Source organism: Vulpes lagopus, chromosome 8 (assembly GCF_018345385.1).
Source record: "Vulpes lagopus strain Blue_001 chromosome 8, ASM1834538v1, whole genome shotgun sequence".
NCBI lineage: Eukaryota > Metazoa > Chordata > Mammalia > Carnivora > Canidae > Vulpes > Vulpes lagopus.
In genome coordinates, this window is record NC_054831.1 from 98,851,742 (window position 1) to 99,140,099 (window position 288,358).

Genomic DNA, 288,358 nt, shown 5'->3' on the forward strand with positions numbered 1-288,358 from the left:
TACTTTCCTGGTCCTTCTTCAGTGGTACCTGTAGTATTCTGTGTCAGCTGGCTCTTAACTCTGTGTGTCTGAGGTTCACAGCTTCTTGAGGAGCTGTGTCTTACTGCCCCTGTGTCCATAGCATAGCTTCTTGAAGATAGAAGATGCTTAATGAATATTTATAAAGACATACACAAATTGTGGATCATCAGTATTTATACAGAAAGTTAGTTTTTGTCACTTTCCCTGGTCTCCATCAGCTAGAATATTCTCAATGAACAATTTGGTACTCTTTAACAACACTGAACAAATGGTGAAACTCCAATTCTCAGGGAAATACTCTTGTTCTCCAAATGTAGTTACCATGGCAGTATGGACATGGCGGATGTCCATTTTCCAGAAAGATTGAGCCCATCCACTTTTTGTCAATGTGACATCAAGACAATGACATTTTTTTTAAAAATCACTACACAAATTAAGCACCAAAAAAAAAAAAAAAAAAAAAACTAAATAAAACAAAAACTTTTTTTTTTTAGCAACACAAAAACTTAAAAAAAGATGATGTTAATCTGATAATAAAGAGTCATACTTCCTGATTTTTTTTTCTTTTATTTCTGGATGTAATTTACAATTTAAAGATTCGTTAATTGAATATGGAAGGCAACTAATGCTTGATATTTTATAGAGGATTATGTAAAATATAAGCCATAGTTTCGAGAAACAGTATGACTCATGCAGGTTGAGCCTGCACATTAAACAATCTATTTTGAGAGGCTATTCCTGCATTGGTACAAAATGATAAAATGTTAACAACACATTCTAGTAGCAGTGCCTTCTGTTACTCTTCTCAGAAAAATTAAGCATGATTGTAATTTTTTGGAAGAGCTATATAACCATGGTATCAATTATCTGTATTATTTTTCAGTGCCATGTAGAAGGAAAATAAAAGCTATGGTCCTCCAGTTCTTAAGAGATTTTTAGATCAGACCCAAGGAATTAGGTTGGCGAAAAGATACTTCAATTTTGGGGATGCCTGGGTGGCTCAATGGTTGAGCATCTGCCTTTGGCTCAAGTCGTGATCCCGGGGTTCTGGGATTGAGGCCTGCTTTGGGGTCCCCGCAGGGAGCCTGTTTCTCCCTCTGCCTGGGTCTCTGCCTCTGTGTGTGTGTGTCTCTCATGAATAAATAAATAAAATCGAGCCCAGTGCAGGACTTGATTCTGGATCCCGGGATCACGACGTGAGCTGAAGGCAGGTACCCAACTGCTGAGCCACTCAGGCATCCCAATAAATACAATCTTTAAAAAAATTATTTTTGAAGGTTTATTTCCTTAAAAATCTTGTCTTGAAGTATAAGAGATTGTTCTGAGATTGTAGTTTCTGAAATTGATGATGTAGGAACTTTTACTAAGCTACTCCATAGCCCTGAGCCTTAATTTCATGTACACTGAATGTTGGAACTAATTCTTCCTCTCTTGGAAGATAGACCTTTGGGGGTTCCCCAGGTAACCTGAATGTGGGGACTTCTCTAAAATTTTCTCCTCTGATTACTGACTTGACAAAATTCTTCCATCTGCTGTGACCAACTTCAGCTTCAACATTTACTGTTCTCTTGGACTAATACTGGCAGTGGCCACTAAGTGAAATGATTTCTTAAGAAGTTGTTGAAAAAGAAGGACGTTTTCCTTGACTCTGTGAGGGTCCCTGGCTGGGTCTGAAAGCTAAACTGAGAAAGACAGATAAATAGGAGAAAAGCATACATGTTTTTTTAATATTACTTTAATATGGGAGCTTTCTGAAGACTATGAAGACTCAGAACTGGTTAAAGCTGAGTGCTTTATACTAGATTTGATGAAGAGTATAGAGTCATGGAGAAATATGATAGAGCCCTAGAGAAAATGAGGTAAGAGTAGTAAACTGGGGAGACTTCATGTTAGTCCAGATTCCTCTCACTGTCCCTTTATCTTCAGAGAGAAGTCCGCTTTCCTCTGGGTAGAGGGAGGGCACCCTTCACAGATAGATTACATGTTCCTCTTTAGGAGAGAAGGATGGGAGGAGGTCAAAGTGACTCATGCTTCTGCCATTTTCTCCAACTCTTTCAGCCTAAAATATTCAGTATGCTAGGGTGCCATATTTTGGGGTAATCATGTTCCGAAACCCATCAGAGTATATGACAAACTTCAAAATCCTATTATTTTTTCCTGGTACTAATTGTATCTGGTTTCCATAGTCTTGAGAAGTATGGGTATAAAAGAAACTTCTACTTTGAATCTCAACTTTGAGCAGCACAGAGAACAGATGGAAACTGAAGGGTTTCATCCTTTCCTCTTCCCCTCTCCATCAGTCCCTAGAAATGGAAGGAAGGCATTACAGAGACAAGGTATCCTATCCTTATATATTAGCTCCTCCTCTACCCCACCTGCATACATATCCAGGACAAGAAGGAGCTATGGCTTTGCCTTTTTATAACCATGTCTACGCTATGGAGCAAGACACCTTATATCTATGTTCCGAATCAATAAGTAAAACATAAATGAATTCTTTGAAATATTTTGCTTAATGTTATTGAGTTAGATCTTATTCATCTTATTACCTAATTTTTCTAAAGTTTTCAAATTGCACACGAGTTTTCTTTTACACTATAACAAAGTAGCTCCAAACTCAGTGGTTTTAAAACTGAAACCATTTAGTCTTGCTCACAAGTGAGGATTGGCTAGATGGCTTTGTTGACCTGGGCAGTGTCAATTGTCTTGGCTGGGGTTTCCTGTCAATCTGCATTTTGTGGGTGGGTTGCTCTTTGATGGCTTCAGTCATGTTTCTGATGGTTGGCTGTCACCCAGGCCAGACGGGCCCAGGTAATAGATGCTAACGTCTCTGGCCACCTAGGAGACTTGCCTAGCTTTTCCAAAGAGCAGCCACTTGGAGTTCTGAGAAGGGCATACAGAGATGTACAGGCCTTTTATAGTCTAGGCTCAGGACTGACAGGGAGCAATCAGCTACTAGGTAATTTTCAACTATCTCACAAGTCACATGCAGTTCAGGAGTTAGGGGTGGAAAAATTAACCTCTTCATGAAAGGATCTGCAAAATCACATCACAAGGGTGTGGATATAAGTTGGGGAATAATCGTATCCACATTTTGCAAATTATCACAAATGATGATGATTCTTCAGTAGCAGGAGGATAAGAATTTTCCCATTTCCTAAGAAAAGATGAGAAAAATTTGTCATTAATCTTGATTTCCCCCCCCCTTTTTCTCAACATATATATATTGTTTTACTTTGGCCAAATCCTCCCAAGTAAATAACCATTATAAACTTTGCCTCCTAATTTTTCACAATACTACTAAAATATTCATTTTTTAATGAATTGAAATGTTACAGTTTTGAGGAAGGCAAGCTTTCTATACTTTGGAAGAAATTTCTTCCCAGGGGTAATCTTAGTTAATGATTGCAAAATCAGTCATTTCAGGACATTACTTCCAAAGATCAAATTTATATCCATTAATAATATATCAACATCAGTGGTTCTTTAAAAAAAAAAAAGTTTTTTTTTTTCTTGAGTGAATTTTTTTTTTTTATTGTACCTGAAGTATGAAACTAACATACTAATTTGATTTTGGAAGTTACTAAGACTGTTGGATTTCTAGTGAAAATAAATGTAAAATACCAGACATTCAACCAGAGGTGTATATTCTTTCTTGAACAAAGAGACTCCCACAATCCTCTGGCCTTTGGATTATTAATATTTTGCTCTAGCTGCTGTATATTACCTGGGAAATTGCTCAGGCTCCATAACACACTTTTTAAAAAAAAATATTCCTCCTTTGGGTAGTTTAATAAAATCCCTGTAGGTCCTGAGGATGCCCTTTTATGAGCCGTTTGCCTGGTCTAAAAGAATTACAGCAACATCCAATGTTTTCTGAGTTGCAACTAAGGTGTTGTGTGTTTTAGATACATTGAATTTTTAAGGGAAATTATAAAAATATTGAAAAGTTTGTTTAGATTTTGCTCTTATTATCACTCACTATTGTTCTGGGTACAATTGTATGTTTGATTTTGATCTGCTCCTACTTGCTCCAGTGGAAACTTTTAAATTTACAAGCTAAAGAAAGGTATTTCTACAAATGCCTTACATGAAGTACCTTGAGACTTAATCCCCAGTTCCACAAAATTGTGCAGTTTTTGATGCATATTTTCCACTTCTGTAGCAATAATAAATTAAGCACATCTAAAACATAATATTACCAAAAATCCCTCAAAAGCTTTGTGTCTGGAGTGTCACATTTGTCAACACCCTCTCACTCATTAGCAATTTAATATTTTCTATTTGTGCTTCATAAGTTGATTCCATCATTTTTTTTTACCCTTCAAACAAACAATGGATTCTTAAGTAAAAATATCCTAAAAAAATCCTCAAAAGTATAAAAGAGCCTATTTTGCTTCTTTTTTAAAGCAGAGAAAAAAATTATAATTATTGACAAGATAGGACAGTTTCTTGGGCTCCTGACTGGCTCAGTTGCTTAAGTGTCTACCTTCAGGGCCAGGGTCCCCCCAGGGTCCTGGGAGGAGCCCCAAATCAGGTTCCCTGCTCAGCAGAGAGCCTGCCTCTCCCTCGGCGCCTCCTTCTCCTTGTATGCTCTCTCTCTCTCTCTCTCTCTCTCTCACACACACACACACACACACAAGTAAATAAAATCTTGAGAAAAAGAGTTTTTCTTCTAAAACATAAATACACAACATAAAATTAAGCTTAAAAATTCTTGTGCCCTGGGCACCTGGGTGGCTCAGTCTGTTGGGGGTCTGCCTTTGGCTCAGGTTATGATTTCATGGTCCTGGGATAGAGCCCTGCATTGGGCTCCCTGCAAAGTGCTTCTCCCTCTCCCACTCCACCTGCTTGTGTTCTATCTCTCTCTCACCCTCTCTGTCAAATAAATAAATAAAATTTTAAAAAGTTCTCATTTCCAAAAATAAAGTTTTCCAATCATTAAGTATTAAAAAAAACTTATCAGGGAGAATCCAAAAAATATAAAAATGGAAGAAAGCAAGATGAATTCCTAACTCCTACTGTCAGAATTAAATAGCCATTTATGTTTTATTATTCTTATATCAAAGAAGGAGATTGTTTTCCCCCTTTATTGCTCTTCTGAAGACTCAACACTTTAGTCTTGTGTGTTTCTTACAGCTCTGTAATCTCTGGGGGTTCAATGCACAATGAATTCATAAATATATTGTTACAAACCCTTAGCTTATATTATTAAAAATAGTATATTTTAAAAGGAAAATTTTAAGCAAACAGTTTAACTGTACTTGATACTAGCTTGGTACTTCGTTTTCCCCGTATTTAGATAGATGACCCCTTTGTGAGGAAAGAAATGTATTAAATACTCTATTTCAGGGAGTAGCTACCCCAATGGAGGAAGGAAAAATGCATCGAATAGGCAGAAAAAAACTTAAAAGGTCATTAAAAAATATCTTAGAGGGGCATACCTGTATTTTTATTAGGAACATTAGATTTGTGTAGAAACTTTGATCATCTCTGAAATAAGTAAAAGCACGCTCCGTTTACCATAGGTTTCTGCTACATGGTGCCTGTTTCTTTGTATTTTTATTCATGTTACCTGTGCACTGATTTATCCACTAATTCAGGAAATAATATTTTAAGTTACCATAGGGGAATAAGAGTAAATGAGACAGATTAAATATCAAGGAGTTTCCTTATATGCCAAGCGATGACATACAGATATCATAATATATGCACTGTAATTTGGAAGGTGCATCAGGGAAGGAGAGTGGGGCTATTGATGAGAAATAGTATTGGGGTCCGTAGGCATCCAGGTGGCATGTGCAATGGATTATATGTTTGTGCTCTGTCAATTCGTATGTTGAAATCTTAATCCAGTTGTAATGATATTAGGAGGTGGTGCTTTGGGAGGTGATGAGGTCATCAGGACGGAGCTCTGATGGTCTAATGAGAAAGAGACCAGAGAACTAGCTAGCTCTCTTCCTACCATATAAAGATACGGTGAGAAGACATCTGTAAACCAGAAAGAGCGCTCTTGCCAACTTAACTCTGCTGGCACCCTACTCTTGGGCTTCCTGCTTCTAGAACTGTGTGAAAGAAATGTCTTATTTAAGCCACCCGTTTTATGGTAATTTTTATAGTAATGTGAACTAAGAAAGTGATTTTAGAAGGATGGAGCATGTTGCGGCAATAGGTACCTACAAATGTGGAAGTGGTTTTGGAACTGGGTAATGGATAGAGGTTGGAGGAATTCTGAGGTACATGCTAGAAGCAGCCAGGATTGTTAGAGACCATTTTAAATTTTTCTTTCTTTTTTTTTTTTTATTTATTTATGATAGTCACAGAGAGAGAGAGAGGCAGAGACACAGGCGGAGGGAGAAGCAGGCTCCATGCACCGGGAGCCCGATATGGGATTCGATCCCGAGTCTCCAGGATCGCGCCCTGGGCCAAAGGCAGGCGCCAAACCGCTGCGCCACCCGGGGATCCCCCAGAGACCATTTTAAAGGCAGTTCTGGTGAAGAACTAGGAAAGCTGAGAGGAGAGCCTCAGAGAACATTTCCATCTTCATGGAGAATATGTAAATAATTGTATAAAAAACATTGGTGGGAGTATGGATGGTAAAGGACACTCTAATGAGGTCTCAGAAGGAAATAAGGAACATATAATTGGACTATAGAGGAAAGGTGATTCTTGTTATAAAGTGGCAAAGAACCTGGCTGAACTCTGTGTTCCTATTCGAGTGTTTTGTGAAGGACAGAACTTGTGAGACAGGAAGTTGGATATTTGGGTAAGAAATTTCTCAGTGAACTGTTAGAATGGCTTGGTTCTTTCTGACTGCTTATAGTAAAATTAGAGAGGAGAGAAATAACTTGAAAATGAAATTAATTGGGCATTTGGGTGGCTCATTTGGTTAAGCATCCGACTCTTGATTTCAGCTCAGGTCATTATCTCAGGGTCATGAGATTGAGCCTCAAGTTGGGCTCCACATTCAGCACCAAGTCTGCTTAAGATTCTCTCCCTCTTCTTTTGCCTCTCTCTCTCTCTCTCTCTCTCCAATAAATAAAATCTTAAAAAAGGAAATGTAATTAATAAGGAAAAAAGTAACTAGAACTTAAAGATTTGGAAAATTGGCAGCCTATTCATACTGCAAACAATAAAAAGCCTGTTACATGAAGAGATACAAGAGAGATGATCTTTTCCTCTATAACGTGAGAATAAAAGAGAAGATACCCTTCTGCAAACCAGAAGGAGAGCTCTTACCAGGAGCCAAATTGGCAGGCACCTTGATCTTTGGCTTCCCAGCTTCCAGAACTATGAGGAAAAATGTCTGTTGTTTAGACCACCTGGCCTATGGTCTTCTGTTAGACCAACTTAACCTAAGACACTTCTCTGTGAGATAGAAGATGGAACTGAGTATTCTCCAAGAGCCCTTAGAGCTCTAGGCTCTGGATCTATATGTTGAGACTTTCTGTTTGAGAAAAATGCTTGTCACTAATGCAAACACAAGTGATTTACATTGAATATAAAAACAATGGAAATAAGAACATACTTAGAATAATGTAGTTGCTGTTCTACAACAGGCTGGCACAGAATCTTATGTAGCCCTTAGGACAGTCCGACCAGCCTGGAACTTGTGAAGTCTCAAGTGATGTGGACTTTTTACCAGATGGAAACATAGGCTAAAGGTACTTCAGATGGACACAACAGTATTCAACATGAACAGAAACAGGAAAGCAGGGCAGAGGTAGGAAGGAACATGGCGTATTTGCACACCTGTGAATGTAACAGGCGGCATTGGTGTCCTGGCTGGGTCCCCTCAGCATCTATCCGTATTCATGCTGGTGGCTCCTTATTGCCAGCATTTAAGTCTGCCTGGGGAACTTCTCTGGCCACAGACATGTGCTCAGCCTGCAGGAGCTTTCCTCAACAGATGGAAGTTAAAGGCCAAGTACCCTAGCATCCTTGGCCTTGAGGTGAGATGACTTAGAAATGCATTCTGCGTGGTTGCTTAGGGTGTCGGGGCATCATGCACATCTGAGCCCACGACAGTGATGGCACTGTGAGTAAACTCTTCACTTCTCAATGTTACCACACCTCTCTAATGGTACTTACTGGAACCACATTCCAAATGAATGACTTTCTCTCCAAACCTACGAGTCGTGTCATGGAGATACGTAGCCCATAGTAGTGAGTAATGTGCTGAAACTAGAATTCAGATGTCATGAGACTATACCTGAAAGACTTGCCACATGTTGAAGGGCTCTGTTTGACAGACTGATGATTTTTCATTTTATCTTGTGCCTGATGATCTCATCCAAGGCTTGTGAGGAGGGAAATGACATGATCGATTGAGTGTTTTAAAAGAGAATTCTGGCGATAATGGAATGTAGGAATAATTTCTTATATCTATAACTATTATAATAATTTTATAAAGAAATAACAAACTCCTAAATAAGGTTTAAGAGGCGATATTAATAGAAGTCACAGACTTATGAGACAAACTGGAAGTATATGGTGCCCAGGCTCGATTTGGGCAGAGGTGGTTGGAAGGCAATATTTGAAGAAAAACTAGTGCTTGGATAGGTCATAGTACTGTCGGCCAAGACGAAGAACAGGGGTGAGCTGGATTTACCTTTGCTTCTGTTTAAGAGGAGTTCCCTTATGGTCACTTGGAAAGGTCAAGTATAAGAGGGAACCGGCCAGCATCAGAAGGGCTGATCTTCTGACCACTAATCCAGGAAGAAACTCTGCTTACTTTAAAGTCCGTACACAAACCTGTTTTCATTATTAGGTATTAGCAGATGTTGGGTTAGGGAAGAGGTACACAAATGTGACAATAGTGGAGACTATAGCAGGCTTCTACCTTTGTTCTTCAGGGGGGCCCTGGAATGATTGTCTTCTTGGCCATAGAATCCACTTTCTTATCTCCAGTGTTCCCCTGTGAGGATAATGGCAGGTTTGACAAGAGCAGATGCTACCATATGCATTGTGCAGGTGAACATGGAATTGACGTGTAGGCTTCCTGAAGCACCAAGGTGAGATAATGGTTAGCATTGGGATCCCACTTTTTGAGTATTAGGTCATTTTGTTATATATAATAGGTGAAATAAGTAGGTCAAGATCCCTGTAGAAAAGAATAAGGTGGATGGCTTGAGGTTGGTTGGAGCGTTTAAATAGTAAGGGGGAATGAGGGGCTTGTTCAGTTAAAACATTTCCCCACTCGTCCAACCCTGCTAAGTTTAGTAGACTGTGACAAGCTATTGGCAAATGAATTTCACTCCGTGGCTTCAAGGCTCCCTTGATAAATAGTTATCCTTTGGCAGGTTGTGTACTCTCAACCCATTTAAAACTAAGTTTGTGAACCTTGTCAGTGGAGTAGATTGAAATCAATAGTGGCCAGAGAGAGAGAGAGAGAGAGAGAGATACACTGCATGACAGATCAACATATATCTCTTCATTGCAAACAATAGGGACCACAGGGGGTTGGAGATGTTATTCTATCCCAGGGGGCTAGAGGTTTCCTACAGATACCACCACTTTGTAAAATGTTCTACACTCCTGAGCAAACATTTATTAAGGGCCTTATGGACTATGATGTATGCACTATTTGCTACGTGACCTATAGTGTAAAAGTCCTATATTTTCTATCTGTGCCAGTTAGGGCCAGGCACAAGGAAACTTGGACTAAGGTACTCTGGTAAATATGGTGACACTTAGAGTGAAAGGCTCCATTGTATGTATTGTATGTATTTCTCAAACTCTGTTTGAGAAAATGAATGCAATCAAAAATTTTTGTGTGTGAAACCATGGACAAAAGTGTTGGCTCAAACCATAAGCATGAACTGCTTGCAGGTGCAACCTAAAGCAAAGAAATTAGTGAGGGCCTATTGATTTTAAAGCCTCACATAGGCTACTTGAATAGATACCAAAAGTTCTTTGTTGGAAACCCAGTTCCTGACTTTAGGGAGTTTCTAATCTAATGGATTCTTAGAATTTTATAGCTATAATGACTTAGAATAACAAAGTGAATAAAAATGCTTTAAACTTGTTCATGTACACTTCATGTACACTTCATGTACACTTGTTTATTTGGTGTGTGTGTGTGTGTGAAATTTTGCGTGTGAAAAAAATATATATATTTTTTCAATAAAACTACTTTAATTCTTTCCCAAAGATGAAATGAAATCGCTTTTAATGTTGAGAGAGAAGTCCAAAAGAACATCTTATGCAATATAGGATTCTTTTCCACTCTTATTTCATACTGTGAAAGAGTCACAATCCTCTGCTTTAGAGTTTGATCTCACAGATAAGTTTTGAGAGGAATAAAAGACCGCACAAAAAAGGAAATTTGTTTATGTGCATTGTGTCGGGCTGGCATTCAGCCATGATTCAATATTAATGAAACAAGAAATATTTACTGGGTGCCTAGTAGGTGCTCATTATCTGAAGGCTAAGTCATAGTCTCTGACTTCAGCTTACTCCTTAATCAAGGAAACAAAAAATTAGAAAATAAGTAAATGTCGACCCTTAGAACAATATACCTCAGTGACTCTAAGTCAATGGTGATCTGAGGAGGTTAGGAACCAGAAGCCCTGACAACCTAATCGATTTTTTTCTATTTCTATGAGCAGCCCATGGGTGAACTTTCCCACACCTCCAAATCTGACTTTATACACACACACACACACACACACACACACACACATACACACACATACATACCTATAAAGGGGTAGGCAACCAGGTTTTCTTTTGCCAGAAAGTTAACATGTCATCTTTTACTTTTAATTTTTCTGTCTTTTCCATAAGAATGACACCCTTCTCGATATTCCAACTATTAAAATAATTCCTCTAATCACATAGTTCTAAATCCCATGGCTTTACACACAACTTTGTTTTTATGATACCTTATTTCCCATTTTGTTCACTCTTCTATTGGATTAATTGTCTCATTTTGTTTATCAGGGATATGGTAAATCATCAGTAGGTGAACTTAATTTGCTTACTTTTCTACTAATTTATATAGGATAAAATAAGGCTCATTAGTCTGTCAGTTTTAAATTCAGGGGTTTAGACTTCCATGGTTGTCTAATCCAAATAATTTTTTTTTCTCATCATGGAGGACCCTCTAAGGCTCTGGTCATCCCTTCTCCTTCTTTATGGCTAATGGCTTTGAAGGACCAAAATCTGATCCTTGAATTACAAAGTCAAATATTACTCATAGAGCAGATATAGTATTTAGAAATTATAATCAATAGCCATATTTCTTTAGAAAAACCTTTTCCTGACTCCATGAGAAAAAAAGGGGTTGGGGAAAAGTCAGTCTTTGACAACTGGGACCCATATGCAGGTATATTACTAGTGGCTTAAGAATTTTGTTCCGGTGCTAAATCAAATTCTTTCTCCTTCAACTCAACAGTAATACCTTTGAAGGATTTGTTTCCTATTATTGGTCACTTTTAATAACACACGACACTGTGGTCATTTTTTGAAAAAAAAAAAAGAACCATTTTAGATTTAGTAATCCTGATTTGTATTTTAAAATTTTGAAAAAATAAAAAAAATTAAAAATAAAATTTTGATTCTTAAAACTAAGTATTCCTACTTTATTCAATTAATACACATGAAATTCTTGTATGCAGGGCCAGGAATGCTCCCAAAAGAGCAACCAAATTATTGAATGCATGAACATTTATAGATAAATTAATATATGGAGAAGAATTTGAGTTCTGTTTTCCCAGAATAGAAATCTGTGATAGTGTGGAAATTAATTAATTGTATCCTATTTCTTTAACTGAAAATTGAGAATAGTTCTAATATCATCTTGATGGGGTTTCATGGGGATTAAATAAAGTAAATCAAAGGAAATGGAAGTATTAACCACAGTACCAAGCACATAATAATTGTCAGTTATTAGTACCACAATTTTTATTACTTTCATTATAATACTAGTATGCAGATAAGTTAGTAGTACCAGAGTCAGTTTTTATTTCTATTATGCTAAGAGATCTTTCTGGAGGAAGACTTCTTTCTAGTCATTAAAACCATCTGTATAGTCTGTTGTGCAGTCCATGTTTTAAAAACTTGATCAATATGATGTGTAATCCCAACAAACTGTGTATTTCCTGCCTTTTCCTGGAAGATTTGGTTGGATGTTCTTCCCACCATATTGATTGCATGTTTGTGGTAAATACTGCAGGACCTATAAGAATATGTAAGACATTGGGCCGAAACTTGGGAGACTTTAAATACTACAAGACTATTATAGGAGCAACCATTATACAAAGCAGAGCATGATCCATGAAGTAAGAATGGTGCAAAGTGCTCTGGATGTTCTGGGAGCCATCACATCAGTTTGGAGAAATCAGATGTTTTAGAAGTGAGGTGGTATGTGAATGGGTCCTTTAAGAAAAGTTGAGATTTCATTAAGAGGAGGTATCCTTGTGATGGCCATTTTAGGGAGAGAGAAGAGCATGAGGAAAGTCAAGAGAAGACAAGACTGGAATGTTAAGGAAGGTTCATGGCCTACTTTGGGCCTGGAGGGAAGACGTGGGAACATGAAAAGAAAAAGATACATGAAAGAGCAAGGTGAAAATCCTTATGCTAAGAAATCTGCCTTTTATCCAGCATGTAATAGGGAGTTACTGAAAAAAGTGAGGAAGATTCATGATCTGAATGGTGACAGAGATCAAGGAGCTTACTTAGGAGGCAATTGAAGCCATCTATGTAGGTTGCATACAGTGCTAAGGAAAAGTACTGGCAAGGAGGATATAATGTACAGGAGTCAGCAGGGTGGTTACTCATTACAGAAGACAGATAAAATGAGGTGGGCCCAAGGATCTGATCCTTCTTGTAGGATTGGTAAAAAAAAAAAAAGATATCAGAACTTAGGGACATATCACATTTGTACTTAATGGTCCCTTTTCCTGCCATGTTCTTCCTCCAGCTATTCAGATGGCTCATGGTGTTACCTACTTTGAAGCTTTTTAAAAATATGACTTCTCACCTTCTCTTCATCACTCCATTTAAAATTGTAGCTCACACTGCCCTATTGCCTGCCCAGCTTTCCTGATATGTCTTCATCATCTCTTTGTATTTTTTCCCATAGAATTTATTGCCATCTAAAATGCTAAATAACTTACTTTTTTATTATGTGTGCTCTTCAGTCCCCTCCCCTTTCTTCCCCCACTAGTTTATTAATAGATGCATCACAGACACCTAGAAGAATAGAGACAGTCCATGCTCAATAAATAGTTATTGATGAAAAAGTATTGTATAAGAGTTTTTTGGGAGCCCTGTTTTAAACCAAAAAAGAGCTATTTTTAGTTTAAAATTGTTCATACTTGAACATATGTTTGTAGGTGTTCTGAAGATTCTTGAATGCCACTCTTTCATTAAAGCATCTTAAATGTTTTTCCTTACAATATTGCTCCTGCTATTTTAAAAATGAAGGCAACATTTGCTTAGCAAATGTAAAATAGGACTTATTTCTGTTTAGATGTTTATATTCTTAATTAGCAAGGTACAAATTAATGGCATATTATAATAAGAATAACATTGTAAACAAGGAGGAGAATTCCACTTTGAGATATTCCAAATGACAGTCTTTCATTCCAGAGAGTGAAGTACATGAAAAATGGACTTTGCTGTAACTCAGCTCTTAAAGATACCTAATTTAGGTCTGAAAGATAGTACATTTAACAGTGTCTCCATGAGACTCTAGATGCCAATTCTTTCAGTGTCCATAGTATAATCCTTTAGGAAAATGCACACCAAGAGCTACTGGTATGACCCATAGGATTGATACATATTTATGGGAAATTTCAGGAAAATAACATCATTGGAAAGTGAGACATTTCTTTAATAATTCCACCAGTTATTGTTCAACTTATAACAAATTCATTTAAAATAACAAAGATATTTCCAGCTTATACTGATTCCAGTTATAGCTTTTTTTAAGGAAAGCAATGTAGTCTTCACTTAAAGACATAGTTTACCTAGGAAATTATTCTTAGAACATTCAGAAATTTAAAAAGTCTCCCCTTGAGCTTCATTGTAATCTCAAGGAGAGGGAATAAATTATGAATAAAAGTAAATTAAATTATGTGTATTTTGAATATGATAGACCGTTTTTGAAATTGAGACTTGATGGGATACCATGAAGCAGAATGGTGGTCCAGGCCTTTTCCAGAGGATTTATATTTTATTATTTTTTATTTTTTAAGATTTATTTATTTTTATTTCAGAGAGAGAGAGATTGAGAGAGAGAGAGCGAGCAAGAGAGAGAGAGAGCACAAGTGGGAGGGACAGAGGGAGAGAGAGAATCTTAAGGAGATTCTACCCTGAGCGTGAAGCCTAATTTGGGGCTTGATCTCACCAGGCTGAGATTGTGGCCTGAGTCAAAACCAGGAGTCATCTGACTATACCACCCAGGTGCCCCGTAGAGGACTTTAATTTAAAAGCAAGTGAAAAGAAAAAAAAAGAAAAAAGAAAAAAGAAAAAAAAAAAGAAAAGAAAAAAAAATAAAAGCAAGTGAAAATCAAACAGATTGATATCTAAACTATATTTCCCCTCCTGTTTCTCTTTTCTTTTTCCTTGGTATTTCCTTTGGTTCTCTGACTTGATACTAAAATCAAACTGGCAATCAATAAATTAAATATATTGAGAAATCTCTGAATGGATTGTTAGATAATGCAAATGTGGTATGCCTATACAATGAAACATTTAGCCAGTTATACCTCTACAATGGAACATTATTATCATATGTAAAAGTATTGTAAAAAGAAAGGGAGTATTGCTCCCTTTCTGCATAATAATGCTGCATGAGGATGAGATTTTAAAGAGAAGTCATAAAGAAACAACAACAAAAACAACAAACAGAGAACAAAATAGAAAACAGACAGCAAGAGAATAAAAATAAATCCAATTATATCATAAATGTTTAACTTTATAAAATGTAAGTGGTCTAAACTCACCAATTAAAAGGCAGAGATTGACAGAGTGGTTTAAAAAAACAAGACCTAGCTATTTACAAGAGGTGCATTTTAGATATGAGAAGTCAGACACACAAGGCAACATATTAGATGATTTTACTTTTATATATAGTGCCCCAGATAGGCAAATCTGTAGAGCCAAAGAACAGATTAACTTGCCAAGAGCAAAGTAGAGGGAGGTGTGAGGAGTGACTGCTCATGGTTACAGTGGTTTTCTCTTTTGCAGGGGAGTGGTGGGGGAGGAGGCTGGAAGTGTTCTGAGTCAGGTAGTGGTGATACTTGTACAACTTGATGAATATCCCAGAAGCCACTGAACTGTATATCTAAAAGACCCACATATTCTTCAGATGCTGGATGAATTGTTACATCAGCTCTGTAAATTTGTTTGATGGTGTTATTATATCTTCTTTATCACTATTAGTTTCTTGTCTTTTATATACCTCTTTGATTCTTTTGATTTGTATATTTACTACATTCTTTAAAAACATCTCATGGACGTAACTGTTGGTTATACTTTGCATATTTCGATACTCTGCTTTTAGGTGTGTACACACACATTTAGGATTGCTATGTCGTCTTGACAGATTAACCCTCTTTATCTCAGAAATGAAACCAGAGCATGGCACATCTTAAATTGTCAAAATCTGGTGACAAAGAAAATAGGAAAATATTAAATGTAGCTGGTACTGATAAATAATTTTAAGAATGTTCATAGACTTTTTGTCAAAAATAATGCAGTACCTTTTTATCTCTGGCACTACTCCCTGTCTTTGTCTACTTTGTCAGATACTTATGCAGCTCCTGCTTTTCTGAGTTATTTGTGTTTTAGATCATTTTCCACCTGCGCTTTTATATTTAAAATGCACCTCTTATAAATAGGTAGGTCTTGTTTGTTAAACCACTCTGTCAATCTCTGCCTTTTAATTGGTGAGTTTAGACCATTTACATTTTATAAAGTTAAACGTTTATGATATAATTGGATTTATTTTTATTCTCTTGCCATTTGTTTTCTATTTTGTTCCCTGTTTGTTGTTTTTGTTTCTTTATGGCTTTTTTTTAATGAATAGAATTTTCTTTTTAAAAAAAAATTTTATTGGAGTTCAATTTGCCAACATATAGCATAACACCCAGTGCTCATCTCACCAAGTGCCCCCCTCAGTGCCCATCACCCAGTCACCCCAACCCCCCTTCCACTATCCCTTTATACAGAATTTTCTTTAAGGTTTCTGTCTTATCTCTGAAGTCAGGTTTATTAGTGTTTTTGACTTTTACTTTATTATTATAAGTTGCTGTATAGTGAAGTATACTTTTTTTTTTAAGTTTGAAATGAGAAAAAAACCCTTTGATATTTACCATTGTACTTGCCATTTCTGATGCTCCTTATTCCTTTGCATAGATTAGGGATTGGCACTCTATGGCCTACCATATGTTTTGTTTGTTTTTTATTTTATTTTATTTTGTTAAATGTTATTTTTTTAATTTTATTTTTAATATTACTTTTAATTTAATTTAATTTTTATTTTATTTGCATAGATTAGGGATTGGCACTCTATGGCCTACCATATGTTTTGTTTTTTATTTTATTTTATTTTGTTAAATGTTATTTTTTTATTTTATTTTTAATATTATTTTTAATTTAATTTAATTTTTATTTTATTTTATTTCTGAGGGACACACAGAGAGAAGCAGGGACATAAAGCAGAGGGAGAAGCAGACTTCTCATGGGGAGCCTGATACAGGACCTGATCCCAGGATCCTGGGATCATGACCTGAGCCAAAGGCAGACACTCAACCACTGAGCCACCTAGATGCCCCTTACCATATGTTTTTGTAAATAAAGTTTCATTGCAATGTAACCACACTCATTCATTTATTTATTATGTGTGGCTCCTGTCATGTTACAATGGCAGAATTGAATACTTGGAACAAATGGCCTGCAAAGCCTAAAATAATGTTTACTGATTCTTTAAGGAAAATGCTTGCTCACCCCCAGTGTGGGTTCAAGCTTCCAGCATATGGAATTTTCTTTTTGCCTGAAGAACTTCCCTTAATGTTATGAAGAGTATAGTCCTGCTGACAGTAATTTCTCAGCCTTGAGGTCTAAGGCTGCAGGCCCAGGACACCTTGCTGCCCATCCCCCAGGGGCAGAGAATATTTACTGCTTTCTCTCTGCCTAGCTTCAGTGGATTGTCACCTGTGCCCTGGACGTGGCAGCCTTTGCTGTCCTTCCCTTACAGTCTGATAGCTCTGTTCCGTGGGAGACCAGGATCTGGACAGGACTGCTTGAGTTACCTGCTTTCACTGGGACCTTGTCCTAATCTTTCTCATGATCACCATGTGACAGACTGCAAAACAAGCAGCCCTGGGAGGGGGTGAGGGGGGTGCCAACTCTCTCATGGCTGTGGAACCCCAGAGTTCACATTCAGGCTCACTCACACTTGGCCTTTCATACCCAGATAAACATCCCAGCTTATCCTGTATAGTGTTGCACATTACCCTTGTGTTCTGCTCCAGATGCCTAAGCGCTCTTGTCTCACTTCTTCAAGCTGCTTGTCTTTCCTTAGATTTTTGGCTACTTGGTTGCTGTGTGACTACAGCTCTCCGATCAGTTGAAGAAACAGTATGTTTTAATAAATTATTTGCTTTATCTTGTTAAGGCTGAAGCAGTGCTCTTGCCAGATGTCTACAGCCTAAGCAAATGCTAGTAGTCCCTTTATTTCTTCAAATGTATGTTTCTGTTCTCCTTCCTTGCCTCTTTCCTTCTAGGACTCTAAAGACATAAATTAAAGAAGTCAGTATTATTTCTTAGGAAATTAAAAAAAATTTTTTTCTCTCTGTGCTTCATTTTGGATGGTATCTATGGCTTTGTCTTTTGTTTTCATCATCATAATTCTATTCTATCAGTCTGGTTCCTTGCACTTTTTGTTTTTGATATTTTCTTGATTTCCTTTAGGTTGATTTGTATTTTCCATTTATGTTTTCACATAGCTATAATGCCTTCTTTTAAAATATATAATAATATATAATTTATATATAATTAATTTTGTCTTTTCCCAATAAGTTTTACAAATATACAGTCATGTAACTACCAGAACAACCAAGAAACATTCTCCTAAGTTAAGAATACTCAAATAGCAGCCACAGTGAAAACCATTTGCATCACAGAAATGTTAACCTGCCCCTTCTCAGCATATCCACTATTTGCATCTCTAGCCCTTGGCAACCTCTGATCTGTTTTCTCTTTGTACAGTTTTGCATTTTCTAATACTTCATATACATAAGATAATGCAGTACACAGTCTTATGTTTGTCTGGAATCTTTCACTTAGCTTAGGACTTAGAGATTCTTTTGTGTTAAATGAAACACATTAAATGTGTTAGTGGTTCATTTCTTACCATAGCCATTTTAACATACTTCTCTGCTCATTTAATCATCTCTATGATTCCTAGGTCTCCTTTAATTGTGTGATTTTTTTTTCTCCTGGGAAATACAGCACATATTTTACTCTGTTCACCTGTCTGGTAACTTTTGATTAATCCAAGACATTGTGAAGTATGTGATTGATTACTGGAATGCATTATAATCACCTAGAGACTGTTGGCCTTTTTACTAGAGGGCAATTAAAACTCTGGCACAGCAATTTCATTCTTTCAAGTCCTGTTTTGAAGCCTTTTTAAGATCATCTATATTGCAGGTCTTAGCACTAGGTCTGATGTACTCCTCAAATGAATGTGTTGATGTGTGGGGTCATTTCTTAAAACTCCATGTATTTGAATACTTTGTTGACAAAGTCTCTTCATTATGGCCTCTGTGGTCTTGGATGATTCTCATCATTTTGTGAGCTCCTGAAATTATTTGATTTAAAGTTCTCCAGAATTTTTTCTTTCCTTCAAAACTGTTCTTCACCTGTTCTTTCATTCTCTAAATGCGTAGCTGAGTATCTGGCCAAAGACTCAAGAATTCCACAATTGATAGACATTTTTTCTTCTGTAACTTCTTCCTTTTGATACTCTGCTCCTTAAGTTCCCACTACCGTGACATCTCTCTCTCATCTTCTCACTGACAGATTACCAGGCTCTGTATTCCAGTCCATGAGCCATGATCTAAACATTGTTTATAGACAGAGAAATATGGGGTGATATGGGCCTGACTTCATTCTTTCCCTTTCTTTCAGAGATTTCACTTATCTACTATATGTTCAATGTCTGAAAAGAATTAATATATATTTCTCAGTTTTTTTTAATAGTTGATAGAGGGAGACCTTCCTCTTGACTTAAAACAGAGACCCTTTATGATACATTTTGATAAAACAGAATTCCTTGTTTTCAATATGATTGACCTTACTCTTTTTCTTTATGGTTTATACTTCTATGTCATATATAAATATTGCCTTATATTATCTTTTAAAGACCTGAAAGTTTTATCTTGAACATTTTAGTGCTTACTAGTTTAGTACCAATTTCTGTTTGATACGTCAATGTTCTGTTTTTCCCCTGTGTATTACTAGTTATCCTGGCTCCACTTCTTGAATAGCTAATCCTTTGCTTGCTATTCTGCAATGCCTGTTGGATCATATATCAGGTTTTCACCTCTGGTTGGTTCTCTTCCTCAGCTTTTTTTTCTTATATATGTAATCATTTCAGTTTCTGTAATCTTTACATACCTGAAGCCACTGTTTGTGGCTTCCTTATCTTTTTGCTCATGATGGTATGTTTTGTCATTTCTTTCTTTGTATATTTTTACTGTCAGAAAATGATTTCAGCAGTGCTGTCCATGGCCATTCTTTGAGTTTTATGTTTAAAATATTTCTTTCTGGGTCACCTGGGTGGCTCAGCAGTTGAGCGTTTGCCTTTGGCTCAGTGTATGATCCTGGATTCCCAGGATGGAGTCCCACATCCGGCTCCTTGCATGGAGCCTGCTTGTCTTCCCTCTGCCTGTGTGTGTCTGCTTCTCTTTTTCTGTCTTTCATGAATGAATATATAAAATCTTTAAAAAAATAGTTGGTTCTGGCATCATTTAAATATATTTCTGCCCTCTTCCCAGGGGTACTGACAACCCAGGACACTGGGTTTTTCAGGACCCAAGTTTTTCAACTTGGGTTTGAATTATAACTCAAACCTGTATGAATATGTGTTTAAGAGGAGTAATTCTTGGTGAGAACTTTTTTTTTCTTCCTCTCCTCTTCATCTATAGACAAAGCTGAGCTAGGACTTGAGCACATTTTTTTCTAATGTGTCACTCCTCTTTGGTCCTATCTTCATGTAAGTGTCTCCAATCTAGAATCTCACCCTTCTCAGACCCCAGGTTTTATTTATTGTTGATTCATCTGTCGAATGTTTTAAAACCCATAGATCCAGAGATAGACCTGGGAAATAGCAGGGTCTTATCTTCTATTATTCCTTGAAATTACAGATTTTTTTAAAAGATTTTATTTATTTATTCATAGAGACAGAGAGAGAGAGGCAGAGACACAGGCAGAGGGAGAAGCAGGCATCATACAGAGAGCTTGATGTGGGACTTGATCCAGGGTCTCCAGGATCACGCCCTGGGCTGCAGGCGGTGCTAAACCACTGCGCCACCGGGGCTGCCCCAAAATTACAGATTTTGGTCATTTATACCCATAACTTTTATTCACTTACATAATTAAAACTATTTTTCATGTCTTATATATCTTTTCGTTTTCTATGGGTTATGATACTTTTTGTTATTCATCACGTTTGACCATATTACCAAAAACTTGCATTTTATTGCTATCAGGTTGGTTGCCATAAATCTCAAACAGAAACCAGTAGGCATATTCTTCAGCAGACAGTGTCAAAATGTGTTCTCTCATGGAGGGGTACCTAAAATTAGCAGTCTTTGAATCAGTCTTAGGAGTGAATCTAGCATGTTAAATACAATATAGGCAGTGTGTATTTAGGTAGAGTGTATTATCCTTACATTTGAGATGTTCCTAAAGTAAACTAGATTCAGTATGCTAATTTAGATAAATGATACAGATATTAACAAAAAATACCCAGTTCTCTCTTTAGCAGATAATAAGTATGTGTTTGGAATAAAGGGAGAGAGAAATTTGTACCAAATTCTATAAATAGGTAATGGCTATAAACACCTAGTCCATCTTGTTTTTGAATTTTATATGGAGACATCATATGAAATCCTCACCCTACTTGTTATGTGATACTTTGTGACTATATCAGTGCTTAGCATGGCATGCACATGCATAGTCAATAAGTTGTACAGAATGCAAAGTGAGGCAAGCAGCCTTCTAAAATGAAGAAAGTAGTTTGAAATTTCACCATGGTAATGACCTATACAAAATGATAAAGATAATTATACTCAGTAACTAAATCAGGCTGTCCTCAGTTTGCACCAAATTATGTTCAAAGTCATACTAATAAAATTATGAGAGAAATTGTGACCCAAGATATTATACTCACCCTAGGTTCAGTTTTGATACTAGGCCAGCAGATTATACCTTTCTAATTAGGAAAGAAATCAAGGAATAAAGCATATATGCTCTTGGAGATTAAACAAACTATTTGCTGATAAAATTAGACAAATTGAGAAATGAATCTAAATAGAAGTCAGGAATTGAGGCATCTGAGTTAAAGATCTAGTTGTAAATACAGAATTCTTTGAAATACGGAATTATACTAAACAGCTGTGTGTATTATAGAGAATAGAATGTCAGAGTTAAAAACATGAACATTGTAAAAGGTGTGTATAAAATAACAATACAGAAGGCTACCGGAGGGAAGGTAGGAAAAAATTGAGAATGTGCTCTTCATTTTTTATTGTGGGACATTACTCTTAAAGCTGTAAATAAGATATGATTTTAAAAAAGTTGGCAAATTGAATACCAATAAAAAATAAATTTATTATAAAAAAATTTTAAAAATTAGTAAGATCATTTTCTTAATATTAGATATTTTGGGAAACTACCTTACTAATTTTATTAACTTTATTAAATTTAATTTTAATTAATTCTTTGGGGTTTTTTCCTGTTAAATTTGAATAAACTAAATTGAATACTTGTTATTAATGTGGCAACCTATAAGGGATTTTAAGGGATCCAGAAAGGAAAGAACAGAAATTTGACTTAAATTTATTTTTTAATCTACAAGTGAGGAAATTAAATTTTACTGTATTATTAAGTTTGACATTTCTTTGATTAGTCTGTGTGATAAATTGAATTACTTAAATGGTTCTAATTTTCCACTCTTTCCTGTAAACATGCCCATTTTAATGTATCTTACCATTCCTCCCTGAAAAGGCAGAGACTATTTCTCCATATCAGCTTAGGGCTAGATTTATGCCTTGTTTTGGCATATAGAATAGTGGTGGAACCAAAAGCATTGCCTCCTTCATTCTCTTTCTTGAACTCCTGTGACTGCTATGTGAACAAGGGCAGGCTGCTATTATCTCTTAATTACCTTCTTCCATTTGCCCTTCTCATGCCCATTCCCCCTACTGATCTTCCTTCTACATACCTAATATAAGCTTTCTTTTTCCATTTTATCTAGTTGTCCTTTGCTTTTTCTCTCCTTCAAATTGAAAATTTGCTCTGGTGGATTTTTTTTTTCTTTTAAAGATTTACTTACTTGAGAGAGAGAGAGAGAGAGAGACAAAGAGAGAGAGCACACATATGGGCAGGGCAGGGAGGGGCAGAGGGAGAGAGCGAATCCCAAGTAGACTCTCTGAGCAAGAAGCCCTGGGTGGGGCTCTATCCATCTCACAACCCTAAAATTATGACCTGAGCTGAAATCAAGAGTCAGAAGCTTACCCAACTGAGTCACCCAGGTGCTCCCCTAGTGGATTTTTTCCTAAACCAAAAACAAATTGATGAATAGAAAGAAGAGTGTCTATATGGCATGAAAACATTCATGTACAAAGTGAATATTTACTTGCACTTTTAGATACTTTTGAGAATGAGAGGAGTGGTTTTGCATGCGTTCTTTGAAATACATGCTTGTTTAATTTCATATGGAAATGAATATTCAGGGTGTTGATAGTAATTTACATTAAATCTAAGTATGTTTGCATTGTATGGACACAGCTAGGACTTACCCTCTCTTATGAACAATTTACCCTTGGCATTATATGATATTGGAACTACTCTGTAGATGCTAATGACAGATGCCCCCATTATGTATTTTAATAATATCAAATTCCAGACTGGCTTGCTAAGTTGTCCATGCTCTTTGTATTAGTATAACATGAAACATATTTCATTAATTATAAATTATTCACAGGTCACTTGACCCTAGCTGAGGAGGCAAAGAAGCCAAAGAAGTACATATTGTTCTTACTATATTTAGAAAAATATACCATTCCCTTACAACAACTATTTATTCTTTACTCATCATATAGATTAAAATTTTAAAACTTAACTTTGTTGGTTATAGTGTTTTTTACATCTATGGATAATCCCTAGAAATCACTATATTCTTCTGAGTTACTTTATGCAAAATCAGGCGTTGTGCACAAACAGTTGACATATATTTTTCAGTTGACATATACTTGTCAATAGGTAGCTTTCATTCACCATGATACATAGCTTTTTCTTATGATAATTTTTTTTAGCTTCTTTGTCCATCCAAAAAAGCAGCGATGTATATTTCCTCAAGAGTTGATTTTAGGCCTACAGTGGTTTCTTTGTTTTCAATTGAAACTTAAAAAAAATTCTTTATGAGATTTCTGCAGAAGAGATAGGAAAATAAAAAGCAATCTTTATATATAGCCCAGATTTCTTTGACTTTCTCATAACCTTGAATAGGCTTTCACTTCAAATCTGCACCCTATACTTATTTCCATCAAGTTGTAAAGGTGAGGAGCAGGTGCTGTGAGAGGTTTGAATAAGGTCACATATTGAGTAATTCCAAACAGCCTCAACTAGTTTCTGAGTCATTTACAGAGAAAATTTCCTTTTAAGAAAGTCATATTATCTGGTAGAAAAAAGGGGAGGTTTGGACAGAAGTCTTTGATTTCTTTTTTAAAGAGAAGTTTAATACTATTTTAGGTGTGTCTCATGACACTGAGTAAAACTCAACCCTTTCAGGAGCTCTGTTTTATATGTGACTATAGTTAACCTCTGAGTATAATAAATTAGTTGGTAAAGCTTTTGAAATATTTTGTAGAATGTCAGGTAGCAGTATTTGCCACCTTATTAGCATCAGAGAATGTGTGTGGGTGTTGACATTTATATATACTGTTTTAGGATTGTTTTACTTCTCCTTGTTTGACTTCTTAGGACTTTGTTTTCTGGGCCAACATCTTTCAGGAACCTACTTAAATTTCCCTTTCATACTGAAGATGATAAGACCTTTTCTGTGTGAAAATATAGAACTTGAAAACAAATTTAAAGTGATGTTTTTAAACCTATTATTAAATAAATAACTTGAGTGCATGTCAGTAACACGTAATTTAAGCTAGAAAAGACAATTTTCCTGAAAGTATAAGAGGAAGAGAGATGTTTGTAATAAATATATCGCGGTGAGCTTTTATTCCTACTAACAAACAAAGTATACATTGCCTGTGACCGCCCCTCACCTTACTGGTTGGTTGACTTTGTCATCTACTGCTCAACAACTGTCACCATTCTATGACAACTTAAGTATTTTAAATGAAATCTGAAGATCACTGACTCTGAGGTTATTATGAGGTAGAATAAAGACACAAATATATGGAAATATTCTATTTTTAGTGATTCATCTGAAAAAATGCACATTCCAGAATGTTGATTTAAAATACTGTCTCAAAATACCCACCATTTGCTTCAACGTGGATGGAACTGGAGGGTATTATGCTGAGTGAAATAAGGCAATCGGAGAAGGACAAACAGTGTATGTTCTCATTCATTTGGGGAATATGAATAATAGTGAAAGGGAATATAAAGGAAGGGAAAAGAAAAGTTGGGAAATATCAGGAAGGGAGACAGAACATAAAGACTCCTAACTCGGGGAAACGAACTAGGGGTGGTGGAAGGGGAGGAGGGCGGGTGTTGGAGGGGAATGGGTGACGGGCACTGAGGTGGACACTTGACGGGATGGGCACTGGGTGTTTTTCTGTATGTTGGTAAATTGAACACCAATAAAAATTAATTAAAAAAAATAAAATAAAATACTGTCTCATTTCTTGTCCCCTGAGAAGCTTCCTGCTGCAGTGATGCTAAGCTGGCCCAGTAACTAACTCTTGAGCTGTGTAGCCATGTGTTAAAAGCATAGGGTGGACCCTGTACATTTAGTCTGATTGATTTTAAGATTTAATTTTTAATTCATGAGATACACACAGAGAGAGGCAGAGACATAGGCAGAGGGAGAAGCAGACTCCCTGTGGGGAGCCTGATGCAGGACTCAATCCTAGGAACCCAGGATCACAACCTGAGCCAAAGGCAGCCACTTAACCACTGATCCACCCAGGTGGCCTTGATTTTTTTTTTTTAGCATGGATTATATGTGTGTGGGAGGACATGTGTATTTATAAATTCATGTGTGTGCGTGCATGAATGCATTCCTCTTTAGTTTCATGGCTATTTTTTAGTCTTTAGTCATAATATATTCAAACATGAATTAAATAGATTATAGGCTGTGTTTTCATGCTCATTTGCTTCAAAACCATGTTTATTCACTAATAAAGCACTAAGGAATGCATAAGAAAGGTACCAAATTTGGGGATGGGTATGTGTTTTTCAGCCTTCCAGAATGTTTGATTTTGTTTCTTAAATAACAAATAGTATTTTGAACATTAATTTCAAAGTATGAGTTAGTTTTACCAGTTTTCTGATAAAATTTTTTTTATGATAAAATTTTTGAAGCATGAACTAAACATTTCTTCATCATCAATAAGTAGCCCATGTGTACTTAACACCAATACAGAGACAGCCAGTGATGCCACTATCCTGTCAAGATTTGACATATTTGGACAAAAAGTGATAACTTAAAATACTTAAAATACATAATTTGTCTTAGAAGTATCCAAAATTCAAGGTAAGTCATAGAATTTAAAAGAACCTTCTTATTGGTTATAATATACTGTTACAAAGATATAACATTTTGTTACTACGGATAACTATTATGCTGGCAAAGCTTTAAGGAAGTATTAAGGCTTTGTAATCATTTGTTCATTTCTAAACATCTAAACAAGTTATATATAGAAAAATCATAGTAGTGTATTTTTATTCCTAGATATTGTTATAAAGAAGGGATTTTGAATGTATTTCATTTATAAATAAAGTCATTTCTGAAAATGAGAGAAAAAATACAAAGGAAAAATTGAACTTGCTATCTAAAAAGTTGCTAGGTGCAAAAGTAGAAACCTTCCAAATTAATTTGAAAAACAAAGACTACAATACTGAAGGACAATTTGAATTAGGTCAATTATTCCTTTAGTTTGTCCAAAAATATTTATGAGAGGGCAGTGGAAAATGCAGTTGTTGAATGCTAAATGTGGAATAATGCAAATGCTATCTGAAGGTACTAAAAGAAATAGTTGAGACCAAACTGTACTACATTATAAATTTAGAATTAATTTGAATAAAATGCACAGAGTTTAAACAGGACCATCTATATCCATGAAAAATTAAGGACCTGCACCTAGGGGTGCCTGAGTGGCCTAGTTGGTTAAACGTTTGCTCTGGCTCAGGTGATAATCTTGGGGTCCTAGGATTGAGCCTGGCATTGGATGCCCTTCTCAACAGGGAGCCTGCTTCTCCTCCTCCCTCATCCACCCCCCCTGCTTATGTTCTGTTTGTTTTTTTTCTCTCTCTCTCTTTCAAATAAATAAAATCTTAAGAAAAAAAGATATGTAGCTACTTAAGGGATAATGTGGCATAATTCTGCACATACACTTGCATGAATGTATTTTGGTTTATGGGGGGAAAGTTTGTGAAAAGGGAGAAAAACCAAAATATAATCAAAAGACTACCAATTCATTGCAGGAAACTTTTTATGCATTTGTAAAAATATTTGGCCTCTCACCTACAAATATTTGTAAATGTGTAGAAATATAACATGAAGAAAGTTATATGTATTGCTTTGTTTGGCTTGTCGTCTTGTCCCTAGTCTTTCTTGTGAGCACCCAGTAATGTCCATGGAGATGGTCCCATGATTAGATGCACATTTCCCCTGTGTTTGTGGCTTGCAGGGGGGTCTCTGTGCTAGTTCACTTTCAACCTTAGGCTGTCCTGGTAAGCAAATACTCTTGCCACATCTCTATTTGAAAGCACCTATCTTTTGTTAGTAAGTTATTTAGTTGGTTTGTTAGAGAGAAACAGCAAGCATGAGCATAAACTGGGGGAGTGGCAGGTAGAGGGAGAAGCAGGCTCCCTGCTGAGCAGTGAGCTTGATACAGAACTCAATCCCAGGACCCTGGAATCATGACCTGAGCCAAAAGCAGATGCTTAACTGACTGAGCCACCAAGGTCTTTACTTTAAAGCTTAGCTATCCTGTGTGTTTAGCTGTCCCAAGAATTCAGTAAATGTTTTGATACAGCAGATTATTTGCCTTTCGTTGTTCTGGCTCTTAAAGCAATACTTTTTCCAGCTCTCTATGCCCTATAAAGAAGTCAGAAGACTTATTCCACATAGCCCCTATTAATGTTTATTTTATTATTTTTACTATATCTGTAACACAGTTGGAGTTTCAATACCTTGTAACCTTCTGTTTTTGTCTTCCTGTTATCATTCATTTTAGTCTTGAGTCTATTTTATACTCCAAGAAAGATATGATTGCTTGAAAAAATCAATATTGACCTATATTTACTCATATATTTATCCTCTATTGTATTTGTTAGTTGTATTTCATGTGTCTTTTGGGTTCATTTTCCTTTAGCCTAATTCCCCTAGAGTCTCTTTTAAAGAATGCCTGCTGGCAATGAATTTCCTCAGTCTGAAAAAAAAAACTTTATTAGACCTTCATTTTGGAGGTTTTTTGCCTCATATAAATTTGTAGATGTTAATTTTGTTCTTACATACTTTAAATTACTGTTCCATTGTTTGCTATCTTCCATAGTTTCTTTTTAAAAGTTATGTGATAACCTTACTGTAGTTCTTTTGACAAATTTTTTTTTCTTAGATTGTCCAGCAGCATAAAACTTTACAATGATTTTCTTTTTAAACTGATCCTATGTGAATGACATTAAATATCTTTACTATGTCAACAAATACCAATTTTTAACAATTTTTTGTTAACTTTATCTTCAAATGTTTCTTCTTGGGTTCTCTCTATCCTCTCTTTTAAAAACTCTTATTGAAGTATATTACATATTTTCCCCCATGTATCATGAAGAAAAAATTTTAAATCTTTTTTTAACAATTTTCCTTTCCTATTAAAAAAAACAAAACAAAACAGTGTTTCACTTAGAATATATTTCTATTGACTTGTTTAAGCATGTTTTCTGTCACAGTTCCAGTTCTATTGACTTGTTTAAGCATGTTTTCTGTCACAGTTCCACAGAGGCAGAGACACAGGCAGGCCTTCCAAAACCTACAGTCAAGAGTCTCGTTGCTCTTTATCTTTCAATACAAAGAAACCATGATAAATTATGGTTTTGTTTTGTTTTAAAGATTTATTTATTCCAGAGAAAGCACACATGAGAGAGTGGGGTGAGGGGTAGAGGAAGAGAAACTTAAGCAGACTCTCCACTGAGCATGGATCCTCCCGACCCCGGCCCCCAGTGTGGGGGTTGATCCTATGACCCATGATATCATGACCTGAACTGAAATCATGAGTCAGACACTCAAATCAACTAAGTGAGCCACCCAAGTGCCCCATTTTCTGTTTGTTTTTCATAAGATTTTGACTTATTTCTTTAGCCCATCAAACCACATGATTAATAATGTTTTGGCAGATGTTTTGAGAGAGAAAGTATATGTGTATTCAAACCTCTAATCTTTGACTCTCCAGAGGTTAGCAATGGTGAAAAGCTCGTAGACTTCTCCAATAGTGGACCCTGCAAGCCTTAACCCTCTACCTCTAGCTCTTGTCAAATATTAGCAAAATTAGATGTGTATAATTGATGTCATTTAACTACTCCTCAATTCTGTGTTTTTAAGCCACTAGCTCTGGGTTTTTAATTTCAATAAGTTGTTCTGAGGTCCCTTTTAAGTTGTAAGTTATTTTGGGGCTAGTCCTTTTCTCTATGCACCAAAAGAATCCTCTTTTCAGATATTTGATCTGACTCTGTTTTCTTTCCCAGTGTAAATTTCATATTTGGATAGCAAAAAGGAGGAAAATATCCATGTGTTGGAAATCTTTAGTCTGCATTTTACCCCCCTTCAAACCTTCAAGTGAAAGTGCAGCACACTTCTCCATACTCTAAAGCAGCTATCGGACTGATTTGCAGCATTTACCATAAATCCCAATGTGGCTTTTATCCTAGGGACAGTTTCAAAACCTATGAAAGTTTTTCCCTTTTTCAGAATTTCAGTTTGTCTAGTTCTCCATGTTTTTTTCTGCCCTACTTTTAAATGCATTATCTTTGTAAAATTTCTGGCTCAACTGGCTCTTAATGGGAGTGTTTGCCCGCTTCAAATTATTATATTACACTGGGAAGTGGAAATTGCTTTATTCCAGCTCTAGTTTTTTTTTAGCCAAAGTTCTAGAAGTCATTAATAAAGAGATGTTCAGAGATATAATTGGAAGGTAAATGAGCATCCGCCCCCCCCTTTTTAAAAGATTTTATTTGTTTATTCATGAGACACAAACACAGACACACACACACACACACAGAGGCAAAGACACAGGCAGAGGGAGAAGCAGGCTCCCTGTAGGGAGCCCGATGTGGGACTCGATCCAGGGTCCCCAGGATCACACCCTGGGCTGAAGGTGGTGCTAATCCTCTGAGCCACCTGGGCTGCCCATTCCCCCTCTTTTTAATGAAAAGATTTATGATTGGTAACACTTTGGTGTCGTACTATCAGCAATATCCTTGAATACATGGGTATAAAAATCTAGGTCAAAATAATTTTACTTCAGTACTTGGAACTGATTTACTCTTTCTGTTCATTATCTAGAGTTGACAATGGAAAGTTTGATGCCAATAGAATTTTTGTACCTTAGTATAACCTATCATTTTTTCCTCGAAAGCAGTTTGAATTTTCTTTATATGTGTACTCAGTATCTTAAAATTTCACATTCCTGTACTACATGTGGTGAACCCTTTCAGTCTGAATACTAGAGTTTTCATTGTCTCTAAAAATATTTTTATAATATTTATTCATTTACTTTAATGCATCCTGTCGATTCTCTCCTACAACTAGACTGTATATATATATATTTTTAATTTGTTTAACCTTGATCACGTATTTGTCTGCATTTTGGAAGAAATCATTGGCTTGAGCTTCCATCTAACAAATTCGTTTTTCATTTTTACCATTTATATATTCATTCCAACTATTGAGTTTTATATTTAAAAAAGTGTCTAAGGTTTGTTATAACTTGTTAGGAATATTTTCAAAGAGGATATTATAATTATGTCAAAACCTCTGCTTCTGTTACCTCTTTTTCCTCAGGTATTAATTTTTCCATTTGCATAATACATTTCTTTCAAAATGTTACTTTTTCTTAAATGGTGAGGTTTAGTTATCCAAATCTTATTTTCTTTTGAATTTTTCTTTGCATTTGGATTTTTCTTGGTTGACACCACGTAGTGTTTGATATGGACTATACATGGAGATTTTGAAAGAGGAACTATGTGAACCAACAGGATGAAGTATACTTGTAGATTGTCTTTTTAGGGTGGAGACTTTATGTCTTCCTGGAGGTCTCTTAGATGTGCTCCCTCTTCAGTCCCCAATGGGCATCTTTGTTGGTATATACTTGTAAAATTGAGCAGCAGCTCTTGATGCTTGAACTTTATTTTGTATTTTTTCAAAATTTTTTTGTTTTTTAAGGAGGAGGCTATTATACATATTAAGTAGTTATGTAAAAAACATGTATATAAATACATATAAATTATAGGCAAAATTAGTATGTGAATATATAATTAATTGCTTTTTAACAACGACCACCCAAGCTACCATTTAGCTCAAATAATAAAATGCTATTAGTAAGTGGGAAGGATCCTATTGCCAGTCACATTCTGTGTCCTTCTACATCAAAGAAAATTTGAGTTTTATATTAAGCGCAGCTATTGTTTTCTGCACACACACATATGTGCATTTAGTGGTTTAGTAGTGCCTATTTTGTATATTACAGAAATCAAGACATTCCTTATGTATTCTTTACCAGCTTCACTTTTCTTTTCCACATTATATTTTTGACAGTTGCATGTTCAAATACATAAATATTACATAACTCAGTTATCTCTTCTACTTTCAATGAGCAGTTGTACTATTTCCAGCCATTTTTTAAATTATATGGGATGAGTCTATATATATTTGTATGTCTATCAATGCATATATAATATAGCTAATATACGAATTTCTAGACAGTAAGATGTGTGCATGTTCATTTTCAGAAAGTTATGTCATACTAGTTTTCAAAAATACTTTAAGGTACAATTTTGCTAGTAGCTTTAAATATTATTATCATATTTAATAATATGATATCATTGCTTTACATTCTTGGTAATAATTACTTTTATATTTTCAAACTATTCTTGTCAAGAATGTGGATGTGATCATTAAGAAGATGGAGTATCTTTTCATGTTTCTTTGCCATTTAAGTTTCCTTTTCAGTGAAAAATCTGCCATGTTTTTGCTTCATATTCTGATAGATTGTCTTTTCTTATTTATTCATATGAATTTTTATGTATGATATGGATTATATTCTTTTTTAAATTCTTTCAGAGGGAGAGTTCAGTGATACATCAGCCATATACAATACCCAGTGCGTATTATATCATATGCCCTCTTTAATGTTCATCACCCAGTTACACCATCCCCCACCTCACCCTCCCACCCCTCAGGAAATACTCAGTTTGAATCCTATGATTAAGAGTCTCTTATGGTTTGTCTCCCTCTCTGATTTCATCTCTTTTTAGTTTTCACTCCCTTCCCTTATAATCCTCTGTTTTGTTTCTTAAGTTCCACATATGAATGAGATAATATGATAATTGGTTTCCTCTGATTGACTTATTTCACTTAGCATAATACCCTTTAGTTCCATCTATGTCATTGTGAGTGGCATTGTTGGGAGATTTTTGATGGCTATTTCAAGTTCTTTGTGGTCATGTGTCTATTCAGGTTTTCTATTTCTTCCTGTTTCAGTTCTGGTAGTTTATACATTTCTAGGAATGCCTCTGTTTCTTCCAGATTGTCTAATTTGTTGGCATATAGTTGTCTGTAATATTTTCTTATAGTTATATTTCTTTGGTGTTGGTTGTGATCTCTCCTCTTTCATTTGTGATTTTATTTATTTCTCTCTCTCTCTCTCTCTCTCTCTCTCTTTCGATAAGTCTAGCTAGGGGTTTATTGATATTATTAATTCTTCCAAAGAACCAAAGGGTTTTATTGATCTATTCCGTTATTCTTTTGATTTCTGTTTTATTGATTTATGCTCTGATGTTTATTATGTTTTATCCCCTGCTGGGTTTAGGCTTTATTTGCTGTTCTTTATCTAGCTTCTTTAGGTGTAAGGTTGCAAGTTTGTATATTTGGGGCCTTTCTTGTTTCTTGAGAAAGCCTTGTATTGTTATATACTTTGTTCTTATGACCACCGTTGGTATATCTCAAAGGCTTTGAACAGTTGTGTTTTCATTTCCTTTTGTTTCAATGAATTTTTTAAAGTTCATTTTTAATTTCCTGGTTGACTCATTGATTTTTTAGTAGGATGCTCTTTAACCTCCATGTATTTGAGGTTTCTCCAAATTTCCTCTTATGATTGAGTTCAAGTTTTAAACCACTGTGTTCTGAAAATATACAGGGAATGATCTGAATCTTTTGGCACCAATTGAGACCTGAATTGTGACCCAGGATATGATCTATTCTGGAGAATGTTCCATGTGCACTTGAGAAGTATATATGTGTTCTGTTGTTTTAGGATAGAATGTTCTGAATATATCTGGAAATTCTATCTAGTCCAGTGTATCATTCAAAGATGTTTTTCCCATGTTGATCTTCTACTTGGATGATCTACCTTGCAGTGAGTGGGATGTTAAAGTCCCTTGCTGTTATATTATTATCAATGTGTTTCTTTGATTTTGTTATTAATTGGTTTATATAATTGGCTGCTCCCATGTTAGGGACACAAATATTTACAATTGTTAGAACTTTTTGTTGGATAGACCCTTTAATTCTGATGTAGTATCCTTCCTCATCTCTTATTACAACCTTTGGTTTAAAATCTAATTTGTCTGATATAAGGATTGCCACTTGAGCTTTCTTTTGATGTCCATTAGCATGATAAATGGTTTTCCTCTCCCTCACTTTCATTCTGGAGGTCTTTGGGTCTACAATGAGTCTCTTGCAGACAGCATGTGGATGGGTCTTACTTATTTATTTATTTATTTAAAAGATTTACTTTATTTATTCATGAGAGACAGTGAGAGTGAGAGTGAGAGAGACAGAGAGAGAGAGAGAGAAAGGCAGAGACACAGGCAGAGGGAGAAGCAGGCTCCATGCAGGTAGCCTGATGTGGGACTTAATCCCGGGTCTCCAGGATCAGGCCCTGGGCCGAAGGCAGCACTAAACTGCTGAGCCACCCGGGCTGCCCAGGTGGACAGGTGCTTTTTTATCCAATCTGATATCCTATGTCTTTTGTTTGGGACATTTAGCCCATTTACATTCAGAGCAACTATTGAAAGATATGAATTTAGTGCCATTGTATTACCTGTGAAGTCACTGTTTCTGCATATTGTCTCCATTACTTTCTGGTCTGTGTTACTTTTGTGTCCCTCTTTGCTTAAAAGATCCTCTAATATTTCTTGCAGGACTGGTTTAATGATCACAAATTCTTTTAGTTTCTGTTTGTCCTAGAAGCTTTTTGTCTCTTCTATTTTGAATGATAGCCTTGCTAGATATTTTTGGCTGCATATTTTTCTCATTTAGTACCCTGAATATATCCTGCCAATCTTTTCTGGCCTGCTAGGTCTCTCTGGATAGGTCTGCTGCCAATCTAATGTTTCTACTCTTATAGGTTAATAACCTTGTATCCTATACATCCTTTCAGGATGTTCTCTTTGTCTTTGAGATTTACATGTTTCACTATTATATGTCAAGGTCTTGACCTATTTTTGATTTTGAGGGGGGTTCTCTGTGACTCCTGGACTTGAATGCCCCAGGTTAGAGAAGTTCTCAGCTATAAGTTGCTCCAGTATGCTTTCTGCCCACCCCATCTTTCCTCTTCTGGGATCCCAATTATCCTAATATTGTTTTATTTTATGGAATCACTTAACTCTCTAATTCTCCTCTCATGATCTAGTAGTTGTTGATATATCTTTTTCCCAGCTTTTTTCTTCTCCATTATTTTGTCTTCTGTATCAATAATTCTCTCTTCTGCCTTATTTATCTTAGCAGTTAGAGCCTCCATTTTTTGTTGTATCTCGTTAATAGCCTTTTTGATTTTTCACTTGATTAGATTTTAGTTCTTTTGTTTCTCCATAAAAGTATTTTTTGGTGTCTTCTATTTTTTTTTTCAAGCCTAGCTATTATCTTTATAATCATTATTTTGAATTTTAGTTCCAATATCTTACTTATATGCATACTGATTAGGTCCCTGGTAGTCAGTACTGCCTCTTGTTCTCTTTTTTGAGGGCAGTTTTTCTGTTCTGTCATTCTTGCAAAAAATGGTTGCCTTTTTATTTGTAGAATTGCAGCAATTCTTTTCTTGGTATTCCATTTGAGTTCACAGGTGTTCAGAATGAATTGATAGTTATCCAGCTGGATTTCTGGGACCAGACAAAACTAAGATGTCCTACTCCTCTGCCATCTTGGCCATTTCCCAGATTACATACTTAATTAGTTGTATACATTGCACAGGTAGTTTCTGGTTTGTGGATTGCATTTTCACTTATTCTGAGATCTCTTTGAAGTTCCCAGGTGATAATTTGGAACTATCATATATTCATGGTTAACTGAATATTTTATCATTAGATAGTAATGCTTCTGCCTGAATGTCCTCTTGAGCAATAGCTGGCAGTGATATTTTATGAGTATCTTTAAATATTTTTTGAGGTGGTACTATTTTGTTTGACAGTCTAAGAAATCTTTTAATTTTCATTAAAGTTATAAACTGGAAGTTTAATAAGCTTCCCTTGTTTTTTAATTAAATCTATGTGAATACTCAATATGTTTTTTTCTTTAATTCAGGCTACCAATTATTCTTCATGGTAGAATTATTTTTTATTTCTACTTGGTATAAAAATGACAGCCTAGATTGATCAGTATTTTAGATCTGACAGGTTAACTGATGTCATAAATATCAGTAACATACTCAGGAAAATATATTTCTTTCCCAAATAAAGTACTTTGCAAGTGTTCTTGGCCAAGAAGTTTTCTGATCTAAGCCCATACCATGTAAGAAAAAAATACATAAATATAAGAAAAATATAGAAGGTCAGGTCTCTTCACTGAGGCCTGTGGACTCTTAAAAAACAAAAACTAAACTAAAATAAAACAAAATAACTGTCAATGGCCAACCAAGATCCAAGAGAAGGAAGCAGATCCTATTTTTTCACATGAGGAAAATAGCCACTTGTCTGTACAGGAAAAACTGCCATCATTTATAGGCAATAAATAAAGTTACAATAATGCAAGACTTAAGAGAGTAACTTAGGCTCACAGCCTCAGAGAGTATTCTCATCCCTTCATGTCTCAAGAAAGATGAAAATCTTTCTGGGCCTCAGGAAATGTGTGGGGCCTTGGGAGCCTCAACAAAACAAAGATATGTGGGAGCCTTAGATGGATATGATACTAGGGGAGCCTCAGAAATCACCCTGTACTTACTTGCATGGGACTTAGCAGAGGCACAAAGTGTAAATTAGATTAATTTGATCTATTCCCCAGCAGGATTGATGGAAACACAACTGTCAGTTCTTCACAAAGAGCGTGTCCTTGTGCATACACACTCTTTATATTTAAGATAGAGTGTTATTTGCTACTTTTACATTTCAATATTTCTTAGCTCCTCATGTCTCATGTAGAGAGGTAGATGCCTTAATTGGTGGATATAAGATGGGCAGTGCTAGTTGGCTATTTTAAACTCAATTTTGCACTTGAGGCCTTGAGATAAAAAGTGGAAGAACTAATGTGAGTTACACTTACTTGCTTTACAGATCCAAAAGATGGGGCCTCCCTCTGAAACATGTGACCTCAAGCTGGCTCAAATCTAGCTTATTAAATTCAAATGAGAGAATGTCCCTGGCATGCAGATTTGTCAGGACTAAACAGTTACAAGGTAAAACACAATGGAAAGAGCCACTGTGGCATAGCGCTACTCAACAGCCTCACGGCTCTGTCACTAGAATAAAGCCCATACTCAATTCATAGGACCCAAAGGCAAGATGGAAATTAAGTTTTAAGTTGATTGTCTGTGAAGAATGGTGCCTCAAATTAGACTCAGTATGGAGTCATTACTTTTGCAAATGTCTGTATTTAGTGAGAAGTCTGCAGTGTCTGAGATTCCACGCTCCAGAGATGCAATGTGCATGTGTTTTTTCTCCAAATATGTGAAGCTCACAGTGTTAAAATTAACTTGTTATCAGTAAATTTCTCCCCGTTGGCTTTAAGACTACATATCGTGGATTCTTAAAAAGGGACACAGATTTTTTGGCTTTGTGGTGAAAATAAAACCAAGATTTTCTCTGTTGACCTGATTCATTGATAATTCCATTGAGTCTTGGCTACAGTCTGGCAGCACTTAAAACTAGAAAACTTATGATGTAAATTAGCTTGAAATAACTACTCTTAGCAGTGGAGATTTTTGTTTGTTTTTTTAAATGTGGTGAATGGGGGTTAGGGCTCTGATAATCCCGTATTTATGTACTTGACATCATTAGGTCATGAAAGTCTGGTTTAAAAACAGTATAATGGGATGCCTGGGTGGCTCAGTGGTTAAGCAGGTTTGTCTTCAGCTCAGGGCATGATCCTGGAGTTCTGGAATCGAGTCCCACATTAGGGTCCCTGCATGGAGCCTGCTTCTCCTTCTGCCTGTGTCTCTGCCTCTCTCTTTCTGTGTCTTTCATGAATAAAAAAGTAAAAATCTTAAAAAAAAAAAACAGTATGGTTATTGAGAACTTGAATTAACTATATCCATGCCAGTAAGAGTTAGGCCAGGTGATGGTTCCTCAAAGAACACTGAGAACTCTTCTTAAATGTGACTGGGCATAAGAAGTTGGAGAGGAATAATTCTAAACTTTAATTTATCAAGTTACAAGAGAAAGTTAATTTGCTTTTGGATCATAATTCATTTAGTCATTAACATACTTAAGGTTTAACCTAAAAGAGAATTTAAATTTTGGACTTGAAGTTCTCTCTGGAGATTTGAATATAAATCTATTTTAATTTTTTTTAATACATCAATGTTGAAATTTAATCTCATCATTACATCTCTTGTGGGCAATACTGGACGACATAACTAGATGTAATTTGGGAGGGAAGTAAATAGTGAATACATCCATAGCCTCAAGGTAAGAATGATTTGGAGTTGCATGAAAAAAAGAGTAAAATTCCTAGGAATAAACTTAACCAAGGAAGTGAAGGATCTGTATATTCAAAACTACAAGAAATAGATGAAAGCCTTTGAAGAAGACAAAAATAAATGGAAAGCTGTTCTTTGCTCATGGAATAGAACAATCGGTATTATTAAAATGTCCAACAAGACATTTAATTAAAGTCTGTGCCTTCCAATAGCAAAATCTGCATTGTCTAAGAGTGGCTTCTAGAGAATATCCACATGGAGCAATGATTGGTGTGAGTGGTGTGGCATCGTAAAGATATGTCTGTGTACAGGGGGTGGTGCTGAACTATCCTATTACATGCTGATAACCTGTCCTGGTGTAGGGCATATGTATCTCTGGTTAACTAAAACCTTAAGAGTTAACCAAATGGATTATGAGAACAAAAATTGGAGGAATTTTTTTAGGATTTCTGGCTCCTCTCTTACTATTGTTTCTTCCATGTAAAGGAAAATAACATTTTAACTTCCATTCCTCCACTTACTTTCCCCTGGTTGGAAGAGAAAAGAGTCTTGCATAGACCAGGCTCTCTTCCTTTCTTTCAAAAACAAGATGGCTGCAGAGAGAACATCTTCTCTACTACTCTGATTCAGGAATGTTTGTGAATATTAGTGTTAGAAATCTTCTATCTGTTCCCTCGCATCCATTCTTTACCCATCTTTGTCTTGATTTCGACCCCAGGAAAGCTTCTACTACATCTATAGACACTTTTGATCTCTGGCTTTGAGTTGAGTTTCAGCTAAGGAGAGACTTAGCAGTAGATCAGAAAGGAAAAATGAGGTCAATGTATTTCCTTCTTTAAGTTTCTCTTTGTTAGGTTGCAGTGGGCTGCCTGCATCCCTTCAGCAAAGGTCTTCTTTGATGTAGCTCTTTCAACAGGCAACTCTCTCGGGTACGGGTACTTTGGCAGTCACCTGCTCACTTCCTGCCTATAGTTCTAAGGGCAATAACAACTCCATTGTTTTTTGCTCCTGAGTATTGTTGAATGCCTTGTTGGATTCCCTGCATTCTAACTAAGTAAATCCTTTGAGCGACCTTGCCTGAGGAAGTAAATTTTTCTAAGTTTGAAATTCAGTACAAGGAAGTCTACCTGACTATATTAGACATCTATGTCTAAATCTATATTTAAATCTATATATCTCTATCTAGTTTACATGCTTTAGTCATGTAAATTCTCTAGTCAGTAACACAGGTAAGATTTTGACTCCTTTTTGACTTTTTTGTCTTATCTTGACTTTTTTTGTTGTCTCATGTTTTAGTTAGCACAGATGGGAGGAAGAGTGCTATATTAGAACCCAAGTCAAGAAGAATAAAAATATATGGATGACATTCTTGTTTTTATATATATTTTAAACTGTGTCCTTTTGTTCCTAGTATGGTACTCTTTTTTTTTTTTTAACGGTGTGTGTATACATGTGTCTGAATTTAGTAGAAGTGTATGTGTGTTTGGCAAGGTACAAGTGTGAGTTGTGAATTAAAGGAACTGGCATGTAAGTTCTTTAATATCTGCTTTTTTATTTTTAAAATTTTTTAAAAATATTTTATTTATTTATTCATGAGAGACACAGAGATGGAGGGAGAGAGGCAGAGACTCAGGCAGAGAGAGAAGCAGGTTCCATGCAGGGAGCCTGACGTGGGACTCGATCCCAGGTCTCTAGGATTACGCTCTGGGCCCAAGGTGGCACTAAACCGCTGAGCGACCCGGGTTCCCCTAATATCTGCTTTTGATGCTGGTAGGAGTTTTTCTGCTTGTCTTTCAGTAAAGTGTTCACTAATTTTTAAAAAATAATATAATAGTAGCATACAAAATAGACCAACTTTAATTGGAATCCCTTTCATGTGCACAGTATGAAAGTCTCACAACCTTTAGCCAGAGATCCTCCTATAGGAGGCAACCATTCTCTACTTAGAATCCATCTAATGAAGAGGACTTCTACCACCACTGGAAAGGAAAAGGTTCCCATTAAATTTAGACCCCAAATATTAAAGTAGTTAATTTATTTTTCAAAATATTATCTTTATTTCCCACAAACTACTAAACAGTATTTCATTTTGATGAAACCTCTCAATTGTGATTTTATTTTTTGTTAGATAAAAATACAATTTTAGTGAATCCATTTAGACAAAAATGAGTTATTTTCTAAAAATATAAGAATTAGAATTTTACAATTATGGAAAGATTTAAATGTAGACATTTTTCCTATATAGTGAAAGAAAAACTAGTTCCTTGCACAGAATAACATACACTTCTATACCCTGTTGCGTTCTGTGGAATGAAATGGTTAGCACTGAAGTTAGATAAATGGTGGTGTTAAAAATTAACTTTGTCAAAGGGAAAATAAGAGTAAAAAGGAAAAGCCTTAATTTATCTGCATGTAGGGTTTTATACTTAATTTGAGGGCTATTAACATGATTTCCTGCAAAAATTGAGTCTTTGTTATCTGTCTGTAGGCATAAGAACAGGAAATGTAGGTTCCTGCCTAGGGGTAAGGGAATACACTACAGTCTGTAATCCTATTTTCTGTTGAAACATAACTGGCTGAAATCGGGTGTTCTCTGGATTACTCTATATGTAAAACTTCTGTAGCCTTAGGGATATAATACTGGGTTTACGGGGGACAATTTGTGCTCCCTGAATGCTTTACAGGACTCTTACTCAAATGCTATCACCTGAAATTGGGCATACCAATCCTGATGAGAATTTTCGGGTTGTGGAAGCTTGCAACTCTATTCTTTTTATGTTATTTAGATGAGTAAATTTTGAAATATCCAAGTGATGGTTCTCTCTAATCTTCCAGCATCAGTCCAATATTAATGTTTATTAATATAGCAATCATAGGCCTTTTTCCATTTCATAATATAGAAGTCCCTAAACTGATACTTAGTATACTTTTGAATTTTATTATATTTAGAATATATTATAATGTCATATATGTTTTTGTCTTTTAAATCAGAAGCAGTTCATTAAAAGCCCACACATTTTAATCTTACGATTAGAGAATTCTCTAAAATTCTTTGTCATCTTAAGTCTAAAACTCATCCATAAATTTATAACATTGGGGACTCACTAGCCTTCCCTCATGGAGAAGGTTTTCCAAAACTTTAGCCCCAGAGAAACCCTTATTCTAAGTGCATCACTCATAATTTTTTATTTGCATTTGTTTTTCTCTACATGGGTCTTTTAGCTTCGTTGCTATAAGAATTCCACTTTCTAAACCAGTTACGCCTGCAACTAAAAAAGTTAATGAGCAAAATCATGGCATGGCTACAGCAATGCTTAGACTTTGTCTAAAGACAATAGCAGTTGAGTTACTTGGAAAATAGGAGTAATCCCAGATATGATAAAATCTCTGCTTTTTAAGACTCTATCTTATGATGACCTCAGATATTCTACAGGTCAAATACATAAGCATTCACTTTTTAATAGTTTACCAGGTAAAGTTTGTGTTGATATTAATTTTATTTAATTCTACCGATCTTAATTTACGTGTGTGGCACATTAATGATGGTTGCAATTTTTTTGATGTGCTAATCAATGACAGCCATGTTTAATGTGCCACATCCATGATTTTGTTTTGTTTTGTTTTGTTTTATCTTTGTTTTAAGGCCCTGGTTATTTCACTTATTTTCCTGAGAGTTTGGTTATGCAATTAAAGAATATTTTAGATTTCCAGCTTCTGCCTAACATGTAGAAAACTTGAGAATTTCTCCCATACTTAAATATTGAATAATGAGAAAAAAAGTCAAAACTTCTCTAGAACTCATCTCTGAGCTATTACAGGGAAAGTAACTAGGAGTCTGAAGAAAGGAGAGAAAGTGCATAAGCACTTGCTTATCTGGGCAGGTTCTTGACGCTCACAATCATATTTTTTTAAGAAGTTGAATTTTTAGAACATTTTATTTGAAATCATTTTATGCATACAGAAAAATTGCAAAAATTATACAAATAGTTCCTTTATACAGCTCATCTTTCTCCCTTTAATGTTAATACCTCATGTAACCACTTGTCTATTCTCAGGATTATGACATTGGTGCAATATTATTAATGGAACTTAAGGCTTTATTCAAATATCACCCATTGTTAAAAATTAATAACACTTTTCTCAGAATCTACCTATGGTATTTGGGGATTTTCCAAGTCTTGTTCCCTCAAACTTTTCCTTACTGATTTTAGCATTCACCATGGGTCTTGGTTGCAACAATTATTATTGTGGTGTTTATTTTAGGGTGATACTATGTATTCCTCTGCATTCTACATTTATTAATTTGGCCTTTCCTTAAGGAACAGCTATCCCTTCTCTTTAATTATATATTTTAATTAATATCAGTGAGGACTCTTAGATGTTCATTTAAGTCTATAGATTACAATTCAATACTTTGATTATTTTTATGGCTCAAACACTTGCCATTTTGGTCACCAGGACATCTTTCAGACTTGTGGTTCTTTTCACAAACATTTCTCTGAGCATTTCCTAGCTTCTTGGCACAAAGAAGATATTTTTGTTCTTCTTGTGTTTTCCCAGCCCAAGCTCTGATGTCAACAACTTCTCCAAGGAGCTGTTTCTTTTTGTTTGTTTGTTTAGAAGCAAAAATCTGGACTCTAGGTGTGCTCATAGACTTTGGGGTCATTTTTTCTAGGCCTTCTAAGCAGATATGACTAGAAAATAATATGCATTTGTACTAATCCACACATTCACAACCATACTTTCTATTTATCTGTACATATATTAAAAGACAGGATCTGATATGGCCACCTCAGATTCTGTTCCAACACCACAGTGTGTTAAGCCTTCCACTTAACTGATTTATGATGTCTTTTCATAATGAGAACCTTAGCTTTCATTATGTATATTTACTTATTCAACTGGAGTAGTTTCTGAATTGCTAATGTAAATCTCTGTGGGAAACACTTGTACTAATTACACGGTAGCATTTATGCACAGTCTTTTCATCTTTCACCTTATAATGTTGTTTATTTTATTTAACTGTTTTCCCAGTTAAATTCTTTATTTCCATTCCACGTGACCATGGTTATGCTACTTATTTGCAAAATAAGTTTATTTCTTAATGTTGGTATTTCCTTTTGTATGTTCTCTCTAATTCTAGTTTACTTTTATGGTCTGGGAAGGGTATGTCAACTGTCACTATGGTTCCAAGAGTCAGAGGTAAACAAGGAGATGCTCAGAGCAGTGTCACTCCTTCTTCCTGGCTGCTCTGTTTCTATTTTCTCCTTCTTTCCAGCCATTTCCTACCTGCCATCTGCACATTACCAATCTCTTTAGTTTCTAATTTATACTTCCTGTATTTCTTTTGCACACAGACAGATGCATGCGTACTTTTATATCACCTTTCTTACAGGAAGTATGGTATATTATACACATTCACATAGACTGTGCTTTTTTTAATGATAAACATTTCCATGTCTGGAAATTACTTCATTTCAGTCTATAAATATGTTCTTCCTTCTTTATTTATATAGCCAAACAATGCTCCACTGTGTGGTTGCACACATTTAATTCAAACTTTTTTTTTGTAATTATAAACAATGTTTTGATAAATAACCTTGAGCATATATAGTTTTGGAGGTATATCTACAAAATTTTTTCTGTTAAGTGGAATGTTGACCCAAAAGGTAAATGAATGGATAATTTTATTGTTTAATAAAATGCCAAATTTCCAGTCAATAGGATCGCACCAATTTGCTTTATCACTATAGGTCTATTTTCTCATAGCCTTTCTGATATTAAGTATCATGTTTTTGAAACTTTTGCCAGCTTGGTGGATTAAAATATGGGTTGGTTTAATTTGTATTTTTTTTATTTTTTTTAATTATTATTATTATTTTTATTTATGATAGTCACAGAGAGAGAGAGAGAGGCAGAGACACAGGCAGAGGGAGAAGCAGGCTCCATGCACTGGGAGCCCGATGTGGGATTCGATCCTGGGTCTCCAGGATCGCGCCCTGGGCCAAAGGCAGGCGCCAAACCGCTGCGCCACCCAGGGATCCCTAATTTGTATTTTTGTAACTACAAGTGAATTTGAATATTTTTCATATATTTCAATATATTTTTACCTTTTTGTATGAACTATCTATCCATGGCTTTTCCTCATTTTTTTTCAAGTCATTTGTCTTTCATTTTATAAGACCTCTTCATATATAAGTGATATTGGATCTTCTTTGTTATATTTTGCAAATATTTTTTCTTCATTTTTGGTTGTTTCTGAACCTTATGGTGTTTTTGTCATGCAGATTAAAAATTACATAGTCAAATCTATAATCTTCTCTGTATTGAATTTCAGATTTTGAGTTACAGTTTGAAAGCTTTTCCTCATACCATATTGAAACAGGAATTCACCCATATGTCCTTCTAGAAACTAGACAGTTTCAAGTTTTACATTTAGGTCACTCATCCACTTGGAGCTTGTTCTTGTGTGTAGTGTGAACTAAAAACCTGATTTTATATTTTTCTAAATTTCTACCCAATTTTCCCAAAACTATTTATTAAAAATCTCATCTTTATTCTCAGTTCTTAATTGTGCTACTATTGTCTTATGTTAAATTTACTTAAGAGTTAAATTCTAATTTAAAATTTTTTATTCCCTTGGTTCATTTATCTACTCATATGTCAGTACAACATTGTTTTAATTATAGGGTCTTTATAGTATATAGTAGTGCTAAAATACCTTTACATTTTTTCTCTTCTAGTGCTTTCATGGCTCTTTTCATCTTTACACAAAAAATTCAGAATTGAGTTTTCTAACTGTATAAAATTTACTCATATTTTCATTATGTTTGTATTGACTTTATAAATTATTTAGGAATGACTGACATGTTTATTTTGTTGAGTTGTCCTATCCAAGGAGAGGGGATATCTTTCATTTTGGTCAAGTCTCTTTTAGTATTTTAGGGATGTTTTTACATTTTTCTTACATTTACATAATTCTTATCAAATTTATTGCTATATGTATCATCTTTTGTGTTACTAAAATAGGTTTACTTTATCAGAACAGTCACTATTAGTATATATAAAATTATTTGACTTACATATGTACATTTTTTATCCTTTTTTTTCCACTGAATTCTTTTATTGTTTGAAATGATTTATCACTTCTTTGGAATTTTCTATATATATATTGTCATTCTCCAATAGAGATAGTTTTACTTCTTTATATTTTTTTATTCATTCTCATTCTATTGACTGAGTAGACCTATTTATAAATAAATATAAAAACCTATAACGCCTGGTATCAGTAAAAGCATGTGGCAATAAGCATTTTCAGTCCTGTTGATGTGAATGTAAGCTGATACAGGTATTAGAAGATTAGTATCGCTATTGATCAAGAGACTTAAAAGGTCATCATGCCATTTATTCATTCATTTCTTGGTATTTATTTTCAAGAAAAAAAAAATCAGGACTGACTAATGATATGTGAAAAATACATTTATTCTTCTATAATAGCAAGTACTTTGAAACAATTAAAATGTCTAATAGTTGAGGAATACACAACCAAATTATGGTCTGTACACATAAAAAATACTATATGATCATTCTAAGTAAATCATTGTTTAATATTTCCTAGAAGATGATCCATAGAATATTTGTCCAAGAGATATATTGCAGGTGGAGGATGGCATAACCAAGCGTATTTGGGAAACAAAGCTCCCATTTAGGCAATCTCCCATTTAGGGGATCATATGTAGATTAGCTTTAAAAAGAGAGAGGTGCTATACTAAATAAACCTGGCTAACCCCATTTAACTTGATATCTGTGACATGCACAGAAGTATGGAATCTTTGGTTTTCAAATAACATTATCTGAGAATCTTTGTTTTTCAAGTAACATGCTTTATTTCACAAGATTAACTTTAAGAATAATTGTCTTATTAAAAATTGTATGAAATGGGAAAATGTTCATGCCATTTATTATATTCAAGAGACAGAACATAAAGAAACAATCTTGTCTTCCTGAAAAGATATTTATATGTAGACATATACAAGTATATAGTAAGATGTTGCTGATTATTCACTAAGAAGTAGAAGTATACTACATTTTCATTTTTAACTCTTCATTTATATATACAAACTTTTTCTCAGTAAACTATTTTTCTGATGAAATTTTAAGGAATGAATAAAAATGAGAATTTTCTTCAAAACTTATAAAGTGGAAAGTAGTATGTATTTTTCTGGGTTGAGGGAAAAAAGAGATTGGTCATTAGACAAAGTTACAAGACTGTCCAAAGATGAAAAAAAAATATTTTTCAAAAAATTGAAAATGACAAAGTAGAAACTTGATATTCAGATAAGTAAGCATAGTCTAACTGAAATTAATGAAAGCATGTGACTTAATCCTGGTAACAGATGATATACGCATAATGAAAATTGTCTTTATCTTTTTATTAACTTCTATTAAGTTATTGGCAATTCTTTAAAGGAGCCTTAACACATGGAAATCTAGATTTTCTTTGATTGCACATTGAGAATAAGACCTAGAGAGCCAGTTTGAGTAAGGGTTAAATGAAAGTTCTTTGCAAAACTCAAAATAACAACATGAAAGAAACTTACAAACAGAAAATTCAAGGAGCTTCTTTGTGAAAGAAGAAGCATTTCTATAGTTTTTCACCATAGCAGGTTTGTTTGTTTGTTTGTTTGTTTGTTTGTTTGTTTTTTCACAGAGTAATTCAGGTCACAGAGAAGGCCTGTACTTTACTGCTCAGAGATGTTTGCATAAATCTTTCACTCAGAAGGTTCACACTTTGTAGTGGTAACATATTACACATACTAAAAACTCACTCTCCATAGGAAAACATGTTGGCAATTCTTACTCATTGTTATAATTTAAATTTGATACCTGTTGAAGTCGTAACTTTGTTAAGGAACCAGTAGTTTCTGTTAAGGCTGTACAACTTCTGCAGTATTTCTTAGAGACCTAGAGAGTGAGGATGGTGATGATGGCAATAAAATGTGATAAATGATACAGTAATGGAAGTGTTTGTGCTGCAGAGTCTTTTAATGGCTTTACAAACATTAGCTTAGCGAATCTTTACCAAGTTTTTATGACAAAGGAGTTGTTATATGAACTTCATTGAGAAGACAAGTGAGGGATGTAGAGTAACTTGCCTCTAGATCGAGTAACTAGGAATTGGGAGAGTCCAAACCTGAATTCTTCAGCTGAGTCTCACATGAGCACAGGGCGGGTGCCTGACCTATCTACCCAAATATCCTGAAACTACAGAATAGCCTTTCATACAAAGGAAAATTTTTATATAGAATTTTAAAATAGAAATGAATGTATAAGTAATTTTAGTAGGATAAGTATACTCAGACTTTTGGTCTTTGTCCAGAGTATGCTTTAATCTATATACTATTTGAAATGTGTCTGAGAATTCACACACATACACACTACATATATTCTATAACCACATACTAATCCATAGTAATTAGTCACCAGTAAAATAAGAATCTATCGTGAATTAACTACGTATCCATAGCACATAATTGTGTGTTAATTAAAGATAGATTCTTATTTTACTGATGACTATGATTACTAGAACTCATTTTTGCTAATAGATTATTTATGAATAAATATGTTATGAGCTTAGGGCTCAGAATGTAGATTGACTTCTCAATTTTTTTATTATATCTGGTTTTATATCGAACAAGAAAAATATCAATGCAAGATAGGACTAAGTCCCAAATAGATGTGTTGTCTGGTAAAGAGGAGAGCTGGAAATCTTTAGAGAAGTTTTGGTAGAAGGTACAGAATTTGACAGGCATGACAGTACTGTGGTCTTAGGGGTTGGTGGGGAATTATAAAAATTAGACACATACGACTGATCTAGAGAGTTGTGGGGCCAGTTGTTGCAATACCTTAGTCAAAGAAGTTAATATATTATTTGCACAGAGGGTTGATGTGTGTCTTAGATACAGTGCAAAAATCAGTTGGTATCTTTGTATCTAGCACGATGTAATCAATCAGCTGGTGCTACCACAATATAAATCAGTCAGAAGAGGATCTAGCTCCTTCCTTCAATTTGGAATCTCTGTTCTCTATCCTGAACCAAATTCAAATTCATCCTGTTAAGAAGTTTCTGGGAACTGCCCATGATGTCTCTTAGAATCATCTTTTCATTTTTGCTGTGTTTTTTTTTTTTTTTTTTTGCTAGTGTTGTTCTCTGATACCTTAGAAATCTACAGATCACCCAAACCGCCTGTTTGGTCAACTTGTATTCTTGAGGATTCTCTGTGAGTTAGCATAAGTTAAAAAAAAAAAAAAAAAGGAAAGTTTATTGGCATAAACTTTAATCTGGTAGAAAAAAGGGTAAAACTTGCCTCAGGGACAGCTAAATCCAAGGATTTGTAGGCTGTCAAATCTTTCCCATCTGTAATTTCCTCTCTCTGTTGGCCCCATTCTCTGCTTTTGCATACAAACTTCCTCTGTGTGGCAAGTGGCTTGGTCTCCGGCTATTTGATATTCACATTCTCGAAGTGTAGAGATCTAAAAGGAAGGAGACTCTTTCTTGCCCATCATAGAAAATAACTTTGCTAAATGCTGGAATTGACTCTCCTTTGGTCAAGAAACCATCTCCAGAGAAATTGCTTTTTGCAAAGGGATAGGGTACTAGAATTGAAGGTTTCATCAGAACCAGTCAGTGGGTGAGCAATAGTAAAAAAAAAAAAAAAAAAAAAGTACTCAAAACAGAGAAGTACATTTCTGAGAAGACATAATTTTTTTTTTTTGATAGTTTAATTTTTTATTGAGCTACCATTAATTTTTTAAAGCTTCAAAATTTACATCATTCTTTTTTCTTTTTTCTTTTTTTTTTTTAATTAACTTTTATTGGTGTTTAATTTACCAACATACAGAAAAACACCCAGTGCTCATCCCGTCAAGTGTCCACCTCAGTGCCCGTCACCCATTCCCCTCCAACACCCGCCCTCCTCCCCTTCCACCACCCCTAGTTCGTTTCCCCGAGTTAGGAGTCTTTATGTTCTGTCTCCCTTCCTGATATTTCCCAACATTTCTTCTCCCTTCCTTTATATTCCCTTTCACTATTATTCATATTCCCCAAATGAATGAGAACATACACTGTTTGTCCTTCTCCGATTGACTTATTTCACTCAGCATAATACCCTCCAGTTCCATCCACGTTGAAGCAAATGGTGGGTATTTGTCGTTTCTAATTGCTGAGTAATATTCCATTGTATACATAAACCACATCTTCTTTATCCATTCATCTTTCGATGGACACCGAGGCTCCATAATTTTAATGGAAAATTTGCCCACTGCCCTGATGTCTGAGTAGTAGTTTTAAAATATATTTTCCACATGGTACTTCTGTATTGAAAATGAAATGTTTATTCCTGGCATTGCCATTTGTTTTCATTAGTTGTTCTATAGTGTCTTCTCTCATGACTCTAATTTGTCAGTCCTTTTAGTTTTGGGTTTAAAACCATGCTGTCTGATTTACCAGGTAGGTGGTCTTAGGCAATTTATTGATCATCTTCAATCTTTGATTTTCTCATCCCTAAACTGATGATACCGATTGTGCCAACCTCCTGACTTGATTAAAAGGATTAAATAAACGTAGAAAATACATGAAAAGGACTTTGCATAGGGAGTGTCACATAGTAGACATTTGGTAACTATTTGTGGAAAGAGTAAGTGGCTAATAAAATCTGAGACCGAATTTCTAATTCTCTGTTTTTTCTGTCTTCCCTCACAAGTGTTTTCACCTAGGAGTCCCCATCTTCTTGTCATTCCAGGTTCACCATTTTCAAGATAAAACTAAAATTTATTTCCCTAACTCTGACTTCAGTTTTTAGGGCTTCATTTTGCATCCTACTCTGTAAACCACCTGACGAAATGGCTTTGCATTCACATAAACCAATAGTAAACTAAAACTAGTCACATTTTGTGTTCCCATGACAAAATGAAAAAACTATGCTTTTTTTTCACTTAGGATGAGACTTGACATTTGAATCCTATATTTACCTGCATGTTTGTTTCCATCTGGTGTTACTTGGCATGGTTATTTGTGACTTGAAAAAAATTGTGTGCTGTGTTTAAAATAAACAAATCTGGAAGATTAAGTAGCGCGGTGTGTTATTGTCCTTTTCAAAGGTATGAATAAGAAAGGTTGATAAAAATATATATACAGAAACATGCACACACACGCCTATACACACATGTACACACACCTACACATGCATGCACCTGTAGGTGTATATGTGTATACGATGTGTTCCTTAATAGAATTTTTGGGAAGCCTTCATTTAGCTCTATCTCCATAATCATGGGCATATAATGTTTGCTCAGAAAGCCCTCTTTCCTTTGATAATATATGTAATGTAATGAACTTTGGGCACTTAAAAAGAATCTCAAGGCCTTTGCCCAACAATGGAAAATATCCCACTTCAGCTGTTTTCTTTGGGATTCTTCAGCAACTCCATGGTCCCTTCACTGAATAGTGTTGAAAGGCTCATGCAAACCCTTGCTGGAGGAGTCTGCTCCCTCAGAGAGAAGCTAAGGGACACTAAGCCTGATCCAGCTGGGTTGCTGTTGTATAGCCATTAGGAATTCCAGGAGCCTCCTGGTGTTTCTGAGTTTCAGTTGAAGACTGGCAGTGGTTTTTGGATCTGGTGAGCTCAGTAGGATTGTGTTTGGTACCACAGGTCAGGAATGGTGGTAGTTGCGGAAGAAAGAGGGACTGGGGTGAGGACTTGAGAAGTTCTTGGTGGTTGAAATGGGATTTAAAAATGTTAAGTGAGGGGCACCTGGGTGGCTCTGTCAGGTAAGTGTCCCACTCCTGATCTCAGCTCACACTTTGATCTCAGGGTCCTGAGGTTAAGCCCTGTGTTGGGCTCCACATTGGCATGGAGTTTACAAGAAAAAAAAGTTAAGTGACATGGTCTGAGAAAATGCTTTGAAGATACTAACATACCACACAAGTTTGCATTCCTCTCTTTCTCAGCAAAAGAGAGACTTAAGTGGGAGCTGAGCCTGAAAATTCACAGCACAGTATAGAAGGACTATTGAAGAGGGGCACCTGGGTGGCTCAGTGATTGAATGTCGACCTTTGGCTCAGGGCCTGACCCCGGGGTCCAGAGATTGAGTCCTGCATCGGGCTCCCCGCAGGGAGCCTGCTTCCCTCTCTGCCCATGTCTCTGCCTCTCTCTATGTCTCTCAGGAATAAATAAAATTTAAAAAAAGAAGAAGAAGGACTATTGAAGAAAGCAAGGGTGTGGGTGAAGGTACTGCCAACGTATCTGACTTGCTCAGACCCTTTGCCCTTTTGTGTCTTCCCTTCAGAAATCCACCTTGCACCCCCCAAACTATTCTGTCCTTTGTCAGCCTTGGCTCCTTAGGTGTTAATTCCTATATTTCAGATACTTTTTCAGTCACATGTTGTAGAATTCTAAGATGTTCCTCAAGAATTGCACCGCCTGGTGGACCCATCCTCTATGGGTGTCCCTGAATGTGGGTGTAACCTATTGATCTGATTCAGTTCTGCTAAGTGGAACTAGCAATGTGTACTCAAGTGGGTGTACTAAGGTCTGTGACTCCTTCGTAGCAGAGTAGAGTGAGATCGTCCTGCTGGCTTTGAAGAGCCCTCTGCATGTGGTGAGAGGACCGTGTAGCTAGGATGTAAGGGCAAGCTCCAAGAGAACAGACCTCCCCTGAGCCACCCCCAGCAAAAAATGGGACCTCAGCCCCTGAACCACAGGAACAGCATTCTGCAAACCTCCTGAGTGAGCTTGGAAAAAGACTCCTGAACCCTCGGTGAGAAAACAGCCCACCCAACGCCTTGATTTTAGCCTTGTGAATCCCTGAATGGAGAATTCAGCTGTGCTATTCCCCAACCCCTCACCTGCAAGAGGAGGAGATAATGCATGTTCTGTTGTTTTCAGCTAAGTTTGTGGTAACTTGTTATGCAGTATGAGATAAATATTTCAGCTTTTAAATTAGAATGAAGCCTTATCTATAATTTATTTTTCAGAGCACCTAGTTTAGTACCTTGTACAAAAGCAAGCATGCAATTAAGATTTGCTGGTGGATTAATTTGTTGATTAATACAATTCTTCTGAAAATTTCCCTTCCCATTTGGCCTCTTTTGCCTCAACTATAAAAAAGTCCCTAAACTTTTTTTCCAAGTATTTAGAAAACACCGTTGTCTTTTTCTTTTCCGGGAAAATTTCTTCTCTCATTAGCCTGTCAAGCATGTCTGTGTTGACAAAAGCCAAATCACTTATTGATGTAGGTCATAAGGTACTTTGGGAGGAAACATGATATTTGGGGACAATTGAGTTAGTTAGCTACAAAGTCTTATCTACTTGATTATTAAATTAATAATAACTGTTTGGTCCGAATGGGCCAGAAGTTTAAATTTTTTCTCTTGATGTTTCCCAATTATGTTCATGCACATGAAGAATAGTGGTAATAGTTACAGCAATAGCCACCCCTTATTAACCACTGGGTATGCCCTTGAAAATTTAGAGTTTTATACCTATTAACCTACTGCAGCCTTAAAATGTATGTGACCTAGAATACTGTTGTTATCCCCATCATGCAAATAAGGACAACAAGGCACAGGGAGGTTAAATAACTTGTCTAGGGTCAAATGAATAATAAGAAAATCCCTAGAATGTCACTCACATAGTGTTGTACGAAGATTTAATCATTTAATCTTTACTACAAACCTGTGAGGTTCATTACTATTATTTCCTTCACTGCAGAGAAAATTTAAGAGTTTTTTGACTTACATAGGATGTATTATCTCAACATTATTTTTTCAAAATTTCAAAATCAATTTCATACTGCCAGATGAATCTTTCTTGAGGCACTTTGTGAGGATGTTAGTTGTTTACCAGGAAACTTTGAATGGTTATCTCCTTGCTAATGGACCGAAATCCCACAGTGTATTCTGGCCCTTCAGAATCTTTTGTGATCTTACTAATATGTATTTCTCATAAGATGTTTTCATTGTGCCTCAACATGTACTCTGAGTTCTGTCCAATGAGCATAGGTAATATTCCCTACAGCCAAGTTTTCATGGCTCTCTGGTTTTCTGATTTAATTATGGGTACCTGCAAGCCCCACCTCCATCTCAGCTTACCAAAATAACATTTCCCCTTCACTTTCATGTGTCAATTGCTTTAGCAAGACTTCCTTTAATTCTATAGCCAGACATGTTTGCTCCCTTATTTTGCAAATGTCTTGTGGACTAGATCACATCTATGTTCCTATTATAGTCTTGCTTTTATAGCTTCCTTACAGACATGTATTTCTTAAGTGAGCAAGTTTATCTTTAGTTTTCCTTGTGTGAGGCAGGGGAGAGCTGTGATCCATATAATGACGACACACCTAAGAAGATGGAAATAAGGGAAATAGAACTTGTTTGGTGGGGTAAGGATACACTCTGTTATTGAAACATACCATGAGCCAGACAAAAATTGTTTTCCCCATGGAGTTTAGATTCCAGTGGGAAGCAACAAGCAATGAACACAATAAACTAGATTATATATTAGGCAGTGCTATACTAAGTACTAAGAAGCTATAAATCAAAATAAAAAAAACTAGTTTTGGCAGAAGATAAAGGAAGGTGGGCCTCATTGAAAAGATGATAGCTGATCAAGAAAAGCTCTCAGAGAAACTCTATTCCTTACTTGTGCATGGGTTATACCTTTTGAAGGAAGGAATACTGGTTCTCTGTTGATAAAGGAAAAAGCAAAGTTCACATGTGGCCTTGATTAAGTCATAAAGCTAAATGATTTGTAAATGTTTGACATTTCTTGTCACTCAAATATGGAATTTGAGTAAATGGATTTTGGCTGTATACTCAAAGGTTAAGTGAGAGGCATGATAGTAAGGATTAACTTGAGCACCACACAACTCACACATTGGAGGCCTGACCCCCAGTACCCCAGAATGTGACTACACTTGGCAATACTGCTTTTAGAGGTAGTTAAGGTAAAATAAGGCCATATGGGTAGGTGTCAATCCTATCTGACTAGAATTGTTATACAAGGAGGAGATTAAGACATAGACAACACACAGATCAAGGGGTGTGCATGTGAGAACACAGAAAGAAGGTGGCCATTTGCAAGCCACACCTTGCTAGTGCCTTGGTCTTGGACTTCTTTCCTCTAGGACTGTGAGAAAGTAAATTTCTGTTGTCTGTAGTATTTTATTATGGTGGCCTTAGCAAACCAACACACATGACTATATGCTAGTTGAAAAAAGAGACCATAAAAGCCTTTAAAGAGTTTTGAAATAGGCTTTTCAGATTGATTGTAAGATGTAGTCTGTGATTTAGTTTGTTCACAGCTGCTCTATGGAAAGATAAAGCTTTGGAAGTTGAAGATAGCATGCCAGGTGTAGTGGTCAGCCTGTGGGTTCCCAGTGATGCTTACCCCTTGGTATTCATGTGTTGTGTAGTTTTCAATCACAGCTTTCCTATGTGACCAATAGAAAATTCCCATGTGACCTTACTACTCTGGGTCATATCAGATATTAAGGCTTTGCCTTGCTCTGTCTTGGATCACTGGCTCTGAGGGAAGAGAACTACCATGTTACACTAAAACACTTTTATATATAGGTCTACGTGGTAAAGAAAGGAGGACTCTTCCAACAGCCTGCATGAACCGTATTGGGAATAGGTGCACCAACCCCAGTTAAGACTCTAGGGACTTCAGCCCTGGTTGATGCTTAACTGCAATCCCATACATAACCCGAGGCAGAGCATTCAGTTAATCCATTCCTACATGTGTGATCCCCAAATTCTTAGATTACATTCACCGATGTCTTAATTTACTAAGTTTTGAGGTAACTTGTTATAGCAAAAGATAATATAACACAGATGAAGTCCAACATGCTTGCTCTGCAATATGAAGCTGTAGTCAATTTGTCTTATTTATTTCAACCTACAAGAATTAGAAAAGTATATTTCTAGTTGACATATACTCAAACTATCTTTACTAACATCGCTAATGAGTTTGGTTCACCATAATTGCTTTATAGTTCGAGTGGTCTAACTTTAAAATAGATTTCATTTTTGATTTTTTATTTTTCGATTCTCCACTTACTAGTCAAACCTGTAGTCTATAAAACTTAGAGTGGCTATTTATGTAAAATATCTCACTAATTCTACTTATTTCCTGTTGGAATATGTTCCAAAGAGTATTGTGTGGTGAGAGCTAGAGGATGGAAATAAGGCGGTCTCCATTTTTGTAGTGAATGTACACCTTCTCCAAGTTATTTTCTCCCCAGTTTTATTGAGATTTATTTGATATATATATATATAATTAATACAAACAGCAAAAAAGAATTGACTTAAATATATTGTGAAATGATTATTACAGTAAGCTTAGTTAGTATCTATCACCTCATAAAATAGAAAGAGGAAATAAGAAAAAAACACACACACAGATACTTTTGTCCTGTAATGAGAACTCTCTTGACAACTTATATCTCAAGGCAATGTAAACTATATTAATCATGTATATTATATTTTTAGTACTTATTTATCTTGTATCTTGAAACTTATACTTCTTGACCACATTCATCAAATTCCCCTTTGCCTACTCCTGCCTCTGATAATCACAAATCTCATCTCTTTTTGTTATGAGTTTGGATTTTTAAGTTTTTTTTTTTACATTCCATATATAAGTGAAGTCATACAGTATTTGTCCTTCTCTCTGACTTATTTCACTTAAGATAATATCCTTGAGGTTCAAAAAAGGTAGAATTTCATCATTTTTAAAGGTTCTGTAATACTCTACTATGTAAGTATACCACAACTTATTTATTCATTTATCTATCAGTGGACACATAGGTTGTTTTCATATCTCAGTTATTATAAATAATGCTACTCTGTACTTGACAGTGGAGATAGATTTTTGAGTTAGTGTTTTTATTTCTCTTGGATATATTTTCCAGAAATAGAATTGCTGGATCATGTGGCACTTCTACTTTGAATTTTTTCAGGCTCCTCTGTACAGTTTTTCACAGTGACAGTCTCAGCAAGGGTAAACAGTTGTTCCCTTTCCTCCACATCCTCATGAACATTTATTATCTCCTTTTATTATCTCCTTTTATTAATTTATCTCCTTTTATTATCTCCTTTTATTAATTTATTATCTCCTGTCTTTTTGATACTGGTCATCCTAACAGACGTGAGGTGATACCTAATTGTGCTTTTGCTATTGCCCTAATAACTAGTAAGGCTGAGCATCTTTTCATGTACATGTTGGCCTTTTGTATATATTCTTTGGAAAAATGTCTGTTCGTGTCTTTTGCCCATTTTTTAAGATCATTTGTTGGCTAGTCTTATGAATTCGTTATATACTTTGAATATTAAGTCCTTATTAAATATATGGCTTGAAATAATTTTCCCCATTCTCTGGTCAAGTACCACTGTAAGTATGGCTGTTGGACGGGCTACTAGTTTACTGCATGCTCTAGTAAAGTTCCCTGGTCAGGTGGGTTGAAAGCTATATTTAGCAAGTAGTGGGGCTACAGATTAGTCCCCCTGCTTAGGTTTAGTATGAGAAGCAGCTCGGAGGTCAGTAATGCTTTATGTGTTCTTGACTGAAGCCAACGCATGCCCTAAGTCCTCTCACCAAACAGGTCCACTGGTTTTACTCTTGGCAGGAGGAATTCTGCCTTTCTGTCTCTCCATATGAGAAACACTGGGTTAGGGAGCTTCCATGTGTTCTTACCAGCTCTTTCTGTCAGATGGGGCTGGGATCTACATTCTTTAGTGGGTATAGGTATGACTCAGGCTCCTGCCTAGGCATGAGCATACCAGGTTCCCCACCTGGTAGCACTTCCCATTTGGGGACCCAAATCAAGACGACCTGCGTACCACTGAGTTCCCTGGTCAGAGCCTCCTGACCTGTTGCAAGATGAGCAAAGCCATGATTGGGAGGACTACTTGGGGCTCTGTATGTAGTAACCAGGTTCACCAAGACCCCATTTCTGGTTGTTCGAAGCCCCTTGTTCCATATCTGCCACAATTAGATTCCCATTGGTTGAGCTCCACAGATTTTCATGTGGCCCTTGTGGAGTGAGGCCAGAGCAGAGCTCCTACAAAGTTTACCCACAGTGCTGAGAGGCTCAGGGGATACCACTCTGCATGATGTGGTGCTTGCCTAGCGGAGGGACAAGGCAGTCAATATGTATCTGTTTCTTTTATCTTTCTACTACAGTTGTGTTTAGTCTTGGTGGTAATTCAGTCTCACTCCTCTGTTCTGTAATTCTCATACTGATATCTTGTTGATGAAGAGTTGTTTGTTGTTTTCCTCTGGAGGGGGAAAGAAGTTAGAAATGATCTGTGATACCATGTTGGTGATGCCACTCTCCCACTCTGAGTTACTAAATCAAACACTAATATAAATGGTGCTTTGAAGGGATTTTGGAGATATAACTCAAGTCCCTAGTCCATTGATACAGTAATTCAACAGGGAAATTATCTTAGATGGGTGTGACTCATTTGGAAAATCTTAAAGGTAATCTCAACTTTTCCTTGAGTGAAGAGAGACTCAAGTGTGGACAAAAAGTTTCAGCTTGTGCCATTTGGGTTCCAGAGTGTTGTGACCCTCTCTTTCTGCTGCCTGTTACATGGATTTTCAGACCTACTTAGCCAGGCAAATATAAGTAAGCAAATCACCTCTAATATATTAATTCCTTAATATAGACATAAATAAAGATATCTGTATTAATATATACAGATACAGATATGAAATCTCTTGTACTGTTTGCTTCTTTGGTTGAAACCAGAATGATCTATTTACTAAAAATAGTGAGGAGTGGGTTTTTTTTTTCTGTTAATATTATACAAATTATCATTTGATTAAGTAATCCAGTTGTATTTTAGCAATCAATTTAAATCAATTTCCAAACAGTTAATTTGTTATATATACATTCAGCCAGAAATTTCATAAAATTAACATCAATTAACTTCATTGAAGTATACATTTCTCTCATGATGAATTCTCTGAAAGGAAAAGACCGTGTAAAAACTTTATCCATTTTCTCAAAAAGAATGAGCGTCAAGTCAAAAGAGTAGCATGTGTCCTCTGGGAAAAGAAATCATTTTTGAAGTCAGTTATTTATTCTTCTCCCCTCAGTAAACGCCTATCCTTCCAAATTTAAAACAACAAAAGTATCAATCATTCTTACTTTCACCGTAGGTATATCCCTCATTCCTATTCTTACATCTCTCAGAAGAGTAGTCTGTATTCAGTTTCCTTTTTTTTTCCAGTTTTCTTTTTTTTTTTCCAGTTTTCATTCACTCCTCAGCCATTAAGATTTGGTTTCCATTTTCAAAACTATAAAACTAGAGGGCTTTTGGGTGGCTCAGCTGGTTAAGTGTCTGATTCTTCATTTCGGTTCAGGTCATGAGACTGAGCCCCCACGTGGTATTCTGCACTCGCTGGGGAGTCTGCTTAAGATTCTACCCCTCAAAAGGAGGAAAAAATGAGTGGGAAATATCAGAAAGGGAGACAGAACATGAGAGACTCCTAACTCTGGGAAACGAACTAGGGGTGGTGGAAGGGCAGGTGGGTGGGGGGTGGGGGTGACTGGGTGAAGGGCACTGAGGGGGGCACTTGATGGGATGAGCACTGGGTGTTATTCTATATGTTGGCAAATTGAACATCAATAAAATATAAATTTATAAAAAAAAAAGATTCTCCCTCTCTCCCTATACCCCTCTCTCCCTAAAATAAGTAAACAAATGCTAAAGCTACAAAATTGGCCCTGACTTCTTTGTGATTAAATTAAATAGCCATATTTAACGATCAACTTACTCAACCTTTTGGCATCATGTGACAGCATTTGATGTCTTTTTCCTTCTCAGAAAACTTTAAAAAATATTTTATTTATTTATTTGAGAGAGAGAGAGAGAGAGGCGCAAGCAGGGAGAGGGAGACGTGTGGGCAGGAGGGACAGAGAGAGAAGTAGGCTTCCTATTGAGGAGGAAGCCTGACAAAGGGCTCGATCCCATGATCCTGGGAATAGCACCCGAGCTGAAGGTGGACGCTTAACTGACAGAACCACTCAGGCACCCCTCTCAGAAATCTTTCTTTCCATTGGCGTTCATGACATCACAACCTTCTATTTTCCTTTTGTTGACAGATTGTACTTTCCCTGGCCCTTTTCCTAGCTCATCAACTTCTGGCCATGCTTCAGTTTCTCTGGGTACAGTCCTAATTTTCCTTAATTTTTTCTCTATAGTCTTTCCTAGTAATATTATCTCACATGCATGGCTTCAGTAACCACCTAGATGTCTGAAAGCATTCTTTCTATATCCTTTTGCTTTTATTCCTTCTTTTTAAGCTCCTCTAATCATATTTATCTCCATATCCCACTAATTCTACCATCACAATTTGACTTCTCTGGGTATCCTCCACTCTAATGCAATTTCAAGCTACTGTCTGCTCACAATTAGACTGTCAAAGGTCCCTAGTTAGTCTCCGCGCAACCACTCTCGCTCAACACTCTTTAATTCATTTTTACACTACATGCAAAAAATCTTTTAAACCCTAAGTCTCAAACCTTTTACTTCTTTGCTTAAAAAGCTTCAGAGTTTCCTAGCTACCTACATCTTTTTTGTCATTTCTTGCCATGCTCTCTAAATTTATTTGTCCCAACACTATTCATCTTCTTTCATTTGCTACTTTGGGAACTGCACATGCTTTCTCCATGTTTGCCAGACCATGGTCAACCAGCACCTTCACTTTGTTAACTTTTCCTCATTATTTGGATTTTCACCCAAATGACATGCATCAAGGAACAATTTTCCTTATGTTTATGATTAGATTTTCTGTCATAAACTCTCCAGCATCCTCCAATTTTCCTTATTAATATTGTGTCTCTGTGTGCCTTGGGAAACTGAGGTGTGCCTATTTCCCTTATTGTATCTTCAAGTGGTAGAAGAGGCCTAATGCATGTCAGATACTCCTAAGTACTTGAGAAACAACTAAATAAATGAAATATTGAATGAAGCACCATTACAACATCCTAAGTAGTTTCTCTTGAAGTATTAGTGTTGAAATGTGATAAGAACCTGAGAAATATGATCTTGTGGATCTGCATATTTATTTTTTCTTAATTCCATATACTTTGCGCTGGCACTGTCTCTAAATCACAGGCTATTTTTTAAAAAAATCTCTACTAGAATCGAAAATTCAGCCTTTGATGTGAAAACCCAGCTGTGTTCTCCCTACTTACCATCATCGCCAAACCACAAATTCTGCAATTAAACACAAAACTTTGTAGGTGATGCATGAGAATATCTAGCTTGTTTTTCCATAGCTTTATTGCCTCTGTTGGTCTTTTTGTAGTCAAAACATTCCTTGCACTTATAATAAAAGTAACTGACACAAAAATACACAGCAAGCAGAGAGAAAAAGTTCCATCTCTGTATGACTCATAGTTAAACCTACAGTTTACTTAAGTATCAGAATTTTTAATTATGTGTGCCATTTTTTCTTTTGAATATCTGATGAATGCCAGTCAATAGTGGCTAATTAGCTTACCTTCTAAAATAAAGTCTTCAGGGAGGCCCAGGTGGCTCAGCGGTTTAGCACTGCCTTCAGCCCAAGGCGTGATTCTGGAGACCTGGGATCGAGTCCCACGTCAGACTCCCTGCATGGAGCCTGCTTCTCCCTCTGCCTGTGTCTCTGCCTCTCTCTCTCTCTCTCTCTCTCTCTCTCTGTGTGTGTGTCTCTCATGAATAAATAAATAAAATCTTTAAAAATAAAATAAAGTCTTCATATATATGGATTCTTCAGGATCCTGGAGTTTTATGATAGTTGTATTAACAAACAAAAGAGAGAGACTGGAAGTAACTCGGTTATGCATGAGAGCAATGGTATTATGGACCAGTAGCATTCTAAGTCCAATAAAAAAAAATCTTGATCTTCTTTTCCAGTTCTTAAAATCTCAGTCATAAACTCATTAGGTCATAAGATATACATATTTTTTTTATTGGGTGAAGTCAACGAAATTATTCAAAGGGCTAGATGTGTCTTCAGAAATTCCAGGTGTTGCATCAAAACACAGTGGAACATCGTGTGGCTGAACTTTGACACCTTTCTGCTATCCCTCTGGTGGCAAGCACAAAGAGCTTAAGAGTTTTCACTTTATCTTCTTCCCCTGTGCCCTCTATCCTACCTTCAGTAAGACACAGGGGATTGAAAGAAGTAGGTCTCGAGTGATGTGATAGTATCTTTTTGTTCCACATTAGAGTCTGATTTCTCAGACTCTTAGAACTTTTATATGCTTTTGTGCAATAATAATTCTGGCAGGGAGTGTGATTATTTTGTAGAGCCAAGCCATATGCTATCGGTGGGATTTTGTGTGTGTGTGTGTGTGTGTGTGTGTACATATGTCTATGCATGCACAATCTGGACAGTGCAGTCACAGGCCTGAGGGCTAAATGTCTGGCATGGAAAGGAGACAGTTGTAGGTCATGCTCCATAAGGGCCTTACATAGTGGGAGTCAGAAAGGAAAACAGAGCACCTGGGAAAACTTTGAATCTAGCATATAGAATTCAGGCATGTCTTAGGCCTGAGGGCATAATCTAGCTTCAGGTCTGCCAATCCCTAGAGAGAGCCCTTGCATCTCTCTAGGATATTGGATTTCATCACCAAAAAGCATGTAACACTACTGTTCAGCTAAGCTATCAGCTCCACTTTGTAAAAAGAGTAGACAGGTAATTAAAGATACAAACTCTCTTCGCTGGGGTTGCTTTTGGAGGAGTCAAGTAGGAAAGGTAGCTATGGAAGCCTAAAGTTAACTCCTACAAGTATAAAAATAAAAAATGAATGAAAATTTTGATCTTAGAAGGGCTCCACTGTACTTTGTTTTAGCACAAGGTGCCCTCCTTCAGAGAACCTGCCATCACTGTCCCCATCACCTCAGGGGTAATTACTTACTAATAAGTGGATGCTGTCTCAGAAATACCCAGTTTGCAAAGGTATTGATAAGATCAATTTGGAAGGTAGCTTAAGGCTATTCACAAATAATTATATTTATAGATAATTATTTATAGTCATAATCTAGTATTGGGCTTTCATTTGTCTTTTCAAGTTCAATTGTAGAGTTGGATGTGCTCTTGTCAACTTTTTCCTTCTGAGCTAGGAATGTATAATGTTGATTCCTTCGCACGAAGAAGGATGTTTTGTAGAGGATTGGCACTGCTATACATTATCTTTCCAAAGAAAGCATGAATAAGGCAGTAGGTGGGACTTAACACATTTTTAGTGGTTTTATTGAATCAGTCTTGTCTACATCCTAAAAAGATTAAACCTCTAGTCAAAGAAAATGAAACAAAATATTGTTCAGACCTCGTCAAACAACTGCTTATGTTGATGATAATAGTAAATGATCAGTTTGATTAAGCATTTCGTTTGCCACTGGCTACATTAGTGTTGTGTTGAGACATTGCAAATCAATTGTGAAATTCAAATTGCGGCCACCAGCTGTGGGTTTAAATCTGAACCACAGTATATTTGAAGTTGACTCTTAAGTCGTTTATTATTATGCATCACATAATATCATAATCCCAAAGGTACCTGTAATATCACTCATCCATAAAGCCATAAGATAAAATTTTTGCATAAAGACTAGATGTCCTTTTACAGAAATGTTGGTAGCTTCTGGTTCATACTTGCGCACACTGGCTAGTGATTACCGGCTCACAAAGATAGGAGAGTTCTGGCCCACTGAATATGTCCGGTTAGAGCTGACTTTAGTATCTGGGTAATTTTTTGAAGGCAGACTTAATGTTCTGTTTCTCAGTTTACTCAGCTTATTGAAGTGTTCTTGTTTGTTTTATGCCTTACTCTGTCCTTGTGGAGTTGGGGTATTACTACAGTTTTTCTTAAGGAACTTGAGAATCACTAGGGAGAATTAAGAAATTACAAATTGTGGAATTAAGAAAAAGGAGAATTCAGAAGTTGTTAGTTTTAGAACTAAGGAACAGGTCAATAGATAAGCAGTGCGGTAGCACCTCTAGAAAGAGAAAAAACAATGTCTGGGATAGAGGAGTACATTGAATTTCTCAATGAGTTCCTGTCTTCCAAAGATCCCTCAAAAGCCTGGGGTGGCTTTATTTTATTTGGTGAAGTGATCTCCGAGATTATATCTAATGGAGCTGTTAGATAAATCTGGCATTAAGCAAGGTCCTGAGTGTTTAAGGATAAATATGTACATGCAAATCCCCTTGTTAGAAAATGATCTGACTCGAATGAACTAGAACCACCTTCAACGTTGGTTCAGAACACAAGACAGACAGCCAACATCTATTATTCTTGTCTCAGCCAGAGGAGATGTTGGTGTCATTGAGAGGTTAATTGGCTTTTGACCGATTAGTTTCTAGTGTAGCTATTACCTTAGTATCTTCTTTACAACCGAGTAGTGACAGGTGCAGGGGATTTATATATATATATATATATATATATATATATATATATATATATATATAATATATATACACACACACACACACACATAGATAGATCTATACAAATTAGGATTCCTTACCTCAAGAAGAGAAGTCTAGCAGATAAGCCCACACATAGCAATAAAGCAATTCAAGATATATTAAGTACTGGAAGGAAAATAGCATACAGTGCCAAACTGATTCCATGGTGAGATGTTTTAAAAAATAATCTTGACTAATACATTATAGAAAGAAGTCTCTGTTTGATCCTACATATAGATAATTAGTGCTCTCCGAAGCTATTCCTCTGCAGAGTACTTTTTAAGGACACCGTTAGGTGTGTTGTTAACACAAGTATTTTGTTTGTTACAGCACACAGAAGATGCTAAATTATGTATAGGGAGACCATTTTTTCTCCCCTCTTCAGGCTTTTACCAAAGTGTATTGGAGGGACTGTCTGAACAGAATTATCCATCCTCAGTCTCTCTCTTTGTTTTTGCTTTCTCTCTCTTATCTGCTTCTCGCTCTCTTCTCCCTCTGCTTGCTTTTTTTTCTTGTCAATCTGGCATTTATGGAGCCAGGCTAATTGGAGGAGTGGCTGACCTTGTCAAAAGGACAATAGGCAATGCTGACTTAAGGAAGCCACTTTCAGGTTGTAGCTATATTTTTAAAACCAGTGTAAAGCTGAGCAGTTATTCAGGACTTAGTGGACACCCACTCATAAAGGGACAGTTGGATCTTCATCATACTCCTGCGTTTCTGCACTGTTAGAACCCAGAGAAGAAAAGGCATAATTATCCAACACTTCAAATCTCAAATATGCAAGTCCAATTAAACAGCTTTCTTGCTTCAGGATTCTTTAGGTCTAGTGTTAAAGTAATGTAGGTTGTGAATATTTAAGTAAGGTCTATATAATACAGTATTTCCAAAATCATCTTGGGGCTACTAGTAAGTCATTTGAGAGCTAAAAGAACAGTTAGCACTTATTACACTTGTACTAAGTACCTAGAATTGTGTTAAATTTTTGCTGATATAATCTCAATTTATTCTTAAAACAGTCCTGCAGGATGTCATCATCACATAATGATTTTGCAGAAAACAAAAGTCAGGGCAGTCTGAGAGGCTAAGGAACTTGGCCAAAGTTACAAAGCAGAGAAGTTACCAGGGTGGTAATTCCAACACAAATCCATGCTTCAAAGATTCTGCTCCAAACCACTGCATTGTCACATGGAATATATTTGAGAAACACTTGTTCATAAAGGGCATCTGTCTTCTCTGGGTTATCTTTCAATTATAGGGAATTTTAATACAGATCTTACAATTGTAGAAAAGACTGAGAATAGAGCTCAAGTCTTGCTTTAGGTTTCATATGCATTAGGCATTAATACAGCTTCAACATGAAAAACATCACCTCAGTCTGGTGCGCGGGAAAAGATTTATCCATTTCTCTCATCATTACCGATAGCACTAAATATTAACTACTTTACAAACAATAACAATATGGAGGAGAATATTTTCAGATTTATTTCTATGTTCCAGTCAAGATTTAGACACATCCACTAAGAAGCTAGAACCTAAGAGTGTTTTAAGAAATTCCCTTGAGTAATGCAGCTCTCTGGGGACCCGGACTCCTGTGTCTTCACCCTGCATCTATGGGTGGGGGGATTTGCAATGTGTCCATTTGCAAGGAGGGTTAAGCCTCAAACCTGGAGTGGCTATCCACAAATGGATTTTGGATGGAGTAGTAAAAAATCAGTATGCATCTGAATTCCAAAGAGAAGGGTTATTGACCCCTTCCTACATTTGAGCTAAGATGCTAATTAAGTGATGGCTACTATATATTAAAGAAAACAAATTCTAGTCTATTTACTGTTTGTAAAAACTAGTAACACAACACACCTATATATAATATTTTTGAATTGGCTGTATGTTTAACGATGCAGAGTGGAACTGGAAAGTTTAAGAGGAATTCACAGACAAATTAAAAACTCTGAGTCTGTGAAAGGAAAAGAGTTCCTTTTTTTCAAATTCTTTTTTTTATTAAGTTTTTAAAATTATAATTCCAATAGAGTTAACATACTGTGTTAGATCAGTTTCAGGTGTATAATATAGTGATTCAGCAATTCTGTGCATTACTCAGGGCTCATCATGATTAGTGTTTCTGGGTTTGTCTCTTTCTTTATCTCCTTTTTTTCTCTCCTTTGCTCATTTGTTTTGTTTCTTAGATTCCACACGTGAATGAAATCAATAGGATGTTTGTCTTTCTCTGACTTATTCGCTTAACATAATACTAGCCCCATCCATGTTGTTGCAAATGGCAAGATTTCATTCTTATGGCTAAGTAATGTTTCATTGCATATATACACCACATTTTCTTTTTTTTTTAGTCCTATTTGTGTTTTATTTTTTTTCTTTCAAGATTTTATTTAGATTCTAGATAGGTAACATATAGTGTAGTATTAGTTTCAGGAATAGAATTTAATTTTGCAGAAAATTACATCTATATAGTTGTGGATAAGCTTGGGATGCATCTAGAATGTACTGAAAGGGGTCAGAGAATAATCAATACAGAAGATCGAATAGGTGTTATGAGAAAAAAAAAAAACAACAAATGAGATGTTCCAAAAGTGAATGGAAAGATAATTTAAATATGATAATACTATTAATAATACTAATAAAAACTTTGCTGCAATAGCCAAATGCCTGAATTTGAACGTCAAGATGACCTATGACTTAAAAAAAAAAAAAAAGGGGATCCCTGGGTGGCGCAGCGGTTTGGCGCCTGCCTTTGGCCCAGGGCGCGATCCTGGAGCCCCGGGATCGAGTCCCACGTCGGGTTCCCGGTGCATGGAGCCTGCTTCTCCCTCTGCCTGTGTCTCTGCCTCTCTCTCTCTCTCTCTCTCTCTGTGTGACTATCATAAAAAAAAAAAAAAAAAAAAGGAAAAGCAGATGATTACTTACTGCCTTTGATAACTCTTGAGATTAAAAAGTAAAGAACAGATAATATGAAAATACAGAAGAAAAAGTGTATTTTCACACTGGAAAAACAAACCAGTTTCTCTTAGCTCTCTCTATCACACTATTTAATGTCGAAAAGTAACTAAAATAACTTCAATGCACACCCATAGAAAATCACTCAAGTAAATTATTTTCTATCCACATGATAAAATACCTTGGGATTGTTAAAGCAATAGAACCCTAGGATACAATAAAGACAATTATGGAAAACATCCATGAATTAGTTTAAAATAAAACTAATTTTTCAATTTGTGTTTATTTCTGTATTTCATTCTGTATATTTTCTTGGAGTCTAATTTTTATTTTTATGTAGCTGTGCCTAAATTAGTGTTCTATCTATTGAGATTCTAATTTCAATAATCTTATTTTTTGTTTGAAGATTAATTTGCATTATTGAAATGTCAGACATTTTTGTTTGCTGATTTTGCTTGTAAAGAAACTAATTCAGACACAAAAAGGTATAGGTATAAAAAATCTATAGAAGAATAACTCTGAAAAAATATGTTTAAAATATTAATACTGTGCTTTTAGTTGTTAAAACCAGAAATAACCTTGAGTATCATTTTTTCCATGTTTTTAATTTTACGTAAGAATTTTGAGGCTCTTTCCAGATCAAATTTTTGACCAATAGCACATAGGTAATTAGTAGCAGAGATTAAATTAGCACCTTGTTCTTTTGATTCCCAGTTGAGTTTTGGTTCTTTGGCAATTTCAGAAGAGTACAGAGTCCAGTAATTACTTAGGAGGCTCAATGTACTTTGAGTATAGACAATAATGCCATGTATAAAAGCCCAGTGTTTCAGTGCTATTGGAATTTGACCTCCTTAAACCTAGCAGACATGAGAAAACAAAAATTAATCAAACATCAATTAATAGCTTTACAGCACTTTTCTTTTTTAAAAAGATTTATTTCTTAGAGAGAGAGATAATGAGTGGAGGGGCAGAGGTAGAAGGAGAGAAAGAATCTCAGCAGACTCCCTGCTGAGTGCAGAGTTCCTTGTGGAGTCTCAGTCTCAGGATCCTGAGATCATGACCTGAGTGGAAATCAAGAGTCAGATGCCCAACTGACTGAGCCACCCAGGTGCCCTGCTTTATAGCACCTCTAGAAACATCTAGAAGGTATGTATTTTTTTTTCAGAGCTGCAAGAGCTGTCTAAATTCATAATTTTGTTAGGAGTTTAAATATTTTCAGTGTTCAGTCAGAAAAGCTTCAAGTTATTCCATTCCATTGATAGACTTAAAAAGCTGTTGAAATTTTAATAATGGCTTTTTCATATGTCTAACTCTGTATCTAGGACCCAGTCTAGCAGATAGCAAGTATTCCATCAATACTGGATGAATAAATTATTTCTTGAAAAGACTTGAACAAAAACATAGGCCATTATTCATGCCCAGACATTAATTAGACAGATAACCAGGAATACTCTCTCATCTTCAGTTTTTAGATCTGGAAAATGACATATTTGTCCAAGGTCGCAGATGGTAATAAGTATTAAGTTGTTCACTAATTCTGTTTGAAAATGGTTTTATGGTGCCGCCATTGTATTAATTATAATATGATGACAGTTCAGGCTCAGTTGGGAGAAACATGTTTATTAATTAGTGATGTGTCTTGTGCAAAGGATAAGAGATCACATATGAGCTATACATTTTTATACATATTTGAAGATTTTCCTTCCCATTTGTGTCTGGGCCAGTTCTGTTTCAGAGGCTCTTTCTATCTCAGATTACCAGGAGTGTCAGGGTCCTCTTGTTCTGCTTTGTTTTGATCCATTGTAATACAACACCTTGTAAATGTCATTTTATCAAAATGCCCTAACCTCTAATAACTAGTAGCTGTTTAATCCATTATGGGGAAGATTAAAAAAAAAAAACAAGTTGAAAACTATGAAAAAGAACAGATGGACAGTCGGAGTACTTCATGTAGTTCTTTGATTCTCAAAAATTTCTACCCTAGAGCGTGATAAAAACAAAAGAAAAAGGCTTGAGGACCGAATTTCAGTGTTGGCTACAGATGCCTCAGCTCTACAGAGAAATAACATCTGATTATTACATAAAATAAAAATCTTTCATTATTCAAATGGGACTCATTCTTCTATTTTCAATATATCTCTAATAAATATGTAAATTCTACAGACATGAAAGAGGAATTTGAACATTAATGCTTCACTATATCTGAGAGCTGGTGGAGATCTAGAAAGTGTCATTCCATCCGTGCCTCCTCGGTATCTCCCAATAGGGCAGAGATAATGCTATTTCCTAACTGCTTTATTTCTCAGTGGCTAACCCAGTGCTGTGCAAGCATTAGATACCCCCAAAAGAACAAACCTATCTGTTGCCTTAGTGAGTGAGCCAGCATGCTCTCCATGATCTGTGGTCACACTTTGGAGACAAAAACACACTTTGGTTGGAAGGGAAAAGAGGAACAGGCCTTGGTTCTTCCTGTTTTTCCTCCTTCTCCTGAAAGGCTCAATTTCTGTACGGATTGAAAGTTAAGCTCTTGCTTCAAAGTTGAACTAGAATGAAGCCTCCTTCTTGACATCTCTTTTATTTAAAACATTTTTATTTTTGAACATAGCTGACACACAATGTCACAGCAGTTTCAGGTGTACAACATGGCGATGCAACTTCCCTAAGCCTTATATGCTGTTCTCACCACAAATGCATCTACTGTCTGTAGCCATACATCCCAATTATAACATCATTGACTTTATTCCCCACACTGTGCCTTTTATTCCCACGACTTACTCATTCCATAACTGGAAGCTTGTATTTCACACTCCCCTTCACCCATGTTGCCCATCCTCACATTCTCCTCCACTCTGGCAACCATCATCAGTTCTCTGTTTTAATAAGTCTGATTCTGCTGCTTGTTTATTGCTATGTTTTGTTTTTTAGATCCCACATATGAGTGAAATCATAGGCTATCTCTCTTTCTCAGCCCGACTTACTTCATCTTGCATAACACCCTCTAGGTATATCCCTGTACATCCGAGGTGCAGTCCACTGTCATTTCTCTCTCTTTCTGTATTTTCTTTCTCACATATCATGACTGCTTTGTATCAGAGGTAGTTGTTTAAAAACTCTTACTTATAAAATTTAAACTAATTGCAGGCAACAATTAGGTCTTATTAATCATGTTAAATCTCAGAAAAATAATTAGAATATATTTGTAGTTAGTTAATGAAGAGACTCGAAGGTCAGTGATGGTCCAATGAGAGTCACCTAAACTCTGGTGAAAAGGGAAGAGTTAAGAAAGTGGAGAATCAGGTAGGTGGCCATAGCTCCCGAATGACTGTCCTTACAAGATGCTCCTGAAGCACTGCCTTCATTTAAACCGAAGTAGCAGAGGGGAGGCAACACATTTCATATGTTTTCTCAAAAATATTTTCACTTCAGGAAGGACAACAGAGGTTATTCCTAGAACGACTGATCCAATCAAAAATGAATTTTACTTGAATTTGAAGTGTGTGGGAGTGATGCTTAGAACCATCAAAAAACTTGATTCTGAATGCAAGTTTAGAGATAGAATGACTATTGCAGCTAGGATGGATCCTGGAGATCATCCACATCAATTTAGTGATTTTCTAGGTGGAAAACTTAATATTCAGAACGAGTAGAAAAGTGTCTGGAAACAGAAATAAACAGCACTAGACCTACAAGGAACAGACATCCATCCATCTGAGAAGTTTTGAAAGTTTAAGGGACTTTATTAGAAATGACAAGCAACTTCAAGTTTCCTGAGATGAGAAATCCTACTTCAAAAACTTAAAATCATTTATATATGCAGGTGCAAATGCTCAGGGGATCAAGGAAAAATGTCTTTATTTTTAAAACATCTCTGGAGTCTGAAAATGAGAATAAAAGCTTACCCCAGGCAAATGGAAGAAATCTAACTTCTAGAGAGCTAATAAGAAATTCAGAAGGCAATGATAATATACATTCCGATTTCCATAGAACGTGAAGGCCCCTCTAGCATTTACTTATATTAAAAAATGTTATTCACAGTTGCCTATAATTTTTTTTGCCTGCTTCCCCCTCCTTCTCCATTAATTTTCAATAGCTATAAACATAAGCTAAAGCGTGCATTTCCAATTTCTACTATAGAAATAAAGGTTTTTATTCCACGTTTGTAATTTAAATTGTGGTGAAAACAACCACCTAAAGTTTTCTTTAAAAAAAAAATCTATCCCTCCCCTTTTTTTACTAGTTTTTAACAGAAGAATAATTGACATGTTGCACTGTATAAGTTTAAGGCATATAGCATGATGGTTTGATTTATATGTATCGTAAAATGACCCAAGTAAGTTCAGCTAGCACCCATCTTCTCATATTGATGACATAAAAAAAAAAAAAAAAACCTTTCTCTCTGTAATGGAACCTTTTATATTTACTTTCTATTATTGAGGTAAGATGGGCATATAACCTATAAGTTTAGGGTACATCATCTTATAATTGCACATCTATGTGTACGACAAAGTGATCGCCATTAAAAGTCTAGCTATTATCAGTTACCTAACATTGGACCCCTTTACTAATTTCTCCCACCCCTCAGCCTCTCCTTTTGGGTAACCACGAATGTGTTGTCTGTACCTATGAGGGTTTTTTGTTGTTGTTGTCCATTTGTTTGGTATAAATTGTTATTTAGGTTCCACATCTGAGTGACATTGTATAGTAGTTCTCTTTCTCCATCTGACTTATTTCACTTACCTAATATATTTCAAGGTCTATACATGGTGTGCATGGTGAAGTATCATTATTATTTATGGCTGAGTAGTAGTCAACTATATGCATGTGTGTGTGTCTGTACAAACATAGATACATGCTATATCCTCTATCCATTCATCGATGGATGGGCATTTAGGTTGTTTCCCTTTCTTAGTCACCGGAGAGACTGCGGCAATGAACAAAGGGGTGCACGCGTTTTTTTGGAATGAGTGTTTTGTATTCCTCAGATAAATACCCAGAAATGGAATAGCTGAATCATAAGATAGTTCTGCTTTTTAATTTTGTTTGAGGAAACTACATATTCTTTGCACACTAGCTACACCAATTTATATTACAGCAACAGTGCAGGAGAAATCCCTTCACTCCACATCTTGTCTGATAATTGTTGCTTCTTGTCTTTTTACTAATAGCCGTTCTAACAGGTGTGAGGTAACAGCTCATTCTAGTTTTCATTTGCATTTCCTTAATAATTAGTGATATTGAACACCTTTTCATATGAATTCTGGCTAAGTGTATGTCTCTTTTGAAAAAGGTCTATTTATCTTACATTATCCATTTATTACCATTCATTCATCAGGGTTTTTTTCTTGCTTTTGTGAGTTCTTTGTATATTTGGATATTAGTCCCTTTTCAGATTTCTGATTTGCAAAAATCTTTTTTAATTCATTAGGTTACTTTTTTGTTCTGATATATATATATATATATACATATGTATATATGTGTATATACATATACATATGTATATATGTGTGTGTGTATATATATATATATATATATACAAAACAAATATATATATATATATATATTTTGCAGGAACTTTCAAATTTGATAGGAATCTCATTTGCTTATTTTTTGCTTTTGTTTTCCTTGCCTTTATAGTCAGATCCACAAAAATATCAGTGAGATTAATGTCAAAAGGTTTACCAACTATTTCATTAAGGAAATTTAATGGTTTCAGAATTCTCATTCACATTTTAATCCATTTTGAGTTAACTTTGGTGTATGGTGTAGGAGAGTGGGCCAGTTTTATTCTTTGGCATGTGGCTGTTCAGTTTTTCCAACACTATTTACTGAAGATTTTTCCACTGGATGTTCTCGGCTACTTTGTTGTATTAATTGCCCATATATGTGTGTGTTTAATTGTAGGTTCTCAAATTTGTTACATTAATCTGTATCTATTTTTAAAAATGTTATTGAAGTATAGTTAACATTCAATGTTATATTAGTATATGGTGTTTAACAATAGTAAGTCTATATGTGAGTATTGGAGTTACCTTTGTCACTATAAAATGTGCTACAGTTGGCCTATATTCCAGTGCTACACTTTTCATTTTTTAGAATTTTTTTTTTAAAGACTTTATTTGGGCAGCCCTGGTGGCCCAGCGGTTTAGCACCGCCTTAAGCCCAGGGCCTGATCCTGGAGACCCGGGATCTCCCTCCCTCCCTCCCTGCAGGGAGCCTGCTTCTCCCTCTACCTGTGTCTCTGCCCCCGCCCCCCACCCCGTGCCTCTCATGAATAAATAAATAACGTCTTTTCATGAGAAACACAAGAGAGAGGCAGAGACACAGGCAGAGGGAGAAGCACGATCCCTGCGGGGAGCCTGATGCAGGACTCGATCCCAGGATCCCGGGATCATGCCCTGAATCGAAGGAAGATGCTCAACCGCTGAGCCATCCAGGCATCCCTACACTTTTCATTTTTATCTTATTTTAGAATTAGAAATTTTTGTTGCTTAATCCCCTTTAACTCTCTAGTCCATTGTCCTTCCCACCACCGTGCCTTCTGACAGCCACAAGTTCTCTCTATTGATAATGTTTCTGATTTTGTTTGTTTGTTTTTAGATTCCAATATATCATGATACTGTTTCTGATACTGTTTTTTTTTTATTCCAGTATAAGTTTAATCATATGGTAATTGTCTTTCTCTGATTTATTGCATTTAGTAGAACACCCTTTAGGTCCATCCATGTTGTTGCAGATAGCAAGATAATATTCTTTTCATGCCTGAGTAATATTCCATTGTGTATTTATATCAATATCTTTATTCATCCATATATATATATATACAGAGATTTCTTCCATATATTGGTTATGATAATGCTGCAATAAAAGCAGGGATCCATGTGTCTCTTTAATGTTTCCTTTTTAAAAAAAATTTTTGTGGGGTATAAATGCCCAGTAGTGGAATTACTAGATTACATATTATTATTTTTAATCTTTTGAGGAATCTCTATACTGTTTCCCACAGTGGTTGCATCAATTTATATTCTGACCTATAGTGGATGAGGGTTCCTTTATCTCTACATCCTCACCAGCCCTCATTACTTTCTATCTTTTTGATAATAGCAATTCTAATTGGTGGGTGGTGATTTTGACTTGCATTTACTGGATTAGTGATCTTGAGCATCTTTTCATGCATTGATTGCCCATTTGTATGTCTTCTTTTGAAAAATGTCTATTCAGTATTAAATAGTATTAAAAGTACTATAATATTAAAATACTATTTTTAATCATAGTATTATTATTTGGTTTTAAGTTACATAAAGTCTATATATTTTGGACATTAAGCCCTTATTAGATATGCAGTTGGTTATTTAATATCATGTACAAATGTTTTCTCCCATTCACAAGGTTGGTGTTCTGTTTTATTCATGGTTTCTTTTGCTGTGTAAAAGCCTTTTATTTTGGTATAGCCTCAATAGTTTATTTTTGTTTCCCTTGCTTGAGGAGACATTTCCAGAAAAAGGTCACTGTCCTAGAGATTAATACCTGTTTTCTTTTAGGAGTTTTGTGGTATCAGGTCTCACATTTAGGTGTTTAATCCATTTTGAGATGATTTTTGTGCATGGTATAAGAAAGTGCTTTGGTTTTATTATTATTATTATTAATATTATTATTTTGCATGTAGCTGGCCAGTTTTCCCATTTACTGAACAGACTATATTTTCCTTATTGTATATTCTTGCCATTTTAGTCATATATTAATTCACCATATAAATGTGGGTTTATTTCTGGACTCTTTCTATCCAGTTCCATTGATACATGTGTTTATTTTTGTGCCAGCACCATTATGTTGTTTTTGGCTATTGTAGCTTTGTATCATATCTTGAAATCTGGGACTGTGATTTGTCCAGCCTTGTTCATTTTTCTCAAGATTGCTTTGGCTATTCAGGGTTGCTTATGGTTCCATACAAATTTTAGAATTACTTGTTCTAGTTTTGTGAAAAATACTATTGGTATTTTGATAGGGATTGCACTGAATCTGTAAATTGTTTTGGGTAGTAAAGCCATCTTAACCATATTCTTCCACTCTGTGAGCATCGTATATCTTTCTGTGTATTTGTGTAGTCTTCAGTTTCTTTCATCAGTGTCTTATAACTTTCAGAATACAGATCTTTCACCTCCTTGGTTAACTGTATTCCTGTGTATTTGATTCTTTTTGGTATAGTTGTAAATAGGAGTGATTTCTGAGCTCTTCTTTCTGCTTTGTCATTAGCTTAGAGAAAAAACAAAATAGTTCTGGATATTAATTTTTGTATCCTGATATTTACTGAGTTTATTCATTTTAATAGATTTTTGGTGAAGTTTTTACAATTTTATATATAAAATATATATTTTATATAAATTACATATTTATAAAATATATATATAATTATATATATAATTTATATAAAATATATATATTTACCTTTACCATATATATATATATGGTATCATGACATCTCCAAATACTATTTTATTTCTTCCTTACCAATGTGGATGCCTTCTGTTACTTTTCTGTTTGATTACTATGACTAGAATTTGCTGTACCTGTGTTGCATAAAAGTGGCAAGAGTGGACATTCTTGCCCTGCTCCTGATCTTAGAGGAAAAGCTTTCATTTTTTTTCCCTATAGAGTATGTTGTTAGCTGTGGGTTTGTCATATATGACCTTTGTTAATGGTGAGGTATATTTCCTCTAAATCCACTTTGTCAAGAGTTTTTAACAGAAGTGACTGTTGAATTTTGTCAAATGCTTTCACTGTATCTATTTGGAAAATCATATGGTTTTTATCCTTTGTTTCATTAATGTGATTTATCATAATGATTGTTTGGTGCATATTGAACCAACCTTGCATCCCTGGAATAAATTCCACTTGATTCTGTTGAATAATCCTATCAATGAATTGTTGATACGTTAGCTAATATTTTGCTGAGGATTTTTGCACCTATGAATATTAGAGATATTATCCTGTAGTTGTCTTTCTTTGTCTACTTAAAAAATACGTTTGTCTGGTTTTGGTATCAGGGAAATGCTAACCTTGTCAATTTGAAAGTTTCTGTTCTTCTGTTTTTTGAAATAGCTTGAGAAGAGTAGGCATTCACTAATGCTTAAATGTTAGGTAGAATTAATACATGAAGCCATCTGGTTCTGGACTTTTGTGGGAGTGTTTTGATTCAATTTTGTTGCTATTAATTGTTGGGTTTAAATTGTATGTTTTTTCCTGATAAAGTGTTGAAAGACTGTATTAAGTTAGCCTAAGTTAGCCAATGTGTTGGCATGTGATTTTTCATAGTAGTCTCACAGTCCTTTGTATTTCTGTGGTATTGTTACTTATTTTTTATTCTAATCTTATTTTTTTTGAGTCCAGTTTCTTTTTTTCTTGCTGAATTGGCTAATGGTTTATCAATTTTGATCTTTCCAAAGGTATTGGTTTCATTGATCTTTTCTATTGTCTTTTAAGTCTCAGTCTTTACTTCTCTAATTTTACTATTTTCTTCCTTCTACTAATTAGGGCCCTGGAGTTTTCTTCTTTTTCTAAATTCTCCAGGTGTTAAATTGTTTGAGATTTTTCTGGTTTCTTGAAGGAGGCCTGTATGACTATGATCTTTCCTTTTAGACAACTTTTGCTGCATCTCAAATATTTTTAGGTTGTATTTCTGCATTCATTACTCTCCAGGTTTTTTTTAAAAAAAGATTTTATTTATTTATTCATGAGAGACAGAGAGAGAGAGAGAGAGGGAGAGGCAGAGGGAGAAGCAGGCTTCATGCAGGGAGCCTGATGTGGGACTTGATCCCGGGACTCCAGGATCATGCCCTGCACCAAACCAATGAGCCACCCAGGGATCCCCAATCTACAGGTTTTAAAAAATTTTATCACTCATCTCTTGGATGACCCTTTGTTGTTCAGTAACATGTTGCTAATCTCCACATTTTTGTGCTTTTTTTCCCAGTTTTTTTTCTTGTTACTCATACCTAATTTCATACCATTGTGGTTAGAGAAGATACTTCATATGATTTCAGTCTTCTTGGACTTATTGAGATTTCTTTTGTGGCCTAACATATGATCTATCCTGGAGATTGTTCCATGTGCATTTGAGAAGAATGTACATTATATTGCTATTGGATAGAATGTTTTTATATTCCTATTAAGTCCACTTGGTCTAATGTATTAAGATTATATTTGCTTATGAATTTTCTTTTTAGATTATCTAATGATGTATGTGGGGTGTTAAAGTCCCCTACTATTATATATTGCTGTCAATTCTTCCTTCATGTATGCTAATTTTGTTTTATTCACTTGGTATTCCTGTTTGTTGCTTTATTCACTTGGTATTCCTGTTTGTTGCAGAAAAATACCTGTGTATATACATATATTTACATGCACACATATTTAAAATTTATAACATATAATTTGTTATATATAACATATAATTTAATATATATAAACTATTTATAAATTTTACATCCTCTGGTTGGATTCACCCTTTATCATTATGTTATGTCCTTCTTGTCTATTGTTTGTCTTTTTTTTTTTAAGTCAAGTTTATTGACTTTATTTTGGTTCCACTTGCATTAAAATATCTTTCTCTATCCCTTCCCTTTTGGTCTCTATGTGTCCTTCCTTCTGAAGTGAATCTTGAAGGCAGCATGTAGATGGAGGTTTTCTTAAAGCATCATTCAGCCATTCTATGTCTTTTGATTGGAGAATTTTATTTATTTACATTTAAAGTAATTATCAATAGGTATGTAATTAGGCATATTGTTAGTTGCTTTTTAGCTATTATTACTCTGTTCATTTCATCTGCTCCTTCTCTAGTCCCTTGTGGTTTGATGGCTTTAATTAGTGATGGATTTAGATTCCTTTTTAATTTTCCTGTGTGTATTTACTATAATATTTTGCTTTGTGGTTTCCATGAGACTAGCACAAAACTTCCTATATGTATAATGGTCTGTTTTGAGTTGATAACACCTTGAATTTGAACACATTCCAAAATTCTCTACTTTTTCTCTTTACATCCAAGTTTTATATTTTTGATTTCACAGTTTACATCTGTTTATCTATCCCTTAGGTAATTACTGAAGTTTTAGTTAATTTTCGTATTTTTTCCTTTTAATATTCATATTTCTTTAGAAGTGACTAATCTGTCTTTATTATACACTTATATTTTCAATCGAAACTTTACTTGTATATGTTTTCTTGTTATTAATTAGGGCCATTTCTTACCAGTTCCAAGAGATCTCTTAAACACTTCCTGAAAAGTTCTTTTAGTGGTGATGAACTCCTTTAGCTTTTGTATATATTTAAACTCTTACTCTCTTCTTTAGGGGTAAAGAATTTTTGGTTGGGAACTTTTTCTTTCAGCACTTCAAGTATTTTATGCCACTTTGTTCTGGCTTGTAAGATTTCCACTGAAAAATCTGTTGATTTCCTATAGGATTTCCCTTGTATGTAATAAATAGTTTTTTTTTTTTCTTCTTGCTTTTAAGATTCTCTCTTTAGGGATCCCTGGGTGGCACAGCGGTTTGGCGCCTGCCTTTGGCCCAGGGCGCGATCTTGGAGACCCGGGATCGAATCCCACATCAGGCTCCCGGTGCATGGAGCCTGCTTCTCCCTCCGCCTGTGTCTCTGCCTCTCTCTCTCTCTCTCTCTGTGACTATCATAAATAAATAAAAATTGAAAAAAAAAAAAAGATTCTCTCTTTAACTCTTACCACTTTAAAGTCACTTCATGCAGATCTCTTTGGCTTTATCTTACTTGGATCTCTCTGGGCTTCTCAGAGTTCAATGTCTGTTTCCATCTCTAGATTACTTAAGTTTTTAACAACTATTTTTCCAACCAAGTTTTCTGGCCCTTTCTTCTTCTGGGAGTACACGAATACAAATGTTGGTTCCCCTGAAATTGTTCCAAAAGTCCCTTAAATTTTCTTGATTTTAAAAATTCTTTTTTCTTTTTGTTGCTATGTCCGTATAAAGTCTATTGCTTTGTCTTCCAGGACTGGTCTGATCAATGTCTTCATCCAGTCAGCTATTGAATCCTTCTAGCATAATGCCCAGTTCAGTTTTTGTAGTCTTCACCATTTTAACTTCTGTGTGGGACTTACATATCCTCTTTCCTCAAGATCAAACTGTGTTTATACATTCTTCTCCCAAGTTCAGAGACCATTTTTATTATCATTACTTTGAATTCTTCATCAGGTAGATTGCTGATCTTCATTTCATTAAGGTCTATTTCTGATGTTTTGTTTTTTCTTTTGTTTGGAACATAGTCCTCTGTCTTCCACTTTTCCTAACATGCTGTGTATGTTTCAGTGTATCAATTAACTCTCCTAGTCTTGGAGGAGTGGCCTGGTGTAGGAGACGTCGCATGGATCCCAGAAACACAATCCTCTCTGAACACCAGGCCATCACAGGGCACACCCTTTTTGGGCTGAGCATGCCCATCTGCTGTGGTGAGGCCACACACATCGCAGGGTTTGGCAGGGCTGGTGTCTGGCCAGCCATGACATGCAGCTTCACTGAGATATGTGGTGGGCAGGGTTGGCCCCTGGCCTGGTGTGGTATTGTGGTTGTGGGTTGGAGGGGCTGCTGCCCAGGCAAACAGTGAAGTTAAGGAGAGCTGTCACTCAGCCTGGCTGTGATTTGTGGTTTGTGGCTCTAATGGGGCACAGAGGTTGTCTGGCTGTCATCCAGCCCACTTGTGATATGCATTTGTGCTGTGGGGCATAAGTAGGGTTCTCAACTAGCTCTGCTCACTTATTCTAATAGGTTAGAAGGATAGTACCAGTGACATGCACCAGCACAGACATTAGTAAAGTCTGATGAAGTTGCAAATATGGTGCCTGCCAGTTTTTGTTCCCAGAGAAAAATCCCAGTGGTTATGCCTCTCTGGAAAGTTCTTTAAGATAAGTGGCTCTCCTTCATATAGGGTCTAGGTGCTTTACAAAATGTTTTTGCACTGCATCCCAGGATGAGTTGAGTCTGTAGTCTGTTTGTGAGCCCTTTAGGAGCATATTTTCCATTTCTTAAGGTTACAGGGTTGTCCTGGACATAATTTCCATTGATTTTCAAAGCTCATCATTTAGGAAGCTTATTTCATGCAAGATCTAAGGGTTGGGGTGCCTGATGTAGAACACAAAACCTTCATTTAGGGAAAAGTTCCCTATTTTTGTGATTCATCTCACTTGTGGATTGCTGTGACTGGGGAAGGTTTTTTGGGTGAGTGTTTCTCTGCCTCCCCTACCCATCTTAATGCTGTCCTTTTTTCTTCTTCTGGAGATTCTATTCATCCAGTTTTCTTATGTTTTTCAGAAAAAAAGTACTCCATATATATTTGATATTTTTTGTATCCGTGGGATAGAGTTCATGATGTCCCTACTCTGCCATCTTGAACCCAACATAGATTTAAACTCCTAATAACCTGGGACACCTGGGGGTGGCTCAGTGATTGAGCATCTGCTTTGGCTCAGGGCATGATCCTAGTTGGGGGATCGAGTCCCACATCAGGCTCCCTATAAGGAGCCTGCTTCTCCCTCTGCCTATGTCTCTGCCTCTCTGTGTCTCTCATGAATAAATAAAATCTTTTTTTAAAAAAACCCAATAAACTCTAATAACCTATTTATATATCATATATAGTATAAAATGTATTATTCATTTTATACTTTACACCTATTATTTATAACTGGAAGTTTGTATCTATGACCACCTTCAAGCATTGTATCCTCCCTCTACCTTCTGCCTCTGGTGGCCATAAGTTTCATCTATTTTTCTGCGAATTTTATTTTTAAGATTCTATATCTAAGTAAAACCATAAATATTTGTCTTTCTCTGACTTATTTCACTTAGTTTAATTCCTCCTAGGTCCAACCACAGTGTCACAAAGGGTAGGATTTCCTCAATCTTTTATGTGTAATATTCCATGTGTGTTTTATATATACGTATGCATGTGTGTATATATTTTATGTGTGTATATATTTATTTTATGTGTATATATACATAAATGTGTATGTATACACACCCACCACAATTTCTTTATTCATGGATGACACTGATGGAGTTTTAGGTTGTTTTCATGTTTTGACTATTGTAAATAATACTGCCCCAAATATGGCAGTGTACATATCTTTTCAAGTTGGTGTTTATGTTTCATTTGGATATATTCCCTAAAATGGAATTTTTGGATCATATGGTAATTCTATTTTTAATTTCTTGAGGACTCTACATACTATTTTCATAGTGGCTGTATCAATTTACAATCCAACCAGCACTTCATAGAGATTCCCATTTTCCTACATCCATGCCAGCCTTAGTTTTCTGTTGTTCTTTTGATGCTCAACATTCTAAGAGGCATGAGGTTATATATCATTGTGAATTTATTTCTTTAAAGACTTTTTAAATTTATTCATGAGAGAGAGAGAGAGACAGAGAGAAAGAGAGGCAGAGACACAGGCAGAGGGAGAAGCAGGCTCCATGCAGGGAACCCGATGTGGGACTCCATCCCGGTACTCCAGGATCTCACCCTGGGCTGAAGGAAGGCGCTAAACTGCTGAGCCACCCAGGCGTCCCTCATTGTGAATTTAATATGCATTTCCCTGCTGCCTATACTGACCATCTTTTCATGTAACTATATATTCTTGGGAGAAATATCTATAAAGGTCCTCTGTCCATTCTTTCCTGTGTGTGTGTGTGTGTGTGTTTTATTAATCTGTAAGAAATTTTACTATATTTTAGATGCTAATACCTTACTAGATATATGGTTTGCAAAGATTGTTTCCCCGCCTCATCGTTGGTGTCTTTTGCTGTCTGGAAGCTTTTTAGTTTGATGTCCTCCCATTTCTTTGTGCTTTGTTACCTACTCTGTTAGATTTCATATCCAAAAAATTATTACCAACACCCATGTCAAGGAGCTTTATTTCTTTTTTTTTTGTAGGGGTTTTATGGTTTCAAGCCTTACATTTAAGTCTTCAATCAATTTCAAGTTAATATTTTGACTAATGTATGATATGTGTCCAGTTTTATTTTTTTTACATAAGAATACTCACCTATTTCAGGATCATTTTTTAAAGACATTATTTTTCTCTCTATTGAGTGAGCATTCTTGACACTTTTGTCTAATATAAGTTGAATGTACATGCTTGGGTTTATTTCTGGGCTTTTGGTTCTCTTCCATTGATCTGTTTGTTTATTTTACTGCCATACTGTTGTGATGACTTTCACATGTCAATAGCATTATAGTAGAGTTTGAAGTCAGGAGGTATACTGCCTCATGCTTTCTTCTTTCAGGATTGCTTTGGCTATTCAGCATCTTTGGTGGTTCCATATAAATTTTAGGAGTGTTTTTCTCTGTCTGCAAAATGCCACTGGACTATTGATAGGGATTGCATTGAATCTATAGATGGCTTTTGGTAGCATGGACATTTTAATAATACAAATTCTTCAACTCCACGATCAGGGAATACCTTTCCATTCATACATGTTGTCTTTGAGTCCTTTCATCAGTGTCTTCTAGTTTTCAGAGTACAGGTCTTTCACCATTTGTGGTAAGCTTGTTTCTAAGTATTTTATTTTTGTTGCTCTTTTAAATACCCTGGATTCCTTTTTTTTTTTAAAGATTTTATTTATTTATTCATGAGAGATGCAGAAACACAGAGAGGCAGAGACACAGGCAGAGGGAGAAGCAGGTTCCATTCCATGCAGGGAGCCTGACATGGGACTCGATCCCCAGTCTCTAGGATCATATCCTGGGCTGAAGGCAGAACTAAACTGCTGAGCCACTGGGGCTGCCCGCATGGATTCCTTTTTAAGAGACTTGTTAGTATGTGGAAACACTACAATTTTTTCTATGTTAATTTTGTAATTTCAGCTTTAGTTAACTTACTGGTTGTATCTAATAGTTTATTTTGGTTGAGTCTTTATGATTTTCTCCCTATATAAAGTCCTATCAATGAAATAGACAATTTTACAATAGACAATGAAATAGAAAATTTTACAATTTTCCAATTCTGATACCTTGTACTTATTTTTCTTGCCTGATTGCTTTATTTAGGACTTCCAGTACTAAGTTGAATTGAAGTGCTGAGAAAAGACACTCTTGTCTTTTTCCTGATCTTGGAGGAAAACCTTTCAACTTTTCACTATCTACTGTGATGTCAACTGTAGGCTTGTCATATATTAGAAACATATCTCAACTTATGTCATGTTTCCAATATACCTAATATAGTAAGAGTTTTTGTTATGAAAGGATGCTGTTATATGCCAACAAACTGGGCAATTTGGAAGAAATAGACAAATTCCTAGAAACATACAGGCCACTAAAACTGAAACAGGAAGAAAAAAGGAAGTTTGCACAGACCTATAGCCACCAAAGAAATTGAATCAGCAATCAAAAATCTCCAACAGGGGATCCCTGTGTGGCTCAGTGGTTTAGCACCTGCCTTCGGCCCAGGGTGTGATCCTGGAGTCCTGGGATCGAGTCCCATGTCGGGCTCCCTGCGTGGAGCCTGCTTCTCCCCCTGCCGGTGTCTCTGCCTCTCTCTCTCTGTGTCTCATGAATAAATAAATAAAAATCTTAAAAAAAAAAAAGTCTCCAACAAATTTGCAGTGCAGGGCGAGGGCTTCTTTGGGCCAATGCTACCAGACATTTAAAGTCGAGTTAATACCTATTCTTCTCAAACTGTCCCAAAAAATCTAAAGGGAAGGAACACTTCCCAATTCATTCTACAAGGCGAGCATCACTTTGATTGCAAAACCAGTTAAGGACCCCACTACAAAGGAAACTTATAGGCCAATATTCCTGATGAACACAGATGCAAAAATTCTCAACAAGATACTAGCAAACTGAATCCAATGGTATATTAAAAGAATTATTCACCACAATCAACTGGAATTTAATCCTGGGCTGCAGGGATAGATAGTTCAATATTTAAAAGCCAATCAACACCACACACTTTAATAAAAGAAATAATAAGAACCATATGATCCTCTCAAAAGATACAGAAAAAGCATTTGACAAAATCATGCATTCTTGATAAAGACCCTCAATGAAGTAGCTATAGATGGAATACACATCATTGAGGCCATATAGGAAAGACCCAAGCTAGTCTCCTCCTCAATGGGGAAAAACAGAGCTTTTCCTCTATGGTGAGAGACCAGTAGGAGTGGGTACTCTCTTTAGCAGCTGATGGGGCTAGGAATAGCTTTCAGGCCCTGACAGGGTTGCAAGTCCAGACCCAGGGCCTGTAGAGCTCATTTCAAGGGCCTGAATTAGGCTCGTGTGTGCACTGAATTTCCTAGTCAGGTGAAGCCACTGGTTTTTCTCTGTAGAAAGGGGAAGCCATACCTATGCTCTCTGCTGTAGTGCCATTGTATATAGGGCTATTGAATGTGCTTCACAGCTTCCCAAGTGATCTTTATAGGGTCACTGGTCAGCCTGGCTGTGGGCTAAATTCAATGATAAGCAGTGCTATAGTAAGATTCTCTGCGTGGTGCTATGGGAGAAGGAGCTCTCAAGATCTTACAGCTCTGTGTGGTCTTAATGAGAGCCCCAGCCAGTTGCATGGTGACTCAGACCCTTGCCTGGGTGGCATGGGGAGGGGCTACCTCAGGCTATTATCAATTTCCCAAACCGGAGCTCCAGGTCAGAGGGGCTGCCTATGAATTTACTCTCCTCTCTGTTCATAGCACACAGGAAGCCTCTGTTCCTGCTACTGGCTTTGCTCTGGAGGCAATCAGCTCCCCCCTCTCAGCTCAAGTGGTGCTGGCCTGCACTGCATCCAGGAGTTGTTACCAGTCCTTCTGGTTACATAAGTCTGGCAGTCATTCTCCACAGCTGGAGGGGCTGTGACTCAGCACCTTACCTGTGCATGGGCAATACGCAGACCAGACTGGAGGGCTGGCAAATCTCCCCAGTTAGGGATCTCAGCCAGGCAAATCTATACCCTACCATGTTCCCTGGGCAGCATGCATCCCTCACTTGGTTCTATAGATGAGCAAAACTATTATTTGGGCTTACTACCTGGTCACTCCAGGTATGAACTTGGTTTGCCAAGATTTGTGTGCTGCTTATTGCAGGTTCTGCCCCTCTTCTCTGTCCCAGTGAGATTCTCAGTGGTTGAGCCCCACCATTCCCCTGCTTTTCCATGGTGTGAGATCAGATCATATGGGGGTCTGGTTGTGGCTCCTGGGTTTTCTTTTTTCATTGGAGGCAGTGGAGGCTTAGGGGAGCTCTCTCTCTGTACTGGCCTGGGGGAAGTGCAATGCAGTCAACATGCAGCCATTCCTCTGACCCTGTAAGATAGTCTGGCTTGGTCTCTGAGGTGCAGGGGAGTGTTTCGACCTTACCTTAGTATTCAAGGGTTCTCTCAGGCATGTCTGGTTTTCAAATAGTCATTTGTTCCTCTTGTGAGGTGAAACAGACTCAGGAACAACTTGTATTTCCATCTTGGTCACATTTAGTTTCTTTCGACTTGAATATGCCACCTGGCTATTTTTTTCTTTCTTTCTGCGCTTTGAATATTTGTAGAAAAAATGTCTCCACCCTTTGCTAAAACTGAATTTAAAAGAAAACAGGTTTGAGCTTAATCTCAAATTGGTTGTGATTTCTATAAACTGTGTTTTTGTTTTGTTTTGTTTTCTTCATTAAGGACCTTGTGAAACGGTCAGGTTGCAGGAGTCTAGGAAGTAAGATAAGCATCTGCAGAAACAAACCAGTATTGAATTTAAGTAATGGAGATGGCTTTCCCCAGCCTTGTATAAGAACTCTGCTCAGAAATCACTTGCTATGCTATGGTTTTAACCTGTTGGATTCCATCTGAAGGGCCTTATTGCTGGAGAAATCCGAATGATATCAGTACAAGCCAATATCACTTTATCTGACCATTTTTGTACAACTTTTTCAGGGACTACTTTCTCCACCTTCCAGGTGTTTGTCATCACTTCCATCCCCTTTCTTTAATTTTAGTATATATCATGGTGATATTGCACCAGAGTGGATCTGCTTTCCCACATCTTAGGTTGAAAGATAGTTCGGAGAATTTTCCCTAGTTGACACTTAACTGTCAGTTAAATATTTTTCTAGCCTAAATTATGGAAAGCTCAGATTATCTTCAGCCCTAAATGTGGTTTTTTATGAGTTTGTATTCCCAATTGGTGCTCATTGCTCATGCCATAATTGCTGTCCCTGCTAGAGTTACAGATTTGAATCATGGTGATAATACCTAGTTATTTACAGAAATGAAGATAAAGTACAAGAGTCTGATTATCTAAAAAGAAGATCCAGCAATTAGGCAATAGAGAAGCTGAGATTGTTTACAGCAGAACCTTTGGCCAAATAAGAACTCAAAAGTTTTTTATTTTTTATTTTTTTTAAGATTTTATTTATTTATTTATTTATTTATTTATTTATTTATTTATGAGAGAGAGAGAGAGAGAGAGGCAGAGGGAGAAGCAGGCCCCATGCAGGGATCCTGATGTGGGACTCGATCCCAGGTCCCCAGAATCACATCCTAGGTCAAAGGCAGGTGCTAAACCACTGAGCCACTCAGGGATCCCCAAAAGTTTTTTATCTTTAAGGTTTTACTTACTCTTTTTTTTTTTTTTTTTTATTAAAAGGCAACAACAAAGCTCGGAGCACTAACTCTTCCTAGCTATTTGCTGTTTTAATAACTTACTTCATGTAGCCCTAGTCTCCAGTGAGAATTCAGGATTATGCAGTTATCATTGAATTAGCTTGTTTATAATTTGCAATAAAGCAAAAACCCCTGTTCAAATTAAATACAAAATGGAGACTGGGCTTGAGAAAATCCTGGAGGAGACTAAACCATTTAAGCCACATAAGCAAAACTAAACATAGCTTATTTTATAAACATAAGTGCCTCTGACGATTATAAAAGAAATTTATCTCATATTTTTAGGGAAATGACTTGCTGCTTTAAACATATCCCCTGTGTTCTGGAAATTCCCATTGTAATAATCAATCATTGTAAAGGTTAACAGCTTCCTCACTTTGATTTTATAAGTCACCCTGTAACCTCATGACCCTGAGCTTCATATCCTTGTTTTTAAAAGCTCCCAGTTTGTGAAATGTGTCATACGCACAAAAATCTCTTATTACTCTTTGTTAATGTGGTGGTTTTGATTGTGATAGTTCTAGATTTTTGACACTTTACATGGAGGCTTCTTCATAAGTGAAAAGGAGAGAAGTGTTCCATCTAAATTCATCCTGCTGAGATTTATCTTGATTCCTTCTTCTCTCTTAACCATTTCCTTCATGATATACCTACTATATACAGTCCACACAGTCACTGCATTAAAGTTAATAATTTTATAACAGTTTAAATAAAATTCAGGGTAAAAGTTATATACAGTTTTGATAGCAGAAAATAGGTAAATGAGGCAGTGTCATTCCTATTAGAAACAGGAAGCATTTAGGAGCAAAGAGGTCAAATACCTTGTCAAAAGTCCTGGAGCCTCTTAGAGCATCTCACACTTAGCTTAGTCCAATTTAACAACCTGATTCTACTTAAACATGTTCTCTTTGATGCACTCTCCATTCCTTATAATCTGGAGCCACTCTCTTTCTTCCCTTATTAGGTCTTCATAGCAAAATAAGAGTCAGACATTCTTTCCAGAAATAAATAGCTTTTATTCTATCAACAAATTTTATTCTTTTATTCTTCCAGCCATGTGCTAAGTACTCTAACAAGTGCTGAGCACTTACAAGTGAGAAAAACAGACCTGATCTGATGTGACCAAAACCTGTAGTCTGGTGTGAACAACCAAATAAACTCATGAATAAGTGATAATTCATTGTGATACAGATTTTGAAAAAAACAATAAAGATGCTTTTAGGCTAGCAAGGAGGACGGGTATGATGCATGAGCTGATAGGGGAGAGGTTTAAGAATGAAAAGGTTGGGGGAGCAGGAGGACAATCAGGCAGATGGAACATAATGGTCTCTTTCCTAAAGTAGGAGAGTATGGGTTATTTAAGGAGTGGAAAGAAGGCAGAGATGTTACAAGTGGAAAGGAGATGAAAAAGCAGAACTTAATGAGGCTGAAGAGGCAGGGAACAGCACATTCGGGTCTTCATCTTTAGCCTAAGAGGATTTATGGTAAGAGTAAAGGGAAGGTTTTGAGGAGCTACAAACAGGAAAATGACAAATTAGAACTTCATTTGTTTCTAAAAGATGATTGCAGAGGAACTAGTCACAAATCTACTGCAAAGGTCAGGAGAGATGAGGGAAGCATGGGCCAGGATGGGGATGGGAGAGAAGACAAAACAGTGACAGAAATCAATGGCATTTGGGTATTGAAAGTGAACAGATTATAGGACAGTTGAGTGCCTCTCATAGGTTATATATTTATGACGAAACAGGCACTGTTAGAAGTGTAAATGAGTATCTCCACTTTAGGTAGTTGAAGGTAATTGGTACAAAAAAAAAAAAAAAAAACCCTGAAGCGCCCAAGGCTTCTATGGACAAAGATATTTACTAATGCATTCATTCCTTAGTAGTCATTACCTACATACTCAAATACAGAGGAAAGATTACTTTAATTATGATAGAGTTACCTCCATTATGCCTTTCTGATTTTTAAATAGCTTTTTACAGTGAACATGTCTTAAACAGAAAAATTCGTTTTTAAGGGCCCAGTATCTCATCAGCCATCCCTGACATTATGTCTTATTCAAAACATCACACTTTGGCTTTAAGACTTTACCTTTAGTCTGCAGTTTTGAAGGGTTGGGCAGAAGCTAATGGAAAGTTAAGACTTAAGGAAGATACCTTGCTGAGGATAGTTTATAAACCATAAAACAGTAAGTGCTAATAAATGAGCATCTTCCTTTAATGGCCCAACTGGCAGTAAGTGTATGTAAAATATTCACAAGGGTGTATGAGTTCCTAATAGGTTTTACAGAAAAGCCAAATAAATGACGATTTGGGCCTGATAAAACTGACCTCTAGTTCTGTAAGGATGCCCCTCCTAACCCTTACGCTACCTGAGGTAGGTACCAGGTACGCACTATTCCTTCAAGGCAAGGTAATGTTGAAGTCCACAGACGGGTTGAGGGTCCACAGGGGTAAGTGGAGCAACAGAAAGTAGTTGAGGTGCACACTAATGCCCAGAGCATAATGCATCCATGCATATGGCATTGTATCTACTGGGCATTTGTAAACGGCTCTGGGGAGAAGATACCATAGATAAAGAGGGTTAAGTACATAGACATTCTACTCTCTACGTAAGACAAGAACATGCACAGGAGTGTGACTTTAAACAATAAACAATACCAGATTCTCTTACTTGAGGACTGGTTATTTATCTCGAGGATGTATATGTGATGGAGGACAACTGCTGGGCTAGATAAAAGCGTGAAAATTCTGTCTTCGCAATCTGTTAGTGATCGCCTAGGACGCGCATGCCATTTGAGTATGACGCTTATTCTATTTTGTCAGGAATTGTGACCGTGAGGAAATCCAGTTTAAGGATAAAACCAACCTATGGAGGAGAGAAGAGCTTAGACAATTAACAGAATGGAGCTGAGGATGTGGCTAAAATAGTGCTGAATATTTCTATTTCCCTGAAACCTAATTATGTGAGCCATGGAAGTCCCTCAAGAGTTCAAGCCAGATTGAAAGAGGCGTATTGTTGCTTGTAATTGAAAGCATTTTGAACATTCCCCACATATATTTAATGACTGGGATGAGAATCTGAAATGCCTATGCATGTCTTGCACAGGCAATGTCCTATAGAACATGTTTCCAGAAACATTTTTAATCACAGTCTTTACTTTGAAGTTATACTATCATTTAACCAATTTAGATTTTACCCAGTATATGACTTATATTTTTCTACTATTATAATCAACCTACACTTAACACACTTAACAGCCTTTTGTTGTTTTCGCTATTGTTTTGCATTTCCATATGCACATCAATGACTTTGTCCTCAGGATAAATTTCTAAAAGTGGACTTAACTTTATTAAAGTGAAATTGATATACAACACTCTAGTAGTTTCAAGGGTACAACATAATGATTTGATATTTGATATAAAGTTCTCATCACAAGAAAAAAAATGTAGAAGTATAGAAGTTGACAGATGTTAACTGTATTATTATGGTGATCACTTCAGTTGACAAAGTAATGACCACAATAAATCTGCGTACTGTCACCGTCCACAGTTACTGAATTTTTATTTTCTGTGATAAGAACTTTCAAGTGCCCACATGGGCAGTACAGTTTTTTTTTTTTTAATGGTAGTCATCAGATTTTATGTCACAATGCCCTGACTTAATTATTTTAGAACTGAAAGTTTCTACCTTTGGACTCCTTCATCCATTTCACCCACCCCTCTCTCTGGCAACCAGCAACTTCTTCCTTGTATTTTTTTAAACATTACACATAGAAGTGAGATGATACAGTATGTGTCTTTCCCTGACTTTATTCACTTAGCATATTGTCCTTATGGTGCATCCATAGGGTCACCGATGGAAAGATTTTATTCTTTCTTAGGGCTGAATAAAATTCCAAGTATATACCATGCTTTCTTTATCCATGAATCCATCAGCAAGCACTGAGTGTGTTTCCATGCCCTTGGCTATTGGAAATAATGCTGCATTGAACATGGGGGAGCATTTATTATTTCACTTGAATATTTTTGTGGTCTTCAGATGAATACCCAGAAGTGGAGTTGATGGATCATAGGGTAGTTTTTCATTTATGAAGCAGTGGTGATCCTGTTACCTGTCGTGGCTGCAGCAAGTTACACTCCTACCAGCAATGCACAAAGTTTCTTTTTCTCCACATCCTTTCTTGTCATTTTTTGTCTTTTGGATAATAGATGACTCTAATAGATGTGCCATCTCATTGTGGTTTTAATTTACATTTTTCTGATGATTCATGACGCTGAACATCTTTTTGTTGTTGTTAGAAGTTGTATGAGTTCTTTATATATTTTTGGATAACTTCTTATCAGATATCTAATTCACAAGTATTTTTAGTCATTTAGTGATTGCCTTTTCATTTTGTTCACTTCCTTTGCTGTGCAGAAAGAAGCTTTTTCGACTGATGTAGTCCCACTTGTTTTTTGCTTTTATTGCCTCTGCTTCTGGTGTCAAAAAAAAAAAATCATCACTAAGACCAACACATTAGGGAGGTTACTATCTTATGTTTTCTTCGATGAGTTTTCTGGTTCCAGGTCTTATATTCATTGTTTATCCATTTCTAATTATTTTTTTGTGTATGGTGTAAGATGGTGTTCCAGTTTCATTCTCTTGCATGTAACTGTCTGGTTTTCCCAGGATCATTTATTGAAGAGACTGTTCTTTCCTCACTGTATATACTTGGCACCTGTCATAAAATAAACATCAGTTTATTTATGGGCTGTTTTACTGATCCCTGTGTCTTTTTTAAGGCCAATGCCATACTGTTTTGATGCCTATCCCTTTGTAATAGAGTTTGAAATCAGGGAGCAGGATGCCCCCAGCTTTTTCTTTCTCAGAATTGCTTTGGCTGTTTGAGATATTCTGTGGTTCCATACAAATTTCAGGGTTGTTTTTGTAGTGAAAAATGAAAACATTATTTATTTTTTAGAGATTTTATTTATTTATTCATGAGAGACACAGAGAAGAGAGCGAGAGAGGCAGAGATACAGGCAGAGGGAGAAGCAGGCTCCATGCAGGGAGCCTGATGTGGGACTCGATCCTGGGAATCCAGGATCATACCCCAGGCCGAAGGCAGGCACTATACCACTGAGCCACCCAGGGATCCCTGCTTTTGGAATTTTTATAGTGAGCACACTGAACCCGAAAATGGCTTTGCCTCATGTGAACATTTTAACAACATTAATTCTTTCAATCCATAGCATAGAACATCTTTCCATTTATTGATGTCTTCAATTTTTTTTTAATCTATGTGTCCTATAGTTTTTAGTTTTTGTATTCCTAGGTAATTTTTAAAAAATCATAGGTATTTTATTCTTTCTGATGCTATTAGAAATAGGATTGCTCTTCCTAATTTTCTTTTCTGATGCTTTGTTAATAGTATGTAGAAATACAAGAGTTCTGTATAGTGACTTGTTATCCTGGAACCTCACTATATTTATTTATTCGATCTAAGAGCTTTTTGTGGTAACTTCAGGGTTTTTTATATAATGGATTATGTCATCTGCTAAGAGTGAGAGTTTACTTCTTCTTTTCTAATTTCAATGATTTTTAAAGTATTTTTATTGCCTAATTGCAGTGGCTGGGACTTCCAGTGCTTTGTTGACTACAGATAGTGAGCCTGGGCATGCCAGTCTTATGACAGATGGTAGAGAGAAAGGTCACTGCTGAGTATAATATTAGGTTTATACTTGTGATCATGGCCTTGATTATGTTGACCTCTTGATACCTGCCTTTTCAAGATTTTTTTTTATCAAAAACAATTATTTTTTGTCAAATGCTTTTTCTGTGTCAGATGACCATATCGTTTATATACTTCATTTTGTTATTTGGGTGTATCTTATTGATTTTCAGATGCTGAATCATCCTTACATCCTGGAAATGCATCATACCTGATAACTAGGTATGTTCTTTTCAGTGTATTGTTGAATTCATGTCACAAATAATTTGTGGAGAATTTTTGCATCTCTGATAGTCAGAGATATTTGCCTGTCACTTTCTTTTCTCATGATATCTTCTAGTTTTGGAATCATACTAGGGCTGGCCTTCTAAAATGGATGAAGTGTTAATTCCAATCCTTCTAAAACTATATCAAGAATAGAAGAAGAAGTAGCTCTTCCTGAAAAGTTTGGTAGCATTCACCAGTGAGGCCATCTGGTTGTGGACATTTGTTTGTTGGGACAAGCAGTTAGGCTTCTTTCATAGAAAGGCTGGTGATAGATTTCAATTCTGTCGGTGTAGCACCATAGGGGTGGTAGCCTATAAAAGTTATCACTCTGATTACACTCTGGTGGGACCAGTAACACATATGTCTGTAACAATCAGATCTAGGTGAGTAGGGGTTGTTCCTTGGGTGGCAGCTGCAAAAACCAGGGCACCAGACACATGAAAAAAACTTCCCTCCAAGTGATACTGGTGCTAAGGCAGATGGCAGTGGGAGAATGTGAGGACTGTACCCACTTTGTGAGGTGTCTGTAGTTTGCCCTTAGATAGGTGTTTAATTAGAAGCCTGTCCCTCAGCTCATAGCTCTGAGGATAAGGTCATAGGCTTTTTTCCACAGGAAGACTGAACTTCTGTATTTGTTGCTTCTTTCTGTACACTGAAGGTAGTAGCTCTTGCAGAACTCTTTCACCATGGGCTTTAGCAAGTCTGAAGAAGAGTAGGAAGATGATGACAACCAGCCTTCATCCTGTACAGTATGACAGACTTGTGCTTTAAACTAACAAATCAGTCTTTTGCATATAAAATCTAGGTGCTGGGATCCCTGGGTGGCTCAGCGGTTTGGTGCCTGCCTTCAGCTCAGGGCATGATCCTGGGGTCCTGGGATCGAGTCCCACATGGGGCTCCCTCACAGGGAGACTGCTTCTCCCTCTGCCTTATCTCTGCCTATTTCTCTGAGTCTCTCATGAATAAATAAATAAAATCTTTTAAAAAATTAAAAAAAAATCTAGGTGCTTTTCAAAGGACTGCTTCTGTGCTGGGCATGGAAGTATGTGAGTCTGCCTACAAGCACTTTAAGGGCCATGATTTAGTTCACCACAGGTGAACATGATTTAGTTTACCACAGGTGTCCTAGACATGTGTCCTATTGGTGCTGGGCATGGGAGTGTGTGAGTCTGCCTACAAGCATTTTAAGGGCCATGATTTAGACCACAGGTGTCCTAGACATGTGACCTATTGGTTTGCAAAGCCAGACGTTTTAGAGGACTCTCATGTGCCAGTCTTAAAGGTTGGGGTGCCTGATATGGGTTCCCATGCTGGCAGTGGGGTTTATAGCAAACCTGTGTCTCAGCCTTTCCTTATTGCTTCTGTGTATTTCCCCCCCTAGAGGACATTATTCAATAGATATCTGTAGATTTGGAGTGTTCTTTAGAGGAGGTGACATACGCACATGAGAAAATGCTCTGCATCACTTGCCATCAGGGAAATACAAATCAAAACCACAATGAGATACCACCTCACACCAGTGAGAATGGGGAAAAATAACAAGGCAGGAAACCACAAATGTTGGAGAGGATGTGGAGAAAAGGGAACCCTCCTGCACTGTTGGTGGGAATGTGAACTGGTGCAGCCACTCTGGAAAACTGTGTGGAGGGTCCTCAAAGAGTTAAAAATAGATCTGCCCTATGACCCAGCAATTGCACTGCTGGGGATTTACCCCAAAGATACAGATGTAATGAAACGCCGGGACACCTGCACCCCAATGTTTATAGCAGCAACGTCCACAATAGTCAAACTGTGGAAGGAACCTCGGTGTCCATCGAAAGATGATGGATAAAGAAGATGTGGTTTATGTATACAATGGAATATTACTCAGCCATTAGAAACGGCAAATACCCACCATTTGCTTCAACGTGGATGGAACTGGAGGGTATTATGCTGAGTGAAGTAAGTCAATCAGAGAAGGACAAACATTATATGGTCTCATTCATTTGGGGAATATAAATAATAGTGAAAGGGAATAGAAGGGAAGGGAGAAGAAATGGGTAGGAAATATCAGAAAGGGAGACAGAACATGAAGACTCCTAACTCTAGGTAATGAACTAGGGGTGGTAGAAGGGGAGGAGGGCAGGGGGTGGGGGTGAATGGGTGATGGGCACTGATGGGGGCACTTGATGGGATGAGCACTGGGTGTTATTCTGTATGTTGGCAAATTGAACACCAATAAAAAATATTATTAAAAAAATTTTTTAAAAAAGGAAAAAAAATAGAGGAGGTGACATACAGATCTTATATCACCATTTTGAACCAGAACCTAGAGGTAGATTTATTAAAGGATATACAGACTTTCATAGTTTGTTGAGTATAAATTTTTAAGTATCAGGAAAAAGTTGGAACTCTAGTACTAATTCTCATGATTGCAAGGGTAATTCTTAAGCACTATAACTCAATAGCTTAATAAGACCATTAGGAATAAATTTGGAGTATACTAACATGGTAATATACATTTTGGTATAATAAAACCATAAGAGAGTGCACAATGGAAAAATAAAGTAGCAAATAATCCCCTTAGCTCTTCTGCATTTAGAAAGCCTTGGTTCATACTTTTACTGGTGATTCTTTCAGTGTATAGTACCCGCTAAATTGAGTAATGGCATAATCTGTGTTTATCCACACCTCAGAAATTCTATTTTTGTCCAATCTTCTCAAAAGAAGCTATAATGAACTGGATCAGTATAATGATTTTTTTCTTTTCTATTTCTAGATAAAAAATAATAAAAATCAATAATTCTACCTCTATCTTCTCAAAATGATGTTTCAGGAATTTCAAGTTTTGCTTTAACTTACAAGCAATTAAAAACAAAATGTGTGTTCACAGTGAGACAATGAAACATAAGTCACTTGAGTATAAACATAATCCTGTTCCTTAAACGTGGTTTTGGCAATGGATTTTGAACAGAGCTGTAAGTTAATTATAATCTTTGCTACACTTAACCAGTCATGATGTATACCCAAAGTGGGCAGAAAATACAACAAAACATTTCATCCTGCCCAAATGGGTAATCTTGATAAAGTGACAATCCAGCAGGTGAAGTGAACAAATATAGTCACAAGCCCAGTTATTAGTAGTAGTTTATAGAAATAAATTTATCTGGGTCATTAGAATATTAGTTTTCAGTTCTTGGGCCAACCTCTATGCATCCTGTTTTCACAGCAATATATAATGAGAGTGTGGAACCATAGTTTTTTAGGGCTTTTGTTTGTCTTCATATTTCCACATGGTTCAGGAATAAAGATGAAGGAAATAAATTCTATCAAGGGCATACTAGGAAATACAGAGGAGATAAAAGCTGTACTCAGTATTGAAGAATGTATAGGATTTTAAGGGGTGCAGGTAGAGATGCATAATCCTTCAATGAGGAATAGAGAGCGCTAACATGAACAGGTGGAAATGCTAAAGTAGGAAGTAGTGAAAAGACCCAATTATGTTTGTTTCAGATTTATGGTAGTGTTCCAGATTATTTTAATTTTTAGTGGCTTTTTTAAGTTTTCAAAAGTTTTAAAGTTATGAAATGATCATATATTATATCATATATTTCTTATCTATAATCAGAAAACAAAAACAACACAAAAAAACATTATTTATAATTTGTGTGTTGTATTTCAAATTTCATCCTGGAGGGCCATGGTGGTGTTTCCAGCAGCATCAGCTTTACCCAAAAACTTGTCGGAAATGCAAATTTTTGAATTCCACTGAATCAGACTCTCTAGGAACAGAACCCAGCAGTTGGTGATTTTACAGGGTCTTCAGGTGATTCTGATACAACTCAAATTTGAAAACTATTGGTTTAAAAGGGTATCATTGCTTTTGTTTTTTTTTTAAAGATGAGGTGAATGAAACTCAAAACCAGTAAATAAGTCAGATGGCAAAAGATAGAGCAAGGATTATCAGTTAACTTTATTGAGATCCTAAGCATGTGCATTTTCTTCTCAAGCCATTATCATCAATATGAATGTAGTATTTTTAAAAAAGAAGCAAGTGTGTATAACTGTTACCGACCTAATTTATGTCAACATTCTATCTGCAAATGTACAATTTCTGGAAGGGTTATTTCAAATGAGAAATTAAAATTTCCTTAAAACTATGATATTGTATAAGGGTCAAAAACTGGATGACCTGCAGAAAATTTAGTATATTTTGGAGAGGTATAATTAAATGAATGAAAAACTAGCATCTTGTCCATTTGGGCTACTCTAACACAGTACCCTAGATTGGGTGAGTTTTACAAGCAACAGAAATTTCCTCCTACAGTGGTGGTGGCTAGAAGTCCAAGATCAGGTGCCAGTAGGGTTAGGTTCTAGTGAAGACCCTCTTCTAGGTTGTATATTGCCCTGATGACTTCTGTTATCCTGTTAGTTCTCCTGCCTCTTCTATAACATCCATGAGTCTCTACTCTCATGATTAAACCACTTCTCAAAAGTCCCACCTCTAAATACCATCACACTGGGGATTAGATTTCAATGTATGAATTCTAAAGGAACACAAGTCTTCAATCTATACTAACTACTTACTACATATTTTATATTTCCTACAGGCTGTCTATGGGGGAACCATGAGAATAAGAATTGGTCTAATATTCTCAGAAAGTCCTTTGATACAAACTGGGTGACATAATCCAGAAATGTGGGGGAAAGTGAAAGGGGCAAATTTTGACCAACAGGAAAATACACATGAGAAGGAACTAGCAGTTAATAGTTTGCCTTTTTCCTCCACCCTCTACAAGGAGCTCTATGCAAACATGCTACAGATGTCTGTCCTTTGCATTGAGAAATTTAAATGCTGTGCCCAGTCACATAGAGTATCACCAGTAAAGCTTTAAGAGGTTAGTGTTTGTTCATAGTCCATTTCTTTGCATTCTAAAAAAGTGTATACATGCAAGTAAAATCCTGACTTTGGACGGGAGGAGTAATTTAATCAAATTTAAAAAGTGACCCCTGACATAATTCTAAGCAGACTGCAGAAGCTCAAATTTACTGTATAAATGAGAAATTTAATTCAGCTTTGAGACTTACCCAATATGTTAATCATCAATAGCCTTATTAGTATAGTTCACTATTTATGGATGCAGAATAAAATATATCTCATTTTTAAAGCACAGCTACCCCTAATGGAAAAGAGTACATATTTCTTGGTAGCAAGCCTATACTGGTTATGAATTTTTAGACTAATTGTCTACAGGAGTGGCAGGAATACTTACACCGTGACTTGTGAGGAAAGCTATTTAGAATTTTTGAAAATTATATTTTAATTTTTCTTTTGTTCTGCCTTTCTGAAACCTCATCTAACGTGATATTACTGTCGTCTGTAAATATTTTTTGTGGAATTTGTATTTATTTTCATGTATAAATGTAGCCTATTGAAAATAGCAAATACATAGCAATCACTATTATATCATTTGGGGAGATAGAGTGTTTGGCAAGGTATTGGCTTATCTGTGTTCTGAATTTTTTTTTTTTTTGTATGGGCCATTCCAGAAGCTGGTAAATGACTATCTTCAAAGTTATGTATTTCATGTAAAAACTCCAGAATAAACTAAATTTAAGGCTAGCTATCAAATGGAGTTATAAGGCTTTAGTCTCTTTAGTGCTTTATTTTTTTCCTATTGATCTATCTTTCCCTGAGCCAACCACATACATTTTAATCACCTCAGCTTTATAGGAAGTCTTGATATTTGATTAAAGCAAGTCACCCCTTAGCTCTACAATGTAAATGTTAGAAATCACTTGAGAAATTAGAAGAAATTTTGATTATAATTGCACTGAATCTTGTGACTAATTTAGAAATAATTTTCCTCTTTAATCATACTTGCCATACCTAAAAGCTATACATATATCTTAGCATTTATTTAGGCATTTTATAAGTCCCATATATCTGTCTTTACCTCAAGTTTATTGAGGTATAACTAATACAGAGTAAAATAAATCCTTTGGTCAATTTTGACAAATATGTAAAGTCCTGTCACTACTACTTCCTAAGACAGAACATTTTCATCATCTCCAAAAGTTTCCCTGCAGTGCTCCCCACTCACTACCCCTTGGCAACGACTGATCTGATATTTGTCCATAGCATTTTGCCTTTCCCAGAATATCATATAAAAGGAATCATACTCAGTGTATGACTTTTTCCACTTAGCATCATGCTTTTAAGATACATCTGTGTTGTTCTATACCAGATAAATTCACTCCATTTAATCACTAAGTATTATTTCATTGAGTGGATGTACCATGATTATCCATTCACCTGCTGATGTACATATGACTTGTTTCCAGTTTATGGTGATTATGAATAAAACAGTCATAAATGTTGACTTACAAGCTTGGTGTGGACATATTTTTGCATTCTTCTTGGATAAATATCTAGGTACTGGACTGCTTTGTCCAATACAGTAAGAGTACTTTTTTAAAAAGTCATTAGTATTCATGACTCATACCCCTACCCCTGCCACTGAAAATTGCAGTGGGGAGGGATGAGTAGATTGATCTACTCTGGGGCACAGAAAAAAGGCTATGAGTTGAAAGGGCAATTAGGATATGAAGGAACAGACTAGACATTTGCCAAATAGCAGAGAAACAGCTAGAACTCTCTCTGGGGTTGGAGGGGCTAGCAAGTGCCAGATTTACTTCTCCCTTGACCTTGATAGCACAGAAAAAAACAATGTCTGGGATTCCTAGGTAGCCCACTGCATTAGTGAGCTTTAAGCACCTATACCAACTCCAGGCATGTCACCAAAAGGGAACTTCCCTGAACGGTGCCCAGCTATGTCACCAACATGACACAGGCACAAAGCACACCAAAATACTCCAGGCCTCTACCATTTCAGTTCCAGAAAATTCACATGCTTCAGTTCTGCCATTAGCCCTCACACCACTTAGAGCATCCAAAGACAAAGACTCTAAGAAGAGATGAAGGCATTATATAATGGTAATAGGGTCTAGCCAAGAAGAGAATCTAACACTTATAAATATCTATATATCTAACAATGGAGCACCTAAATATATAATGCAAGAATTAACAGATATAAAAAGAGGGTTGTCTGAGTGGCTCAGTGGTTGAGCATCTGCCTTTGGCTTGGGGGGTGATCCTGGGACCCTGGGATGGAGTCCTACATCGGGCTCCATGAAGGGAACCTGCTTCTTCCTCTGCCTCTCTCTTTCTGTGCCTCTCATGAATAAATAATAAAATAAAATAAAATAAAATAACATAACATAAAGGTAGAAATCAACAGTAATATAATAATAGTAGGGGACTTTAACACCCACTTACATCAAGGGATAAATCATTCAGACAGAAACTCATTAAGGAAACAATGGCTTTCAATGAAACATTAGCCCACATGGATGTGACAAATATATATACAGAAAATTCCATCAAAAGACAGCAGAGTACACATTCTTTTCAAGTACACATGGATCATTCCCCAGGAGAAATCACATATTAGGCTACAGAACAAGTTTAAATAAATTTCAGAAGACTGAAATCCTATCAAGCATCATTTCTTACCACAATAGTATTAAACTAGAAATCAATTACAAGGAAAAAAAAAAACAACAAAAACACAGGCTGAATGACATGGTACTAAATAACCAAAGGGTCAATGAAAAAAATACATGGAGACAAATGAGAATGGAAACAAAATGGTTCCAATTTTGAGGGATATAAGAAAAGCAGTTCTATAACATTAATGGCAATACAGGCCTATTTTAAGAAACAAGAAAAAGCTCAAACAACCTAATCATACATTTCAAGGAACTAGATACAGAAAAACAAAGTCCAAAGCAGGTAGAAGGAATGAAATAATAAATATCACAGGAGAAATAAATAGACACAAAGAAGAATAAAACAATCAATGAATCCCATAGATGGGTCCTTCAAAAGGTAAACAATTTTAACCAGACTCACCAGGAAAAAGGAGAGAGAACTCTAATAAATAAAATTATGTATGAAAAAAAGTAACACCCAAGACCATAAAATACAAATGACTATAAAAAGCTACTACGAAAAATTATATGCTAACACATTGGACAACCTAAAAGAAATGGATAAACACTTAAGAACATACATTCATCCAATAGTGAATTAGGAAGAGATAGAATCTGAACAGACTAATTACTAGTAATAAAATTAAATCAGTAATCAACATACCCCCTCACCCCAATCCCACCAAACAAAAGTCCAGGACTAGATGGGTTCATAGGTGAATTCTTTCAAACATTTAAAGAAGAATTAATATCCATTCTTCTCAAATTATAAAAAAGGGAAGAATGCTTCAGTACTCATATTATGAGGCCAGCAATAATACCCTGATATCAAAACCAGATAAATACAAAAAGAAAAAAAAAAAGACTGACAAGCCAATACTCTGATGAAAAGAGATACAAAAATTCTCAACAAAATATTAGCAAAATACATTCCACAATACATTAAAAGAATCATTCACCAAAATCACGTGGGATTCATTCCAGGGGAGAAGGGTGGTTCTCCATAGCCACAAATACATCTATATGACATATCAAACTAAAAAATTAAAGGATAAAAAACACCATCAAAATTCAACATCTGTTCATGATCTCAACAAAATGGGTTTAGAAGGAACATACTTCAACATAACAAAGGCTATATTTAACAAACCCACAGCTAACATCATCACAGTCAAAGGTGAAAATCTGAAAGATTAGCCTGTGAAATCAAAGGACAAGATAAGGATGTTCACTCTCACCGGTTGTATTCAATGTGGTATTGGAAGTCCTAGCTACAGCCATCAGACAAAATAAATAAATAAAAGGCATCAAATTGATAAGGAAGTAGTTAAACTTTCACTCTGCAGAGAACATGATACCATATATAGAAAACCCTAAAGACTCCACCAAAAACCATGAATAGCAAATTCTTTAAATAATGAATTTTGATATAATAATGAATTCCATAAATTTGTGGGGTATAAAGTTAATGCACAGAAATCTGTTGCTTTCTTTTCAAGTTTTTAATCACCTGGTGCTCATCACAACAAGTTCACTCCTTAATCCCTATCATCTTTCATCCATCCCCCCATCCGCTCTCCTCTGGTAACCACCAGTTCTCTATACTTAAGAATCTGTTTCTTGGTTTGTCTCTCTCTTTTTCACCCTTAAGAAATCTGTTGCATTTTTATTAGCACATTAATAAATAATAAAACTACAAGAAGACTATCCCTTCATATCAGTCAGAATGGCTAAGACACTAACAAAATGTACCAATAGTAACATTGCAGAAAGAGAAATTAAGGATACAATTCCTTTTATAATTGCACCCAAAACATTAAAATACCTAGGGATAAACTTACCCAGGGAGGTGAAAGACCTTTCTTCTGAAAAGTATAAAAGAATTATTTATGCAAGAAATTTAATATGATTCAAACATGAAAAGATATTCCATCCTCTTGGATTTAAAGAATATAGTTAAAATGTCCATACCACCCAAAGTCATCTGCAGATGCAATGCAATCCCTGTCAGTAAACCAATACTATTTTTCACAGAAGTAGAACGAATAATCCTAAATTATGTTTGGAACCACCAAAGACTCAAAGAGCAAAAACAATTTTGAAAAAGAAGAGCAAAGCTGCAGGTATCACAGTCCCAGATTTCAAGATATACTACAAAGCTATACTACTTGAAACAATATGGTATTGGCATAATAGACACCTAAGTCAATGGAACAGGATACAGAGCTCTAGAGTAAACCCACATGTATATGCTCAGCTAACCAGCAAGAAAAGAGGCAGCAATATACACTAGGGAAAAGATGGCCTTTTCAATAGTTGGTAATGGGAAAACTGGACACTTCTAAAACCATACACAAAAATAAATTTTGAATGTATTGTTGCATTTGGTTTCCTAGTATTTTACCAAGGATTTGTACATCTATATTGATCAGGGGTATTGGCAAGTAGGCCACATTGAAACTTGAAACCATAAACTTCCTAAGAAAAAAAACATAGGCTGTGAGACCTTGGACATCAGCTTTAGCAACATTTTTTAAGATATGTCTCCTCAGCCAAGAGAAACAAAAGTAAAAGTAAATTATTGGGACTACACCAAAATATAAAGCTTTGGCACAGTAAAGGAAACCAGTTACAAAGTTAAAAGGAGAGAAGGTATTTGTAAAGGATATATCTGGTAAGGGCTTACTATTCAAAGTATATAAAAACTTAAACTCAACACAAAAAAACTAATCCAACTAAAAATGGGCATAGGGGGGATCCTTGGGTGGCTTGGCAGTTTGGTGCCTGCCTTTGGCCGGGGGCCTGGTCCTGGAGTCCCAGGATTGAGTTCTGCGTCAGGCTCCCGGCATGGAGCCTGCTTCTCCCTCTGCCTGTGTCTCTGCCTCTCTCTCTCTCTCTCTCTCTCTCTCTCTCTCTGTGTGTGTCTATCATGAATAAATAAATAAAATTTTTTTAAAAAAATGGGCAGAGGACATTAATAGGTATTTTTCTAAGGAAGACCCACAGATGGCCAGCAGACATATGAAAAGATGTTCACCATCACTCATCCAACAGGGAAATGCAAATGAAAACCACAATGAGATACCATCCCACACCAGTCAGAATGGCTAGTATCAGAAAGAAATAACAAGACTGGTGAGGATATGGAAAAAAGAGAATCTTCAAGGACTGTTGGTATGAAGGTCAGATGGTACAGCCACTGTGGAAAACAGTATGTAGGTTCTTCAACAAATTAAAAACAGTAATACCACACAGTCCAGAAATTCCACTACTGAATGTCTACCCAAAGTAAGTGAAAACACTAATTAAAAAAGATGGGAGTGCAATCTAAGTTTCCACTGAGAGGTGAATGGATAAGGAAAATGTAGTATAAATATACAGTGGGATATTACTCAGACATAAAAGGGAATTAGATCTTGCCAATTATGACAAAGTGGATAGACTTAGCAAGCATTATGCTAAGTGAAATACAACAAATATAATATTTCACTTAGCAGACATTATGCTAAGTGAAATACAACAAATATTTCACTTAAATATAATATAAAACAAAACAAATCAAGAAAAAGAAACAGACCCTGAAATACAGAGATTACACTGATGGTTTTCAGAAGGGAGGGTGTAGGGGAATGAGCAAAATGAGTCAAGGGGATTGGGAGACACAGACTTCCAGTATGGAATGTATGTTATGGAGACGAAATGTACAGTATAACAAATATAGTTAATGGTATAATTATTGTATGATATATGTTGTGGTGAGAACAGCTTAACATATAGAATTGTTGAATCACTATGTTGTATACCTGAAACTGGGATAACACTGTAACACTTCAATAAAAAAAGATAAGAAGACAAGGGTGCCTACTCTCACCACTCCTATTCAACATACTACTGGAGATCCTTGCAGAGCAGTCAGGAAAAAGAAGTAAAAAGGATTAGAATTGTACATGAAGAAGTGAAACTGTCATAATGCAGATAGGGTTTTATAAATAAAAAATACTAAAGTCTACAACTAAAAAATGCTGTATCTCAAAAAATTAAGTGAAGTTTCAGGAAACAAAATTATCAAGAAACAAATAGTGTTTTTATACATTAACAATGAAGTATGTGAAAATGAAATAAGCCAAAAAGTCCTTACTAAAAAACTTAACTAAGGAAATGAAAGATCACTACTCTGGGAACTTTAAGATATTGACGAAAGAAGCCAAAGAAGACATGAATAAATGAATGGTATTCTCTGTTCATGGATTGGAAGAATTACTATTGTTAAAATATCTATACTATTAAAAGTACTTTATAGATTCAATGCAATATCTATCAAGATTTTAATGGCAATTTTTACAGGAGTAAAAAACATACTCCTAAAATAAAATGGAACCAGAGCAACCCAGAATAGTCAAAGTCATCCTCACAAGGAAGCAAAAAGCAGGAGACATCACACCTCTTGATTCTAAACTAGATTATCAAGCCACAGTCGTTATAGTATAGCTTATAGTTTTATAGCAGCACCATACTGTTTTAATAAAAACAGGCAAATAAATCAGAATTTATTCTGATTTTAATCAGAATTAAAAGCCCAGAAATAAACCCAAGCATATACTATCAATATTTAATAATGGAGCCAATAGGGATCCCTGGGTGGCGCAGCGGTTTGGCGCCTGCCTTTGGCCCAGGGCGCGATCCTGGAGACCCGGGATCGAATCCCACGTCGGGCTCCCGGTGCATGGAGCCTGCTTCTCCCTCTGCCTGTGTCTCTGCCTCTCTGTCTCTCTCTGTGTGACTATCATAAATTAAAAAAAAAAAAATGGAGCCAATATAGTTCAATGGAGAAAAGACCATCTCTAATAAATGATGCTAATTAGATATTCACATGTAAAAGAAGAAAACTAGACCCCCATTACACCACTAACAAAAATTAACTTGAAATGACTTAAATATAAGACCTGAGACCATGAAACTCTTAGAAGAAAATAGGAAAAATGTTCTTTGCCATGGGTATTGCCAGTGATTTTTTTTTTTTTTTTTGGATGTGGCACTTAAAGCACAAGCAAAAAAATACAAAATGAACATTGAGACTACATCAAACTAAAAAGCTTCTGTACAGCAAAAGAAATTATGAACAAAGTGAAAAGAGAACCTTCAACCCCGGGCCACTATATATCTGATCGGGGATTAATATTCATAATATATAAAAAATTCAAGCAAATACAAATTAAAAAGCAAACAACAAATAATCTAATTTGGTGATCTAAATGAGCCAGAGACCTGAATATACATTTTTCCAAAGAAGTCCTGTACATGAGAAGATGCTCAGTATCATTAATCAGCAGGGAAATGCAAATTAAAAATACTATCAGATATCACCTCATGCCCATTACATAGCCATAATAATAAAACAAACAAACCTATAGGTCTGACCACCACTGCACCTACAGTAGTGGAGAACGGTCACTACAGACAACCAGGCTGGGGGTCAGCCTCACCCACCAGTGCACTCAACAGTAGTCATAGACCTTCATATCAGGAGAGTGCATGCAGCCCACACAGGGGACACTCGGAGCACCTAGTGCTCATGACCAGGGGGCATTGTTCTCTTCGGCCACACAGGAGGCCTTCTACAGAAAACTACTATCAAGACCAAGAGATGTAGCTGACATACTTAATGCAAACAAACAAACACAGAAGATGAAACAGAGAAACATGTTCCAAGCAGAAGTATAAGACAAAACCTGTGAAAAAGATCTAAATGAAATGAATCAATCTACTGAAAAAATTAAAAGTAAAGGCCCTAAGGACATTTATTGAAATTGAAAGGATGGATTAACTCAGGGAGAAGTTTAAAAAAATCATAACTGAAAAATATAATAAATGAAATAAAAAATACACTAGATGTAAACAAGAGATTAGAGAAAGCAAAATGTATCAGCAAGCTGGAAGACAGGAGATAGGGGAGTGGAAATCACCAATGCCGAATATATATATATATAATAGGTTAATGGACCTCTGGGGACAGCATCAAGCATACTAACATTTGTTTCAAGGATCTAAGAAGGAGAGGACAGAGAAAGGCACAGAAACCTTATTTAAAGAAATAGCAGCTCTAGTAAACCTCCCTAACTTGGGGAAGGAAACAGAAGTTCATGTCGAGGAAAGAGAGAGCCCCAAATAAGATGAACCCAAGAAGGTCCATACAAAGAGACATAATAATTAAAATGTCAAAAATCAAAGATAAAGAGAAAATCTTAATAGCATCAATAGGAAAGCAAATATTTATGTACAAGCAAAACTCGACTGTCAGCTGATTCTTTTTTTTTTTTTATATAAATTTTTATTTATTTATGATAGTCACAGAGAGAGAGAGAGGCAGAGACACAGGCAGAGGAAGAAGCAGGCTCCATGCACCCGGAGCCTGATGTGGGATTCAATCCCGGGTCTCCAGGATCGCGCCCTGGGCCAAAGGCAGGCACCAAACCGCTGCGCCACCCAGGGATCCCCTGTCAGCTGATTCTTCAGCTTAAACCTTGCAGGCCATAAGAGAGTGACATGATATATTCACAGTGCTGAAAAGAAAAATCATACAACCGAGAATGATTTACCTCCCTGTAAGACTGTCATTCAGAATTAAAGGTGAGAATAACGAGTTCATTGCTACTAAAAAAAGAAGAGTTAATACCTATTCTTCTCAGACTATTCCAAAAACCAGAAGAGGAAGGAAAGCTTCCAAGATCATTCTATGAGGTCAGCATTACACTGATAACAAAACTGGAAAAGATAGTACAAAACAGAAACAAAAACAAACTAAAAAAACTACAGGCCAGTACCTTCGTGAAGATGTAAAAATCCTTAAAATAATAGCAAACTAAATGCAATATAGTAAAATAATTTATTCATTGTAATCAAGTGGAATTTACTTCATTGAACAAGGATGGTTCAATATTCACAAATCTATCAACATGACTCATCTCATTTACAAAATGAAAGATAAAAACAATATGGTCATCTCAACAGATGAAGAGAAAGCATTTGACAAAATTCAACATCCATCCATGATAAAAACATCCAGGAAAGTGGATTTAGAAGGAACATATATCAACATAACAGAAGCCATATATGATAGGCCCATGTTTGACATCATACTCAGTGGTAAAAATCTAATAGCTTTTCTTCTAAGATCTGGAGCAACACAAGAATGTTTATTTTTGCTAGTTTTAATCACCCTAGTATTGTATATCTATTTAATAACTTCCCCAACAATCAGAAAAGAAGAAGACGTCAAATCAGTAAGAAAAAAGTTAAACTGTATTAGCAGTTTAGCTTTTATTAGCTTTTTTATTAGCATGACATGACATTATGCATAGAAAACCCCTAAAGAGTTCACCAAATAACTATTAGAAATAGTAAATGAACTCAGTAAAGTTTCAGACTATAAAATTAATATACAAAAATGTATTGCATTTCTAAACACTAGTAATACACTATGAGAAATAAATCAAGAAAAATTCTTAATTACAATGGCATCATAAGGAATAAAACACCTGGAAATAAATTTAATCAAGGAAATGAAAGACTTTAAAACAATGATAAAAGAATTTTGGCTCAGGTCATGATCCCGCGGTCGTGGGATGGAGCCCGCCTCAAGCTCTGTGCTCAGTGTGGAGTCTGCTTCAAATTCTCTTCCTCTATCCCTCTTTCTCTCTCTCCCTCTCAAATAAATAAATGAAGTCTTAAAAAAAAAAAAAGAAATTGGAAGACAACCAAGCTGGAGGATGTCACAATACCACATTTCAAATTGTACCCCAAGGCTGTGGTAATCATAAATATGGTATTAGCATAAAAGCAGACATACTAATTGAGGGAACAAAATAGAGTCCAGAAAGAATCCCATGCTTATAAGGTCATTTAATTTAAGATATAGGGGGCACCTAGGTGGCTCAGTGGGTGAGCATCTGCCTTTGGCTCAGGTTGTGATCCTGAGGTCCTGGGATTGAGTCCCACATCGGATTCCCTGAGGGGAGCCTGCTTCTCCCTCTGCCTATGTCTCTGCCTCTCTCTCTGTGTGTCTCTCATGAATAAGTAAAATATTTAAAAAATTATGACACAGGAGGCAAAAATATACAATGGGGAAAAGATAATTTTTTCAGTAAATGATGGGAGAATTAGATAGCTCCATGCAAAATAGTGGTACTGCACTAGTTTATTACATCATACAACAACAACAAAAAAAAGAGATACTCAGAATGGATTAAAGACCTTCATATAAGACATCCCAAAAGAAACCACAAAACTCCCAAAAGAAAACAGGCAGTAAATTCTTGGACATCAGTCTTAGCAATATTTTTCTGGATCAGTCTCAGGAAAAGGAAACTGAAACAAAAACAATTGGGGTTACATCAAACCCAAAACTTTTACACAATGAAGGAAAAAATGAACTGAAAAGGTAACCTGATGAATGGGATAAGGGATTTGTAAAAGATGTAGGAGATATGTAATTAATATCCAAAATATATAGTGAACTCCTAGAACTTCTATAATTTAAAAAAGTAGGCAGAAGACCCGAATGGCTGTTTTCCCAAGAAATACAGATGGCCAAAAGATACGGGAAAAGATCCTCAATGTCATTAATCACCAGGGAAATGTAATTCAATCTACAATGAGATATCACCTCACACCAGTCAGAATGACTAGTATCAAAAAGACAAGCAACAAGTGTTAGTGAGGATGTGGAGGAAAAGAAACCTTGTGCAATGTTGGTTGGAATATAAATTCGTACAGCCATTGTGGAAAACAGTATAAAAGTTCCTTAAAAAATTAAAAATAAGAATATTATACAATCCAGTAATTCCAATTCTGGGCATTTACTAGAAGAAATAAAAAAACAAACTCAAGAAAATAAATGCATCCCTATGTTTATTGTAAAACTACTTACAACCAGGATAGGAAAGCAACTTAACTGTCCATTGATAGATGAGTGGATAATGAAAGTGTGTATATAAAAGAGTGAACTCTTGCCATTTGTGACACCATGGATGTTCTTAGAAAGCATTATGCTAAATAAAGCTATAACATTTCACTTATGTGTAGCGTCTAAAAAACCAAACAAACAAGCAAAGATAAAACAAAACAAAAACCAGAAACAGCCTCCTAAAGGCACAGAACAAATTGATAATCACCAAAGGGGAAGATCTGGCAAAATTGGTGAAAGGGATTAATAGATACAAAATTCCAGTGATCAAATATGTAAGTCAGGGGATGTAACGTATAGTACAGGAAATACAGTAAATAATTTTTCAAGAACTTTGTATGGTAACAGATGTTAACCATACACTTATCTGGATGAACATATTTCCTAATGTATGTAATTGTCCATTCACTGAGTTGTCTACCTGAAGCTAATATATCAACTATACCTCAATTATCTATATCAACTATACCTCGATTAAATATATATCCTGTATACACACACATACATATATACATAGAAGAGATAACAGGCTGGAGAGGAGTTAGAGAAAATAAACTCCTACACACTTTTGATGGGACTGTAAATTGGTTGCAGCCACTGTGAAAAATCTGTGGAGGATTTTCAGGAAAATGAAAAGCCAAATTACTATATGATCCAGCAATTCTACTTCAAGAAATATATTCCAAAGAAATGAAAACACTCACTTGAAAAGGCTATTTGCTTCCCCATGGTCTTAGCAGCATTATTGACAATAACCAAGACATGGAAATAACTTAGTGTCCATCAAGAGATGGATGAATAAAGAAGTTGTGGTGTATATACAATGCAGTATTACTCAGCTATTAAAACAACAATGGGACGCCCAAGGGGATCTGGGGTTAAGTGCTTGCCTGCAGCCCAGGGCGTGATCCTGGAGACCTGGGATCAAGTCCCACATCAGGCTTATCAGGCTTCCTGCGTGGAGCTTGCTTCTCCCTCTGCCTGTGTCTCTGCCTCTCTCTCTCTCTCTCTCTCTCTCTGTCTCTCTGTCTCATGAATAAATAAATAAAGTCTTTAAAAAATAAATAAAACAACAACAAGGAGATCCTGCCATTTGTGATAACATGGATGGACCCTGACAGCATCATGGTAAGTGAGATGCCAGAGAAAGACAAATATTGTGTGATCTCTCTTACATGTAGAGTCAAAAAACCCCAAAAACTCAGAAAAAGAGATCATATGGGGGTTACCACAGGCATAGGGTGGGGGAAGTGAATTGGAAAAAGGTGGCCAAAGTATATAAACCTCCAGTTAAAATATAAGTAAGTACGTATGATGGCTGCACTTAACATGATCTAGATAGGAAAAAGTTAAAAGACTAAATCCAGAGAGTTTTCACCAAAAGGAATTTTTTTTTCTGTTTTTTTCTTTTTATTTATAGGATATGGTGGCGGTCAGTCAATTTGTTGCAATAATCATTTCACAGTATATGTAAGTCAAATCACTATTGCTAAATACCTTATACAGAAATAAATTGTAATTATATTTCAATAAAACTGGGGGAATAAAAAAGAAGTGTCCTGAAACCACGAGGTAGATTCACTCCTGTGTGGGAGAAGAAGAAGGAATGTGGAGCAGGAAAGGCATTAAGACTAGAAAACAGATCTAAAATAATTTTGGCAAGGTTGATAAAGCCAATTTTCCTGTTAGCATAATCCTGTATCTCTCAGGAGTGTCTTCCTAGTACCTGTCAAGCTCAGTTACTGGCTGGAAGCAGCCTGTCAGAAGCATGGCCTTGGCACTAACTCATTGGTGGATTTCAGAGAGAATCACTGGGGCCAGTTAGTTATACTTCCTGTGGTGGGAGAGCTAAGAGGCACATTTTCATCTTCACCACATTCATTTTGTTTTGTTTTGTTTTGGCAAATGAAGCAGGTGTTTTTTTTTTTAAAGAATTTATTTATTGGGGAACCCTGGGTGGCGCAGCGGTTTGGTGCTTGCCTTTGGCCCAGGGCGCGATCCTGGAGACCTGGGATTGAATCCCACGTCGGGCTCCCGGTGCATGGAGCCTGCTTCTCCCTGTGCCTGTGTCTCTGCCTCTCTCTCTCTCTCTCTCTCTGTGTGACTATCATAAATAAATAAAAATTAAAAATAATTATAAAAAAAAGAATTTATTTATTTATTTGAGAGGGAGAGATTGAGGAGAGAAAATGAGCACAAGCAGCGGGAGCAGCAGGCAGAGGGAGAGGGAGAAGAGTAGGCCCCCCATGGAACAGGGACCCTGATGTGGGGTTCGATCTCAGAACCCCAGGATCATGCCCTGAGCTGAAGGCAGATGCTTAAACTATTGAGCCACCCAGGCATCCCGAAGCAGATCTTATGAATCAAAATAAGGTACTAGCTCTGCCTATATTCTTTTTGATGTAACTGGTGCAAGACAGCACACTCTGGGAGTACTAGAAGGCTCTACTCACATTTTACCTACAAGAAAAGAGAATGTTGCACTCATCCTGAAGACAGCACAGGTGGAACTGCAACTGCCAAAGTCCAGCACTGTTCTAGCTTAGCTGTAAGAAGCATCTAGAACCATCTAGAACACCCTGAATCCCAAAGCAGGAGAACCTTGAAGGAGTAAACTCTATCCATGATGTTTATTTCTATATCTGGAGCATCTCGTCGTTCAAATAATCCATGTTTTTCTGGCATTCTAACTACTGTTAACACTTCCTTGCCCCTCAGCCATGTCCTTTTTCTACATTGTTTCCTGGATTATTCAGGGAATATCCCTCATCTTTACAACATAAACCTGTTAGCTACTACAAAACATCTGGGATTTTAGATTCTCCTATTTCAGTTGGCTTGCACTGGCTACACTACCACCAAGTAGTTACTTCCTCCAACTCTTCTGTGGAGGCTCTAAGAAATGCCAAAAATGTATGAATGCTTTAGTGAAAAACAGCCATAATGTATTTTTGTAAAAATGAAGAGAATGGCTTTGCCTGTTGAAAATTGCTTACATATTAATTTGAATGTTTTAATTACTATGTAAATATTCTTATAATACCTAGGCACATATGTAAAAAGAATATGTAAGTATTAGGGCACCGGGGTTTTATAGAGATTTCAGTGCCCAAGGTTTCGCCAGTACTTCAGTATTGTTCCTTTCCCTCTTTATTAGATGGGGCTATGAATTCATCTGGAATTAGGCCAAAAGACTCATCCTGGGAAAAACATCATATTGTAACTCATGATTTCCTTTCCCTTTGTTGCCTAACACTTTCTTACTGGGGCCAGCTTCCGTGCCCTATTCCGTCTTTGCTGAGAATGCCTTCTCCCCTGGAAACTCCCCAATCCTGCTGCACACATGTTCTTGCTAGCCCACCCTACCAGTTTGCTAGCCGTTCCCTGACATGCTGTAATCTCTGTGGCAGAGAGGCTCCAGCAGCATTCTGCTAGAACCTCCAGGTAACTATTCTAGGCAACTCATATCCTTCCATATCTGGTGCAGCATTTCATTTCTTCTCCCAAGAAGCTCATTTTTTTTTCCCCAACCAGAGTTATCAGAGCATTCACTAACTGATTATTTCTCTGAGCACAATGATAAAAATGTGTTTTTAACTCAAAGGGGGATAACCCATGTCAAATTGATTCTACTTTAATACATTTGGTGCTCTCTTTTTGTCCATGCCCTCTTGGAGAAATCCAATTGAATTCTTACGTTCATCTTAAAAGCAATGGAACACAAAAATAGAAAACTAACAGTTGGTCATTCATCAAAGAACACTGAGCAAAATGTGTAGTGCACTTTGGGCTCAGATCATTGTATTTTTATGAAATAAATGCCAGTAGTAATGATGATGAAAATGGCAGGTGCCTTTTACTGATAACTCCAGTGTGTTGGGTGCTGATGCACACTTTATGCGCACTATCCAATCCTTAGTGTTACCCTGCATGTTTTAGGCAAGATTATCCCTTATTGTTCCCATGTGGAAATTGAAGGCTACTTCTCCCAACTTTGCAACTGTTCATGTGCTAGTATTTGGTTTGTTCTCCAGTACAGTCCTTCACATTGTTTGATTTAATAAACACTAGGCACCCAAGATGTGTGAGGCAAACTGAATGAACAAACCACGGTTGAATTACCTTGAAGATCTCTTTGAAGTCTGACAGTCCAATTGCTGGAGAGTTTCAAATTATGTTTTGCAGAATCTCAGGGTTCTACTGAGGTATCTTGGGAAGCTGTCAGGGTCTAGGGAACAGTTTTTGGTGTAGTATTCAAGGTTCTGTACTCACTACTTCAAGTAGACAGCTCCATTTTTTATGTATGTTTATATGAATATTTGTTTATATTTGCTTTATACAATGAGGATCCACTTAAGTTTAATCTGAAATCTGAAAGCCACTGATAATATGCAATGTGTTATAAAAATTCCGAGAAAAATCTCAAAATGGCTTCAATTTTTCTCTTCCATTTGTATCTCATTGTGTTTGGTGGCCCATTTATACAAAAAAAGAGTCTCGCACATTCAAATTCCCTCTCCCTTGCTACCTATTAACTTCCTGGGTGAGAGAATTAGGTAGTAGTTAAGAGCACAAGCAATGTATTATAATGTATTAGAAGCCTGGTTTTCCTACTTACTACCCTGTGACTTTGAGCAGTTCACTCAGCCTTTCTTCCTCATCTGTAAAAGGGGGCTAATAATAGTAACTTTGCCACAAAGTGATTGTAAGGTTTAGATGAATAAAAAGCCAGTATCTCTCACATGGTAGGCGATCAATAGTTATTAAATGTCTGCCCAACTCCAGCTAACACCTTGAATAATGCCTAGAGTATTACCATAGGACAGTAAGGCCATCTTTAAGAAGCATCAGTGTAACCTCAGTTTCAGTGCTTGCATTGGATTACTTTCTGGTTATAGGATATATGCTTTAATTAGTACCCTAAATTCATGCTATTTGCTTTTCTATAGTTCTCATTGTAAAGTATTTTAAAAATTTTTTTTTAAATTTTTATTTATTTATGATAGTCACAGAGAGATAGAGAGAGAGGCAGAGACACAGGCAGAGGGAGAAGCAGGCTCCATGCACCGGGAGCCCGACGTGGGATTTGATCCCAGGTCTCCAGGATCGCGCCCTGGGCCAAAGGCAGGCGCCAAACCGCTGCGCCACCCAGGGATCCCATTGTAAAGTATTTTAAAGCTACTGTCCTTGACAGCAACTTTTACAATTTTTCACGGTTATTTTTTATGTTTATATTAAAATATAGGTTTCAAACAATAAAACAGCCATAAGTAAGTAACAAAATGGAACAAGTACATGCCTATCTTACTTTGACTGTACATGGGTTAATGTTCTTATTAAAAGACATAAAGTGACTGAATGGATAAGAAAGCAATAACCATCTATATGCTGACTACAGAATACTGACTCCAGATCCAAAGACACATGCAGACTGGAAATGAAGGAATGGAAAAGCATATATCATGAAGATGGAAATGAAAAAAAAATGCCATGGTTAGCAATACTTCTATCAGACAAAATAGACTATAAAACAAAGACTGTGACAAAAGACAAAGAGGACACTACATAATCATAGACGGAACAATCCAATAAGAAGATATAACAATTGTAAGTATGTATGCACCCAACATGGGGTACCCAAATAAAGCAACTATTAATGGACATAAAGAAAAAAAATGGTAGTGATACAGTTAAAAAAAAATTGGTGATTTTAGCACCCCACTTACATTGAGGCATAGATCATCCAGACAGAAAATCAACTAGGAAGCAGTGGTTTTGAATGACACGTTGGACTAGATAGATCTAACAGATATGCTTAACATTCCATCCCAAAACAGCAGCAAAAACAGTTTTTTCAAGTACATATGGAACATTCACCAGAACAGATCCCATGTTAGTCCATAAAAACAAACACAGAAAACAAATCTTAACATATTCAAAACTTCAGTGTAAAACTAGAAATCAATCACAAGAACATGTTTGGACAAAACACAAACACATAGAGGCTAAATAACATGCTACTAAACACCCAGGGGGCCAGCCAAGACATCAAAGAGGAAATAAAAAAAAAAAAACAAAAAACAAGGAGACAAATGAAAACACAATAGTCCAAGATCTTTGGGATGGACAGATTTTCTAAGAGAGAAGATGACACCAATACAGGCCTACCTCAAGAAATAATAATAAAAAAAAAAACCCTCAAACAATCTAACCTTACCCCTAGAGGAGCTAGAAAAAAAAAGCCCAAAGCCAGTAGAAGGAAAGAAATAACAAAGATTAGAGCAGAAATAAATAAAATAGAGACTAAAAAAAACCAATAGAACAGATCAATAAAACCAGGAGCCAGTTCCTCAAAAAGATCAGCAAGATCAATAAACATTAAGCCAGACTCGTCAATAAAAGAAAAAGGATGAAGGAAAGAAGAGAACTCAAATAGATAAAATCGAAAATGAAAGAGGAAAAGTAACGACCAATCACAGATTTAAAAAGGATTATAAGAGAATATTATGAAAAATGCCAACAAATTGGATGACCTAGAGGAAATGGATAAATTTCTACAAACATATAACCTTCCAAAACTGGAGCAGGAAGACAGAAAATTTGAATAGACTGATGATTAGCCATGAAATTGAATCATTAATTTGAAAACTCCTGACAAGCTAAAGTATAGGACTAGCTTGCTTCACTAGTGACTTCTACCAAATTCTTAAAGAAGAGTTTGTACCTATTCTTCTCAAATTATTCCAAAAAATACAAGAGGAAGGAAAACTTCCAAATTCATACTAGGAGGCCAGCATTACCCTGATACCAAAACCAGGTAAAGACATTTTACAAAAAGAAAAAAAATCCTTGATTATAATATTCTTCTGTATAATTTCCTTGTCACCATATTCATACGCACTTTAGAAATGAACAACATTCCTTCCTTCAATTTACACTCACTCTCTAGACTGGTAGGTATATCATGTAGGTAACTATAGATCTCAGTCTTATTTTTTCAGGCCTGTCTTATAGTCATTTACTTCTGATACTTGTTTTTTTCCCCCAAAAAATATCCTTCAGAGATATTTGTTGGAGATGGGCTGGATGTGCTTCACACTTATTTACGGTTTAATGGAAGGTCTCTCCAAGATAACAGGTTGGTGATTGCTTGGCAATAATTTAGTATTTCTTCAATTAAGGTTTCCATTCAGTGAAAACAAAAACAAAACAAAACCCTCTTTACTCTTAAAAAATCTTTATTATTTTAATATTTTAAACAATGTTTTAGTTTTTCACTTAAGTGCTTAAAGCTTCATCTTCTGGGGCCCTATGTGTGATGCTTTTTCCTAGACCTCTTGAGTTTCTGCATTGCACTCTTGAATAAAACTAATGAACTTCAATGAAAAATATTCCTATTTTGTTTTGTCCTTCTGAATACTGCATTAGTACAACAGAACAAATTACACTACTATTTTTATTAGAAAATATTATCTCATATCCCAGATCATCTACTTTTCCAAATGTAATCATCCAGAAAGAAAAGAAAAGATTTTTTTGTTAAGAAATATACCTATTGGATTTTGAATGTTCAAAATCATGGGAAAAGTAATTAAAATTAGCTCTTTTACTTACCGTCTTAATACCTATACTTTGAGATGTCCTTTGTGAGTTAATAGTTTTAATGATAATACTTATTTGGAAAATTGCTTTTATTTTCTACATTAAAGATAATATATCCCACTGCCTAACATACATTCATGTAGCAACCTTTTTCATGGTCCTGTTATACACATCAAGATTATTCTTGGTTTGCTTATGTATCAGGCACAGGAAAATTGACTTGAAACATTTTTCCTTCTGGCTAACATTTGTACACATAGGAACATTTTCTAAGTACTAATGGAAACTTCAAGTAAATAGGCCACATTCTTAAATCAGAGGTGCACATACCGTGATACTAAGGCAAGGCAAAAATGGACAAAGTAACATTACAACGAGTATGGAAGAAATCAGTGTCACAAAATGCATAGTTTCAGGTACACCAGGGATGTATATTGAGGAAAGTGCAAAAACTACAATCCAGGAAAATAACTGGGATTAGATAACAGAATACAGTCAATTATCAAGAGCCACTTGCATAATTTGATTGCCAGGGAACTTGTTACACTAGGTTTAGTGACTTCCTTTTTTTGACTAGGGGCATTCCAATTTGGTCATTCCAGTGTTTGCTTTTTAACGTGTGTTTTTATTTCTTATTTTTATTTAAATTCTATTTAGTTAACATACAGTGCAATATTGGTTCCAAGAGTAGAATTCAGTGATTCATCACTTACATACAGCACCCAGTGCTCATCATAGCAAGTGCCCTCCTTAATCCCCATCACCCATCTAGCCCATCCCCCACTGACCTGCCTCCATCACTCCTCACTTTGTTCTCTAGGTCAGTCTAGTTTTTAGTGGCGTTTACCAGTTCCCTCTTAAAAGTAACCCTTGGTTACTGAATCTGAATCAAAGTTATTTTGTCAAACTCATCGTAACGAGTTCTACTCTAACTTTTACTTCTCCCTACCCCAAGTCTTTAAGCCAACCATCCTCAGTCATAAAAGCATTCTTCTTGATTGGTGCTCTTCTTGCATCCTGACAATATCCTTGACAATGCAATAATGCCAACAACCATAGGGCTTCAGTTCAACCTTATATTCAGACTTCACATTAAAATAATGTGTCTAGAGAGCTCTGTGTCCATAGTAACTAATATAGATCTGGGACTTCAGTGCCACGGGCTTTGAAAAACAGCTAGAAGCAGTTGGAATCATTTTGTAAAGGATTCTGCTACAAGTCAAAATTCCCATTAGTGGTTCAGAAAATTAATATGGATTCTTGATCTCTGCTTCTTAATCATTTTCTGGAAAACCATAGGTGTAGATGCTTATGATAAACTGGGGTAGCTTTGCATTGGCTCATTAATCATGTACATGATAGAATTAAAAGGGTCAGCAAATTTACTTTAGAGCCTCTACTTATGTGAACACTTAGTAAATCTTCTTCTTGCAGTATGGATAACAGTGATCTCTCATCTGAAAAACTATATTTACTTATGAAAAGAAATTTTATGATCAGATAACTCATACCAACACTAATAACTAACATGAAAATCTCAATTTGTCTACTACCACCATATCAACAACCCATGATTTGCATATAAAATTAATTGTGTAGTTTAGTAAATCTACCAAACTTTTAGTGGATACAATGAAATCAGCACCTGGCCAGTTAGATGCTCTTGGACATTTGAATCACATGTTGCTTTTTCCTGACATGAAGGTTTACAGTGTTGATAAGCAACAGCAGGAATCTCTAGTTGATGGGTTTAATGTAAGGATTTTCTTTAGAAAAAAAGGGTGATCAATACAAATGAAGAGACACTGTCCTAGCATAGGTGTCCCAAGTCCCAATTCTAAGAATAACAAAAAGTGATTTTTTTTGTTACTGCTTTTCTTTCAAACAAAAGCATTCTTAAACACTAATTCATAAGATTGATTGCCTATGAATTTTCAGGTATTTTGCTTGGTGCTGGCAATACGTATAAAATGACTGCTACTTTCAAGCAGCTTATAGTAATAAGATCCAGAAATAATATCATCAAATACTTGGACAATACAATGGCTTTGGATTAAGACTACAGGTTAGGTGTAGTAGAAATTGGGATGGGGTGAAGAAGGGAAGCTTCTGGGGTGTGGGAGTGCTATATGAGCTAAGTCATGAAAAACTACTGAGGGTCATTTATAGAAAAAGAGGGTTGTATGGATGGTGCCAGGGAGAGAGAGAGGCACACCTACAAAAAAAAAGTTAAAAGAAAGTAGAGTACAAATCTAAAAGTGAATTAATGCAAAAGAAGGTAGGCATCCCAAAATCTTTCATCGGTGTATAGAAAGTATTGTTGTTATAGCTAGAAAACACTGAATATCCTGCTTACAACTAGAATACCTAAAAAAAATCAGTATCACTGAAAAAAACATCTCAAGAGCAACAGAAATTCTGAAAGGAGAAGCTTTGACTTAGAATATAAAATCTGTTTGGGTTTCTTTTTAGTAGTTTTTTTTTAATTGGAGAAGATCAATAGGTGCCCCAATAAGGACTTTGAAAAATATATAGACTTGCTATCATGAATAAAGGTGGATTTTAGTTCAAGCATTTGAAATGACTTTAGAACCTCACTTTAATATCCAATGTTAGAAGTCACTAAGTTCTTTGCCCAAGTATCACCAGTACAAATAATATTTTTAATTCTATTTTACAAAAGTATTTATTGAACACTTGTGCCGAAAGTACTCCAAGGACAGGGATACAAAAGGACACAGTAAATGGAAGTGTTTTCCTTAGGGAAGGTTAATAACAAGAAAGAGAAGAAGAATACACAATGTATAGAAATAAAATACATGAGTAATGAGTAAATGCCATTAGAAATTTGGGAAGACTTAAAGAGGTAGCATTTGAATTTAACCTTGGGAGATTTTGAAAGGCAAATGTTGGGACCAAAAGCAATTTTAGGAGCATAAACAGAGACTCCATGGTTGAGTAATTCTTATTTTCTATGGAGCAGCCAAAGTTGTATGAAATATTAATCAGATCATACTGCCCTTTTTTCTACAGAAAAAAAGAGAAAAGAGACCCATGGAAACTTTTTTGAATTATAGATGGGTAAAAGTTTTCAGATTCCTCTGCCTCTGTTAGAGATAAAATTTCATTTCTAGTTTTTAGACAGAGATAAAACCCAGAGTCCAATGGAGCAAATTAACCTATTACTTAGATCAACAATTTTCTGCAGCCAGGACTTCCTATTAGTATGAATTCCATTGACAAAGATGACCATGAGAATGTCTGTCCCTTTTTAATTGGCTTTTGTCACTCTGCATGTTCACAGCACAGCTTCCAACAACAATACCAGTGGAGCCAACACAACTTTATTTGTAAAACTCCCAAAAGTTTTGATCCTTCCGAACTAAGTTGAAAACATGGCACTAATCAGATGAAATCACATCAGAATCTCACTTTAATATCCAATGTTAGAAGTCACTAAGTTCTTTTCTCAAGTATCACCAGTACAAATAATATTTTTAATTCTATTTTACAAAAGTATTTATTGAACACTTGTGCCAAAAGTACAGGGACAAAAGGACACAGTATATGGAAGTGCTACCTCTTTAAGTCTTCCCAAATTTCTAATGGCACAGAGTCCAGCCCCACTCCCTTACTTAAGGAAATGTTTGCCTAAAACACCTTGTGAATGTGATTCTCCTTCCAATCCCTACATAGGTATGTGAAAATTTAAGACCATTAGGCTCAACATAATGGAACTAGCCTTCACGACAATCCATTTTAATGGATTGTAAAATGCATCCTTGCTTCAAGTGTCACTACCTATTGCAGTAACCTCCACATCTTAAGCAGAGAATGGCATTTCAAAATGGATCTGTGAATTTTTTATAGCATTCAATTTGTGTTGCCATGAACTTTCTACCAGAACATTTAAGGAAACATTTGCCTTAAAAAATATATTCCTTTAGTGTATGATGTATAGGGCTATATTTTTTTCTTGAGCTATTATAAATGTTAAATTTGATTACAGAAATTTTTTACATCCAACCTATTTATGAAATCCACAGTTCAAAATACTAAAGAATTTCTAGATTTCTTGTTGAAAGGTAGCACAATACTAGAAGCAGAAATGCCTTAGGTCTTTTGAATTGATTTTTCTTTATTGATAAATCACAGAACCCTGACTCTTGGTATTAGTGAGAAATGTACATTTTGTCATCTTACGATGTTTAAACATTAACGTTAGGACCACATACAACATTACTATCAGAGAACAGCTATATTCAAAGGATTCTTTTTTTTTAAGATTTTATTTATTTATTCATGAGAAAGAGAGAGAAAGAGAGAGAGAGAGAGAGAGGCAGAGACACAGGCAGAGGGAGAAGCAGGCTCCATGCAGGGAGCCCAACATGGGACTGGATCCTGGGTCTCTAGGATCACGCGCCCTGGGCTGAAGGCGACACTAACTGCTGGGCCACCAGGGCTGCCCTATTCAAAGGATTCTTACTTAGCTTGGTGCAGAAAGAACAAAGGTATCAGGCATATGAACCACAGGAAAGAGTTTTTGCGAAACATCTTTTCAATAATAAAAGAGTATCTCCTTAAGATAAAAGAATATCTTGCACGGGGATAGCACTTTAATCAATATTGTACAATACTTTGTAAAAATATTCCCTTTGATCCAATCAACAATACTACAAGAATGCAAGGCAGGAGTATACTAATAATTTTTTACATTAACAATGAAAAAAATTAAAAAATTGAATGAGATAAAGTGATTCACGTTAGGACTAATGACCAGTAAGCTGTATTTACTGATATTAGAATCTACAATGTTTTCTCCTTTATAGTATGTTTATTTTTAAATAACCTATATTTCCTCAGCTCTGTTAGCTTAGTTTTAACAGCCTGCATCTGTGACTTTGGACGCTGCCACAGGGCTCTTAGAGCTTCTTTGACTACATAGAAAGCCAAATGTTGGGATTTTATGTCACTCATGGGATGGTTTGGAGTCAGTGACTAGGGCATGGAGTCCAGCCCCACTCCCTTACTTAAGTCAGGACAAATTGAGGCATAATTTATACTCTAGAGCTCCCTGTGGGTCAGAGTGATACTAGAACTTTCTCTGTAATCACAGCCTTGGATTTTTCCACTTCTAGTCCTTCTACTAGCCCTTATTGTTGGGAACATTTCCTTAATAAATCACTTGTACAGAAATCCTCATCTCAGAGTTGTTGCTTTTTCCCCAGAACCTACAGTAAGAAATAAACTAAGGAAATTGAAGAATGTAAGGTTTAAATAGCCAGTCTAACAACACATATTTCAAACATGAGGGAAAAAAATCAAACTTAAGCACCATCATTTTTCTGTCACGTGGTTCATGACCAAAGACTGGAATATGAGTGTTGAAGTTCTTTGCAATGAACCTACTGAATTAACCTTTTGAAGCCTGTATTTTTGTCTGTAGGCTGGGAGATAATAGCAGTTGCTCAGACTGTTACACATAGGTATTGTGATGATCAAATAAATATAAAACATACTTTATAACCTGTGAAATGCTCAAATAGTTGTTCTCAATAGGTAAACATACAACATAAGTTCCCAGGCTCTACAGACGTTCCCCTCACCCCTCAACAGCAAAGATTCTCATTCACAGGTACAGCAGAATTGGGGAAACTGTATTTTTAACAAACACCCTAGTTGATTTAGCTGAAGATTGTCTAAGGTACAATACTTTTAGAAACACTAAACTGGGGGCACCTGGGTGGCTCAGGGGATGAGCTTCTGCCTTTGGCTCAGGTCATGATCCTGGGGTCCTGGGATCGAGTCCCGCATCAGGCTTTCCACAGAGAGCCTGCTTCTTCTCCCTCTCCCTATGTCTCTGCCTTTCTCTGTGTCTCTCATAAATAAAAAAAAAGAAATAAATACTGAATTGTGGAGATGACATGATATTATCATCACTACATAGGATAATCCTAATCTCTTTCTGACTTCTCTGTATAAAATCTAATGTTTTATTACAGTATTTTAACGTTATTGATTTTCCCCACTGTCTTCCCTTTACTTCTTAGCTCTCACTGGAAAAATTTTTATAATTTACAAAAGTAGGCAAAACTAAACAAATCCAATATGAAGACTAAATGAGCACATCAGAAAATACAAAAGACCAGGAGGTAATTATTAAAAATTAGTTTTTAATTATTTTTATTTTAAAGATTTTATATATTTACTTGGGGGTGGGTAGAGAGAGAGAGAGCAAGCACATGCAGTGGAGAGGGAGAAGCAGGCTGCCCATCCAACAGGGAGCCAGGTGCAGGGCTTGATCCCAGGGTCCTGAGGCAAAGGCAGCTGCTTAACCGAATGAGCCACCCAGGTGTTCCTTGAATTATTTTTCATACAGAGAGTGCTCACTAATGAGCCATTAATATTAAAAATTTTAGTGAAAAATAGCCCTGTGCCAGTTTAAAAAATGAACTCACCTATAGCACTCATCAAGTTGTGAACATAATTAGTCACACAAGAGTTAGATAAGAAACATGCAAAGCGCTTGAAGTAAGTATAATTTCAAAGTTTTGGATCTTGTGCAACTTTCATAAGTTCAAATACATTCAGAGAATGTACACTGACAAATGGAATAGCAATTAGGTATAATACTGCCTAGTTATTATTGCCAGTTGGTACTTCGTGCCCTTGTATATGCTAAAGAGAAGGAGATTGCTGTTTAGTTGACTTTAATTCTATGTATCAGAATGCCAAAATACAATATAAAATGTATTAAGCACCTACTTGTAACCATATTATTTCTTTAAATTTACATGTCATACAAATTATTCCAGTTAGTAAAATTTTGAGCTGTTCAACTCCAAAAGAGTAACTTAGATTTGGGCAGCCCAGGTGGCTCAGCGGTTTAGTGCTGCCCTCAGTCCAGGGCCTGATCCTGGAGACCTGGGATCAAGTCCCACATCAGGCTTCCCTGCATGGAGCCTGCTTCTCCCTCTGCCTGTGTCTCTGCCTCTCTCTCTCTCTCTCTCTCTCTCTCTCTCTCTCTCTCTCTGTGTGTCTCTCATGAATAAATAAAGTCTTAAAAAAAAGAGTACCTTAGATTCTTTTAAGAGGAATAAACGCAGTGTATATTTTGTTGACAAATTAGGTGATTGATTTCATGCTTACTCCATGCTGATGCCTCGCAGATTTATATCTCCAGCTCAGAACTCTCCTGTACCCTGGACTCCCATAACCAACTGCTTAAATAATCTGTGTTACAGGCATCTCAAAACCAACAGGTTCACAGCTGCTACATGTCTACATCATTCTACCAGTTGATCATGATCAATGAATAAATAAACAGCCAAAACAAATAAATTTGGACTCTAGTTACTCCACTCTTTCTCTCATATTCCATATCTAATTTATGTTAAAATGTGTAATAAATACCATGCTGTTTACCAAAACTTTTCAGTGACTCTTTATTTCACTCAAAAGACAATCATTATAATGATCTACATATCTCTTAATGATACAAAACCATGTCCTCTAGTGCTTTTAAGACTTCATTACCTATGAGTCTCCAAATGAATTGACCCCTGGCACTCCTTGTCCAAATTCTTCTATCATCATATTATTATTTAAAATTATCTGACCCTCACAACACAGTTTCTCATCCTCCACTATCTTTTTTTTCACAATAGGTCTGATTGTCTCTCACATCCTATATAGATAGTTTATCATACTTGTTTACTTTCTGCCCTCTTCTTCCAAATGTAAGCTGAATGTGGAAAGGGATTTTTTTTTTAAATCCTAACTCATGTATTTTTAAGCATCTAGAAAAAATGATTGGCCCATGGTAACTAATCAATGAATATTTATTGAATGAATGAATTCATGTAAATGAAAACTAAGGAACACCATACTTTTGAGAAAAGCAAGTAATGATAGGAGAGGTTCTAAGCAGAATAAATGGGATAATTGGTTCTGATGGAAACAGATAATCTAGGTAATATTGAAGAACATTAAAATATTCTAATTAGAGTCCTCAGTTGTGAGGTACTCCAGCTTATTAATATTGGTAAGCTATAAAAGGACCAAATGAAAACAAGAAAGAGGTTTTGAAATAAACTACAAATGATGAATTAAAAACAAGCCAACAAAAAAAAAACCCAGAAGAATTTGGGGGAAAATTGTTGAAACACTTTTCAATATGGAGCAGCACAATAGGAAAAGCAAAATCCAGAAAAAATTATGGAACATAGAGGATGAATTTAAAAGGTCCAATTTTCATGACAGGACTTCCATAGAGGGGACACAAATGAAATAAAGAGAAGAATAATGGATAGAACTTCTACAAGTGAATTTAAAACCTTCAGATTGAAAGAGGCCAGAGAATTTCATACAGTATAAAGATACACACTTCTCAAAATTTTTAGAATAAAAATCATCTAACACTCATTATCTGTCACCTATCTATGTCTATCATTTATCTATTTAACAGATGCACCAAAAAGAGTAATTAGGAATATAGTTAACCAAGGAATTGAAAGACTTGTACTTAGACAACTATAATCCATTGATGAAAGAAATCAAAGAACACAAAAACAAATGGAAAGACATAACATGCTCATGAACTGGAAGAAATATTGTTAAAATGTTCATACTACCCAGAGTAATCTACAAATTCAATGCCATCCCTATTAAAATACCAACAGCATTTTTCACAGAACTAAAACAACTCTAAAATTTGTATGGAATCACAAACAATCCTGAATAGCCAAAGCAGTCTTGAGAGAGAAGAACAAAGAAGCTGGAGGTATCACAATCCCAGATTTCAAACTATACTATAATAAAAAATGTATGTTACTGGCACAAAAACAAATATAAAACAATGCAACAGCTTTAAAAAAAAAAACAGAAATAATTCCACTATTCCATGGTCAATTAATCCACTAGAAGAAAACAAAAATATGCAATGGGAAAAAGATAATCTCTTCTTCAACAAATGGTATTGGAAAAAACAGAGAGCTACACGCAAAAGAATGAAGCTGGACCCATACACAAAATGAACTAAAAATGCATTAGAGACCTAAATTCCAGATCTCAAACCATAAGGGTCTCAGAAGAAAACAAACCTAGGCAGTAATCTGTTGGATATTGGCATTAACAATATTTTTCTAAATATGTCTCCTCACTCAAGGGAAGCAAAACCAAAAATCAACTATTGGGACTACATGAAAATAAAACACTTGTGCATAATGAAGGAAACCATCCACAGAATTAAAAGGCAACCTACTCAGTGGGAGAAGATATTTGCAAATGATATATCCAATTAGGGGCTAATATCCAAAATATATAAAGAAACTAAACAACTCACTACCAAAGTAATAAATAATCCAACTAAAACATGGGCAGAAGACCTAAATAATCAGGAAAATGTGAATAAAAACCACAACGAGATATCCCCTTAAACCTGTCAGAATGGCCACAATCAAAAAGACAGGAAATAAGCATTGGCAAGGATTCAGAAGAACAGTAACTACTGTGCACTGTTGGTGGGAAAGTGAATTGGTGCACCCATTGTAGAAAACAGTATGGAGGTTTCTTAAAACATTAAAAATAGAAATACCATATGATTCAGTGATTCCACTACTGGGTATTTACCCAAATAAAAGAAAAACACTAATTTGAAAAAAAATACATGAACCCTATGTTTATTGTAGCATTATTTACAACAGCCAAGATATGGAAGCAACCCAAGTGTCTACTGATGCAGGAATGAAGATGTGTTCTATACTTAACAATGGACTATTACTTGGCCATAAGAATGAATGAGTTCTTACCATTTGTGACAATGTGGATGGGCCTAGAAGATATTATGTTAAGTGAAGAAAGTCAGATAAAGACAATACCACATGATTTCACTCATATGTGGAGTCTAAAAAACAAAAATGAACAAAGAAAAAGCAGAAACAGATCTGTAAGTACAGAGAAACTGATGGTTTCCAGAGGGTAGAGGACCATGCAAAATGGGTGAGGGATAGTTGGATACAGGCTTCCAGGTATGGAATGAATGTCACTGAGATAAAAGGTACAGCACAAGCAGTAAAACCAATGGTATTGTAATAACATTGGATGGTGACAAATGACAGCTACTCTTGTAGTGAGCACCGCATAACGTATAGACTTGTGGAATCACTACATTGTACACCTGAAACTAATGTAATGTTGTGGGCCAACTATAGTTCAATAAATCCAATAAAAAAATCCAGAATATCTTTAAAAGCCTGAAACAACAAAGCAGAATTATATACTATACCCAGTCAAGATGTCTTCCAAAAAATTAAGGTGAAATAAAAACAATTTTAGGAAAATCTGGGAAAATTTAAGATTAATATCTAGCACTACTAAAGATATTAAAGTTCTTTCAACTGAAGAGCAATGATTCCAGATGGAAACCTCAATCTTTAGAGATAAATATTAACTGGAAATTTTACATATGAATTTTTTAAGACTAATGATTGCTTAAAACACTAATAATAATAGCGGTAGGTAGTTTATAGCCTCTAGAGAGAAAACATAGACAACACTAATACAAAGGCAGGAAGGTAGATAAATGCAATTTTATTGTTATAAGGTCCTTAAGTGTTATATGGTGGAAGATGAAGCGAAATGTACTCTAATAAGCAAAGGACGCATTTGCAATCTCCATAGCAAACATAAATATAATATTGCCCAAATTATTAGAAAACAACTAGATTATAAATGTAAACTTGATAAATCACAATTACATAGTGATCAGTTATTAGACACTGATGACATAATTTTATACATAATCTATATCTATAAACATAATAAGTACATTAATCAAGGTAAATGGATATTAGGTTTGTACAACAAAAATAAATTATGTTTTTATATACCAGCAACAAATATTTGAAAACTGAATAATAGTCATGTAGGATAGCATCAAATACCCTATCAAATATGTGAACATAAATTTAAGAAATGTAAAAAACTTTTACACTTGAAACTATACAAAAGTCCTAAACAAAATTAGAGAATATCTAAATAAATGGAAACATATTTTATGTTCATAATTGGAAGATTCAGTATTGTTAATGTTAATTTTCCCCAAATTGATTTGCAGATTTACTACAATCCTACTTTAAGCTCCAGAGGAACTTTTTTTTTTTTTTTTTGTAAATGTTAGCAAACTAAAATTTATATGGATGTGCAAGGAACCTAGATAAAATAATAATGGAAAGAGAAATCATTGAAGGTCTCACACTACATGACTTCCAACAGTCTGTAAAGCTACAAGATTGTGTGGTTGGCAAATGGTACTTTTGTAGAACAATAAACAGAATGGAGTCTAGAAATAGACCACAACTTATTTTCAACATAGATAGCAAATTATTTAAAAGGAAAAGTATTTTCAGCAAGTGTCTCTGGAACAAGTGTGTGTTTGTATATATGTTTACACATACCTATACATACATATGTATATAGATAGAAAATAAGCTCTAATCCCTAACTCTCCTAATATCATATATAAAAATTATTTTACCCATATCTGAAAACAAAAAGTATATATATTCTAGAAATAAAACGTAGGTGAATGTTTTTCTGACCTTCAAGCAGGCAGAGATTCTTAACACAGAAAAGATACCATAAAAGACAAAACATGAAAAATTCTAATTTGCCAAATTTAAAACTTTTATCATCTGAAGACATCATATAGGAAAGTGAAAATGCAAGCTACAAACTGGACATTATATGAGACATAGGATATGAAACAAAAAAAACTAATATGTAAGACATATTAGCAAACTTCTGCCAATGAGGAGAAAACATCCTAAGTTAAAAAAAAGTGGACAAGAAAATTTTCAAATGGCCAAAGAGCATATTTAAATATGGTCAACATTTTTTTCATCAGTGAAAAAGCCACAATGAGATAATAGTAGCATGTTTGATGTTAACAATTCTGATGGAAAAAAAATCCTGATGAGACAAGGTGTCGGTAGAAATGTGGAACAAAGAAAATTTTCACAAATTACTGGTAGTATTGTAAAATGCTACAGCCTTTTGATAAACTAGTAATTTCTTTCAAGTTTACACATAGAAGAGGCTCTATGGCACATCTGAAGAAGTAGAGAAATAAACCTATATGTCTACAAAAAGACATGTACAATTTACAGCAGCTCAATTCAGAATTGTCTACAACTGGAAGTAACCTACATGCCCATTAATAGGAGAAAACATACATGAACTTTGGATATTTGTAACAAAGGAAGATTCCTCAACAAAACCAAAAAAGGGCTACCGATACACACTACTACATAGATTAATTTAAAAAATATGTTGGGTGAAAGAAGACAGACAGACATGGAAGAGTACATATTATAAGAGTACATATTATAATATTTCATTTATAAGATGTTCAGTAATGGGCAAAAGTAATTCATGGCAACAGGAATTAGGAGCTACTGGACCAAGAAACAACAGTGCTTTCTGGAGTGCTAGATTCTTTCTCTTGTTGTGGGTAATGGTTATATCATGTTTCTTTTTAAATTTTTTTAATTTTAATTTTAATTTTTATTATATAATGTTTCTATTTCTCAAAGTTCTTCAAGCTGTAGACCTAAGATTTATGCATTCAACTGATTAAAACTCAAAATACTTCTAAATCTAAAATCTAAAAATGAGATCTGGAATTGATCATCACATAATTTTCACAGAGAACTCTAGAATTAAATGTTAGACCATAATACTCTTTCTAAACTCTTAGGAAGATAAGAACGGTAGCTATAGACCTTGGAAGAATTCTAAAGTTCTCTTTCTCCTAGTTTCTTCTCTGATTTTGTTCTGAGCATATTTAGGGTCAAAATAGGGCTGCACTTTCTTTGGAAGTATTGGAAGTATTTAGGGTATGGCCCTGAGAATTAAATGAATTTAATTCTTTGGTTACTGTAAGGTCATCGATAGACTCTCGCTGTAACTTTAGTATCAGAAATTTCCAGTAATTTAACTCAACAAAACACTTTCAGTTCAGTAAAAAATACCCAAGCTCAAATGGAATCAAACTCAAATTCTTCTGAGGCTTTTCTGAGCTGAGACCTGCTGGTTCATATCCCAAATTTGGATTTAAGAAGCATTTAAATATTTAGTAATTAATAGACACAGGTATCTTAGCTTGGAATTATTCCTTAGCTTCTGGGTACTAATTTATGGGAGTCAACATGTATTTTCAGTCTCTGACACTTATCTCTTGAAATTTCTTGTTATTCTTTGTGTGGACCAAAACAATTCACTTTGAGGCTATGGGGGTAAATACATTATTATTTACTTTATTTTTCTGATAGTTGCTAAGCAACTGTTTGTTAATAATACTATTTTTTTAAAGATCTTATTTATTTATCCATGAGAGACACAGAGCGAGAGAAACAGAGAGACAGAGAGGCAGAGACACAGGCAGAGGGAGAAGCAGGCTCCCTGCACGGACCCCAATGTGGGATGTGATCCCAAGATTCCTGGATCACGACCTGAGCCCATGCAGATGCTCAAACACTGAGCCATCCAAGTGCCCCAATAAATATTGTTTCTTTACTCAACTCTTCTACTTAGAGCAGAGAGAAAATGCTTTACATCTTCACAATCTGGGGTACTGGTCTCTGGATATGACTGGTAATAATTATTGCAGGCAGCTCTAACACATTTCATGTCATTGCTCCCCCAAACTGTTTCTCTGAAAGACAATTTACCTGTTTGCCATTAGTTTCTCATGGCTTTTGTCAAGTTTTGTAATCTCTCAATCAGATTTCAAGGGCTAACTAGTATTCATTTCTCCTAGATTTCTTACACGGATTATTTCAGAGCCTATAAGGTTCAATAAGCCTTACAAATGGAAATGTTTTCCTGTTTCTTGATGGCAGTTAGTGGCTAGGACAATTCTATGAAATGGAATTCAAACTTAACACAAGCTGAATTCATTGATGGATGCCAAATCCTCTTTCTCTCTCCCTCTCCCTTGATTTCTTCACAATCTGAGATATGCCTGACAATTCTTGACAAAACTTCAGGCAAAAGATCTCCAGTCTAGAAATGATACGGGGATCACAACTCTACTTTCCTCTATCAACAAAGAAGGGTATCGAGAAATACTTGGAAGAAGAGAGATAGAGAATCATACACAGACTCATTTTTTTATTCTATAGAAACTTTTAACTGTTGACATAGAGGTTTTCTGCCAAAATTTACCAGATTGAAATAACTGATTAATTGTATCCCTATAGAGACCACTGCTTGTTTAATATACAGGGAAACAATGGTGTTCCAGAATTGGTCAGTGCCTACACAGGCAGCCACAAAGTAAGTGAAATGCAAGCCTCATTTTTCCTTTCTCTTCATTCAGTAGGAACTCCAAGAATAAGACAACCACAGAAATGATACTGGCTTAGTAGCTCACATTCTATGTTGAATTGCCCTGCAAATCTGTTCATCAAAATTACAGAGTAAAATTAAATCATACAATTAGACCTAATCATCCAGGCCATAGCATCACAGTTAAAATTTTTTTAAGCATACCCTAGGTGATCTAATCATAAAACTTGGTGTTTCTTGGGGATATATTAACACGTCCATATTTGGAGGATACTGCAAATCCTTTACTCCTGTTCTTATTATATCAATATGCATGACATCAGTGTTTTGAAAAAATCCTATGTTTAAATGCATATAAATGGTTTCTCCAAAGAAAAGCATTAGAATAATTTGCTTACAGAAATTATGGTTACGGATTTTTTTATATAAATTTAACTCTATGTATTTACTCTTTATAGAAATAGGCACCACAGTGAAAACTAGGAGACAAGAAGCCAGGCAAGGGACTGATAAGTACCATGGGATGAAGGTACCATAAGACATGCAGCAAAGTGATTGAACTCAAGAGATATATATATTGTGGCTGAAACAAATTGCAATTGAATATAATGTAGAGGATGGGGAAAAGAGGATTCCTAACTTAGGAACTGGGAAAACTAAAACAAAAATACTTTGGATGTTACACATTGATAAGCTCTGAAGAAGGGATCCCTGGGTGGCGCAGCGGTTTGGCGCCTTCCGTTGGCCCAGGGCGCGATCCTGGAGACCTGGGATCGAATCCCACGTCGGGCTCCCGGTGCATGGAGCCTGCTTCTCCTCCCTCTGCCTGTGTCTCTGCCTCTCTCTCTCTGTGACTATCATAAATAAAATAAAATAAAATTCTTTAAAAAAAAAAAGATAAGCTCTGAAGAAATATTTTCTTTTTTCAGATAGTTTCATCCCATAAAGAAGACTCATAAAGTTCTTCAGCAGGCCACAGGCCATTCATTAAATAATGGGAGAGTCATAGCATAGCCTGAAGGACAGACTGGAGCCCCAGATTCAGCTGCGTGACCCTGGGGACACCATCTTATCACTCAGAGCTTCCTCTCCTCATCTGTAACACAAGTCAATGATAATGTGTCTGCAAACTTTTGTAAAGGTCAAAAGAGATACCGCTTGTAAAAAAAAAAAGTCAAAGTAGTAATAATTGTGTCTTTTACCTTTCCTGCATGTTGCCTATCATCGTGTCATTTCCAAATTTTATAGTGTTCAGTTTATTTTGATCTAAACATTTTATTGGTATTGATATATATAAATTTATTTAAATGATATATAATTATTTTACATTAATTACATAGCAATATACATAAATAAATATTTGTGTGGGCTTATATAGACTAACCAGAAACAAAAAAATGAGAAACAAATTTAACCAAGGCTTTTTTTTTTTAATAAATAATACTTCTGGAAATGGGTAAGGGATATGGTAGCAAAGATAGCTTTTTTTCAGACTTACCCTTTCCAATGCTTCGTCAAAGGATGCCTAAAGCTTTCCAGCTAATGTCTTTGGAGCAAATCAATTTTCTGATTTTTTTTCCCTCTCTGGAGCCTGTCCAAGGAGACAGGCAAAGGCCTCAGTGGAACAGCATTTTTCACACTGACCAGTTCATTCATTTGAATCAGTAGCACTATTTAAGAATCAAGAGAGTGAGAACAGCATGAGGCTCCTTGACAGATGCTTCCAGTTGGAAGGATTTTTTTTTCTACTCTGTTTTATCTCCAGTAGCACCATGTTTGTCTCTCTCCTTTAGTACTTTCCACTGTCAGTGTAATATACATGTGCATGTGTGTCATATCACACACATATGTGTATGCATATATATGTATATCCATTATATACTACATCTTTGTACTATAAATTATGTTAACATGCTTTATCTATCCAATTGCTTTGTAAGTCAATACTTTCTATAATAATCCAGCACCTCATTTATACTGAAAGTCAAATTTACTTCAGATGAATGAGAGAATTACGGATTGCCTGGATGGCTAGATAACAAATAAAATGTTGAGGCAAAACTCTAAACAGCTGGAAAAGTAGGATGAATTTGTTATTTAATGGTATTTTATTTATGTCAAAGTTGCCTCTCTTTAACCTCATGTTTGGAAGACTTTTTATAGCATTCACATATTTATTCATTCAATAAATATTTTTGTTTTTATTTATTTAAAAGATTTTATTTATTTATTCATGAGACACACACACACACACACACACACACACACACACACACAGAGGCAGAGGGAGTAGCAGGCTCTATGCAGGGAGCCCGACGTGGGACTCGATCCGGGTCTCCAGGACCACTCCCTGGGCTGAAGGTGGCACTAAACTGCTGAGCCACCAGGGATGCCCTCAATAAATATTTTTAAATAAATGCTATGTCCAAGGTACTCTGCTATGTCCAAGGTACTTTTACATAAATGCTATGTCCAAGGTACTCTGCTATTGTATTGGGAATACAATAGTAAAAATAAAAATAGTTTCTGCCATCATAGTATACCTTTCAATATAGGAGATACCTCCTTGAATTAAAGTGTAGATTAATACCTGGTTTGCAAAATAAGTTAATCAAAGGTAACCTTTGCTTGGGCTGTCCTCCCTCATCTCTTCCACACCTTCCAAATCACTAGTCCTTAAGGTTTGGGTTGGGGGCTGACATTTGTGTAGTCAACTTGTAATTGTAATATTTACTGATGCATTTGACGGTTTGGTGGAGGCTAGCCACCTTTTTTCCAAGAATACAAGTAAGAAAATAAACTTTTTAAAAAACTTCCCAGACATTAGTAATTTTTTTAAAGTGCTGAAGGTAGCAGATGAAATAATCATTTCATTATCTCTTATCCTATGTAGATTAGGTGGATTATGCTTTATTGGACACTTAGAAGAAATATACCAACAAACATATTTTCCTATTGAAGGAATGAGGTCACGATGAATTAATGTTAATAAGGATTTAAAATGTACACAGACAAGTAAGTTTTAAAGCATTTCTTCTAAGAGACTACAAAATTAAAAGTTATTTGTCTCACATGGCTAGGAGGAGTCAGTGAAGTGAGGAGGTTGTGTGGTAAGCAATTTATCTTAATCCTCTCTGACCTAAAAACAAGTTACATGGGCTGATTCAAATTTTACTTAAGATTTTTTTAACTTCTATTAATTTTCATTTTTTATGACTTTTTTAATACACAAAACATCTTGAAAAAATATGTGAACCAAAAATTTAGGTAGGAAAAGACAAAAAAAAAACTATTAGATAGATCTTCAGTCAAGGTGTTCATAAATGGTAAGGGAGTGGAGGCCAAATGATTGTATTGAAAATATCTTGGAACCAGGGGGTCAGAAAATACGGATTTAAGTCTTGACAGAGCAATTTTCCCAAATGGTTTTAGCTTAATCACAAAACCTCTAAGCCTTCGTTACTACACCTATTCACAAGAAGGTGTGACACCATTGACTGTATATTACTTCAGAGTATTGCTGCAAGGGTAAATGGGGTAAATGGAATAAATGGATATAAACATCTGTTGGTAAACTTCATAGAACTAGTAATTATACCTTCAAGAAACTTGCCACTAATGGGGAAGTGAGAGCTGGCACAGAAGCTCAAAAAAAAAAAAAGTTTCTAAGAAGGGATTATATGTTAAGTTGTGTCCCCCTCTGAATACCTATGTTGAATTCCTAACCTCCAGGACTTATAATGTGACCTTACTTGTAAACTGGGTTGGGGCACTGCTGTCCTTACCCAAAGGGGAAATCTGGTAGACCTACATTCAAGGTAGATGACAGGGAGGGACACAGGAGAAGAGAGCCATCCACAGGTCCAGAACAGACCCCTCTCTCACAGTCCTCAGAAGGGGCCAATTCTGTGCACACCCCGATTTCTAGCCTCCAGAACTGTGACATAGTGAACTTATGCTGTTTCAACCACCAGTCTGTGGCACTTTGTTGAAGCAACCTGAGCAGACTGACACAAACAGAAAAGCCTAGGCTACTCTATAGCATGAGGAAAATAACCAAAGAATTGGAGGAGAGCGTCCTTAGATTTCATTTTATTTTTGTCATTTTCATATAGTGACAAAAACTAGGGGATACTCAATAATACTGATTGACAGCAATACTTGGAACATGAGAGGGCAGCTACAGCAGTTCCACTTTCATTTCTGCTGAAGCTATCTAACTCCTGTGCTATAATAATAGAAAAGTTTAAAGAAAGCAGTAATTTAAGAATAATAATACAACAAGATTCACAAATTTGAAAAAGAAAATTTTTCAATTTTCACATCATTATATTTTACGGAAAAAGGAAACTATTAATATTGCAAGATGGGGCACCTGGGTGGCTCAGTCAGTTGAACCTTGACTCTTGATTTCCACTCAGGTCATGATCTCAGGGTCATGAGATCGAGCCCTGTGTGGGGCTCCGTCCTCAGCACAGTCTGCTTGAGAGTTATTGTCTCTCCCTCTGCCTCTCCCCATACTTGTACACACACTCCCTCTCTCTCTCTGTCTCTGTCTCTGTCTCAGATAATAGATAAAATCTTAAATACATTGCAAGAGTCATCTTAGAAAATCAGTTCTTTGCCCTATTCCTGTGGCAAACTGCTTACCATGGTGATGTAGTCGAGGCATTTGTCCTTCCTTTCCTTTTCTTTTTATCGTTGACATAGGGAGTAAGCAATATATTCATGTATCCCCGCCATCCCACCACCATTATGGGAAAGACGATTACCTATGGCAGGAGGACAGAGCCAGTTATTTTAACTAATGATTGCTGGTTCACTGAAATTACCTATGAATATTAGTAAAGCTGGAAAAATCAAGGTCATATCTTTTACCATGAGGACACTCGCATCACTGACTACAGACCCATCTCAGAATTTCCTGACTGCCATCAGTAATGAAAAGTGGCTGCACCAGTTACGTATGCTAATTCCAATCGAAGGAGTCTATTGAATGATGCATTTGCTTTCCATCAGGGCACCTAGTGCAGCATTATAGGAAGTTAGACTTTGTTATTCCCTCATACATCAAAGTCGGCTTGCAAGTGTTATATTTATTGACCTGTCCAATTCTTTTCCCATGATTGATCACTTTTGCCACCCAAGGGTTTTCCCTGTTGCCCTGTCAGAGCAAAGTTCTCAATAGTGCTTTAAACATCTAAAGTCCCCTTTACTTTTTCCCCTGGGAAAAATTTTAATTTCACAGGAGCTAGGGACATCCAGTATTGGAGCAGACCTTGATCTTGCTGCTCACATGCGTTTCCCCCTTCCTCATCACTGAGGGAAATCCCTATGTTGTTTAGGGATGCAAGGTATTCACCTTCACATTTAATTTTCCAGACTTCTTCACAGATATCAGTAGTTTTGTGAACTAATTATGGCCAAAATAATATAAGAAGTGCTCCATTGGCTGCAGCTTATACAAAAGCATTATTGTCCTCATAAACCAAGGACAAATCATTTACCTTTGAATTTCAAAGGACCTACTTCTCTTTTCGTGGTATGTGAACATGATACATTGTAGAAAAACCATTTTGTGAACATGAAAATGGAACCACTCAGTAAAGTTGCTGATTCTAAGTCCCTTTGGCGTTTCCAGGAGCCAACCTACCAGCTCTGGAACAGTTACCTCTGGTCTCATCAAGTGAGAAAAATTGCTCCCTGGTACATTTCAGTCACGGCATTTATTTGAGTTTTCTGCTATAGGCAGACGAACACAGTGCTAAAGGAGTTCACAGACTCACTGGATTTGTGCAACCATTCTAGAATAGTTAGGCTTTGCAATGATATTTTTTTTATCAAGGCAATAACTTTTTCTATCAGACTTTGGGAAAAATTGTATCTGTAGAGAACCAGGTCTGTTTTCTCCTTTCCTTGTATAATTAAACATGTCACGGGAATCTGACATCTTAATACAAAGGCATAAAGAATGTCAGGTCTACTGATCATCAACAAGATACTGACACAGTGTGTTGGTCTTCCTTCTCTCCAGGTCCCAAGGCACTTTCTAGCTATACTTTAGTCCTCAGAGAGGTTCAGCTTGATGAATTCCAGAGTATGAAAGTGAGCAGGAGGGAAGAAAGAAGCAACAAGCAATAGGTGGTCTACTTCCCAATAAATGGTCTACTTCAGGAATTCACATTAATAAATCTCAGCAACTCAGAGATATTGATCTAATATATACTATGTATAATATATACTACTTATAATGTATAATAAAGTTTTATTATATTTTTCTGCTTTTGAAAGGAGAGACAACTCTTTCCTAGTTCATATTGCTTTATTAATATTCCTAAGTAGTTCACATAGGTTTAGGGGCACAACCCCAGGGAAATAAGCCATAGGCATTTGCTGATAAAAATAAATGTATCTTGACTTCTCTACCCATAAATATCTCCAAAAGATAGTTTCTGACATCTGAAAGATGACTGTAACAGATGTTCCCCCTATTGTACATATTGGTTAGCAATGGTACCACTACCCATCCCTGAAGGCAAAACTAATTATAGTGGGGCTCAGTATATGGATAACTAATATCAATGTATAACTTAGAGACGATGATCTTCATTTGATTTTCTTTCAAGATTTATGGAAAAATGATCTTTATTCAACTTAGGAAGAAAAATCTCTGGCCGCAGAGTTTCTGGAAAATTAACTGATATATTAATGATAAGAAACTGCAATCAATGAGATACTTCAGTTTCTGAATGACCAAGCTCTGGAGCCTACACCTGTTGGAGGGAGTAATCACATATCAACTACTGCCTATTCCCTATCTTACTTCTTATCAATAACTATGGGCACCTAACAATATTAGATACACATAGAAATAATTCAAAAGGAAAAATAAACACCATGATGGAAACACAAAATGCTATAAGACTTACAATAAAGTAATTTGTTGATTCTTATTATATCCCCTTAGGAGTTTTGCTTCTCTTCAAGTGGATGTTGAATATAGGACAGAATCTATGCAAACTTAGGAGGTAAGTGAAAATTTACATTTGATTTCTCCCAGTTCTTCACCCATTAGATGCTGCTGTCCCATTATATGCTTTGATTAGAAATGTGAAGCCTGAAATCTATTCTGTCCTATACCCATTTTTTTCAAGATTTTAATTATTTATTCGAGAGAAAGAGAGAGGCAGAGACACAGGCTGAGGGAGAAGCAGGCTCCCTGTGGGGAGCCTGATGTGGGACTCGATCCCAGACCCTGGATCATGACTTGACCCAAAGGCAGATGCCCAACAGCTGAGCCACCCAGGTGCCCCTGTCCCATACCTATTTTTAACACATACTCTCAAATCCTTCATTCAAGTTAAGGTAAAATAGGTTGATAGTATTGAAAATGTTCCTCCTGGTGGTAAATGTTAATAATGACTAAGGTCCAGACTGAAATAGAGGAAAGATATTTCAGGCAAGGACACTGACGTGGCTCAAGCTCAGCACATGGTCAAATAACCACCTTTTTAAAAAAGATTTTATTTATTTATTCATGAGACACACACAGAGAGGCAGAGACAGAGGCAGAAGGAGAAGCAAGCTCCTTGCAAGGACCCTGATGCGGGACTCAATCCCAGGACCCTGGGATCACAACTTGAGCCAAAGGCAGACGCTCAACCACTGAGCTACCCAGGTGCCCCAAATAATCACTTTCACTATGGAAAGTAAAGCAAAGGAAGGGGGAATCTTTTGCTAGCATAATACTTTATCATTCAACTCAGAGAGAAACAGAGATTTCATTCAATGTCTGTAATAAATGTTTATCATCTTAGCTATTTTTGTGTAACGAACTGCCTTCAAACTTAGAAGTTTAATACAGTTTATTATTATTTTTCACGGTTCTGTGGTTGACTGGCACACCTAGGTGAGCTGTCTGAAGGACTCTCATGCAGTTGCAGTCAGAGGGACACTGGGACTGGAGTTATCCAAAAGCTTAAATGGGCTGCATATCCAAAATGGGTCACTAATATGTGTCTGATGATTGATGATCACTGTCCACTAGGCTCAGGTGGACTTGTTGACTGAACAACTTACACATGCCTTCTCTATGCCTCTTGGACTTTTTTTTCTAATACTTTATTTAAATTAAATTCAGTTAACATATACTATTTTATAAGTTTTAGGGGTAGAATTTAGTGATTCATTATTTGCATATAACACTCATTATATCATATGCCCTCCTTAATGCCCATCACCCAGTTATCCCTTCCCTCCAGCCACCTCCCCTCCAGGAATCCTCAGTTTGTTTCCTAGAGTTCAGCATCTCTTATGGTTTGCCTCCCTATTTTCATCTTATTTTACTTTTTCTCCCCTTCCCCTATGTTCTTTTGTTTTGTTTCTTAAATTCCTCATAGGAGAGAAATCCTGTTTCTTGCAGCAAGATGACTTAGTTCCACAAGGATGGTTTCAAAAAGACCCAGTAGACCCAGGTTCCTGTAGACCCAGGAAGAAGCTGTAAATGTTCTTATGACAGCCTCAGATGACACAGAAAGTCACTTCTGCTACCTTTTTTGTCAAATATCTCAGAAGTCAGAAAATCTTTTTTTTTTAAGATTTTATTTATTTATTCATGAGAGACACACACAGAGAGAGAGAGGCAGAGACACAGGCAGAGGGAGAAACAGGCTCCATGCAGGGAGCCCGACGTGGGACTCCATCCCAGGCTCCCAGGATCACACCCCGGGCTGAAGGCAGAGCTAAACTTCTGGGCCACCGGGGCTGTCCAGAAGTCAGAAAAACTTTTGCCTCTATTTTTGGATGTTGATGTGGCAAAGTGACCTTGACAAGAACATATGGGATCATATATAGACCATCTTTGATGCCCTCCACATCCTCTGGGACAAGATGGTCATTGCTCTGCAATTTCCATCTTCTCACTACCTTATAAAATGGATTTCCAGAATTATAACTGGGTTCATAGCAACTTCATTAGAAACAGTATTTTCTAGTTTTCGTTGTCATTGTTTTAAGCTCGCTATAGACATTAGATCAAGTTCCAGACAAGGAATGTGAGTGGAAGGGATATATCTCCATGGGAGAGAAGTTAAATATTCATCATAATCAAGTCATTATATTATTGGGTCTTTCACTATAGGGGCTTGGGCCAAATATAGCTATCATACCATTACACTATTTTTCAATCCCTGCAATCCCTGGAGTATACATTATTATATGGCTACTTTTCTGATTTATGCTTAAATCTTCTCAAGTAGGACATAGTGATATAGTCAATAATGCAAAATGTTGCTGATTAAGTAAATTACGTGTATGCTTAGTCTGAAGAGAAGTGTTGAACATACTCTATCACTGATAATCTTTCCCTTTTTCTTATCAATAATAAATAACTTTAAAATTTCTTTGCTGGTAACAATTTCCCTGAGGGTCTGAGTGTGGCTTCTGCAGACATGGAGAGAAAGGGTTTAGAGTGGGAATTGTTTTCCATAATAATTCTTAAGCTTGAAGACAAGTATCAATTTTAAGAACTGAAAACTATGATTTGGTTTCAACTCTATTATTGCTATTTCTGTTTACAAAATCTTTGAAATAAATTCTGCTTATGTATATTTCTCACAGTTATAATTTTATTCAATAAAGCTAGAACACTATATATATGTGTGACTTGCTAATATTTAACTTATACTTTAATTTTTCCCCATATGACTTTGTATTTTCTCTGTCAAGGGTATTAGAAGGAGAAGATCTTTCTTGACTCCACTGTTGAGAAAAAAGTTGTTTATTTATAAGTATAGGAAAATCATTTTAGAGATACCAGTCTAAATTTTAACTTTGGTCATTTGATCCACAAATATTTCAGTTCAATATTAGAATTTTTAAAAATAGATAATTTGAAAAGAACTGCTTTAGTCCTTGGACATCTGAGTATATATATCAAATTAACAAGGAAGGATAACTGCATGCATTCCGTTCTATATGCTGCCTGTATGAACTCTAATTAACCCAATCACAAACATAAGAGCTACCCATCTATCACACAATAAATTATATTTATTAATCCTTTTGGCCAAAGCACATAACTTAGGTGAGTCCAGAGTCCAGAGTTAGGACAGAAAGTCCTAGTTACAATGTGAGAGCACTGAAAAGGTGTATAGCAATGGCAGGCATTGAGGGAAGGTTGGAAAATTGGGACTAAGTTTTTGTGCTCAATCCATTCTTCATCCTCTCTCAGCTACCCCCTCCCAACACTATTAAGGTTTGAGATATTTACATTCTTTTCTATTACCATGGTTTTGTTTCTTGCCTCACTGAAGGTTTTTTTTTTTATAGTTTTATTGTGGTATAATTGATATATGAAGAATTGCACATATTAAATGTATACAATTTTGTAAATTTAGATGAATATGCAAACACTCATGATACCCTGATCACAATCATAACCCAGAGCCTCCCAAAATTTCTGTGGATTCTTTTTCTTAATAGTAAGAACACTTAACATTAGATCAGCCTCTTAACAAATTCTGAAATATACTGTCAAGTTTGTTCTCTAAAACTTTTTCTGTCAAGGAATGTGCATGGAAACTGTATTCCCCTTGGGAGTAAATGTCATGGGATACATGTTTTACCTTGAGGAATTTATAAATACAGATCTATCATTCCCCAGCATTCAGAATCACTGTTGAAAAAGACCTCCCTACCATTTTTAATCACTGAACTACTCATAAATACTTCAATCTTTGAGAACTTAAGGTCAGGACCTAAGCTGTTTTAACAAATACAGTTGGAAAAAAGCCTAGAATAAACACACTTGTTTCAGTTCATCCTATTACAAAAACCAGAATCTATAGATTATTAGCTAAGTAACAGGAACATTTGGGGATACTTCTCCCCTTATTTCCTGATACCAATATATCTTGGAAACATTCATAATCATCATTTTTATTTAATTTTTTAAAGATTTATTTATTTACCTTAGAGAGAAAGAGAGAGAGATAGAAAACTTGCATGCTGGTGGAGGGGCAGAAGGAGAGGGAGAGAGAGAAGCTCAAGCAAACTCCCTGAGCATGGAGCCTTATGTGGGGCTCAATTCCAAGACCCTGAGATCATGATCTGAGTAGAAATCAAGAGACAGATGCCCAATTGACTGAGCCACCAAGGCACCCCTAAGTTTTAATAAAAAATATTTATCATCAGGGCCCCTGGGTGGCTCAGTGGTTGAGCATCTGTCTTTGGCTCAGGTCATGATCCTGGGAACCTGGGATCAAGTCCCACAACAGGCTCTCTGCAGGGAGCCTGCTTCTCCCTCTGCCTGCACCTCTGCCCCTCTCTTTGTGTCTCTCATGAATAAATAAAATCTTTTAAAAAGTTTGTTTAAAAAAATATGTATATAATATATATTATGTATATATACATTATATATACATATATGTATATATATGCTATATATAATATATATATATATTATATATATACTGTCAAAGTTTTATTCTCAGTTTCCTAAACTAATTTTTATTCTGAGCTGAATTTTCTAGGAAGTGAGAAGGTACTAGTCACTCCTGTTTCCAATCCCGACAGTAGCTGATGGATCAGCTGCCTCCTCTCATGTTTGTTCTTTCTTTTCACAGCCTATTAACTTGCTGTTCCAGGCCCAGCAAACTGTAACTAACTGTAGAGGCCCCCACATGTGCAGGGATTCAGTGTTATCTTCTAAGGTTATCTTCTATGTTCTAAGATAAGTAGTTCAAAATCTCTTAGGAGGATTTCCTCTTTAAATTCAGTTGTATTTTATCTGATCATCTTGGAGGGGGAAAACTGACAGATTTTTTTTGTGTGTGTGTTTTTATTTATTCATTTTTATTGACCATCCATATGCTTGTCTTTCTATTGTCTCTTGACTAGTTTTCAAAAGTGAGTGTGTTTTCCGTCTGGTCTTACCTAGTTGTGGTTATTGAAAAGTATTTGCTTTACCTGGTTTCTACAAGACAATTTAGTCAAAATTAGAAAGTTTGACCTTGGCAAACTGCACACAAAGATCATTTGATAGTCTCATAATCCTCTAGAGGAACTGAAAGCCTGGTATTAATTAAAATTAAGACTGAGTTGGTTCTGCATGTGGCTGTCCAATTTTTCCAGCACCATTTATTCAAGAGACTGTCTTTTTTTCCAGTGGATAGTCTTTCCTGCTTTGTCGAACATTAGTTGACCATAGAGTTGAAGGTCCACTTCTGGGTTCTCTATTCTGTTCCATTGATCTATGTGTCTGTTACCTTGCCAGTACCACACTGACTTGATGATCACAGCTTTGTAGTACAACCTGAAATCCGGCATTGTGATGCCCCTGGGTTTGGTTTTCTTTTTTAATATTCCCCTGGCTATTCAGGGTCTTTTCTGATTCCACAAAAATCTTAAGATGATTTGTTCCAACTCTCTGAAGAAAGTCCTTGGTATTTTGATACGGATTGCATTAAATGTGTAAATTGCCCTGGGTAACATTGACATTTTCACAATATTAATTCTTCCAACCCATGAGCATGGAATATTTTTTCATCTCTTTGTGTCTTTCTCAATTTCTTTCAGAAGTGTTCTATAGTTTTTAGGGTATAGATCTTTTACCTCTTTGGTTAGGTTTATTCCTAGGTATCTTATGCTTTTGGGTGCAATTGTAAATGGGATGGACTCCTTAATTTCTCTTTCTTCAGTCTCATTGTTAGTGTATAGAAATGCCACTGATTTCTGGGCATCGATTTTGTATTCTGCCACACTGCCAAATTGCTGTATGAAACTAGACCATTCTCTTACACCATACACAAAGATAAACTCAAAATGGATTAAAGATCTAAATGTGAGACAAGATTCCATCAGAATCCTAGAGGATAACACAGGCAACACCCTTTTTGAACTTGGCCACAGCAACTTCTTGCAAGATACATCCATGAAGACAAGGGAAACAAAAGCAAAAATAAACTATTGGGACTTATTCAAGATAAAAAGCTTCTACACAGCAAAAGAAACAGTCAACAACTCTAAAAGACAACCTACAGAGTGGGAGAAGATATTTGCAAATGACATATCAGATAAAGGGCTAATATCCAAGATCTATAAAGAACTTATTAAACTCAACAGCAGAGAGATAAACAATCCAATCATGAAATGGGCAAAAGACATGAACAGAAATTTCACAGAGGAAGACACAGACGTGGCCAACAAGCACAGGAGAAAATGCTCCGCATCACTTGCCATCAGGGAAATACAAATTAAAACCACTATGAGGGCAGCCGAGGTGGCTTAGCGGTTTAGTGCTGCCTTCAGCCCAGGGCGTGATTCTGCAGACCTGGGATGAGTCCCACATCAGGCTCCCTGCATGGAGCCTGCTTCTCCCTCTGCCTGTGTCTCTGCTTCTCTCTCTCTCTCTCTCTCTCTGTGTGTGTGTGTGTGTGTGTGTGTGTTTGCCTCTCATGAATGAATAAATAAAATCTTTTAAAAATAAAATTAAATTAAAAAAACACACAATGAGATACCACCTCACACCAGTGAGAATGGGGAAAATTAAGACAGGAAACAACAAATGTTGGAGAGGATGTGGAGAAAGGTAAACCCTCTTGCACTGATGGTGGGAATGTGAACTGGTGCAGCCACTCTGGAAAACTGTGTGGAGGGTCCTCAAAGAGTTAAAAATAGAGCTGCCCTATGACCCAGCAATTGCACTGTTGGGGATTTTCCCCAAAGATACAGATGCAGTGAAACACCGGGACACCTGCACCCCGATGTTTCTAGCAGCAATGGCCACAATAGCCAAACTGTGGAAGAAGCCTCGGTGTCCATCGAAAGATGAATGGATAAAGAAGATGTGGTTTATGTATACAATGGAATATTACTCAGCCATTAGAAACGACAAACACTCAACGTTTGCTTCAATGTGGATGGAACTGGAGGGTATTATGCTGAGTGAAATAAGTCAATCAGAGAAGGACAAACATTATATGGTCTCATTCATTTGGGGAATATAAAAAATAGTGAAAGAGAATAAAGGGGAAAGGAGAGAAAATGAGTGAAAATATCAGTGAGGGTGACAAAACATGAAAGACGCCTAACTCTGGGAAACGAACAAGGGGTAGTGGAAAGGGAGGTGGGCGGGGGGCTGGGGTGACTGGGTGATGGGCACTGAGGGGGGCACTTGGCAGGATGAGCACTGGGTGTTATGCTATATGTTGGCAAATTGAACTCCAATAAAAAAATAATAATAAAAAAATGAAAAAAAAAGACTGAGTTGGTTCTTGCATTGAGACGAGATTTTAGAAATATATTTTATTGGCCTTAACAAGTGAAAATTTTCACTACATGTGATAAAACTACTTTAAGCAATCACTAATTTAGGTTCAGAGTTTGCAGATGTTTTCCCAAATCTGTGCCTAAAACTTCCTTTTCTCTTATTGGAAATAAAGTTATCTTATCCTACTGAAAGAACATTTCAGGTATCAAAGGAAGAATAATTGACTCTTTTTTAGTAAAAAGTACCTATAATTCAGAAAAACATTTATTTGATATGAACTAGGTCATTTTTATGAGTTTATAAAGCTGATGTTTTTCTTTGCCTGAGAGTTTCTTGCAATATTGTTATTGTTAAAATTATCACATCAGTTCCTATATTAAAGGAGAATTACATTATTATAACTTCTGAATCCATTTTTCAAGAGTTCAATTTTTAATGGCAAACCAAAATGGAAAAGGTTTCAGTTACAGAGAGTAAAAGGTAGAAAATGTAATGTATACTAAAGTAAAAATACTTACAAAAATTGCAGAAGTCCTTTCATGCAAGGAAAACGGACAGGTGATAGACCACTCTTTGGGACTCAAATCACAGACCCTAAAAGAATCACTTGTGGCCTATATGAGCCCAATATGATTCCTTACTTTGAACCATTACCCAGAGAAGAAACAATAAATACTTTACCCCATCAACACCTAATGGAGCAGGAAGCTTAGCTCAACACTGGGCTGTGAAGCAAGAAATGTCCTCTGTAATTGCAACAACTAAAATGGTTGCCTTTTCTCAATGCTAAAAGAGTACAAGCATAGATAAAATAATAAGGTATTGTGTTGCATTATTGGTCATTATTCCTAGCATTAGTGAAAATGCCAGGCATGAACTAGAAATCCAGTTTTTACTTCTTGTAGGTCCAAACCTCCTGCTTTATTCATCTGTATCCTGTATCAGCTACTCCCCAGACAAATGACCTTGAAGTGTCAAATGGTAGCTTCAAGCATGGAAGAGATGTGAGATCCAGGAAAAGATAATTGTGGCTTTAAGATAAATATATATTAGTAGTGTATTTATCTTAGGAAAGACCCAGTTTTTATTGATGAGTGCAACTTCAAAATGTGGCATTCATTTGTCTTTATGTTACTCATTAAAAAGGTCAATATCTACTCAAGCACAGCAGGATTACAAATGATAGAAATCCCTGGAACTGGTGACATAAGCTGTTCTCTTCTTATGATCACTGGCCCTGTCACTAATTCTCTATCACTAGTTATAAATACCTTTTCAGCATAAACACTCCACAGTCTTTTCAGGGAGAAATAACTCAATTTGGTTATACTTCCTACAATGCACAGCACAAGGCTGAAATTATAGGTATCCTTCTTTTGGGGTACATAGTTTTTTGATAATATAGAATCTTTTGGTGCAACCCTGACTTCTCTATCTTATTCATCAGATGGGAAGGAAAATTGCCTTAAAGACTCTCAATGACCCTGAGTTTTATGAACCTAATCACAAAAATTCGTGAATTGCTCATGGATACAAGAAAGAATCTCATCTCACAGATGATATAACTGCCCGATAATAGTTCTTTTAGAAAGCTTCTATTTTCTGCTTGAACTCTATGTAGCTGCAGAGGATTTCAGGTAGGTCTGTAACTTCTCTCATCCCTGTTTTCCACTTATACTTCTACAAATCTAAGTCCCACAGTTAGAACCTGGATTTATGCACAGGGTGAAAAAGGCTCTCACTGCTCTGCCGAGACTTGACAATTTCTGTGACAACATCATAACCAGGAACTGTGTGACCAGTCATGGTAAGGTCACTTGATAGTTTGGCCATTTCTGAAGAAGTGACAACTGACATAGAATAGACAACTCATTCTAAAATCATATTTGGGAAATAGTTATATGCATGTCTCATTTGAAACAGAAAGCTTTTCAACTTATCCCCCCGTAACTTTTTCTGTAAACTAGGAATTGTACAGTTTTTGTTTTTCCCCTAAAGTTAAGTGGATTTGAATGGATACTACCTCAGCTGGTTCCTCTTATTAATCTATGTTATTCAATACTTCTAGGAAGCAACGAGTGTGTATGAGTTTCAGGGCACAGTGGAAAAAAACCCTAGAAAATGGGAGAAATAATGTGGAAAACAACAAGCAATAAATAGATAACTATCAAATAATTCCAGATAGAGGTAATTTTCAGATAGAGACAGATGCAAAGTATAAAATCAAAACAATGGAATGTATACCATGTGTGTGTTCGTGTGTGCACATTATGCTTTTTTGACAAAGTATCATTCAAACGAAGACCTGAGTGATGAAAAAGAGCCAGCCATGCAAAGATCCGAGTGAGTTGTATTATAGGCAGAGGGAATAACAAATGCAAATAACAACAAACCATGCTCACTTTGCTTGAAGGTTAAATTAAATATAACCTATTTACATGATGGCTAAATCTATATAAATAACAGGAGCCCAGGAAAATTGCCTTAGATTCTGAAAGTGAAACTAGTCTCTGCCTCCTTGGCAATAAGTCTCAACACACCAAGAAGCCAAATAGGGAAAAAACATGGTATCAGGAGAACTTCACTTTGCAAACTTCACAAGGTATTGTTTTTAATGTGTTGATGGAAAAATCAGGGTGTTTCTCTTGAGTAACTGTCCTTTCACTACTACAGATTTTGCTTTAGACATTTTTCCCAATCTGTCATTCTTTGTCTTTGAAAATCAAAACTCTGGACAATTCAGCACCACCAATTTGTGGTTTCCTTTTCATTCATCTACTGACTTACTAAACAGGCATAGTGTTCTCCTTCAGGTAAAATAAAGCATTTATATTATTTGGCAAGAACACTTTGATACTGTCACTGTATAAATAATCAAGAAAGCAGTCTTCTTCTACTGACATTTGCCTCTTACCAGGTCTGGACACCAGACCAAAAGAAATGGAGTTGTACATCTATAATTACACGTTACGGAGTAGTTAATGTATTCACTATTGTTCTCCAAGGTTTTAAAGGCCTAAATGTCTGCTCTGAATTTACCAGAACTAAGATTTACACATTCCTATAGTCAAAATGATTTCGACACACAACAGGAATAAAATAGATGTTCAGAAATAATACTTACCACTTCATAATTAAACTCTCTGCTAAAAGAGTGCCCTTTGAAACATGCATGTTGGTGTTTGGCCAAGAAAAACTCCCGATGGCAATAAGTGGGTGTTTCTAAACTTAATTTTGAATACGGTTTTGAAAAAGTGGCTGTAAACCCTAGGGACTATATTTTTCAAAAACAATCTAAAAACCACTTTGGAAATAATGTAAATGTACTAGGGAGACTGGGGTTTTTTTCACACTGATGTATGTATGTATCACATGGTAACTTGAAGGAAAATTCATGGTTACACTCAGTAGGTAAAAGTAAAAAACTCTTAAACATGACAGGGTAATTTCAGAGAGATACCAAAGTGTTTAAAAGAGTAGAGGCACAGAATTTTTTCTTAATTTTTTTCCTAATAAGCTAGAAAGTTTTTAAAAGAATATTTCCCTTCACTCTATTCCTTTCTCATAAATTTCAAGGAGTCCAGTAAATTTCATGGAGGCGGTTTCTAAAAGATTTTCTCTTTAAGAACATAAGGATCTCAAGCCAGAAGGGAAAAAAAATGAAATGCAAATAAAGGGTAACTGGGGGGAAGCTAACAGGTTCTTTTTTTTCTTCCAGCAGTAAGAGTGGGGACCACATGATTAACTTGGATGGGCTCACATACATGCTAATGGGTGTATTTATTTACATACAGTTAAGGGAAGACTAGTGCTGAGAGGTAAAGAAGAGGTGAGTTTGAGCCTCAGGACTGAGAACAGGGACAAAGTCTATTTTCTTAGACTAATTGGAAGGAAATCCGATGAGGTGGGCCATGTAACAGGAGGATGTGTGCTCCATCTTAGGGTGGAGAAGGAAAGTTGACTATTGGCAGGTAAGTCAAATTTTAATTTCACTGCTACTCACAATCTTTGCACACCAAGTCCAGGAGAATATTTGCATAGTTCAAAAGAGAGAAAGCATGCTGTGCTAAATATGTGATATTTAATCTTTTTTTTCAAAATACATTTCTTAATTTATTATGATTACTCTGCAATCTTTTTTGGTCACTTTAAAGATTTCTGGTTACTGATTCTAGGGACAGGGTAACATTGACCTGAGCAGACAGGAGAATACACCCGGAAGATGAGAAAGAGATGTAGGTGCCCAGGGAATACCACAAACGTAGAGAACAGCACAGCATGGAGCAAAAGAGAGAAGCTAGAGAACATTCTGGGGCAGCCCGGGTGGCTCAGCAGTTTAGCGCCACTGTCAGGGCATGATCCTGGAGACCCAGTATGGAGTCCCACGTCAGGCTCCCTGCATGGAGCCTGCTTCTCCCTCTGCCTGTGTCTCTGCCTCTCTCTCTCTCTCTCTGTGTCTCTCATGAATAAATAAATAAAATCTTAAAAAACAAAAAAAGAACATTCTGCACGTTCAGGGACTCACATGATTCCTACAGCCAGCTACCCAAGTCACCCTTAAGATGCAAACTGCTGCCTCATGTTTGTGGATAGCAAGAGTCTGCAGTATGGAGGCTGGAGACTTTTCTTGTTTACCATTAAAAGGTAGTTTACAAATGAAGAATGTAAGTTGGCACTCTTTGGGGTTTTATTTATTTAATTTTTTCTTTGGGGTTCTAAAACATGATTGAACTGGTCTGAGAGGATGGACCTCAGCCCACCGACATCACTGAAGTAATGGAAAATCCCAGTGATGCTGCCGGACTCGGGTGATAAAGTTGAAGCTCACACAGGCCTCTGAGCCTCAACCTTTTAGTGATCACTAATGTGCCTTTTTTTTTTCTGTGAACGTACTACAGTGCTTACAAAACAAGAATTCCTCTATTGATAAATTATCTCAAGTCTCTAGGTAATCTTTAGTACCAGGACAAATAACCTTCTGGCGACAAATGGGCACTGGAGTAATGTCATCTGATGTGCTGTAACTGATAGGAGGGGTGGCTGCACCTGAACTGGAAGTATCAATCCGGGCTCCAGAGGTCCAAAGGTGCATTGTAATCACAGTTCAGGGGAACTGATCTGCTGTGTTGATCCTTCATTCTGGAAGGTAGAGTACAGGGAAGCTAAAGGAACCTATCAGAACACTTTCCAGTCAGTAAACAGTCCAAAATTAGGGATAGGTATGGATAAAGAAAAACCGAATGGGAGTCCTGGTTACATCCCCTATTCTCTTCATCTGGATCATGATAATAGGAATTAATTTAATATATGATTGTTTAAGTGAAGGGTTCCAAGATGGATTGTGCATTTTACATTTTGTCTTTTAGGTCCTAGATTAGATCTCTCTCTCTTTTCCTCTCTCCCCCCTTATCCCCTCTTTTCTCTATCACTGGGTCATAACTGGAATAAGCATTTCTGGTTCTGTGTTTCAACTCTGCAGACCCAAATTTACCCTCCAATATAGACTTATAATAAAGAGACCGCCCAAAATGTCTCTAAGATCAAATCTCTGATTTAGGCTTATCGGCAGAAATGTTGATATACTGGTTCCCATGTGTCTGTTACGTATGTCGACTTCTCCACTGACCCCATATCAAATTGTGGGGAAGGGACAAGGTGTGGTTAATTATCAACCCCAAATCCCAATATCTGTGTGTGGTGATTCTGGGATGGGAGAAGTGCTCTTGAGCATAGCAGTTTCAGATAAAATTTTCTTGCACATTAGCTTCTGTTATGAAAACCTGTTGACTAAATCCTCAGCAAACTGTTGTTCCTTTTCTCCTCTTTCTCATCTTCCACTAAGCATGTCAAAGGGCCTAATTACTGAACTGGGGAGTGGGGAGAAGTTTGAGCCATCTTATCATTGTGTAGCACAGAACTTGTGTAAGGGCAATAGGATGCGTTCCTTTAATCAACAAACTGAAGTCCTCCCAAATACTGGACCTCATTTTGGTATTGATTGTAAAGCCTGCAATATGATAGGTAAGAGAATAGCCCATTGTTTTCCTTTACTTCATCAAATGTTCTCTAAATTAAATACGGGGGACAGGTTCTATTTATAAGTCAAACACCATAAAATGAATGAGTGTGTGTATGTCTCTGTGTGTGTATGTGTGTTTTCTCAAGCTCTGAGGTCTATTTGTCAATTGCTTCATCTGCTGAAGAATATTCAGGAAGCTATGTTGTCCCACTACATTAATTAGTTAATAAATAAGGAATCCAGAAAGGGAGCACATCCACTTCCTCTAGTTTGCTAAGCTTCCTTAGGCCTCATTTCAAAGATCAGCAGTTAAAAACCAGAAAGTAGGAGATGCCTGGGTGGCTCAGTGGTTGAGTGTCTGCCTTCGGCTCCGGGTGTGATCCTGGAGTCTCGGAATTGAGTCCCACATCCAGCTCCCTGCATGGAACCTGCTTCTCCCTCTGCCTGTGTCTCTGCCTATCTCTTTCTGTGTCTCTCATGAATAAATAAATAAAACATTAAAAACAAAACAAAAACCAGAAAGTAGTACATATTTTTTTTCGGATTTTGGTGTTATGACATCTCTGAATCCTCCCATAAATTGCCCATATTTTCCTTTCTTGACTACTCTTTCAAGAATTGGAATCAGCTTTAATGCTTATACATAAGGGACAGGGGCTCCCTTTCTCATTACAGATCTGCCTAAGAATTAGGTTATTAATCAGGCCAACAGACAATACTCCATTACTTTCTACAAATGGTTTTTAGGGGCCACCTTTTTAAACTGCACAACTTCATACCTCTTCTTTCCTTAAGATACAACTTGTGGGGAGCCTGATGGCTCGGGCAGTTAAGCCTCTGACTCTTGGTTTTGGCTCAGGTCATGATCTCAGGCTCATGATCTTAGAGTCATGAGATCAGGCCCCTCATTGGTTTCTGTGCTCGGTGAGGAATCTGCCTGCTTGAGTTTCTGTCTCCCCTCTTCCTTTGCCCTGTCACATGTGCATGTTCTCTCTCTAAAATAAATAAATAAATCTAAAAAAAAAGATAACAGTTGTAAACTAGCTGACCCTATGTAAATTTAATGGACAAAAAAATTGATTCATTTTTAAAGTTAAATTCTTTAATGTGAACTAATTATGAATTGATACACAGTTGTGTGAAATAAGATGGAGAGATCCTGCATACCTTTAACTCAGTTTCCCTCAAAAGTCACATCTTGCAAAATCATAGAAAAGTATCTAAACCAGAATGTCTACATTGCTACAATCCACCAAATTGACAGACTTATTTTATATTGCATAATTTTAACTCAAATTGTGTTGTAAATCTGATTATCAAGCTAATATTTGTAAGTCTACATAGTATGGATTTAAATAATTTCTCAAACTTGGGCCTGCATTCTACCAATAACATTAGGCTGGAACTGAGTAGCATTTTTATTACCCAAGATAAATTCTTCACTTAGTATCAGTCCCCAGCCACTCCAGGTTTCTCCTTAACAGCTAGCTCAATTCAGTATTTATGTATTTATGCTCCTATGGATGTCCTTTTTATAATCCATTAGAGAAGCACCTAGTCCTTATGTTGGCATATGTATTCCCCAGTGTGCTAACCTTGTCAGTTGTCCAGCAGAGGGCATTCCATCCCTGCCTGTGTTCAACAGTAGCCCAGAAGACTGAAGTACCATCAGACATCTGCCTGAGTGAAGCAGGCCAAATATTTCTCAAGTGGAATAATGTCACCAGATAAAAACAAATGAAATTTTATAATGTCAAATGAAAAAATTTTTATTTCCACTCTTGACTTTTTCCCTGAGGTCTAAACATATTTGACAACCTACTTGACATTTCCACTTGGAAATACAACACGTCCAAACTTAACATACCAAAAAATAAAATTTGCTACCTTCCTCCTAAACCTCATGGTCCTCATTTCAGTAACAAATTTCACCATGTTTCTAACTGTTTGAGCCAAAGACCTAGGAATATTCCTTGATTCATCCCTTTATTTCAAACCAACCTAACCTTTCTTCATATCAAACTCATCAATAAGTCTTATTGGCTGTGTCTCCAAAATAGATCTTTAAACTATTTATCATCAAGGCTAACCCATCATTTTCTCTCACCTGGACTACTGCAACAACTCCCTAACTAGTCCATCAGTTTCCATTTTTGCCCCTTTAGAAACCCGTTCTATAGACATTTTCCCAAAAAAGACACATAGAAGATGGCTAATAGGCACATGAGAAAATGCTCAACATTCTTCATCATCAGAACTATAATGAGGTATCACCTCACACCAGTCAGAATGGCTAAAAATCAACAAGGCAATAAATAACAGTTGTTGGCAGGGATGCAGAGAAAGGGGAAACTTCTTAACACTGTTGGTAGGAATGCAACTAGTGCAGCCACTCTGGAAAACAATAGAAGGATCCTCAAGAAGTTAAAAAAAAGACCTACCCTCTGACCCAGCAATTGTACTACTGGGTATTTACCCCAAAGGATAAAAAATGCTGATTCGAAAGCATACATGCACCCTGTTGTTTATAGCAGCTTTATTGACATTAGCCACATTATGAAAAGAGCCCAAATGTCCATCAACTGATAAATGGTTAAAAAAGATGTGGTATGTATATACACAATGGAATATTATCCAGCTGTCAAAAAGAATGGCATTGTGCCATTTGCAACAACGTAAATGGAACTAGAGAGTATTAAGTGAAATAAGTCAGTCAGAGAAAGACAAATACATATGATTTCATTCATATGTTGAATTTAAGAAGAAAAAAAACAGATCAATGTTAGGGGAAAGAAAAGGGAGCAAAGCAGAAAACAGACTCTGAACTGTAGAGAACAAACTGAGGGTCGAAGGTTGGCGGGAGGTAGGTAGGAGATGGGGCCAAATGGGTGATAGGTATTAAGGAAGACATTTGTGGTGAGCACTGGGTGTTATATGTAAGTGACAAATCCCAAAATTCCACTCCTAAAACAAATTTTATGTTTTCTTTTAGTACATTGTATATTAACTAATTAGAATTTAAATAAAAATCTGGAGAAAGAAAAAGGAAAAAAAAGCAAGAAAAAAATAACAACCAGAAGAAAAAGATATATATGGACAGGAAATGTACAATGTAAATCAGGGTCACTCAGCAATATCTTTAAAGTACAGAAAGAAAAATAAAACTATGAAACTAGAATTCTTTACCCTCCAAAAATATGTTTCAAGAAGAATTCAGAATCATAAAGACAAGTTATCTAAAAGAAAGTAGCCAAAAGAATTAACTAAAATGTGAAAATATAAAACAAATACTAGTGTGATTAGTTTAACTATTTTCTGTAATACACAGTACATTTCATTACTATGAAATGGTAGTAACAGTAATGAATGGTATCAGGGATAAAGAAGGTTATTTCATAATAAAGTTACCAATTTATTGGGAGGAGATACTGCTCTTAATGTTTATGGGGCTAAGGACAGTGCTTTAAAATACATGAATCAAAACCTGGTAGAACTGCAATAAGAAGGAGACAAATACACAATTATACAGATTTTAATACCTTATTCTAAATAACTGACAGGACAAAGTATAGTATATTTGATGAACACTCTCAACCAAACTGGCCTGAGAACACTCAACCAAATAACAGCAAAATACACATTCTTTTCAAGTGCACATGGAATATATACCAAGACAGACCAAACACACAGTCATAAAATAATTCTGTATAAATATAAACAGAATCAAATATGCCAAATATATTTTATTACAATATAAATCAATTAAATATCAGTAACTTAAACATTGGAAGATCTAAAATATTTGAAAATTAAATAAAATATGTCTTATTATAGATCAAAAAGGAATCAGAAAGGAAATAGGCAGTATTCTGAGCTGAAAGAAAATAAAGATATGAAATATCAAAACTTATTGTGGGCAGCTATAGGAATGCTTAGAAGGGAATTTTGCTAAGTTCTTCTATTACAGAAGTAATGACCTAAGCTTCCAATTTTAGAACCAAAAATGAAAGGAAAAAAAAAAGACAAATTAAATCCAAAGCATGTAGAAAGAACATGAAAGAACACCAAATTAATCTCAAAGAACAGAAGACAAGGCCATGGGAAATAGAAAAAAAAATTAAGGAGATCAATAAAATCCAAGTTATTTCTCTGGAAGTATCTATAAAAATGGATAAATCTGTAGGCAAGACTGATCAGGAAAAAAGAGAGAAACAATACCGATATTGGAAATAAAAAGAATAACAACTACAGATTTTACAGACATTAAATTGGTAATGAGGGGATTTTATGAACAACTTCCCCAACAAAATTAAACAATTTAAAGAAAGTGGACAAATTCCTTGAAAGACACAAACTATTATATTTAATAGTTAAATATAATCAAACTATTCCATTAAAGAAATAGAATACATATTTGAAAATATTCCTACAGAGTAAACTCCCAAAAGAGACCTCAAAGGTGAATTTAGTGAAATATTTAAAGGAAAAAAATTTACTTCTACAGAAACATAAGCCTTTTCAGAAAATAGCAGAGATACTTTACATATAGTTTTATGATACCACTATTACCCTGATTAAAAAAAAAAAAAAAAAAACAGAAAAAATTTTTCAAGAAAACTATAGAACTGTACCTGTTCCTGAACTAATATACAAATATTCTTAAAATTTTAGCAAGTTGAATCTAGCAGTGCAATACTATATTCTGATCGAATGGGATTTATCTTAATAATGTTAAGTTTGATTTAACATTTAAAATTTTATACATTTCAACATATTAATGGGCTAAAAAGAAAAACCATGACTATATTAATAGATTCAGAAAAAGCATTCAATAAATCTAGCATCCATTCACGATGAAAACTCTCAAGGCACTAGGAATAGAAATGAACTTGATTAATGCAGAAAAGGACATCTATAGAAACATCCAAATAACATCGCCCTTAATTAAGGGTGAAAGAATGGATGCTTTCCCCCTAATATTACAGGGCAAACAAAAATAGCTATTTCATCACTTCTACTGTACTAGATTGTACTGGAAGTACTTACCAGTGCAATAATACAAAAACTACAAAGAAAATAAGCAAAGAAGGAGGCCGAGGGAGGGAAGCAGAGAGAGAAGAGGGAAGAAAGAACAAGGAAGAAAAAAAAAGATAAACCAAAGAAAAAGATGCACAGAATATAAAACAAAATGTAAAACATATTATAGATAACATAATAGTCTAAGTAGAAAAATCTAAACTAATATAAAAGAACTGTAAAACTAAGAAGTAAATCTAGAAGATTTGCAAGATGAAAAGTCAATAAACAAAAATCAATTGTATTTCTATAGCAATAGAAAGATGAAATAAAATATAGGTTACAGAGATTCAGAACCCAATTACCCAAAATGTTGATATGGAAAAACAAAGTTGGAGAAGGCCTTAGACAACCACGATTTTAAGACTTAATGTAAAGCTACAACAAATACAGAGTCATATCGGCATAAAGAAATACACATCTTTTAAAAAAAGATAGACACATAGATTAACCAATCAGTAGAGTTTTAAAATAGACTCTTACATATACAGTCAACTTATTTTCTATAAAATTTCTAGGAGAATTCAAAGGGAAGGGATAAATTTTCAATAGATGGTTGTGGAACAAACTGCAGAAAAACAAACAAAACAAGAGACTGTCAAACTTCACTTGACACTGTGTACAAAAATTTACTCAAAATGGATAACAAATCTAAAGGGGACAAACTATAAAACATCCAGAAGAAAACCTAAGAGAAATCCTTGGTAATGATTTGGTTTACAAAAATACTTTCTATGGGGTCAACTAACCTCTGAAAAAGCAGGAAAGAATATTCAATGGAAAAAGTGACATTCTTCTCAATAAATGATGCTGGGAAAATTGGACAGCCACATGTTAATGAATGAAACTGGACCATTCTTTTTATTTTTTTACCTCATTTTTATTTTTTATTTTTTTTAATAAATTAATTTTTTATTGGTGTTCAATTTACCAACATACAGAATAACACCCAGTGCTCATCCTGTCAAATGCCCCCCTCAGTGCCTGTCACCCATTCACCCCCACCACCCGCCCTCCTCCCCTTCCACCACCCCTAGTTCATTTCCCAGAGTTAGGAGTCTTTATGTTCTGTCTCCCTTTCTGATATTTCCCACACATTTCTTCTCCCTTCCCTTATATTCCCTTTCACTATTTTTTATATTCCCCAAATGAATGAGACCATACACTGTTTGCCCTTCTCCGATTGACTTATTTCACTCAGCATAATACCCTCCAGTTCCATCCACGTTGAAGCAAATGGTGGGTATTTGTCGTTTATAATGGCTGAGTAATATTCCATTGTATACATAGACCACAGCTTCTTCATGTTTCGATGGACACCGAGGCTCCTTCCACAGTTTGGCTATTGTGGACATTGCTGATAGAAACATCGGGGTGTACGTGTCCCGGCGTTTCACTGCATCTGAATCTTTGGGGTAAATCCCCAACAGTGCAATTGCTGGGTCGTAGGGCAGGTCTATTTTTAACTCTTTGAGGAACCTCCACACAGTTTTCCAGAGTGGCTGCACCAGTTCACATTCCCACCAACAGTGTAAGAGGGTTCCCCTTTCTCCACATCCTCTCCAACATTTGTGGTTTCCTGCCTTGTTAATCTTCCCCGTTCTCACTGGTGTGAGGTGGTATCTCATGGTGGTTTTGATTTGTATTTCCCTGATGGCAAGTGATGCAGAGCATTTTCTAATGTGCGTGTTGGCCATGTCTATGTCTTCCTCTGTGAGATTTCTCTTCATGTCTTTTGCCCATTTCATGATTGGATTGTTTGTTTCTTTGGTATTGAGTTTAAGAAGTTCTTTATAGATCTTGGAAACTAGCCCTTTATCTGATATGTCATTTGCAAATATCTTCTCCCATTCTGTAGGTTGTCTTTTAGTTTGTTGACTGTATCCTTTGCTGTGCAAAAGCTTCTTATCTTGATGAAGTCCCAATAGTTCATTTTTGCTTTTGTTTCTTTTGCCTTCGTGGATGTATCTTGCAAGAAGTTACTGTGGCCGAGTTCAAAAAGGGTGTTGCCTGTGTTCTCCTCTAGGATTTTGATGGAATCTTGTCTCACATTTAGATCTTTCATCCATTTTGAGTTTATTTTTGTGTATGGTGCAAGAGAGTGGTCCAGTTTCATTCTTCTGCATGTGGATGTCCAATTTTCCCAGCACCATTTATTGAAGAGACTGTCTTTCTTCCAATGGATAGTCTTTCCTCCTTTATCGAATATTAGTTGACCATAAAGTTCAGGGTCCACTTCTGGGTTCTCTGTTCTGTTCCATTGATCTATGTGTCTGTTTTTGTGCCAGTACCACACTGTCCTGATGATCACAGCTTTGTAGTACAACCTGAAATCTGGCATTGTGATGCCCCCAGCTATGGTTTTCTTTTTTAAAATTCCCCTGGCTATTCGGGGTCTTTTCTGATTCCACACAAATCTTAAAATAATTTCTTCTAACTCTCTGAGGAAAGTCCATGGTATTTTGATAGGGATTGCATTAAACATGTAAATTGCCCTGGGTAACATTGACATTTTCACAATATTAATTCTGCCAATCCATGAGCATGGAATATTTTTCCATCTCTTTGTGTCTTCCTCAATTTCTTTCAGAAGTGTTCTATAGTTTTTAGGGTATAGATCTTTTACCTCTTTGGTTAGGTTTATTCCTAGGTATCTTATGCTTTTGGGTGCAATTGTAAATGGGATTGACTCCTTAATTTCTCTTTCTTCAGTCTCATTGTTAGTGTATAGAAATGCCACTGATTTTTGGGCATTGATTTTGTATCCTGCCACGCTACCAAATTGCTGTATGAGTTCTAGCAATCTTGGGGTGGAGGCTTTTGGGTTTTCTATGTAGAGTATCATGTCATCGACGAAGAGGAAGAGTTTGACTTCTTCTTTGCCAATTTGAATGCCTTTAATGTCTTGTTGTCTGATTGCTGAGGCGAGGACTTCCAATACTATGTTGAATAGCAGTGGTGAGAGTGGACATCCCTGTCTTGTTCCTGATCTTAGGGGAAAGGCTCCCAGTGCTTCCCCATTGAGAATGATATTTGCTGTGGGCTTTTCGTAGATGGCTTTTAAGATGTCGAGGAAAGTTCCCTCTATCCTTACACTCTGAAGAGTTTTGATCAGGAATGGATGCTGTATTTTGTCAAATGCTTTCTCTGCATCTAATGAGAGGATCATATGGTTCTTGGTTTTTCTCTTGCTGATATGATGAATCACATTAATTGTTTTATGAGTGTTGAACCAGCCTTGTGTCCCGGGGATAAATCCTACTTGGTCATGGTGAATAATTTTCTTAATGTATTGTTGGATCCTATTGGCTAGTATCTTGTTGAGAATTTTTGCATCCATGTTCATCAGGGATATTGGTCTGTAATTCTCCTTTTTGGTGTGGTCTTTGTCTGGTTTTGGAATTAAGGTGATGCTGGCCTCATAGAACAAATTTGGAAGTACTCCATCTCTTTCTATCTTTCCAAACAGCTTTAGTAGAATAGGTATGATTTCTTCTTTAAACGTTTGATACAATTCTCCTGGGAAGCCATCTGGCCCTCGACTCTTGTGTCTTGGGAGGTTTTTGATGACTGCTTCAATTTCCTCCCTGGTTATTGGCCTGTTCAGCTTTTCTATTACTTCCTGTTCCAGTTTTGGTAGTTTGTGGCTTTCCAGGAATGGGTCCATTTCTTCTAGATTGCCTAATTTATTGGCGTAGAGCTGTTCATAATATGTTTTTAAAATCGTTTGTATTTCCTTGGTGTTGGTAGTGACCTCTCCTTTCTCATTCATGATTTTATTAATTTGAGTCTTCTCTCTCTTCTTTTTAATAAGGTTGGCTAATGGTTTATCTATTTTATTAATTCTTTCAAAGAACCAACTCCTGGTTCTGTTGATCTGTTCCACAGTTCTTCTGGTCTCGATTTCATTGAGTTCTGCTCGAATCTTAATTAACTCTCTTCTTCTGCTGGGTGTAGGATCTACTGCTGTTTTTTCTCTAGCTCCTTTATGTGTAAGGTTAGCTTTCATATTTGAGTTCTTTCCAGTTTTTGAATGGATGCTTGTATTGCGATGTATTTCCCCCTTTGGACTGCTTTTGCTGCATCCCAAAGATTTTGAACGGTTGTATCTTCACTCTCATTAGTTTCCATGAAACTTTTTAATTCTTCCTTAATTTCCTGATTGACCCTTTCATCTTTTAGCAGGATGGTCCTTAACGTCCACGTGTTTGAGGTCCTTCCAAACTTCTTGTTGTGATTGAGTTCTAATTTCAAGGCATTATGGTCTGAGAATATGCAGGGGACGATCCCAATCTTTTGGTATCGGTTCAGACCCGATTTGTGACCCAGTATGTGGTCTATTCTGGAGAAAGTTCCATGTGCACTTGAGAAGAATGTGTATTCAGTTGAGTTTGGATGTAAAGTTCTGTAGATATCTGTGAAATCCATCTGGTCCAGTGTATCATTTAAAGCTCTCGTTTCTTTGGAGATGTTGTGCTTAGAAGACCTATCGAGTGTAGAAAGAGCTAGATTGAAGTCACCAAGTATAAGTGTATTATTACCTAAGTATTTCTTCACTTTGGTTATTAATTGGTTTAAATATTTGGCAGCTCCCAGATTTGGGGCATATATATTGATGATTGTTAAGTCCTCTTGTTGGATACATCCTTTAAGTATGAGATAGTGTCCCTCTTCATCTCTCACTACAGCCTTCGGGGTAAATTTTCGTTTATCTGATATAAGGATGGCTACCCCTGCTTTCTTTTGAGGACCATTTGAATGGTAAATGGTTCTCCAACCTTTTATTTTCAGGTTGTAGGTGTCCTTCTGTCTAAAATGAGTCTCTTGTAGACAGCAAATAGATGGGTCCTGCTTTTTTGTCCAGTCTGAAACCCTGCGCCTTTTGATGCGGTCATTAAGCCCATTCACGTTCAGAGTTACTATTGACAGATATGAGTTTAGTGTCATCATGATATCTATTCAGTCCTTGTTTTTGTGGATTGTTCCACTGAACTTCTTCTTAAAGGGGAATTTTAAGAGTCCCCCTTAAAATTTCTTGCAGAGCTGGTTTGGAGGTTACATATTCTTTCAGTTCCTGCTGTCTTGGAAGCTCTTTATCTCTCCTTCCATTTTGAATGAGAGCCTTCCTGGATAAAGTATTCTTGGTTGCATGTTCTTCTTATTTAGGACCCTGAATATATCCTGCCAGCCCTTTCTGGCCTGCCAGGTCTCTGTGGAGAGGTCTGCTGTTACCCTAATATTCCTCCCCATAAAAGTCAGGGATTTCTTGTCTCTTGCTGCTTTAAGGATCTTCTCTTTATCTTTGGAATTTGCAAGCTTCACTATTAAATGCCGAGGTGTTGAATGGTTTTTATTGATTTTAGGGGGGATCTCTCTATTTCCTGGATCTGAATGCCTGTTTCCCTTCCCAGATTAGGAAAGTTTTCAGCTAGGATTTGTTCAAATACATATTCTGGCCCTCTGGCCCTTTCGGCGCCCTCGGGAACCCCAATTAAATGTAGGTTTTTCTTCCTCAGGCTGTCGTTTATTTCCCTTAATCTGTCTTCATTGTCTTTTAATTGTCTGTCTCTTTTTTCCTCAGTTTCCCTCTTTGCCATCAACTTGTCTTCTATGTCACTCACTCGTTCTTCCACCTCATTAACCCTCGTTGTTAGGACTTCTAGTTTGGATTGCATCTCATTCAATTGATTTTTAATTTCTGCCTGATTGGATCTAAATTCTGCAGTCATGAAGTCTCTTGAGTCCTGTATGCTTTTTTCTAGAGCCACCAGTAGCTGTTTAATAGTGCTTCTGAATTGGCTTTCTGACATTGAATTGTAATCCAGATTTTGTAACTCTGTGGGAGAGAGGACTGTTTCTGATTCTTTCTTTTGAGGTGAGGTTTTCCTTCTAGTCATTTTGCTCAGTGCAGAGTGGCCAAAAACAAGTTGTATTGGGAAAAGGAGAAAAAGAGAGGAGAGAAAGAAGGAAAGAAAATAGAAAAAGAAAAAAGAAAAAAGGAAGAAAAAAAAGGAGAAGAAAAAGAGAAAAAGAAAGGAAAAAAAGGGTGGGGGAAGCAAACAGAAATCAAAAAGCAAAAACAAAACAAAACAAAACAAAAACAAAAACAAGGGGGAGTATCTTCCGATTCTGTGTACTTTAAGTCCCTTGACTTCCCTTGGAACTGGTCCGTGTCGCTGGTCTTCTGGGGGAGGGGCCTGCTGTGCTGATTTTCAGGTGTTAGCACTTGGGGGAGCTGCTCTGCCCCTGCCTGGTGCAGGGCTCAGTGGGGGTTGTTCACCCCGTGAGGCCCCGGGAGGAAGCCACAGTGGCGGGGGCAGCTCTGGGACCCTGGAGTCAGCTCCCGCTGTAGCTCCGGGGCTCTCCGTCTGCAGGGCCTGGGGGCTCCGGGCGGGGCCGCTGATCTGCTCAGTTCCAGGCAGGAGCGTCCTTGCTGTCCTGGGCCCTCCCGGCCTCTGCCTGTCCCGGGGGAGGCCGGATCCTGGGCTGTGTCCCGGCGCCCTGTGCTCCGGGGCCTGCGCTGTTGGATTCGCGCTCCCGCCCCGCAGCCCCCTCCGCGGAGCCGCTGCCCGAGCCCCTCCGAGCTGCTCCGGGTCCCGCCTTGCGCGCTGCAGCCCTTAGGGAGCTCCGTGCACTCTCCTGCGCGCGCCGCAGGTGCCTGTTAGTGTCCCCGGGAGCCCGAGGGCATCCCCGCCCTCCTGGGTCCTGCTCTAACTCCCTGCGAGCCCCTTTCCACGGGGAAGGTTGGTGCAGCTCCTGCTCCTCCGGGTCGGGGCTCTCCTGTCCTGGGGACACTCGCCCCGGCCTCAGCCCGGCTCCTCGCGGGGCCCCTCCCCCTTGGAGGCCTTTTGTTTCTTTATTTCTTTTCCCCCATCTTCCTACCTTGATAGAAGCGCGAACTCTTCTCACTGTAGCGTTTCAGCTGTTCTCTCTTTAAATTTCAGGCCGAATTCATAGATTTTCAGGATTATTTGAAGGTTATTTAGGTAATTTGGTGGGGACAGGTGATTTGGGACCCTACTCTTCCGCCGTCTTGCCCCTCCTCCCCCAAACTGGACCATTCTTATACACATACACAAAGATAAGCTCAAAATGGATAAAAGACCTAAATGAGAAACAGGATTCCATCAAAATCCTAGAGGAGAACACAGGCAGCAACTTTTTAGTAGACATTTCTCCAAAGTCAAGGAAAACAAAAGCAAAAATGAACAATGGGGATTTCATCAAGATAAAAAGCTTCTGCACTGCTAGGGAAACAGTCAACAAATGAAAAGGCAACCTAAAGAATGGGAGAAGATATTTGCAAGTGACATATCAGATAAAAGGCTAGTATCCAAGATCTATAAAGAATGTAACAAACTCAACACCCCACCAAATAATCCAATAAGGAAATGGGCAGAAGACATGAACAGACAATTTTTTTCCAAAGAAGACATTCAGATGGCTAACAGACACATGAAAATTGCTCCATGTCACTTGGCATCAGGGGAATACAAACCAAAACCACAATGTGACACCACCTCATGCTGATTAGAATGGCTAAAATTAACAAGACACAAAACAACAAATGTTTTTGAATGCAGAGAAGGGGCTTACACCATTGGTGGGAATGCAAGCTGGTACAGCCACTCTGGAAAACAGTATGAAGGTTCCTTAAGAAGTTAAAATAGAGCTACCCTATGATCCAGCTATTGCCCTATAAGGGATTTACCCCAAAGATACAAATGTAGTGATCCAAAAGGGCACCTGCACCCCAATGTTTATAGAAGCAACGTCCCCAATAGCCAAACTGTGGAAAGAGCCCAAATGTCCATCAACAGATGAATGGATAAAGAAGATGTGGTGTATATATACAATGGAATATTAGTGATCAGAAAGGATGAATACTTACCACTTTCATCGATGTGGATGGAACTAAAGGATATTATGCTGCGTGAAATAAGTCAATCAGAGAAGAACATTTATCATATGGTTTCACTCATGTGGAATATAAGAAACAGCCCAGAGGATCATAGGGGAAGGCAGCAGAAACTGAATGGGAAGACATCAGAGAGGGAGACAAACCATGAAAAACTCTTAACTCTAGGAAACAAACTGTGGGTTGCTGGAGGGGAGAAGTGTGATGGGTAACTGGGTGCTGAGGATTAAGGAGAGCATGTGATGTGATGAGCACTGGGTGTTATAAACAAATGATAAATTATTGAACATTACATCTGAAACTAAGGATATACTCTATGTTGGCTAATTGAACTTAAATGAAAAAAAGGAAAAATATTTCCTAAGTAGAAAACCAAAGCCATCAGTTATATAAAAGAATACTTCTTTTTACCTTTGAAATAGTTTCTCCTAAAAAAAAAAAAAAAAAAGAAATAGTTTCTCCTCTAAATACACCATTTTTTAAAATGAAAGGACAAGGCATAAACTAAGGAATATAATTGCAAAGCGCACATCTGATAAAGTGCTTATATGATATTCTATTAATGACTTAAAATTCAGTGAAAAGAAGGGAAAACAATGAAATCTGCAAAATATCTTAACAAATTACAAAAGAGGACATACAGATGACCAATAAGCACAGAAAAGTTGTTCAAATTTATTAGTCATCAGGGAAATGAAAATTAAACCAAAGTGAGGTACTGGTGCACACCCATTATTAATGGGTAGAACTAAAAGACTTAAGCATACCAAGTGTTGACAGGGAGGTGAAGCAACTGAAAATCCTAAATACTGTTGATGGAAATGTAAAACTGTACAACCTTGGAAAAGTTGGTCCCTTCTTTCAAAGTTGAATATGCATCCACATACAACATGTTTATTCTAAAGTCGTTATTAAGCCAACAGAAATAAAAGCACTTGTCTACGCAAAGAAGTGGTTAATGGAAGAAAACAGATAGAAAATACACTTTGTGTGATTCAGTTTCATAAAATTCTAGAACATGCAAACATTCATGATGGTTAGCTCTCCAGCACTGCTGCAGAGGATGGAGGGAGGAATAGCTGTATTGAAAGGAGCTTGAGAAAACGTTTCAGAATAATGGATATGTTTATTTTCTTGGTTGTAGTGACAGGTTTACAAGTATGTACGTAAATTAAATTCATGAAATTTTACACTTTAGATATGTGCAGTGTACTGTATGTCATTTATATCACAATAAGACTGTTAAAAATAGTAAGCTACAACTGAATACCTGGTAAAGTAAGTGGCCTCCCTCTTCAGTTCCATCTTCTTGAAACAAACCATCTTTAGTTGACCAAATGAAGAATCACACGAGAAAAGCATCTTAAATGTTGTAATTACCATTTTATGAGCTTTTAGTGTATGCCAGGAACTCTTGTAAATATCTGTCATAGATTAAGTCTTCACCTTTATAATAACTGATGAGGTAAATTCTATCATTACCTTCTCAGATTTTATTATTTAATAGTATTAGTAACTTCCTAAAATGGGTAACCGACGTGTCCAAAATCACAGTCTGAATGAAAGAGACTGGAATTAAATATAAATACTTGTACACTTAATAACAACCCTTGATTGCCTTGGGCTGGGGGTGAGCAAGATTAGGCTCCAAATAATATGTTGAGGCAGAATGATTGCCACAAAACTACTGTCAGATCAGAAGCCTTTAAAAGCAGCGCAGGAAACATTGCTCCTGTTCTTTAAATAAAAGATGTCTTTACAACAATGATGATAGTCCTGGAGCCCAGGAGAGGTCAGGGCAAGACTCTGCAGCCTGCCAGTAACAAATGATGAGGAAGCAAAGCTGATCTTGTTGTAAATTGTTAATAGAGTCTTAGCTGTTGACATAAGGTCTCTCCTGCCAATCACTTATGTCAGTGCAGTTCAGGGCAGAAAATGAAAATGAAACAGACAAAAGTTTGGCATTAAAGAAATTGGTGTCAAGAGAAGAGAAGGGTAGGAATTAGTATAGGCAAATGTTAATTGGCTCTAACACTAGACTTGGCTTAGTATAATTAAGTTAAGAAGGAATGAGGTGGTAATTGGAAGTATATCTACTCTTTTAGTTCAATTCATATTCATCCAAAAGTCCTCTAGATATTTCTTATGTGTAACTAAGTTTAGGTATCAATTGTAACAGCGAATTCCTTTATTTTATACGTGAAGAAAGAGATGTTCAAAGGGTCGAGAAATCTGGTTACGTCATCTCAAACCAGGAGGAGAATCCCAATTTGTCTACAATGGAAAGTCTACAACTTTCAACCAAAGATAACTTACCAGACATTGACACATCAGTGTGAATGAGTTTCAATTCCTTCTTAATGATGATAGCCTTTTCTACAGAAAGAGCATAAAGATTATAAAGGCTGGAGCCATAAAAAAGGACTTAACAGCTAAACCTCCTATGTTCACTATTTAGCTGAGGACTTGGATGCTGGTCTGTATACATTTCCCAGCCTCTTCATGATATCATTGGCAGCAATGCAAAGTCCTACACTCTTAACCTTGAGATTTGTTTTTTGTTTTGTTTTGTTTTTGGTACTGCAGAGACCATCATTATTGATGAGTATAAGGGAGAAAGATACTTTATTAAAATATCACCTAATTTACCAACACAATTTCTGCTTTATGTGTTGACTAAAGCAAAACTTCCAAGCAAAGACAGAATGCCATAGATACTAGTATCCCAGTTAGATCTTTAAAGAGAAGTAAATGACCAGTGATGAGTTCCCTACAGAGAACTTGTGAGCCAGAGCTTTTGTTTGAGGTCATCATGTACTGTCACTAATACTCTTCCTATGTATGATGGTGGATTACTGAGGCTATGTGTTGTATTGGTGTTGAGCAAAACTGTGAATATTTTAGGTCTTTCTTACCTATTATTTTATCTCTTAAAAAAAAAGATTTTATTTATTTATTCATGAGAGACACAGAAAGAGAAGCGGAGACATAGGCAGAGGGGGAAGCAGGTTCCCCGCAGGGAGCCTGAGGCAGACCTCAATCCCATGAGCCGGGATCATGACCTGAGCCAAAGGCAGGTGCTCAACCTTTAAGCCACCCTGGTGGCCCCTACTTATTATTTAAAAACAGCAAGTAGTATTACCTTAGGTTAAGACTTCATAATTCATAAAGTATTTTACAATTACTACCTTGTTTGATTATGTAATTGCCTTGCTTTATAGTTAAAGATACCAAGATGTAGAGGCAAAGTAATGTCATTATTTACCTATATTAATCGGTAGAATCAACATATTAATTGATACAGGTCAACAGAAAACCTGAATTTCATCCAAGTCCTGTATCCTTTCAAAAATACCAAAGCACTCTTCCCATTCTTAATTGTATAGTATTATTCTTGAAATTGCTTTGTTGGTTATAATTCCCAGTGAGTTAGCCATGTAAAAGAAGAGCCTCAACATAAATTCTAAAAATTCTAATTGTGCTTTATGCAATGGTGGATAGTTTTTGTGTGATCTCTGGTGGTCATTTCCCGCTCTTGGAATATTCCTAAAGGATGTGTATACTTTATTTCCACCTATGATCCTCTTCCTCTTTGCTTAATGTCCTGCTCCAAGAGGCCCCCCAGCTACCCAACTCATATAACTCCATTGTTTGCTCCTCTGGTTTATTAATTCCTCAGCCTTATCATTTGGCATTATGTTTTGCATCTTTGTTGACCTAGATACTGTTTGTGTCCTCTACAGTCTCTGTGATCTATGACTGTCTCCTCAAGGTGTGGGTTAATGTTGCACTCCTTTAAAACTTGAATGACTGTGTAAATCTAGGAATTCTCAAAGTTACTTAACCATACAGCCAGTTCTGCTTGGGCAGTGCCCGCAGGGAGGGTCCTCTGGGCCGAGAGGCAGCACACGTGCCTTTGGAGAAGGCCTAACATTGCTAGCACACAGTAAAAGTTTTGATATTTTTGGTGTGATTTCTGAGTTGCGTGTCACTAGTCATATTGATCCCTCAGGCACACTGACTCACCAGGGCTTGGACTTGTAATATTCTGACATGTCAAATAAGGTTTTTTTTTTGTTTTTTGTTTTTTGTTTTTTTTTACTAATTTAACCCTCAAAAAGCTGTCAAAATCAGAATTTTGCTGAGCTATGTTAATCTCCCATCTGTGCAGAATGGGATTCACAATAAGTTCCTGGCTGTTAATAATGTTGGATTTGTGTTTTGGAAAATACGTTTGACACATTTGCAGCAAGCGCACTTCTCCCTGGCATAAAGTTTAATAGCATATGATATATAGCATTGAGCTCTAGATATGAAAGGAGTCTGCTGATTTTATCATTTTTTATGATTTCCCTTCACCTTTTCTTTAACCTCTCCCCTAGAATTTCACATAAAGGAGGCAAAAATGTAGAGGAACTAAAGTTCAACATCATTTCCATTCTCCTTGTCCAACTCAGCTCATGCTCTCCATGTCACCGAATGGGGTGGAGCTTTCTAGTATTGGCATTACTTCAAGTAAATATCCAGGGCCCTGCCACAGACTAAGAGGTCAACAAGAGTGAATGATGGTGATGATGATGATAGCAAAGATGGATGATGAATGTGCTTGAATATGCTAACTGGCTCAATGCTTCATTAGCAGAAGTTCAGGTATCAGAAGCAATGGATAAAAGCACAAATATATGCTCTCCAACTGGCCAGGGAGAGGGTTCAGATTGCAAAACAGGAAATTATTCTCTAGTAGCCCAGCACCTAAGAAGACCTGATATTGAAGAAGAGAGAAAGGACATAAAGCTCTCATAATCTAGGACTCTGAGGAATAACTGCAAGTTCAATCTTTCTCAGTAATGAGGTGAGATGAAGACATGGTCGGTTAAAAAGAATGCTGACGAGAAAGTCATAATTGAAAGATAAACTTAAGCTACAACATGGCTGGAATCTTCTGATCAGACAACTACAGAACTGAGGGAGCTTCAAGCATTCTATTTGTTTTTCATTGGTGGTAAAATAGATATTGAAAAGGGATGAAATGAAGATCCCTTTCCTTTGAGGTCAAAGTCACTACTTGGGTTAAGAGCACTTTGCATTGATATGATGAATACTTGGAGGTGTGTACGCATGTGACATGGGAAAACCAAATTTGGTCTGTCCCAGGGACCCCAGCAGCATCGAAGATCTAGATGACAGAATGTGAGGCCATTGGCAACAAACAAGTTGAGCTTTCAAAGGAATGAGAAACATTGATGTAGCCAGCCCCCTCCCAAAGCCTGAAAGTAGAAGATTAGTCTGGGTAGCAAAAGAACAACTGTTACTAACCAAAATTGAGACTGAACACAAGGGTATGAATCCACACAAAGGTAGGACAAGCCCTCCACAGGGGAGCATATCACAAGGAATTTTTAAGATTAGCAGTTGGAAGGTAGAAATCAAGGACTCAAAATAACAAAATCAGGAACAAAATAGAAGACATTAATTCTGACCTCAGAAGAAATGAAACTAAGCAAATACTACGGACAACTGTAATCCAAGACATACATATAAACTAGATGAAATAAACTCATAAAGACATGAACTGCAAAAATTTCTTTATGATGTTGTACAAAATCAGAATAGAACTATAATAAAAGGATTATTAAATTAGTTATAAAAATTTTCCTACAAAGGAAAATCTAAAACCAGAGGGCATCACTGTCAAACTGTCATTTAAAGATGACTTAACACCTATCATTCAAAAAAGACTTCAGAAAAAATAGAAGAGGAAAAAAATACTTTCCAAATCATTCCAAGAAAGAGTAATATCAGTATCAACGTTCTAATAAAGGAAAATTATAAGGGTGCTTGGGTGGCTCAGTCAATTAAGCCTCAGACTCTTGATTTTGGCTCAGGTCATGATCCCAGGGTCATGAGATGGAGCCCCACACCATGCTCTGTGCTGTGTGTGGAGTCTGGTTGAGATTCTTTTTCCATCTCCCCCTCCCTACTGCTTATGCTGTCTAAATAAATAAGCAAATAAATAAATAAATAAATAAATAAATAAATAGAATCTTTTAAAAACAAAACCAAAAATCCAACATCCTATATGAATAAAGACACAACAATCCTCATGAAAATATTAGCAAACCAAATACATAAGTACAAAAAAAATTACACAATGTAATAATCAATTGAGATTTACCCTAAGAGTGCAAGGTTGTTTCAACATAGGACAATCACCAATGCAATGTACCTTAGGAGTGTATGATAGCATAACAATCATAGAAAGGAAAACACTGGACAAATCCTAACTCCTTTTCATGAGAAAAACACTCATTAAGTAGGAGCCTCAATCAAGGAGACCTACAGACAACTCCAGCTAACTAGAAGACTGATAGTTCTTTACCTTAAGCCACCACTCCTCTCCACTGTGTTCTACTACACTGATTCTAAAAGGGCCAGAGGAGACAGGACAAGAAGAGGTAGAGCAAGTAGCATGAATCCCTCCCCACTGTGGTTTACAAGCTTCAGGACAGACTTTCATTGAAGGATTGCAAAAAATCTTCAAGTTGGATATAAGATTTTAAGTTCTGAATTAGATTTTTTAAAGTACACAGTAAATTATCAAAAATGAAGTTGGTCTGGTATTTAAAAGTGACCAGAACAAATTGGGATCTACCTGAGATATCTTCAAGAAGCTGGAAAGACACATATAAAAAGCAAAGATGCTTTTGTGGTTTTAACATCTAATAGAATAAGCACCCCTCAAACATGTCCATGTTTTAATTGCTAGAAATTCGTGTATGCTAGAAATTCCTGTATACATGATTTTATATGGTAGACACAACTTTGCAGTACAATTAAGTTAAAGATCTTGAGATGTGATGATTATCTGCAATTATCTGGGTAGGTACTTGTAATCAAGGAGGCCTTTCTAAGAGGCAAGGGGAAGGATCAGAGTTGGCAAAGAAATCTGGTGATGGAAGTAGAGGTCAGAGTGATGAGAGCAAAGGCCCACAAGCCAAAGAATGCAGTCACCCTCTAGAAGCTGTAGAAACCAAGAAAAATTTTTCCTTGAGCCTCTAGAAGGAACTCAGTCCTGTTGATACCCTAATTTTGGAACTGGCCTCTAGATGGTAAGAAACCTGTCTTATTTTAGGACAAATTTTGCAGAAATTGTTATAGCAGCAATAGACGGTTTATATAGACTTCAGGCTAATTGTGGAGAGCTACTGCAATAAATACCTGAAAATATGCAAGTGGCTTTGGGTGATGGGCAAAGAATGGAAGGATTTTGGGAAGAGTGAGAGAATGCCTTGAAACACAGATGTTAACAGCTCTGCCAGTAAGGACTCAGAAGGGAAAAAACTGGATTTAAAAAACTAACTAACTATATTTGAAAAGCTATATTATTATAAGAAATCATTGAATCATCATACACTGTTAGTAGAGTCGTGAATGTTAAAGGTTCTGCTGTCAAATGTTCCAAAGGAAGCAAAAACTATTTTACCGACTTAAGAAGGAGGACCCTTGTTATAAAAAGACACAGAAAGCTTAGTGGAATTGTGTCCTGTGGTTCTGCAGCAAGTAGAACTTTTAAGGAATGAGTTTGAATATTTGGCAGAAGTGATACCAGAAACCAGGAGAGGCCTGGTTTCTTCTTGTTGCTCCTAATAAAAAGCAAGAAGAAATAAACACATAGAGGGAAGAACCATTCAACAAAGAAGAACCAGAATTTGATGTTTGGGGCACTCTTCAGCCTCTCTAGATTGTAAAAGATAGTAAAATTAGAGTCACTGTCAGGAAAGTGTCCTTTAGCAAGAAAGCCAAGAGTGTGATGGGACAGCCATATGCTAGTGCCTCTAAAGCACACGATACCAGAATTCAGTTGCACAGAGGACTCTCTGATGAGATTAGGATGTGACCCACAGATTCCCTCCATGGTTACCTAAGCAGCAACCTGGAACAGAGGGATGCCTGGGTGGCTCAGTGGTTGAGCATCTGTCTTTGGCTCAGGTCATGATCCCAGGGTCCTGGGATTAAGTCCTGCATCAGGCTTCCCACAGGGAGCCTACTTCTTCTTCTGCCTATGTGTCTGCCTCTCTCTCATCTCTCATGAATAAGTAAATAAAATCTTTAAAAAGAAAAGAAAAGAAGAGAAACCTGGAACAGAGATAAGATTATTCTAGAACCATACAATGGTGGAGGGGTGAGCCTCTTCTCTAATGGGGTGAATCTCAGGATGTACAAAGGAGACCTACAAAGTTCTTGAAAATTTTCTCTGAGCAGAAATACTACCCATTTGGACTGAAAGAAATAAGAGAGAAGGCAAATTCCAAGAAAGCTACCAGACTCCCAACGTTCTGCAGACAGGAAACAGGGTGACGACACTACTCCACTTCAAACACATGCTAGTGCTCATGAGAAGGAAGAAGTCCTAGGGTGAAGCCTTCAGCCCAAAGATGGGAGTCCTGAACCCAAAGGATGGGAGTGTGAACCAAAAAGGATTACTTCTAACAATCTTAAAATCCAGTGTTTGTCCCGCTAGAGTTGAGAATTGTGTGGGGTTAGTGATTCCGTGTTTCTTTCCACTTCCACACATTTTGGATGGCAATGCCTGTAATTGCTCTCCTATGCTTATCCCATCACAGTATTTCAGAACTAGACTGTTTCTAACTTTACAGGTTCACAAATGCTGAGGAGTTTTGCCCCAGGATCTACTATACCCAGGACTAACCTGTACCTGGGTAGAGTATTGGCATTTTGAGCTGATAAAGTGTAGACAAAATTTGTACTTGAGTGGAGACTGGAGGGGTTGAGGTTTTGAAGGGCCTTGGAATGTTGTGAATGAATTTTATGTCTGATATGGACAAAAATATTTAGGGACCAGTGGGTGGATTTTGATAGAATCTTGTTACTCACATCCTAATCCCTGGAATCTGCAAATATGTTATCTTACATGGCAAAAGGAAGCTTCCTGATGCAATTATTTGAAGGTACTTGAGACAGGAGAATACCCTGGATTGTTCATGTCATTGTTAAGGGGTCCTTAGAAAAGGAACAGAGATAGAGATATAAGGATAGAGGCAGAGATGAGAGTGATTTGAGGTCATGAACCCATGAATGTGGGGGGCCTCTCCCAGTTGAAAAACCTGAGGAAACATTCTCTCCCATACTCTCCAGAAGGAATACAACCTTGCTGAATGGGCTTTTCAGGCTTCTGACTTCAAAATTTATCCCTTTTTAAGGCATTTAATCTGTGGCGATTTGTTATAGTAGTTAGAGAAAACTAGTACCTAACCTTCCAAGTTCTATCCACTCAATAAACCAGTTAAATACATAGTTCTGATGGTTTTGCACTAGATTTTTTTTCATATTTGAGGACTGCCGAAAAAATGTCAGAAGAAGCGAAATTTAGAATAAAGGTTTCTGAGAGTCCAGGATTTATCAGGACTGAGTCAACAACAACAACATAAAATATGTTATTTATAGGAAACATATGCCAAATTTCCTGAGTTTAATTTTGTTCAAGATGGAATAGTAGCAATTTTCTCCCAAGATTATTAAAACTGAAAGGTTTTTCAGATGTATGCAGTTATCAGCCTTGTAAAATTTTCAGGGAGTCAGTAACAAGAAAGCCTTAATATTTCTTTTATGTTGGAGTTTAGAACTAGACAGGATTTGTTTTAATTTTTGGTTTATCTCAGTTTCAAGGACTTTCACCTCCTGATCATAGAATGTGCACATGCTTGTAATGGCAGCAGGACAAAGTGCCAGTTCTTCTTAGAAATAATTAGTCATAAATATTTTAATATCTATCTATTAATTTCATTATTCTTAATATCCATGCAATATTCACTTAGATGGAAGGAGCATCATTTATTTTCTCAATTTGCCTTGTCTCCAAATGTTTGCTATTATAATTAATAATTCAATGTGCTTCTTTTAGTCGGATCTTTGTGATCATTAGCGATTATTAACTGTTAAGTTATAGATTTTTAGAAGTCGACTTTTAACATAAATGGTACGTCAATGTTTAAGCTTCAATTCTTTTATATTTATGACCTGTAAGTTCCAATACATCATAAAAGAAAATATTACCGATTAGACAGTTCACCATGTTAACCCAGGGAAACTATCCTAAAGTTACTTCCTTTTCAGTTATTTTAAGACTTTTGATCTATTTTGAAAATTAATCAAGTCCCACATTGCCCTTTGTTATATTGCTTCTAGCCTTTTGGTCATCATCACACCTGCCAAGGTGGGCCAAGGAAAGGGTTATGCTAATTTTAGACTACTGAGTATCAACACTTGTAAAGTTTGCCACTGATACAGACTAATCTGCATTCAGAAGGAAATTCCAGAATGTCTGCATTTTTTTCCCTCTCATTGCTAAGTCTCTGGGCCACACATAAAGCCTATCAAAGTTTCTTTAATTATTATTTGGTAGGAATAATAAATTATTTGGATGAGGTAATTAATTACACAGGAAATAATCCAGTTGTTTTTCAGTAACTGGCCATTTCTTCCATTATGTGCTACTGAATGAGAAAACTCAGTTGAGATCAGCAGTAAAGATGTGGTGGTTATTAGCCTTAGGGTTAAGGAGCTGCTCTGGAGTGCTTGGGTCATGGAGGTTTTCCAAGTTTTCATTGGCTAACAGCTGATACCTATTACAAAATAACTCAAATATTTGCAATTAAATGAGCAAGGCTACTTAGTGTGTAACAGTGTAAACGTCTTTTGAGTTTGGTTAAATAAGAATATAAAAGTCTAGCCCTACATGAAATGCATCATGTTTCCCTAAGTGTGTGTGTGTGAGAATATATATCTGTTTCTATATCCCAAACCACTTCAGTATTCTGGTGGGACTGCTCAAGCCACTGACAAGTTATTAAATTAATTAAAGATTCAATCTGATTAAAACTTTTAAAGACATTTCAGTCAATAAGTATACCCTGTAACATGTAGGTCCAATGTTTTCCCTGTAACATGTAGGACCAACATTTTCAAAGGACCATGTGGTCTACACTGTTGTCCCTTCTCTTGGTGCCAGGCACTTATATTCTTAAGAATGTTGTCCAAATTCTGTTGTGTTCCTTTTTTTTTTTTGCTTTATTTTTTTAATAATAAATTTATTTTTTATTGGTGTTCAATTTGCCAACATACAGAATAACACCCAGTGCTCATCCCGTCAGGTGCCCCCCTCAGTGCCCGTCACCCATTCACCCCCACCCCCCGCCCTCCTCCCCTTCCACCACCCTTAGTTTGTTTATCTGATGATGTGTGAGTTGCTCTTCAAACAAATGCCCCACAACATCACCACTTTGAGAGGATAATTAAACCTAGAAGTCCCCCTTTCCTAAAATCTGAAATGTAATCTATGGCTGATCTTGGTAAGAGTTTCCAACTGGACACCTTTTCACAGTTCTTGTCATCTTCTCTTCTGCGAGGGACCCCAGTATAGAAAATTTGCTAAATATATTCCCCCAGAACATGTGCCATAATGACATATCAATCTACACCACACAGTCTTGAAACCCAGTTAATTATGTCAGAAGTAGTCTATGCTTTCTCAGTTTTTCTCTTTTATGTAAACCAAATAGTTTGTCAACACTCGGTGTTCAATATTTTCAATTCTTTTTCTGTGGATTACTTTTATGAATGACCCCTTATTTTCAGTCTTGAAGTTTTCCTTTTACAGTTTGCTTTATTTCCTTTTCAAGATTCTAATGTCTGGAATTCTGGCATCTGGGGTGGAGCCTGGTTGAATTAAATCAGAATTACTGGAGATAGGAGGCAGAGATTAACCTTTTTCCAAAATCCCTAGATGGGTCCAACATAATGTAAAGTCAGGGAACCTATGGGTTGGTTATACTTTTTTACTCAATATGCTTTCTTCACAAAAGGTGAGAGAAATCTCCTTTACAAAAATTGGAGATGAAGGGAAGAGTTTCTTCCCCTAAACACTGAACAAATCACTTAATTTCTCTGGGTCTCATATGCATTTCTTGAAAATGGAAATAATAGTATCTTAGAGAGTTCTTTTAAAAATTAAACTATACTATGCAATAAAACGTCTTGCACACAGGAGATGTTCAAAAGACATTTCTCATTCTCAGAAGAAGGGAAGGTATAAATCATTATTTAAATATCAAATCAAGCACTGCCTGTGAATGCGCCCTTATTCAGCTGTCAGCAAATGTCTATTTCTACACTTTCTGAAGTCTCACTCTTCTTTATCAGAACCAGATGGTGTAATCTAAACTCTACAACTGTGTAGGTTTTAGGATTTAACAGTTTATCTGTTTCCAGCTCTACCAGCGGTCATCCCCTTTATGCAATTATAAATTCAAAAATAACCATAAAAGCAACACAGGGAATCAAATTACACTTCTGAAATGTCTTATTTCAATTATGTTTTTTTTTTTGCATTTTATCACTTAAAGTAAAATTTTTAGAGTGTATTCCAACTTACAGTTAGAAATCAATCATGTTCTTCATACAAGTTCAAGCTGTTAAACACACTGTGTTCATTTTTACTGGTTAATCCAATTTGTTAGCTGCATTTGAGAACTGCTTTAAATAAATTTTAAAAAATCCTTGATTTAGATTTCTCCTTGTCTTGTGTTCCCTAGCTTCAGATAAAATGTGGTATTCATTGAAATCTGGTGAAACTTTTCCAAGTCCTTTAGAAAAAAAAAAAATGATGCCAAAAAATTAATAAACCTGCATCTGGGCACTTTTGAATTATGATTAAAAAGAAATTATTTTAAAATAAAGATTTTCATATATGAGAAAAAGGCATAACAGAACAATGCTTAACAAATTTCTGTCAATCAAATCACTCAAATAAAATCTGTTAAATACTATAAACATGACTGAAGCAATCATACCACTCTGTACATTCTAAACCGAATTTTAATCTCGAATTTTATCAAAAAGAATGCTTAACAGAAATATACAAATAAAAAGCACCATTTTGCTACTTCCTTATCTAATGAATCTTACATATTGGCATTCTGGGACTGAAAAATTGTTACCGAGCTACTTTTAACCCCCATCGGTTTACTTTATGGAAACCTTAGGTGAGACGTAAGTAGGACTCTGCTTCCTGTTGTTCATTTTCTATAAGCTCAACTTGAAAAAGCTACAAAAACTTTATACCCAGAATGCAGGGATTCAAGTGTAACTGATATAAATTGTGTTACTCCCTGATCTTCGACCCCAGAGACCTCCCACATGTATCATAGCTTCTTTCCCACTGAGTCGGGTCAGGGTTCAGTGTTCTACAACTGAATTGCCAATTTTTAAGATCCGGCCCAAGAATGAAATGGATGTATCACCCTGGAACTACACAAAAATAAGTCTCCAAATTTATACAGCACTTTACACTTGCAAATTTACACATCAACTCTTTCAATTGCAGCAACAGGTACACGAAATACATTCATTAATTCATTGACAAATATTAATTTTGTCAAGCACTGTGCCAGGTGCTGGGATTATGATGGAACATAAGACAGTCCCTACTCTTTTAAGATTTGCAATCTACTTTTACAGGAAGAGTATATTAATTTTCTATTACTGTGTAAAAATTACCACAAAATCAGCAGCTTGAAACCAGACCCACTTGTTCACTCACAATTCTGTAGGTCAGAAATCTGGGCAAGGCCAGTTCTCGCTTAGAATTTCACAAGACCAAAATCAAGGTGTTGGCAAGATGCTCCCTTATTTGGAGGCTTGAGGAAACACTCTGTCTAGGAGATTGTTCAGGTTGCTAGAATTCTATTCGTTCAGGCTAGAGGATTGACATCCTTGTTTTCCTCCTAGTTCTTAGTCCCTGCTCTTCTGAAGGTTTTCTGTGTGGCTTGTCACTTGGCCTCCTCTATCTTAAAGCCAACAAGGGTGTGTTGAACCCTTCTCATATTTGGAAATCTCTCTGACTTCCACTTTGGCCACCAGACAGAGAAAACTCTATGCTTTTAAAGGACTTAAGTGATTAGGTTAGAGACATTCAGATAATTTACTTTTGCCATGTAATGTAACCTAGTCATGGGAGTGCTATCTTATCACACTCCCAAATTCCAACCATCCTAAAAGGGGGAAAGTATTATTCAAAGCTGAGGGTCAAGTGGGGAGGGGTAATATTAAAATTCTGCCTACCAAAGTGGAACACAACAAGTTGATCGACAATATAACTAACATTAAATAATGAAATGCTATTAAAGGGTTAAGTATAGGGTACCAGAGACACAAAGTATAAAGACCTAACCCAGGTTTTGAAGCTTTGGAAATATATTTATGACATGTTATTAAAGGAAAACATTATAAAACAGTATGGTTATACGTATGAGCGCGCGAATACAGATGCACTTAGGGTAATTAACAGAACTTGATGGAATTAATCTAAGTTTAACTTTTTAACTTATCTGTACTTTCTAGATCATCCACATTAAGCACGAGCATCTAGTACAATGAACAAGTATGTCTTGTGGAATGTCATCATAAATAATTTTTGTCTCCTACTGTTCAATTGCTAAGTGGAACATGTTATTTCTACTGGCTTTGACTTTTCTATGCACTCTGATGTTACAAAACACTGCTTCTATTTAGTAAACAGAATACCAAAATGCTGAAATTATTCAAAGTTTTATCTTCTTCCTCTCCTAAGAACTGCTATAGGCTGGGAGTCCTATCTTGGGGAAGAGAGCAAGTATATGCTTGGCAACTTCTTTCCTTCTCCTGCTGGTGTTTTCATACCCTCATTCCCAGTTGGATCACTGAAGTTTCTGCCCTTTCTGGGGATGGTATACAGGGTGGAAAGATGAGGAAAGAGAGGAAGAAAGATCAGACTTGAGTGATAACTTTCAGCTAATTAACATTAAACCTCTGGGCTTGGAAAATGCTTAAAATCTGTTTCACAGACGCTTTTTGGGTCCTCTGGAGAATCTCCTATATTGCGAATCTCTGATTTGCCATTCTCAGCAAGTACAAATTAGGCAATTTGCCAACATTTTCTGCTGAGTTCTCTTCACCCATAATGGAGGACTGGACTCCAAGAAAACAAGCATCTGTGACCAACACTACAGTTTTCAAATCCTCTTCTAATTTCCAGCAACCCAAACTTTTTAAATCCTTGATGTCAATAAGGAATTTAAAAGCCACTAACTTGCTTTTAGTTTTTTCTTTTTAATTGTGTCTTGCCCAGGCACATCACTTTAGAATGCCTTGTCTAGAGTATCTTCACATAACCACACAAAAATAAGTTACAATTTCCAATGTAAACATCGTGCAGATTGTTACAGTAGTAAGAGTCTCTTTTAGAGGACAAATGAGATAGGTCCATTAGCAATGGGGTCAAAGATTTTAAAAAAATATCACAAAAGAATGGTAAAAGGCAAAAAAATAAGTCATTGGATAGATCTTAGATTTGTGGTGCATTCTCAGTTGTACAAATGGAATAAAGGGTAAACTACAGGAGGATAATGAGGAATAGATGTAAGGAAATAAATGTAGATGGCTTCCTTCCTACAGTGGCTGGAGGAGTCCTAATTTCACATACTGTTAAACACAAAAGACCCTGCCAACAGGTCCTGAAGTAGATTCTGGACTCACTGGTTCCACTCTACCTCTTGTCTATTAGGTTCCACAGCCCATTAGACGGAGGTTTGTAAATGGACATTCTGGCTTTATGAAAACAGGCAGACTGGTGCTGTACACAGAGGGAGTCTTGTTCCTGACCCTATACCACTTCATTAAACACAGTCTGAAAGAAACCAACCACACCAAAAGTCCAACCATTCCACCCTTGAGAATTCTTTGCAAAACACTTCTGAAACTAGTGTTTCATTAGGTAAACATTACCAATTGGTATGGAGAGACATTTGGAGGAGGGAGTAAACAGAGTATGGACATGATAACTGGGGTGGAAAAACTTGATTTTTAAAAAGATTTTATTTATTAGAGTGGGGGTGGAGACAGATAGCAAGCAGGGCAAGGGACAGAGGGATAAGCCGACTCCCTGCTGAGCACCCTGAGATCACAACAGGAGCCAAGTCTAATGCTTAATCCACTGTACCACACAGGTGCCCCAGGAAAAACTTGATTTTTACAGAAGTTAGAAGTCAGTAGGAGAGGAAGGGGAATGGTACGCTTAGAAACTTAGTAGAACAGACACTGCATGCAAAATCATGCTGGTTCCTTTGCTCTCCAGAGCCTCTTTGTCTTTCAAGTCACAGACACATCTCTCAGGATGTTTTGTAACATGCAACACACATGCACACTGTAGAATTAAGTGGATCAGAACAAAGGCTAAAATCTCGGTTTCTTCTAATGTTAGCTGCATCTTCCCAATGGAGCAACATGTTATTTAAGCTAATGAATTCCTGACATAAACTGCAAAAGAATGATCTTGGGGACTTCCAGGTTACTGATGCCGTTAGATATTTTTCTTCATCTTTCTGGCATAAGTTATATTCTAAGGCCATTGGAGGTGAAATAATGTCAGAGTGAGAATATTAATGGGACTTTAGGGCCAACTACTTACATGATATTTTACAAATTAGTTTTCTATCATTTCTTCCTCCCACTCGCCTATCTCCCTGTGAGCTCACAAGGAGTTGCAGTGTGTCTAAAAGCCTCTATTTTATCTAACCAAAACTCATAAAGGAAAACTATTCTAAACCTAGGGAGGGATTATTATCTTATTTTCAAGTGACAGAAACATATACCAAAAGGGGCTCTAAGGGAGAAGAGCTAGTTTGTTTTTGAGCTCACGTTTTCATGTGCTATCAAAAGTAACAGAGTTCAGCATAGCATTTCCCAGATTACAAGATTTAAATTGTTGCTTTGGCCCACACAATCAGTGCTTTCACAGGCAGTTCTTGCCAGAAAAACACCCCCTCAGCTCATTAACTTTTATATTGTGTTTTCCACTATGCAAGGCACCCCTTCAATCAAAGCTACTCCCTGTGGTTTAAAGTTTGGGAAACAGATAATCCCATTTTGGCACCAACATTTGAAGAGGCACATTAACCTGTTTGAAAGGAAACTTCAAAACCATAGCAAGGTAGAGAAATTACTTCATTTACACAACCCTTCATCCTCTGTCCTATTTCAAGCAGATTCTTTCTTTCAACTCTGAAAACACAACTGAATTTACCCTTTTGTAAAATTTTGTATAAATTTACATTTATAAGGGAAATCTCCACTTTGAAATGTATGTCTCTCTCTGTACCTGGAAGAAAGGATGAGCCTAAGTCACAAGAAATTCCCACCCATAAAGAACATGCCAAATTAACTCCACATAACCACCTTACCATTTTTTTCCTGATAACCTTTCATAAGGTTGCCATCCCCCAACATCTTTCTTCTGTCTTTCACTGGACAATGACTTGGGCCATTTTTGGGACTTTAGTTTAGTTTCCCTGAGTATATACCATGTATATGTAAGGTATACATGTTATTCAACTTCTGTTTGATTTTCTTCCGTAATCTATCTTATATCACAGAAGGGTCTCAGCTGCAGAACCTAGAAGGGTAGAAGGAAAATTGTTTTCCTTCCCTACATGTACATATATAAACATATATACAAGCACACATACCAATATATAGAAGTCTACATGCTTATATAATGTGTGAATATATATTGATATGAATGTATGATATCTATAGATATGATACAAATGTATCTATTGGTATGTGTGTATATGTATATATAAATAAAATGTTCATATACTGTTGGTTCCAGCTGACCATTCTTTTCTACCTTAATAAAAGAACTGCCAAATTTTAGATGGGCATGTGGCTACTGGGAATAAAAGTAACATGGCTTTGCCTCCCAGGTAGGTGTGCTTGTACACTGGTAGAAAACATGAGAATTTTGTTTTTATAATTACTGGATGTAGCAGCTTTCCTAATATGACAAAACAGTGAAAATTCATAAAAGAAAATAGTGATGACATAGGGAGGAAAACAAAAAAACCCTGACAAAATGACAACAATCTGAGAAAATTACCAATCATAGTATTAAAAAAAACTCATCATTTTTCTTAATATATTAAAAACCTCTGATGAGATGAGCACTGGGTGTTATACTGCATGTTGGCAAATTGAATTTAATTAAAATTTTTAAAAACCCTCAACATGCCAAGGACAAAATGTTCAGTAACTCTGTTCTTCAGTGGACAAACAGGAAAGAAAATGCCAAGGACTCTTTTTTTTTTTTTAATTTTTAAAATTTATTTATTTATGATAGTGAGAGAGAGAGAGAGAGAGAGGCAGAGACACAGGCAGAGGAAGAAGCAGGCTCCATGCACCGGGAGCCCGACGTGGGATTCGATCCCAGTCTCCAGGATCACGCCCTGGGCCAAAGGCAGGCGCCAAACCGCTGCGCCACCCAGGGATCCCCAAGGACTCTTAAACCTATGGGGAAAAGCCCAATCCACCTTACCCATAACACAAATATGAATTTCCAAGGAAGTGCAAAGGTAAAATAACTACTGATATACTTTGGCAAGGGTATGGGGAACTTTACTCTCATAAAATGCTGGTGGAATATAAATCGGTGGGACCTCTGGGTGACTCAGCGGTTTAGCGCTGCCTTCAGCCTAGGGTGTGATCTGAGAGATCTGGGATTGGGTCCCATATTGGGCTCCCCACAGGGAGCCTGCTTCTCCCTCTGCCTGTGTCTCTGCCTCTCTGTGTGTGTGTCTCTCATGAATAAATAAATAAAATCTTTATAAAAATGGAATATAAATTGGCAAAATTTCTATTGATGCAATTCTTAATAACTATTGGAGAATATAAATCTTTATCTGTGTTTACCTAGCAATTATATTTTTCTGTTAAATGAAACAAGAAAGCCATTAAATGGAAGTGGCTCTAATGCCATTGGGGACTAAGTATCAGAACAAAATCTTGGCCTGTAAATGCCTCAAGGTTACAAAACTGAAATCTAAGGACAACCAATCATAAACAGCTAACTAGACTTTTATCTATAGCCAATCAATAATTTCCTTGCTTTGCTTCCACTTTTTCTCTATAAAAGTCTCTTCCACTCCCCTCTGGCTTTTGTCAGTGGGGTGCTTCTAACCACTTCTCATGTGGTACTGTCCAATTTGGACTGATTTTTGCTCAAATAAACTCTTAAAAATTTTAATATACCTCAGTTTATCTTAACAATGCTGTTGTAATTTTACTACCACAAAAATTTGAGTAAACAAGAAAACATATCCCTAGAATTTTCTAATCGAGAAAGTTTAAAAATGACCTCATGCCCATTCGGAGGTAAATGAGTAGCAATATTATGATATCTTCATATAATGCAGTACTTTGTAGAATTGGAAAAGCACAAGGAAGGTTTGTATAGAAATATTTTCTAAATATATTAAGTGAAAAAAAATTAAGTTATGGGGTTGTATACACAGTGCTATCAACTGTTCAAAATAAGATTATCTACATCAGAAATAAAAATTTTTGGTTTGACTGAGGCATAGTGATAAGTAGGAAAATTGTTTTTAGCTACATTCTTTGGTGCCTTTAATAATTTTGTCATGAACGTACACTAACTATTCACCGATTTTTTAATTAAATTTTTTTCTTCCTAATTACTGCTACTCTCCTCTCGACTATCAATTTGGATATCCCCCCAGAGCCTCTGTCACTTTAATGTTCATTTGGATTACTAATGCAACAGACAAAGAGAGGTAAACTGACACTTCTTCAGCACAGCATTATTTATTAAGATGAAGTTCTTTGCCAAATGTGCTTTTGCACATTTATTCTTCATAAGAGAAAAAAAAAATGCGAGGCATTGTGTCATCAGAGCTGTTTTTTTTCTCACTTTTACATGTATTCTATTACTTAATTATTGTGAGTCCTGCAGAGTAGGTCTAATTATTCACACATCACAAATGACAAGAATTAAGTCCAAGAATATGAAAAATCTTTCCTAATGTTCTCCAGATTGAAAAAAAATACAAGGACTATGATTTGTACTCTGTTTCTATACACAACAAAAACATCATCAACAACGGCAGTAATGATGAGACCAGAACAACAGTTCTGCCTTGGGTTATGTCATTTTCGTGACTCATTTTTATAAATGTCAGGTGGGTCAGCTTGTTGATAGCGTTTGGGTCTTCCTTGTGCCTAATGATTTCCTGTCTAATCTATCAACCAAAGAACACTACTAAAACTGTGGATTTTTATTAGTTGTATTAATTTTGAGTTCCTCTGTTTTGAGATTCTAAGGTGCATACACATTTAGAAACGTTTTGCCTTTCTAGTAAATTACCCTCTTTGTTATGCAATACCTCTGTCTCGGATAATCTTGTTTTGAAGTCTGTTTGGGCAGCAAACAATAATGTAGTTGTTCCAGCTTTTGTTGGATTACTGTCTTCGATTCATATCTGATCCAGTAGGCAGTTAGCTAGATGTGAGCTAGAGATCAGGGTGGTGGCAAACAGTGGTTTCAAGGTTTCCCACCTCCCGGGGTGTTCAGACCAAGAACAAAAGGTGCAGACCATGCATTCTCCTATCCAGCCTGTGTCCTACAATAGCCTCTAGCTTTATTATATTTACACTGCAGTTTCAACTCCCTTCCCTCTTACTATGGGGAAAGCTGGCCATGACAGTTCTGGCAAGCACCTTGGAGGGTCAAAGACTCCACTTCCTGACCTATAGGAAGATTCCCTTAGATAATTGGAAACAACCTCAATCAGACACTGTCCTAGCTATGACCCATAACCAAGGCAAACATAAAAAGAAAACACATCCCTAGCCCCAGTGCAGTTGTTTTCTCTGGGCCCGGCCACTCTCCCATCTTGATAGTGTACTGTCCTTAATAAACTTCTCTGTGCTTGCTACTTTCCTTTTGGCTGCCTTTAATGGAGCAAGGATCTTCTGCTAAATCTTTCATGGGGAACCCAACAACCAAGACCTCTGCTGACACAACATAAGCATCTACTGGGAACATATTCTTTTTCATTATTTTACTCTTACCCAGTGTATGTCTTTATATTTAAAAGAATGTTTTTTAGGACATAATTGTGTCTTACTTTTTTATTACATGTGAAAATTTGTCTTTTAATTGGCATACTTAGATAACTTTTCCTTAGTGTAATTGCGCTCTGTTTAAATGTACCGTCTTGCTAGCTACTTATTCCATTTCTTCGTTGACGCTTTTTAGACTTTTAAAAATTATTTTTATTCAATTTTACATCTGCTCTTGGCTTATTATTTGTATCTTTTTAAAAAAAATACAGTGGTTTCTCAGGTATACAGTATGCATCTTTTATTGTGATTTAGGATAGAAATAAAACTATTTTTTAGAAATGAATTCTAGAGATCATTTAGAAAACCACTTCTTAGAAATGAAATTTTCTTAGAAACAAATTGAATAGAAAATAGAAAATATGAAACAATTTTACAAAGTATCTGCTGAGGTCGGAAAAATTTAATGTGATAGCTAGGGGCAGTGTCCACATCTGGGCCACTCTCTTAATTTTAAATTGCATAAAGTTGATACTAATAATGTAGACCCAGCCCAAGTGGTTTCTTATTCCTCTTCTGATTTATCTACATGCCACTCTGACATTTCTGGGTAAGGCTGGACTTGAAATAAAGTCATCTGTTTGAAGTTCTGATATGATCCCTGCTCACAGAGCCTTTATCCGGGTGGGATCTAGAAACATAAGAATCTGTCTTTTGTGTGACCTGATTATGTCAACTTTCTGCCATATTCTTTCTATTAACGTGATACATTAAATCATTGGCCCAATTTCCCATTCTTTTTTTTTAAGATTTAATTTATTTATTCATGAGAGACACAGAGAAAGAGAGAGAGAGAGAGAGAGAGAGGCAGAGACACAGGCAGAGGGAGAAGCAGGGTCCATGCAGGGAGCCTGACGTGGGACTAGATCCCAGGTCTCCAGGACCACACCCTGGGCTGAAGGCAGCACTAAACTGCTGAGCCACCCAGGCTACCCTCCCATTCTTTACCCTACTCTTCAGATCCATTAACATTCCAAAGACTAGGCAGTTTCTTCCACCAAGGATGGAGTGAGATTTCCCATCCCATCACTTTTGGCTTGGCCCTGTGATTTTTGGTACCCAAAGATTGTTAGATGTAATACAAGCAAAGGTGAAACAAGCTTTTTATTCTTCTTCCATCACAAAGAGAACCTGCTTGGTTGGCTCCCTGAACCTATAAGGTCAAAGACTTGAAGAAGAAACTTAGGGCTCAAGGTATAGCTTACAGCCAGACCAGCCTAAACCAACAAAGATCAGCAACTCGCAGCTGACCCACAGATTTATGAGTAATATGAAAATAATGGTGTTTTAAGCCACTGAGTTTTGTGATGATTTCTGCGTAGCATTTTGACAAAAGCTGACTCGTAGAGCAGCTGAAAGCTATAAATAGAGTACTGCACTCACCAAAATCTGAAACATACTCAATTACAATTGAGACTACTGCTAGGGGACAATAAATTATTATATGAGGATGTACAAATGTACCTCATGTTACATGGTGGCTAAATATTTGGCATAACTCACCTGTGATGGTCTGAAAGAAATGATTTTAGCCAGTGAACTTTGAGAACTGCAAAAGGATATTTCAAGGAGAGATCTTCGAAGGGTAGCTGCATTTGACTGCATTGATTGCTAGCGGCATTTTACAAGGTGTCAAAAGAAAGAAGTCTAAGGGGGAAAGTTCATAAATTAGATTAGGTATTAACCAATAATAAAGAGAATATAGGCAGTCATGGAACTTTAGGAATGGAAAATGAAAATGTTTTCCATCAAATAAAAAATATGGCGATTAAAGCGCCTTTTGGGAAATGGATCAAATCCAGAGAGTATCAACAGAAAACAGTCTCCATGTGGAGCTCAAATGAATGGTTTGCCTTCTCAAAGGATTAAGATGGAACTCAGAAGATTATTTCAGCTGAACATGAAGGTTTTTAGAAAGGTTATGGACATAGTCTCATAGAAGCTTGAAGTGCTGAAAGTATTCAAGATTAAGTTTAGAGAGAGATGCATATCTAGTGCAAAATTCCCTTTTAGTACATATCATTGGTTGAAATCAAATACATAGAAAACTAACAATATTTCTGAGAGCACTAGACTGAGTAATGTACTACTACACTGGACTGAAAGAAACTGAACTTGTTCAAAATGTAAAAGTGACTTCTGAGTTTCCAACTTTCTACAGCAAGAAATCAGAGCAGAAAATTTTCAAATGTCATAAAATGCCTATTGTCCAACGTTCTCTTCAGCAGTGCAAAGAGTACGACAAAAAAGGGAGAACCTCTCAGTGGTCATATCCAAAAGCCTTGGAAAACAGTTCACTAGTACTGCCCTCCAAACAGGAAAGCCAGCCCCAAAAGTCATTCTTTACACCCAAAGTAAGGGGAACAGACGATTGTCTAGCAGAATTTCAGAAATGACCTTAATCAGAGATTGCTTTGTGGATCTTGTCTTTCCCTCCCCAAAAGAGAGCATTTAGTTTTTTTAGTCTTGGTTCTACTTTTTTGCCAGTTGAACATGTTCAAGCAAGTAACTTTTTAAAAATTCACGGGTCTGTAGATTAATATAACCACATCTGGACCTGCTATGTCTGCTATTAAATATAAAACATGAACTTCAAGCATAATGCCATGACTAGATGAGATTTTTAGGAGCCATAATATGGGAAAACATTTTAATTTATGTAGAAAAGAAATAAAAACTATAGTCAAGTGGTTGGACTGTTTATGATTCAATTATATTGTTCCAAATTATTTGTACCCTCTAACCAGTGCTCTTTGCCTTATGAATTGATAGCTCTTCTCATGAGAGGCCACATATACTTCCCCTAACTTGCTTGGCCAATAGGATTTTAGCAGATATGATGCTGGGAAAGACTTGGAATGATTTGGGAGGTTGGGCTTGCTTCTTGAGCTTTTTCCACCTTATGAGAAGGTATGGAACAGCTATCTTACTGGTCCAAGAAAGAAAAGAAACACATTGCCCAGATGTGGATATAACCTACAGCCGAGCTCATCTGAGCTCAATTACTTTGGCAGATTGCCTGATGTATAAAATAAATTTTTTTATGTCACTGAATTTTTGGGGTAATTTTTTCACATCATGTTATCAAGACAGTAGCTAACTGATACAAAGTAAAAGGTATATTAGAATTACCAGAGTGTTGGCTATACTTGTCTTTCCCTCAAATCAAACTTTTACTGAAATTTTCAAGCAAGGCTATATATTAGTAATGAGGTAAAGTGTTTCCTGTCAGACATAGAGACTTAAGGATAAAGTAATTAACAGTGTATAGTATTTGTATAGATATCTACAAATTGAACCATAAAACAGTCTGGAAATGGAATCATACATGTCGGGATTTACATTATATATATATATATATATATATATATACATACACATACTTTATATATATATTTACATTATATATATATATATTTATATATCATATTAAAAAGTGGGTTAAGGATATACTATCACATACTAAAAAAATTCAATATTTATATTGGGAAAATGTTATTATTTAACATAAAGTCAAATTTCATGCAGGTTGAAAAGCTAAATATAGAAATAAAATGTATAAATCACTTAGAATGAAGTACTGACAAATATTTCATGACAATGCAGTAGAAAATATTTTCTTAAACAAGATATAAAGGTATATGTCCTAGAGGATTACAAACATAATAAGATTCAAATGAAAACTGACACTGTCTATAGTTTAAAACGAAAAGAGCCAAATTTGGAGGAAGTATGTATACCCTTATAAATGACAAACGATTATTAAGCTGATTATATTGCTTCTCCCTCTGCCTATGTCTCTGCCTCTCTCTGTGTCTCTCATGAATAAATAAAATCTTTAAAAAAGCTGATTAAATAAATACTTCAAAAGAGATATAAAGATTAACAGCCCAATTTAAAAACAATTTAGAGAAAAGATATAAAGGAGTAATTAACACAGTGAAAAATGAAACATGATTAAAAATGTCAAAAAATATGCCTACCAGTAATCACAAACATTAGAATTAAAACAAGATATAGTTCATAACTACAAGTTGGCAAAAATTTTAAATGTTGTAATACCAAATGTTGCCAAACATGCTGGAAAATGGGAACTCTTAGGTAGTTATAGTCTACATTTGTACTTCCACTTAGGAAGAAAAATATTTCTCAAAAACTAGTATATTTTAAAACATTCATAATACTGGATCCAGCCATACCTCTTTCTATTATCTCTCCCATAGAAACTCCAAAGTGCATGCAATGTGTAGAAGGTGCTTCAAATGTGTTTTTCTCTCCTCTTTGATAGAGGTAAAACATTGAGAACACAGATGTCCTCTGGAAGAAACCAGAAAAACTGATTAATTCATATGATAGAACATTACATGAAAGTTAAAGTATACGAACTTGAATTATCTACCAATTCTAGAATACTAGTCCTGGTTGGATAGGAAGAAAGTTAAAAGACTAAAATGTATGGCTTTAATTCCATAACTGACTCAAGTTTAATACAAAAAAAGAATCAACACAAATATCTATGTCAATATCTATTCTCCATGGTGCATCCGTAGAAATCTCTCATTCTGTACTTTTCTGCAGGTTTGACATATTTTATAATCAAAGTTACAATTTTAAGCAAAAAAGTCATCTAAAGATCATAATCCTTTAAATTACCAGAAACCAATGTATATACATAACAACTAACTGAATATGCAAATAAGGGTGCTTCAATAACAAGAACCCAAGTGGCAGAAATGAGTTTTATTCAAATAAAGATTTGTTTGACTATTTTCCCATCTTCTGCCATCAAGGAAAAATATTGAAGTTAGAGGCAGAGACTGGATCACAACACTAGCTCTGCCATTTACTAGGTGTGGGAACTAGGGAAACTTCAGTTCACTCGTATGGACCCATGTCAGTTTTCTCAGCAGTCAAATGAAAAGGTGAATCATAATTTTGAAGACTCTTTCAAGTTTAATGAATTAAGTAATTAAACAAATGACTCCTCTGTGTTATCTGCTTCATGTAGAAATAAAAAAATGAAACTAAAGGCAAATAAAAAAAAATATACCCCATCAATACAGTAAGTTTAAAATCTTGGGATTTGTTCAGGATCCCAAACAAAGACTATAAAAGCACAGAGAAACCAGCAACAAGTAAATCTGAGCAAAAATCCCATTTGGCCACTTAATATTTGTGAGTTCCTGTGTCTAAGCTTTTTTCTTTTTCTTTTTTTAATTTTTTATTTTTTTTATTTTTTTTTATTTTTTATGATAGTCAGAGAGAGAGAGAGAGAGAGAGAGAGAGAGGCAGAGACACAGGCAGAGGGAGAAGCAGGCTCCATGCACCGGGAGCCCGATGTGGGACTCCATCCCGGGTCTCCAGGATCGCGCCCTGGGTCAAAGGCAGGCGCCAAACCGCTGCGCCACCCAGGGATCCCTAAGCTTTTTTCTTTAATCTATTCCATGGAAGTGATACTGTACTTTAAAGGGCTGTAGTAGAATTTAACACAACACAGGTAGCATGTCTATCCTTGTTCGCTTTTTATTCTGTTTTGTTCTACATTCAGTGATCAGTCTTCAAATGGGGTGGTGCTTCAGAGAAATACATTTATCATTAAGTCGCTCTGTTAGCAAAGTTGCTTGGCCTTGCTAGACAGGAGTTCCTCATCTACTAAGTTAAAATATCAAGGCAGGCTGTTTATATCTGATAGCTCCAAGATTAACAAAAATTACCATAACTGAACTCAATTATTCAAATGTCCAGCTTGGATTCCTGTGGCGATTGGACTTGCCAAAGGTTTCTCAGACACACAGGAATGCTTTAATGCTATATTCTTACTGTAGATGTACAAGCAAACCCTTTACAAAACTGTGAGAGCAGGAACTAGACTTGAACCCTTTAGATATTAAATAAATCACGTTTCTGTTAACATAGTTATTGGTGACCACAGCTTTGTAATACAACCTGAAATCTGGCATTGTGATGCCCCCAGCTAAGGTTTTCTTTTTTAAAATTCCCCTGGCTATTCGGGGTCTTTTCTGATTCCACACAAATCTTAAAATAATTTGTTCTAACTCTCTGAAGAAAGTCCATGGTATTTTGATAGGGATTGCATTAAACGTATAAATTGCCCTGGGTAACATTGACATTTTTACAATATTAATTCTGCCAATCCATGAGCATGGAATATTTTTCCATCTCTTTGTGTCTTCCTCAATTTCTTTCAGAAGTGTTCTATAGTTTTTAGGGTATAGATCTTTTACCTCTTTGGTTAGGTTTATTCCTAGGTATCTTATGCTTTTGGGTGCAATTGTAAATGGGATTGACTCCTTAATTTCTCTTTCTTCAGTCTCATTGTTAGTGTATAGAAATGCCATTGATTTCTGGGCATTGATTTTACGGGCAGCAATTGCACTGTTGGGGATTTACCCCAAAGATTCAGATGCAATGAAACGTCGGGACACCTGCACCCCGATGTTTCTATCAGCAATGGCCACAATAGCCAAACTGTGGAAGGAGCCTCGGTGTCCATCGAAAGATGAATGGATAAAGAAGATGTGGTTTATGTATACAATGGAATATTACTCAGCAATTAGAAACGACAAATACCCACCATTTGCTTCAACGTGGATGGAACTGGAGGGTATTATGCTGAGTGAAACAAGTCAATCGGAGAAGGACAAACGGTGTATGTTCTCATTCATTTGGGGAATATGAATAATAGTGAAAGGGAATATAAAGGAAGGGAAAAGAAATGTTGGGAAATATCAGGAAGGGAGACAGAACATAAAGACTCCTAACTCGGGGAAACGAACTAGGGGTGGTGGAAGGGGAGGAGGGCGGGTGTTGGAGGGGAATGGGTGACGGGCACTGAGGTGGACACTTGACGGGATGAGCACTGCGTGTTTTTCTGTATGTTGGTAAATTAAACACCAATAAAAGTTAATTAAAAAAAAAAACATAGTTATTGGTAGTAATAACATCACTAATTACACTGAGGAAAATATGCAATTAAAAATAAAGTAATTATAACAATATCTTTATACCAAAAGTCAAGGTTTTCTCCATTCACTTCAACTTTCATATGACTGCTTAACTAGATTCTGACAGAACTGGGTTCATTGAGTGTGTGGCAAAACCTCAACTATTTTAATCCCCTAGGGCACCATTTAACTCACAGTAGGATATCTTACCATAAAGAGATGATTAAAATCCTGTGGCAGCTGTTTTCACTGTAAAACATTATCTAAAAAGGTCAAATTCAGGTTTGGGATTCTAATACAATTATTATAATCTGATGATATATTGCTAATGACAGAGTCACAAAAGACAAAGTTATCCTTGAAAATAAGTGGGCTCTCAGTGTTGATGTTTTTCCCTGTAATTTGAATAAATCATAGCATAAAATTTTCATGCTTCCTAATTATTATATTTTAAACATTTTACTGGTAAACTCCCTATCTTCAGTGTGAGGCTATAAAGAAAATGTAAAGATAATAAGTTAAGGAGTGCCTGGGTGGCCCAGGTAGTGAGGCCTGGCTCACTGGCTCGGTTTTGGCTCGGGTCGTGTGTGATCTCAGGGTCATGATCTTGAGCCCCACATAGAGCTCCATGCTCAGCGTGGAGTCTGCTTGACATTCTCTTGCTCTCCCTCTGGCCCTCCCACTCATATACTCTCTCTCAAATAAATACATCTTAAAAAAAGAAAAAAGATAATAAGATTGTTCACATAATATTACAGCTTTCCCAATAGTAAAATAGTTTTCCCACTTTTTGATGACTGCCATGTTTGAATCCTTTATATATATAGGTATATATATATATATATATATATATATATATATATATATATATATATTTATATATATTTATATATTTATTTATTTTTTAAAGATTTTATTTATTTATTCATGAAAGACAGAGACACAGAGAGAGGCAGAGACACAGGTAGAGGGAGAGGCCGGCTCCCTGTGGGGAGTGATTTGGGACTCAATCCGAGGACCCCAGGATCACAACCTGAGCCAAAGACAGACACTCAAGCAGTGAACCACCCAAGCTGCTCCAAATCCTTTATATGTATTATATTTAGTCTTTGTACTGTATTAGTCATGCAAGTGAATAATGTTATTCTCTTATTACTATAAAAGAAACTAAGACTTAGATGGTACTTCTTTACTGTAATCCCTTAATAAGTAGCATAGGAACAACAAGAATTTTATTTTGTTTTACCCTTTTTATTTAAATTTCATACTCTTTCCATGGTCCCATGGAGCCTCAATGTTGATGTGGCACTTTAGGAACAAATGCTAGAATTTTCAAGAAAGTTGTATCCAAAAAAAAAAGGGGGGGAGGGGATGGAAGGTCAGTGTTCCTGGTCAGGGAATGCAAGGAAGAATGCCTCTCCCTAAGGAAATGGAGCAAAAACTCATAACAGATAAACAGCAGTGACTCATTGTCTGCTGAAGGAAGGGAATGCATCTGGACTGGATGAGTTGGGACTCTGAAGAGGTGGAAATGAAATGGGACTCACTGATAAAGTGAACAAGTGAATGAATGAACAAATAAATCAAAAGGATTGGAAATAACCTTAGTCCTCAGGAATTAAATTTTTCTGACCTCTCCCTCTAAAGTGACACCTAGCCTCCTTGGCTCCCAATGCCAGAGAGATCATAGAACCTTCGGTTTCTTCTGCTCTTTCTCTTCTCTTTTTCTTCAATATTTACCACTTGTTATTTTCCTAACATTTCTTTATAAAACATATTTTATTTGATTATATAATATCCTGTTAATTCAAGTGGATTTTTCTCACCCTGGTTGAAGACTCTATGTCAGAGACAGAGAGCTATTACCTAAGTCAAACATGGCTATGCTGTCATACTGGTATTTTTCACCATTTTCTAGATATTCTGCTTTCTCTTTAGAAAAAGAGATAGATAGATAGAGAGAGAGAGAGAGAGAGAGAGAGAGAGTCTGACCAGGTCAGGGCTTCCCAAGATTTTTTGAGTTATTTTGAATCCAGGCATCCTTTTATTAAACATCACATTTCACTATATGGTTTTAAATATTTTTATTTCAAAATAAGTAAATATAATGACTGAAAATAACATCAATGATTAAAATTGACATTTGAGAATTTTGTCCTTTTTTTTTCAGGTGACACATTTCTCATACTTTTCCTTGAAGTTGAGAATCTCCCACGAGTGTTATAAACTTGGCATCAAAAGTCCACAAGTAACTTTGGAGGCCCTAGAGTCTCATTCTCATTGTGCTCTCAACACCTCCGCATTCAATCTTTTCAGTAAAAGCAGATTTCATCTTTGCCCAGGGAATATGCTTATTCCTTTAGTAATCTAAAGTTTTCTGAAACAGATACCACTTGCAATGAAAACCCAGCCAGTAATGACTTTCGCTTCTATCAAAGCTCTCTAGAACAGTTCTCCCAAATAGGAATGGGCCATCAACAGCCATTTCTAAACTGTGTGACACTATGCTTGGGGTTGTCACTAACTGACTCATGTTTGGACACCTATTCAAGCTTGGTAAACTCGAGTGTCTTTCCTAGAAATTCCAAATTTCAGTGTGAATCAGGGAGACTGAGGGTTTTGGAAACTGAAGTATATTAAACATCATTAAACTTTACTCTTGAGAGGAAAGCCTGTATATATCTCTTATTGGGAATAACAAAGATTAATTGGTCTTATTCCTCATGTTTTATCAGTCCTTCCTTGGGTTGAGGTACTCTGAAATATTTTCAATAACTGGCAAGCTAATTATTAATTGATTTTGTTTTTGTAACTAGGTACACTAACTCAGATGTGAAAAGAAAATGCAGTCTTAAATCAATGTAAAGTGTATTTGTGTTTTCCTATGAGACCCCATCTATTCCGAGGTGAGGATAAACCAAAACTGGATTTATTCCATGTGGCTAAATAGAAATAAAACTTTACTCTCCATCGGTAACTTAAAGAATCTTATTTTAATTCATTCTCTCAGGTTTTTCAACTCCCTTTCCAGGTTTCTATCTTAGCTGAAGGCTGAATTTACACATCTTGAGTATGTGGTGTCCATATTCCAGTTTCACTGTGTACCAGATGGAATCTACCAAGTTCTTTGTTCACCTATGTATTTATTCAGCAAATGGGTTTTTAAATTTTTTTTATCATACGCCAAGAATGTTTTAGGTACAAGCAGATAGAATAATGACCAAAATTGATAGTTGCTGCTGTTATGGAGTTTGAAGGTCAGTGAAATAGCTGGTCCAGATTCATTCCTGGGCATTCATCCAGGGCCTTATATCTGAAAATTATTTTTTTATCTTTTTACTTGATTGGAATCTGTAACCCCTCTTGTTGACTGAGCTTCCCACTAACTTTCAGCTGCTACTGCAGATCCCTTTGCGTCTTTGCCATATCCTTCATCCTTTTCACACCTTAATTGAGCATTTTGAAACATCGGTTCTAGTATCAGAACATGCCCTTGGTCCCTCAGCTCAATAAACATACCTGCCCAACTATTCCAAGATCACTTCATTTTGGCATGGAGTCATACTGGCAAAAGTAGTGGTTTTTTCAAAATTCTTCAAGTTGAGAATAGGAAAAAATTCCTCCATTATCCATCTCCTTCAAGTTATTTCTCAGAACAAAGCTTATCAAAGAATACAGTTGACAGTTTATCTCCTATTAATCTATCACTTAACTTTTGTCTGCCTTCTTTTTCCACAATCTCCCAGAGCCCAAAGAGGCACACTTTCCTTTGGCTTACCATCCTTGCGTACCCATAATTTTCTTTTTACAAAATCACTTCATTAGGTTGGTAATATTAAGTAGAGCTAAAAAAATAGAAAATCACTGCTCTCGGAAAGTTGACTCATTTTCAAGCCAGTTGGCCTGCTGCAAAGTGTTATTTTGAATATCTAAATATTAACACTGCCTTCCTTTGGCATTTCCTCTACAATACCCAAATGCTTTTCAAATCCCCAAACCACAGCAAAGATACATGGATGCTTTGGGCTACGAAAGAAGAAAATTACACGTATGTGTATGCAAGATGTTAATTACATGATTATTATTTTGGAAAATAGTGTCTTTGTTACAATGAAGATAGTTATCCATGGATTCCATTGTTTTGAGAAAAAGAAATTTTAGATTCTGGTTCTAGATGGTAATGTAGGAAGATTCTGAACTCATTTCCTCTGAAGGACACACTGAAGCTACAGCCATACATTAAACACTTTCTCTTAAAAAAAACCTAAAATCTGGCAGAGTGACTGCTTCTCAGCAGACAAACAAGAGGGGAATCACATTGAAGTAGGTAGGAGAGGCTGAGACAAGGTTGCACACCAAAAACCTCAACCCTGGAGCAGCAACCCACACTTGGGAGGGAACTCAAAACCTAAAGCTTCACCCTGAGAAGCGGCTCATACCCTACATCAGGCACCCCAACTTTGAAGACTAGCATGTGAGAGACAAACCTCTAAAACATCTGGCTTTGAAGATCAATGGGGCTCATACCCACGAGGCCTGCAGGGTTGTGGCACACTGAGGAATGGCTCTCAAAGGGCTCACACGCTGAGCTCACCCATCCCAAGGCCCAATACAGAAACAACCCTTTGAGAAAAGGCCAGTCTTTATGAGAAAAAGACTTATTTGCTAGTTTTAAAGTACTGGTCTGATGGGCAGGGTCCTGCTGGGATATCTTCTTGAGATAGAGGCTAGTGGATGCCATCTCCCTGGTCTTGCTCTGCCTCGGTAAGGCTGGCAAACACCATCTATTTTTTAACTTTTCCTTTCTATTTTTTCCTATTTATTTCCTATTTTCCTCCTTTTTATTGTGGGTGCCTTCTTTGCACTCCTCCTCTGTCTTGCTCTGGCTAGTGGGCACCATTTTTGCACTTTCTCTGTGCCATGTTCCAGAGAGCCCGTATCTTCAGAGGGTGAGGGGTGACTTCTACATACATCTGCTGCCCTAGTTTTTAAATCTTATGCCAGTTTTTATGGTTGTCCCTTGAGAATGTCCCTTGACTGCCTTGCTCTGGAGAACAGAAACACTTGCATGCTAAATCCTACGGGACTACAACAATCTGAGATTCCATTCTTGGCAGATTAACACTCCCAGGGTACCACACATATAGCAGACTGAAAGATACACCTAGTATTTCTAAGAAAGAGGCCTTGTTTGCTTGTTCAGGAGCTTTGGCCTTAGGGGTAGGCTTCTGGTTTGGCACAGTTATAGAGATCTATGGAGTTGCTCTCAGGGAATGGAAGCTGGTGGGTGCAATCTTTGCACTCTACTTCTGTTTTGTTCTAGCTTGCTGGTATCTTTCTGAAGGAGCATATATACTTACCTGGAGTCTTGATTTTTCTAGCTGCTGCCAGGGGACATCTCTAGATCATATGGCTCTGGCAGCCAGTGAAGCTTATGCTCAGGGGTTACAGAGGACTATAGCCAATGAAGAAAGAGTTCTTAAACATTACCACTTTTAGGGCACAGCAGGAAAAAACAGATCCAAAGCTCAATTTTTCTTTGAAAGAGGATTATTAGCTTATCACAGCTTTAGCCTGAGTAGCAGGCCTTTAATCAAATATACACCTAAGGGCAATTGTAAACCTTTCCAAAGATCTTGAAGGGTAGGCACTATCTTTGCACTTTGCCTGCACTGTGCTGTGCTGTCGAGCTCCAGCATCTCTTGAACAGGGAGCCCTCCCCTAGGTGTGGTGCCCTGGTGTTTGCACATGTTCTCCAGGGATATTTAGTCACCATCTGGCCCCAGTGGGGAGGGTTGAGGATTTCTCAAGTCTTTCAAAAAAATATGAGAGAAGGGAACATTTCCCATCTTGTTTTTTAAGGCATTATACTGATACCAAAACCAAGTAAGGACACCACACACGTGTGTATACACACACTACAGGCCAATATCTCTGCTGAGTATACATACAGTAATCCTCAACAAAATACAAGCAATTCAAATTCAATACTGTATTAAGAGTATCATATGCTGTGATCAACTGGGACTTATTCAGGGATGCAAAAATGGTTCAGTATGTGCAAATCGATGTTATACACCATATTAACAATGTGAAGGATAAAAATCATATTATCATTTCAGTAGATGCAGAAAAAAAACCCATAAGACCAAATTCAACACCATTTTTAAAAATAAAAACTCAAGAAAGCAGGTATAGAGGGAAAATATCCCAAAATAATAAAGGTCATATGTCACAGGCCTAGAATTAACATCACCACTCATGAGTGAAAAGCCAAAATTATTCCTCTAACATCAGGAACAAGACAAAGATGCTCACTCTTATCACTTCTATTTAGCATGGTATTAGAAATTGTAGTCACAGCATTTAGGAACAAGAAAGAAATAAAAGGCATCCAAATTGCCAATAAGTAAAACTGGTACTACCTGCAGATGACATGACAGATGCAGAAAACCCTAAAGATTTTTAGGGTTAAGACTCCACCAAAAAACTGTTACAAATAATAAATGAATTCAGTAAAGTTACAGGATAAGAAATCAACATGATGAAAGAAATTGAAGACAACACAAATAAAAGGAAAGATATTCTGTGCTTATGGATTAGAATAGTTCACATTATTAAAATGTCAAGCAATCTACAGATTCAGTGCAATGCCCATCAAAACTTCAATGGCATTTTTCAAAGATATAGAACGAATAACTATATAATTTTTTGGAACCACAAAAGACCCTGAATATCCAAAGCCAACTGGAGAAACAAGAGCAAGGCTGGAGGCATCAGTTCCCTAATTTCAATATCTATTACAAAACCATAGCAATCCAGACAGTATGGTATTAGCATAAAAACAGACATAGTCATCAATGGGATAGAACAGAAAGCCCAGAAATAACCCACACATACATTGTTCATTGATCTATGCCAAAGGAACAAAAATACACAATAGGGAAAGGACATTTTCTTATGTTGGTAGAACTGGATGACCACTATCCTACACCATACCCAAATATTACAAAAATGGATTAAAGATTTGAATGTAAGACCTGAAACTATAAAACTCCTAGAAGAAAGTATGGGTAGTAAACTCTTTCACACTGGTCTTAGCAATGGTATTTTGGGACTTCGCACCAAAAGCAAATGCCACCCAAGGAAAAAGCAGCCTGAGGCACTTTTTATTTTATATCCAACTAAAAATCTTCTGCACAGCAAAGAAAACCCAGTTACAAAATACAAAGGCAACGTACTGAATTGGACAAAATATTTGCAAATCATATACCCATAAGGGGTTGATATCCAGAATATATAAAGAACAAACCTGTAGTAAAAAAATGAAAACCAAAACCAATCTCTCTGATTTAAAAATGGGCAGAGGATATACATAGACATTTTCCTAAAGAACACATACAAATGGCCAACCAGTATATAAAAAGATACACAACATCATTAGTAATCAGGGAAAAACAAATCAGAAGCACAATGAGATTCCACTTCACGCCTGTTAAGATGGCTAATATCAAGAGACAAGAGATAACCACATTGGCAAGGATGCAGAAAAAAAGATCTTATGCACTATGGTATGAATAAAGCTGGTGCAGTCATTTTGGAAAACAGTATTGAGGTTCCTCAAGAAATTAACAATAGTACTACTATATGATCTGACAATCCTTCTTCTAGGTATATATCCAAAGGAAATAAAATCCCTATTTCAGAAAGATACCTGTACTTGCATTTTCACTGCAGGATTATTCACACTACAGCCAAGACAGAGAAACAATACAGCCAAGACAGAGAAACAAATTAAGTATCCATTGAGGGATAAATAGATAAATAAAATATGGTGTATTTGTATAATGGACTATTTATTCAGCCTTAAAAGAAGGAAATCCTTCCATTTGTGACAACATAGATGAAATTGGAGGGCGTTATGCTAAGTGAAATAAACATGCTAAGTTAAAGACAAAATTGCATAGTATATCTTTTCTGTGTAACCTTAAGAAAGAGAGAGAGAAGTTAAACTGACAGAAGCAGAAAATAAAATGGTAATTATAAACACTGGGGGTGAGGGGGAATGGGCAAATGTTGGTTCAAAGGGTGCCTTCAATTATAAGACAAATAAACTCTGGGAATCTAATGTAAGCATGGTGAATATAGTTAATAACATATTGTGTTCTTGTGTATAGTGTTGTGTACTTGAAATTTGCTAAGAGAATATAGTCCTTAAGAATTTTCACCACACGTACAATGAATATTTGTGGCGAATGTATTAATTAGCTCAATTGTGGTATACATTGATACATTTCACAAAGTATAAATATGTCAAATTATCAGGCTGTACACTTTGAATATGTACAATTCAGTAATGATGAAAAATTAAAATAAATTATTTTTTAAAAATTAAGATATAACTGAAATGACATTAGTTTTAGGTGTACAACAAATGATTTGGTATTTGTATATATTGTGAAATGATTACTACTGTAAGTTTGGTTAATACCCATCATATGCATAGTTACAATTTTTTTCTTGTGATAAGAGCTTTCTTTTTTTTAATAATAAACTTATTTTTTATTGGTGTTCAATTTGCCAACATACAGAATAACACCCAGTGCTCATCCCAATGAGAGCTTTAAAGATTTAGTCTCAGCAACTTTCAAAAAAGCAATACACAGTGTTATTAACTATAGTCACTATGCTGTACATTACATCCCTGTGATTCATTTTAAAAGTGAGGTTTGTACGTTTTGGCTTTCTCTTTCCATTTTGGCCACCGCCTACCACTCACCTCTGGATGCCACCAAGCTGACACATTTTACTTAGCAGATGCCATCAAAGTCCATCCACATTGTTGCAAATGGTAAGATGTCATTCCTTTTTTAATTGCTGAGTAATATGCCATTGTGTATATTATATATGAGTAAAGAAAATTTGCATATTCCATTATGTGTATGTATACACACACCACATTTTCTTCATTTGTCATTTGATGGACAGGCTGTTTTCATATCTTCACTATTATGAATAACGCTTCAATGAACATGGGAGAGAGTACAGTTATCTTTTTGAGTCAGTGAAATTAGACAAGAAAAAGAAATATATGATATCCAGATTGGGAAGGAAGAAGTAAAATTGCCTCAGGTTGCAGATGACATGAGCTTATATAGAGAAAACTCTTAAAAGACTCCATTAAAAACAGTTAGAATAAATGAATTCAGTAAAGTTTCAAGATACAAAATTGACATGCTGGGACACCAGGGGGGGCCCAGTGGTTTGGCACCCACCTTAGGCCCAGGGCATGATCCTAGATACCTGGGATGGAGTCCCATATCGGGCTCCCTGCATGGAGCCTGCTTCCCTCTCTGCCTGTGTCTCTGCGTCCCTCATGAATAAATAAAATCTTTTTAAAAAAATCAATATGCGAAAATTAGTAGTGCTTCTATAGACTAACAATGAAATACCAAAAAGAGAAATTAAAAAAAAAAACAATTCCATTTATAATAGCATTTAAAACAATAAAAACTGGAATAAATTTAATGAAGTGAAAAACCTGAAAACTGTAAGACAATGATGAAGGAAACTAAGGAAAATAGAAGTAAATGGAAAGACAGCCTATTTTCATGAATTATGAATTTTATATCTGTATAATTTATAATATTGTTATAATGTTCATCATAATAGTAAGATTCTTATTGCATCTTTTCATGCTGCTGACACCATAACACATACCTTTTATCTTCCCTCTTTATATATAATCTTCACATATTTATTTAAGCCTCTAATCCACCATGGGGTTCATAGGAGCCATTCAACTGCACTAATCCTTCCCCAGTAGTGTTATGGCTTTATTGCCTCCATCTACACCCCGATCTCTACTGTTTCATTCTCAGATATTCACCTAATTTTTCTTCACTTATTTGTTTCTCAAAATTTATACAACTTTAAAGAAATAGGCCTTTGAAAGATAGGAAAAGCAATCACATATTGTAACTGGCCTAAAGATGGAGTACTTTATTTAAAAAGGCTGAGTTGAAAAAACCTTTCATATCTGAGCATAGATCTTTTTAATACCTCTGTCTGCCAGCTGCTAAACTCACAGCAGAGAAAGAAGCCATCTTTCACCAAAATCACCTTAAAAAGTCATAGTGCTCAAATCCATTAGACAAAAATCTTAGTTCTTGAAACTCTGACATCAAAGTATTGAGCACAGGTGTTCATGGCTCCTCATAATTATTTTCAAATTTCTATGGAAGACCATCTGGTTTGCTTGATAGATTTATACACATACATTTGTTAGATGAGAGAATGAGACAGGTGTGAGCTACAAGGTATGAGCACATTCATGGTTGACAGATTTAATTTCCCATTATCACTAATGCCACTCCTTTACAAAAAGTGAGGATGTAAAGAGCGCACTCCTTTAGAGGACCTAGTTTAAGGGGAAAATGATGTCTGTCTCCAGGATGGATTCACTGAACTACTAAAATGCTGCAAACTTTAGAGAAAATGCTAACTCTGCTTTAGCATGTAAGTTGCTCTCCTATTTTGATTAATCATAAGTTCCCATCTAGTAAGTGGTTCTCAGTTTTTTGCTCATCAGAATGTTATTTAAAATCCCAACGACGTGGATGGAACTGGAGGGTATTATGCTGAGTGAAGTAAGTCAATCGGAGAAGGACAAACATTATATGGTCTCATTCATTTGGGAAATATAAAAAAAATAGTGAAAAGGAATAAAGGGGAAGGGAGAAAAAAATGAGTGGGAAATATCGGAAAGGGAGACGGAATATGAAAGACTCCTAACTCTGGGAAACTGGGCTGGGGGTGGTGGAAGGGGAGGTGGGCAGGGAGTGAGGGTGACTGGGTGATGGGCACTGAGGTGGACACCTGCCGGGATGAGCACTGGGTGTTATTCTTTTTTTAATATCCATTTGTAGATCTGATATATATACATTTTTTAAATTTTTATTTATTTATGATAGTCACAGAGAGAGAGAGAGAGAGGCAGAGACATAGGCAGAGGGAGAAGCAGGCTCCATGCACTGGGAGCCCGACGTGGGATTCGATCCCGGGTCTCCAGGATCGCGCCCTGGGCCAAAGGCAGGCGCTAAACCGCTGCGCCACCCAGGGATCCCCACTGGGTGTTATTCTATATGTTGGCAAGTTGAACACCAATAAAAAATAAATTTAAATAAAAAAAAAATCCCAAGGACACGGTTTTCTACTCATAGATTTTAATTTTGGACCTAGGTAAAATAAACAATCAAACTTTTAACCAGCTCTGAAAGTAATTCTGATAAAGGTAATCTAAGGACAACAACCTGAAAAACACAGTTACTAACTATCTGTTGGACCAAAATGTTAAATACATAATATAAAATGATGGAGAACAAAAATGAAGCTTTAAACGGGTTCTTCATGCAAGTAAAAATAGCAGAAAATAACTGAAATTATTTACAGGAAAATAGAGACTAGGTACTAGTTCAGGTTTTGCTTTACTTATATAAATTAATACTTTCATTTTGTGAGTGTCACAAACTAAATTGTACTCCCTCCCCAATTTATGTGTTTAAACCCTATCTCCCAATGTAACTATATTTGGGCCTATAAGGAGGTTATTTAAGATGAAACGAGGTCAAGAGCCACTGAAGAACTGACTTACTCTCATGGCATTCTCATAAAGAGTAGGTCACATGAGCTCATAGCAAGATGGTGGTTGTCTGTCTACAAGCCAGGAAGGCAGGCTTCACCTGAGACAGACCATACTGGCACCCTGATCACAGACTTCCAGCCTCCAGAACAAGTTATCTGTTTTTCAAGTCGCCCAGTCTCTCGTGTTTTGCTACTGCAGTAAACTAAGACAGTGAACAAAATAGGTTTGGTTTATCACTGTATCTCAAGAAAATGCAATGGAACTTAGGTCAATAAAAATCATATACATTGTTAATATATGGCCACCAGATATTTGTTGAATAAGTGAAAAATCTGAGTGAAAGCATGTTCTGAATAAGGTCTAAAAAATTTCAATGTTGTTGCACATTTGATGTCCATAGCAGATCTTTCCTTGTAACTCATTCACTTAGAACGTTCACTGTGCACAGATCTTTAGTAACAGTGAAAGGCTTTTGAAGTCATTTTACACGCTTCACCTCCAAAATATAGAGATCTTTTTATATATGATTTTGTTTTAAAATCATAGGTCAGTAAGCGCAAATACTCTTTGGACCTATGACTTTAATACAAAATAACATGTCGATAAGCCCAAACTCTTTGAAACCCTTTTCTACCTTGGTCTCCTCTCCATAGAGTAGGGATTCCAAACATCTTTTTCCCTACCTGTCTTTGGGTTCATTTTTGTTTTCTTCTCTTATGTTTACTACAAAAATAAACACAGGTTTTCAGCATCAACTTCTATGAACAATCTAAATATATTACAGTTCAACATAGAGTGTCATTCTGATAGTGATGGTATCAGAAGGGTTTCCTGCAGCTCATATGGGGGGACCTTAAGGACAGATTTAGAGGCTCAATTATTAAATAGAAGTGTAATAATAAAATTTCATCTAACAGCTGAGTGTGTTTAAATGGAATAATTACAAACATAAATAATTGGCAGGATTTGAAAATAGATAAATCTACATAATTTGCATCAAGGAAGAGTTAAAAATGAAAACAGGGGTGGGAAGACTAAGGTGAGGACCTAAGGTTAATTCAATCTTGCAGGGAATGGAGTAGGGTTCTCCCACAGAATTTCAACCAAATTAAAGAGATAAAACCAAGATGTAGAAGGAAATCTTACAATTAGATTACCATGCCTAGTTCTCCATTGGGCCTTAAACAGGTAAACCACTGCTTTATGCCTGAGGGATTGGTTGTCTATCAAAGGATTCATTCATTTATTCATCTCTTCATATGTATGTACTGAGTATCTGCCATGTGCCTAGAACTGTTCTAGCAAAACAGCAGGTCTCTCTTTTCATTGAGATTACATCAGAGTGGTGATCTATGGGTGGTACTGACCATAAGCACTTGCATAATGTATATACGTCAGAGCAGGGTAACTGGATACAGAGAGATGAAGAGAGAAAACTCTTTGTTTAGGGGAGAGGAGGTGGCAGGGATCATAACAAAATAAGGAATCAGACAAACGCTCAGGAGAAGAGCTTTTCAGAAATAGCTATTTCCCTTAGAGGGACAGGAAATACAAAAGTCCTCAGTGGGAATTGTGCAGGACTAAAGAAGTTCAAAGAAATTGGTGTAGATGGAATGACAAAGGCAAAGGACAAAGTGTTAGGAGATAAGATCTGAAAGGAAGTGGAGTAAATTAAACTAGTTTACTTACAAATTAAGTTAATCTTTGTAGAATTTTATTCTGTTAGATTGGGAAGCCATTGAAGATCTGAGAAGAAGAGTAATATGATCTAATACTTTAAATAGAACACTTTGGTTGTTCTTGCCCTAAACATAAAATAATCTGGGATTATTATTAACTCTCTAGTTTGCTAACTCATGTCTTTCATATCCTTATCTTGACGATCAAATATATATTAACCTTCTATCTTTATTTTTGTACTGTAGTGGGTCCTCTTGATTTTCCTTGTCTCAAGGAGAAAGCATAACAATGACCTGCTGTCAACCATTCTATTGTGTATATCTCCAAGAACCTTGGACAACTACTTAAACTCTTTTGAACTAGTTTTCTTAACTTGTAAATCTGAATTTTTGCATCTTTTGTTCTAAAGTTTGATGAAGATAATGTATGTAAAGTATTTTATGTATTATCAGGCACGGAACAATGCTCAATAATTTTTTTAATGAAATGATTCATATTATATCTCATTTATCTAGTGATACCACAATTTATCACCTCTGTAACAAAAAGTACTGCCATACTATTAAAAAGTTATTCGGATTCTGGGGCACCTGCATGGCTTAGTCAGTTAAGTATCCAACTTGTGATTTTGGTTCAGGTCATGATCTCAGGGTCCTGAGATCAAACCCTGTGGTGGCTCTGTGCTCAGCAGGGAGTGTGCTTAAGATTCTCTTCTCCCTCCTGTGCCTACCCACCCACCTACTCATGCTTACTCTTGCTCTCTCTCTCCCTCTAAAATATTAAAAAAAATAAATGTTTCTCCAGATTCCATGTCTATTTTTCAGTCATATATTCACACAGCAGATATTAGTAGTAATCTTCAAACTGGAAAAATGCTTATATTATTTCCCTTGCAATACTACAGTAGCTTAGTAATGTATAGGAACAAAATCCAAATTCATTATATTGGCTTTAAAAAACACTGATTGATCTAGAACCCGACTTCTTTTTCTGTCTCACCTTGTACCACTCTCTTTACACAACACACACATCTTCAACTCACATCTTCACACAACTAGTTCCAGCTACAGTACCTTTACCTTGGAACCTGACAAACTCATTTCTACTTTAGGACTTGTCAGTCTTGCTCTAAATCTTTGCAAACTAGTCCCTGATTATTCAAGTCAATGTGGCTTCTACAGTGACTTCACCCTGATAGAATTATCTGAAACAGTTCCTACTCCGCTCTATATACACTATCTACTGCAGTATCTTTTAAAAAAACTTTGTAAAAAATAAGATTTTTATTTATTTGAGAAAGAGAGACAGAGAGTATGCACGAACAGGGAGAGAGGGACAAGCAGACTCCATGCTGTGCACAGAGTGTGACCTTGCACTCAATCTCAGCACCCTGAGATGACCTGAGCTGAAATCAAGAGTTGCACATTTAACCAACTGAGCCACCCAGGTGCCCTGCAATATCTTTTTAAGTTTCTCCCTAGAGCTTGTCTATTTAAATTTGTTTAATTATTTGTTGATATGTTTATTAGCCATCCTTGCCCATTGAAAAAGTAAATTTTATGATGATCAGAACATTTTTTGGTTTGTTCAGTGTTCTGTATCCTAAAACAAAGATGGTACTAATACATGGTAGAGCTAAGTGAATGAAACTGATAATATTTGTTGAATGGAGAAATAATTGAATTTTACTCACCTGATACATCTTTGTTCTTCAGGGAGGAAAATCAAGGTTAAACAGAGACCTCAAAAGCTCTAGTAAGATTTTTCACTACCACAGACATCTCTGAGTATCCCAGGGCATCACTGTCTTCCTACACACTCCATAATTATTCAGAGGATGTCTTCAAAAAGGATCCTCAAATGTAAAACTCAGAGTCGCAAGTTATATTTCTAAAAATAATATTACCATCTAAATGAATAAGTCAACATCACCTGTATATTTCAGTATATACAACAGTCTGTGCATTTATTCAATAAACATCTACTAATACCTCAAACCCATTGACTGCTATTTATTTATAGTGTTAAAAAGATTTCACATCAAATCATTCAGGTATACTCAATAACAAAATGCATCTTAAAGGGATGCCTGGGTGGCTCAGTGGTTAAGCATCTGCCTTTGGCTCAGGACATTGGGCTGCATTGGGCTTCTTGCAGGGAGCCTGCTTCTCTGCCTGTGTTTCTGCCTCTCTCTCTCTCTCTCTCTCTCTGTGTGTCTCTCATGAATAAATAAATAAAATATTTTAAAATGCATCTCAAAAAAGCATGACATCCAATCAGTCAGTCATCTTATAAGTACATTAGAGTTTTATTTTAATTGTTATCCACAGGAGGTAATATATTTTATATAGATATTTACTACACAAAAATATTTCTTTATGCATGTTATTGAAAAAATTTTTTGCATACCCTTATTCTATATGACACACTTTGATATTTTTTATTCTAGTATATTCTCTTTTATTTAAAAAAGAGTAACAGCCCTCTATATTGATTTGGTGACCCACTAATGGGTCATGAACTGCAGTTTGAAAAACCTCAACTATTTGAATCAAAAAATGTGGAAATGCCTATTTAGAAAATTATATATATATGAAATGGGATTTACTTGGTATTTAGGTTGTCCATTCAACTACCGCCTTAGGTTGGGTTGCTTACAAACAAAAAACTCAAGGCAAAGATCAAACCTTCCAATGTTTACTTGACTTTAATAGTAATAGATCTTGTTTTATTTTCCAGACACTTGCATATGCACACTATGTAGTTATAATGTGCTTATGAAAAAGGAGTTGATGCAAATTTTGACAAAATACACACATACATGCACATACACACAGCTAAAGAATAAAGTGGGGAAAGAAAAGGAACAGGAATGGGGAGAACCAGGAAGAGGAAAGGGTAAGAAGAACTTTTCAAATGAAAATAAATCTTGAAATGGCTTTATCCTACAGATACGTAGCTAGAAAGATTGATAAGTAGAATTATTAACTGTATATGATGTAGCGCAATTACATATTTGCGCTTAGGAAAGTTTTAGAGCCATTTTTGATGTTCATATATGAAATGTTCATGTGTTATAAAATCTCCTGAATTTTGGCAGGATGGAGTAAAATGCACTCATGAGCCCCTGTGACCATGTCTTCTGCATACATAGAGAACTCACTTGTCACATCTATGCCTGCTTCTCGAAACAAAGCTCTACTTCACTGTTACCTGGGGGTTTAAGTAGCTGACTCCCTGCAGGACTTTATGTCTTTGAGCTTGCTCCCTCCCAATATTTTCTGTAAGCCTTGGAATTTGAACTGCTCTTCCATACCCTACGATTGCCTCTTTTCCAACAGGGCATCATTATTAAGTAAAGTGATCATATGTGTTCATCTATATAGGGTAGTCCCTAGGTAGGTCTACTAGAATTGCTTAAACACTTCCTTGCATACCCAAAAGTGGCCCAGATTTGACAGTGAACTCATATGGGTATTTACTTTTTTGGAAAACATACTCTCCTCCCATCTCTACTTCTGTTTATAATAATTTAAAAGGCTATTGTATGATGAGCATGCTTTTAACATCTATCTCATTTCATTCTTCCTGCATTACTGTGAATTAGATATCATTCTTTCCACTTTACAAACTAGAAAACCAAGTTTCAGAGACAAAGATTATGTCAAAGTGACATAATCAGACAGTGGAGGAGCCAGGATAAAACTGAGATTTATGGGACAATGAAGTGCCTCTTCTGTTTCCATCTGACTACCACAGGGCATGCTGTTGCTACAGCAAGGTGATGAGACTACTCCGAGAATTCTTTATTATCGGTAGCTGCGACAGTGTATACAACTGGAAACAGAAACATATTTTTCCAGTGACTTTGCCAAATCATTCCTTTGATGAAGCTTCTTAAAGGAAAATATATTGTACATAATGATTGCTTTTTACATTTACAATACTAATATACTTCGAGTTAAGTTCACAAATTAATTTTGGAGTAGTATTTTTTATCATAACACGGTTCTATGGGAGAACACATTACAAATTACAGACTTACTAATAAATATTTAGGAAGCAGGTGAATATAAATATGGAATGGTGTCCACTCTGTGACGTGTATGATGAAGTTCCCAAAAATATGCAAAACTCTTGGGAGTTTTCTGAAACTTACAACTGATTGTTTCAAACAAGCTGACCTAAACCTTACTTTTAGGGGATGAATCATTTTTTATCATTATTTTTTTATAGACAAACCAAAGAGTGAGTATATTAAGTTAATTTAAAATTTGAAAAGTGATTCACACACTACTATCAGATCAAGAAAAGAGTACATCAAATAAGGCAGGAGTATCTTAGATCAGAGATCAATGACCAAATGTTCATTAAAAACACTAACCTCTTCTTAAATATTAGGTGTATTTTCTTAAATTCAATAAAGAGAGCCCAGAACCTTTTATTGGAACAACTAGGATTTTTATTTAAGGGAGATGTACTTATTTTAAAGCTGACTTCCAACACGGAAGTCATCCTCAGAGGTGGAAATGGATGGCTCTGTCATTAGCTCACTGCTACACATGCAGAAGAGTTTTGACTGAGGGAAGGAGTCATTAAACTGAACTTGTTTGTTTCCTATAATGATAACCAACTTCAGCAACTAATAAATGGAAATTATTTCAGTCTTTAGTCTCATGTCAAGTCATTATGGGATTTGAATGGAAATTATTAACCAAATTTTATATGGTGTTAATCCCTTTCTTGTGACCCCAATTAGTGACTAACTTAACCTTTTATGCAAAAAAGCTAAATTACCATTCCAGTGGTAGATTACTGGAAATTCAGTTCCCTGGTGGCATTTTCAGAAACACGAGTATTTCAAGTGCCTTATTTATATAGGTTCCATGTTCTTATGTTAATATTTGCAAACCATCCATCTATAGAATCTGTGTTAAATTTATCATTCAAATAATTTCAGTTTTCATCTCCATGTTTCTTATATGGGTCTGTAGGTTTATTATTTCATGTCTGTATTTACTATCAATGCATGATGATTACCAGACCAAGAACCAATAAATCAGTGATATATATCATTATTCACAATGTGATATAAATAATAACTTGGAAGCCAAACAATCCCCCCACTACAAAAAAAGAGAGGGAAAAATGAAAATGAATCACTCCCTTGGTAAAACTTCTTAAAATCCTAGGAGAAGACATTTTCTGGTGTGACATATCATAAAATAAAGTGCTTTTGTGGGGGAATAGGAGTCCTAGGTCTGTCACTAATCGACTGGTAAAGCTTAAAAGATCTTCTCTGATGCTTTATTTTGTCATTTATGATAGGGGTCGACAAGCTACCAGGCCATATCTAGACTTTTTTGTTTTTGTTTTTAAACAACCACCTCACTCATTCACTTACATATGGTCTATGGCTACTTTCTCTATTTCATGGTAGAGTTGAGTAGATACCACAGAGATTGTATGGTCCACAAAACCTGAAATATTTACTATTCAGCACTTAGGGGAAGAAAGTTTGCCAATCCCTGATCTATAAAAAATGAAGGATTCTTTAAATGTCTCCCTGATTTCAGGACTATAAATTTCAGTACTGATTTTTTAAATATATGATTTTTAAAGAGCAGATTCAGTTTTACTTATAGTTTAAAAGAAATCTTCATAATCATCGGTAGAAATAGTAATAAAACCAAAGTAATATCATTACATTCTACATTGGTGTTGATTGCTGAAAGCTTGTAAATTTAAGCCTGCATTTCCTTTTTAGAAAAAGAGAGATGTTAGAAAGATGTTGAAGTTATATTTGGACAGATAAGTTTTGTCTTAAGAAATCAAAAGTATACAGAGGCAGTTGAAAAGCAAGTAATTTTTTTATGAGGTGATTTGATGGAAACGTATGCCATGTGTAGGTGCCACCTCAACTCATTTTGTCTAAAAGTGTCTGGTGTGTGTAATCTTGAGCAAAACAAGTAAGAAATTTTAGAGGCACAAAACTATTTTTATGGAATTTGATTATGTTATTATAGAAAAAGCTTTCATGTATTCATTGTGGGAAAATAAACAGAATGTAGACTTCTTTCCATGTATTTTATGGGTAAATCTTGTTTTATTTTAAATTATATTTTGCAGTGTATCATAATATGCTCAGGGCTAGGGTCTACAAAAATGACTTACTTTATGTGTACTTAATGTGTATGCGTCCCACACTGGGAAACATATAATTTGATGATTTCTAATGTCTTTTTCCAGGGGTCTGAGATAGTAAAATACTGTCTTTGGAGAAGTCCTCTTGTTGTGTACTATGTTCTTGTCAAATTAATCAAATCAGTTTCCAGTTGGAAAAAAAAGTATGTGGGACAAAGCATATTTGCAGAAAGTGGTCCATTAAACCACAAGCCCACCAAAATTATATTTTATAAGCAGGATAAATGATGTCTCCTGTATAAATGCCCTACTATATTTTCTTTGTTCAAAGAGTGCACTTTGTTTTGTGAATAGTGGGCTCCCTTTATCTGAGACCCCTATCTATGAATAAAAGAAAGAAAACTATAACATGGAAATATTTATGAATGAGCTAGCCATTTATCAAATTAGTACCCTTATATGCCCTTTTTTGTGTAAGATCATTCCCCTAACTTGATGGCAAATATTTTATCAGCCTCTCACTAAGAAAACAATGCAAATCTCTTGAAAGCAAAAAAACATAAATTTTACAGAAAAATTGCAAGATTTCATTACGTTGATAAGAATGCTGTTGGAGAATTATTCAAATAAAGTAAGTAGTCCTTGGCAAAAGAGGCTATGCAAATTTCAACAGATTCTGATATGCTTGCAATAAATAAAGGAAAAACAAAAGGTAACTCAGTAAGAACCTTCAGTAGAATAATCTATGAATATGTCAATATAGGATGTTAGGGACTGATTTTTTTTTACTATTTTACATACTATTTTACATACTATTAGGGTAAAGAAAGTGAAGTTTATAAATGATTTTTTATTGTATAATCATGATTTTTTACAAGATTTATGCAAAAATACTAGTTAATTCTGTTTATTTCTAATATAAAATGGGTTGAATAAAATGTAAATATTGATACCTATAAAGCAAAATAAAATGTTATTATTTAAATTCTATTTTATGCCATAGTAAAATCTTTTGTGTTTTTCATAATTTAGTATATACCTGAGTACAGGTAACTATTGGCAGTTTTCCTCTTACATGTCAGACACTGACCTAAGTATTTCATGTATTATCTTCTATTATCTTTAGTATTCACTTTCACTACTATACAACACAACAAAAGTACCAGTATGTGTAGTTAGGAATGTGTAAAAGAGATTCAGTAACTTCACAAAACTGACAATTATGCTTGGCCTATAATTCAAATACAGAATCACCTTTAATCTAGTTTTGATTTCTTTCCATTTTGGCAGACTGGGGCACAATTTTTTACCAATTTGCAGAGAATTCTCTCTTTTTCTAAGATTCTATACTTCCTCTGTGTCTCCCAGGCTAGAGAAAAACACACCATAGTTTTTTAAAAAAAATCTGTTGATCAAATAATACCACATCTGAGAAATATAAGAATAATGATTTGTTATAGACTATTTATGGACAGAAATAGTTCTGTTCTTCAAAATATGTTCATAATATTTTTAAGTGGAGGAAAGATAATTTCATGTTATTAAATAACATCAGTTATATTCATAATTGTATGTCCTATGTTCCCTAAGACCATACCTGTAAATCAATTTGATAGTTATTATTTCAGTATGGCAAAATAATCATCTTGAAGGTCAGTGGAAAAAATAATAAATTATCTTATATTCCTGGCTATCTCAAAATAACTAGTAAATGCCTTTCACTCAGCAAACTGGTAGAAATTGAAAAACTAATCTATAGAATAACTATTTTCAGATATTATTCAAAAGCAAGTACAAAAGTGGAATCACTGAGACAATGCAAACCAGTAAGTTAAGTCCCATAATCTCCCTGGCTCTCTTTCTGGGTACACTTTGAAGAAGGTAGAAAAGAAAGGGGATACTTAAACAGAATTCAGCCTTCTTATTTGAGAAGATGGAAATTGGAGTTTGTAGGAAATTGCATAAGGAATATTCATAAATATAAACTATATTCTTTGCCATGAAATAAGTCTAAATAAATTTAAAGGGAATTAACTAATATAGACTCTCTGACTTAACTAAAATCAATAATAAAAAATTAAAATGGCCTAATATTTGGAAATTAAAATATTTCCAAATATTTTAAAATATATACTATGTTTTATTAGAAAATATACTGAGCTCTATCATAATGATAAAAAGACATGCCAAAATTTATGTAATGCAGCCAAAAAAAGCACATAGAGGGAAAGTGATGACCTTATATACTTATTATATTACATATCATGCCTCTATTTTAAAATTATTAAAAGAAGAGCAAATTATAGCTAGGATCAGTAAAAAGGAAGAAAATGAAAATAACAGCAATCAATAAAGTAGAAAATGAATAAACACTAAAGAAAATCAATGACATCAAATCCTAGTCCTTTGCAAAGATTTTTAAAAATAGAGTCTGACTAGATTGACCAAGAAAATAAAAAGGCCAGATACAAACTCTTAATATTAGTAACAAAAGGGAGTTGTCATTAAAGTTATTATAGTTATTAAAAGGTTAGTAATGGAAAATTAAGAACATTACATAATGCTGACTACTTAGATGAAATGAAATACTTCATTAAGACAAAAGACAAAAAAAAAAAAGGACAAAAGACATCATTTACTATAAACTATACCAAGATTTTTTTTGGTACCAAATATTAATAGCATGAAAGTTCACAAATCCAAAGTATAGAAAGTCAAAGAGAAATTTACAAAAACCACTAAATAGTAAAAAAAAATATGGAAGGATATTTTTAAAATATCCATATGTTGGCAAAATGTCTTCATGTGCTGCCACCAGCAAAGAACACTGCCGTTATATTACTTCTTTCTACAACTTCTTCTGAACTTCAAGGAGTTGCTCACGTTATTATGTCTGGATTTTTACAGAACCTAAGGCTTCTTTTATCCTGGTTAGCATTATGACACAGTGAGCCTGCTAGACACTCGCATATCAAAGAGTGGGAAGGCAAAACAGAAAACTAGACAATTTATTTAAATAGCCTGAGTGGTCCAGATGAGACTGCATAATGAATCCTGATAAAACTAAATTAAGTGAACGTTTAAACTTAATAGAGACTGTTTTATTTGGAAAATCCTGACATACCTATTTTTAAAGTGTGATATATTTTTAATTGGCAAGTTCAATTGTACTTAAGATTGCAGATTTTGCAATGGTACATAAGTATGCAGATTTTGTTACATATGAACTATATTTTTCTTTGTATGTTACGTATTTGCAAGTCGCCTATATAACATCTTAAGGGTGACAAGAGGTAATACCATTATTTGTATGTTCCATCTTCTATGGAATTTCATTTACCTAGGTAAGGCTTGCCCATTCCTAAACTACCACCTCTACCCCTGATTCTAACAGTTAAACAGAGAATTAGAAGAGCAATGCTTTTCTTTGCCCAAATATAACAGGAATAAATTGGCCTACCAGTGTGGGAGGTGTACTTTCCAAGGTCCCCAAAGAAAACATATGGCATCCTCAAATGGGTAGTTCAAAAGAGTCTAATAAAGCACTGTTTGCAAAGCTGTTGAAGGTATTCAGGGAACCCCATAAGGGATACTACAATTCCCAGAGTGTAGCAACAGCCAGTACCACAACTAGATGTGACAATGGAAGGGGAAGCCACAGTCAATGGGATCCTCAAAAGGGTTTTAGCATATGTGAAGGTCATCAGACAGGGGTTGTGTGCTTCTTTTATTTATTTTTTAATATTTTATTTATTTATTCATGAGAGACAGATTGAGAGAGAGAGAGAGAGAGAGAGAGAGAGGGGCAGAGACGCAGGCAGAGGGAGAAGCAGGCTCTATGCAGGGAGCCCAATGTGGGACTTGAACCTAGGACTCCAGGATCATGCCCTGGGTGGTAGGCAGGTGCCAAACCGCTGAGCCACTCAGGGATCCCCAGGCTGTGTGTTTCTAAAGAGAAATGTAATTACTTCCAAGTCATAGGTCCAGCAGGTAGGGAGACAGAGGAAGAAATACGCTTAACTCATCCTCCAGTTCTCCCTCATTTTCTGCTGGGCTTGTTTTGGCAAAAGCCAACCAAAACCCTGAGACAAAGGTTCTGGCACCTTTAGAAGGTGAGTGATAACTTCCATTAAAATCACCTCCTTAAGCACCCCTCGGGATAGAGATTAGCAGGGAATGGTCATGCAAATGCAAAATGGAAAATATGCAACAAAGTAGGAGATGAGAAGAAAAGTTTCTTTTAAGACTTAATCTTTTTCTCAGAAACCTTACCTTGTAAATTTCTTAAATGTGTTTTTTTAGTAGCAAACAGACCTGACTGGAATACCAACTCTTTCCCTAAGTGCTCTGTGACCTCAAAAAGTCATCTTCATGCTAAACCTAAGCTTGATCATCATTAAAACATAGGGAGTGATATTGATGTAGTGGGGCGGCAAATTATTACTCTTTCTCTCCTGTTTCAGTTGAAGCTTCAAAGACTAAACACAAAACAGTAAATGCCAGCTCTTCCCACATTTGGAAGCAAGGTGTGTAACCAAAAGAGTAGAACTTACAAAGAAGACTAATGAAGACAGGTTTTGTGACCTTCAGCTCTTCATTAACCTGGAGAACTTAACACATGACTACTAGAAGAGGGGAAGATTCTCCAGAGAGAAATGTTGGCGATCCCTGCACTCTTACCCTCCCAATGAAAAGGATGGACAGACATGATTTTATGTCATGTTGTAGCAACAGAGAGGGTTTGAAAGAACCTACTCCCAGAACTTGATGTGGGCCACTCGGAGTTTAAGAAACAAAATCTGGGCAGCCTGGGTGGCTCAGCGGTTTAGCGCTGCCTTCAGCCCAAGGTGAGATCCTGGAGTCCCAGGATCAAGTCCCACATCGGGCTCCCTGCATGGAACCTGCTTCTCCCTGCCTGTGTCTCTGTCTCTGTCTCTCTCTCTCTGTCTCTCATGAATAAATAAATAAAATCTTTTTTTAAAAAAAGAGAGAAGATGCAACTAAAGTAACAAATCTCCTGATAGGAGTAATCTTAAAAAAAAAAAAAAGAAACAGAAAATCCGGCATGATAAATTACAATTAGGTCATCAAGCTCTTCCTGTTATGTTCTAATATTTCCTGGATGAGTACATGTTCACTCTATCATTTAATACCTTAATTTGCTGACAGTGATCATATCCCTTTCAAGTTTTATTATTTTTGATGATGGCTCCTCATGTGTCTACTCTTTCTTTAAGTGGATTCTTCTCATCTCTTTTACCTTCATTACTGCTCTTTTCTGCATTGTCCCTAGCACTGCTCTAATTTTCTTGAGGAGTGAAGACTAGAAAAAAGCAATGGAATACTAATCTTCCCCTCATTCACCACCTCCCTTCCACACAAACAAACAACACACATATCCAACAAATTAGGTTGCCCCGGCTGGCATCTACAATTTGTGTGTATTCAGAATGTCTACATAGGTGCTAAAGAACATGTCTAACACTAGAAATAAATGAAAAGTGAATGAAGAAATAAGATATGATGAACAAACAACAGGGGGGGCCCTAGAAACCCAAAGCCCCTCTGCTTCTTCAATTTTCCCAAGTTCACAAGTAGACATCATCTCCAACTGCTATTCCACCTTTGTTTTACTCTGCTTTTGACATTTTCAGACATGTTAGAAACTACTAATAGGATGATATGTCATCTTTGTGACACAAACATGAAAACATAAAAGGGCAACAAATCTTCAGTGACTGATACAGAAGGAAACATGGTAGTTCAGGGGTTGTTAAATGTCATCTGAGTTTGTTACTATGAAGTCTAATGGATTGGGGATTCCTGGAGTGAAATCTTTCAGTATTAGTAAACCCATCGACGTTCTGCTTGGCTGCCAATTTTTCTAACTGATATTATACTGATCTTTTTTTTTTTTTTTAGAAATTTAAGAGATATTCACATCCAGGATCACTGAATAACCACCAGCCCTGTATTTTCAGAGACTGGCTGGTACTTAACAAAAACCACAATGAATTATTTCATTACATGCATGACCAAATCATGTAACAGGACAGTCCCCAAAAAGATAGTAATAGAAATGCTTACATTTTAATCATTTAATCGTAATTTAAATGGCTATAGTTTATGTTATCTTCTGCAGATGAAAAACTACCACTGATTATGTATGAAGGTTCTCTGTCTTGTTAACTAAACTCCCTAGAAAATTTGAGTGGTTTCACCATGCAACTGTGCCGCTGCTCCCCCTCAGGCATTCTCCATGTCCCTTAGCATGGGCTAAGTAACTAATAATGACATCTCATGAAGGACAACAACACAGTAATCAGAAGTATTTGTTAAGGAAGTATTTGCCAAAAGATAGCTCTCAACTGTTGAGGTTTGTAAAATTCCACTTAAAACACAAATGAAACATTTGATTTAGAGATCCCTGTCACTCAATTTGGGATCCTTATTAATGATTCTGGCAAATCAAAGTGTCAAATAAGAACTGATTTAGTAAGCAAGTGGATTATTCTAACCTAATGACACCCACACCTCTTTGTCATAATGTTAGAAGGTGAATGGAATGAAGAACAAAATTCAAATAGTTTCTACAAAGCTTAGAACTAGAAATATACCCTTAGCTCCTAATGTAAGAGCCCCAGTGCCTGCTACTAATTATATAGGAAAATACTATATAGCCCTAGATTAGTAGTGAATGAACTCAAAAGATAGAAATAAATGATATGCAAAATATGTCACACAAAGTTGATTGTGATTATTTGATTATGAGGGGAAAAAAAGATGTACAGAGGATGGTATTTTATGAAAATAACCAAAACAAGACCTCCAATCCCCCACACATCCTTCTGAACTGGGACCATGCCATTCACTATTCAAGACATGGACCTTCAATGGGGGTGTCTCAGTAATTTGGATTTAATACATTTAGATAGAAGTAATGTTCTAGATTTTTTTAAACATTCCTTTGCAGAGCACTCTATCAGAACTTGACCTTGATATGAAACATCTAAGTCACATGAAAACAATCTGTGTAAGGCCTTCCGTCGACAACCATAGGTGAGTTCCCAGCTGAAAGCTAGCATCAATTTCCTGCCTTATGGAGGTACCATTTTATACATCCATCCCATGTAAATCTTCAGAAACTGTGGCCTAAAAAATATCTTACTGCAACTACATGAACTATCTCAAACAAGAGCCACTCAGGTGATCCTCGTCCATACAGAGAACCATGAGAAAAAATAACATGTTATTATTGCTACTAAATTTTGGAATGGTTTTTATAACAATAAATAACAGAAACTTTTAATTAAAGAACTGGTATTTTTTCATTTCCTGTTTTTTTTTAAACAATGTTCCCTACGGTAATATTGCTTTCATCTTAAGAGTATCTAAATTATATATTTCTAATATCCTAATCAGAACTCATGTTTACATATTCTAGAAGGTAATTTTATTGATCTAATACATACTTATTTCTCAGGTATTTAAATTCCTATGAAAGAAATGTTTCCACATAGCTCAAAGGCAGGAACTGAAAACTCATTTATAGTGTTATTTTTAAAAAGCTACTTCTGTGAATTGTTTTTAGCCTATGTTAATGGTATGATTCTTTCCTACATATCACCTAAGAAAAGTGTAATAAAGGGATCTTAATATTCTTGACATTTCAAATATGGATAATAATCTAACATTTTCAAAGGTAACTATTATCATGTGATGGATATTTCAATTGTTTCTGTTCAGGTGATACCAAAAATTGATTTCTGATTTCACTTAAAAAAGGAACAATATCTCATTTTCCCTGAGTGTTGATGCATACACCTATTTCCAGAAATATTATACAGTATATACTCTTTCCAAGGGTCTGTGATAAAAGGAGCAAGTAACTATTTCCTCATTAATTCTAACAATAGATACTGCTTTCTTGAACTTCACTTTCTTTCTAACAATAGATATTGCTTTCTTGAACTTTACTTTCTTTACAGTTTTATTTGGATTTTTGTAATTCTGTAATTAATAGGAAGAATGAACATTTAAGTGTCTTTTGGCCATTTGTGTGTGTTTTGTGGTTGTGGGATTTCACATTACATTCTATTAACACTTACTGATTTCAAACTAGTTTCCAGGTTTTGAAATTTGTATTTATGTGTTTATTTCAAAAACCAGATACAAGAGAAAATCACAAAGAAAAACCATAATTTTTCTACTCAAGAATATAATCCTACTATGTGATATGTGATGACTTTTGATGTGTCAACTTAGAGAGAACTAAGTCGCAGAACCCCCTTATATTACATTCCCAGTTGGAGTGGGTCTAGAGGATATTTCCTTTCAGTAGAGTTGGGACAGATGAGACCATTGTAGTACATATACACACCTCCTCTCATTTATTCCATCAAACACTACTCTAGGGGTTCCAGTGAGGGATTTTGAAGTTTTGATTAAAGCCTCTACACAATATACTGTAACTTAAAAGGGCTGGGTGGCCCTTCATTAATCAGTTGGAGGCACTTCCACTTTAGTTTAGGCCTTTCCCAAAAGGAAACATTTCCTCTACTGGACAACAAGCCTCAGATTGTGCCCTCCCTGGGGCACAGTGAGTGAGTTATCATCTTTTTCTTTCTGGCCTACTTATAGACATTAGACCTGTTATCTAGCCTCCATTAACTGCATAAATTAACTCCTTTCAACAAATCCTTTATTGGAAGGAAAACAATTTGCTCTTCCTGGAATAGACATTTACTCCAGATATAGACATGCTGTCTGTGCCTGTAATGTTTCTGCCCAAACTACCACCCAGGAGCTTACATAATGCTTTATCCACTCCCATGTTATTTCACTTCTCTGGATCAACCATGACTTCACTGGGCAAAAAGCATAGGGAAGTGGAATTACTGTAGATTAAAAGAAGAGAGATTAAAGAAGAAGAGAGATTGAAAGCCTCTCAGAGCCTGTTTTTCCACATAAATGTAATGTTTAAAACATATCTTTAATTCTATTTCCTTCATGTACTGTTTGTTGTTTCACAGGTACTCATCTAAGGAAAAAGACTACAACAATTAAAATACAAAATTAGGCAAGAAAGTTAATACATACTGGCCTTGTAAAAGCAAATCGGGGCAAATTCTTTCAAAGTTGGAAAGCATGGCAAAAAAGCTTTCAAAGTCAGAAAATGCCACAAACATCACAAGATAACAAAATACAAATACGTTTATTACTTAGCTGCCTAATACTTTTATTCTTCTAGTTCTGGCTGTTTACTTTTTGATTAGCTCTTCATCTGACAAAAATTTTTACATGTCATGGAAAAAAATTTAAAGTAAATAAATCTTTCTCTGGGGGAGTTAAACACTTTTTTTAAGTTATTGAAATTTACAGTGTGTATTTCAGCTTTATGACTTATCACTGCTCAGGTCACGTGATGCTAAGATTGTTGTAAAATTTGGGAAAATCTCTATATACAAGATATAACGTCTTAGGACCCTTAACATTTCTTAAAAATTTCTTAAATATACTTTCAATCAACAATATGTCTACTTTTATCCCCATGCCTTCTCCAAAGAGTCATATTATGAGTGTTACACTACAAAAAACTAGTCTCTTATTAAACGGTGTTCAATAAAATCACCCTAAAAAGTCATTATGAAATATTTAGAACTAATAGAAGTCAAAGAATTCATTGGAATGAAGCTGCTGCAAACCATCTTTACACCCTCTCTTATCTATAAAAATTATGGGGTTCTTAACTATTTCTTTTATTTTCCTTCATTTTATGCATGCCCTGTTTTTGAGGAATCTGATTTTTAAAAATCTTGATTCTTTCTCTTGTTTTCTTATCTAATTTCCTTTGCAGTTTCAATTCTTTCTCTTATCCTCATGATTCCTACCATGTGACTTTTGGCTTTGCTTCTCTTTTTGGGTTTTACTTTACCAGATAAATGTTGTATGTAAATATGTAAATTCTGTGATGACAAAAATTCTGGAAAAGCATATATACAGTTTTGGGAATGCTTTTAATGTCAAGTTGGTTACAGAGCTATGTTTTTCAGAATCTCCTTCTCTGTCTTCAACATTTGACATGGCCACGAGGGAAGGTAGGCAAAATTCAGGAGTAATAAAGGATTATTGGTCATTATTATCTGAGGTCATTGCTCAGAATCAGTGAAAGACAGATAGAGGTAACAGGCAGGCTCCAGTTTGTCATTTCTCTTCTGGACTTTGAGCCCACCTCTCCCTACATGTGATCCTGTTGCCCAACCCCAAGCTCACTGCCTGATGCTTCACTGGGAACTTAGAGTAGTGAAAGTCACAAAGAACTCAAAACTTTGGGGTACCTGGGTGGCTCAGTGGTTAAGTGTCTGTCTTTGGCTCAGGTCATGGTCCTGGGATCCTGGGATGGAGTCCTGTATCAGGATCCCTGTGGGGAGCTTGCTTCTCCCTCTGCCTATGTCTCTACATTTCTCTGTCTCTCATGAATGGATGAATGAAATCTTAAAAACAAAACAAAACAAAACAAAACAAAACAAAAACCCACCTCAAAACCTTTCCATCAGCCTCTAAATCAGCATCCTTAAGAATCCCACCCCAGCAGCTCCATGTGCTTCATTTTCAGTTTTGTTCATCTGTGCCAACACTAGGAGGTAACATTTTTCTCATCTTTCAAAATCAGTTTTGGATGATTATTTCACTAGCATCTCCAAAAATTAAGCAAATTCTAATTCCTATCATAAATTCCTTATTCCACAAAATAGTTGGTTCCCCTTCCCTGACTGAATCATTACCAACATACAAAATTAACGAGAAATTATCACACAAGAGAGGTCAAATGTATTTTAAAATTGCTGCTCTATTATTCTGAGCTACTACTTTTGTAATCAGATTCCTCTTCCCCTACATACAATACATTGATGTATTGATGGACATGCACAGAAGCTTTGCCTCGGAAACCCTGGCAAGACAACTGACTGCTTAAATAGGGGTGGAAGTGACCATCACCACTCTAGATATATGCCATAAAGCCAAATGTAAAGTGTTCTCAAATCAACAATTCTTTGCCATGCTCTTAAGGCTTAATGATTTAAAATCAATATTATATATATGTACATATTATAAAGCATCTCTTACTGTTTCTAGTTAATTTTATGATTTCATGTGTTTAGTGTCCAGTACTTCCTTGCATTTAGTGATTTTTTTTGTTTTGTTTAGCTTCTTTATTTTTCATTTTGTTTTAGATCTCCTGTACTTGCATTGAGGGAGAATCAAATTTCATTATTATTCCTATAGTAGTGGAATAAAATTCTCCTAGCCCACCCTTTACCAATTGAGTCACTCTTTAAGAATACAGACTTCATGTAGGGTTTCTGTAATTGCTTCTCATATTCTACAGACACTTAACCTCCTCTCCCATCCCTGGGTGAGTATTCCTACTTGCTAAGACCCTGGTTACCAACACTATTCACCACTACACCTATCACCACCCTGTAGCAGCAGATTTAGTGTCATTTTTAATTGACTGCTATGATGTTTAGCTCCTTCTAGTTTCTGAGACCTGGTCACTTTTCTATCTCTTTTTTCTTTTTCCAGTGAGTCCAGCAATATATTGAAAAGAATTTAATTATTTTTTCTAACCAACATTTCCATGAAATTGTACTGAAGAATTTCAAGATACCCAGGCTGCTGTACTCTTAGAACCAATAGTCAGTGAACCCCAGTTTAAACATGTCCACATGCACAGTAACTGACTGGATATACATAGGACTGTGCTAGATGTTGCACCAGAATGGCATCTGGTAAGTTAATGGTTCCCGGAGTACGGTGTAAAAAACAGATCTTCAGTGAATGTGTACTGAATAATGTTTGCTGAAGATCATTAAGAGCAGTAAATTCGCCTTTAGAGGCCAAGGTGAAGTACACTTCGGTGCAATTGGGCAAGTTCAAGATATTAAGTGAATATATACCAGGAAGATACACCCTGGGAGTTATACATTGAAAAGGTGAAGAAAATGATGATCTAGAACTGATCCTCCAAATTAGCCAATTGGGTGTTCATACTAGAAGTTGTTTCTTTCAAGCAGCAAAGTACTACTAACAACTTTCAGATCAAAGAGGAATCTGTAGACTCCCTGAAGCTACAATTCTTAGTTCATTTACAAATGAGTGGCTTCTACTACATATCTATCTATCTATCTATCTATCTATCTATCTATCTATCATCTATCTATCTATCTATCCACCTACCCACCTACCTACCTACCTACCTATGATAGCGTGCACACTCCCTGGCACAGGGGAGGAACAGAGCGGGAGGAGCAGAGAAGGATCAAAGGGGATAGAATATCAAGCTGACTCCACACTGAGCATGGGGCTGGATGCTGGGCTCCATTCTAGGACTTCCAAAGCAAGAGTTGGAAGCTTAACTGACAGAGCCACCCAGGTACCACCACACATATCCATTTTAATATCTGTCAAGCTGTGTATTATTATTTGATGTTACTTACTCAAATTTTACTACTATTCCTATGTAGGCACAAAGACAAAAGAAATGATTAAGATTGAAAAGGACTGTTGGGGGTATTACCTTTGCTCTTTGTGACCCTTACTATGATCTGTTTTGTATATATATTCCCAGAATGCAGAGGAAAGGGAGGTGAACTACCAGGGAGGGAACTTGAGCTAGGCATTGAAGAAGTGATACGCACTGCCAGTTGGAAAACCATTCCCAGTAGTGGAAAGAACTGGGAATGAAATGTAAGGAAATCAAAGAAGGTGTAAGAGAAGGAAGATACTGGTCCTGCAACTATAGATTTGGTATGTTGGAAGAAAGTATGTTTTGGGGAGTGAAGCTGGAAGAACTCTAAAGGATTTTAGCTAGTGAAACAATATGATAACATTTTGATGTGTAATAAATCCCACTCTTGTGGCGTTGTGAAAAATAGATTAGGAGTGTGGCAGGCCTGAGACATGAGGTACAGAGATTTATAGTTCAAGTGACAAATGATAAGAAGCTAAGCAAAGGCAGCCTCCTGGAGGTTGAATAGGAGAGAAAAATTGCAAAGATTTTGAAGAGATTGACTATGAATAGTGAAGGATATGAAAGAATGATGCCCGCAGACAGAATGAATAGAAAGGTTCTTAAATGAAATGCAATAGCTGGTGTGCACAGATGGGGGAGAAAACAACGAAGACTGCTTTCTATCGTTTTTTAAATTTATTTTTCTTAAGATGTTTTTTTTAAATAAATTTATTTTTTATTGGTGTTCAATTTGCCAATATATAGAATAACACCCAGTGCTCATCCCATCAAGTGCCCACCTCAGTGTCCGTCACCCAGTCACCTCCACCCCCCGCCCACCTCCCCTTCCACCACCCCTAGCTCGTTTCCCAGAGTTAGGAGTTTCATGTTCTGTTAGAAGCTGACACAAGAATTTAGGACTGAGGAGGTCACCGCTATCGACATAATTTTGTTTCTGTGAAAGGTTTTCTAATTTACAAAGGATAACGATGTATTAGTAGGCAGGAGAACTGTGGTTTAATACAAAGAGATGAGCAGCCTAAGCCCAGGAAGGGCTAGGATGTTTCTTTAAGTTTATGGTAGTTACATTCTCTTTCATTTCAATATTCATAGTTAGAAAGCTAATAGGATTTCTACAAGGGTGATATCTCAGCAGATGAAAGTGCAGTTGACATTAAAACATTAACCCAATAAACTAGAAACAACAGACTGCCAAAAAAAAAAAAAAAAGAGAGAGAAATGAAAAAAAGACGTTAAGGACCTAAAGGTAACTTTTTTAAAGGGCAGATGAAAGCAATGAAGTTCAAGACTGTGAAATAGTAAGGATTAAAAAACAAAAGCAAAAACAAAAAAACACACTCAGCAAGCAAGGTCTCAAAATGAACGATAGCCAGCAGTTGTGATTCTCCCCCAAGGCACAAAGTGTATTCTTTGGCCAGACTGTGGAATAAAAGTCACTGAAATAAGAATAACTCGTCACGTATTTTAGCTATATGATGTTTATGACTTGTGTCTTAAAAACAATCCCTCCATCTCTCCCAAAAATGTTCCTTAATTAATCCTGTATCTTTCTCAGTGTATACACTTTTTTTTTATCCCTAAGCGAAAAAGCAGTGTTTCAAGAATCTTAAAATTAAATGCATTTACTGTTTAATTCTTGTACTGAGTTCAGCAATTCATTTTCATGACAAAAGCGGTCAGAAAAAAATTGGTGTGATAGGAATTTAATTTGAATGAAACGCTGAGTAATACTTCCTTTTTAAGGCTTAATGTAAACAACTTCACACTGCACTATTTGGTTTAGTTTTTTATCTTTTCCAAACCTGTTATTTCCAAAGAAACATTCAGTGAGGGAGCAACAGTTAAAACAAATGCAAAATGTACAGTCTACTATAAACATGAAGAGAAGTAATAGGCAGAAGTTATTGAAAAGTCACAGATCCTTGGCCTTGTGGTTTTATTTTTTATAATTATTCATTAAATGTTATTTGACTATTAATGTTTTCAGAATGTTATAATTTTAAAACCAATTGAATAAGCATAATTTTTTTTCAAGTAGTGTTAATGTTTATTTCTTTTTTAAGGTTTTATTTATTTATTCATGAGAGACACAGAGAGAGAGAGGCAGAGACACAGGCAGAAGGAGAAGCAGGCTCCATGCAGGAAGCCTGCCCGATGTGGGACTCGATCCCAGGACTCCAGGATCACACCCTGAGCTGAAGGCAAATGCTCAACCGCTGAGCCAAGAGGGTGTTAATGTTTAAACTTTGGTGGTAATACTTTTGTCTTAAGTAATGATTTGTCTTAAAATTAAGGTCACTTAGGTTAAAATAATTGTTTTCTTGTTGATGAGAATGCAAACTGGTGCAACCACTCTGGAAACAGTGTGGAGGTTCCTCAAAAAGTTAAAGAATAGAACAACCCTATGATCCAGCAATTGTACTACTAGGCATTTACCCAAAAGATACAGAAATACTGATTTAAAGGAACATATGCACCCCAATGTTTATAGCAGCATTAACAACAATAGCCAAACTATGGAAACAGCCCAAATGTTCATTGACTGATGAATGGATTAAGAAATGTGATGTGCTATGTACATAAATATGTGTATAAGAATGGAATATTATGGAATGGAATATATATACACACACACACACATATATATACAAACATATATACATATATATGTGTGTGTGTGTATGTATATAATAGACTATTACTCAGTCTTCAAAAAGAATGAAATCTTGCCATTTGCAACAACATGGATAGAGCTAGAGTCAGTGAAAGTGAAATAAGTGAAATAAATCAAAGAAAGACAAATGCCAGATGATGATTTCACTCATAGGTGGAATTTAAGAAACAAAGCAGATGAACATAGGGGAATGGAAAGAAAAATAAAATAATGGAAATGGAATAGAAAGATAAAAGCAGAGAGGGAGGCAAACTGTAAGAGACTCTTAAGCATAGAGAACAAACTTAAGGCACCATGCTTAGCAAGTCAGCCTAGGGCTGCGGTTGGTGGTGGGGAGAGGATGAATTATAAGGCTTGGAGTTTTGCAGCCTGGAGGAAAGCTGCTGACAAGCGTCATCACACTGCTTCCAACAATGCTGATAGAATATGTCGGAAACACCACATGTAGCTGCAGAGCCAACCAATCCTACTACATAGGGCAGTGCAATCTTCAAGATCGGCATTTATTTCAGAATTGCCTCCAAAAATAAGCTTTAGAATTGTCAAAGAAGACCAAAGGAGATATTGATAGCAAACTGTTTTTGTGAGAACTATTAATTTTGTATCATTAAAAAATAGTGGAAGAAAACCCCCACACGCTTTGAGCCTCAATGTCCTCCTCTGATGCACCAGGTGTATTTGGCGACAATGTTGTATGATTGATTCTTAGTTGTGTGAAGGAGGATTCAGTGCTGCTCACATAGTAGGAAATCATGGAACTTGAGCCCGCCTGCTGATTTCAACTCTGAAAGTAGAAGATGGATTCTAAGGACACTATGGGAAGAAATAGTCTGCAGAAACCAAAGATAAATCAGTCCTTGTCCTGGTTCATCCATTTCCTGGCTTGCTAAGTAACTAAGAATCTTTTGAGCCTCCATTTTCTCCAGTGCTACCACAGCACCATGATATTCACTCCACCAAGGTCTAGGCAATTTGCTCAAAGTGTGGATTATCATAGCCATGGGCATTCTCCCGTTCTCCATGATTTAAAAATGGTGGAAGATTGCTTTGGAGATAAAACATAATTTTTTTCAGATAAATTATGAAATTTATTTCTATTTCACCACTTAAAAGCCAGAACATAAAAAATTTCACTTTCTTGAAAGTTCCCTTATTAGATATAGACGAAGCGCACTTACCACAAGGAAATCAGTTTCTTGGTACCATCAGTGAAATGGACACACTCTCATCCATTCCCTCGAATGAAGGCTTTGTCAAATTTCCCTCCAAATTTAGCCCTCTCAATTCAGGGAGGTTTGAGTGAACAGTTTCCAGAAATTACAGTGAAGACATAGACCCTAACATCTGGGCCCTCCCAAGCTGGGTAGTTTTCAGCCTTCTGAACTTAGAGTGGCGAGTTCTGTATAGTCAGAGTAATGCTTCTGAGCTACTTTAAAAAAACAATCCCCGGGATCCCTGGGTGGCGCAGCGGTTTAGCGCCTGCCTTTGGCCCAGGGCGCTACCCTGGAGACCCGGGATCGAATCCCACGTTGGGCTCCCGGTGCATGGAGCCTGCTTCTCCCTCTGCCTATGTCTCTGCCTCTCTCTCTCTCTCTCTCTGTGACTATCATAAATAAATTAAAAACAAACAAACAAACAATCCCCAAATTCTTAGTGGCTTAGTACAATGTATGTTTACTTTTCACTCACAATACACCATAGTCCAATGTGGGTCAGCGGCTCTCCTTGGCATCCCCTCTTCAACAAGTGTAGGTCTGTCATCCTGGGGACCTTTGATTCCAACCATAATAATGAGGGGAAGGGAGAGTAGAGATGTGCATGGATGGTAGAAGCATGGTGGGTGTGTGTGTGTGGGGGGGGGGGTTGTTCACAGGACTGGAAGCTGCATATACAGTTTTTTGGCATGACATCCATTGACTGGACTTTCCAGTGCATAGTCACAGGGCCCTGATCTAAATACAAGGGAGGCCAGTCAACACAGTATTCTTGTATTTCAAGAAAAATGAAAATGGCTTGTTGAATATACAGCATTGCTTCTATTTCTTTTTTAAAAAGTAAAACTCAACCTAAATTCCTTTAAAAGTGTAATGCTTTTAACACTATCTGAGATAGCTAAAGAACTTAGGTGCTTGGATACTAATACAAATATTAAGTACATACCGAGAATCTAAATTCCCACTGCATAGCCATCACTGTTCCAGTCAACGCTAGCCAAAGCAAGACAGGAATAAATGCTGCAAAACTAGAGTATACATCATGGTGACACATGTGGTGACAAAGGTGAATTTGCAAAGAAGTGACATTAAGATAGTTTATGTGAACTCTGAAAATTTATCTTCATATTTTCTTTCTTTAGGACACCATTTATCTTTGGCTGGATTATATCGTTAGATGGAGTGAAACAGTTTCCGTGAAGCAAGAAACTGGTGAGTTGACAACTTATCATTCTGCCCATGTGGTGAACGTGGGCATTCTCGATCATTATTTCTTTTCCTTTTTTACTTTCTTTTTCTGTTGTTCTTATATTTATTTTTCCCCAATGACTATTATTTTATCTTTTTTAGCTATTTTGTATGATTCAATATGAACCCCCATAATGCTGCCATTAAATGTATTCATATATTCTGAGCTCATTTTACTTGATACTCTTTTCTTGCCCCTGGAACAGCGTACTGAATGGTTCTAAGTGAAACTGGCTCTTCAAATTCCCTTTACACTGTGCCATGGGGCATGGATAACTCACTCATGACTTAGGAGGATGACTCCCCTCTGCCTCTTAAACATGGTAAAACAAAAGGTCAGCAATCATTTGATACTACAAAGAGAAAAAACACGACAGTAACAACAACAGCAATAAAAAAACAGGGAATAGACTGTTTGAAGCTCATGAAATTTTATAGAGTCAAATAACTAGAATCAGAGATTAAATCTTTTTCATGTGAACTTGAATATTCCTGAGGGCAGATGACAAAAAAGACATGGGAATCAAGTCAGAGACATTTCCATGCGTTTTGAATAATAATCTCCCTGTGGTAATGGAATAAAGGGAATTAGAAACTTCAACAAATCAGCCAAAGTTTGTCAAACCTATCACCTGCTATTTAAGCCTGATTTAAAATTTGTAACGGTTGAGAAAGTAATAAAACATTAAAGTTACGAGAAACAGAATTCTGTTATCTGGCCAGCAGGTGAGGATCTTAGAATCTGTCACGTCGGTACTCACAACAAGAAAAACAATCTGAACAAACTGAAAATCAATAACTTGTCTTAGATCTATCAGAGAGAAGTGAACTGGGGAAGCAAGCACATGGATGGAGAGAATAAGTCACTGGAGCTGGAACTACTGTGAGAACCAACAGCAGGGTAGAGAAACCTCAACTATAATCAGCAAATGCTGGAGGTGCAGTGTGGGCCAGCTTGAGAATTAAGCCCCAGGACATGGCCCCTAGCCTTAGGGGACAGTCTCCACTAACACTGATTTCATCTCTAGGAGCTCCACCATCTTCTCACATTGATCATCAGGGGAAAAAAAAATATCTTGTGATTTTTTGCTGAGGGAGGAAAAAAGAAGCCATCTGACATACTCCCAGAGCATTCTGTTCCTTCCAACTGAGGCCTACCCTTAAGAGAAACTGTTTTTATCACAGCCTAAGTGACAGGGCTTTGATTGCAGCCTAATCCATTCAGGAGAAGGGGAATGCCCAACGTTATCCCTCTCTAGTTTTGCATGTAGAAGAAGGTTAATGTATATAATTTTAGCCACCTTTAGCCTTTCTGTCTCACCTCTGGAAGTAGGGATGTGTTGGGAAGCACTTGGGGAAGTCAAAGCTCTGGGTCACCGGCTCTCTTAAAAACTGTTACCTACAATAGCCAAATTGTGGAAGGAGCCACAATGCCCTTTGGCAGATGAATGGATAAAGAAGATGTGGTCTATGTATACAATGGAATATTCCTCAGCCATTAGAAATGATGAATACCCACCATTTGCTTCGATGTGGATGGAACTGGAGGGTATTATGCTGAGTGAAATCAGTCAATCAGTCAATGGTTTCACTCGTACTTGGAATATAAGAAATAGTGAAAGGGATTATAAGGGAAAGGAGGGGAACTGAATGGGAAAAATTAGAGAGGGAGACAAACCATGAGAGGCTCCTAACTCTGGAAAACAAACAAAGGGTTGTGGAAGGGGAGGTGGGTGGGGGGCTGGGGTGACTGGGTGACAGGCACTGAGGTGGGCACTTGATGGGAAGACCACTGAGTGTTATACTATATGTTGGCAAATCGAATTTAAATAAAAATAAATGTAAAAAAACCTAATACCTAATCATAGGATAATAGAATGTCTTAGTTCAGGCCACTATAACAAGAATATGATAGAGTGAATAGCTTATAAACAGTAAAAATTGGGACACCTGAGAGGCTCAGTGGTCAAGTGTCTGCTTTTGCATCAGGATGTGATCCTGGGATCCTGGGATTGAGTCCCATATTGGGCTCCTCGGAGGGAGCCTGCTTCTCTCTCTGCCTATGTCTCTGCCTCTCTCCCTATGTCTCTGCCTCTCTCCCTATGTCTCCCATGAATAAATAAATAAGATCTTTAAAAAAATGAAATTTATTCTCAGAGTTCTAGAGACCAGGAAGTCTAAGACTAAGGTGTTGGCAGATTTGCTGTCTAGTGAAGGCCCACTTTCTGGTTCACAGATGGTGGTTTTCTGTGTTCTCACATGGCCATCTGTGAAGTGGTAGGAACACTCTCTGGCATCCATTTTATAAGAGCACTAAGATTCTTAAGAGCTTTACCTTCATAAGCTCATCACATCCCAAAGGCCTCACCTCTTAATAACATCATGTTGGGGATTGGAATTTCAACACATAAATTTTAGGAAATATACATGTTCAGTCCATAATAATACAATAGAATGCTTTCTCTTCCCTCCCTCCAATGTTACCACCATATCAGTAGGGCTCCTGTAGGAGGTACAATTGAAAGAACAATATATCTCAGACCTTATTTAAGAAGTCTCTAGAGAAACTCAGAGATAGCAGAGAACACACAATGACACCAGAGGAAATTTTAGTCTCAGACACTTAGAATTAAAACAAATAGTAAACACAGACTTATAGCCAAATAAATGTAAACTTCACACAAATCACCTACTTATCTCAGTTTCCTTTACGTAGATGTCCAGCTTGGTTACTTACAAAGCATTCTAACAGATAAAAAAACATACTTTGAAAAAACAGAGTAATGATCAAAACTAGACCTTTTTGTGGCAGAAATATTAGATTGTTTTTCTACAAGAAACTACTGAAATAGACAAAGAGATTATATTAAATCTTGGGTGATGGAGAAAGTATCATGTTAACACTAATCAAAAAAAGCTGGAGTAGCTATATTAATTTCATACAAAGCAGACTTCAGAGCAAGGAAAATTATCAGGGATAATGGAGGATACTACCTAATAATTGAAAAGGGCAATCCTCCAATAACTCATAATTATCATTACAACAAAGTTTCAAAAATTTAGGCCAATATTGATAAAGCTGCAGGGAGAAATAGATGAATCTACTATTATAGTTGGAGACTTTAATACTCCATTATCAGTAATCAATATGACAAGTTGATGCCATATCTAAAAACTGCAATCAGCTTTTCCTGAAACTAAGGACATTTTAAATTAAAACACTAAGCTATAAAGCATAATAGCAAAGAATATTTCAATTGTGCTATAGTCAGGTATTAATGGAAACTAAAGAGATAATGATGTAGTGACACATTTAACTTTTCTCCCAATAACTATAAAAATGAAGAAAACAAGAATTAATCTAGGGATTTCTTTAAATAGTAAAAAAAAAAAATCTTCAGAGCAATTGAAAACAAGAAATTTCAACCAATAAGATTCTATTTTTTTAAGGTTTTATTTATTTATTCATGAGAGACGCAGAAAGTGAGGCAGAGACACAGGCAGAAGGAGAAGTAGGCCCCCCACAAGGAACCCGATGTGGGACTCGATCCCCAGATCCTGGAATCAAGCCCTGGGCCAAAGAGACGTTCAACCGCCGAGCCACCCAGGCATCCCAATAAGATTCTATTTTAACTTAGTAAGAGAGGTTCCATCTTGGCTTAGAAATTAGAAGACACTTTGCTTTAAGAGAAAGAAATGTACAAAGAGACTTCATATTTTATATTTTTATGATCTTTTAAAAAGTCTCTTCCCGACCACATTTTCAGGTTCTGGAGGAGAAAGAAAGTAGTATTTGAGACATACAACACTTTGCAAATACATCCTCTGGAACTGATTCCAAAAATTTACCTGAAATTACTGCATCATAGGTACCTATAATGCAAAATATTTTAATAAATTTTCATTTATTAATAAGAGACTTGTCTACTTCATTGACATTATTGCTCTTTGAGAAATGCAACCAAATAGACTAAGCTTTTGTGAGGACAATATAGAAAAGTACAAGCATGAGGAAAATAAATGACAATGTAAAGTGAATGCAACTGAAGCAAAACACTTTTCAGAGATTATAGAATACTTTTGCATTAAAAAGGAGGTTTTAATTTTCATTTCACTGAAAAATCAAACTTAGAGAAATACAGAGACAACTTAGTTCTTAATCTTCCATAATTCTTTTGGAAATACTACAAAGTGATATGAGAATGAAAAAACATACTGTATTTTCTACAAAACTAGGAGACAGAAAACTTTTAAACTCTGAATGATGTGTGAGGAGCACAAAAGCTACCCAAACAGCAAGTTCTCAAATTTTCTTGACCTCCATCAGTGCTGAAGACTTGGGAGTATTCAGCTAGTCCAAAATACAGGACAAGAGTCTGCAGGCTGTGATAAGACATGATTACTGGCTTACTGAGTAACGCAACAGCCAGACCAGTAAGAAGTGTTCAGCTAGGTGATTGGCAAATTAGAGGAAATTGAGTACACACTAGTGGGAGATAGTGAATCCTTTGGGAAAGCAAAATTAGGTCAAGTTCATATCCTGTTAGAAGCTTTTTCTCCACCAGCCCCACCTAGAATTCACAGAAAATTTGGGAGAGTACTAAACAAATCTCTCTATGGTACAGAACTCATACAGGGGAAAAGAAATCATAAAAGTATTTTTTTCTGGTCACAGGGGAATGAAAATAAAATCAATACTATTTATCGTCTATCTATCTATCTATCTATCTATCTATCTATCTATCTATCATCTATCTATCTATCTATGGAAAATTGCTGGACATTTGGAAATTAAGCAACACTTCTAAAAAAATCCATTGGTTCAAAAGAAATTAAAACATTTTGAACTATATAATAAGCATTATAAAGCTTATCAAAATGTGTGGGATATAGCAAAATACAGGGCTTAGCCGGAAATATATAGCATTAAATGCTGATGTTCCAAACATAAAACTTCTCAAATTCAAATCTAAATTTCTATCTTAATAAATCAGAAAAATAAAAACAAAGTCAATAGCAAGCTAACAGAAGACACTAATGAATAGAAATCAATAAAATGTAAAACAGTAAAGGAAATCAATAGAGTCAAATGCAACTAAAAACTTGTTCTTTGAAAAGATCAATTCAATTGATAAACTTCTATCTAGAAGGATGAAGAACAAAATACAGAAGATATATATAAATATATAGATGCTACAGTAATTAAAGTTACCTAATATTGGCCACACACACACACACACACACACACACACACACACACATACACAGGAGTGGAACTGAACAGAAAGCTCACGAACTCTTACAAATATGCCCCATTAATTTTTGGCAAAGAACCAAAAGCATACACATGCACAAAATAAACCTTAAGACACATCCTATACCTACCATGAAATGTAACTCAAAATTTAACTCAAAAACTCAATTTAACTAAAATGAAAAAGCAAAAGTATAAAATTTCTTGAAGAAAACACTATAGAAAACAGGCATGCCCTTGTGTTTGGTGATGAGATGTTACATAGAAAATCAAGGCAAAATTCATGAAAAGAGAAGTTATAAAGTTCAACAATTTGAACTTTATTAAATTTAAAAACTTGCTTTGCAAATGACACTATTCAGAGAAGGAAAACAGCAATCTCAGGACAGGAGAAAATATTTGCAAATCACCTATCTGACCAAGGACTTATACATAGAAAATGCAAAGAACTCTCAAACCCAGCAGTAAGAAAATAAATAATCCAATTACAAGGGGGTAGAAATCTGAACAGATCTCTCTCCTGAGAAGATAGCAAATGGCAAAAGAGCACATGACAACACACTCAACATTATTTCTAATTAGGGAAAATCAGATTAAAACAATAAGATATCCTTACAGTGTCTAAAATTAAAAATTAGTGAGAGCAAACATAGATGAAGATGCAGAGCAATAAAAAATGTTTTCACTGGTATTGGGAACATAAAAAGGTAGAGCAGCTTTGGCAGACAGATTGGCAGTTTATTACAAAATTAATACATGGAGGGATCCCTGGGTGGCACAGCTGTTTGGCGCCTTCCTTTGGCCCAGGGCGCAATCCTGGAGACCCGGGATCGAATCCCACATCGGGCTCCCTGCATGGAGCCTGCTTCTCCCTCTGCCTGTGTCTCTGCCTCTCTCTCTCTCTCTCTCTCTGACTATCATAAAGAAAAAAAAAAAAAAAAAAAAAGAACATGGAGGGATCCCTGGGTGGCACAGAGGTTTGGCGCCTGCCTTTGGCCCGGGCGTGATCCTGGAGTCCCAGGATCCAGTCCCACATCGGGCTCCTCTGCCTGTGTCTCTGCCTCTCTGTCTCTCTCTCTCTGTGACTATCATGAATAAATAAATAAAATCTTAAAAAAAATTAGAACATGGATTTATCACATGACACAGCAAACACAATCCCAGTTACTGACCCAAATGGCGATAATTTGTATTCACATGAAAACCTATATGCACAGGTTTACAGCAATTTTATTCATTCATAATTGCCAAAACCTGAAAGAAACCAAGATGCTCTTTGAATGGTGAATAGATAAACTGTGGTACATCCACATTGTGGTGTTCAGAATTGAAGAGGTGTCAATCCACACAAGGGTGAATGTTAAATGCTCATTTTTAAGAGAAAAGCCAACCTGAGAAGGCTTCGTGCTGTATGACACCACTGATATGAAAGTATGGAAAACTAGTTGAAAAGCATTTCCTTTCCATTTATTAGAAAATATGATACTTACATTTTTGATGGTCGTACAAGGCATTTTGTTGCACTTGTGTTTTTAGAGTCCCAAATGTAGCATCAGAGTTGAAGGAATTACTTGGTTTCACTGTGTGCTTTCATTTTGGACCTTTAGAAATTAAGATTGATTCCTCTTTTTTTTTTTAAGATTTTATTTATTTATTCATAGAGATGCAGAGAGAGAGAGAGGCAGAGACACAGGCAGAGGGAGAAGTGGGCTCCATGCAGAGAGTCTGACGTGGGACTCGATCCAGGGTCTCCAGATCACGCCCTGGGCTGCAGGCGGCGCTAAACCGCTGCGCCACCGGGGCTGCCCCAAGATCGATTCCTGAACATTCATAAAAGCACTTGGAATTATGGAAACTTTCTTGATGGTAGGCACATTAAAACGTAGAAGTTTCCATGACTATGAAAACATGCAGAGTGAAGGTGATCTATTTATGAATTTCTTAAGTATTTAAATATTGACTTTCTTCCCCTTTGGACTAGTACAAAAATTCAGAGTAGATTTGAATAAACTAATTAGTTTCATGTACTGGCTTTTCTAGGGCTTATACATCAGCATGAACATTATTTTAGTGGAATTAATACAAGGTTGGGTGGGTCTTACAAGCTACTACAAATCACACTATCATACTGTGATGCTACAATTTTTTTCTTTTTGCTTTACTTGCAGAAATAGGGAAGAACTAACTAATCCTACACATTATAAACCTGTGATTCTTTGTGAAAAAAAAACCCAGCTCTTGCACAGATCTTTCTCTTCAGAAGAATGTTTACCAAAGTACACTAATGGTCATTAACCCCCACCCGTCATGGCTTTTTGCTCATTTCTTCCCTACATATGATTTCACAAACTCCTGTGCTTAAATTTATTATATTCATGTAATCACTTAAGTTACTTATTGAACATCGACTTTTGAGCATTGGGCAAGACAGTGGAAATAAGATATTTAACTCAACAGACATGGTTCTCCCTAAATGTTATAAGTCTGTGTCCTTCAGAAAGATATATTCGTAATATGGAGATGATCAACTGATGGATAAACAGGCTACAGTATATAATACAATGGAATGTTATTTTGCTTTCAGACACATGCTCCAACGTGGATGAGCCCTGAAGATAGATATTGCACTAAGTGAAATAAGCCAGTCACAAGGGAGCAAGTTTGATTCTTCTGCTATGAGGAACTTAGATTAGCCAAATTTATAAAGAGAAAGTGGAAGGTTGTGCTAGGGCCTGGGGAATGAGAAGTTATTGTTTAATGGGTACAGAGTTCAGTTCTGCGAGATGAAAACAAGTTCTGGAGATGATGGTATTGATGGTGTACTGCAGGAATGTGAATATACCTGAACAATACACTTACAAATAGTTAAAATGATCATTTTTATGTTAGGTATATTTCACCGCAATTATTAAAGGGAAGCATAAAGAACAAAACTGACACCTATATGAAATTGTAATCAGTATTTCTAAAGTGTGAATTTTCCGTGTGAAGAATGGAGATCATATTAATAAAAGAACAATATAAATGAAATATGAAAAAAATGAATAGATGGAAGACAGATGGTCAAGAACCAGTGCAGCACCTTTGCATCTTCAGATTCCCCTGCCATCAGTGAAGTTCAGTGTTTGTCCTTTGTTACTTTCTATTTTCTTTTTTTTAATAAATTTATTTTTTATTGGTGTTCAATTTGTTGTCAACATATAGAATAGCACCCAGTGCGCATCCCATCAAGTACCCCCCTCAGTGCCCGTCACCCAGTCACCCCCTTTAAAAGCTTTATACTCAGGGAACCAGTGCTACCACAAATATCTGCTAATTTTTTTTTCTCTCTGCTTTACCTCTCTTCTGCTTCTTCTACTCTGGGCCTTTATGCCATAAATCTTAATCATATGTTAATTCTATGGTCTAATACAGACATCACACACAAATTTTTCTGGAGTATTATTTGTCCCTGCACAGAGCAACCTAGTTAGCTTTTTAAATAAAGCCTTTTTTTTTTTCTTTAGGCTTTATTTATTTGCCACTGAATGTCTACTTTGAGACTATCTCTGGCTGCCAAAGATATTTTTCCATCTCCTGAGGATCTATTTGAAGGTTTTTCCCTGTATACTCAATAATGCTCTTTATCTCTCTGAACTCTGACTAACTGACATACTGATATCAAACTTTTTATGGCCAAAAAATATTTTCAGTTGTTCACATAGTAGTCAACCTGGAATTCATGGTGCTCATTATTAAATATCATAAATGTAATGAATAAACTGTACGTGTTTCTATTACCTATAATTTAGAGATAATTTTTACCACTAGAACAAATAGAATATAAAATTGTGACCATGGGCAATTTCTACTGATAAATAAGGAATTGAATTAAGAAAAATTGGTTGGTTCCAAGTTTTTTTTTCCCCCTGTAAATATTAGTATAAAGAAAATAAAGAACCAGAAAGGCACATACCGATCAAATATATAAACATATTTTTGATAATTAAGATGGTTTAGTATTCATGCAAAAATAAATAGAGATCAGTGGGATAAATAACTTTATAACACTGTAGTATACATAAAATCTTAACATGTGATAAAGGAGGCATCATAAATCATTTAGGAAAGATTGAATTATTAAATATATTGTGTTTGGAAAATTATTCAGCTTTTATTGGGGGAAGGGTCAATTCACACTGTTCCCTATTCAACATGAACACATAAATACCAGAAGAAATTAGTGTAATGTAGGAAATGAAAGATTAAATATAATGAAGAAAAATTGACTTTTTTTGTCCTTAATTGAGATTGGTACACTTTTAAAGAGATCATAAAACTGAAAAATCCTGACAACACTTAAGTTTTGGCCTCAAATACTTGGATGCCTATGGAAATTCACTGAAAGGTAGAAAGTAATTAAATACAGGTCATCATCTGGCCAGAGCAAGGGAACAGAGCAGGAGATTACGGGGTACGGCAAATGAAGAGTGAAAGAGAAATAATGTGTGATCAACAGAGCTACTCAGCAGTTTTATCTTTAAAGTTCTTAAAAATTAAGAAATAAAAAAGAAAACATTTCCATATATGAGAGCTGAGGGTACCTCAGAGTTACATTACAGAAAATATACAAATTACTTTCACGCTGTTGCTGGCAGGCATAGGCATTCCAAAGTACATTCTTTAATATTTTGCTAGTCATTCCTGAGCAATCTACTTTGAGCTAAAAAAGTAAACTTTGAGCACATAAGGCATTTATTGAAAAATAGAGCAATAAGGCAAGTGGAATGGGTAGAGCAAAGAATTGACCCACTTTCAGCAAGCAGAAACTTTACTCCTTGCACATACGTGAATTTGTTACATGCAGCATTGGGTCAAAAGGCTATGTGCTTTTTCAAGGCTGAAGTCTGAGTGGTTTTACAGAACAGACCACAAAGCAACATTTTCAATGCAAGGTTCCCTTGAATACTCAATAATCACTTTCTAAAATAGCTTTTTCCAAACTGCAGGTCAAGACCTATTAGTGGATTATGAAATCTAAAAATGGTAGGTTGAAACCAGCATTTTTTAAAAAAATTAAAGTAGAACAAAAATTAAGAGAATACAGATATGACGAGCTATATTTTAATGTATTACTCATAGTAAGAGCACATACTATTTATGAAACTTTGTTATTTTTATGCATGATACTTAGATATAACCTACTTAATCCTATCCACATGTACCCACAGACACACCTATGTACACTTGCATGCACACCTCTGCACATCTCTGCTAGGCTTTTAGTGTAAAATGCATTCCCTATTGTGAAGAAGTCAAAATATTTTGAAATCTGCTATCAACAAACAACCACCTGGATGAATAGATCTTAATGTGATTAAGGGTATAAATAGTGTGTGCATCCATGATGTGTGCGTGTATATGTGTGCATGTGTGTGCATCCGTGTGACCATGTGAACTCCCATAGGAGCAGATATGTGAAATCAAAGTCCACATCATGCAGTTAGCTCGGTGGGAGTGTGGTTAGCATAGAGCACTATGCTATACACTATAGAACCTCTTGGTTCTGCAGAATAAATATTCTGCTTATCTAGACTATCATGTTTCTTTTTTTTTTTTTAAGACTATCATGTTTCAATTGTAACAATGCTGTGAGCAAGTTCTAACAGTTTACATATTCTATCATGGACACTCTACCGCTATAAGATACTTACTGATCATGTTCCATCGCCCAGCCCTCCTATGGACACTTCCTCTTAGTAGCAAACCATCCTACAGTGTTCTCGCCCTCTTACATCATTTCATCTAAGCCAGCCACAGTGAACCCTTACCCCAGGCTCGTAAAGTACCATGGAGCTTACTTACCTATCACTTATTGTGATATGGGCCTTACCTCTTGCTGCATCAGAAGAAGACATTGCTATCAATACCTGAGCATTTCCTTTCTGCCAGATGCTACATTAAAGGTTCCAAAGCTATAATCTCACCTAATTTTTTTAATAAAATCGACACTGTAGATAATTTATCCTTAGTTGATAGATGGATGCTTCTCAGGTAAACTTTGATTTCATTTTGTTTTTATAAGAACTCATAGAGATGACTGTAAGTACCCCAATTCTGAGATGAGATTAAGGGACAGGTCAACAAAGCCAACATTGAATCAACAGAGAGATGTGCCAAAGTGGAGTTGAGACCTCAGTCTATGATCCTACTTCCTACTTTTCTACTCTTCCATACCACAGCATCATCAAAGTTGCTTCTGCTCCATTAGGTCACAACTTTGCCCTCCATGTGACAGTTACAGTCCCTCCTCATCTTTAAAGGTTCTGGTACATGACAGAGCCTACGTCTGTGCTGAAAGCTGACCAAAAGGTCAATTCTGTTTTTCTAAGCGAGTAGGTGGGGTACTGACTGCAAGAAGTCAGGTGCTGAGGCTTTAAGAGAAACAGGAAGTGGTCAGGATCTGGGGGAGGAGAGTAGGAAAAGCATACCATACAACCCCAGGGCCTCATAGTAGGTTATGCATCTGGATGTGTACAGCTTAAAGCCTTTTCAGGCATATGTTTAATCCTGAAGTAGAGTGTCTCCCAGAACTAGTCATGGGCCTATCCTAAGTCAGCCTTCTGAATGATTGAGGCAAGGACAGGGCTCCTGAGTTTGCCTTACTGATTTGTTCATATCCAAATGGTTCATATCCAATGTCCAAAATAATTCTTTTTTTCTTTTTAAAGATTTTGTTTATTTATTTGACAGAGAGAGAGAAAGAGAGAACACAAGCAGGAGGAGTGGCAGCCAGAGGGGCAGGGAGAAGTAGGCTCCCTACAGAGCAAGGAGCCTGATGTAGGACTCCATTTTAGGACCCCAGGATCACGACCTGAGCCTAAGGTAGATGCTTAAGCAACTGGACCACCCAGGGGCCCTGGTACAGACAATAATTCTAAAAGCTAACACTTGTATTACGATGTCCTGGATGCTATTCTAAGGAGACATTATGTTTATATATCTGAATAAGCTTAACAAAACCCCTATGGGTAGACTGGCATTGTATCATCACTTTACAAGTGCGACAGTTGAGATGCAAAGAGTTTTCACAACTTGACCAAAGTCACACAGATATGGAATTTGGACCCAGGCTCTCCTGGTCCAAAATTGTGCCTCAGCGAGAGCACAATCAGCTATATGCATGTATCTACCCTGCGTAACGGTGAGAGACTGCACCTCATTTTCAGCATGGGTAGGCAGGGGTAGATGTCCTTCTTCTGTGAAGGATGTAGAAATAATATGCTTAACTTCGGTACATCCTGAAAGCTGGTGATACACAGTCCTTTCAGCTAGGGAGAAATGCAGCGAATTAGAGAAAAAACCAGTTTTCATTATACCCCAAAATATCATACTTAGCACTTAAGAATGGATTAGAGCAATAAACACTAACACTCTTACAGACTGCTGAATACTTCATATTTGGATCAAATCCAATAATTCCACATTCTTGATAGTCTTCTGAATTTTAATTTGGCTGGAACAACTATTCAAACCTCATGAACTCTAATTGGCTCATTTGCCAGTGGGCTTACTTGCATGCACAAGGAGGTCCTTGGAACATCAGGGAAGGTGATCAGCTATTACCTTGCAAGCCACTAACAAGAACAGTGGCTTCAGGAGCACAGACAATGAGGGAAGCCCTATTTAGAACGAAGCATTTGCTGGGATCACTGTAACTTCATCCAAAATTGTGGCAGAGTTATGAGTTTCCAAATATTTTGCTAAAATGCCAGACATAAGACAAAACTGCATGATTATATATTTAATGCAATGTCATTTGGAAGTGTTCAAAGGGTTTACTGTGTTTTTTTTGGTCAAATGAGTAAAAACATTAGTGCTTTGATTCATTAATAAACTTGCAAAAATGGGCAAAGCTAAGCTCTTGGAAGGCAGGATAGTGATTATTCACTGGAAGCCCAAGGAGAACTATTAGAACCTTGGTAATGTTCAGGTTTTTTTTTTTTTTTTAAGATTTATTTATTTTAGAGAGAGAGTACACATGTGCAAGCAGAAGGAGGATCAGAGGGAGAGAAGGTCCAGCAGACACCATGCGGAGCATGGAGCCTGACATGGGGCTCAATCTCAGGACCCTGAGATCATGACCTGAGCTGCAACAAGAGTCAGACACATAACTGACTAAGCCACCCAGGTGATCCAATAATGTTCAGGTTTTTGACCTGGTTGTTGGTTTCATGTGCATGTTCTGTTTGTGAAAATCTTATCAAGATATATATACACTGATGAAATATGTACTTCTCCCTATGCATAATACACTTTAAATATATTTTAAGAAAAAAATAAATTGTCACTCACTCTAAATAAATGAAAAAAAATTCAGATTAACACACCCTGAGGTTTTGCTTATAACAAAATTACATGTTCAATACATCTCTGTTAATGACAAGGGTAACCACTGCCATTCTGCAAAATGCACAAGCTGCCAGCTACCTGAGCCATGGAACTACTGACTGGAGTGTTTAGTGTTCAAGAGTTGGGGGCATCACAATGCCAGATTTCAGGTTGTACTACAAAGCTGTGGTCATCAAGACAGTGTGGTACTTACTGGCACAGAAACAGACACATAGATAATGGAACAGAATAGAAAATCCAGAAATGGCCCCTCAACTCTATGGTCAACTAATATTTGACAAAGCAGGAAAGACTATCCACTGGAAAAAAGACAGTTTCTTCAATAAATGGTGCTGGGAAAATTGGACATCCACATGCAGAAGAATGAAGCTAGACCATTCTCTTACACCAGACACAAAGATAAACAAAATGGATGAAAGATCAAAATGTGAGACAAGATTCCATCAAAATCCTAGAGGAGAACACAGGCAACACCCTTTTTGAACTTGGCCACAGCAACTTCTTGCAAGATACATCCATGAAGGCAAGGGAAACAAAAGCAAAAATGAATTATTGGGGGATCCCTGGGTGGTGCAGCGGTTTGGCGCCTGCCTTTGGCCCAGGGCACGATCCTGGAGACCCGGGATCGAAATCCGCGTCGGGCTCCCGGTGCATGGAGCCTGCTTCTCCCTCTGCCTGTGTCTCTGCCTCTCTCTCTCTCTCTCTCTCTCTCTCTGTACGACTATCATAAATAAATAATTAAAAAAAAGGGAGAAAATATTTGCAAATGACATATCAGATAAAGGGCTAGTATCCAAGCTCTATAATGGATACCTTACATAATCGTGTTTTCAGGAGCATGCTTGTATTCAAGCTTGTCTCCCTATATAAAGCTTTGTGTCTGTCTTTAGATATACATAGTTCACTAAGCATTTAATTATATTTTCCTATTTTTGCTTTTTTTCATTTATTGTGATTGACCTCTAAGAAATATATCTATTCCAGTATAAAGTCTCATTAGTAACTACGTCATCATATGCTCATAATAGTTTTCAGAATAGTTTTTGTAATAATATAATAGTTCTCCTAGTCATTCTTAGAGTAGCTTAATGGTTCTCAGAGTTACTCTGTTGATTACCAAGCTTAGTAATCATAGATAATGCTAATTTAGTTGCCTCTTTCCTTTTTCTGTGTAACTAAAATTTTGGGGATCTGATCACTAAAAGAAAGGAGCAGAATTGACAAGGAGACAATTAGCAATACCAAGTTCACATTTCCAGTGTTTCATCATTAAATATGATTTTTGCTCTTGATTTCACATAAAAAATGTCTTCTAATACCAATGAGAGAATATATTTATATTTCCAGGGTTTTTTTCTGGAAAATGCAGCATTCTTTTTCTTCCTCTTATTCATTTACTGCTTCTTTTTTTAAAAAAATATAATTGACATATAATATTGCAGTTATTAGTCTCAGGTAATACAACATTGCCATTTGACCTTTATATGCATTGCAAAATGATCACCACAATAATCTACCATCTTTCACGATCTGTCACTATGCAGAGTTATTACAATATTATTGAACATATTCCTCATGTTGTACTTTTCATCTCTATGACTTCTGTACGTTAGAAGTGAAGGTTTGTACGTATTAATCCCCTTTGCCTGCTTTGCCCAACACCCTCGGGCCCTCCACTATGACAACCACTAGTTTGTTCTCTGTATTTATGAGTCTGTTTTGTCTGTTTTTTTAGATGCCACATATAAGTGAAATCAGGCAGCACTTGTCTTTCTTTGTCTGATATTTCACTTACCATAATACCATCTAGGTGCATCCATGTTGTAGCAAATATTAAGATTTAATTTTTTATGGCTGAATAATATTCCTGTGTGTGTATTTCATATATGTACATATCTCACATCTTTTTTATCTATTCATCAATCCTTGGACTCTTAGGTTGCTTCCATATCTTGGCTATTATAGGTAATGCTGCAATGAACATGAGGGAGCATTTGAAAAGACATATGTCTTTTCAAAAGAGTGGCTTTTTCCCCCCCTTTGGATACTTATCCAGAAGTAGGATTGCTGGATTCTATGATAGTTCTGGTTTTCATTTTTGGTGAACCTCCGTACTATTTTCCACAGTGTTTACAACACTTTACATTTGCACCAACAGCGTGCAAGGGCTCCCTTTCTTCCACACCTCCACTGACACTCGTTTTTTTTTTTTTTTTTGTCTTTTTTGATAATAACCATTCTGACAGTTGTGAGGGGGTGTTGTGATTTTGAATTGTCTTTCCCTAATAATTAGTGATGCTGAACATCTTTTCATGTGCATCTTGGCCATCTGTAATGTCTCCTTTGGAAAATTTTCTATCTAGGTTCCAGAATTTTTTAAAATTCTGTAGTAAATGCTAAGTTTTATTCAGTAGTTTCTGAGCATCCAATGAGACAGTAATTTAAAAAAAATGTGTGCCAATAAAGTACTGAATATTTTTTATGGACATTGTATTGTCATGGCACTGACTGAATACGTCTGTGTTTTCTGGCTATACTGCGTTAACTTTAACGTGCAACTGCATATGAATACTTGGAATTGTTATAGGGTATATAGATTTTGAAGGAATATAATACATAGTGTCACTGGTTTTTGTTTTGTTTTGTTTTACAAAAAAAACCCCCAAATTGTTCTAATTTAAAGTCCTGCAGGTATCTGCAGTACCTAGAATTATGTAGCTTAGTGCATTTCCATCATTGTTAAATAATTTACTAATATCTTTAAAGTTTTCATTATTTTTATAAGTAGGCTTACCTCTTAGTTTTCTTTTATTTTAAATTTCTGGTGAGATAAAACATTTTCCTATGTTTCTTAGCAATTTACTTTTCCGCTTAATTCATTTCATTAAAAAAAAATTGTTTTGGAAAAAAAAAGAGTGGGGGACACCTGGGTGGCTCAGTGGTTGAGCATCTGACTTTGGTTGGCTCAGGGCATGATCCCGGAGTCCCAGGATCAAGTCTTACATCAGGCTCCCCACAGGTAGCCTGCTACTCCCTCTGCCTGTGTCTCTGCCTGTGTGTGTGTGCGTGTGTGTGTCTCATGAATAAATAAATAAAATCTTTAAAAAAATTGTTTTGCTTGAACACTTATTGAACTCAACATCAAAGAAACAAACAATCTAATCATGAAATGGGCAAAAGATATGAACAGAAATTTCACCAAAGAACACATCCACGTGGCCAACAAGCACATGAGAAAATGCTCCGCATCACTTGCCATCAGGGAAACACAGATCAAAACCACAATGAGATACCACCTCACACCAGTGAGAATGGTGAAAATTAACAAAACAGGAAACCACAAATGTTGGAGAGGATGTGGAGAAAGGACAACCCCCTTGCACTGTTGGTGGGAAGGTGAACTGCTACAGCCACTCTGGAAAACTGTGTGGAGGTTCCTCAAAGAGTTAAAAATAGATCTGCCCTATGACCCAGCAACTGCACTGCTGGGGATTTACCCCAAAGATACAGATGCAGTGAAACGCCGGGACACCTGCACCCCGATGTTTATAGCAGCAATGTCCACAATAGCCAAACTGAGAAGGAGCCTCGGTGTCCATCAAAAGATGAAGAAGCTGTGGTCTATGTATACAATGGAATATTCCTCAGCCATTAAAAATGACGAACATCCACCATTTGCTTCAAAGTGGATGGAACTGGAGGGTATTATGCTGAGTGAAGTAAGTCAATCGGAGAAAGACAAACATTATATGGTCTCATTCTTTTGGGGAATATAAAAAATAGTGAAAGGGAATAAAGGGGAAAGGAGATAAAATGAGTGAAAATATCAGTGAGGGTGACAAAACATGGGAAACTCCTAACTCTGGGAAATGAACAAGGGGTAGTGGAAGGGGAGGTGGCTGGGGGGAGTTGGCATGACTGGTGACGGGCACTGAGGGGGGCACTTGGCAGGATGAGCACTGGGTGTTATGCTATATGTTGGCAAATTGAACTCCAATAAAAAATAATAATTAAAAAAGGAAAGGATTTTGAACTATACAGTTTTTCCTAATCTTAAAAAACTTATGGTAGCAAACTTGTTTATTAAGAGTTATATTTTTTAAAGAATTTTCCTACAATATTGCTGTAATAAACTTATTTAAATGACAAAAAAGTAAGGTATCCATTATCATAAATGAAAGAGCAATTCATCACCATTCCATCAACTAAAATTTCAACAGATTTTTTTTTAAATCAAAAGTATTCCTAAATAACATGGAATGATAAATGGGAAAAATCTCCTAGAGAATTTTGCAAAGGGAGGAAATAAATAGGTATTTCTCCATCAAATACTAAATTGCAACAATATTGTGGTGCTAAAGACTAATAGATTAGAAAAAGAGGAGAATCAAAAGGAGGCCCTGAAGTAGATTTTTAAAAAAGCTTCATAAGTTATGGAATAATTTTATGAAAGATAGAAAGATATCACATATGATTGTTTCTTATCTATACCTAAAAGTACACTATATATGACGGATAACAACTCTTTGTCTTCCACTGATGTAGAAAATACCCTTCCCTAATTTGTCACTTGTGTTTTAAGTTAAATGAAGGGTTTTTGATATATAACTTTTGAAAATTGTTTTCTACTCTAATCTATTGGTCTTTTTCCTGAATGCTATTTTTGCTTTTCCTTCTAGAGTGTATAACTCATGAAGGAACTGTTTATTTTTTTCAGAAATATTGAGTCACCTTTCCTTTTGTCTTTTCCTTCCTTCTTTTTCTTCCTGTATTTCCTTCTTTCTTTCTTTGGGAATCTAGTTGCAAAAAATTAGAAGCTGTTATGGAAAATGTTGATATCTTTAGTCATTTTGTCACTTAAAGGAAACAGGAGGAAGCAGTATTAATTCTGGGAAGACTAGAATCCAGTTTTTCTTTTTTTCTCTTTTAGGAAGAAAAGGCTCTTTCATCTTAATTCTGGCAGTACAACATTGTAGGTTCTATCCTGTCTCTACCTTCTGGCCCTAAGAAGTGGTATGTATCCCTACTTCTTCATACTTCCTACTAGTTTTCTGTAGTGAAATTATTTCTGTAAATATTTTTTTAATATTAATCAACCCTTTCCTGTGGACCCTGAATCTATTCATATCTACTAGTTCTTATACCTCAGTATGTGAACCTATATCTCTTTCATTGTAAGACAAATGTCACAAGCCAACAACAAAAACATTTTTTCCATTGTCCAGTGGTTCTCCCCCTTCAACTTGAGATCTTCCTTTGTCTGATCCCCTTCAAAGTTAATCTTCTTGAGAAAACCATTTAGATCAGTAATTATAAATATTTTCAACAGGCTCACTCAGGAATGTTACATGTGCGTTTCAGTATTACCATTTCTATCCTCCATCCAAAACACTGAATTAGAATTCTTCCATGGGTATAGAAATCTATAGGCATAATGACATATGGATAGTATTAACTCTGTAGAAAGTAGAGGACTCGCTGAAATACTTGGAAAGTAATAGAATTTCTTCAAAGAAGTAAGATTTGAGCTGTGTAGGGTTTACCAGTGCAAAAGAGGGTAGAAAAATGTTCTTTTAACTGCATAATGTGTTCTACAACCAGAGCACACATCAGAATCACTGAGAGGGCTTGTGAAACAAACAGGTCACTGATTCAGTAGGTCTTAGAAATAAGCTAGATTTTATATTCTAGCAAGTTCCCAAAATATGCTGCTGCTTATCTGAGGACCATACTTTGAGAACCACTGTTCTAGAGTGAAGAGAAGCATTTAAGACAACTGGGAAGCTATCTGGGGTTTTGGCTGTTTTGAGGCATCATAACAGAGTCAAGACTGTTAGAATAGAAAAATTGAAGGGTAAATATGTCACAGAATAGAAATCTGAAGAATAAAAAAGAGGTTAAATTTTGCAAAGCAAAATGGGCAATGCTTAAAAATCTAGAATGCATACTAAAAGCAATGAGAAAATATTAAAAGTTTTAAGCAGTAAGCTGGCATTTAAAAGTATCACTTTAACTACAGTATGAGTAAAAAAAAATAAAAAATTGTTTGGGAAACTGGTGTAACCTAATAGAACCCAAGTTAGAACAATGATAGGCAAGAAATCAGAGACTGGACAGCTTACAGGGATTTATTAGAGAAAAATCTACAGGATTCAGTAATTGATTTTATTGCTAATTTGAAACACTGACTACCAACATGACTAGAGATTGTAGCTTCACCATCAAGCAGATTGTTCTCCTAGAATAATAATTTAATTAAATTTCTATGTCACTTATGCCTATATAATGAATAACAAAAAAATCAAAATGCAGCTGTTACCATATTTTTGTCTATTTCTAATATGATTTAAGGTAGCAAATAAGTTAATTATGTATAGAAGTCTATTAATAGGATGATCTCTAAAACATGAGTTAAAAAAATAAAATCAGTTGAACATAGAGTTCTTGAACATATTTAGATTCTTTATACCCTCTAAGAGCCTTATGGAAATCATGATCTCTTTTGCATGTATAATATGTATGTTCCATGTACAATTTCAAGGAATTCACAGCAACCTTGATGCACACCCTTGGGAAACTCTCTCCATGTAACAATGGCTCCATATCAATCATCACCGAACCGAATTTATAGACTAAGAATGTGTCAACATGTATCTAGAGAGTGAGTTTAAAAGACTGGAGGCCATGAAACATGGTGAAAAATTTTAAACTCTTGACCCTTTGACTTGGGATGATTCAACCTAAATTGGGTATAGATGGTGGTGAAGACTAATTTATATATTTGTCACTAAAAATGGTAATATAAGAGAAACTCTATGCCTTGGAAGGACTATGAGATGCTCAGTTGGATCGTTTAGAAAAGCTGAGGAAACAAATTATTACGGTAGTGAGAATAGACCAGATGGACTTTGGCTGAACTCACAGGGTAGCATCACTCTCACTGGCTCCTGCATTATCAGGTAGCATCACTGTCCTGGCTCCTGCATTATCACTTAACACTTAGTTGTTTGTTGGACACACACTAGAATAGGAAGCCATAAATATTCAGTATTCCCTCATGTCCGATTTGAAAAATGCTTTTTCTGCACGGTTCAATACTACAAAAGAACACATCAATATAAGGATCATTTTGCTGCCTTTTAAAAATGCCTCCATAATCTTGTTCTATTAATCACTCTTGCTTGCCTGGAGTACTTATTAAATACGCAATACATTTCACTCCATCCTGAAGGTAAAATGGAGTTGCAAAATGGTTTCTATATAGCTCTTAGGAAAATCTAATTGACCCAGTCAGAGCTATTAGTCATATTATGGGCCAACAGGTTGTTAACTGCCCTCAAAATTGCCTAGGTGCAACTTCCTTAAGGTTGACATACAGAAAAAGTTTATCATTTCCATCTGTGAGAAAAGGCAAATGACTTCACCAAGTTTCTTCCTACTTCCCCCATAATAGAATCTGAAAACAAACTTAACTTTTAACAGGACTGCAAAATTAAAATAAAGCAAAGGACACATTGGCTTAACGTTAAACAAATTTCCCATCACATCGAGTGCCTCTTAATTGTACCTTCTAGGCAATTTGTATTGCAGCCCAGAAAAGCAACTGAAATATTGTATATAAAGATAGACTCTGGTTCAGTGAGTTATCAACCAGCTATGTCAAGTATATTAAAATCATTTGTCAACAAAACAAGTGATTTTTTTTACTGTTAATCCTCCTGAGAAAACAGCTTGATGTGAAAACTATATTTAAAAAAGTACCCACTTGGTAAAGTCACTGTTAACAGAGGCATCTAGCATTGAGCGGATCTAGAAGCTTTGAAAAATCTGGATTTAAGGACAAAAGGGGACAAAATGGTGGGAAGGCTACAGTGGGAAGACTACTGTGGAAAAATCAGATCAATGGCCACTTAGTATTATTCAGGTCCCAACCAAAGGAAAAAGAACACCTCAGACAAGGGAGAAAAACGGTTCTCCCACTGTGGTGTCTACAATTTTTGAGTGAAGTATTCTTTATGCATCATGTATAATCATTACTCGATGGTGTTGTTGAGTTCAACTGTATACCTACTGATATCCTGCCTGCTGGATCTGTCCATTACTTTCAGAGTGGTGTTGAGGTTTTCAACTACAATAATAGATTCATCCATCCCATCTTACCATTCTATCAATTTTTACCTTCTATGTTTTGACTCTCTGTTGTTAGGTGCATTTGTATTAACAATTGTTCTATCTTCTTGAAGAATTGACTGATTTATCAGTAACCCCCCCGGGTTGGTTAGGCTCTGGGATCCAGTGCATATGTTTCTTTTAAAGGCAGACCTTGTTTAGAAGGACAGAATATTTCAAGTATTTCCAAATAGTATTTCCTTCCCCATGCCAGAGCACAAGGGAATTATTCTATTACTACTACTACTACTACTACTACTACTACTACTACTACTACCACTATTATTATATCTTCACTGTGAAAACCTGATAGGGCTCAGGAAGTGAAGCTTACAAGCATGTGGTGGTCCCTGTATCATGGGGCCCCCATGGAGGTTTTAACTCTCAGACTTGCATATACTGAGCCTTCAGCAATTAGTCACTACAGTTTAGGTTTTCCTGCCTTAGTTCTGGTCTCTAGGCAGTTTTCTGTTCATGGGTTTAAGCTCCTCTAGATTATGATTCTTGTATCTACTTGTCTGTCTTTCCAATTTTGGATACAGAAATTTGCCTGGTGCCCTAAGATCTCTGACAGACCTAAGAAGCACTGCTCATTTTCAGTTTGTTCAGCTTTTTACCTGCTGTTAGAATTCAGTAACAATTTTCACGTTCCTTGTAAGCTGGACTGCAAACTGAAAGGGGCTCTATTTTTCAGGAAAAAATCCTACTATTAATTTGCTGAGAGTTTTAATAATGAATGCCTATTTATTGTTTTTGAATAATTTTTTACATCTATTGACATGATCATGCAGTTTTTTTCTACTTTATTAATATGGTAAATTGCCTTGATTAATTTTAAAAGATTAAACCACTCCTGTATTTTTAGGATAAACTCTACTTGGTCAGATGTTTTTGGACTTCAAATACTAACAATTAGTTAAGGAATATTTTGTTTATATTCATGAGGAATTTGGTCTTAATTGTTTTTGTAGTGATTATGTCAGTTTGTGCTGGACTCAAGGAAGGCAGTGATCTAGCCTTTTTTTTAATTTTTTGCACAAGATTGATATTATTTCTTACTCAAATGTGTTTTGGAGGAGGAGTTGATAACAAATTCCATTTCTTTTATTGAACTATAACTATTCGGATTGTAGCAGGTTTTTTTTTTAGCAGCTTGTATTAATTTTGCAAGTTGTATTTTTCAATAAATTCTTCCATTTTATCTAAGTTGTCAAGTTTGTTGTTATAAAGTTTTAAATGCAATCTCATATCGTCCTTTTAATCTCTGTAGAATCTGTGTAAATAAATCCTCTTGTATGCCTGGTATTCGTAGTTTCTCTTTTCTCTTATTTTCATAATCAATCTAGCTACACATGAATCAATCTGATTCATTTTTTTTTTTGCCTCTGTTTATTTTCTTTATTGCTTGGCAGAGTTTTTGTTGTTGCTGATGATTTCTGCACTTCTTTTTTTCTACTTACTTTAGATTTGCTTTGCTTTGTATTTATAGCTTTCTAAGATGGAGCCTTAGGTCATTGATTTCCTATCTTCTTTCCTAACATAGGCATTTGGAGTTGTTGGTTTCCCACTAGGCACTGCTTTAATTATCTCTCTTATCATTTCAATCATAGCCAATAGATTCTTTAAAATTACTTAATTTTAGTCATTATTAATTTTAATCATGATTTATTGCCAGCAATTTTTAGTTTAATTCCTCTTTGCTTATAATATGTGCTCTATATGATTTTGGTCTATTTAAATGTATGGATACTTGTCTTTATAGCCCAATGTATAGTTATCATCATAGTTTTAATTTTGGCTTGTCTAGTTGTTTCTAACTTTAAAGCTACTTCACATTCAACATTTTTTTAAAAACCTGCCACCAACTCTAGGATGTAGTTACAGAATCTATTATATCTAGTTTATGAATGAAAAAAAAAGCCCCTCATGTCATAAAGAAAGCCATATAAACTTGAAAGAAAAATGCTGTTCCACTGACACCTCATTCAGATTTTAATTCTACCTTTGATTCAATATTACTTCTGAAATATCAAAGTGTCATTTTGTTACTGTCTGAATTAGCCTAAGGCAATTAGCAATTTTTTTTACACACAAAAGATCCTTTTAGCTATCAAGGTATCTTAATCTTCTTACCGATAAAAAACTATTTTATAAATTCAAGTTCATCTGCTCTTGACACTCACTACACCTTCATTGTACCTACATGAACCATCTAGTACCCGTGCGCACACAGACACATACACCATGAAATCCAAGATTCTATTCTGAGCCCAGCCTCAGGAAACAAGAAAGAAATCCATTATCAGGAAGTGAATAAAGTGTTGTACACTATTATTTAATGGCCTGGAGAAACTGCTTCAACAGTGACAGGTGGAAATAATCCTGGGATGGATATGAGTCAAAGAGGTATATACACCCTGATTTTGCCTCAATGCATACTCAGCTCCTAACATGCAATCATGCTGACAAGACCCTCTAGTCAAACAGATTTCTGAAGAAGTGAGCTTTTTATTAAGAAACCATTAAACCTACCTTTATTTGTTTCCAGGATTTGGGGGGAATATGAGAAAAAGAGCAGTATCAGAAAAGCAACAAGAAGTCCAGAGAGTGTAGAGATATGGTCCAGAGCCACAGAAATTGGAAACAGCATTATTGACTGGCTTCCAAATCTAATTTTTACTCCTATGTTTTATGTCCTTCTAGCACCCTACACATCTTCAGAGCTCTTTTACAAGACTATAATTATGCATTGATGTGCTTATGTCTTCTCTAGTAGGGACAGAACCTGGATTTATCTTATGTCCTTTATTATGACCTAGAACTAGCCAAGTATCTGGTACACATTGGCAGTGAGATACCTGTTGAAGAAAAACGTGAGCAATTCTTCCGTCTGGTAGCTAGCTATACTGCAGCATAACTTATCCAAAAGAAATTCTCATGTTCTCTTAAAAGGGAGACTACACTGCCCAGAAAACACCATACCAAAAAGAATTAATACTGGCCAAAGAGAAGAACATACATAGAATAGTGGTGATTATGGGGAAATTGGAAGAGGTTAATAATATACTACTATGGTAAGGAAATTAAGAAGAGGTAGCTATCTGGAAGAACAGTTGATGCATTTAGTTTAAAAAATATTAATTTTCCTTTTCTAGATACCAATGCCTAAGAGAGACATCCATACAGTTGAGGAATTTGAGTTGTAGGTGAAATGAGAAATAATACCAGAGCTATAACTACAGATTTCATCAATCCTTGCAAATATGAGTAGATGAACTAGCATTATGAATAAAAGCATAGAGATATATGGATCTGAGACTTGGAAAATATTAAAGACCTTGACAAAGAAGATAAAGCACTATAAAAAATAAAACTAGCACCTATGTCACCATTCTCAACAAACTTTTTTTTTAATCATTTGCTGCCTTAATATTGTTAATGTTTTAGGTAAATAATTAACAATCTCTGGAAATTTCCATTTCAGCTGTCAAAAATAAAGTAAAATAATACAATTTTCTGAAAGCAGGAGTACGAAAAGAAAACTGGTAAAGAAATTTATGTCTTACTTTTTCTTATTCCTTCTCTTTCTATCCTATGAACTCCATAATTAGTTCTATAGCCTTGCCATAGCAGAAGTGGTGAAATGAGGTAGGTTTCATAATCCTTAATGTTAAAATTGTTTTGTAACATCTAAATTGAATTTCAGTGCAATTCCCATGCAAAAGAAATATGATCTACATTTTCTGGAGATTTGTTTATATATGTGCATAGTTTTTATACTATTTTTAAATTTATAATTGTCACATTCTCCTGTGATCCACTAGCTTCATATTTTCACAAGTGTATATAATTTAAAAACAAGAAAAATGCTTATTTAATGGAAGATTTGATTAAAATGTTCATTTTAGAAGGTTAAGATCAGTAAGTAGGAAGGGAAAAAACTTGAGCAAGAAGGAATCATGGAGACAGCAGCTATTACTAGGTTCTCATCTGTGTTGGTGGATAATACACAATTGTCACTACAAATTAATATCTAAAAGAAGATAGTGTAGTATGTTTAGCAGAGTATTTCATATTCCAGACTCTGTCAACCCTGAAATTTCATAGACGTAGGAATCCTTGAAAAATTTAAGTGTGGACACACTCACACAAAACTTAAAATATTCCTACTCTGTGACATTAGAAGAATTTCAAATACCCAGATAATGATTACCAAAAACTTTAATTACACTCATTTCAAATCTACATTAAAAAAAACTCTCTACAAGTTACTTATCTCATAGGTGACTTTTTGTTGAATTATGAAATCCATAATGAAAATTCTATGCTAGAACTCATTCAGGCTACATAAATCTGTAGAAGATATAAAGTGAAGATAAGGTAGTGTTGAATAGCTACTAAGAGACACTCCCATTTTTTGTGCTTAAAAGTACATTTATTAATGCTCAAGAGTAAGATTACAAAGAATAGTTTTGCTGAGGAGCATTACTTTTGCCCCATTTTCCATTTTAATAATTTCACACAAATAACCTATACACTTAAGAAAAATAGTGCATATACTTAAGGAAAACAGAACTCTAAGCAACTATTCCCTGTTTACAGTCCCCAATATTATCAGCCACTTCCTGACAGCCACTGCAAATACTGACAAATGAATGTAAATAAATATATTCCAGGACTATCCTCATAAACAGTTACAGAATAGATAGAGAAAAAATCTTTTATCTTGGTAGTTTTAAGAGAGTTTAAGTTCTCAGGGTAGATACATTTAGATTTTCATAGCCACAAAATAATTGGGAGAGATCAGAGCAGTTTGTATATAAAAATAATTAAACAATGAAGACATGAATTTCTGATTTTGTGAAGGGCTATTTGCCATGAATATCGATTCTATATATACCAACATAGTAAGAAGTCATTGTCAAAGTTTTGGGAAATATAAAAATGTCAAGCCAACTATTCAAAAATCACAGGTAATTCCATTATTTAGAGACAATGTGCAATATCTAAAGATTTCCGTTTAGACTTTTTGTAGTTGGTATCATATTACTTATACAATCTATATTCTTTTTTATAATGATATCGATACATGTCATATTATTTTCTTGTTTAGTATGATCTCATTAATCAGAAGTGATCTATGTTTTATGAGAGTATTCATAGCAAAAAAAAATCATTTCTACACAATTTCTAGACTTTTATTATTTTTTTATTCTGAAAGTGAAAGAACTTGCTTTCTTGTGTATAAGTGGCTAAAGATCAGAATTAAAGATTGTGTAAGTCTGTCAATTTGTTTACCTTCAGATGAACTGGTGAAATGCAGTTGTTAAGTTCAGAATGCTGTGAAATAGAATTCAAGTACATTTCCAAGTTTTATTAATTTTAAGCAAACTCCATAATCTTTTATTAAGTATTTAATCAACCAGAGACAAATCCAAGGGATGAATAAACAGGAATTTATTTTTACTTCAATAAAATAATAAGCTGATGTACAAAACAAAAATGGATTTTGTTTTGGACTTAAATGGACAAATTACTGGAACAGAGTTTAAGAGTACACCCAACCAATATATACATACAATAGAAATTCATTTTTACTTAGCTATGAAAGTTACAAAACTGAAGTGTAATATTACCTATTATACTTTTTAAAAAGTTATTGGAACAATAATGCACAATGGAGGTGGATAATGTGGCAAATTTACATACACTTTTTTTTTCTAGGCCCCTACACAAATTAGACTTTAAAGCCAAGTATTAAATGCAACTTAGCAGAGGAAGAAGATCTAAATGTATAGCAGAAGATGTTATGTGTGTAGAGATCTCGAGGATTGAATACAGGTTATCAACAACATAGTATCTAAAATTAATTTTAAAAATGGTAGGATACTATATGTAATCAACATGAGAGAGTTTCCAAAGAAACTGATAAAGAAATGAGAACTATACCGTGATATGGAGTCAGTCAATTAGTTGGGCACCAAGATGTTGAAACACATGAAAACATTCTTCTTCCCGAAAGTGTATCTTTCCACTTAAGTTTCCACTGAAAACACAATTCAATCTGATCTTTTGGGCTGAAACGGACCTTTGTTTGGAGATATTTACTCATAATACCAGGGCTAAAATTTCAAGTCATTTTGTTTCTCATTTATAATTACCGGGTTCCACTTTATGTGCTAAAGAATACAAATTCTCTTGACTTTTCTGTGCCTTGTTAATTTGGCTCCTATCTGATTTTTTCCAAGACTATGGATTTATGCTTACCTCCTAGATTAATGTTTCTGAATCCCCATCTGGAATTTAGAGTCCTACTACTTGCTATAATTCTCCTGCTACCATATACCTTGTTTCTGGGTTCTAAAAACAGTTTGGAAAACCAATTTTCCCAGCTTAGACTAACATATATCACTACTTAGTACACCCCACTACTTGGCTACCAACACCATACATTATGGATAATCTGACCCAAGATATTATGGACTCCATGAGCCTGAATCACCCCCTCCCACAATTAATTAAATACAGTCCTATTTTAAGATATAGTCATGTGCACTTGAATAAAAATATAAATTCAATAGTATCACAACCTGACTTGTTTGCTTCAATATTTTTTAATGTAACTTAACCATGTGACACTCTGAAAACCTATTTTAACTGGATCCAGTTAACAAAATTTCAAGATGTTTGTCATGTAACTTTCATCTTACTTTTATAAATGAAAATAAGATAGTAACTTCATATAACTCTTCTTTGTATGTCTTCTAGTCCTCAAAGTAACTTCAAGAATAGGATTGTAATTTGTGCTTTACTGGGACTGGCATTGCCATCACATGCTAACTCAATCAAGACACTATATCGAAAGCTGACTGACCATGCTTCGCAGACAGTTCAACATACTTGCACATTAGCTTCAAATGGCACATATGCAAATGATTTGGAAGGAATTCCTTTAACTGAATTATCATTCAGACTCTATACATTGAATATCATATTACTAGGAAGTACTTTTTAAAAAGACTCACTTACAGCGTCTGGTACGTCATACTCTAATAACAGAAAACAAAACCACTAACCAAATGTTGATGCAGAGTCATCTTTGCAAAACGACACCCACTATATTGAGTCGTACAAAGAAAAGATAGCTTTAAAAATGGTTTCTAATTCCGAGCTCATAAACCCACAGCTGCTTGTGGGAATTCAGTAAGGAGGAAAAAACCTTAAATCTTAGTATCATTTAATAAACTCAGTCCAACAGTCATCGATACAGTCCTTTAGGGTGATTGTTCTATTCTTTTAACTAAGATGCTTATTTTCACAAATTGTTTGCACACCACCTCAGATCATCTCTAAGAAGACATATGAATTTGGGGATAATATGTGACTGAAGGATTTTGATGGTGGGAAAAAAGAGACTGAATCCCCATTTCGACCTTTTTTCCTCTTCTGTCTTTCCTTTGATTTCTATGGAAGTTCAATGATTGCCAGCCGGTCTTAAAAAACTCAAAATCCCTACCTCTCCCCTTCCCAGCCCTCCTTCCCTTCTACCCGATTCCTCTCTCATCAAAATTAGCTTTTAAAATTACTGTCTTGACATAACATTATGTTTAATGCACTCTAATCTCAATACTGTGTTCTCAGATTCAAGAGATATTCAAAACGCCTGTCCTCAGATGACTTGAAGTGAATGGGAAAAAGTTTAGAAAAATGGATAGCCTGATATTCACCTATAGCTTCTTGATGGTCCACTTTAATCACTCCTCTAGAATGGATTCTACAACAGCCGTGGAGACTCTACAATGTACGTGCAGTTAGTTCATTGTAACTATTCTCTAAATAAAGGTTCAACACCAAAAAATACAACTAAGAAGTAATATTTTTTAGAAGTCTCATCTTAAAAAATAGCCTGCATATATTAAAACTGCCTCAGATTCTCAACCTTTGAAAAACATGGTATTTTAAAGTGTGGAGATAAATCTGAAAGAGAACACACTAATCATTTTCAACCAGCTATTTGTTTTCCATTTTACATGGTTCATCTCCTCTCATACAGAAATGTCCAGAAATTGAAGAAATTTTTTCCTTTTTTCCTTTTTGCTCCATTTTTTGGGTATCAAGTAAAGTATGATAGCAAAGCTTTAATCAGTAATTGTGTAAGTCTACTTGTATTTTTTCTGGTTCATGTTAGAATGTATAAATCATTCTTCAGGACATTCAAATGCCAAATTAAACTTTTTATTCCTAAGGAAAAAAAACAATTGTAGAACCAATCAATAAATAGGACCTGTACTTCCTGGATAAAGAAGGGCTCAACATACCAATTACCTTAGGTTCTTCATAAAAGAATCTATTTTTTTTTAATCTCTCAGAGAAAATAAGAAATAGTACTATAGGTCTGATAAAAACTGGCAAAAAGTGCAGTGAAACATTCTGTAGTGAAATGGGGAAACCAAGCCATCTTTTAAAAGATCTTTAAAATGAATGAATGAACTCAAGCAAGAGTCTTAGAGACACAGTGTCTCCAGAGATCAACAGAAAATACAATCAGTAAATTTAAAAAAAAAAATGTATCTGTCAGGGAAATAGGTTATATGAAGAAAGTGAATCAAAAATTGTTGCTAGGCAGTAGGTTACACTGAGGTTAGAGAATTTTAACCTCAATTTTCCATCTGATCTTCACCAGGAAGGGGATATTTGCCCTCCTCCAAGTACCTAATATCCAGGTACAACTCCAACTATTGCAGAGCATCCTTCAGGAGAAGGTGCTGAGTTCTATCTCTCACTGTGGCCTCTGTTTACAACAGATACCCAAGGAAGATGTGTTCTATGGAGACAGAATACAGTTCATGCATTGGTATTGCTTATCATTTTACTTGGCAGCTTCTTGTACCTAGTTTGGGATTTCGCTGCTTATATGGGCTACTCTTCACTGCCAGGGAGCCATTTCTTTGTATTTATCTCCACACTTCAAGTTGTTTACTCTCAATGAATTTTGTAAGGGAGATGATGTCTCTAATGCTTTCTGTGTTGACTTTCATCTCAAATAGACCTACCTTCAATCATCAACTTTGTCAATTATCAGTTGAGTAACTTTTAGCAAGTTACTTTATCTATATTAACAAGGTTTGTTCTTGTAAAAAAAAAAGGAAAATGACAAAATCTCACAAGAATTAAAATAATAAATGCTAGTTTTTAAATTACTAAGGGAAGGTATCATCTATATCTTCTAAGCCTTCAAAATATAATAGCTATTAAAACTATTACATTGGGGATGCCTGGGTGGCTCACTAATTGAGCATCTGCCTTCAGCTCAGCTCATAATCCCGGGGTCTGGGGATCAAGTCCTCCATCAGGCTCCCTGTGAGGAGCCTGCTTCTCCCTCTGCCTATGTCTCTGCCTCTGTGTGTCTCTCATGACTAAATAAGTAAAATATTTTTAAAAACAGAATAAAATATTTTCAAAATACAGCAAAACTATTACTTTGAGAAGCATTATAACAATTTAGGCCATTTCTGTATCAATTAAGTAAAGAGTTGTATATTATTCAACCAAAAATTATAATTTTGGAAGATAAAATGAATTAAATAAACTTAACCAAAGAGGTCAAAGACCTATACTTTAAAATATATGAAATACTAGGGGATCCCTGGGTGGCTCAGTGGTTTAGCGCCTGCCTTTGGCCCAGGGCATGATCCTGGAGTCCCAGGATCAAGTCCCACATTGGGCTCCCTGCATGGAGCCTGCTTCTCCCTCTGCCTGTGTCTCTACTTCTCTCACTCTCTGCATCTCTCATGAATAAATAAATAAAATCTTTAGATATATGTGAAATACTAAAGAAAGAAATTCAAGATAACATGAAGAAATGGAAAGACATGCCATGCTGATGGGTTAGAAGAACAAATATCATTATAATGTCTATACCCAAAGCAATCTACAGATTTATTGCAATCCCTATTAAAATATCAACAGCTTTTTTTCACAGAACAAGATCAAACAATCCTAAAATTTCTATGGAACCACAAAAGACCTTTAACAGCCAAAGCAACCTTGAAAAACAAAACTGGAGATATCATGATTCCAGATTTCAAGTTATATTACAAAGTGGTAGTAATTAAAACATTATGGTACTATATAAAAACAGATACATAGATCAATAAAACAGAATAGAAAACCCAGAAATAAAACCACAGTTAAAAAAAAACCCACAGTTATATGGTTAATTAATCTTTGACTAAGGAAGAAAGAATATTCAATGGTAAAAAGACATCTCTTCATCAAATGGTGTTGGGAAAACTGGACAGCTGTGTAAGAGAATAAAAGTTGACCATTTTCTTACACCACCTACAAAAATAAACTCAAAATGGTTTTAAGACCTGTCTGTGACACCCGAAACCATAAAAATCCTAGTAGAGTGCACATGCAATATAATTTCTGATATTGACCATGGCAACACTTTTCTAGACAGGTATCCTCAAGCAGGGGAAATAAAAGCAAAAACAGATTATTGGGACTTCATCAAAATTGGAAACTTCATAGTGAAGGCAATAATCAACAAAACTAAAGGCAACCTATGGAATGGGAAAAGATATTTGCAAATGATATACCTTGTAAAGGGTTAGTATATAAAGTATAAAAAGAATTGATGCGAGTTAACACCAAAAAAAAAAAAAAAAAAAACAACCCAGAAATGATCTAATTGAAAGATGGACAGAGGACATGAACAGACACTTCTCCAAAGAAGACATACAGATGGACAACGCATACATAAGAAGACGTTTAACATCATTCACCATCAGGGAAATGAAAATCAAAACTATAGAAAGGTATCACCTCACACCTGTCACAATGGCAAAATCAGAAACACAAGAGAAAAACAAGTGTTGGTGAGGATGTGGAGAAAAAGGAACCCTCTTACCCTGCTCATGGGAATCCAAACTGGTGCAGTCTCTGTGGAAAACAGTACAGAGCTTCCTTGAAAAATTAAAAATAGAATTACCCTATTAACCAGTAATTCCACTATCAGGTATTTACCCAAAGAATAAAAAAATACTAACTTGAAAACATATATATGTATCCCTGTGTTTACTGCAGCATTACTTATAATAACCAAATTATGGATACAGCCCAAATGTCCATTGGCAGATTGACAGATGAATGGATAATTATGTGGTACACACACCCACACACAGAGACACATACTCAATGGAATATTATTCAGCCATAAAAAAGAAATCTTGCCATTTGCAACAACATGGAAAGAGCTAGAGAGTACAGTGCTAAACAAAATAAGTCAGAGAAAGACAAATATCATATGAATTCACTCATGTGTGGAATTTAAGCAACAAAACAAATGAGCAAAGGAGAAAAAAAGAGAGAGACAAACCAAGAAACAGAATCTTAACTACACAGAGCAAACTGATGATCACCAAAAGGGAGCTGGGTGGGTGGATGGGTGAAACAGGGGATGGGGATTAAGGAGTACACTTTTCAGTATGAAAAATAAATAAACAAAAATCAAGTATAGTGAAGCACTTCATTGGAAAAACTACTAATCAGAGAATGCCAGAATTTTTGAGTGACTTTCATAAAACATTTATTTTGGTTCCCAAAACATTTGTACATCTGATGGTATTTTGTTTAATGAATACATTTTTAGATACAATAAATTTGAAGTAATTTTATGTTGTGTTCCTAATATTTTTTGATGATAAATATAGTAGTGATATGCATAGTATATTCAGATTTCCTAAATACAATCCATAAATTTATAGAAAATATGATGAAATACTTTTCATTTTAATATCAACAGAAAAGTTTTTAAAACTTTAGGAATAAATGTATTAATGAATAGATGTTAGGTTTTTCTAAATTGATCTTACATTAATTTACTTTCAATAAAATTAAAAATAGGCTAATTTGTATAATCTGTTAAAATTATCATAATTATCCCAAAGACTAACTGTGGGAATAATCAAGAAAAATATCTGAAAAGAGGAAATTAATGAAGAGATTATTTCTACAATATGTCAGGCATTATATAAACCTCCCACATTTGTATAATGTAGAAATCAATAAAGCAGATCACTGGAATGAAACATTGTGTCCAGAAATACATATGAAAATGGATATGATAAAGATACAATTTTAAATTAGGAAACAATGTGTGTTGTCATATATGTTGTAGGACTGGCAAACAATATTACATAAGAGTCAGACTAGGCTCTACTTCATTCTTTATACAGAATAAATTCCTGATATACCAAAATTGAAACACAGATAAAAAAACAACTAAATGCTAGAAGAATGTTCAGGTTAATTTTAAAAAACAATTTTGCAGGGATAAAATTTTCTAAAGCTGATACAAAGCCATAGAATCCTAGAAACAAAGAGTAACTAACCCCCCCCTTTTTTTTAACTTTTATGTTTCCCCAGGAAAAACTACTACAAAATTCAAAGTACCCCATGGATTGAAAAGAAAGACATTTCATTACTTATGTCAAACAAAATACTTTTTTAAAATATTTAATCAACCTATAATTAGAGAAATTTTCACAACAGGAAAATGGGCAAAGTATAAGATGTTTCACCAACAACCAAGTGATTAACATGTTAAAAATTGCCTACTATCACTCATGATTAAGAAATATGAATTAAATAAGCAAGAGTATATTATTCTCATCTATAGATAAAAAACATTTAAAAAGACTTGATAACATCTAGCACTAGTAAAGATGTAGAGAAACAGGAATCCTTAGGAAATGTTTGTGGGGCCAGCAAATTTTTACAACTCCTTTGACAGTCAGTATTAATCAACATTCCAGTATGAATGTGCATCATAGTGACTGTAGTTTTTTTTTAATTATTTTTTTTATTGGAGTTCAATTTGCCAACATATAGCATATCACCCAGTGCTCATCCTGTCAAGTGCCCCCCTCAGTGTCTGTCACCCAGTCACCCCAACTTCCCGCCCACCTCCCTTTCCACTACCCCTTGTTCATTTCCCAGAATTAGGTGTCGCTCATGCTCTGATAGTGACCGTAGTTAACATTGTGTGGTATACTTGAAAGTTACTAGAGAGTAGACTGCAAATGTTCTCACCATACACACACAGGGCAATTATTTAAGGCTACTGAGATAATAACTAACTTTACTATAGTTATCATATAGTTTCCCAATATATGTGTATCTCAAAAACATCACATGCATACCTTAAACTTATACAATATTATATATCAATTATATCTCAATAAAGTTGGGGAAAACATTCAACAGAGTTACCAGTTTGAATAAATTCACCAGAATACTCAGCATGCAGTAAAAAGAAAAATATGATCCATCAGCAGGAATTGGGGGATAAATGAGATATGACAGTAAGTGTGTTAAAAACAATGTTATCTAGTATGACCCCTTTTGTGTAAGGAAATGCATATCCTTCTGCATATATACTTTTATAGGTTTAAAATATGTGGGAAAGAAATCACAAACAAATGATTATGCCTGAATAGAGGAATGGGATGATGGCCAGGTGGTCAAAAGGTACGAGTGGATATTATTATGTCGATATATTAATTAGTTTTTAAAAAACCTGGAAAAGCCTTAGTTAATGCAGCCACTTTGTAGATATTGGTGATTTTTTTATCAATTTCTATTTGTTTTTGAGTCGCATCATACTTATCAGTTCCAACCACACCACTTTCTGGCTGGGAAGATTATCACACTGACACCTCATTTCTTACCACTAAATAATTCAGAGCTGTCAATTGCTCCTATCATTGGGTTTTAATGAAGCAGGTTTCTTCAAGAACTCATTATATATTTTATTGCCTACACATAATTGCCTCTGAATCAACAAATCACATGAAATTCTCACAGCCCATTTCATTTTTACCCCTTCCAATTTCATTTTTCAGAAATAACTGTGATGTTAGCTGTAGTATTTTTTAAGATTTTATTTATTCATTCGAGAGAGAGAAAGGGGGGGGCAACTGTAGTATTTTTGTGGATACTCTTCATCAAGTTAGCTTCCTTCTAGTCCTAACGTGCTTAGAGTTTTGTCATGAACGGATGTTGGATTTTTCTCAAGTGCTTTTTGGGTGTCAATTGATACAATCATATGATTTTTGCCTTCTTTTAATTATTGATACAGTGAATCACATTGATTTTCAAGTGTTGTATCAGCTTTGCAAACTTGGCATAAATCCCACTTGGTGATAATACAATAATTATTTTTGCACATCATCGGATTTTTCTTTGTCAATATTTTCCTAAGAGTTTTTGTATCTATGTTAATAAGAGATACTGTGCTCTAGTTTCTTCTCTTTTTTTTGGACTATCATCTGGTGATATTACCAAGGTTACACTGGCCTCCATGAAATGAGTTGGAGAGTGATTTTTTTTCCTCTCCTATTTTCTGGAAGTTATCATATAAAGTTGGTACTATTTTTCTTTAAGTATTTAACAAAACTCTGCGGAGAAACAATTTGGTCTTGGAAGTTTATTTCAGGACGAGCCTAATTTCAGCTTTTTTACTGGTAATAGATATATTCAATTTCTTGTTTAAGCTTGGTTGAGTTTTATTAGTTCGGATTTTTAAGTACCTGGCTTATCAAATTTATGAATATTAAGTTGTACAAAGTGACTCATTTCTTTTTAATGGCTCTAGGATCTATGCTGCTATTTCCTATTTTATTCCTAATACTGGCCATTTGTGTTCTTTTTATCATTGACAATCTTGCTACGATTTTATCAACTTTATTATTTTTGAAGAATCAACTTTTCGTTTCACTGCTTTCATTATATTCCTATTTTCAATTTCATAGAATTCTGTTATTATATTTGATATTTCTCCTCCTGCTTGCTTTGAAATCTTTTGTTAGTTTTTGCTGTTCTTTTCTGGTGTCTTAAAATAGAAACTTGGATTACTGATTTGAGTCCTTTATTCATTTCTAATGTAAGAATTTAATGTTATTTTGCCTCTTCACACTGCTTTAGATTTACCCTGCATATTTTGATATACTAACATTTTAATTTCATTTAGTTCAATTTTATATTTAATTCCAATCATCCTCTCTGATCCATGGGCTATTTAGAGGTTGCATTTAATTTCTGCATAATTATAAGTTTGACAGCCATCTGTCATAGATTTCTACTTTAATTCTGTAACGAGCTGAGAACAGACCCTGTATGATTTCAATTCTTTTAAACTTATTGAGATGTGTTTTATGGCCCAGAATATGATTCACCTTGGTAAATATCTTGCTGTTATTGGCTGGAATATTCTAAATATTTCAATTGGATACTGTTTGTTGATTATATTGTTCAGATCTCTGTACTTACTTATTTTTTGACTGGTTCCATCAACTGCTGATGGAAAATCTTCAGCTATAGGATTGTAAATTGTCTATTTTTCCTTTTAGCTCTCTCTATTGTTTCACATACTTTAAATCTTTGTTGTTTGATGGGAATTCTATTTATGATCATTATGCATTCTTGATAATATGATCTTTTTATCTTTATGTAATGTTTTTCTTTGTCTCTGGTGATTTTACTTACTGTTAAGTCTATATTATTGGATTTTAATATAGCCACTTCTGCTGTTTATTGCATGGTTGCATGGTATATCTACTCTTTTTATATATATTTGATTTCAAAGTTAGTTTAAGTAGCATGTATTTGAAACATTTTTTAAAACTCACTGGAAAACTTTTTTTTAAGTTAGTATATTTAATTTTTTTACCTTTAAGGTAATTACTGATATGTTACACTAAACCTAACATTTTATTATTTGTCACATATTTTAAACCATAAACATATTTTACCTATCAATATTGGTATCTGTAGGTAAAGTAGGTAATGAACATTGACTAAGAAATCAGCATTGTGTGACTAGAAGTTCAAGGGAAAAGTGTATCAAAGAAATAGTTTGATGATTTTTTATAGCTGTTAAAAACATGAGCCTTTCTACTGAAATGCCCTACAAAATTACAAATAGTATGACTGAAAAAAGACCAATCCTAAGCATATTTACCTAATATTTTATTATCGCATAGATTAAAATAATCCAGTGACTTCCAAGAAACAAAAATAATACAACCAAAAAGAATAAGAATCAGACAAACATCATATTTATCATCAACAAAACTGAATGTTAGGAAACAACTGAAAACATCTTCAAGTTACTCACAGAAAATTATTTTCAATCTGGATTTTTTTTCCAAGCAAAATTACTATTCAAATGTGAAGACAAAATATATTTCAGACATGAAAGGACTCAGAAAGTTTTTCTCTCACTTAGTGTCCCTGAGGAAGTGTCTTGAGAAGGAACACAAGTGAGGAAAAAATAAGAGATGTGGGATGAAGAAAGACCTTTCTTACCAACAGGAAGAAATTTGACTTGAATATAGCCTTACAATAATCAAACTTTAATGCAAACCCAGAATAAACTGGGAAATTAAAATCACCATCACCATCAAACAAGAGAGGCTGCTCAGAAAGAGGAATCAAATTTTCACTAATTGCTATGAGTGGGTAATAACAGAAACCTAGTTAATTTTTATAACAACAACAACAACAAAATCTAGCTCCATTTCATCTGAAATCATTCATAATACTGCCCATCCATAGAAAAACACTTTCTCCCTGAGGAAAATCCTTCTATGGCCACTCAGATGTTGATCCAGGAAATGCTGCTCCATTTTCCTACAAATGGAAATCCTTTGTTATACTGTGTCATAGATGATGAGCTTAGGGATTCAGACCTCTTTATTTTCATCTGTTTCCAGGGTGAGAGTCTAATATAATGATCATTTTAAATAATGTAATATATCAGATGTCAAGAAAAAAACTCACAAACTCAACAGGTGCCTGAAAATAATCTTTAAAGACTAAAGATATTATATTTAAGTTTCCTTTTCTTTTGTCATACCAGTAAGCTTTGTCTTTTCCATTGAAAGTAAAACAAGTTCATTAGAAGTTTTTTCCTATAGGATAAGGACTTCCATACATTTGTCAGAGAAGAGACAGAAATTCTCTGAACTCCAACCCTTAAACACTCCTCTCTGCCATCTTAGCAAACTAAAACATCTCTTACTCTACTACATGATTTCTGATTTCAGTCTACGTACTTTCCAATACTCTGTCTACGCGATTTATATTAAACAATAGAGATTGTTTTCTGTCCTTTACCAAGCAGTTTTAAAGGTAAAGGAAAACTCTATTCAGAGCAATTCTTTAAAGTTTAGGTCAGAGAAACCATTTGGGCCTGAGGATATCTGAAGGAGCTACCCACTCTCAGCTGCTGTATAACTTTCAGAAAGTCTAATTTACTAGCTTCAGAGCCATTTCCCATAACAGAAGCACAAGTCAGTGCCCTAAGTGAAGAATAAGCTGTGTTGCGCTCATTAATGCTAATGAGGGTGGCACAGTTACATCACATTGTACTGAAAATAATTACACACCCTTAGGAGTCCTTAATTTTGTAAATTGGGCAAGAGGGATGAAACAGTGATATAGTGCTTGTTTGTGCTTCCATGAGAGGTGCATTTCATGAAGAGTAAATATTTATTTTAGGCATACTGTATATAAACAACTTCCCTTGTGGAATACTCAAAAGAAACATAGTAAAACCAGAGCTTGCAAGATAGAAACTTTGCTTGATCTAAAGCCAGACATATTTATGTCTCCCTTTACATATGGTGGCCATTTAATGTCGTGATTTTTATTTCTACATTTTATTTTTCCAAAGAAGAGAAGATATTAGAAGGCACTACTTCTGCCTAAAGTCAAGTCATTGGAAAGATTTCTATTTGCTCTCCAAAAATAAAGTTATAAAGTGCTTTTATTTTAGATGTCTCAGTTCTGTGAATCCAAATGGTCAATATCTATATATTCCTTTCAGTAAAATTATCTTGTCAGCCAAATCTTAGAGAAGTACCATACATAACCACAGTACAATTTTAACAAATAAAATTGTTAAATTGCATATTTACTAATGTGATAGACATTATAACCCTAAGACACTATTCGTGCACTGTCTACATATATAATAAATAAGAGAAATTTTGATGTCACCAAAATTATTTTTAGTGAACATGAAAATACAAACTTGTGTGCATTTGCACATATGCACAAACGCATGAACTTTTTCAATAGTATAATATACTTATTCAAAGTCCAGTTCTTTTCACAGAGATAGAAAATTTGTTTTTTTTTAAAGATTTTTTTTATTTTAAGATTTATTTACTTATTTATGATAGACACACACAGAGAGAGGGAGAGAGAGAGAGAGGCAGAGAACAGGAGCACAGGGAGAAGCAGGCTCCATGCAAGGAGCCTGATGCGGAACTCGATTCCGGGACTCCAGGATCATGCCCTGGGCCAAGGGCAGGTGCTAAACCGCTGAGCCACCCAGGGATCCCCAAATTTGTGACCAAAAATTCAATATTGTTTACTTCTGCTTTTAAGAAGATAAAAAAGGTAAAAGGAGGAAAACAATTTTCCCCTCAATTTTCCCCTCAACTACTAATATCAGTATCAATGTCAGAAAAGGTTGATAGTTAAAAAAAAAAAAGAAAAAGAAAGAAAAGAAAAGGTTGATAGTGTCATGATAGAAAACCAAGGTTTCCCCACTCACATTTGTGCCAACACTGAAGTTGTAAAACTGTCAAATATTATGTACTTTAACAAAGACATTAACACCTCTTATTTTCCCTCATGCAGATGAAATAGACATTTTTTTCTAGCTCATTTTTTATCAGGATATATTACAGGAATATTCAAAAGCTGTCGATACCTTCTGGAAACTTTTACATTTGTTAAAGTCAGTTGACCTCTCTAGGCCCTGGTTCCTTCATGGACATATAAAAAGATCATTCTAGATTTCTGAAAGTTATTTTCTATTACTTCTAGACTCTCAGGCTCTAGGGACTCCAAATCCTTAAAAGGGGAACTCAAGGAGGTCCACACTAAGACATCAAATAACTAAGTCAGCAAGGAATGGTAAAGGGAATTGTAAAAGCAAGATAAAACAATCACATATAAGGAAAATCCCATAAGGCTATCAGATGGTTTTTCAGTAGCAACTCTGTAGGTCAGAAGGAGTGGCATGAGATATTCAAAGTGCCAAAAGGAAAAAAACCTACAAGCAAAAATACTCTACCAAGCAAGACTATCATTCAGAGTAATAGGAGAGATAGCTTCCCAGAGAAACAAGAGTTAAAGAGATTCCTTGCCACTAAAGAAGACATTAAATTGTTCAAGGGATTTCTTTAAATGGAAAGAAGAGGCCAGGAAAAGAAATTTAGAGGTAAAAGAAAACATATAGCAAAGACAGTGGATTAATCACTTATCAAGCCAGTATGTAAGTTAAAACACAAATACTAAATCAATTATATGTAACAAAAATTAATGAAGGGGTACACCAGGTAAAAAGATGTAAAATAAGAGGTACATAAAACATGGAGGGAGGTATAAAAACATGCTTTTAGAATGTGTTCAAACTTAAGCAACCATCAACTCAATGGAGACTTTATACGTAGAAGATATTATATATGAACCCAATGATAACCACAAATCAAAACTCTGAAATTGATACACAAAAAATAAAAATAAAATAATTTAAGCCTAATACTAAAGAAAGTCATCAAACCACTGTAGAAGAGAGCAAGAAAATAACAGAGGAACTATAAAAACAACTAGAAAACAATTCATAAAATGGCAATAAGTACATATCTACCAATAGTTAATTTAAATATAAATAGAATAAATGTTTCTACTAAAAGGCACAGGGTGACTGAATGGATTTAAAAACAAAACAAAAAACAGGACCCATCTATACTAATAAGAAACTCACTTCAGACCTAAAGATATACATACATAGATCATAGGTGAAGAGATGCAAAAAACACACATCATACAAATGGAAGTAAAAATAAATTACTTAAAGCAAAAGTAGCAATACTTACACAAGAGAGTTTAAAACAACAACTATAGCAAGAGAAAAAGAAGGGTACTACATCATGATAAAGGGAACAATCCAATACAATTGTAAATCTCTGTGCACACAACATAAGAGTAACTAAAATACATAAAGCAAATAGTAACAGACAGAAAGAGAGAAATTGACAGTAATACAATAATAGTAGGGCATTTTAACATCCCAGTTACATCAGCAAATAGATCATCCAGATGGAAAATCAACAAAGAAACAGTGACTATATAGGGCACATTAGACTCAATGGACCTAACAGATAATATACAGAATATTCCATCCCAAACCAGGATATACATTCTTTTTCAAGTATACTTGCAACATTCTCTAGCATAGTTCATGTTAGGATGAAATAAGACTCAGTAAACTAAAGAAGATTGAAATTGTATCAAGCATCTTTTCCAACCCCAATAATATGAAACTAGAAGTGAATTATAAGAAAAAACCTGGAATAAAAAATTAACACATGAAGTGAGACAACATGCTACTAAATAACCAATAGGTCAATGAAGACATCAAAGTAGAAATAAAAATATACATAAAGACAAATGAAAATGCCACATTCCAAAATCTTTGAGACACAGAAAAAGCAGTTCTAAGAGGGAAGTTTATAGCACCACAGGCCTACCTCAAGAAACAAGAGAAATTTCAAATAAGCAACTTAACTTATACCTAAAGAAACTAGAAAAAGAGAACAAAACCTAAAGCTAGTAGAAGAAGGAAATAAAGTTTAGAGTGGAAATAAAGACTATGACAAAGCAACAGAAAAAAGTCAATGAAACTGATCTTTTCAAAAGATAAACAAAACTGTTAAGCCCTTAGCCAGACTTATCAAGAAAAATAGTGTATGCAAAGAAATAAAATCAGAAATAAAGGAGAAATACAAAGAAATGCCAATATTTATGAGAATATTATAAAAAATTACATGCCCACAAATTGGACAACCCAGAAGAAACAACTATTTCCTAGCAACATACAGTCTTCCAAAACTCAATCAGAAAGAAATGGAAATTTGAGCAGACCAATTATCAGTAACAAAAGTGATGTAGTAATAAAAAGAAAACCACCAACAAAGAAAAATCTAGGACCAGAAGGCTTCACAGTTGAATTCTACCAAATATGTAATAGGAATTAATACCTATTCTTTTCACACTATTGCAAAAAATAAAAGAGGAGGGGCAACTTCCAAATTCATTTTTGAGGCCACTCTGATATCAAAACCAAACAAATACAAAGAAACAAAACAAAAAAATCAAAACCAGAAACTATAACCATTATCTTTGATGAACATAGACACAAAAATTATCAATAAAATAGTAGCAAATCAAATTTAACAACATTGAAAAAATTCACTACAATTAAGTGGAATTTATTCCATGGGGCAAGCGGGGTTTGATATTCAAAAATCAATCAATGTGATGTTACATTAACAAGAAAAAGGATAAAACACATGTGACCATCTCAACAAATACAGAAGTAACATTTGACAAAATACATTTGTTTATGATAAAATATATCAACAAACTGAGTTTAGAGGGAATAAATCTCAATGTAATTTAGGCCATATAAGAAAAATCCATAGCGAACAACATAATGATGAAAAACTGAAAGCTTTTCCTCTAAGAACAGACACAAGACAAGGATGCTCACTCTGAAATTAATTCAGCACACTCCTGGAAGTCCTAGCTGCAAGAATCAGACAAAAAAAAAAAAAAAAGGCATCTAACCTGATAAGGAAGAAGAAAAACTGTCATTATTTGCAGATGATATGATACCATATAAAAAGAACCATCAAGCTTCCAACAAAGGCACTGTAATTCATAAGTGAATTCAGTGAAGTTGAATGATATAAAAGTCTTAATATAATGGAGTCTGCTATGTTTCTACACACTAATAACAAAGTATGAGAAAGAGAAATTAACTATCCCATTTATAATCGTGCCAAAATGAAAAAAAAAATGACCTGTGCTTTGAAAACTATAAGATATTAAAGAAAGAAATGAAAATGACATAAACACATGGAAAAATAAAACATACTCGCTACTGGAAGAATTAATATTGTTAAAACACCCATGCTACTCAAAGAATTCTACAAATTCAATGAAATCCCTATCAAAATACCAAAAGCATTTTTTTTTACAAAGCTAGAATATACAATTCTATGGAAACAGAGAAGACCTCCGATAGCCGAAGAGAAAAAAAAAATAAAGCTAGAGGTATCATGATCCCAGATTTCAAGATATACTACAAATGTATAGTAACCAAATTCTTTTGGTGCTGTCCCAAAAATACATACATAGATCAATGGATAGGATAGAGAGCCCAGAAATAAACCCACACCTAGGTAGTCAATATACAATAAAAGAGGAAGTAACATGCAATGGGAGTAAAGACAGGCTATTGAAAAAATGTTGTTGGGAAACCTAGACAGCTATGTGCAAAAGAATGAAACTGGATCTTGCTCTTATACCAAACATAAAAATAAACTCAAAATGGATTAAAGACCTAAATGTGACACCTAAAACCATAAAACTTCTAAAAGAAAACAGAGGCAGTTATCCCTTGGACCTCAGCCCTAGCAACATATTTATGGATTTGTCTCCTTAGACAAGGGAAACTAAAGCAAAAAATCACAATAAGGACTACATCAAAATGAAAAGATTTTGCATAGAGAAGGAAACCAGCACAACAAATGGACAACCTACTGAATGGAAGCAGATATTTGCAAAATGACATATCTGATAGGGGTTAATATCCAAAATGCATACAAAAACTTACAACTCTATACTAAAAAATACAATTTGATTAAAAAGTGGGTCAAGGACCCAAACAGACATTTTTCTGAAGACAACACAGAGATGGCCAACAGGCACATGAAGAGATACTCAATAGTACTAACCATCCAGTGGGGAACGCAAATCAAAACCACAAAGAGATATCATCTCAAACCAATAAGAATGACTAGTATCAAAAGACAAGAAATAACAAATATTGATCAGAAGGTAGAGAAAAGGGTACCTTTGTGCACTGTTGGTGGGAATATAAATTGGTGTAACACTATGGAAAATAATATGGAGATTTCCTCCAAAAAATAAAAATATAAAGACCATATGACCCAGTAGTTCCAATATTGGTATTTAGGCAAAGAAAACAAAAACACTAATTAAAAAGATACATGTATCCTTTTATTGTGGCTTTATTTGCTGTAGCCAAGATAGGGAAGCAAATCAAGTATCCATCAATAGAAGAATGGATAAAGAAAATGTGGCGCACACACGGATACTGCTTAGCTAAAGAATGAGCTCTTGCTACTTTTGACAACATAAATGGACCTAGAGGATATTGTATTAAGTAAAGTCAGACACAGAACGACAAATACCACATGATTTCACTTATATGTAGAATCTAAAAAACAAACAAAAAAACAGAGACAGAGAACAAACTTTTATTTGCCAGATGGGAGGTAGATGGGAAATTGAGCAAACAGAAAACTTTTACTTATAAAATAATTAAGTCACATAGATAAAAAGTACAGCACAGGGAATATAGTTGATCATATTGTAAAAACACTGTATGGCAGTGACTAACCTAATAGTGGTGAGCTCTGAGTAATGTATAGAATTGTCGAATTTGTATATTGTACACTTGAAGCTAATATAACATTGTACGGCAATTATGCTTCAATAAAAGTTTTTTTTACAAGGCATACTGTTCTCCTGAAGTGACTATTTTTAGATTATATTTTTCTCATCTGCTGAGCTCTCTCCACCACATAATCACATCCCACCATCTCTAAAGTCATCCATACCCCTTGAAACTCACCAATGTAATATGAACCTGGAGGTTCAACGTTGATCATGGTACGTATCCAAATGTCCTATCAACTATATAGATCCTTGGGAATCAGGGTCAAGTCTGATTTTTTGGTGAAGATAATTGCTCTCCTGTTACAAATTTAAATAAATGATAAAGACAGAATATAGACACACGATAAAGTACCTACTGTATAAGTAATCTCAGTTCTCCTGTAACTGACTCAATTTCCCTACTTAGCAGATCTTGAATTCATGAAAAACAGCACTCCTGTCCAGTCCTTCTGCATGGCCGATCAGGTAAGGCGCTAAGGTCCCAGAGGCAGGTACAATCTAGATCTTAGTTCTAGCATTCTGTACTCAGTGTTGTGAGAGCCAGTACTGCATTGTGGTTAAGGGTGTGGACTTTCGAGCTGATTGTCTACATTTAAATCATAAATTGCCACCTGCCAGCTTCTTACCTTAGCAACCAACCCAACCTCTCAGAACCTCAATTTTCTCTTTTGGACAATGAAATAATAGTGTTGCTGTGGGATTATTTGAGATGACTCGTGAAATATTTAGAATCCTCCCTCCACACAAGGAAGCATTCAATATGTGTTATTTTTACTGATCTCCACTCATGTCATATAGGATATGAAACTGCATTTATTTGAAATATTTCAGTATAGACAATCTGCCACCATACATGTGTATGAAAACCCCACTCTAGGAGCATTTATTTGTCCTCATCACAAATTCAGCAGAGAACAAACTAGCTACATCCCTCCAACAGCTACTATACATGCTTCAGTTACCTCTTCTTCTGGTCATCATTATCAAAGTTAGCTCATTAGCATGCTATGTTATAATTATGACTCAACTGGAGAGATTCTGTCCATTAACAAAGTAGTCATTAGATATGAAACCTCACTGGGGATCTTCAAGACGTGTAGATTGACCAAAATATTTTAGGAATAATCCCAGACTTTACATGAACAGGGATAAGAGTGTAGCAAACACTGCATCCTTCACCTGTACCTTTAAGCATGACATCTTAGATTCAATAAGAATCTTATTGATTCTTGAATATTTCTTTTCCACTACTGATCCAGGGATCTCTTAATGGCTTTAGTAAGTGTAGTATGATCTAACAATGGAATATCATCATATACGACCTCAAGAACATCTTTCATGCAAGTTATTTTCTTATAAACTTCAAACTTTTAAAATACATCATATATTTGATCGATAATACATGTTGGCATCTGTGGTCAAATTTGTTCTGAGATTTCCTTTTATTATAGCTCAGGAATTACTTTTATTTATTTCAAACTGCTGACAGCTATCAATAGTTACCAAAAGAACCCACGGCTTGATTATACACATAGTACTTTTGGCCACTTTATAGCAGTATGCCTCCCTAAATCAACTAGATTATCAATTGTTGAAGAACATAGCCAAAACTTAGATAGAATTAATTTGTTCAATGAATACTTATTCACAACCTAATAATTACAAAGTATTGTTATGGGCAGTGGGGATCTAAATGACTAAATTAAGATGACTAAATTAAGATCTGTATTCTCAATAATCTTGCAATTTGGTGAACTCTTTTTTTTCCTTTATAATTTTTCTGACAGAAGGTTGTATAGAACATATCCCTGGCACTACTCACTTAATAGGGAATTGAAAGATAATTTCTCCCAGGAAAATTACTTCCTAAAACATAGTATCCCTTCCTCTCACTGAAGGGGAGCTCCTCGGAAATTTTCCTAGTAGATAAATAAACATGTTTGTCATCAACTAAAATTTACCAAAAAAAAAAAATTGTCTTATGAAAAAACTCCTATCAAAAGCTAACTGGCTTCATGGGTCTTGTGTTGATAAAAGATTCATGTGAGACAACTCACTTAGCTGTATCTGAAACAGTTTCCACCAAAGTAAAATAATACAGTTTCCTGCATTTTTTCCTTTCTAAATTGGATTTTTAAATTTGCTTTTTACCTAAGGCCTTTCTGTCAGAATAAAATAGCTTTTCTTGTAAAAGCAAAATGTTTTATGCTGATCTCATAATTCATAAGTGCTGTGAAGTGGAAATGGGGAGTTAAGGCAAAGTTTAACTCTGGCTTATTTTGTTTCCTTAGTTTTTCAATTTATTTTATTTTTCATGTAATCTAATACACAGGGTAACCCTCTGGCGGAGGTGCCCGGTAGACAGCTTTTGCTTGACCAGCATTTTATGATCTTCCTCTCAGAGCCCTGCATTCTTTCCAATGTGCTCTGTGATGCATAATAATTGACTCGAGCGACATATCATTTATCAGTTTTTTTTTTCTTCCTCCCTCTCATTAAGATGTAACCTTAGACTCATTTCTATATGATAGGTGACAAGGGTGGGTAATAATTTAAATGAGCACATCCTCAGTGATGCATCAGCTAGCTCATTATTTATTTGTTCTCCCTTGGTAGTAAAATATTTTAATTCAGTTACAATGGCCTGTTACCTCAGAAAACCTCAGCTACAGAATTTCTAGTACTTTTAGCAAAGGAACAAAGCATTTTCATGTCAACAGAGACTTTTTAAAAAAAAACTCCATAACACAATCTATCCATATTGCCTATACATAAACAGTCATGTGGTTTTGAGCTCTTGGAAATAGTAGATAGTGGATTAAGGAGAACTCAAAATTCTATTTTCAGTTAGTCATTTAACAAATGGGAAAATAGTCTTCTAAATGAATTACAATTAAGTTGTCTTTAGAAGCAGTAGTAGTCAGGTCAGTGGATTAATCACAGATTGTCCTGATGACAGCCAGTTATAAAGCTGATAGAGTGGTACCCATCAGGACTTAGATGATGGGAATAGTTAAGACACAGTTATAACTGAAATAATATATCCAAAATCAAAGAGCCTAAGTCTTGGAAAAGCCATAGTCATAAATTAAATCAGAGATGGCTTTCATAAGGCCTCTGTGCTGACCACTGAGTAAAACAGCAAAGCCTCTTTTATTTGATTGGGGTCTAGTATATATAATTTGATTTTAATTTAGGTATCTTAGCTTTGATTCTTGAAGAATAATAGGAGAGAAGCAATCGAGAGCAATTATTTGATTTTGGAGGTACAGCCTATACTTCAGACAAGTAAGAAACGATCAGTTATCAAGCTAATAAGGTGAGTTGTGCAAATCTGAGAAACATGTAAAAAATACATGCCTCAGAATTTTCCTGCCCCAAGGGACCAGGAAATTAGAATATATATATGGCAAGTTCTGAGAGTCGCTAGTTGGGGGATATCTGAGAAGGCATTAATTCCTTGGCATTTCCTCCTTGCTCTAGGAGTGGGAAGAGGACTTCTGAAATTCCAGGAGAAGTTCTCAAGCATAGGGATACTAATCCTGGCCTTGCAAAGTTGGCTAGACTACAATGGAACTGGAGAGTCTGAGAACATGGGTGGGGCACTGACAGTACCTGCTCCATAGCGAAATTCAGATTTCCTTTACCATGAATCTATCACCATGAAGAAGTCAGTAGGTAATACTATCTGGCCAATTGGAAATTATTTTTCTAGTATGTAACACAGAAAGCCTAACAACGCACAAAGTCAGTACGCAATCCAGATCTTCTTCAGCAGCCTAATAATATCATCAAGGACCCAGGATTTTTCCATCTTTCTCTACTGTGCCTATTATTGTAGCCTCTGGTCCTCAACCACATAGAAATTACATGGTTTCAAGACAGCGGCTCCAACACTAAGATCAAAGGGAAGGAGAGAAAGAGAAAGAGAGGAAGGAGAAGAATAGCTAAACTGCTTACTTTTATACCCTTATATCTTTAATCAGAAAACCACCTTTACCAGAAGACATTCAACAAAATTTCAATAACCCTTGCAAATACTGAGTCACATGGCCAGCCTTACCTGCAGAAACAAGAGTGTGGCTGTATCCATTGTGTTCAGTATAGGAAATAAAAATCTTTTAAATAAAAATATTTTATTTTAAAATAAAAATATTTTAAGAATAAAAGGAATTAATACAAGAATTAGATGCTTACAAAATCACAGGAAAAACTAGAGGAGTTCTAATATGAACCCCAGGGATTCCTGAAGCCAGTTAGCTGAATTTAGACATGAAAGCTAGCTACAGTTCGGCTGCAGTCACAAAACTGGGGACAAATGAGGATATTAATGCTAACTACTGAATGTGGGAAGACTCACCTGAGGTATGATCCAGTGATTGGAAGCCAGAACCAGAGAACCAAGATTGCTGGGAACACAGCAACACAGGCCAGAGCACTGCTATGAACAAAACAAAAAACATCTCCAAGTGAGTAACTGTTATTGACAGCACTTGCCACAGAGTCTCTGAATACAGAAATTAAAATGAGACTAGCTTGATCTGAACAGACCAAACTATGACACCTCTTCTATGGTAAAAAAAAAAAAACATTGCATTTTTCTAAATATCAAGGTTCTGTAAGCAAAGGAGAAGTTGGGGGCCATGACTATTAGGAAACCAATTAATAATACTGGCCTCAGCCCTTCCTCTGGGACTGTCATAAAGGTTTTTCTTCTTGCTTATGGTGGTAAAGATGCTTCTCTAAGTCCCCAATTTCCTCCTTGTCAAAGTACTTCTATAAAGATTTCATTACTTCTTTGACTTAGTTATGGCTAATCCTTGATAAGGACTATAGGGAAGAATGACAAGAAAAGGCTAATAAAGCAACGAAGGGTGATCACAAAAATTTCTCCTTAGACTTAGGAATTTTCAAATGCAAGAAGGGGTCATAGCACTGATGATCTTTTTTGTTCTTATTCTGAAGACTGTAATCATACCATAGCTAAATTCGATCTTGGAATGGAAACCCACATCACTTTTAATTAAGTTTGTTTAAAATCTAAAATAAAATATGGTATGTATTAAAACATATGACACTGAAGCATTCACTGAAGCATTCCATGTTGAATCTTACTCCTTGTGATGTATCTTAGGCAAATAATAGCAGATGCTAAAATGTAGTTGCTTCTTACAGAGGAAAAGAGGAAAGCTCATGCTGTTTCTGTTGCCATTTCCAGTCAGACAGCTCAATATAACTGTCTTACTGTAAAGCACTGAAATGTTGCCTATGGACTCAGTGAAAATGACACAATAGTACTGTAAGTGAACAACATTAAGAGGTTAGGAAAGCCTCACTTCTATGCTGCTTCTAATAAGACCAAGAGTCTGGTTACACACACAAAACCTTTTACAAAATACATTTCTCACTCTCACAATAAGAAATTAAGAGGTTTTGTTTTGTTCCATAACTAGAACATTAAGGAGCAGAGAGCATTTGAAATGTAATGAAAATATGAAGATTTAGAATAAATGATATTTACATAGGATGGAACTACTATGTATTCTTTAAGATTGCCTTGAGCCATTAGTAAGTTCACCCAGGGCTCAAATTTGAAGTTGTCAGGGACTTAAAAAACATATTACAAAATAAAAATTTGGAGTTAAATGCTAGTATTCAGTAGAGAGTACTATGAATTTTCCATAAGTGGATTGTTAATCCCCATGATGCCACTAAAACCCTGAAAAAAATCAAGACACTCAACCATAAAGGTATCAGCCTTTTAATGCACCAGAACAACAGAATGGAGTAAAAGGAGAGTGTCTATTGTGGAAGCATAAGGGCCTTGGTATAACAGGTGAGTTAAGAGAATTGAGCAGGCATTTCTGCAGGCACTGTAATAGGATTCCCCACTTCAGTGTGTGTTCAGGAGACTTTGGTCTCCTGATGCTAAGTTTGGAATGGATCCCTTTTAATGTGAACTCTTAGTGAGGCAGTCCTTTATATGTGTTACACTGGAGTGGGAACTGTAAAAAAAATTAATATGTAATAGTATTAATTTTTCTGTATTAACAAAGCCAGAAAGAGCCTGGTGATGCTTGGGCATTTGGACACATCACACGGAAAACCTTTTTAAGGTTGGTGACTCAAACAACATCACTCTATACTTTCATCATCTCCTTGCATTTTGTGAAGTAGGTAAATCTTTAGACACATTTAACAAATCTGGCATCTGAAATATGGAGAAAATGAACTTGGGTGAGATGATAGATCTAGTAATATTAGGAAATGCAGAATGAGCCTCAGATGTCGGACTCCAGAGCCTAAGTGCTCAGCGCCCTAACTATACCCCATGCACAGACACATGCATTTAAAGTTCAGTGTAGAGGCATGAAAATAAAGCTATTCCTGAGGTACTGGTTTCTTGACAATAACGTGGAACATCAGTTTTAACTGCATTTCAGTTACAACTGGATTGGACAAAGTTTTTCAAATAAAAACAGTGGAAATAAATATTATGTAGATAATGGAGAGGGTTTGAAGTAATCTTTTTTGCTGATACTCTCTTGGCTATCAAATCTACATGCAATTGTAAGAACTCTTTGCTGGTATATTACATTTAGAAAATGGTGGCCTGATTTCTTATGTGCTTTAGAGCAATCAAACAACATTAAATATGGAAGATAGCATAGAACCTAGAAGCTGGTTCCTTTTATTTGTGTCTTCCCACCTGATAGCTGATCCTTTTATCAGTCTGCATGGAATTTCTGGGAAACCTGATTCTGACATATTTTTAAAGGGTTGTGAACCAGAATTCTTCAATGCCAGCATCTCTCTCTCTACCCGCTCTCAATATTTGATGACTCCGTCATTACTGCTGACCTGGAATGGTTCCAAAGCTCACTGTATCAGCATTCCAGTTCAGACTTAAAACTGGGTTGAGGGGAAATAACTACCCATCCTTATTAGGTCTCTACTTTAAGACTTTGACTTCCCCATTTTGAAGAGCTTGGCTTCTGAGCTTACATTCTATTGTTAACCTCTTAGTTATAATTTTCTAAGATTAAAGCCCAGTGAACCAGGCTTTGCATGACCAGACTAATGAGGAACCAGTTATAGGCCTGCCAGAAATTTGGCTAAGAAGTAGGTTCTGTGTCAATGTCACCCTGCCAAAGTGGGAAATCATACAATCAAAACAAAAATAAAGGCTGAGCAATGGGGGGAAAGGAAAAACCAATGGTAAAGCCAAGTCTGGAGAAAAGCTTGGACAGAGAAAAGTAAAGTCTTGAGTTGCACACAGAGGAGGCATCATTTAGTGTCTTTATCAGAAACCTGGAGATGTGTCATTGAGAAGTCTTATCTAAGTCTCTAATGTGTCTTTAGCTTGCTACGGAACACAAATAATTACCTTTTAACCATCCCTCTTATGCCTCCCTATATTGTAGGTCTACAATTTTAGGGTTAGCCTCATTGCTACTTGAGATCATGGTAGTCACTGATTTACAACATTTCAATGATTTGTTTATTCCTTTGATCTCAGTCTTCTACTGTGTTTGATGTTTTACTTTTGTTGATTTTAGCACCATTTATTTGTATTAGTTTTTCATTTTGTCACCAAGAGTAACAACACAAACACTCAGGTACTCTTTGCTTGAATGAGTCACTCCAATTTTCCATTTCACTGATGTTTTAAGTAAATTTATTTCAAGAATCTAATCTTAAAAAACAATTTTTTAGAATGAACGATAAGAAGAATACCCATCTTAAAACGGATTTTCAAACATTACTGTAAGAGCGATAATGAAAGAACTTTGCAATTTTGATGATGAAGTAGCAATTTTGCATAACTTTAAAAATGATAGAATGTAATAATAATACAGTTGGAATACAACTCAGTAATCTAATATCCCAATGCCTTTAAGTATTTTGTTTTCCTACAAATCAACTTGATGGTTTTACATGAAAGAGTGGATTAATAAAAGAAGGACTAAAGATTCAGCCTATAAGCAATATGACATGGGAATGAAAATAAAGGAATTAATTGACAAAATGTTGAGTAACAATCAACTAAACTTCCAGTGGGTAAGGTGTTTGACATTATTCATTCCCTTTGGAAGGCTTTAATTGCTATGTCAAATGCTTTCTATGATTAGGGCCTGGTCTAGCTTTGACCTCTGTAGTACATTACATTCAACAAAATGATTAAGGTATTACTGAATTAAATGTTGTTGTTTTTTTTAAGTAAACTTGTATGATGATGTTCAAGATTTGGAATATTCAAGACCATTCATTAAAATATAAATATGACAAAGTACCTAGAGAAATTTTTTTTATTTCTACTATTTATCCTAGAAATTTATAAAGTTTAAAACCTAGAAACCAGTTCTTAAAATCAGATGCAAGAATAGGGGTTAATGAGAAGTCCTACAAAGAAACTCTTTAGTCAATAGTGAAGAACTTCCAAATGACTACTGTACTTGTGAAAATGAAGGTAAATATTAGGCTAATATCTGGAGGACTAATGACTCCCCTATACTAGGTAACTGAAGCACCCATTCCCTGATCAAGGAAACGGAGAGGGCTCTGTAATGGGAGGTCCCATGTGCATTCAGGTGCGAGAGGATTTAGTTACACGACCTTACTGAATGTGGAAGCCCTTCAACACCCTTATTTTACACATCCCTCAATATGACAGTAGCTAAGTCTACCATCTCAGATGACCAGAAAATTTTCCTCTTGTGAATGGACCAGGTAAAGATGAAAGAACTAAACATACATCTGGAGGTCACTAACATAATGATACAATCAGATGATGCTTTAACACTAAAGCCTGCACATGGGCATCGTGTTTCCAATACGTTTTTTATTTTTCCACTTTTTAAAATATGGATGAGCAAAGATCATTAGCAGAAGAAATCTCCAACTTGAAAATTTGTAAATAAATAAGACAGCAATAGAGATACATGATTAAGAAGAGGAAAAGGCGAATCATGTCCGTGAAAATGGTCTATTAGGTAGTTCCAAGAGTTCCCAACTCCACAGAAACACTGAAAAGTGTCAGAGTTGTCAGAATAAACTTTCCAAAGTCTACAAAATAGCCAAAGGTTTAGAGCCACTGAACAAACACTGAATCAAGAAAACACTAACTTGAAAACGATAGAAAGTCTTTATAGCATTTTCATTCATCCTTGTCCCTTCCCCCTCACTGGCAAGGCAGTGAACAGGCAAACTGTAATCTCTGCTCCCAGGGCCGAACCCTAGTCCAAGGTCCAGAGAGAGCCGAACAGCTCTGATCCTGCAAAAACTTGTCCATCTGCTTTGACTATTTGCAGCCTATATGAAGGACTGATTGAAGGCCCTGTCTCTGTTTTGTTTTGTTTTGTTTGTTTTGTTTTGTTTTTGAGACAGAATTTTCTCCCTGACTTATTTCATTTAGCATTATACTCTGTAGCTCGGGGAGGTAGGTGAGAGGATGGGTCAAATCAGTGATGGGCATTAAGGAGGGCAATTGTCATGATCAGCACTGGGTGATGTACGGAAGGCTGAATCACTATACTGTACATCTGAAACTAATATAACACTGTGTGTTAACTAATTGGAATTTAAAACAAAATTAATAGACAAAACGAGAGAACCCTTTTAGGCAGAGCTGTGGCTGTGCAGAGGGCATTCTGTGAAACTATTGCAAGGTACACCCACACACTGCTGTTGCTTGAGGTGACAGAATCAAGTGGAGGACAACACTAGATGTACTGGGAGCCTGGGAGGGAAAGCTGGAGAGAGTTTCTTTGGGAATGAGTTTGGTAAAAGGTGTGCACACACGGAGGGATTTAGAAAGACAAATGAATTTTAAGGTCACAATGCATGTTCAGGAAAGACTTAAGAAGCAAACCTCAAGCTTTCACCTCTGGCTGATTGTAGGCTCAGCAGGAGAAGGAAATGAAGGCTACCATCAGAGCTGTGAGTGGTCTGGCCAAGTGTTACAGACATGCCTGAAAGCAGAGCGGATCCGTAAAGACCAGAGGAGCGCCCCTTCTCCTCTCCATCTTCCTTCCTTTCTTATTTTGGACCACAAACTAAAGAAATAGGGACTTCAAAGTTTCCACGTGACAAAACCCGCAAACTTTGTGACAATAGTTCAGAAAGTGACTAACTACACACCTAGAACATGCAGCAAACTATGAAAACAAACCCCAAGGACGGGGAAATGTCCGTTCCAGAATCACCACCTTATCGTACTCAAAATTTCTAGTTTTAGTAAAAAAATTACCAAACCAAGCAGGCAAAGCAACTAGAAAGTAGGTAAATTCACAAGAGAAATGAACAGAAATTGTCTTTTCTATCCTATCCCACAAGTCATTGCTGAGCTTTCCCTCTATACTTTCTTATGGGAGTTTTACAGTTTGTGGTTTTGCGTTTAAGTCTTTAATCCATGTTCAGTTGATTTTTGCATATGGTGTAAGGTAAGAATCCGATTCCATTGTTTTGCATGTGGATATCCAAATTTCTCAGCATCATTTTTGTCGATTCTGCTTACCCCCACTATGGATTCTTGGCACCTCTGTTGAACGGTAGGGCTAAATATGCACGGATTTGAGCGGGCTCCCTAGTCTGTTCCATTGGTTTCTGTGTTTCTGTGCTAATATAATACTGTTTTTATTGCTATTGTTTTACAATGTAGTTTGAAATCAAGAAGTATGATGCTTCCAACTTTGTTATTCTTGCTCAAGACTCTTTGGCTATTCGTGGTCCCATGCAAATTTTAGAATTGGTTTTTTTTTTCTATTTTTGTCAGAAATGTTTTGGAAATATTGATGGGGGTAGCACTGAACCTGAGAATTGCTTTGTGTAACATGGTCATTTTAACAATATTGATTCTTCCAATCCATGAACATGGTTTGTGGCTTAATTTCTTTCGTTAATATTTTAGAGTGTTCATTGTAAAGATCTCTCATCTCCTAATTAACTTTATTACTAAGTATTTTACTGTTTTCAATGTTATTGCAAATGGGATTGTCTTCTTGATTTCTTTTTCAGATGTTTCATAATTAATGTATAAAAACACAGCTGATTTTTGTACATTGATTTATATCCTTTACATTTGCTCAAGTTGTTTATTAGTACAAACAGTTTTTGGACTCTATCTAGTATTAGTTTATCTAAAAATTTAGACAATTTCATTTCTTACTCTCTGATTTGGATGCCAAATTTTATTCTTTTTCTTGCCTAATTGCTCTGGTTAGGACTTCCTGTACTATGCTGAATGTAAGTGGTGAAAGTTGGCATGTTTGTCTTGTTCCTGATATGAGAGGGAAAGCTTTCATAATTGTTATTTCCTTCCTTCTGCTGATTTTGGGTTTAGTTTACTCAGGTTTTTAAAGTTCTTTAAGGTGTAAAGTTTGGTTGGCTATTTGAAATATTTCTTTTTAAAAAATTATTTATTTATTTATTCATGAGAGACACAGAGAGAGAGAGAAGCAGAGACATAGGCAAGGGGAGAAGAAGGCTCCCTGAAGGGAGCAATATGTGGGACTGGATCCCAGGACCCTAGGATTATACCCTGAGGCAAAAGTAGATGCTCAGCCACTGAGCCACCTAGGGGTCCCGAGATCTTTTTTTGTTGTTGTTATTAATATTGGCATTTATCACTATAAACTTTCCTCTTAGAACTGTTTTTGCTGCTTTCTTAAGTTTAGGTATTGTGTTTCTGTTTTCATTTGTCTCTATATATTTTTTTATTTCTTCTTTAAAATCAGGAGTTGCTGTTCATCAATATCCCTGCTTTCCTGTTATTGATTTCTAATTTCCTAACATTGTATCAGAAAAGATACTTGCAATGATTTTAATGTTCTTAAGTTTGTTAAGGCTTGCTTTGTAGCCTACCATATAATCTATTCTGGAAAATGCTTCATGTGCCCTTTAGAAATATGTGTTCTGGTGCTGTTGGATGGATAATTCTGTATTAGTATATTCTATATACTATTAGTTTCATTTGGTTTAAAGTGTAGTTTAAGTCAAATGTTTCTTTACTGATTTTCTGTATTGGTGATCTATCATCTATTGTTAATGATGTAATATTAAGAACTCCTATTATTGTTGTATTGCTCCTTATTTCTTCATTCAGGTATGATTATATTTCCTGTATATATTTAAGTTCTATACCGGGGCTTAGGGAATCTTTCCCTTCAATCCTTTTGGGTATGATTTCCCCAGGTTTAGGTATACAATACATATGTTGATCAAAACTCAACTGAAAAATTGAGACTCTGTAAGATTTCTACTCTCTAGAGTTTCTCAGCACAATTCCGTCATCTCTGGCCACCTGTCCTGTGAGATATGTCTGCTCTGGCCTCTCACGCTCTCCATTCAACCAACTCAAGGGAGACCTCTGGATTCTACATGGGGTCTTCTTACCTACTCTATGATTAAAACATTCTTCACATACTAAATTGAGGCAGTATTAGTGCTGTGCTTATTTCCTATCTTTTAGCAATCACCATTTGTTGTCTAATACCTGTCTTAGTATCTGCTGTTTCAAGGTACTGGTTCATTTTTTTTTTCTAGTTATTTCAGGGCACAGGATAAATCTAGTACCTTACAACACATTCCAAAGGTTTTTGAAATAGATTTATATCAAATAAGCCAAAGAAGTAAGAATGTTTACCCCTCCCTCAACAGTCTCAAAGCAAGGAGTATTCAGTATATAATAGTTTTTGTGTATATTAATATAATCTTATTACTAATAAACAAGTTAATTCGGGTGACCATCCCTTCTTCCCAAAGCTGAGATCTTTGATATGTAATTCTCAGAGACAATTATTTCATTTGTATTGTTGTATTTGATTGTATCATGCATTTGAGCATTTCTCCAATACTGTCCAGTAAGAAGATCCCTTTGGCTTTCTTTAAGACATGAAGTCATGCTGGAATTTTTTTTTATTTCTAGAATTGGTCTCCTCCTAGATTTAGCAACAATAGTACCTGTTGGCCTTCTAGGTGATTTCATTTATCCTGGATTAAATTTTGCCCAAATAATTTTGGAAGATTAATTACTAACATAACTGGGAACACTATGGTATGCTCACTAGGTTATCTAGGTTACTTAACTATTTTCCTCAGATCATATGGGGTTAATATCTTCAATGGTGAAAAAAACAACATTACATTAAGATGAGGTTGTACATGTCTGAAAGTTTTTTTTTTCCTTCTCTGCATATTGTCTCTGCAAGATAAAACCAATCCTTGGAAGCAAGTTTTGTGAAACTGCATGTTTTCAGTCATAAACTCAAGACAATAAAGGGCAGCTCGGTATAATACTGTCATGGAGTATAGAGGACAGCAGTCATTCTTACTCTTTGTTTTTATTATTTTCTTCCCCTAAATAGACTTTACAGAAATGTTTATGTGTTTGTTTTTTTTTTAAAGAAATAAGAAAAAGTTCTGGACTTTTTAAGTTTCATACGTTATCTTTACATTAATGTATAGCAATAAAATGTAAGTTTTCAGAGGAATACATACTTTCAAAGTAGGTAATAAAAAATAAATTCCATTCAAACACATCCCCAAACTTGCTAACTTCTAATGTGAATTACTGAAAATATCACATTAGAGAAAGATTATAAATCAAATCTAGTATGATCCTATAATTTTACTCTCCTGAGAAAAGTGAAAAATTTTTTCCTATTGTAATTTTACTAGTTCAACTCACTTTATAAATCCCTTCACAGATTCTTCTTTTCCTTATAATTATATCAATTTCCTTTTTATTATCAAGAGTTTTTAAATTAGCATTCAGTCGATCTGGAAAAGATGTATCCTCTTCATCATATATGAATTCTCTTTTACTCATAACTGAACATAATGATGCTCATGTGATTAATAACTTCACAATAACTATTAAGTTTAGTTTCTTTCAGCTCCTTAGTTATCTGGAACATAATATTCCTCCCTATAGTTTAGGAATTTGTCTTATGTTCCTTTACTTTATTTTTCTAGTAACAATACACTCTGATCTTATATTTTCCATTATTCCTTTTCATTCTTATTGATATCTTTTAATTGATGTCAATTTTTTTAAATTTTTATTTATTTATGATAGTCACAGAGAGAGAGAGAGAGAGAGAGAGAGAGGAGCAGAGACACAGGCAGAGGGAGAAGCAGGCTCCATGCACCGGGAGCCCAACATGGGATTCGATCCCGGGTCTCCAGGATGGTGCCCTGGGCCAAAGGCAGGCGCCAAACCGCTGCGCCACCCCGGGATCCCAGTTGATGGCAATTTTTAAAAAACACTATTTTGTATTCATCTTGTTCTTTAATTCAGGACACAAAACTCTGAATATTGATTTTTTTCAAATGTGTCCTTAAAAAGGTTTCTGTCAATTTTTTGTTTTCATATATCTCC